The sequence below is a fragment of the Pinus tabuliformis genome, chromosome 8 (genome assembly GCF_031772625.1).
Source record: "Pinus tabuliformis cultivar Carrire ecotype Pingquan chromosome 8, CPIR1, whole genome shotgun sequence".
NCBI classification, from domain to species: Eukaryota; Viridiplantae; Streptophyta; class Pinopsida; order Pinales; family Pinaceae; genus Pinus; species Pinus tabuliformis.
Genome location: NC_142294.1, coordinates 1803218210 through 1803506567, shown reverse-complemented (window position 1 = coordinate 1803506567; position 288358 = coordinate 1803218210). Strand labels below are relative to the sequence as shown.

The 288358-nt window shown below is 41.2% G+C and overlaps 1 protein-coding gene and 1 pseudogene across 1 annotated transcript; both read left to right on the top strand.

The window, feature by feature from the left end:
- The first annotated feature begins 68916 nt into the window (after positions 1 to 68916).
- Positions 68917 to 234987, top strand: LOC149243439 (uncharacterized). Its single transcript, XM_089367810.1, has 8 exons — positions 68917 to 69281; positions 69392 to 69662; positions 71313 to 71378; positions 71866 to 72005; positions 72155 to 72192; positions 72322 to 72370; positions 90604 to 90768; positions 234324 to 234987. Exons 1-8 carry the CDS (start codon positions 69179 to 69181, stop codon positions 234470 to 234472), a joined length of 981 nt encoding a protein of 326 aa, XP_089223936.1. The 5' UTR covers positions 68917 to 69178; the 3' UTR covers positions 234473 to 234987.
- On the top strand, positions 136716 to 150499 carry LOC149243440 (small ribosomal subunit protein eS19z pseudogene; annotated as a pseudogene).
- Positions 234988 to 288358: the final 53371 nt, after the last annotated feature.

Genomic DNA, 288358 nt, shown 5'->3' with positions numbered 1-288358 from the left:
GGGTTTTTCAATGTATTTTTTATGAAATGCGTATTGCGCCAAACTTTGGGTAAAGCGGAAGAATGGGTATTTTGGTGCATTTTGTAAATAATGCGGGTTAGGGGTAATAGTGGGTTTTTTACAAGGTCTTTTTGCAAATGAAGTGGGTAAATGGTTTCAAAGGTTTCTGCAAGGAAAAGAGGGGTAGGGCTTAGGTTGTTAAACTGACCAGAGGTCAATTTAATCCCTGACTTTGGACATATGGCTATAATTGCCAGGGGGAGGGAATATTTATACATTGCTTGGGGTTTATACACCATAGTGTTTATAATAGTAAGGGAAAAGGGGAACATAGGGGATTTAGATAATAAGAAGTTAGGAGTTAAAATGAGTGGAAAAGGTTGATGAAAGGGGAAAACCACTAAGTTTATATGAAATCAACTTAGTTTAGGAAGTAGATCAAAATGAAAAGAATTTTACACAAGAAATGTGGCTCTTAAAGAGACAAGAACCAACAAAAGACTTTGACTTTCTTTCATGAACATAGGTAGTATTGGGATGTTAGTAATGAATTTGATGGGGGATAATCTGGAAGTTAGACATGCTTCATTGTATTGCTGCAAAACTACTGAATAAGAGACCTGCACTGGCACCATGTTTTTAGCTTTGCTTAGGCCAGTGAAGTGCCATAAACCATGCTTTCTGCAACCCCAACTACCTACCCATTCTATTGCCTAGCATTTTTTGTTACTCCAAGGAGGGTGCACTTAGACTTGCAGACCCTTTTGTGCCTTTTCTTTTCCTTTGGCTTTTTTCTTTTGATTTTCTATCTAAGGCTAGCCTTATTGCTTCCAAGGCCCCAGATTAAACAGTTGGGAACCTTCATTCTCTACCTAACTACTTTACCTGCCAAGATTGAACTGTTTGGACAGATTTCTTTCTCTAATCTACAACAAAAATTGAAACATGGCATGACCCAGCTTAGGCTGTTGGATCACCCATTCAGAAGTAGGGCAGCATCAACCAAATGTAAGTATATGTCTTCCACCAGAATATGAGATCTTTGTATCACCAAAGTAGATCATATTGGCACTTCCCCTGCCAATCATGAAAAATGAAACCTATTGGTATAGGTAGCTAACAGTGGCTCCACTTGGGGATGGTTTTTCTTCTTGAAAGACCAAGAACAGCAGGTCAGAACGCCTTGGCCCTTGACTTCTTCTACCAAAACTTGAAAACTTTCTCTTTGTACTTCAAAACTGGAGGCTGTCACCTCTGTGGAACTTCTGGAATATAAAGCCTTTTTCTGCTTATTTACAGCAACTACTTAAACTGAACTATTTGTATGCTGAAAGAAAATATATACAACTGATAATGTATAGAAGGAGAGACCCTGCTATATGCATGGAAAGTAGTCAAAATAGTGCTTCAACATCCTGCCATTCACAGGACCTTCATCTAAGTCAGTTTCATCCAGATTTTTTAGGAAGTAAGTGTTGTTTCCTTGCACTGCTTGGATAATAAATGGTCCTCTCCAAAGAGAATCAAATTTTCCATGTTTTCCTTTATCTTCCCTTCTTGAATCCCACTTGAGGACTTTGTCACCTATGCTGAAATCTTCAGCCTTAGTCCTTCTATCAAAAGCTTTCTTTAACTTTTCTTGTAGAACTTGTACTCTGCTATAAACTTGGTCTCTAGTTTGCTGCAAACATATTATTTGATTGATCCTTCTTTGCATGTCATTGGGCTCAGCTTGACTTTCTTGAAGTAGTTTCATAACAGGAACCCCTAGTGATGAAGGAAATTTGGCTTCTAATCCATAGACTAACTCATATGGGCTGACCCCAATGGATCTCTTGGTTGTTAGTCTATCTGCCCATAAGGCATTCACAAGCTTCTTATGCCAATTCTTCTTATTTTCTTCCAACACCTTCTTTATGATGTTTACAAGGCTTTTATTTGATGATTCAGCTAGGCCATTTCCTTGAGGGTAGTATGCAGTGGAATGGCCCAAAGTCATATGAAATTTGTGGCAGAAGTTCACCATCTTCTTGGATCTAAAAGCAGCAGCATTGTCTGTTATAATTTTGTCAGGACAGCCAAATCTAGAAAGAATATTATTCTCAAGAAACTGAATGATTGTTGAATCATTTGCCTGTCTACATGGGATGGCCTCAATCCATTTGGTGAAGTAGTCTGTGGCTGTGAGGATCCATCTATGTTGGCCTGAAGATGAGGGATGAATTTCCCCAATGAAATCCAAGCCCCATTGTTGAAAAGGTCTTTCTGTTGCAATAGGCCTCAAAGGAAGTGGCAGTAACTTTCTCTTTCCCTCAAATATTTGACACTTATGGCATGAGGTAGTGAAATTTTTAACATCAGAGAACAAAGTGGGCCAATAGTAACCAGCCCTCAGTATTTTGTCCACAGTGGACTTCCAATACAAGTGTCCACCACAATCACCTGCATGAAATTCTTTCATGACATTGTTAGTCTCATTCTCAATTAAGCAGTTTAACAATATACCCTCATGGTTTTTCCAAAGCAAATTGCCATCCATGACACAAAATCTTGAAGCTTTCATTTTTAGGAACCTACATTTAGTTCTGGACAATCCTGGGGGAGCACACAGGTTTTGCAATATATAACAGATATCAGAATACCACGGGGATTGTTCAAAGGCTACATTGATCTTTGGAGTCGCCAGCTCCGGTTCATTGTCCAGTTGGTTGATGTCCAAGGCTTGGAAATTTGTTTCAGACATTAATTTAGCCAAACCTTGCCCTTTTATCAGTTTTGTAGGTTTTATTTCAATGTCAAATTCTAAAATGTTGGCAATCCATTTTCCTCTTCTGCCCTCTAAATTCTCTTGAGTAAGTATGTCTTTCACAATGGGACTTGGTACATAAGCTATAACATGGGAGTACAGGATATAAATCCTAAAGTCTTTGATGGCTTTGACCAAAGCATATGCTTGCTTTTCCATGATCTGATATTTCAGGGGTGCATCTCTGAGAGCTCTACTAAAGAAAGCAATAGGTTTCTCATTTCCTTGGTCATCTTTCTGTAATAAGACAACAGCAATAGTATGCTGGGAGGCAAAAGAGAAAATGATAAACTCTTTGTCAAATTGAGGATTTGTTAAGACTGGAGTTTGGGTAAGGGCCAATTTGATACCTTCAAAAGCTTGATTTGCTTCTACTGTCCATTTTACTTTTGAATCCTTTTTTAGCATGTTATTTAGTAATCTGATCAATTCTGCTAAGTTTGGGATAAACCTCCTTAAGAAGTTGATCTTCCCCAAGAAAGCTTGTAATTCTTTGATGTTTCTTGGGTGGGGCATTTGCAAGATGGCCTGTATTCTGTCTGGGTCAATTCTAATGCCATCCTTTGAAATGATGTGACCTAACAGCTTACCTTCTTCCAAACCAAATAGAGACTTCTTAGGATTTAAGGAAATCCCATATTTTCTACATGTTATGAATATCTGTCTCAAGTGTTTTAGATGTTCTTTGTCAGATTTTGAGAAAGGTGTGAGGTCATCTAAGTAAATGACAAGAAAGTCATGGATCTCTTTAGCAAAAGCAATGTCCATTGCTCTTTGAAATGTAGCTCCTGCATTTTTCAGTCCAAAAGGCATTTTGACATATTTGAAGGTTCCCCATGGGGTTGTGAATGTTGTTTTGTCCTGATCATCAGGGTGAACTAGGATCTGGTTGAAACCTGAGAATCCATCAAGTAAAGAAATTCTTGAGGCCCCCACTACTCTTTGCAAGATGTGATCCATCTTGGGTAAGGGGTAATTATCTTTTAGGGACACTTGATTCAAGTTCCTTAGATCAACACAAAGCCTAATTTCACCAGTTTTCTTTCTTGTAGGGACCAAATTTGAAATCCAGTCTGAGAATCTGATTGGTGCAATGATGCCAGCTTTAAACATTTTTTGTACCTCTTTTTCAATTGAAGGGAGAAGCATAGGATTGATTCTCCTCAATTTCTGTTTAAAGGGTTTTTGATTGGGCTTGAGAGGGATGGTGTGTTGGATGACAGAGGTGTCATAGGACTTTAAATCCTCATAACTCCATGCAAAGACATCTTGGAATTCTTTAAAGAGGTCAATGTATTTAGGCTTCTGGTCAGGAGGTAAAGCTGCAGACAATTTAATTATCTTGGGTTTTTCAATAGTTCCAATGTTGCACTCTTCAATGGCAGCATTAAGGGGCTGCAATTTTGGTTTTCTAGGGACATCATTTGAGTCAAAAATGTCCTCTAATGGAGCTAGGCCTGTTGGAAGAAAATTGTCTTTCAATTGTATAACTTCAGCTTCAGCATCAGCTATTTCCTCAGAATGTAATTGTTCAAGTTCTTGTATTTTCTCCTGGTCAAAGTTTGTTGGACAAAGCATTTGATTTGCTGTTTTGAGTGAGATATTTGTTTGGTGCTGTTCACCTAGTATTTGTGAATCACTTGCAGCCTCTGTATCAATGTTTAGTCCTGAAAATTCTTGCTGCAAAGTCAAGAAATTGTTTATTTGTGTATCATCCTCAAACACTTGCCAATCCTTGACATTGTTTGGGACAGAAGGTCTGTGTTTTATCTCAGCTGTAAAACAGTGGTTGGGTTCAAAAGGCAATTTGCATGTACTAGCAAATGTGGCTAAACTGTGTGCATGAAGATTGTGGGCTCTAGCTATCTTGGTTATCTGAAATTCAGTAAAAGTTTTAAGCATTTCAATAGCAGCAGACCTATATGACCTTAGTCTTTTGTCATTGGCGACAAAATTGCCTTTCACTTGTTGGATAATAAGGTCTGAATCTCCCATGATTGAAAGTTTTGTGACCTGTAATGACTTTACCAGTTTGAGGCCTAGCAAAAGAGCCTCATATTCTGCCATATTGTTGGTACATCTGAAATTAAGCCTATAGGCCCGACCTTGTGCATGATTGCTTTGTTTGTTGTGAATCCACACCCCTGCTCCTGCCTCTAATTTGTTGACTGACCCATCGAATTCAAGAAACCAGAGGACTTCTTGGTTAAGGGAAGAATTGTCAACTATTATGGGACTTGGCATCAACAACTTGATATCTTGGCTTACACTTGGTTTGTCTACTTGAACAGTTTTGTTTATTGATTGCTCAATCATCATTTCTAGAGCAGCAGTCTGTTCATTTATATGCTGATCTTGTTTGAGTGTCTGGGTTTCAACATCGTTTGTGGGACCTGTATTATCATTGAAGAGAATATAGGAGTCTATGTCAGAATGGACAGCATATATGGGAAAGTTTTGAGGTTTTTCCTCACTGCTGACCATGTATTTCATAAGTGACTCTCTATATAGCCTCTTGGGTTGACCAAAGACTGAGATGGTGGCATATGACATGTCTAATTGCAGGGAACCTTGGAGTTTAGCCCCCCATGATCTTGATAACAGCATTCCATATTTGGGTGGGATATCAGCAACTACAACATCCATTAAGATTGTTTTGTTTGGATACTGGACAAGTGATACACATAGATCTTTTATTAAGCCTAAACATTTAACTTGGCTGGAGTCAAATGAAAATAGGTCCTTATATGGTCTTGTAATGTCTAGGTTGAGCCTCTCCATCACTGATTTAGGCATAAGGTTATGAGAGGCGCCTGAATCAAACATTGCATTATGTAGTATCTTATCATGAACATGCAAGCTGACATAGAAAGGTAAGATCCCTGAAACTGTTGTCTTTCCATCAACCTCTGGACCGAAAAGCAATTCAGGGGTGTCATCCAACACATTAACATCATCTTTATTATGGGTAAGTTGAAGAGACTTCTTGATTTGTAGTTTGTAAATGTCATGCTTGGCTAGCTCTGAAAGAGGAATGGCTATCTTCAATTTGCCAATTTCAGCTTCTAAGTCAAAGGGTCTTTCAGATTGGGTCTTGGTATTGTGGTTGACAACCTTTTCCTTGTTAATTAAGTTTTCTTCTTGACTCTCACTTTGATCTTGAGGCTTGTCCTTCTTTTGAAAAGTGTTGCCTGGATTATGCTGCAAGGGTGAAGTAGCCATTGGTTGTTGATTTGAGGGAAATTGTTCAGTGACTTCTTCAACGGTTACTTCATTTGTAACTGAATCGGTTGTGTCACTTGGCTCTGTGACTATGGCTCTTTTGGGCGGTAGGCTATCCTTTGTCCTTTCAGGCTGTGTTACATTTACAGTTCTGCTTCTTAGCTTGTATTGCTTATGAACTTCATAAACAGCTGTGTCATAGCCTTGTTTAAAGTCGAATGACTCACCTGACTTGGTTTGGAACTGCTTAATGTCATCATCATTATGATCTTCTTGACTCAGGAAAACTTGTTGCTCATCATTCAGGCCCATTAGGTTAATGTGGGTGTCATCTACCTGCTCATTTGAAGTGGATGCTTCAGTATAGTTTTCCTAGAACGGAGGTCTTATCTCTGGTTCAGAACTGGCCTTGCCAACGTTAGGATTTTGATTTCTCCTAAAATTTGGATTCCTGATAGGGTTATTCTGCGGTGCTTCCCATGATGACTTCCTCTCAACTGATTCTACTCGGTCACCTAATCTATGCATCCCAGTGATTATTGCATTTAATTTTTGATCCCAGCCTGAAGGCTCTTCTTTGAAGGTAGTTTTTCTTTCAGTTCTAGTCCTATTCCTCTTGGCTATCAGGTTAGCTTCTACACTTACTGCTATATCTTGCATTTCAGCTAAAGTCCGAGGAGCCCTTTCCCTTAATTGATATGCCATATCTGAGTCAAACCCATCAGGAAAGGTGTATAGAGCTAAATCAGGTGGAGGTCTGAGATTTTGAGGAATAGCATTGTAGACATTGTTAAAACGAGCACAATAGTCCAAGACAGTTTCTTGGGGACCTCTTTTGATAGTATTGTATTCAGATAAAATATGAAGTGGGTCCTTTTTCTTCTCCCATCGGTTGATAAAGCTTTGATACAGGGCTTCAGGGTCGGCTATAGAGTTTGCTGCTAGTGATCTAAACCATGTTCTGACATCTCCTGTTAGGCTTTGCACAAAAATTTTCATCCTTACCCCATCATCATCTATCTCGTAATTTTCAAAGTAGTCCTGCAATTTTTTTGTATGTTGAAGGGCTGAATAAGAGCCAGTACCATCAAAATATGATATCTTAGTTTGATAATCTTGAGGCATAGGCCCTAGATTAGCTGGTAACTGCAGTGGGGCATATCTATTAGCCATGTTTGGTGGGACAACAGGGATAACAGGGATGAATGGGACAAGTGGAGGAAACGGGATGAAAGGGGTGTGTGAAGTTGATGGAGTGGTTGAAAGGGTACCTTGTGAAGTGGATGAAGAACTAGGAGATTGTGGACCAGTTGTATAAGGATGTAGAGAAGGCTTAGCAGGGGTTGGAATGTCAGTATGAAGACCTACTTCAGAACTTGAATCCGATAAAGTCCCTTCTGATTTGTGTCTCTTGAGGATTTTTGAAATCAAATTCGGATTTTGAAACTCAGGTGCTGGATCAGGATCTGGGTTTGATCTTGTGTAACGAGTTTTCTTCTTAGGAGCCAGCTTCTATAATTTTCTTTGAGAGAATTTCTAAGGAGGTAGTAATGTTTTGAAAAGGACTGGTCAGTTATGGCACAACTATATGAAAATTAAGACTGAATAAAGATTGACTGAGGCAGCTTTTATATACTCCTGCAAATGCAAAGCAAAGGCAGTTTCTAAGGCTATCTGGTTGTCACTCAGGCTTTATCTACAACATTAAGATTCAGACAGGAGGTTACAAAGTTCATCTAGTCCCCAGTGGAGTCGCCATTTATGTTAACACCCAGGTTGTTCCCTTTGACTCCTGAGGGAATACGACCGGGGTAACCACTAACCAAGCTTTGGATCACAGGTTCTAGCCAACCTGCAATTAGAGAGGGCTCTCTCTTTGACTGTTTAACTTTGTTCTTGAGGATCTTAGGCTAGATATGAGGTGAGGATTTGGTTTGAAAATTTTGGTTGAATGATGTCTTTCAGTACCTAATGTGATATCTTCAGACAGTTTTAGACCATTGGGCTATGGAGTCTGTGGTTGTAGGTTGTTTGAATTTGTTGAGTGTGATTATTGAAACAACAGGGCCATTAAAATATTTCATGAAACAAGCTTGAAATTGTAGTGATGAAGTATGTTTAACCAGTGGAAGGCAATTAAGAAGTTTCCACTAAATTGGTGATGTGAGAAAGAGATGTATTGACCAGGAGCAGGTTTGAATTCCTGAACGATAATCACTGTGAAAGGTATATTTTGGAAGTGCAGCAATTAAGAATTACACTCTTATAACTATAACTGAGGAAAACATACATAATAGCATAGATTGAGTTCAGGGTATTCTATGAATAAATCCTGAGACTATTCTTTTTCTTTGCCATTAAACTGTGAAACACAGAACATGAATGGATTATGAAGGAAATAACAAACATAACGAACAGGTTAAAGAAACTTATTGTTTCATGAAATATGCAGGAATCCTGTAGCATTCAGCAAGCACATCAAAACACATCAGACAACACAGAACTTTCGAAATTCCATCAGCTTTGTTGTATTAAAACTCTGAACATTTACAGCATAGTATCTCCTGAAGAGAAAATCAACAACCCCTGCAAGCTTATGCGAGGGGGAATATATACAATCGGTTATACAAAAATATCTGAACCGCTGAGTCACTTGATAAATAAATACGCTCACCAACTTTACAGAATAGCAGATAAGGAAGTTATTACTGCTCTAAATACAAAATGAATACTCTTTAATTCTGTCAGAAGTCTTTTTGACCTTTGGAGGCCCCTGAATCGGTTGAGCGTTCTGCATTAATGTTGAATGATGTGTCTTTATGGCTTTGTCACGTTGTAGCTTTCTCGGCCCTGTCATCTGTAGCTGTCAGTATTGCTTTAGTGGCCGAATTGGTTTGCTGAGCTGGCTCAGTCCACTCTTCTCCAGTCATAGTGTATGCATCACATTTTCTGAACATGATGATTTATGTTTTTTGATGAAAAAACTTTGATAAAAGCCTCCTGTTTACAGCAACAACTGTATCATTTTGGTCCACCACTCCTGTGTAGGCAATTGATGTCTCAAAATTGCATCTAGAGTTTCATTTGCCTCTGTGTATTTGTAGAAGTTTGGAGGCACTTCAAACAAATGTTTGATCTCATTCATAATAAAAAATAAGTTCTCTACTCTGTCATAGAGACTTTGCCCAGATGCTGGCCCTGTTACCTCTGAGGTACTTGATCCTGCAGTGATCTCGTTAGTGGCAAATGCATTCACCCTTTTGGCATAATTTTCATGTGATAATAGTCTCCCTGCGTTGTTCAGTAAGCCAGGAAGGTCTCTGCCCTGTAATGCTGCAAACTTATCCATGAATCTGTTTACTTCTGTTTGCATGTCTTGGCTTCTTCTGTCCAATGTTTGTACTAAGCTTCTCAATGTGAGGACTCTCTTTATCAACAGGATGGTTTCAGTTCTATTGGGGATTCCTATTGCTGCCAGCTGAGGACCTGTGCGGTTATTGAGAACATTGATCATTCTGTTGGCTATCTCAGGCATATTGCCTAGAGATGCCCTTGCTCTTTGGACTTCCTTATGTGCTTTGCCTATGAGCTCCATTTGCTCATGAATTGTCTCTATATACTGCCATTGATCTGTTATGGATTGGCCAATGTTGGCCCATAAAACTTTCTTGATTTCAGTTACAACCTTGTCAAGGGTGAGCTCCTTTTCCAGCTCCTTTATCTTCTCCTTAAGGGCCTTTATTTCTCTTCCTTTTTCAGCTACATTCTGCTTAGATTTGTCATATTTTTCATTCAGCTTAGCTAAATTCTCCTTGGCTTCATTCAGCTCTGTCATCTGGGCTTCTAGGAGTTTGATTTCATTCATCAATTTCTGCATATCAAGGCTTGGAGCCTGCTCTGAGGTTGATGCTGGTGCTGATGTTGATGGAGCTGTTTGAGCTGTCTGCCCTGTGGGAGGAGCAGTAGTCTGTGGGAGCTCCTCAAGGTTTATGATCTCTGGAGGGGGCTGAGAAGTTTGACCTCCTTCTTTCTGCTGTAGGGCTGCCTGCAGTGCAGCCTCTGTCTCTTCCATCTTTTCTTGTGTTTGCACCAGCTGCTTATGCAGTCCTACCAGCAATGTTGCTACATCCTGGTCTTGTCTTTGCTGGGCAACCTCTTCTGTTTGAGGGTGAAGGGTTGCTGGGATTTTAATCATCTTTCTTAGAGCTGCAAGGTCTACATCTCTTATTTTCAGCAGCGTTTGTATAGCTTTTGGATCCTTTGGGTCATGCCCAAGCTCTATGATTATGTCCTCCAAAGACCTGATCCTGTTGTCTTTTGCCTGAGAGGATGCCTTCTCCAACTCAAGTTGGGCAGCTGTATTGTTCAGGCTGTTTTCCAACCTATGTGTCGTGAATGTCTTGTCTGCCAATGTCGAATAGACCATCTCACCCGTTTGCTTGTGAAGTTCTATTTGGTCCATAGGGTGGATGTCTTTTGCAAGAACCTCAAGATTGGTTCTTATATAGTCTGAGGTTGACTGTGGCTACAGCATGGTTGGCATGAAATGACTCATGGTCATCTTCCCCTCTGTTATGTCGTAGGCTGACATAAGCCTCTGCTGATTGGTAGGGGCATCTTAAGCAACTGGTTGTAGATCTGGAGCCTGAGTGGCTCATTTCTCTTTTTTATGTCAATGAATTGTTGCTTGATGCCTGTCTCAGCTCTCCTTTGCTGACTTGAGGAGCTGACCTCTCCTCCAAGGGTTCTTTCTTGTTCCTGCTAAAAGGAACTGGAAGATGCCTCCATGCTCGGTGGGCCCATGCCCAATGATTGCCCAATAGGCATTTCTTCCTCGGAGAGGGGATTCATTCTCTGCCTTTTCTCCCCTTGATTTGTGGATGTGGTGAGGGGAGTCTCCTGCTCTCTATCCCTCTTCTTTCCCTTTTCTTCTTTCTGTGGAGTTTGTAGCACTGAGGCCTCCACTGTCTTTTCTTGCCTAGGAGGCACATTCTCTTGAGCCTGTTGCTCAGTGGATATTGGGGCTTCAGCTGTTTGTTCTTGCTGTATTGGCTGCCCCTCTTTTTGCCCTTCTTCTTGTTGTTCTACTTGCTTTTCTGCTTGCTGTTCTGCTATAGGAGGTGGCTGTTCCTGCTCCATCTGCTTCCCTTTATCCTTGCTGGATTCCTGTTGAACAGTTCCGGCTGCTTGCTGCTGGGCTGTAGAGGATGAGGCAGCTGCTCCAAGTTTCCTTTGATAGGAAGAGGAAACCTGCCCACAAGTTTCCAAGTCAGCCTCTTTCTCAATATTCTTTGCCTCTCTTTGTAGCATTTGCTCTCTAGTCATTGGCTCTTCTAGAGTGCCCTCTTTCCAGCTTAATGAATTGGCATATTTCTCAATATGAGGCAGTCTCACGTGAGCATAGCCACCCAATTTGTATCTTACCCTCCTGAGGGAAATGAAATGATTAGGGTCATAAGGTACCCATTGGAAACTAGTTTGCAATTTGAGGGTCTCTAGGATCAAATCTGCTTCCTTCCATCCTTCCTCCCTTTTGTTGTATAGAAATGGGCCTAGCTAGTTCCTTACTTTTAGTTGCACCTTCTTGTTTTTACTGTGGAAATGGACAAAGTCAGCATTTCCAAACTGCCTAAAATACTCTAAGGCAAAAAGTCTCATAGGGACATATCTTGGCAGCCTATACGGGTTCAACTCACAGCCATATACTCTGATTACTGTATGGTGTTGGTAAAAGTACCAATCACCAATGCTGTAGGCCTTTGAGAGGTGAAGTATCCTTTGCATCTCATCTGTCAATCTGGGAGGAGGGACACCCAATAACAAGGTCATAGCTGGATGGATAAAAAGGTCTATGAATTCACAGTAGGTGTATGGTGAAAAAGTTATATGATGAAAGACTGAAGACCAAAACACCACAGACCTTGGGTTTCCCTGGGCATTTAGCTTCTTGAGAGGAACAGGGAAAGCATCTGGTTGATAAAATAAGAACAAGTGATAGATGTATCGAGTGTATTTAAATACCTTTTACCTTTCTAGATTCATCAATTGATCATGAATCTTATTGGCAATGTATGTAGCAAAATCATAGTGCACAGCAGGAGGCATTCCAGGGGAGAATATGGACAGCATGGCCATAATGGTTTCATCAACATCCTCATGTGACCCATAACCCAGGATGTAACTGATCAAATCCACAAGCATTTTGCCCAGCTCATTGAGATATTGATATCCTATATGAGGGGTTCTCACAACTTCAGAGCTTGGTTGAACGAATAACTGATTAATTTTGATGATTTGAGCACTGGGCAGCTTGCCCCCTTTCTTTAGCAAGTCATTGATGGAGAGAGGAGTCAGTGGCTTTGCAGTGTGAAAGTGCAGCATCTCATTTATGGCCTCAGGGGTGATGTGGAACAATACTGAGCCTGAGGGGCTAAGGACAGCTCTTTGACATGGATCATAGCTGGAACGGCATTGAGTTATCAAGTCTGGGAGGACATTGACTTGAGGGAGATTGTAAATGGGCAAATTGGAATCCCAAATTCCTAAAATATCAGCTCCACTGAGGTATTGGGCCTTTAACTCATTTTGCAGGTGAATGTTAAATTTGGAACCCATGGCAAATGAGTCTATCATCTGGTAATCTCTATCACCCAGGGCCTTCCACTCTAGCTCTCTGTGTGGGGCATTCAGAGGTTGAATATTTAGGGCTACTGGTGTTTCCATGGTTAAGTAGTACTATGACTTGTACTAGAACTGGTTTCAGTGGGCAGAACAACACAGAGGGGTACTTTTGCAACAGTGAGGCAAATTGCAAGGAAAAATGGGGTAAACTGTGGTGAGAATAGTTTAAAGTGCTCCAAAGAGAGTTAATTGAGCATATGCAGGGACTAGAACCACTGTTTTCCTGGTGAATTTGCGCAGCTCAGGTTTTAAGTCCACGAATGCGCGGACTGACTGTAGGTTTTGTGAAAACTTGGCTAAACGAGGCTCTGCTGGTGAATTTCGACTCAACAATTGAAAATGAAGGCTGGCCACCGGGGATTTGCTAGTAAATACAAGCTTCCTCACTCTTTTTAACTTAGTTTCGGACAATTATGGACACAACCAAGCGCGGAGGGAATGATTTGGATAAATACCTGGTGAATTGCCGGCAATGGTTACAAATGCAGGTGGGTTGAAGGCGCCAACGGTCTTCGGGTCGATTTCTGCAGGTTGGCGACGGATGGTCGTAATTTGCATGCAGAGGTGAGCAACAGTCTTTTTGGCAAAAAGTGACAAAAAACACGAATTTTGGCTAAAATATGGACTTTTTGGATTATTGGCGCTTTTTTTGGATGACGTCAGCATGACATCATCAGGTGGGGTCAGGGTCGGGTGACGTCAGCATGACGTCATCGAGTGACGTGGCGGCCTGTGAGTGGTCCACGGGGATTTCATAGGTGGCGGACATGTCGGAGCGCTGGCGGGCGGGGGTGCTGACAGGGCGCCGAGTCGAACTGACGTGGGCGTGACGTAGCAATGACGTGGGCACGGCGGTAAAGCACAAGCGGTAAGTGGTTTTTCTCGGACCGCTCTGGATACGGTCATGGTATTGTCAGAGGGCGGCCCGAGAAAATATGGGGGTGACGCGTGGCAGAGGCCTGACGTCACCCTCTGACAGTTTCTCGGGCGGTAAAGTGTGGTCATCGGGGCCGACCCGATATGAATATGGGTCGTCGGATGGAAAAACCCAGATCCGACGGTCGACGGATTGCTAAGGCGCCAGGACAATACTGCAGCAGTGCGGGAATATTTTAATATTTTCTTTGAAATGCGTGCCCAGCGGGGACTTTGGATTTTGGCGAATTATATGGGTTTTTCAATGTATTTTTTATGAAATGCGTATTGCGCCAAACTTTGGGTAAAGCGGAAGAATGGGTATTTTGGTGCATTTTGTAAATAACGCGGGTTAGGGGTAATAGTGGGTTTTTTACAAGGTCTTTTTGCAAATGAAGTGGGTAAATGGTTTCAAAGGTTTCTGCAGGGAAAAGAGGGGTAGGGCTTAGGTTGTTAAACTGACCAGAGGTCAATTTAATCCCTGACTTTGGACATATGGCTATAATTGCCAGGGGGAGGGAATATTTATACATTGCTTGGGGTTTATACACCATAGTGTTTATAATAGTAAGGGAAAAGGGGAACATAGGGGATTTAAATAATAAGAAGTTAGGAGCTAAAATGAGTGGAAAAGGTTGATGAAAGGGGAAAACCACTAAGTTTATATGAAATCAACTTAGTTTAGGAAGTAGATCAAAATGAAAAGAATTTTACACAAGAAATGTGGCTCTTAAAGAGACAAGAACCAACAAAAGACTTTGACTTTCTTTCATGAACATAGGTAGTATTGGGATGTTAGTAATGAATTTGATGGGGGATAATCTGGAAGTTAGACATGCTTCATTGTATTGCTGCAAAACTGCTGAATAAGAGACCTGCACTAGCACCATGTTTTTAGCTTTGCTTAGGCCAGTGAAGTGCCATAAACCATGCTTTCTGCAACCCCAACTACCTACCCATTCTATTGCCTAGCATTTTTTGTTACTCCAAGGAGGGTGCACTTAGACTTGCAGACCCTTTTGTGCCTTTTCTTTTCCTTTGGCTTTTTTCTTTTGGTTTTCTATCTAAGGCTAGCCTTATTGCTTCCAAGGCCCCAGATTAAACAGTTGGGAACCTTCATTCTCTACCTGACTACTTTACCTGCCAAGATTGAACTGTTTGGACAGATTTCTTTCTCTAATCTACAACAAAAATTGAAACATGGCATGACCCAGCTTAGGCTGTTGGATCACCCATTCAGAAGTAGGGCAACATCAACCAAATGTAAGTATATGTCTTCCACCAGAATATGAGATCTTTGTATCACCAAAGTAGATCATATTGGCACTTCCCCTGCCAATCATGAAAAATGAAACCTATTGGTATAGGTAGCTAACAGGCCATACAATAATCCTTATATTTCTCTAAGAATGTAGTTTTCATTTTTTCCCATGTTCTTATAGAATGTGCTTCTAACCCTATGAACCATTTTAATGTTGCATCCTTAAGAGTTGTTGGAAACAATTTCAACTTTTGTGTGTCAATCAAGTAGTCATAATATATACACAAGACTTCAAATTAAAAGAGAAATGTTTCAAGATCTTCCTCCTTAATACATGAAAATTTGGAAGGATGGAGGGTGAAATGTTTTTTTATTGTGGTTGTGGTATCTTCATCGAGGATGGGAAATCCAGAAGGTTCTAGATCTCCTATACCACCTCCTCTTCCTCTTCCTCCACCTCTTCCACATCCTCTAGTTCCTCCTCTTCCACCTCCTCTATTTCCTCCTCTTCCACCTCCAATCCTAGGTTGTTCACCATTCACATTATGTACCTCTCCTTCCCCTTCTCCAACCATTATAGATTCTTCAGAACTAATGTATGGTTCCAAAATTGGATTTTCTAGTTCCTCTTCTAGTTCTTTTGGTTCTTCTATCAATGGTAGGTTAAAATAAGTTTCTTCCTCCTCTTCTTCACTAGGGACTTCTAGTTCTTTTCCTAGAAGTTTCTCTCCAGTTGAAGATAGAAAAATTACTCCTTTTGTTGGGGATGTAGGATCCTCTTCTTCTATTACAACTTCAGTTGATGAAGTTGGTGAATCTCTAGGTTGGATTTCAGATCTAAGTACCTCAGGAAGTTTGTGTTTGCCTGCAGTAGATGGAATATGAGTTTGGGTGGATGGTGTGGCACTACGAGGTCGTGTTGGGATTAAGTTTCTACCTCTACCTATAAATCTACTTCTAGAATCTCTTTCTCTATGCATATCATTTTTTTTAATTTAAAAAGGAAAAGAAAAAGACTCCTATATACACTTCCTCGGAAATGACGCAAAAATGTTTGGTAATTTAATTGATCTTAAATTACTTACATGAATTATCAACCAGGGCTAGTAAACTAATGAAGTGTATGTGCACTGTATGTGCTAGAAGTATTTTATTACTCACACAAATTCTAAATTAAATTGAGTTATCGAAATGCACATGTCTTTTATGAGTAAATTAGTTATTCCTAGAAAATAAGATTAACTCTACAATGATGATCACACTCTCTTTCTTTCAAACAAAACTACTTTTGTTTATAAAATTCCACACTTTTCTTTGAAATAAAAATCTCACACTTCAACATAAATGTAAATCAATCTCACATTTGACATAAATGAAAATTAATCCCACACTTTGCATAAATAAAAATTATATACACACTCATTTGCAGAAATGAAAACTACTATTAATCTCATCACACATCTGTATAAATAGAAATCACACTTGCATGAAAATAAAATGAAACAAACTCTTTCTTAAACACACACTTGCTTAAATTAAAGATCACACATGCTTGAAATTTAACATTCAATTCTGCGAATAAATCCATTGTCTATAAGAAAGATAAAGTTTTGTCTATTTAATTGAAATGTAAAACTATGTCACTGCTGCTATGCTCTATCCATGTGCATCCAAAATATCTAAACAATAGAAATGATTAGTAGAATGGTCTTGACTTAAATCTAAAAGAAATCGAAAACACAATTACTCAATCTAATAAATAGAAATCTATGGAAAATATAAAACTAATTTCTAACTGCTAAAACAAAATAGAAATCCTTACTGTCTCAAGGGGGCCCTCCATGAGAAGTAGGCAATCACTATGCTATCGATCAAGCACTTAACCACGCATGAACGCTTACTGAGAAAATGAAATGATTCATTAAAAAATAGAGTATCAATAATAGAGCTCTAGTCTTACTGCCACGTCCTTGCTATCACTATTTTCAATTATGTCGAGAGGCATATTTATAGAGCTCATGGCAATTAATTGTTCAAAGCTATACGCCTAATCCCTATCAACAGAAACTAAATTTAACTTGAAAAGATAGCATCACATAATTCGCTCATGATTTTCTATTATCAAAGCAAATCATGAGGCATAAATCTCATTCTCGCTCGCCTGTTGCCGACTATGGAGGTTGACTTCGCCTTTGACCACATTACTAGGACCTGTTTCCATTGATCTGGCTCATGAGAGTAGGAGGAAATCGTTGAGTGCATCAATTGCCACCTACCCATATATTTTGCTTCCCAGCTGGCACCTTGGAACCTGTCAAACCACGGACTTGGCTGCAGAATCGTGTATTAGCTGCAGAATCATTGTAATTCGGTAGTTGAAGTAAACATTAAACTAAATAATAAAGAACATTATCATTTTATGAAATAAAAGACAATTGTATACCTGCCATGTCATAATTCTTGTAACTTGATGCCCAATGTGTTATTATGAAGATAAAAAAGAAATAGATGGGGTGAAAAAGGATGTCAAAAAGAAGCAATTGTGAGGTTCAACAATACCCTCGACAAATTAATTATTAATTTATTTATTGTAATATTTAATTTGCATACTGGTAAAAAAGATTGGTTTTAAGAACTTTTCATTTTTTTTTATAAGCTAGATGAGTTATAGGAAAAAAAAAAAATCTAGTTTTCTTTTGTTTGATAAATTGAAAAATTATAGAGATTAACATTGTTAATGTTTTGAAGTGTATATAACATTCAGTTTTATTGCCACCCCATTTTAATTTTGTTAGTAATTTATTTGACAATGAAATTTATAAGAGATTTCGCTACTTATTTTGACGATTATTATTTTTTTATAATAAATAAAATATAAAGATGTATTTAATATTTTAAATTAAGTTTAATAATTTTTATATATACTTTCTTATAAAAAAATTATAAATTATATGAAAAAGTTAAAATTTACTTATGATAATATTTTATATGATATTATAATCAATATATAAGTTTATTTTAATTTTAATCAAGATTGTAATAAGATGATGATGATAACTTCTCGAACAATTTATGATTTTGTTGAGGTGCCTCATGTTTTTGGTGAACACTTTACCCACCCTCAAAGACAAGTGCATCCACTATGATGTTGAGATATGGCAACAAGAATATTCCAATTTAATTTGTCCTTGAATTAAATTGTGAATTAAAATCGAATTTAGACTTAACATCTACTTGGAAATAATTAACTAATTTATTTTAAATTAATTAGTTGGAGAAATTCAAGTTAGAAGTCTTTCTGAAGTCATGCAAGAGTTATCCCTTAAATTAAGGAGATAAGATTGAGTTATATTTGAGTTGTAATTAGTTAACTCAGTTTACTGAGTTAAGTCCAGTTAAATTAGTTCCAAAGTATTTGAGGAACTAATAGTGAGTTAACAGCCAGTTGATGCATTAATGCACTTAACTAGTGCTACTCTAGTTAACTGAAGATTCCCTCATCAGAAACTCATGCATGTCTATTATGAGAAAGACCCAGTTGAGATTAATGTTCAAGGACAGTGTACTATCAGTTTCATGTGTTTTTCTCATGGAGAAAACTCATGCATGTAGTCAAGGATTCATCCTTGAGGATTCCACAGTTTTGAAGGCTTGGTTTTCCACTTGGTAATAGGCTAATCATCCACAAGGAATAGCGCAAGGAAATAGGAGCTTGGAGGGCGGAGAGGAAGGCTGGAGAGAAGCCAAGATTTCTTGTGAGCATCTGTGAGGATTGTACTGAGAGTTGGCTAGCTATGAGAGCTAAGGCTTTGTATAATTCATATGTATTTCCACCATGTATGATAAACAATAGTGTGGGGTTTTTAGTTGAGGCTTTCCCCAAAGTATTTTCATGTGTATTGTGCCATTGATTCTTCATCTTCTGGTTATATTGTTAAGTTCGATCTTTAAGCTTCCACAAATTGATAGTAGAAGTAGGTTATAGTATTCTGCTTTGATTTATATTGCATTATTGGGTTAACCTATCACAGATTTTCTACATGGTATTGGAGTTGTGGATAGTATACTGAGAAGAGAATTCGAAGTTTGAAGTTCGGGGTTGCAGGTGCAAATCAAATTCGTATCATACTTCAAGGTTTTCCAATGGTGTTCTATGGCTTGAGAGTCAAGTATGCCTTGGAAGGTAGCTCGAATTACATAGCATGGAAAGATAGAATGGAGGTTGTATTAGAAGACAATGGCTTGAAGGAATTCATTGATCAAGAAATACCAAAGCTAGCTTCAACTAATACACAAGAGTTGGTTGAGTGGAAGAAGTGTGTGGCGAAGGTGAGATGGATCATCCTTGAGGGAGTTCGAGACCATATTGTCTCAAGTCTCCATGGGAAGGATACTCCATTTTCAATGTGGAAGACATTGAAGGACCTCTACCAGAACAGTAGCGACCAGAGGAAATTGGCGCTCAAGGATAAGCTTCGAAGAATCAAGATGGAGAAGGGCAATACTATTTCCACATATCTGAAAAAGTTCACCATCTACAGAGATGAGCTTGGCAGTGTGGGAATAACTACTACCGATGATGATATGGTGAGCTTCACTCTCCTTGGCCTTCTAAAGAGTTGGAATAGCAACCAGGACTCTGTGAATGGAAGGGAGAGACTACCAGATTGGAAACGATTGTGGTCGGATCTTATGTAGGAGGAGCACATGAGATGGTTCTTCATCCAACAATGATGATGAAGAAAATATGGCCTTAGCAAGTAAGGCAAGGGAAGGGAAGGGGAAGGCTTCCCTTTTCAAATCGAATTCTTCTCATGGAGGGAAGAAGGGTGACATGTCTAAAGTAAGATGCTTTAATTGTCACAAGATGGTACATTATGCGACTAATTGCCCATCGAAGAAGTCCAAGAAGGGATCCTCAGAAGGTGAGGTATTAGCCTCTCAGTTAGAAATGGACTTTACCCTCATCACATGCATAGTGTCATCGATGATGGGTTGTGCCTGGTATCTTGACAGTGGAGCCTCATTCCACATGACCGGTGATAAAATTTTATTCAGTGCCTTGGAGGAGAAATACCTCAAGATGCGCATAGAGATGGGTGACGATGGAAGTTATAATGTTTCAGGAGTGGGAACGATTTCTTTTCAGAGGGAGCATGGAGCTCCTCTCACCTTGACAGATGTGATGTATGTGCCTAGACTGAAGAAGAACTTGGTATCGGCTGCGATGTTGGAGGACAAAGGCTACGATGTTATCTTCAGTAAAGGAAAGGCGTTCCCAAGATACATAGCCACAGGTCAGACCAAGAGGATAGGGATTCAGGTGAAGAATATCTATAAACTAGAGGCAGATGATTGTGCAATATTGAGTACGAAAGCAGATTGGTGCAAAGCCAAGACATTGGCGAGTTGTGGCACAGGCGGTTGGGCCATTTGCATCATGGGGCTTTGATGATAATACAACAGATATCTACAGGACTTCCTAAAGGTAAACTTGAGCAAGTTGACGCATGCAAAGGTTGTACCTGGGGAATGTACACCAAGTCTTCCTTTCATGATCGAGACAGTCGAGCAGAGGCTATCTTAGAGCGAGTTCATACTGATTTGTGTGGACCATTCTTGACGGCATCCACAGTGAAGCAAAGGTATTATGTGATTTTCATTGATGACTATTCTCGTAAATGTTGGATTTATTTCATGCAGAAGAAGGATCAAACTTTCACAAAGTTTTGTGAGTTCAAAGCTTTGGTTGAGAAAGAGTCAGGGAAGAAGATCAAGGCCTTGAGAAGCGACAATGGTGGAGAATATGTCTCTCAAGAGTTTAAGGACTTTTGTGCAATGGAAGGAATTAAATGAGAGTTGACGGCACCTCATAACCCACAGCAGAATGGGGTGGCCGAGAGGAAGAATAGAACCATTGTAGGGGCAGCACGGGCAATTCTGCATGACCAAGGCCTACTACTTCACTTGTGGGCTGAGGCATGCAACAAAATGGTCTATTTGCATAATAGAAGCCCACATCGCATACTTGGGATGGAAACACCAGAGGAAGCTTTCTCCAGTAAGAGACCATATGTGGGTCACTTTAGGATCTTTGACTCATCGGTATATTGCCATGTGACAAAGGATGCACGGAAGAAGATTGAGCCGACAATAGACTTGGGGATATTTGTGGGGTACACTGATACACCTCACAACTATCAGGTGTACTTTCCTACCAGTCGGAGGACAGTGGTTCGCAAAGATCTCAATTTTGATAAGCAGAAGGCCATGCGAGTTTCCCTTGAGAGGAATCTCCAACTACGGGTTGTGGAGGAACTGTTGGTTCCTAAGGAGGAGGAGCCTCAGACTGATGCAAAGTAGCCGCATGCAGAGGTTCCAAGAGTGGAGACATCCACTCAAGCAGAGTCTTCCCGAGATGGATGGAAGCACACAAGAGAAGCTAAAAAATCATTGGAGGATGTGATAGAGAATGTGGGAGTACCATCTTCTTAGCGCAGATAGAGGAGGTCACCTAAGAGGGACACTGGATACATGGACCTTGTTGGGGAATGTGTTGAGACCGAGCCACCTTCCTTTGAGGAAGCAGTGCAGCAGCCGACTTGGGTTGATGCTATGGTGGAGGAGTATTACTCCATAGTTTGTAACAGTGTTTGGGATGTGGTTCCGAGACCGGAGAACAAGTCAGTTGTGAGTTCCCGTTGGATTTACAAGGTAAAGCAAGCTGCTGATGGTAGTGTGGAGAAGCATAAGGCAATATTTGTTGTCCGTGTCTTTTCACAGGTTGAGAGGATCATGTTGCTACAATATATTTTGAGAGAGGAGCAAGATGCTGACATTTTGACAAATGCATTGTCAAAGTGTAAAATTCGAGTTCCATAGAGACATGATCGGGGTGGCAGATAATCCCTTTCTTGTTGAGAGGGAGTGTTGAAATATGGCAACAAGAATATTCCAATTTAATTTTTCCTTGAATTAAATTGTGAATTAAAATTGAATTTAGTCTTAACAACTACTTGGAAATAATTAATTAAATTAAATTTAAATTAATTAGTTGGAGAAATTCAAGTTAGAAGTCTTTCTGAAGTCATGCAAGAGTTATCCCTTAAATTAAGGAGATAAGATTGAGTTATATTTGAGTTGTAATTAGTTAACTCATTTTAATGAGTTAAGTCCAGTTAAATTAATTCCAAACTATTTGAGGAACTAATATTGAGTTAATAGTCATTTGATGCATTAATTCACTAAACTAGTGCTACTCCAGTTAACTGAAGATTTCGTCATCAGAAAGTCATGCATGTCTATTCTAAGAAAGAACTAGTTGAGATTAATGTTCAAGGACAGTGTACTATCAGTTGCATGTGTTTTCTCATGGAGAAAACTCATGCATGCAATCAAGGATTCATCCTTGAGGATTGCGCAGTTTTGAAGGCTTGGTTTTCCACTTGGTAATAGGCTAATCATCCACAAGGAACAACGCAAGGAAATAGGAGCTTGGAGGGCATAGAGGAAGGTTGGAGAGAAGCCAAGATTACCTGTGAGCATCTGTGAGGATTGTACTGAGAGCTGGCTAGCTGTGAGAGCTAAGGCTTTGTATAATTCCTATGTATTTCCACCATGTATGATAATACAATAGTGTGGGGTTTTTAGCTAAGGCTTTCCCCAAAGTATTTTCATGTGTATTGTGCCATTGATTCTTCTTCTTCTGGTTATATTGTTCAGCTCGATCTTTAAGCTTCCGCAAATTGATAGTAGAATTAGTTTATGTTATTCTGCTTTGATTTATATTGCATTATTGGGTTAACCTGCCACATATTTTCTACATATGATCTTGCTATTTTATTTTTTCTAGCTTAAACATGATGAAATTCAAATTGTGGAGAATTGATTTATTTCATGCCAATTATATCTTACATGCTTTGTAAAAATCAAAATCAAAACTAAAAGATGACAACCAAAACATGTATGATTGGAACCATTTTTACTTTGGTTTAATTTTTTTTGCTTGCAACAATGACATAAACACATTTATCAAGCTTACTTTGAATGGTAGGACTAAATTTCCTAGGGGCATTTGTTTTTTTTTTAAATAGTGGGAAAGCATATCATAACTCAATTGTAAAACGAACGGTTGAATAACTATCACTAGTTATTATCCGCAAATGTTGGTTGACTCATCACTATTATCTGAGGAAAACCAAACCACACGGAATTACCCACCGATGTTCCGTAAGGGGCTAGGCTTTCACTCCTGCTAAGTGCCTTGAGGTTTTGGGCCGTTAACCTATTTCCTTACATCCGAGGAAGACGAGCTCTTAGCCAAAAAAAGCAATTTTAGGCCATTTGTTATAAAAACAATTTATACAATTTATTTGAATCTAAGGGGGAAAAATTAGAATAACATATTATATGTGGAAATAAAAGTATGTTTTGATATATATTTAATATTTTTCATGTAAATAATAAAGATATAAAATAAATTATTTTTAATAAATTAAATAAAATATCAAATATCAAATATCAAATAATATAGATTGTTTTTAATGGTAATGAGAATATTGTATTAATTCAAAAATCATAAAAAATTTAATTTTCTACTATCTCTTTCTCTGCTGAACTATTGAATAATAGAAGAAAATTTGATCAAGGGTTTCCCCACATTAGGGGTTTTCCTTGGATGGTGCCACATCTTATGTCCTCTTTTCTTAGCGTTTCTTCTATTGTTTATGTTTATGTTCTAACTGCATTTTACTATCATGCTAATATGGATATTGATATTGGGCTAATAAGAAAATTGAAGTAAATTGCTCTTCAGCATAGAACATACCAAAAATTAACATGGTATTGGAGATGAGGTGAAGACAAATCCCAAGCAAGAGTGAAAGAGCAATCACTGAAGACAGTTGGATAAGGTCAAAGGCTCAATGGGTTCCTCATCCCACTTCCCGGTTGAAGATAAGCTCCGTGAAAAGTTCAACTATCACGGATGGAAGATGTCACTTGATCTAACATTGGAAGAATAAGAAGTGTTGGACTATTTGTAGGGTAAAATCCCTGAGCCTCCACCAAATGCACCGGCTACTACAAAGAACAAGTACACCAAGGCTAAATTCAAAATGAAGAAGATTATCATAGATTCCATTGATAAGCGTCTGGTGGCCTACATCTCCGATCTAAACACCTCCAAGGAAATATATGACAGTTTGGTTAGCATGTTCAAGGTTAGATATGCAAATCAAATTTTATTTCTCAAAACTAAGTTCAAGGATATTAAGAAGGGCAAGGATGAGGATATTCAATCCTACTTCTTAAGAATTACTGAGATCAAGAATGATCTTCTTGCAATTGAAGAAATCATATCTGACAGGTAACTTACTATCACTACCCTTGGAGGGCTACCACCTGAGTGGTAGATATTTAGAACCACTATTCTCAATATTGATCGAATTCCAGGATTTGAAGAATTGATGTCGAGATGAATTCAAGAAGAAACAAGAATGGTGGAACAATAGATGCCTTTTAATAGAGGCAACCCCACTACATTCTCCGCTCATGTCAAAAGGAAATAATGCAGGGTCTAAAGGTCATGTTCTTGGAAATCCTGGATCTAAGGGAGGAAGGAAAGGCAGGTGCTTTGCTCACAATAAGTTTGGCCACTATGCAAGGGAGTGTCTAAATAGAAGGTACACATCACATGATGATGATCACAATCATTCCAAGGGAAACTTCAACAACAATGATCAAAGGAATGGAAGGTCCAATGGCAAGGGAAAAAGGAATGCAGGACATCAAGGAAATGTTCAACCCTCCAAGAAATCAAGGAACTCCAAGTATGAAGAATCAAATGTTGTTACCAATAAGAAAAAGGAGTATTATCTTATATCGACCCTCTCCACTACCTCTTCTCCGGACACTTTGAGGAATTGGCTTATTGATAGTGATATTTCAAGGCACTTCACTAGATACAAGGAAGATCTCTCTAAGCTAATAGAGAAGGAGACAAACTTGGAGATTATTCTTGGAGACAATGCCACATATCCCGTAAAGGGCGTAGGAAATGTTATCCTTAAAAAGAATTAGGGTAACATGATTCATTTACAAGAATTTCTATATGTACCTAATCTTAAGAAGAACCTGGTGTCCATTTCAGCAATGGAAGACAAAGGTTACAAGGTGGCATTCATCGATGGAAAGGTACGTGTTTGGAAAAGAAATTTTAAAGATGCTTTTACTCTTGGATTTAGGGTTGGAACTTTGTATCAAGTTGGAGGAAGTCCATTGGGGGCCATGTCTTGTGACACATCTCTACAATCTGAACTATGGCACTGGAGGTTTTCCCATCTTCATTATAATGCCCTACCCGATGTGAGACAAATGGTGACAGGGATGCCCGAGTTCAAAGTAGAGCATGAAGGTGTATGTACCGAAGGAAAACTTACAATGAGAACATTCCCCTCAAGTAATGGAAAAACCACATATATATTGCAGTTGGTAACCTCCGACATATCTGGTATGATGCCTGTAAGCTCTTGGAAGGATGAAACAAACACTTGGTTCGTCACTTCAAATACTATGTGGAAAAACCCGAGGGGTTTGAGGTTCATGACCGAGAATCCCCTGTATGCATGATGAAGAAAGCTCTCTATGGTTTGAAGCAAGCACCTCGAGCTTGGTATGAGAGGATTGATAGCTATCTGATGAAGTTGAGATTCACTAGGAGTGAAGCCGATCGAAACCTCTACTTTAAGGTTGTGGATGATAAACCTCTCATACTAGTATTTTATGTGGATGACCTCTTTATGACAGGTGTAGACCCTCTCATTCACAAATGTAAGAGGGAGTTGAATTCTGAATTTGAGATGAAGGACCTAGGACTAATGCACTACTTCCTAGGGTTGGAGGTCTAGAAAAAGCCAGGGGAAATTTTCCTATCTCAAGGAAAATATGTTGTGAAGATATTGGAAAGATTTGGGATGGTGGACTGCAAGCCTGTGACTACCCTAATGGAGCTTAACTTCAAGAAGTTATGCGGTAGTGTTGCCAAACCCAAATTGGGAAATGCTTCTCAATATCGTCAACTAATAGGATCACTGATGTTCTTGGTAAACTCTCGTTTAGATATATGTTTTGCAGTTAACACATTGAGCCAATATATGGTTGAGCCTCATCGCTCACATTGGATTGGTGCCAAGAATCTTCTAAGATATCTTCGGGGCACATTCACTTATGGACTGAGATACATTGTCAGAAATGTAAGGTTGTATGGTTATCTGATGTTGATTGCGCAGGCAGTGTGGTGGATCACAAGAGCACTTCTCCGTGTTGTTTCTCTTTGGGTTCTACTTCGATGTCCTAGATGAGCAAGAAGTAGAAGTCGATTGCTTTGATCACCATTGAGGCCTAATACATAGCTGCAAGTATGGCCTCCTGTGAAGTTGTCTAGTTGAGGAAGCTCTTCAATGAGCTATTTGGACACGTGATGGATACCACCATGATCCTTTGCGACAACCAGAGTGGAATCTGATTTTCAGAGAATATCGTATTTCATGATTGCTCCAAGCACATAGACATAAGGTACCACTTTATCTGGGATATGGTATAACGAGGATAAATAAGGCTCCGACACATTGGGACTGATGAGCAGGTCACCCATATTCTGACGAAGCCCCTGGGAAAGGTCAAATTATTGACTTTCCGAGAATGACTTGGAGTCATGGAGAGACCCTCTTTTGAGGGTCCTGTATGATATGGATATTGAGCTATGGGAGCTTGGGGGGCTTGGGGGGCTTGGGGTGCTTCTTGGAACGATGAGAAACCATAGGACGAGTGGTTCAACCTTCCCCTAATGGTTTTCTATGTAGGAAGGATGAGTGGTCCATCCTTCTCCTACTGAGACACAAGCATAGGGTGAGTGGTTAAGCCTTCCCCTAGTGATTTTTTGTGTATAGGGTGAGTGGTTCAAACTTCCCTTGTGATACCCCACGGCGACATGTAGGCAAGATGAGTGGTTCATCCTTCTCCTGCTGAGACATCCTACCAATGCAATCTGGGACTCATGGGAAGTACCTCTCATCTGGCCAATGAGTAGGGAAATGAGGATAGGGACCATAGTACTACCGATGGACGCATCGTGTACTACCATACTCCGTATGCTAAGATGATATTGATATGGGATCAATTGGAACTGACTTCAGGTCAATAAGAGTGGTATGACACACTCTCTTCATTGGAACTAACTTCGAGTCAGTAAGAGTGGTATGGGACACTCTATTTTATCTAGGACTGACTACGGGTCAGTAGAGAATGGTATGATACATTCTCGAACACTTCTTCTTCTTCATGGTTCAACAGAGCAGAGAAGTGTAGAGCAATGCATTGTTGGCAGAGATAGTACCGACTGGCAGATGGATTAGCAGATGGAGTTCTCCCTAGTTGAGAGGGAGTGTTAAAATTGGAAACTAGGGCCAAACTCCATGTGGGTCACCTTATTTATGGCAGCTGCTATTTTTCTTGGATTCCTCTCTCCGAGAGGTGTAGTATTGATCTAAATATAATCTGATTCCGACATGTATTTATGGATATATGAATTTATTCATATTATTGACAATTTGTCAAGGTCGGCCAGTAAGTTAAACAAGCACTTTTAACCCCAACTCAACCTCAACACTACATTTAAATAAAGGAGACCTCAAGTCATTTGAGGAGCACATCATCTCATGATCTCTCTCTCCACGTGTTTAGGTTTGTCTTCTCACAAGGAGGACATGGTGGAAAGAAAGATCACAGAAGCCCTAGTTGCAGTCACAGAGAGACCTCCGCAGTCAAAGAGAGATTTAGTCGTAGTCAAGAGAGGCTCTTATCCACAGTCAAGAAGGCCCTAATCCGCAGTCAGAAGAGGATCTCTAGCCACAATAAAGAGAGGCCCTAATCCGCAGTAAAGAAGGAACCTTAATATAAGCATAAAGAAGCCTGGAAGGACAGCGTAGAATTTCGGTTTGCTGTAGGTGACAGCATGTTGAAAGAAGCTATCTAGGGCATGCCTTAAGGACTATTTACAAGGTTGGTAAGCCACAGTCATAAAGTAAAATAATGCGTTGAAGAGATCTACCATATAGGCTAAGATCAGATCAGTGTATGTATATAGTTGGGTGCTAGAAAGTGTTGATAGCAAAGACGAGTTCTTGTAGGATTAATACTGCTGCATTGATGTTGTTGGGTGTTGTTTTATGGAGGACCTAGGCCTAACTTGCTACCGGGCTAGGCCGTAGTCCATAGCCAGCAGCAAATGATGTTCTACTAGACTTAGACAGCGTGGCAGTGGTGGAGTCTCTCCTTGGTACACCACAGCCTTAGAAGGCCTGCTTTATTGACTGCTTGGAGGATGAGGGTTGAAGCTTGATGCCAAAGCTCATGGAGCAGTGATAGCAAGTGCAACAAGAGGTCAACAACGTTTTGGAAGATGTATTGGGTCAAGGTTTGACTATGTTTGGTTCAACATCCTATTGGTGCCATATGGATGATATTCCGAGGAGTTGAAGGATCTTCGTAGGAGCAGAACCAGTTGTGTAGTTTTTGGGTGCATTAAAATATTGTTGAAGGCCGATGTTGGCTGGGTTTGACCAAGTCACTTAGAGGAATATTTCCATCATGTTTGATCAGCATTGACATTTCTGATCTAGGCTTTACTGTTGTTGTCATAAATCATCAGATTTGTAATTTTGTACTATCTCTCTTTGTTGAACTATTGAATAATATAAGAAAATGTGATCAAGGGTTTCCCCCATTGGGGTTTTTCCCTAGTTGGTGCCACACCTTGTGTCCTCTTGTTTTTACGTGTCTTCTACTATTTATGTTTATGTTCTATCTACATTTTACTATCACTCTAATGTGATTTCTAATCTGGATATTGATATTGGGCTAATAAGAAAATTGAAGTAAATTGTTCTTAAGCATAGAACATACAAAAAATTAACAAACTTAGTGTGTGATCCTGGCAACACGTATTTGTGCTTGCATAGAGGGTGATGCAGGGAAATTCGTAGAGGGGTTTTAGAGGCCAGTATTCAGTTCCAGTTTGCTTATGGGGTGAGGAAAATTCCTCACTAGATTTTTGCCAATATTTTTCTCTGTAGGATTGCTAGATTTCGACATCCAATTGTACTCAGAATTTCTCACTGTTGCTTAATAATAAAAACCCTCAGTTGATGCACCGACTTTCCCAAGTTGGGTTTTTTAGGGCACTTTTGTCTAAAAATAACCGTGTCAAATTTATTTTGTGTGTGTGCCAGTATTTTCTCAGTTTCTAGTTTATCTTCTGCAGAATTTAATTTGGTGAAAATTGTAGTTGTGAATTATTCGTTATTTGTGTGGGAAAATAAATTGTTAATTAATTTACAGTTAGATGAGTAATTTCCAGATGCTATATAGTTGAAATTTTCACATGGTATCAAAGCGATTTTGATCAAACGGGGAATCTCAAAAGTGGAGGTAGACATTCGTTGTGTAGAGGGAGCAACAAGACAAGTTTATGGGGGTTGTACAAAGCCTCATCCAGGAAGTGCGAATTGCTTGAGCAGTTCAATTTTTCAATGCAAGTGGGCACAAAAATTTGACTTGCTAGATTGAGTGATTCCAGCAGGCAAAGGGAGAATTCGTAGCTCAAATTTTTGTTGAGAAGATTCCTTGTTTGGGTGCAAAAGGGTTTTGCATCAACAGAATCAACACCGAGTGGAAGATAAAGGCACACATAAAGAGAATTTTTATTAGAGGGTTTCTAGCCTAGAAATCTAATTACCCAATTGTAGTTGGTAATTGTTGCGATGATTTTTATCACTCCAGGAGGGAGTGCGAGTAGCAGACTCAGCAGCCAAGCAGAGGAAGAGGGAGATTTTTTATCAGATTTAGAGATGGCCACAACTGGGATTAAAGATTAGGATAGGTGGGAGGTAGCCTCCAACTATTTCATATCGAAGGCTAGGATATCCTTCCTTCTAGATGAATATGGCCTGAAATCCTATGTAGATAATGTAGTGTTAGTTCCCCAGGATGTAGATCAGTTGAAGGAGTACATGAAAGAGATGGCGAAGGTGAAACGATCGATCTTGGATGGAGTTCGAGACCATATAGTTTCACATATATCTTGAAATGGCACTATGAAGTAAATGTGGGACACTCTCGACCAACTATATCAGAATAATTATGAGCAATGAAAGATGTTTCTACAGGAGAAGCTAAGAAGCATAAGGAAGTAGAAGGGTAAAGGCATAGATCCCTTCCTCACTAGGATTTAGGAGGTCCGTAATCAACTTGTAGCCATTGGGGAGACACCTCAACTGACAGAGCTTGTAGGCTTGATAATGAACAATCTCTCAGAGGATTGGAAAGTCTTTGTCCAAAGTATCTTGGGCTGAGGCACATTGCATAGATGGGACAGGATGTGATCAGACCTACAATAGGAGGAGTTGAGGCGAGCTTTATTAAAGAGCACCATCAATGGTAGTAGCAGCAAGGGCATGAAGGGTGAGAAGGAAGAGGAGAATGTGGCCCTTGCATCAAAGGGTACCAGTCAGGGACAAAGATAGAAGAAGAAAAAGGATTTATATAAGGTCAAGTGCTTCAGGTGTGGTGAGTTTGGCCACTACAGTACTCAGTGTCCTCTCAAGAAGAAGGACAAGCAGGAGAAGCAAGACCAGGCTATAACATTCACAGAGATAGATGAGTTGTCCTCTAGGTTCGAGAAAGGCTTCGCCATGTTTGCAGCTATGAGGCGAGCTGATATGGAGCTATAGTCCCAAGGCAACATAGAGGTTTGGGTAGGATCCTTGAGGTGTCCTCCTCATGGATCATTACCTTGCTACAGGAGTCTAAAGTATTGAGTAGCAGGATGGATCAATTTCAATGGATGCATTCAAATACCAGTGACTTTTGTAAACTAGTTATAGTTAGATGTTGAGGAGCACAGAGCAGTGTTGAAAACAGAGCGGGAGGCTCAATGCAGAGTCAACAACAACGCAAATTTTTTAGTGGCCAGTGCAGAGGCTAGTAGAATTCAGATGCTTAGGAGACAATTGAAACACATTAACAAAGTTGATTCAATATTTCAGATGCTTCTGAGTTGCAGTATTTATAGTAGCAACAACAATAATTGAGAGGGAGTTGCAGTGAAGATGTAGATTTGACAATAGTATAGCAGTGTCAGCAGTAGAACAAATGCAACATCAGAGTTGCGCAGTGGTTGGTGGGTAGTGGTAGGCAATCATAGTGGCTAGACATCAACAATGTGATATACTGATGCACCATCGTCTTAAGTAAGGTCGGACCAGTGATATACTGATGCATAGTGTCTACATTGATTGCCAAGTATGCACTCGTGCTATGCGCATCAACTCATCAAAGTATGTGTCCAACTCCAGTCAGAATTGAATCTTTGTCTTTGCCTCAATGAGTGTCCCAATAGATGGGACCACATGTGCACGCACAACAACATCCATGCTTCTGAACACCCGTGCATGTGAAGACTGCAAACTGGTGATGAGCTGCGGGAGCTCCTCATAGTTTCGAATCTGACTCTGGATGCATGCCTTCAACTCTACCTCCTTGGGCTTCATCAACTTGGGAAAGTGTAACAGGGCTCCCTTGTATCTCATTTTCCATGTTTACATGTGGTTGACAGCAGTACGCAGATTTGACAAGATGCGTGTTCTCCTAGCACAACATTGCTGCCAACCATTGAGATGGATAATTGCCTTATGCACGGCACCAAATCTGGAATACAACATATGCATGACTACCACAAGGGATGATACTTCATCTAGTATCACCTTCTTCAACTCTGCTTTGGAAAATTTTGTAACCTATTCTCCTCCCTACTTAGCCGTTTGCAACTCCTTAGCCATTCGCTCATTCTCTACCATCAAGAAGTGAACACTTGAGCTAGTGGCTTCGACATATTCTGTAGTAGCATCAGCCAATGTTGCTTGATGCTTGCACACATCAGATACATTCACTAGTTCTTCAAACTACGCAAGAGATGTGTGGACATCCAGAGTAGTCACTTTGTGCGATTGCACAACTCTACGTTGTGACTCGTCAATGATATGTTGTGCATCTCTGCTTCTCGATTGTCTTCAAGGATCTCAGTATCTCCTTGGTCGCTCAGGACTTTCTCTACTTCCGGATCTAGTGAAGCTGGTGGGTTGACCTCTTGTTTGTAAGGTGTGAGTTCAATATCCTGCTCTGACTCTGGCTGCTCCATCTCAGTATCCATCTACTCAAGTATCTATTCAATCTCTTGAGTGAAGTCTAGCTCTTGTGATTGCTCACCCTGTCTACTTTGTGCCAGCTCCTCAGATGGGTCTACAACTTGTATGGGTGCAGTTTAATCAATCTATGCATGTTGCGGCTCATGTTGTGTCAGTCCCTACTGCGCTTCCTTCTCCTGTCTGCGTAGCTCTTGTTCTTCCTGTAGTTGTTGCTTCAACTCTTGCAACTCCTTCACTGTTTCCTCCATCCTCTGTTTATCTCTCTACCTTTGCACATTCCTCCTGTCACGTTGTCGCCTCTTCGCCTCTATCTCCAAAGCTACTTTCTCCACAAGTGGACCTGCTTTAAACTTGCAGATTTGTTATGCCTATGCATTGTCAACAATCTTTCTCTTGCCTTTTGCACGCACAAGTATGTTACCCCCTACTGTTGTTGATTGTGGTTCTCTCCTAGATACTACTTCGCGCTACTTTGCTAACCATTCCACAGTTATGCCGACCTGTTCATTGAGCATGGAGAAGTTGTGACAATATCTCCATGGACGTTCCTCAGCACAATGACATGGCCTGTGGATCCAAGGAAATTGCACTCTCACACAATGGTCCTTTACAAAGCAATGTGGGTCATACGAATTGAAACTTCTGGGGCCAAAAGTAAATCTTTTGAACTCTTCTATCTCGGCATCAACATGCTTGAGATTTTGTATCTCATACAACCTGATCCGCAATGGAAGAGTGGGCTAGGGTGCCTTCTTCTTCCGATGTAGTCTAGCTGACAGTCATGTCGAGATGTGGTATGACACTTCTTGCATGACGAGCTTGTCCATGGCAAACTTCGGTAAAACATGTGGGGGCTTCCCCATGCTATACATCCCTATGAAGGTGCCAAGAGTTGAGGCATACCAATTCACTATGTCGATCAGTGCCTCCATTGTTGCCTTCGACATGCAAGGTGGATCCTGCTCAAATATCATCTTGTACACCGGGGTGACAAAATGGTCTAACAAATGTGTGATGACTCCACAAAAGCTGCATTCGGAAAACAATTTGCAGTAAGTGTGTATAGAGGTTTCCGCTTATGTCCATGCCCAACTCAATCCTAGGAACTACTGATGGGCACAGAATGCATCCATAATGTATGCATACATGTATAGCTCTACTTGCTGACCTTTTGGAGGCTTCTGGGATCCTATCACCTGTTCCTTCAGCCTGTGAGACAACATGTCGGACCAGTTGCATGGTTTTCCTTCACTGGCCAGTTGGTCCAACGTAATCAACTAACTCTGCGGGGAGGTCTCCGTGCTCTCTTGGCCGTACAAGCGACATGCAAATATGACCAAGTATTAATATACCTTCCGCATTATCTTCGTCTTGTAAACCTGGTTGGGTGTCATCCTGAACTTGGTTGGCTCCTTCACCTATCTCTTCAAGATATCCCTCAAGTTTGCACTGTTGTTGGGTATGCTGAAGGGTGTTTCCATTATGATCACCAGCTGTAGTAAGTGGTACATCTGCTGATATTCTTGTGCCCTGGAGGTAGCAATCTTTGCCCCGCTGACACTGCTTAACACCATCGTCTCGGGATCAGTGTGTGAGATGATTCAATGTATCATGTACGTGCATGGAAACGAGGGATACCTGTATGCAATCTGGTACAAGCCATACTTATGAATATTCACATAGACCCTGCGGTCTTCAAGATCTTCCCCAAATGTTCCTGAGAATGTGTCATTTATTTCCTTCCTTTCCAGCTTTATTTCTTTGTCTACGAGCATCATAGTGTCTTCATAAATCATCAAACTCATAGACACTTGCTCAACTGCATCTCTAGTTGCGCTTCAATCAGTGTCCTTTGACCCTGCTCTCTTGGAGGCCATTGAACCTAAACTGCTGAGGGAAAAACGAACACCTTCTATACCTGGAGACATGGCAACATTCATGGCAAGAAATCTGTCAGTTGAAAACCAAAGCATACTTGAGGATAGACATGCAACATACTCGGGAGGCTCATGACAAGCATTGCACAATTTTCACCGAGAGGCCGAGAAACTGATTGTTGGAACTGTGAAAAAGGCAGTCTGAACTATCGGGAGGTTGTTTGACTGTTGGAATTGTGCAATGCACAATCCAGGATAACCTACTGGGGGTTGAGATTTCACAATGCACAATTTCAGTCAGTAAGGCATGCAAGCCCAGGGACTGCATTGCGCAATTTTCTGGGCTAGCAGAGCACTGCCTCTCAGAATTTCACAAAGAAAGCTTGGAGGACAGTGTCTGGCCAGTTTTGCACATTTTCTGGGAGGAAGGCAGAGCCTTCCCTCTTAGAAATGTGCAATGTTGTTTGGGCAAGGTAAGGTCCGAGCCAAGGTTTCCCAGACCTGCCGACGGGCGACTGAAAACATGTGAAGCTTCGAATGCATGGAGAAACTGAATGTAAGAAAGAATGAATGATCGTGCATGCAAACAACGAATGCAAGAGTCAGAAAACGGGAAAGAATTCATGCGTGTGAAACGGGTCGCCACATCAGCAACCTTCGATGCAAAATAATGTCATGCATGCGACAGTAGTGAGATGCAAACGAAAACTGAAGCAATTCTTGTACAGGCTAACATGCATGCAAATGATATCAAATATTCATAGAAATCAAGAATACAACACTCACACAAGGAAAAACACAAAAAACAACATAAATGTTGCAAAAGACATGTAAAGCAGACTTACCTGGAAATATTTGAGTTGAATGTGCCAAAGACTCCTAGATGTGATGTGGGATGTCAGAGCTCCAAGATCGATGTGAAGAATGAGCTATGTAGCGTCGAATAAATAAGTTTGAGGCTCATGACGCGCATGCCACAAATCTAGGGAAAAGCGACACTTGGAGGGCATTTTCTAAAACAATCTTTGCATGTAACCTTTAGCTGCTAAAAATAGATCCCTAAAATCTAGGGATACTTTTTACATGTTGCTTTTTTCTATTTCGGGAAAAGTAGCCCATGCATGCAAATCAGGTTTACTAGGTCCCGGACGGAACCGATCAACCTGAAGGCACATGCAACAACCTGCAATCCTAGAAGGAAAATTTGCGCAGTTTTTGGGCTGAGCTGGGCTAGTTGTCCCTAAGGGATTGTGCAATTTCTGGGGTCAGCAGGTGAATGCCTCTCAGAATTGCGTAATTTCTAGGTTGAGGCCTAGTGTCGGGTCAAATTTCACAATTTCTGTGGGAATCTTGTCTAACTGTTCTGCGCAATTTTGGAGCCCAGCAGGTTGCCCAACATATTTGTGCAATTTCTAGAGGGAAGGTTGGTTCCCCTCTGGAATTGTGAAATTTTTTGGGGGAGCCTATTAGTTAGCAAATAGTCTAAGTCCGGAATGGTAGCCTATGAAGGAAGTGAAGCAAACTAACATGCACAGGCTGGTAAGCCACTAAAAATCACCGGAAGCCTATGTACTTGATAGGGAAAGACATGTTGCTAAGGATGGTTGGTAGGGAGGCTCCAAAACGAAGCTAAGACAAAATTTTGGAGGGTGGTTGTAGCTGCTACAACACTTGGTGGCACAATGGTAGAACTCCAACTCTATGAATGGACCTTGTTCGTGAAAAACAAGTCTAACACCTTTAGAAGTATTGTTCAGTTCTTTGTTCGTCTTGGTTTCCACACTTGCTTGATTGTAAGATGTAGCATCTACCAAGTTCTTGGTCGGTCAGCACACATTCCAAGCCAAGCCAACACAATTGTTTTGATTGGGGTGAGGGGTATATGGTGCACAAGCCTTACGGTCATCAGAGTTTTAGTTTCATCTCTAGTGTTACTCCGCTCCCGGCAGGCCTGAACAGTACCCTAATGGAGTCATGTAGGAACACAAGCATCGTGCCACTGCCAGCGAGCCCGGTCAGTACCCCGACAGAGTTACTTGCATCACCTCTCTGCGCAGGAAGCCTTTCTCTTCTTTCACCCTATTCATTTTCATTTTTTCGAAATTTTGCACATTTTCATTTTTTGTTTTCATTTTTCATAATTGTGCATAGCACTTATTCATTTCATAGGCGGAAGAGGGATCCCAACTTATTGAGAGCAAAAGACATTATTCCTTTAGAGAAGTAGTTTGTATATACCTCTGATGTGCTTGTTAAGGTTTTCCCCCTCACCTTACTCTACTTGACAGAGCTAACAAGGATTAACCCAAAACAACCGACTAGAGTATGTGACACTAGCTAGCGTCCAAGTGTTGTGTTTTCATCAAGGCTCACTTCGATCAGAACGTATTTTCCATTGATGTATCATGGACTGAAGACAACAATTTCTTCATACAGAGGCATGAAAATAGATAACCAAGTATTGATAATTGCATAAGTCATCTTGTACTTTACCCAGCTTGTTTCAAGAGTCGCGCAAAATCCATGCAAAACTATCCTACGAACGTGAACAAAAAATGAACTACAAAACAAAGCAAAAGAAGAAGTAAATGTGTAAGCAAACAAAGAAGCAAGCAAGAAAACAAACAAGATAATAAAGCAAACATGCATTCAAGAAAACAAACCAAAAGCAAACACTACTCCTACTCTTAAGCTAACAGGGCATGGATCTGCTCACGTGAAGTGATACTTCCAATGCAACCACCGGTGCATTGGTCGACCCATGTTGGTGAAGGCATGGTTTGCAAACAACACACTTGTGTTAACCAACAAGCATGAAAGATATAACAATGAAGACAAACACACTCCAAGTTTAAATGCATCCACAGAACATAAGTGAGTGCAAGTGCATGACATGCAATCCGTGGACTTACCATGGTGTTGTGTGACACTGCGTGCAGATGTTAAGCATACACATACTCTTGACTGTGACATGTAAGTACACAAAAGAAATAAAGACAACTTGCATCGCACACTTGTGCTTACTATGTAAGATTCCTCTAATGCATGAGCAATGGGATCACGTAGTTCGAGTGGACTAAGCATAATCTGTGTGTGAGATTGATCTTCAATGCATACAAATGAGTGATGAGGAGCCTTGGGTGTTTCAACAATTTCCTAATCAGAAGTGAAACCAACCTCAGGACAGTGAGGACCTGACATAACCATCAGCTCCAGCTGAAGTGCCTCGACAATCTGTAGGGTTCGACTTCGTCGACAGATAGATCATCATAAATAGGTGGCTTTGAAAAATCAACTGCGATAGAATATTCATCGTGATCAAATACAGGGGTAAATAGATCATGAAAAATATGATCAAAAAAATCAATGATTTCATCGGCATCCTCATGATCTGATGAATCAAACAGAGGGGTAGATGAGAAATGGAAAAATTCACCCTCTGTGTTTTCAGAAAAGGTAGATGAAAAATCAAGGGGATTTTAAAAGAATGATTTGTCCTCTCCGTTGTCGAATGATGGACTAACATCTGGTGTGTTCTATGAATGATCAACAATGGGTGCATCCATAGACGGAGATACACATGTGAAATCAGGGATGGCAGAATCACCAAAGATGTTAGGGAAAAATGAAGGAGGCGCAGACAAAAGGGAATCATCCTTCGTCACGGGTTGATGTTCAGAATCCCATTCATACTCTTCATGAATGACAACGCAGGTTGGTTGTGCGACACCAACTCTGTCGATAGCTTGATCCTCGTTCACAACAGGTGTAGAGTTTGGAATGGAAGAACACAAGACAGTGCAATTCGGAGGATCAACAGAACACGAAGATGGAGGTTGAGGTAAGACATGCATGTGACAACCCATGGGCTTCACAACCAAGTCTGCACAAAAATTGAGAGAAGTGATGTTAGGAGAATGTGAAAATTGAACGGACATGTGTGCATGTTCTCCCACATCCCTCTGCAGTGGTGGAGTTGTTCGATGAGAGGGTGGTGGACAGTGACTTGTGACAGCGACTGTGTATGTCTGTGATTGCACAACACCGTCACCGAAGTATGTTGAGTGGGGTTTGAACTTCAAATTATTCTTGGGATTAACAGATTTGGTAAGGAAATATTCAAATATGTCCATGAGATACTGGAATTTCATTTGACTTTGCAGAGCTTCAAACTGCAATATACAAAAGGAGTCCCAAAAATCCTGAGGCGATTCTTGCAGAGTCTTCTTTGTTTTAACAATTTTTGGTCAAGGGGTTCTGGATCAAAATGATGGAAAGTAGATTGAACGAGATAACATAACTACTCAAGTGAGTGCATGCTGCCAGGTGGCAGACTGCAGCACCATCGTTGTGGGGATTCGCAAAGTGTGTGTGTAAGTAGTAGGCTGGCCTCTTTGTAAGAGAATTCATCTACATCATCGAGAAATGCATAGAAGTCTTGTAAGAATGCAGGTGAGGCCACTTTGCCTTCACCATCATACGTGAATTCTGACAAGATATCAAAAAATTCCTTTGTGACGTCGAGAGATTCGGCATGTGAAAAACATCGTGGAGGGACGAGCTTGACAGTATCCATGACAGATGTGTGAAGATTCAAAATAGGATAAGAGGACACAGCTTGTCATCTGGCCCCCTTTCTAGCGCCAGAAATGTTGATGGTGCTAGACCCACCAACGTGTCAGGGGATCTCCCCAGTAAGAAGTCCCAACTAGACCTCAGACCATTTGGTGTAGGATCCCCAGCAGTGGGTCGTGACCGTGGTGGAGCATAGAGGTAAGTAAGATTTCCTTGTTGGTAGCAAGGGTGTGACATGCACAACAAGCCAAGGAAGGTGCATGAATGGTTCTAACACACAGAACTTGGGGTGAGTGCACCCCTTGGAAACCTGTGGAAACACGCGGCTTGGAAGGGAATAATGAGCAAAGATACATCACAAACTGGAAGGCATGTGAACCAACAATCCAAAGTGATGGTTAAACCAACAACACATCTCAGTAAGATTCATACATACATATACAGAAAGAGTCTATACATACATGTGTAAGAAAACATATACATATATCATTAGAGTAACCAAGACAAATGAAATACAATAACAACATATGCATGAAACGTGTTGGTTCTATTATATTAAGAGTGAAAGATCCAATAATACAATACAACCATGACCAACCACTAGTTCCAACAATGGATCGTTAAAGTCACTGCCGCCTGCACCTCCAAAGAGATGTATTAGCTTTGCACTGTGGAGAAGTCAAGGCTCATTACAATGCACTCCAAGCTTTCTCTAAGATACTCCTATCGGAAGCTTGGTTACCCAAAAGCCTCTACAATGAATTATGAGGTTCTATAAATAGCAAAGTGTGGGGTGACTCTTGACATCCCCTTTGTGATTGTTGACCTATCCTCATGAATCTTCAACCACTCTATCACTGTTACATTCAACTGTCGACACTTGGACTTTCAATTTACAAGATGTTACATACAATCTGCACATGTACCCATGTGAGACAAAATAGGCTTGAGCAAGACATCACTAAGACTTAGCCAACTGTGGGAAGACCAACTCTTTGACATCCTCGCGATGGTCGACAGTGACGAACTGATGCCAATATTGGTAGTCTGTGATGGTGCCTGTGTACTCTTTGGTGACATCTTTCTGGAAACAAACTCTTGCCTCTTTGCATCTGGGTACACTAATTTGGCTCCTCTGTCCAACTCGTCTGATAACATGCACATCATCATCTTTAGTGTGGCCGAACCAACAACATATTGATGCATAGTGTCTGCATTGATCACCAAGTCTGCACTGGTGGCTATGCACATCAACTCGCCAAAGTACGTGTCCAGCTCCAGTTGGACTTGATTCTTTGTCTTTGACTCGGTGAGTGTCCCAATAGATGGGATCGCATGCGTGTGCACAACAACATCCATGCTTCTAAGCACCCGTGCATGTGAAGCCTGCAAACTGGTGATGATCTACAGGAGTTCCTCATAGTTCCGGATCTAGCTCTGGATGCATGCCTTCAACTCTACCGCCTTGGGCTTCATCAACTTGGGCAAGTGTAACGAGGCTTCCTTGTATCTCATTGTCCATGTTTGCATGCGGTCGACAACAGTATGAAGATTTGGCAAGATGCATGTTATCATAACACATCGTTGTTGCCAACAGTTGAGATGGACAACTGCCTTATGCATGGTACAAAATCTAGAATACAACATCTGCATGACTGCCTCAAGGGACAATACTTCATCCAGTATTGCCTTCTTCAACTCTGCTCTGGTAGATGTTGTAACTTGTTCTCCTCCTGGCTTGGTCGTCTGCAACTCCTTAGCCATTCACTCATTCTCTGTTGTCAAGAATCGAACACTTGAGCTAATGTCTTCAACATATGCTCCGATAGCATCGGCCAATGCTACTGGATGCTTGCGCACGTCAGATACGATCACTTGTTCTTCAAACTATGCAGGAGATGTGTGGAACTCTGGAGTACTCACTCTACATGATTGCACAACTCTATGTTGCGACTTTTTGAATGATATGTTGTGCATCTCTGCTTCTGGATTGTTTTCAAGGATATCAGTATCTCCTTGGTTGCTCAAGACTTTATCTGCTTCCAGATCTGGTGAAGCCAGTGGGTTGACCTCTTGGTTGTAAGGCATGAGGTCAATATCCTTCTCTAACTCTGGCTGCTCCATCTCCATATCCATCTGCTCAAATATCTATTCAATCTCTTGAGCAAAGTCATATTCCTGCGATTACTCACCTTGTCTGCTTTGTTCCAACTTCTCGGATGAGTCTACAACCTGTATGGGCGCAGTTTCATCAATCTGTGCATGTTGTGCCTCCTGCTATGTTGGTACCTACTGTGCTTCCTTCTCCTATCTGCACAACTCTTGTTCTTCTCGGAGTTGCTTCTTCAAATCTTGCAACTCCTTCACTGTTTCCTCCATCCTCTGTTTATCTCTCTGCCTTTACGCGTTCCTCCTGTCACATAGTTGCCTCTTTGCCTCAATCTCCAAAGCTGCTTTCTGCACAAGTGGGTCTACTTTGAACTTGCAGCTTTTTTCTGCCTCTACACTATCAACAATCTTTCTCCTACCTTTTTCATGCATATAAATGTTACCCCCTACTGCTGCTAATGATGGTGCTCTCCTAGATGTTGCTTTGCTAACCATTTCACAACTATGTCAACCGGTTCATTGAGCTAGGAGAAGTTGTCACAATATCTCCATGGGACTTCCTCAGCCTAATGACATGCCCCGTGGACCAAGGAAATTGCACTCTTGCACAGTGGTCCTTTACAAAGAAATGTGAGTCATATGGATTGAAGCTTTTGTGGCCGAAAGTAAATCTTTGAAACTCTTCTGTCTCGACATCGACATGCTTGAGATTCAGTATCTTGTACAACATGATCCACAATGAAAGAGTGGGCCAGGGTGCCTTCTTCTTCTGATGCAGTCTAGCTGACAATCATGTCAACATGTAGTACGACACTTCTTGCATGACGAGCTTGTCCATGGAAAAATTCAGTAAAACATGCGGAGGCTTCTCTACTCTATACATCCATATGAAGGTGCCAAGAGGTGAGGCATACCAATCCGTTATGTTGATCAGTGCCTTCATTTTTTCCTTCCACATGCAAGGTGGATCCTACTCAAATATCATCTTGTACACCGAGGTGACAAAATGGTCTAACAAATGTGTGATGACTCCACAGAAGCTGCATTCGGAAAACAATCTGCAGTAAGTGTGTATAGAGGTTTCCGCTGATGTCCATGCCCAACTCAAGCCTAGGAATTGCTGACGGGCACAAATTGCATCCAGAATGTATGCAGACATGTATATCTCTGCTTGCTAACCTTTGGGCGGTTGTCAGGCTCTTGTCACCTGTTCCTTCAGCCTGTGAGCCAACATGTCAGACCAGTTGCATGGTTTTCTTTCACTGGCCAGTTGGTCCAACGCGATCACCCAACTCTATGGGAAGGTCTCCATGCTCTCTTGGTCTTACAAGGAGCATGCAAAGATTACCAAGCACCGATATGCCTTTCGTAATATATTTGTCTTGTAAACCTGGTTGGGTGTCATCCTGAACTTGGTTGGCTCCTTCACCCAACTCTTCAAGGTATCCCTAGATTTTTCACTGCTGAAGGGTGTTTCGATTATGATCACCAGCTGCGATAAGTGGTACATCTGCTGATAGTCCTGTGCCCTGAAGGTAGAAATCTCTGTCCTATTGACACTACTTAACACCATCATCTCGGGATCAATGTGCGAGATGATCCAATGTATCATTTCCACATATGGAAATGCAGGATACCTGCATGAAATTCGGTACAAGCCAGACTTATGAATATTCACATAGACCCTGCGGTCTTAAAGACCTTCCCCAAATATGCCTAAGAATGTGTCATTGATGTCCTGCAATTTCAGCTTGATGTATTTTTCTATGAGCAGCTTGGTGTCTTTGTAAATTAACAAACTCATAAACACTTTCTCAACTGCATCTCCAGTTGCGCTTCCGTCGGTGTCCTTTGACCCTGCTCTCTTAAAGGCCATTAAACCTGAACTGTTGAGAGACAAACGAACACCTGCTATACTTGGAGACATGGCGACATTCATGGCAAGCAAGCTGTCAGTAGAAAACCAAATCAAACTTGAGGACTAACATGCAACATACCTAGGAGACTAATGGCAAGGATTGCGCAATTTTCATCGAGAGGCTGTGAGACTGACTATTGGAACTGTGCAAAAGGCAATCTGGACTATCGACAGGTTGGTTGACTGTTGGAATTGCGTAATGAGAATCCAGGCTAACTTGTTGGGGGCTGAGATTGCGCAATGCACAATTTTAGTCAGCAAGGCATGCAAGCCTAGGGATTGCATTGCATAATTTTCTCGGCCAGTAGAGCATTGCCTCTCAGAATTGCGCAGAGAAAGCTTGGAGAACAATGTTTGGCCAGTTTTGTGCATTTTCTGGGAGGAAGGCAGAGTCTTCCCTCTTAGAAATGCACAATGTTGTCCGAGCAAGGCAAGGCCCAGGCCAAGGTTTCCCAGACGTGCCGATGGGCGACTTAAAACATGTGAAGCTTCAAATGCATGGAAAAATTGAATGTAAGCAAGAGTGAATGATCATGCATGCAAACAACGAATGCAAGATTCAGAAAATGGGAACACATGAATGCATGTGAAACGGGTCGCTGCATCAACAACCGTTGGTGCAAAAGAGTGTCATGAATGTGACAGTAGTGAGATGCAAATGAAAACTAAAGCAGTGCTTGTACATGTTAACATGCATGCAAACGATAGCAAACGTTCATAGAAATCAAGCAGACAACACTCACATAAGGCAAAACACAAAAAGCGATAGAAATGATGCAAAAGGCATGTAAAACGAACTTACCCAGAAATAACTGAGCTGAATGTGCCAAACACTCCTAGATGTGCTGTGGGATGTCAGAGCTCCAAGATCGATGTGAAGAATGAGCTCTGTAGTGTTGAATAAATAAGTTTGAGGCTCATGAAATGCATGCCATAAATCTAGGAAAAAGTGACACTTGGAGTGCAGTTTCTAAAACGATCTTTGCATGTAAACTTCAGCTGCTAAAAATAGATCCCTAAAATCTAGGGATGATTTTTGCATGTTGTTTTGTTGCTATTTCAGGAAAAGAGGCCCATTCATGCAAATGAGGTTTGCTAGGTCCCGAAGGGAACTAGTCAACCTGAAGGCACATGCAACAACCTACAAGCCTGGAAGGAAAATTTTCATAGCTTCTGGGCTGAGCTGGGCTGGCTGTCCCTGAGGGATTGCACAATTTCTAGGGTCAGCAGGTGACTGCCTCTCAGAATTGCACAATTTTAGGGTTGAGGCCCAGTGCCAAGTCAGATTGTGCAGTTTTCTATGGGAAGCTTGTCTGATTGTTCTGCGCAATTTTGGAGCCCAGCACGCTACCCAACAAATTTTTGCAATTTCTAGAGGGAAGGTTGGTTCCCCTCCATAATTGCACAATTTCATGGGGGAGCCTGTCAGCCAACAAATAGTCTAAGTTCGGAATGGCAGCCTGTGAAGGGAGTGAAGTAAACTGACCTGCATAGGTTGGCAAGCCACTGAAAATTAGCTGAAGCCTATGTACTTGACAGGGCAAGATATGTTGCTAAGGATGGTTGGTAGGGAGGCTCCAAAACAAAGTTAAGGCAAATTTTTGGAGGGTGGTTGTAGCCACTACAACACTTGGTGACGCACTGGTAGAAATCCAACTCTCTAAAGGGACCTTGTTCGTGAAAAACAAGTTTAACACCTCCGGAAGTATTGTTCAGTTCTTTGTTCGTCTTGGTTTCCACACTTGCTTGACTGTAAGATGTAACATCTACCAAGCTCTTTCTCGGTTGACACACATTCCAAGCCAATCCAACACAGTTGTTTCGATTGGGATGAGGGGTATATTGGTGCACAAGCCTTATGGTCGTCAGAGTTTTAGTTTCATCTCTAGTGTTGCTCCATTGCCAGCAGGCATAGACAGTACCCTGACGGAGTCACGTAGGAACACAAGCATCACTCCGCTTCTAGTGAGCCTGGTCAGTACCTCAGTGGAGTTACTTTCATCACCTCTCTGCACAAGAAGCCTTTCTCTTCTTTCGCCTTATTCATTTTCATTTTTTTGAAATTTTTCACATTTTCATTTTTCGTAACTATGCATAACACTTATTTATTTCACAGGCGGAAGAGAGATCCCGATTTATTGAGAGTAGAAGAGGTTGTTCCTTTAGAGAAGTAGTTTGTATATACCTCTCACATGCTTGTTAAGGTTTTTTCCCTCACCTTACTCTACTTGACTGAGCTGACAAGGGTTAAATCAAAACAACCGACTAGAGTAGGTGACATTAGCTAGCACATAAGCATTGTGTTTTCACCAAGGCTCGCTTCGATCAGAATGTATTTTCCATTGATGTATCATGGACTGAAGACAACAAGTTCTTCATACAAAGGTAGGATGATAGATAACCAAGTATTGATAACTGCACAAGTCATCTTGTACTTTACCCAGCTTGTTTCAAGGGTCGCGTATGATCCATGCAAAACTATCCTACGAACGTGAACAAGCAAACAAATAACAAAACAAAGAAAACATAGAAGTAAATGCGTAAGCAAAGCGAGTAAGAAAACAAACAAGAAGACATGCATGCAAGAAAAAAAACCAAAAGCAAACACTACTCCTACTCCTAGGCTAACGGTGCATGGGTCAGCTCACGTGAAGTGATACTTCCAAAGCAGCCACCGGCGCATTGGTCGACCCATGTTGGTGAAGGCATGGTTCACGAACAACACAAAAGTGCGAACCAGCAAACATGAAAGATATAACAATGAAGACAAACACACTTCGAGTTTAAATGCGTCCACAGAACATAAGTGAGTGTAAGTGCATGACATGCAATCTGTGGACTTACCATGGTGTTGTGTGACACTGCATGTAGATGTTAAGCATACGCATACTCTTGATTGTGACATGCAAGCAAACAAAAGAAACAAATACAACTTGCATCTCGCACGTGTGCTTGCTGTGTAAGATTCGTCCAATGCATGAGTGATGGGATTGCGTAGTCTGAGTGGAGTAAGCATAATCTGTGTGTGAGATTGGTCTTCAATGCATACAGATGAGTGATGAGGAGCCTCGGGTATTTCAACAATTTCCTGATCGAAAGTGAAACCAACCTCAGGATAGCGAGGACCTGACATAACCATCAGCTCGAGCTGAAGTGCCTCGACAATTTGCAAGGTTTCAACTTCGTCGATAGATAGATCATCATAAACAAAGGGCTTTGAAAAATCAACTACGATATAATCATCATCGTGATCGAATACAGGGGTAAATAAATCACGACAACTATGATCAACAAAATCAATGATTTCATTGGCATCCTCATGATCTGATGAATCAAACAAAGGGGTAGATGAGAAGCGGAAAAATTCACCCTCTGCGTTTCCGGAAAAGGTAGATGAAAAATCAAGTAGATTTTCAAAGAATGATTTGTCCTCTCCGTTGTCGGATAATGGACTGACATCCGGTGTGTTCTGCGAATGATCAACAATGGGTGCATCCATAGACGAAGATACACATGCGAAATCAGGGATGGCAGAATCACCAAAGATGTCAGGGAAACACGGAGGAGGCGTGGACAGAAGGGAATCATCCTTCGTCACGGGTTGCTATTTAGACTCCCAGTCATACTCTTCATGAATGACAGCGCATGTTGGTTGTGTGACACCAACTCTGTCGATAGTTTGATCCTCTTTCACAACATGTGTAGAGTTAGGAATGGAAGAACACAAGACAGTGCAATCCAGAGGATCAGCGGAACACAAAGACGGAGGTTGAGGTAAGGCATGCATGGGTCAACCCATGGGCTTCACAAACAAGTTTGCGCGAAAAATTGAGAGAAGTGATGTTGGGAGGATGTGACAGTTGAACGGATGTGTGTGCATGTTCTCCCACATCACTTTGCGGTGGTGGAGTTGTTTGATGAGAGGATGGTGGACAGTCACTTGTGACAGCGACTATGTCCGTATGTGATTGCGCAGCTCCATCACCGAAGTATGCTGAGCAGGGTTTCAACTTCAACTTCTTCTTGGGATTGACAGATTTGGTAAGGCAATATTCAAATCTGTCCATGAGATATTGGAATTTCATCTGAATTTTCGAAGCTTCAAACTGCAATATACGGAAGTGGTCCCAAAAATCCTTTGGTGATTCTTGCTAATTCTTTCATTGTTTTAACAGTTTTTGGTCAAGAGGTTCTAGATCAAAATGATGGAAAGTAGATTCCATGAGATAACAGAACTGCTCAAGTGAGTGCATGTTTCTGGATGGTATACTACAACACCATCATTTTGGGGATTCGCGAAGTGTTTGAGCAAGCAACAAGTTGGCCTCTTCATCAGAGAAGTCAACTGCATCATCGAGAAATACATAAAAGTCTTGTAAGTACGCAGGCCAAGCCACTTCGCCTTCACCATCATATGTGAATTTTGATAAGAGATCAAAAAAATTCCTCATGTTGTTGAGAGATTCAACATGTGAAAAACATTGCGGAGGGACGAGCTTGACAGTATCCATGACAAATGTGTGAAGATTCAAAACAAGATGAGAGGAAACAACTTGTCATCTAGCCCTCCTTCTAGTGCCAAAAATGTTTAGGGTGCTGGACCCACCAACCTATCAGGGGATCTCCCTGGTAAGAAGTGCCAACTAGACCTTAGACCATTTAATGTAGGAGTCCTAGCAGTGGGTTGTATGGTATCGCCTTGACCGCGGTTGCGCGCAAAGGTAAGTAAGATATCCTTGTTGGTAGCAAGGGTGTGACATGCGCAACAAGCCAAGGAAGGTGCGTGAATGGTTCTAACACACAAAAAGTGGGGTGAGTGCGTCCCTTGGAAACCAGTGGAAACATGTGGCTTGGAAGGGAACAAACGAGCAAATATGCATCACAAACTGGAAGGCAAGTGAACCAACAATCCAAAGTGATGGTTAAACCAACAACACATCTCAGTAAGATTCATACATACAAATACATAAATAGTTTATACATACATGCGTAATGTTACACATCATTTTTTCCTATACTCCCCGTCCACGATCCTGGAGGACCTCTACAGTGAACCCTACATGCTTTCCCATCATGAAGAAACTCCCAGTATGTCCCTCTTCACGAGCAGAATAATTCCCCTTTGCATCATTTCCCAAGAATTTTCCTTTTACCTCAATTTACAAGACCGGTGCTACTAACTAGTTTCCTCCTCACACCGATTTGCAGAGATTAAAACTAGAACTAGCAACGTATGGAGCAACTGAGTCCTTTTCCAGTCACTCCGACCCTCTTTTGGCAAGTTTTTTAAATATGGAGACAAAGCTTCTAGGTCTAGAAGCTTCGTAACAGAAGTCTGGTAGATGGTTGGGCTGGATGGAGCCGAGAAAGTCAGTTTGGGCTCATTTCCCCTATTAGGATGGAACAATCCCAAGAGATAAGGCCTTCTCCCATGATGAGAGGAACCATCTCCCCTCCATCCAAGCTATATAAACCTCTCTTTTCCCAAGCTAAACTAGTTTTGGAGTGAGTTTGAATGGTCAACAAGATATCTATAGCATGTAGCTTTCTAGTGTATGTTTGAGGGATAATAGTGTGTTTTGGTTTGGTTTGAGACTAAAGGGAAGAGGCCTTAAAACTTCCATTGTTGGGGCTATCCATGAGATGCTAACAGAAGAGTGGGAACCTAGATACGTTGGAGGAGACCAGCAACATCAAGGCATTGGTTGTAATCTCTTTCTGAATTTATATGAATACAACTATTGATTGATTTCCTACATGAAGTGTTATCTTACAGCGTTATGGCTTAATGTTCCTTAACATGTTAAGTAGGTTGAATACAATATTGTATGCTATCACGCTTTTTGTTGTTGTTTGTTTGCTTGTTTCAGGGATTCGAAGGAAGGAAACGAAAGATAGTTCGAGTAAGGAAGCAGGATCATCACCAAGCGGAATAGCGTTCTAAGAGGTTGGCCCTCTTATTTGATTCTAGCTTAAGGCGATTTTCCATGGATTTTTTGTTTGTGGCTAGACCCGCTCTCTCGGGCTAGAGGAATTGTTTGTGTTTGCATTGAGAATTTACCTGCACCACACGTAAGCAAATAGATACATATGTCATTAGTGTAACCAAGATAACTAAAATGCAATAACAACATATGCATGAAACATGATGGCTCTGTTATATTAAGAGTGAAAGATCCAATCATACAATACAACCATGACCAACCACTAGTTCCAACAGTAGAATGTTACAGTCACTGCCGCTTGCTCCTCCAAAGAGATGTACTAGCTCTGAACTGTGGAGAAGTTAAGGCTTGTTACAATACACTCCAAGATTTCTCTAAGATACTACTACCGAAAGCTTGGCTACCCAAAAGCCTCTACAATGAGTTATGATGTTCTATAAATAATAAAGGGTGGGGTGACCCTTGGCATTCCCCTTTGTGACTATTCACCTACCCTCATGACTCTTCAACTACTCTATGACTATTACATTCAACTGTCGACACTTGGACTTTCAATTTACAAGATGTTACATGCAATCTGCACATGTACCCATGTGAGACAAAATAGGCTTGAGCAAGCCATGCAAGGCATCACTAAGACTTGGACAACTATGAGAAGACCAACTCTTTAACATCCTTGTGATGGTTGATGGTGGCGGACTGATGCCAAGCTTGGTAGTCCGTGATGGTGTCCGTGTACTCTGTGGTGACATATTTCTGGAAATGAACTCTTGCCTCTGTTGCATCTGGGTACACTGATTTGGCTCTTCTGTCCAACTCATCTGATAATATGTGCATCATCATCTTGAGTGCAGTCGTACCAACGACATACTGATGCATAACATCTGCATTGATTGCTAAGTCTGCACTGGTGGCTATGTGCATCAACTCGTCAAAGTATGTGTCCAGCTCTAGTCGGACTTGATTCTTTGTCTTTGCCTCGGTGAGTGTCCCAATAGATGGGATTGCATGCACGCACACAACAACATCCATGCTTCTGAACACTCGTGCATGTGAAGCCTACAAACTGGTGATGAGCTACGGGAGTTCCTCATAGTTCCGGATCTGACTCCGGATGCGTGCCTTCAACTCTACCGCCTTGGGCTTCATCAACTTGGGCAAGTGTAACGGGGCTCCCTTGTATCTCATTGTCCATGTTTGCATGCAGTTGAAAATAGTATGCAGATTTGACAAGATGCGTGCTCTCCTAGCACATTGCTACTGCCAACTGTTGAGATGTAAAACTGCCTTATGCATGGTACCCAATCTGGAACACAACATCTCCATGACTGCCTCAAGGGACGATACTTCATCTAGTATTGCCTTCTTCAACTCTGCTCTGGCAGATGTTGTAACCTATTTTCCTCCCCGCTTGTCCGTTTGCAACTCCTTAGCCATTCGGTCATTCTCTGCTATCAAGAAGCGAACACTTGAGTTAGTGGCTGCGACATATGCTTTGGTAGCATCGGCCAATGTTGTTGGATGCTTGCATACATCAGAAACGATCACTCGTTCTTCAAACTATGCAAGAGATGTGTGGACATCCAGAGTAGTCACTTTGTGTGATTGCACAACTCTATGTTACGACGCGTCGAATGATATGTTGTGCATCTATGCTTCCAGATTGTCTTCAAGGATCTCAATATCTCCTTGGTCGCTCAGGACTTGCTCTGCTTTCGGATCTGGTGAAGCTGGTGCGTTGAACTCTTGGTTGTAAGGCATGAGGTAAATATCATGCTCTGACTTTGGCTGCTCCATCTCTATATCCATCTTCTCAAGTATCTGTTCAATCTCTTGAGCGAAGTCCTGCTCCTGTGACTGCTCACCCTATCTACTTTGTGCCAGCTGCTCGGATGAGTCTACAACCTGTATGGGTGCAATTTTATCAATCCGTGCATGTTGCACCTCCTGCTGTCTCAATCCTATTGCGCTTCCTTCTCCTGTCTACGCAACTCTTGTTCTTCCCGGAGTTGTTGCTTCAACTCTTGCAACTCCTTCACTGTTTCCTCCATCCTCTGTTTATCTCTCTGCCTTTACGCATTCCTCCTGTCGCGTTGTCGCCTCTTCGCCTCTATCTCCAAAGTTGCTTTCTCCACAAGTGGGTCTGCTTTGAACTTGTAGCTTTGTTCTGCCTCTGCGCTGTTAACAATATTTCTCTTTCCATTGTGATGCAGGAGCATTCAGCCCAAGGAAAATCATTGTAAATAGTAGACATAGGGGGTCATGCATTTTTGGAATTAGTTTCCTAAGTTCCAAGTCAGTTTAATATTTAGGATTTTGAGTGTGATTTGATTAGATGTTCTCAAAATAAATAAATGAGAACATAGGAACTAGGGAGAGCTTTTAGGCATAAAAGGAATGGATGTGGACCATTAAGTGATAAGGAGGCTTTTCTATTTTAAAACAGGGAAAAGATGGAATAAAGCCTCAAGAGGCTTTTTGTCATATGTATGCATTGCATGTAGAGCTTTAGAGCTTTTATTTGAGTGATTTAGGGAAAGGATGGGATTAGTAATCCAATCCTAGTTCTATATAACCATATGTAAGCCTACGGGCAGGAGGAAGGCCACTAGTGTTGATAATCAGGCCTGTGAGAGAGGGAGGCCTTGCATAATTGAAATTTAGGCCTGTGTGCCTGTGCATGCGTGTGAGCGAGACCGAGGAGTCTCGAATGTAACCCTACTTTTCCATTAATAAATATTCTGAGTTATTTCCTATCTGTGTCAATGTATTTAAGAAGTATTTCGTGAATAAATTGCTATGAATTCGTAGGCTCTGCAGGTTGCAGACAGAAATTCTGCAGGACACAGGGAACAAAGTGATTAAGAGGAATCACTGTGGACATTGAATCCAAGTGGAAGACAGAACAACCTTGGAGGAGGAGTTGCAGCGATTCAGAAGAATCGAACGGGAGCTTTGAATCCATTAAAGGAGGGAAGTACTAAAGTGATGCTTGACTGAAGCTCGTCTTCATTATATCGGTGCGCGTAAACTACCTGTGAATAACTCTGTTTACACAGAGAATTCACGATAATTCCTTAGCGGAACACTATTCCGGAATTGAAACTTTATTAAATTGATTCATGCGATATCGGGTCTGACCCAAATATCGCATCGGAGGAGTGTAGAGGAGTGGTTGCCTTTGGAACCGCCGAAGTGTAAGCTCCGACATTCCGGAGCCGAAATCATTATAAAGTAGAGTATAAAGGGCCATCGGGTCCACAGAACCCATCGCATCACAAACCGGAGAGGCCGCGATAACGACATCGCCGATATTCCGGACCCGATATCGTTATAGGGGAGTAGCATAAAGGGGCGTCGGGTCTGTTAACACTTTAGACCTCGCGATAGCGAATTGCGACTATCGCATCAGAGAAAAAGGGAAGGAGAGTTAAGGGATTATTGTGATGGCCGATAGTCGGACCCGCCAATATTTATAAAGGCGGGTGTATTAATTTTGAGTTCCAGCCAAGGGTTCGGAGGAGTATTTTATGTTGTTTTCCCGTGTATTCGTATTATTTGTGGCCGCGGGGTTTTAAGGCTGAATACATATATTGTAATGCTTGTGAAGGGTGTTTCGGCTCCGATAAAGGCATGGCTCTAGTTTAATGTAAGTCCATTGTTTATAAAAGGCTCAAAGCCTAGAACGCTTCCGATAAGGCCTGTGGGCTATAACCCACAGGTCAAGGGTTGAGATTTATTTAAGAAAGGGGGTTTTGGCCTATAACCAAGATCTCTTTTCATCAAGTGGTATCAGAGCAAGGAAAGTTTCCTGCGGGGAGAAGGATTCCAGAAAGGAAAAGTTGGTATCAGAGAAGGATTGAGGTAAAAGCAGCATTACTGTCAGAACAGAAATAAAGCAGGGAAGATTTCTTTGAAGAGGAACATGCACACAGGAAAAGGCAATGAGCTGAATGATAAAAGACTACAGTGGGAGATTGTAGCAATTCCAGCAGAGGCTTGGAGTAAACAGGAATAGAGAATTCCTTAAAGGAAGGAGAAAGCAAGATTGCTTAATGCAAGTTCTGAAGGAAAAAGGACTTGAGAAACCAACCAGAGGACAAGCCATTCAAAGTGCAGAAGAATGGGTGGAACAAGATCATGTTGAGATCTTGAAAGAGAGGTAATATGTTATATTCTGTTTTAAATTAAGAATGTGTGTTTTTATGCTAATGCACAGGTGATAGCAAGAGAAGTTGTGAGAGAAGAACCAAGTGAGTTCTTAAAGATAGAGTAAGGAGAATACCCTTATAGAGAAGTGGCAGTGAACCTGAAGAATCCAATAAGAAATTGGATAGAGAGGACAACTGAAGTGTTCTCAAGAGAGAGTGAGAGATTGCAGAAGCCTAGAAGGAGCAAAGGTGTTGCTCAGGAAGAGGTTCCAGAAAGAGGACCCGTACTTACCAAAAGACTAAGTGAGGAGAGCTTAGTGAGGTAAGATTGCAGCCAGGAGGACTAGCTGTTGCAGAGGCTTGTTGCAAAGGAGCTCATGAAGAAAGAAGAGAAGAAGATGACTACTGATAGTCATAGCAGAGGTTCAGAGAAAAGCCACAGTAGAGGATATAAGAAAGAGGATGCCAAGGTAAATGGCAAGAAGATGAGTCAAGAGGAAATTGACAAAGAGGTTGCTGAATTAAAAGAACAACTCAATGCATTAAGGAGAATGCTTGAGGAAAGCCAGAAACTAGGTTGGGTCTTAAGTAAGAAGCCAGTAAAGTGGCATAAGTTGCAGAGAAGGCTGCAACAAAAGGAAGTGAAGTGGTTGAAGGGAAAACTCAAGGAAGTTGAAATGGAAGAATCCATTTGTGAACCAGAACAAGGAGAATTTCTGGGAGATAGTGAAGATGAAGACTTGAAGACTGAAACTTCAAGTAAGACCGAAGAGTCACATAGTTTTAAATCTGACAATTTGTGTATGTTTGCAGGTGAAAGACAATTGGTTGATATTGTCATGAAGAAGGAAAAAGACCAGCAGAATCTAAATTATGTTCTGGAAGAAGATGAGGTAGATAGATCTCATATACAACTGGTGGAAGATGTCAAGCAACTAAGTGAAGGGCCTGATGAGATTGAAGAAGAGACCATTGAAGAATTTCTGAATCATATGAATGATTTAGAACAACAAGGAGGAATGATGGCTGAACCATCAAGTGAGACCATAAGGTCTTATATTTTTAAAACTGATAGTTTGTGTATGATGGCAGATACTGCAGGAGAAAAACAGCCATTTGAAGATATCTTCAGAGGAGATAAATAGCCAGGGACTGAAGGAAAACTTGAGGAAGAGACTATGTTAGTCGAAAACATAGTAAAGGATCATCAATTCACTATGATGATAGGCACAGTGGAGATAGCCATGGAAACCGTTGAGACAAACAGTAGGAAAGAAGAACATCTACTGAAAGATGTTAAGGAAGAGGAAGTCTATGGGAAAGACTTAGTAAAGGAAAAAGGAACACTAACAAAAGAGTGTTTTGAAGAGGATGGACAGTCTTTTAGAGATGTCAAAAGTCTGGAGGAGTACTCTAGAAGAACAAAGTATGATGGAGAAGTAGTGATTTGCTACAACAGAAAGACCTTGAGACTACAAGGATCAAAGGAAGACAGTGTTTTAATACTGTAACACAGCATGTAAAGGATGAAGCTGGAAGGAAAGAGCATTGTGATGAAGTGCTTGCTAAGTGTGAAGAGGAGATTAAACTGCTGGAGAAACTGATGAGAGAACCTGACAGTAGAACAGAAGTTGCAGTCATAGCTTCTGAAGAAGAAGATGTGTCTCAAGTAGGCATGGAAGCAGGAAGATGCAGTAATTTGTTTGCAGGTTCATTAAACAACATGAATGAGTATGAGTATGTGATTAAAGAGATTGAGCAGAGATTGTTTGAAGATGGTAAAGAGGCAATAGAAAGAAAACAATTTCAAAGTGAAGATAATCAACAACAGGTTAAGGGAGAAGAAGTTCACTACAGTGGACAAGAGCAGGAAGGCATCATTAGAATAGATGGTGTGGAAGAGAGACTAATGGACAGTCTCATGAATTTTGCTGAGAATTCGAATCAGCATGCTGATATGCTGACAGAGGAGAAGGAGAAAACAGAGCAGCAAATTGAATTGTTGCCAAAAGAAGATAAGGCACAACAGCCTTATGTTTTTAATTTTAACAAGTGTTTTGTGAGTGCAGGTGATGTAGAAGACAGTCCATCACTTGGAATTGTCTTGAGGGAAGAAGAACTGTTGCAGAAAGAAGATGAGACAGTCATGTCTCATATGCAGAAACTTGTTTCCATGGGTGACAATAAAGAGTTGGCTTGCCTAAATAGCCAAGAGAGAACTGTGGGGCAGAATTTTGGAACTGCTACAGTGATAGAGGATGAGGTTACAGTGTTTGAAGAACTTGATTTGATTGCCAGAATCAATCAAGATGATGATGGACAATTACTGAAGATTGTCGAAGGGGAAGACGAAGGTTATGCTGGAACTAATTTACAGCATGTTGATGAAATGCTTGAGAAGAAATGGCTGAAATGTTTGCTGGAGACATTTGAACCTGAGGAAGAATTTGCAGATACTAGAATAAATTTGCCTGAAGTTGAAAAAGGAGCAGATACTAGTTTGTTAAAATTGATTTTGCTTACTAGTATACAAATAGAGATAAATGGATATGTTATTGCAGGAAGAGAATTAAATGATAATTTATTTTCTGAAGATAAAGTTACAGGTGATGAGCCAAAGAATGTTGCAGAGGGACAGGAAGTTTGGGAGGCAGCAACATCTATGGTGACAGCTGAGGCAACATTGACAACAGCAACATCAATGTTAGCAACATCTATGGTGGCAGCTGAATTAACAGAAATTGGGGACAGCAGCAGTAAGCTAGACATAGATATTGAAAGCATCAGAAGACCGATGATGAAGGTGTCTCAGAGGCAGCAGACAACAGCAAGAAAGCAGAAGAATTTCAGCAAAGGAAAGACAAAAGCAGAGTATGAAAGCATAGCTGGAGGCAGGATGCAGAACAAGCTTTGGAAACCTGGAGAAAGACAGCAAGCAATAGCACATGATGACTTGCAGAACAAAGTGTGGGATCCAGGAAGACCAAGACCAGAAGACACATGATCAGGAGATCATGAATATTTTCTACTTTGGGAGTCTGATGCAGGAGCATTCAGCCCAAGGAAAATCATTGTAAATAGTAGACATAGGGGGTCATGCATTTTTGGAATTAGTTTCCTAAGTTCCAAGTCAGTTTAATATTTAGGCTTTTGAGTGTGATTTAATTAGATGTTCTCAAAATAAATAAATGAGAACATAGGAACTAGGGAGAGCTTTTAGGCATAAAAGGAATGGATGTGGACCATTAAGTGATAAGGAGGCTTTTCTATTTTAAAACAGGGAAAAGATGGAATAAAGCCTCAAGAGGCTTTTTGTCATATGTATGCATTGCATGTAGAGCTTTAGAGCTTTTATTTGAGTGATTTAGGGAAAGGATGGGATTAGTAATCCAATCCCAGTTCTATATAACCATATGTAAGCCTACGGGCAGGAGGAAGGCCACTAGTGTTGATAATCAGGCCTGTGAGAGAGGGAGGCCTTGCATAATTGAAATTTAGGCCTGTGTGCCTGTGCATATGTGTGAGCAAGACCGAGGAGTCTCGAATGTAACCCTGCTTTTCCATTAATAAATATTATGAGTTATTTCCTATCTGTGCCAATGTATTTAAGAAGTATTTCGTGAATAAATTGCTATGAATTCGTAGGCTCTGCAGGTTGCAAACAGAAATTCTGCAGGACACAGGGAACAAAGTGATTAAGAGGAATCACTGTGGACATTGAATCCAAGTGGAAGACAGAACAACCTTGGAGGAGGATTTGCAGCGATTCAGAAGAATCGAACGGGAGCTTTGATTCCATTAAAGGATGGAAGTACTAAAGTGATGCTTGACTGAAGCTCGTCTTCATTATATCGGTGCGCGTAAACTACCTGTGAATAACTCTGTTTACACAGAGAATTCACGATAATTCCTTAGCGGAACACTATTCTGGAATTGAAACTTTATTAAATTGATTCATGCGATATCGGGTCCGACCCAAATATCGCATCGAAGGAGTGTAGAGGAGTGGCTGCCTTTGGAACTGCCAAAGTGTAAGCTCCGACATTCCGGAGCCGAAATCATTATAAAGTAGAGTATAAAGGGCCATCGGGTCCGCAGAACCCATCGCATCACAAATCGGAGAGGTCGCGATAACAACACCGCCGATATTCCGGACCCGATATCGTTATAGGGGAGCAGCATAAAGGGGCGTCGGGTCCGTTAACACTTTAGACCTCGCGATAGCGAATTGCGACTATTGCATTAGAGAAAAAGGGAAGGAGAGTTAAGGGATTATTGTGATGGCCGGTAGTCGGACCCGCTGATATTTATAAAGGTGGGTGTATTAATTTTGAGTTCCGACCAAGGGTTCGAAGGAGTATTTTATGTTGTTTTCCCGTGTATTCGTATTATTTGTGGCCGCGGGGTTTTAAGGCTTAATACATATATTGTAATGCTTGCGAAGGGTGTTTAGGCTCCGATAAAGGCATGGCTCTAGTTTAATGTAAGTCCATTGTTTATAAAAGGCTCAAAGCCTAGAACGCTTCCGATAAGGCCTGTGGGCTATAACCCACAGGTCAAGGGTTGAGATTTATTTAAGAAAGGGGGTTTTGGCCTATAACCAAGATCTCTTTTCATCAAGTGGTATCAGAGCAAGGAAAGTTTCCTGCGGGGAGAAGGATTCCAGAAAGGAAAAGTTGGTATCAGAGAAGGATTGAGGTAAAAGCAGCATTACTGTCAGAATAGAAATAAAGCAGGGAAGATTTCTTTGAAGAGGAATTTGCACACAGGAAAAGGCAATGAGCTGAATGATAAAATACTACATTGGGAGATTGTAGCAATTCCAGTAGAGGCTTGGAGTAAACAGGAATAGAGAATTCCTTAAAGGAAGGAGAAAGCAAGATTGCTTAATGCAAGTTCTAAAGGAAAAAGGACTTGAGAAACCAACCAGAGGACAAGCCATTCAAAGTGCAGAAGAATGGGTGGAACAAGATCATGCTGAGATCTTGAAAGAGAGGTAATATGTTATATTCTGTTTTAAATTAAGAATGTGTGTTTTTATGCTAATGCACAGGTGATAGCAAGAGAAGCTGTGAGAGAAGAACCAAGTGAGTTCTTAAAGATAGAGTAAGGAGAATACCCTTATAGAGAAGTGGCAGTGAACCTGAAGAATCCAATAAGAAATTGGATAGAGAGGACAACTGAAGTGTTCTCAAGAGAGAGTGAGAGATTGCAGAAGCCTAGAAGGAGCAAAGGTGTTGCTCAGGAAGAGGTTCCAGAAAGAGGACCCATACTTACCAAAAGACTAAGTGAGGAGAGCTTAGTGAGGTAAGATTGCAGCCAGGAGGACTAGCTGTTGCGGAGGCTTGTTGCAAAGGAGCTCATGAAGAAAGAAGAGAAGAAGATGACTACTGATAGTCATAGCAGAGGTTCAGAGAAAAGCCACAGTAGAGGATATAAGAAAGAGGATGCCAAGGTAAATGGCAAGAAGATGAGTCAAGAAAAAATTGACAAAGAGGTTGCTGAATTAAAAGAACAACTCAATGCATTAAGGAGAATGCTTGAGGAAAGCCAAAAACTAGGTTGGGTCTTAAGTAAGAAGCCAGTAAAGTGGCATAAGTTGTAGAGAAGGTTGCAACAAAAGGAAGTGAAGTGGTTGAAGGGAAAACTCAAGGAAGTTGAAATGGAAGAATCCATTTGTGAACCAGAACAAGGAAAATTTTTGGGAGATAGTGAAGATGAAGACTTGAATACTGAAACTTCAAGTAAGACCGAAGAGTCACATAGTTTTAAATCTGACAATTTATGTATGTTTGCGGGTGAAAGACAATTGGCTGATATTGTCATGAAGAAGGAAAAAGACCAGCAGAATCTAAATTATGTTCTGGAAGAAGATGAGGTAGATAGATCTCATATACAACTGGTGGAAGATGTCAAGCAACTAAGTGAAGGGCTTGATGAGATTGAAGAAGAGACCATCGAAGAATTTCTGAATCATATGAATGATTTAGAACAACAAGGAGGAATGATGGCTGAACCATCAAGTGAGACCATAAGGTCTTATATTTTTAAAACTGATAATTTGTGTATGATAGCAGATACTGCAGGAGAAAAATAGCCATTTGAAGATATCTTCAGAGGAGATAAACAGCCAGGGACTGAAGGAAAACTTGAGGAAGAGACTATGTTAGCTGAAAACATAGTAAAGGATCATCAATTCACTATGATGATAGGCATAGTGGAGATAGCCATGGAAACCGTTGAGACAAACAGTAGGAAAGAAGAACATCTACTGAAAGATGTTAAGGAAGAGGAAGTCTATGGGAAAGACTTAGTAAAGGAAAAAGGAACACTAACAAAAGAGTGTTTTGAAGAGGATGGACAGTCTTTTAGAGATGTCAAAAGTCTGGAGGAGTACTCTAGAAGAACAGAGTATGATGGAGAAGACCTCTTGAATGAGGGAAGTAGTGATTTGCTACAGCAGAAAGACCTTGAGACTACAAGGATCAAAGGAAGACAGTGTTTTAATACTGTAACACAGCATGTAAAGGATGAAGCTGGAAGGAAAGAGCATTGTGATGAAGTGCTTGCTAAGTGTGAAGAGGAGATTAAACTGATGAGAGAACCTGACAGTAGAACAGAAGTTGCAGTCATAGCTTCTGAAGAAGAAGATGTGTCTCAAGTAGGCATGGAAGCAGGAAGATGCAGTAATTTGTTTGCAGGTTCATTAAACAGCATGAATGAATATGAGTATGTGATTAAAGAGATTGAGCAGAGATTGTTGAAGATGGTAAAGAGGAAATAGAAAGAAAACAATTTCAAAGTGAAGATAATCAACAACAGGTTAAGGGAGAAGAAGTTCACTACAGTGGACAAGAGCAGGAAGGCATCATTAGAACAGATGGTGTGGAAGAGAGACTAATGGACAGTCTCATGAATTTTGCTGAGAATTCGAATCAGCATGCTGATATGCTGACAGAGGAGAAGGAGAAAACAGAGCAGCAAATTGAATTGTTGCCAAAAGAAGATAAGGCACAACAGCCTTATGTTTTTAATTTTAACAAGTGTTTTGTGAGTGCAGGTGATGTAGAAGACAGTCCATCACTTGGAATTGTCTTGAGGGAAGAAGAACTGTTGCAGAAAGAAGATGAGACAGTCATGTCTCATATGCAGAAACTTGTTTCCATGGGTGACAATAAAGAGTTGGCTTGCCTAAATAGCCAAGAGAGAATTGTGGGGTAGAATTTTGGAACTGCTACAGTGATAGAGGATGAGGTTACAGTGTTTGAAGAACTTGATTTGATTACCAGAATCAATCAAGATGATGATGAACAATTACTGAAGATTGTCGAAGGGGAAGACGAAGGTTATCTGGAACTACTTTACAGCATGTTGATGAAATGCTTGAGAAGAAATGGTTGAAATGTTTGCTGGAGACATTTGAACCTGAGGAAGAATTTGCAGATACTAGAATAAATTTGCCTGAAGTTGAAAAAGGAGCAGATACTAGTTTGTTAAAATTGATTTTGCTTACTAGTATACAAATAGAGATAAATGGATATGTTATTGTAGGAAGAGAATTAAATGATAATTTATTTTCTGAAGATAAAGTTACAGGTGATGAGCCAAAGAATGTTGCAGAGGGACAGGAAGTTTGGGAGGCAACAACATCTATGGTGACAGCTGAGGCAACATTGACAACAGCAACATCAATGTTAGCAACATCTATGGTGGCAGCTGAATTAACAGAAATTGGGGACAGTTGCAGTAAGCTAGACATAGATATTGAAAGCATCAGAAGACCGATGATGAAGGTGTCTCAGAGGCAGCAGACAACATCAAGAAAGCAGAAGAATTTCAGCAAAGGAAAGACAAAAGCAGAGTATGAAAGCATAGCTGGAGGCAGGATGCAGAACAAGCTTTGGAAACCTGGAGAAAGACAGCAACCAATAGCACACGATGACTTGCAGAACAAAGTGTGGGATCCAGGAAGACCAAGACCAGAAGACACATGATCAGGAGATCATGAATATTTTCTACTTTGGGAGTCTGATGCAGGAGCATTCAGCCCAAGGAAAATCATTGTAAATAGTAGACATAGGGGGTCATGCATTTTTGGAATTAGTTTCCTAAGTTCCAAGTCAGTTTAATATTTAGGCTTTTGAGTGTGATTTAATTAGATGTTCTCAAAATAAATAAATGAGAACATAAGAACTAGGAAGAGCTTTTAGGCATAAAAGGAATGGATGTGGACCATTAAGTGATAAGGAGGCTTTTCTATTTTAAAACAGGGAAAAGATGGAATAAAGCCTCAAGAGGCTTTTTGTCATATGTATGCATTGCATGTAGAGCTTTAGAGCTTTTATTTGAGTGATTTAGGGAAAGGATGGGATTAGTAATCCAATCCCAGTTCTATATAACCATATGTAAGCCTACGGGCAGGAGGAAGGCCACTAGTGTTGATAATCAGGCCTGTGAGAGAGGGAGGCCTTGCATAATTGAAATTTAGGCCTGTGTGCCTGTGCATGCGTGTGAGCGAGACCGAGGAGTCTCGAATGTAACCCTGCTTTTCCATTAATAAATATTCTGAGTTATTTCCTATCTGTGTCAATGTATTTAAGAAGTATTTCGTGAATAAATTGCTATGAATTCGTAGGCTCTGCAGGTTGCAGACAGAAATTCTGCAGGACACAGGGAACGAAGTGATTAAGAGGAATCACTGTGGACATTGAATCCAAGTGGAAGACAGAACAACCTTGGAGGAGGAGTTGCAGCGATTCAGAAGAATCGAACGGGAGCTTTGAATCCATTAAAGGAGGGAAGTACTAAAGTGATGCTTGACTGAAGCCCGTCTTCATTATATCGGTGCGCGTAAACTACCTGTGAATAACTCTGTTTACATAGAGAATTCACTATAATTCCTTAGCGGAACACTGTTCCGGAATTGAAACTTTATTAAATTGATTCATGCGATATCGGGTCCGACCCAAATATCGCATCGGAGGAGTGTAGAGGAGTGGCTGCCTTTGGAACCGCCGAAGTGTAAGCTCCGACATTTCGGAGCCGAAATCATTATAAAGCAAAGTATAAAGGGCCATCGGGTCCGCAGAACCCATCGCATCGCAAACCGGAGAGGTTGCGATAACGACACCGTCGATATTCCGGACCCGATATCATTATAGGGGAGCAGCATAAAGGGGCGTCGGGTCCGTTAACACTTTAGACCTCGCGATAGCGAATTGCAACTATCGCATCGGAGAAAAAGGGAAGGAGAGTTAAGGGATTATTGCGATGGCCGATAGTCGGACCCGCCGATATTTATAAAGGCGGGTGTATTAATTTTGAGTTCCGGCCAAGGGTTCGGAGGAGGATTTTATGTTGTTTTCCCGTGTATTTGTATTATGTGTGGCCGCGAGGTTTTAAGGCTTAATACATATATTGTAATGCTTGCGAAGGGTGTTTAGGCTCCGATAAAGGCATGGCTCTAGTTTAATGTAAGTCCATTGTTTATAAAAGGCTCAAAGCCTAGAACGCTTCCGATAAGGCCTGTGGGCTATAACCCACAGGTCAAGGGTTGAGATTTATTTAAGAAAGGGGGTTTTGGCCTATAACCAAGATCTCTTTTCATCACATTGTCATGCACAAGTATGTTACCCCCTGCTGTTGCTGATGATGGTGCCCTTCTAGATACTACTTTGCACTACTTCGCTTACCATTCCACAACTATGCCGATCGGTTCATTGAGCTTGGAGAAGTTGTGACAATATCTCCATGGGTCTTCCTCAGCTCAATGACACACCCTGTGGATCCAAGGAAATTGCACTCTCGCATAGTGGTCCTTTACAAATCAATGCAAGTCGTACAGATTGAAGCTTATTTGGCCGAAAGTAAATCTTTTGAACTCTTCTGTCTCGGCATCAACATGCTTGAGATTCTGTATCTCATACAAATCGATCCACAACGGAAGAGTGGGTCAGGGTGCCTTCTTCTTCTGATGCAGTCTAGCTGACAGTCTTGTCGAAATGTGGTATGACACTTCTTGCATGACGATCTTTTCCATGGCAAACTTCGGTAAAACATGCAGAGACTTCTTCGAGTTGTACATCTGTATGAAGGTGTTAAGAGGTGAGGCATACCAATCCATTATGTTGATCAATGCCTCCATTGTTGCTTTCGACATGCAAGGTTAATCCTGCTGAAATATAATCTTGTACACCGGGGTGACAAAATGGTCTGACCACTGTGTGATGACTGCGTGGAAGCTAAATTCAGAAAACAATCTGCAGTGAGTGTGTACATAGGTTTCCGCTGATATCCATGCCCAACTCAAGCTTGGGAGTTGTGACGGGCACAGATTGCATCCAAAATGTATGCGGACATGTAAATCTCTGCTTGCTGACCTTTGGGCGGCTGCTGGGCTCCTGTCACCTGTTCCTTCAACCTGTGAGCCAACATGTCGGACCAATTGCATGGTTTGCCTTCACTGGCCAGTTGGTCCAACGCGATCACCCAACTCTGCGGGAAGGTCTCCGTGCTCTCTTGGTCGTACAAGAGGCATGAAAAGATGACCAAGTACTAATATGCCTTTCGTAGTATCTTCGTCTTGTAAACCTAATTGGTTGTCATCCTGAAATTGGCTGGCTCCTCCACCCAACACTTCAAGATATCCCTGGAGTTTGCACTGCCGCTGGGTCTGCTGAAGGGTGTTTCCATTATGATCATCGACTGCGGTAAGCGGTACGGTATATATGCTGATAGTCCTATGCCTTGAAGGTAGAAATATTTATCCCACTGACATTGTTTACCACCATCATCTCGAGATCAGTGTGCGAGACGATCCAATGTATCATGTCCGCGCATGGAAACGCGGGATACCTACATGAAATCTGGTACAAGCTAGACTTGTGAATATTCACATAGACCCTACGGTCTTCAAGATCTTCCCTAAATGTGCCTGAGAATGTGTCATTGATGTCCTACTATTTCAGTTTGATGTCTTTATCTACAAGCAACTTGGTGTCTTCGTAAATTGGCAAACTCATAGACACTTTCTCAACTGCATCTTTAGTTGTGCTTCCGTTAGTGTCCTTTGACCCTTTTCTCTTGGAGGCCATTGAACCTGAACTGCTGAGAGATGGACGAACACCTGCTATACCTAGAGACATGGCGACATTCATGGCAAGCAATCTGTTAGTTGAAAACCAAAGCAAACTTGAGGACTGACATGCAACATACCCGGGAGACTGATGGCAAGGATTGTGCAATTTTCACCGGGAGGTCGGGAGACTGACTGCTGGAACTGCGCAAAAGGCAGTCCAAACTGTCGAGACGCTAGTTGACTGTTGGAATTGCACAATGCACAATCTAGGCTGACTTGCTAGGGGTTGATATTGCATAATGCACAATTTCTGTCAACAAGGCATGCAAGCCCAGGGACTGCATTGTGCAATTTTCTAGGCCAACAGAGCACTTCCTCTTAGAATTGTGCAGAGCAAGGTTGGAGGATAGTGTCTGGCCAGTTTTGCGCATTTTCTAGGAGGAAGGCAGAGCCTTCCCTCTCAGAAATGCGCAATGTTGTCTAGGCAAGGCAAGGCCCGGGCCAAGGTTGCCCAGACCTATTGATGGGCGACTGATAACATGTGAAGCTTCGAATGCATGGCGAAACTAAATGTAAGCAAGAGTGAATGACCATGCATGCAAACAATGAATGCAATATTCCGAAAATGAGAAAACATGCATGCGTGTGAAATGGGTCGCCACATCGGTGACTGTCGGTGCAAAACAGTATCATGCATGCGACAATAGTGAGATGCAAATGAAAACTGAAGCGGTGCTTGTATAGGCTAACATGGATGCAAACGACAACAAGCGTTCATAGAAATCAAGCAGACAACACTCACACAAGGCAAAACACAAAAAACAACAGAAATGTTGCAAAAGACATGTAAAGCGGACTTACCTGGAAATAACTGAGCTGAATGTGTCTAAGACTCCTAGATGTGCTGTGGGATGTCAGAGCTCCAAGATCGATATGAAGAATGAGCTTTGTAGAGTCAAATAAATAAGTTTGAGGTTCATGACGCGCATGCCACAAATCTAGGAAAAAGCGACACTTGGAGAGCAGTTTCTGAAACGATCTTTGCATGTAAACTCCAATTGCTAAAAATAGATCCCTAAAATCTAGGGATGCTTTTTTGCATGTTGCTTTTTGTTATTTCGAGAAAAGAAACCCATGCACGCAATTCAAGTTTGCTGGGTCCCGAAGGGAATAGGTCAAACTGAAGGCACATGCAACAACCTGCAAGCCTGGAAGGAAAATTTGCGCAGTTTCTGGGCTAAGCTGGGTTGGCTATCCCTGAGGGATTGCGCAATTTCTGGGGTTAGCAAGTCACTGCCTCTCAGAATTGCGCAATTTCTAGGTTGAGGCCGAGTGTCAGGTTAGATTGCGCAGTTTTCTGTGGGAAACTTCTCTGACTGTTTTGCGCAATTTTGGAGCTCTGCAGGCTGCCCAACAGATTTGCGCAATTTCTGGAGGGAACGCTAGTTCCCCTCCAGAATTTCACAATTTTCTGGGGTAGCTTATCAGCTAGCAAATAGTCTATGGCCGGAATGGCAGCATGTGAAGGGAGTGAAGCAAACTGACATGCACAGGCTGGAAAGCCATTGAAAATCAGCTGAAGCCTATGTACTTGATAGGGCAAGACATGCTGCTAAGGATGGTTGGTAGGGAGGCTCCAAAATGAAGCTAAGGCAAAATTTTGGAGGGTGGTTGTAGCCGCTACAACAAAAAGATAGAGAGGGGCAGGGATAGTGATTTAGAGGAAGATTTTCCAGTTTCGAAGAGTACATTACAGAGAGGCAGAGATAGCCAAAGAGAGGCTCCGCAAGGGTTGCACAGAAGCCTCTTAGAGGTAGTTTGATTTGCAGATTCGGGAAGTCATTTCAGAGTTTCGGAGGTAGGAAAATTCACAGAGGCTAGGTTAAAAATTTCTAAAGTTAGTAGCAGGTTGAAGAGGAAACTCAGTGTGAGATCTAGGTAACATGAATTTGTGCCTGCGCAGAGGATGACGCAAGGCAATTCGTGGAGGGATTTCAAAGGTCAGTCTTCAATGCTAGATTGCTTGTGGGGTGAGGAAAATTCCTCACTATATTTCTGCCAGTGTTTCTCTATGTAGGATTGCCAAATTTTGGCATCCAGTGGTATTAAGAATTTCTCACCGTTGCTTAATAATAAAAACCCTCAGCTGTTGCATCGATTTTACCAAGTTGGGTTTTTTCCGGGGACTTTTGTCCAAAAATAACTATGTCAAATTTATTGTGTGTGTGTGCCAGTATTTTCTCAGTTTCCACTTTATTTTCTGCAAAATTTTATTTGGTGAAAATTGTAGTGGTGAACTATTTGTTATTTGTGTGGGCAAATAAACTATTATTTAATTTACAGTTAGAAGAGTAATTTCTAATCGCTGCAATAATTGAAATTTTCACAGTAACCTCTTACATGAGGGAAGATGATTTCTAGTTGCTGCAATAATTGAATTTGTCACAGTAACCTCTTACATTAGGAAAGATGACAAATAGTTTGGTATTGTTCTTCTATCCAATGCGCCCATATTTTGTCTTGTAGGTACTCCATGATCTCTGCCACCATAAAATTAATGACATGGAATTAATGAGTAGTTAGCACGTAGATCTAGATGCACATAAGAGAGAGCATGACCATTGCCCTATGATTGTGAATCTGGTTACTTATTTCAACGATTGAACGTACGTTTATTGCACTTAACATGCTATTTTACCATGGCTATTAGTTACAGAAAATCTGCCAGATCCTTGCGCACCTGGTGATGTTAACAATACAATAAATCCAACATAATGCGACGACGCTGATGTCTCAGTGCCAATGTCAGCCCGGTGAAATAATCAAACCTAAAGTTCACTTTGCAGAGTGAGATTTTTTGTTGTTTTTTTCGGGGGGGAAGTGCATCCCCGCTGAAGAAGCATCATATTACACATATTCGCTGAAAGCGAGCAGATACAACACATATCACCAAAGCGAGCAGATATACGGGCTGCAGAGTAGCATTACATACACTATGAGTCGAACCCGGGTGGGGAGGCTATGAACGGCCGTCCCTAACCACTCGGGAGATTTTTTTTGTTGTTGTACAAATTAAACTACCAAAAAAAACAAATCATATATCACTCAAGTAGTGACATAATAATATCTATTTTCAATTACAATACAACATATTGTGGAGGAGAAAATTAAATTCCGTTTTTCAAATTTAAAATATATTTTCCCAAACTAACAGTATTTTAAGGTGTTAATCCATATACAGAGTGAAAAAACCAGTTTAAATAACACAAATCAAAATTTCACCTCAAAATTTTCCACTAGATTCTGTCACGGAAAGTTCAAAAAGTCACACTTACGGCAACTCCATTTAATAACGAGCTGTCTTTAGTGAGACTTTTTGGAAGATTTTCCAGTGGGTTTTTCCGATCTAATTTCTCTAAAATCCGGCAAGAATTTATTGAAATCACAAGTTTGATGGGTAGCCCCTCCACAATCGAAGTGCCTTAGGGTTTGTCAGGGTGTTGAATCCATATATATAATCAAAAAACCACTTTAAATAATACAAATCAAGATGTTGAATTGAGGCTTCTGTGATCCATATCAAGTTTATGAGAAAAAGTTTTTCGGCGTAAATCACATGATAATACATTTGTCGATGCGTTTTGAACCAACGAGTGTGATTCATCGTGATGACAAGTTGAAGAATCCGATCATGGCTACATATTAAATAGGGAGAGCAGATTTTGTAAATATTCCCTAGATGTAGTATTGTTATCTCAAATCTGGTTAACTTTTTACTTATGATAACACATCATAGGTATTATAATAATATTTGTTTTAGCATAACAATATTATTATAATTAAACAATTTGAATGGTCAAATCTAGCGGTTTCTTGGTCAATTGTAGCCGTTTGTCCAGTTTGATCTAATATAACCATTTTCCAGTCAAACCTAGCTGTTGGAAGATCTGCGCTCCCTATTTAAATATGCAGCGATGATCTGATTCTTCAACTTGTAGTGACGATGAACCACACTCGTTAGTTCAACTTGTAGTGACGATGAACCACACTCGTTAGTTTGAACGCGTCGACAAATGTATTATCATGTAATTTACATCGAAAAACTTTTTCTCATGAACAAATCAAAATTTCAACTCAAATTTTTCCGGTATCAAAAAATCCAAAAAATCACACTAAAAACAACTCTATCACAAAATAATATCTAATTTCCATTACAATTATTGTCCGGTCAAATTAAAATTCCATTTTTCAAATTTTAAAATATAAATTAAAAATATCTTGCGTAATTTGAAAAAGTTTCTACCAATCAATTTTAAAAATAAAAATGATACCTATCCTCGTAACCACCCCCTTTTGGGGTGACCATAATCAATTGAAAAGAATCCGTTCTTTAGTTGTGAAAGTTACATGTGTTCGTTTTGGTTTTTGAAATCCCTTTTGACCGAATCGAGTACCTGACTTCGTCCTTGAACAGCTTTTACATAGCTGAAGTTTTTATAAAAATGCTGAAGAAGTGACACGACGATCTGCGCATCACCTCCATAATGTTTTTGAGCTGGCGAGGGCTCACCATGTCTCCCCAGGAGCTGAGGTGGTATGGACTGGCAAAAAATATCCATTTTCTCATTGTGAGTGGCTTGGGAGATATGGGCGGAAAAGAAAGAAAAGTGTGCTGGCCGGTATTTGCAATGCTCGGAGATGAATTTTTTTTTTCAGAAGAAAAATCTATATATGTTATATTGAGTTCATATAAACTGTTTGATAAGTACATAGCAAAATATGGATCGGTAAAACATCGATCACATATCGCATCAGGTCATAGTCATTCTGTGGATAATAAAAACCAAAAATGGTCAGACATTCTGAGCATTTGTTCTAAAAAAGCATTGATACAAGTATTTACTGATATTGAGAGTGCAATGAGACAAATAGCCCATGAGAGAAGATGCTGTCATATGACGAGCCGCCAGCTGATTGCCGCCTGTAGAAGGAGTCGACATCTGATGAGAATTACTCCGGAGGCAAGCTGCCAGTAATCCAGGAAATAATGATTCCGGGAGGTGTATGAGAGTCCTGAAAAACAAAGCCGCACCGCCACTTCCAGACAAAGCCGCTCGGAGATGAATTTATCAATTGCATTATCAGATGAAAGGTATTTACTTTCAAACTTGTGTTATCGAAAAACAAATTGGACAGAAGCAATAAGCTGGACCAAGACTGAACACCAGGCTTATAAATTTGGGTACTGTTGGTTATTTTGTGAGAGAGAGTGGAAGTGAGATCATATTTTGTAGTTGCAGAGGACTGCTGAAGCACAAAATCTTTTTAAACCTAAAGCCCTCTTATTTCAATTTCTAAACACAAACCCAAATCTCCAACTATGGCCATGAGCTTGACTTTCTCCAACATGATTGTTCATTTTCATTATCTCGACAATGCAAAGCCACAGACTTCATCGGCCCATCTGTTTCAAAAGGTTACTGGTAAGCTCTTTCACAGGACGTATCATTGAGAAAGGTTGTGATATCTCATCAATTGATGATTTTAAATGCCAGTTTCAGCTGACCTTTTAAGTATTTGATACATTTTGCAGCAAATTATGTATTTGGAAAGCTTCTGAAGCCTCTGCATATTAGAAGAATTGGGGTATGTGCTTCATACAATGACCCTAAAAGCGAAGGCGAGCCAGAGAGGCAGCTTTCAAGAACGCCTTCGGGAGATAAAGCTAAAAGAGAAGCCGAGCCAGAGAGGCAGCTTTTAAGAACATCTTCCGGAGATAAAGCTTACTATACGGAAGAGTTGGAAATTCTGACCTTGCTAAAGAAGAATGTTGCTTTGACACCCAATCTTGCTGAAGAACTCAAGTAAGTTCAGGTTCTCTGAATATTTGCATTTCCTGTCACTCCTTTTTTTTTTTTAACTAACTATGTGTTTATTATTGGTTGTACCTCAATAAGATGATTATATATTATTTATTTGGAAATTATAAGTTCAGATCCCCTCACATATATCCATTTTCATAAATTAATCAATTTTTTACGTTAAAAAAATCTTTATTTCATAACTTTTTGTGCTTTAATTTACTATAATTTAAATTATAATAATAATTATCCAATTTATAATCTTAATAATTATTATATATAATTAATTTGAAGAAAATTTGAATTTGCCATGATTTGAGTTATAATAATAATTATCCAATTTATAATCATAAATATTAATTATATTTATATAATATAATTAATTTGAAGAAAATAAAAGTGAAACGGTCTTGTGCGAAAGATCTTTGCTAATTAATTTAGGATCACCCTATGATCTTTTAAACTCATGTCATTTGAGTGGACAATCTGCATTTAATTGGTGATTTTTATTGGCTAATTTACCGGGCTTTTGCATTTAATAGGTGTATTTTTTTGCATTTAATTGGTTTTTTAAACTCATGTCAGTTGAGTGGACAATCTGCATTTAATTGGTGATTTTTGTGGGCTAATTTACTGGGTTTTTGCTTTTTGCATTTAATAGGTGTATTTACTATTTTTTTTTTTTGCATTTAATTGGTTTATTTTGTTTCAGTGTATTTGTGTAGGTTTTGGAAGATTTTTTGGTATATTTTTAAATTGTTTAAAATTTTGTGGAGAATTTTTGGAATTATAAATTTGGGTTCTAAATTTTATACAATCTAAATATGGAGGAGGTTGAAATTTCAAGGTGCTGAATCTATAATTTTCTGGGTTTTTGCATTTAATAGGTGTATTTTTTGCATTTAATTGGTTTATTTTGTTGTAGTTTATTTGTGTTAGATTTTGGAAAAATTTTTTAGTATATTTTTAAGTTGTTTAGAATCTTATATAGAATTTTTGGAATTATAAATTTGAGTTTTAAACTTTACCAATCCAAATATGTCACAGTTTTGAAAATTTTTTTAGTATATTTTTAAATTGTTTAGAATCTTTTGTAGAATTTTTGGAATTATAAATTTGAGTTTTAAACTTTACCAATCCAAATATGTCACAGTTTGAAATTTCAAAGTGCCGAATCTATATAGGTAAATAAAAACTTATTTTAAAATTCCAAAAAATACAAAAGATTTTGAATCGTTGATCTAAAACAGTGCTTTACCAGAATACCCCTTCACCATCGATCAAAAACTTCTTAACTAAAAGTTCTTTACATTTAACTGGTGTTCTTTTGTTCGCTAATAGTTTTGATCTATCGCAAGAAGTGTTTTACCAGTTTACCCTTTCACCATTAATCGAAAACTTCTTACCTAAATAAATACTTTATTTATACAATAATGTAACAATGTGAATTCAACTCAACGTGAATAGATTAATATACAATAATGTAACAATGTGAATTCATCTAAATTTGAATAGACTTATTATAAATTTACTACTGTAAACTAATTTTCGACCGATAATTCCACATTTGAGTTGTTTGTAGTTTCAATTGTGTGAATGGATCTGATTTTGGAATCAAAACGAACTCCTATTACTGGAATGTTTATTGCTCAGGAATAGATTTGCGGAAATTCCAGAGGAGCGATGGGATCGTTTATTTGATAAAATTTTGAAGTCAGAGTAAGTAATTTGGTGGTTTGCCATTTTACTAGAAGGAAGTTTTGCAGCAAATATAGTAGGACAGCACCTTAATCGAAGTATAGAGGAAAGGTTAAATTAACAATGAGCTTTAATTAAAGATTCTTGCACAGAAAAGTCCATCATTCATGCATCGATTATTCAAACTGCTTTTTTGGGAGGCGGGGTGATTATTCAAACTGCTTTATTTTGGAGGTGTTGGGGGCGATTATTCTAACTGCTTTTTTTTTGAGGGAGGCCGGGGGGCCGCGATTATTCAAACTATTTTTTTTTTTTTTTGTTGGAGTTGGGGGGAGAGCGCGATTATTTATGATCTCCGAATCCAAGTTTGGGAATGTGTTGAATATGATAGGAGGAAAAACTTTACTAGTTTGATGTTAATGGGATCACGATCCAAGTTTGGGAATGTGTTGAATATGATAGCAAGAAAAACTTTTCTAGTTTGATGTTCATGGGATCACGATTGCAGACACATTCCAAGAATTTGGGAGATAGCTGGGATGCGGAATAGAGATACAAGTGCAGACACTATTATCAACGCTGCTGTGGTGCTATACGGGCAAAGCAAGCCTCTTTCACCTGTGATTTGGAGTGGAAAGTTCAATGGAGGTATTGTTGGCGTGAAGGATATTTTCATCTGCCTAATACTGTTATAGCAGACGTTGTTACCTCAGTACAACTCCTAACCTTGAGTAGAATCTATCTAAGTTCTAATTCTAACATTTTCTCATATGCATGGACATGGCTCATTTCAAAAGTGACTTGGCTGGCTCGTTTGACGGGCCATTTTAAAATGGTAATTCACCTCTACATTCTATTCTCATGCTTTAGAGTCTAATTATTAGATAGAATGTAGATCAATCTTTCGAAAGGTAATCTTTGCGTATGCACTTTGTCTGGGACCTAATTCATTTGTATGTGGCAGGCATTTTTCCTTGGCAACGATGGGCAGGTATACGGTCGAATCATCTCAGGTATAGTTAAATTTACTTTCTGTATTAAGTAATTTCTTTGTTTAATGCATTGCTATTGTCATTACCGTGTTAATGGATTATGCTTTTGGTATTAATATGGTTTGTTAAATAGAATTACTTTAGTTTTCGAAATTTACTTTTGAAAATATCTTAAACTACTTATTGCACATTTACACTGAATTTGTGTAGAATTTTTTGTCCAAGTTATAATGTTATTGACTAGGATGATAGCACCACTTATAGTCTTAAGGGAATCTTTCTGGTATGATGTCCCAATTAGGCTTCACATGGTTTGGGAAGAGAGCCCGATCTGGTTTATCGACCTAGCTGCCATATTATGCTTTTGTGAATGTTGAATATTGAATGAATGATATATGAAAGGTAAACCCAAGGTTACTTGGGAGCGAGAGCGAAAACGGGGAGCGGGAGTAGGAGTGACATTTTCAGAAGTGTTGAAGGAAATGTAACGAGGTTCAGTCTTCATAAATGTACTTTTGAATCTTGATATTTGTATTTATTCAAGAAAAGAAATATTATTTTTATTATATTGGTCAATGAGTTTCTTGTTCATTGAAATAGGTCTAGCACATGTTAAAGTGCTATAGGTGAGTCAAAAGAAATTATGGAAGACCTTAAGGGCATGTTACACTATGTATACTTATGTATTAGAGTCAAAGAATATACCTCCAAGCAAAGTCAAGTCTCCTCTAAGCAATGGCAACATGAAAAGAAGCAATCTGAAGCAAAGAAGTCAAGTCGGCCTACAGTCAGCAAGTTGGCCTTCAAGTCGGCCTAAAGTAGGGGCATACCTCTATATATAGAGGCTGTCCACTCCTCCAACGTCAAACTCACTCACCTCTGAAATTAGCAAAGGTAGAAGACTAAAAAAGAGTGAACGAAGGACGAAGAAGGAGCCTCTAGTTTAACAAAGAAGGAGAGACACAAATCGAAGTGAACGAGGATTGTTTCTAGAGCAAGTTGCAGTCACATGTGCGAGAAAGGGAGGGCTGCCTGTGGTCATAACAACAGAATCTCATAGTTAACATATCTCACCATTTGGGCAAGTAAACTAGGCCTATAAGGCCTCCTACTCAAGCGAAGAAGAAGGGCACTGAAGTGAAGGAGAAAAGAGCCTACAACATCAAGTAAACCTCCCACACATGCAAGAATTTAGGGCTGCCGTGTTAGTTTTTGGTAGCATCGGATGTGCTCTAGCCTTGAAAATTGGTGGAGATGCTAAGGCACATGAGTTCTAAAGAACCCAAAAACCGTTTGGTGAAATTTTGCACAAATTGTATTTTATGAAAATAATTAATATTATTAATGGGGTTCCTAAGTCCAAACTTTGGTAAATTAAAATATTAATGGGTATTAATCAAAATATGGGTGAGTGCTGGCTTAAGGGGTCCTGACCCAGGTTCAAAGTTAGTTGCGCCAACCAACAAAACTCTACATTGGTGGCCCTTTCGGCAACAACCTGCGTAGCACAGGCTGCAATTTCACCCGAAGCAGTATTGGGGGATGCTAGAACCAGGTTTCTGCATCCAGAGACTTGTGTGATGTGTATTCTGAAACCCTTATAACTCAGATTTGCCTTCGCGTAGATCTACCCTTTTTGCGGAACTAACTACTCTAATTCAATCGAAAAGACCTTCAGATCTTCGCGAACGTACTGGATTGTACTCTTCATGCATAAAAGATACAGATTCACTACTTCTGCGCAATTAGTTGCACATTCTAAAGCTTTTATGACCTAGATCTACCGTCGCATAGATCTACCCTTCTCCGAGAGTTAACTATATTAGATCTATCTAATAATTTTGCGAAGACCGTTTATTATACTTACATGCCTAAACATTAAAGATCCAACAGATCCGCACAGTAAAAACACATTACTTCATAAAAAGCAGTTACAAAGCGAAGATACTTTAACTTAAGCATAAATAAAGAACAAGGCATAGATGCATTCGGTTCAACCCAAAACTGTGTTTATTAGATTCAGTGTTCAAATTACAGACTCTTCTACCTTGCTCACTCAGCTGCAGGACCTTTCCCTTTTCGCCTAAGTACGGGAAATAAAGCTTTCCTGCCTTAGCACCTTGCCCTTACTCTTGTTCTTCACAAAAAGATATATCCTCTAGACTCGCTAAGACTCAAATATTTATATCCTTTCAATTACAATACCATGGCCTGCGGCCCATGGGTGAGTCTCAAAACCCTCCTATGACCTACCCATACAAGGGGCTAATGCCCCTTTGAATCATACCTAGCTGCACGCTCCGCTTCCACATTTCGCGGAGACTTTACATTATTTACAAAATCTATTACAAAAATTCACTTTTTCTAACAAAACTTGACCCCATGGACCCTATCCTAACAGGCCCCCAACACAAATATGGTGACTAGCTCCTGAGTCACTCAGCTGGCTTCTCGACTTTTTGGCGGAGTTCACTGAACTCCATCTTCAAAACTTCAAGATCTGCAATGCTTTGTACCGCAGCCTGCTACACCTCTTCGACCAACTTTTCCATAGTGGACCCCTCCATCGTGAGGCGCATGGTCCTTTGGGTCTGCTAAAAATCCTTCAACTTTTCTTGAATAGTCAGAGAAATCTGGCTTGCCTACTTTGTCCATGGTTGAAGCCGAGCCTTCAGAACTGACTCTTTGCGTTGCAGATCCTCAACCTGTGCTTTGTTGATTTGGGGTAGCATTAGATGTGCTCTAGCCATGAAAATTGGTGGAGAGGCTAAGGCACATGAGATCTCCAATACCCAGAAATGGTTTGGGCAGATTCTAAACAATTTGGGAGATATTAAAATAATTAATATTTGTAATGGAAACTGTGTTAGAAGGGTCCAAAAGTCATGGATCAAGCCAGAGTTAATCTTAGCCGTTGATTAGGGACATAATCTCAACCATTGATTTGTCAACAAGAAAAGTATGAGAGGAGGCTTGAGGGTCACATGGAGAATACACCGAGTTGATCAAGATTTCGATTTTCTAGGGCAGGGCTTGCTGAGGAAATCGAAAGAGTGATCAGAGTAGTAGCTGAGGGGCAGTGAATATAGAAGCAGAGAGGCAGAGATAGTACCGGGAGGATCAGTGTAGAAGCTGGGAGAGAGGGACGTAGAGCCAGCTAGAGGTTCACATAGAGCCAGCTAGGGCTCACGTAGAGGCAGCCAGGAGTTGCGTGGTGCATCAAAGAGCCAGCGTGGGTAACACAGAGGCTCTAAGGGCTGACGCAGTGCCTCCAGAGGCTGACGCAGGGCAAGCTAGGGTGACACTGGGCCAGAAAGGGCTGACGCAGTCCCTAGAGGCTTACGCTGGGGTTTTCGTGGGGCAGATTAGAGCTGGGAGCTGGTGGGATTATCATTCGGGGTTTCAGCTGGAATATTTGTCTTTAAAGGAGAGGTACTACTGCTAAGATTATTCTCTGTTGGGTGAGCCAGTGTTGGCACCCAGATTATATTCTGAAACTGCTAGATTATATTCTGAAACTGCTTAATAATTAAAACCCTCATATACTTGCACCGGTTTTCCCGCATTGGGTTTTTCCAGGGACATTAATCCAAAAACAACGGTGTAACTTGTGTGCTTGTTTTGTTTCCTTCAGTTGATGATCTGTAATGTGTTAAGCATGTACTTGTATTTATTTTCAGTATTTACATGGTAAATAACTTGTTAATTTAACAAAACAAGTAGGCAGAAATAAATCAGAAAAGTACATGAAGGGTTTCTAACAGTTAGACTTAGAAATTCCGACATGCTTGTAGCAGCTTCCCTTCCTGTAAGCGCTGGATTGGCGCCAAAGTGTGCAGTCGTCTTGACCTCTTCATACTTCTGCTATGCTTCTTGGATCTCTGTACGCAACTTTTGTAGGTTTGAGTCCTCCTGCAAATTGGTCCACAACTCCATGGTGCTTTCAAAAATATGATGGCAGCTTGTTACTACAGTATCCAATGTAGACATATGCTCCTTGATGGCTGTGCCACGCTACTCCTTGACCTTTGGCGGAGTAGTCGACTGTGATTTTTGCTGAAGTTCCGATATCTGCATCTGGAAGTCAAAAGTGACTCGGCTTATCTCATCTTTTGATTCTCGCACTGCAGCAGCGAATTTCCTAATCTTTGCTGCAGCTACTGCATCCTTTGGAATGTGTAACTCTGGGACTGACTTACACGACTGTGTAATTGCAACTGCCAGGCTTTGTTCATTGTTCAATTTGACCTCGCTGATCATTGCTAGCGCGCGCTGCTCTCTAATTTGAAGCTCATCCGAGACCCCTTGATGAAGCGCGTGGAGGGTTTGAAGTGGCAGTGCGGCTAAGTTTAACCCCACACCCTTGATCTTTCTAGGTTGGGCATGGTCTTCCTCTGCGTCTGTGCGTAATGCTCCTTCTGGCAATGGAATGACTCTGAGGTCCAAAATCTGTTCCACTTGCATCGCACTCTCACTCGCTTGTGGTAGGCTCGCTTGAACTCTGCTCATCTAGCCCATGCTCGCTTGCAACCTACCTGTCTGTATCTGTAACTCATGCAGATCTTTCTGCACACTGCTGAGGGATAATGGAAACTGTTGTTCGAACTATTGCTACAGTTCTGTCATGGTATCTCTGATTTTATACCCTATTTTGTCGAGGTCCCCCTCCATGTAATATTCCTAATTAGCTATGGCTAATTGGAATATTCGATTTTGTCCATTTTTTGCCTTCTATAGTTATTTGTAAATAAAAAGTGAGGACAGGGGAAAATAACTCACTTTAGAATAAAAAGTCACTTCTTAGGTAGCACAACGTTGTGACTTAAAGGGGAGCCAAGGGGGCCAAAGGGGGACGCAGAAATGGGGCCCACGCAGACACATGGAAGGACTGCGCAGGAGGGAAAAACACACGTGGCAAGAGGGGAATCACACAGGAGGAGGTGAGCCTAGGGATTGTGAGAGGCAGAGGCTATAAAATAGACAGGAGCCCCCTCATTTTGATTCATTCAGTTTATGTGCATTTTGAGCTAGTCGTTTCGACTTCCGAGCACGCTGGCTGTTTAGCTAGTCTGCAGCACTGTTTAGTGCATCGAGTGTCTCCATTCGGAGATCTCACCCTTAGCCCCGGGGGACTTCGAGTGCCTGCTTGGGCAAGGTATTTCCTTTGGTGTTTCAGCAGTAGTTTCATTAGCATTCCAGCAGTGGTTTTAGAAGCATTTTGGAGGACTGGCAACACTGGGAGAGGGACGCAGTTCATTTTGGCAGCTGGTGGGGATGGGGGGTTTGCAGGAGGTTTTATGCTATGTGAGTGAGCAGGGGACCAACCCTTGCCTATTGGAGGATTTTGGCTCAGTTTTCAGGTGGAGTTCCAGGCAGGCTTTAGAGTGGTTTTCAGAGGCAGTGCAGAGCCTTGGAGGAACTGCGCAGATCCCCTGGAGGGTTATTTTCGGGGGTCAGTAATTCTAGGAAAGCTTCCTGGGTTTTTCTGGGTTTCTTGAGTAGAGCCCGAATCTAGAGTTTCAGCTTATTCCGAGGAGGGGAGCAGCCCCAAACCATCAGTTGTTTCCTAGCAGCAGCAGTAGCATAGCAGCAACACTCACGCAGGGAGGCCATTCGTTGTTATTCTGGGAGTATTTCTTCACTTGCCTTGTGCAAGTCGAGGTGCCATCTGTCTGATCACCTCTTGTACTCATTTTATTGCTCAGAATAATAAAATGGCTTAGCATTTTCTCGCTGCATTTCTTGTATCTGCTTATATTTCCGGTTTACATTATTATATGCTGTTCCACTGTTATTTTATCATTTTGGATTATTATATCATTGCACATATTTGGTTGGAGCTTTTGCTGGGGTTTGTGGTTTATTCCGGGTTAGGAATATTACACTCCATGAGGACCATTGGGTCAATGTGCGCTTACTTATCTGACTTGTGCTTTTTCTTTGGCCCAGTGGTTGTCTCCTTATGATGCTTTGAGATCCTGAAAGTGGTGCTCTCCGCGTCACCACCACCTCCTTCTTGTCTAGACTGTTCTCGCTCTTTGGTGTGCTGGGAAGCGAACTCTTCTACTTCCACGGTGGTTTCTTTGTCACCGCGCTCCTTCTCAGCACGTTCTTTCTTAGCGCGCTCTTTTTTAGCAGCTGCCTTAGCAGCAACGTCTTTCTTCTTTTGGGCAGCCTTCTTGCGTTTTGCTGCTTGCTCTGCTTCCTTCTTCTTCTGCTCGGCTGTTGTTTGCGCGGAGGAGCTCTCTCCTCCTTTACTTGTTCCTGCACCAAGGTCTGTGGGCTCCCTCCACTTCGTTGGCCATAGTCCCACCACTTCCTGTACACCAGCCTGTGTAACTAAATAAGGTATCTTGTGCCATATCTGCTTAGGATCTCGCCTTGCGCGGATTGAGACATTATGGAAATCAGCCTTGAACTCCGTGTAGGCCTCCAATTGGGCAAACAAGGTTGGGGACAACCTTGGCCTCTAATTAATAATAGTGCGCAGGTCCATCTCGACTAGCATGTAAAAAATCTTAGTCTCCATGACCCTCTCTAGGTCCTTCGTCGCCCACAGCGAAGCAAACTTCGCTGCCTCTGGTATATCCTCATCCTGTGGAGGAAATTTGCTTGTCCTCCGGAAGTTTCCATGCAACAAGAAGAATTAGCAATAACAACCATGCATAATGAAAGGCTTTACTGTCATCCTGTGCTTCACGACAGTTCAGCAAAAATTCCTTGCACAGGTAGCGCACCCAGTGATATTGTACGCCCTTCGTGCACTGTGCAGCTAGCGAGATCACAGGTGCTAGAACCTCGTCCGCTCGACATTTCCTCGTAACTTTACACGCCAAAATTTGGGCAGCGAACTGTATTGCCTTGTCGGTGATAGAGCAGATAGAGTATTCGCGCGATTTCTTGACCAACTCGAATTCATTCTTCATTCGATCAACCAATTGCTTCTCCTTACTTTTGCCTGCAAACTCTTTGGCTGGATCTTCCCCTTGATAGGGTAGCCCGGTAATGCGATGCACTGACATATTGGTTATGGGGATGGGCTCTACCAGCCAGAGGTGCCCATCGTGCACCAGCGCGAGCAACTGGCGAACACAGATCGTGTTAATTGTGGTCCTGCTGAAGTGGGGTACACATAACATATACATCAATCCTGCTTTCTGCACTCCCGTGACCCACTTTATGGTCTCCAACCACGTGACCCCCGTTTCTTGATAGTATATCTTAGTCATATACTTGCTTGTGGCCAAATGTGGGAATTTTTCGTGATTGGCCAAATCCCAGTCTTCCATCTCAACACAGGGATGCGCGCTAAGAGCGCGCCCTCGAAAGGCACTTTCTTTGGCAACAATAGGGTCGAGATAGTAAATTTGGCGTTATCGAGATCCTTGGTGACTTTCGCTTTGCCATTTCTTGGAGGGATATACTTTGGGAGCCTTGTGAGAAGCTCACCCTCCTTTGCGTCCAACCCCTCAACTCCTCCGCAGAGTTCCTCCTCATCCAAATCTAAAGGCACATAGGGTTTCTTTGCCTTATCCATTTTACCCTTTTGCAACCTCCGTCGGGTTCTTTCTCGACGACTGCCTCTTTGGTACAACTATTGGCTTCTTTTGCTTTTCCTTAGCAGCAAAGGGCTTCGGCCTACGTGACCTTGGTGCCGTAGGCACAACGAGCGTAGCTTCCATGCTCGTGATTTCAGGGGTTGCTACGTCAGAGACGACAAATTTAGAACTAGCGACTTCTGCGGGATTTGTTCCGGTCATACTGTCGACAAAGGCTTTGTAGAATGTCTTAGATAAGTTAGATAGCCCTGGACGCTTAAAAATTGCCTCCCAATCCTCTCGATTCATAGACGTGCAGTACTTTGTCTGGTAATAATTTCTATAAAAGCAAAGTGTTCTTCTGCAGGCTAGCATGCCATATTTATAGGCGCTTTTGAATTCAAATCCGACCGTTCCCTCCATTTCTTGATCGTAAATGCATCTTTGGCTGCAGATTTCCAAATATTTGCGCCATAAATGTTGCCTACTCAGATGCTTCAAGTGTGGGGAACTTGGACATTTCGCCACTCAGTGTCCTCGTAAGAAGGGCAAGGAGGAGGTCTTTGACTTGAAGGTTGCTCCAGTGAAAGCTGACAAAGAAGGCGAGGATTGTGCCATGAGTGCTCATGTGCCTCTGGAGAAGAGGTGGGGCGAGATGGAGTTGTAATCGAGAGGACTACATGACAAGGACAAGATCCTTGAGGTGCCCAAACTCTTGGATCACATACGGCTACGGGAGCCCTTAACGACAGTAGCAAAATGATGGGTATCGTTTGGAGCGAGGTGTGATGGAGGGACAATGACAGAGCTAGAGTGCCAAAGTCTGAGGCAGCGCAATGGAAGTTGTGGCAGTGCGAGAGGCAAGAGTAGGTTGCAGCAGCGCAGTAGCAGCAGAGGGTCAACACAAATTAGCAGCAAAGGTAGCTTCAGCATCCAGATTGACCAACATGTTAGTTTTTGGGTGAAGTTTTAGTTGCTTACTTAAGAGCAACTGAGTTGCAGTGCAGCAGTTAGCAGTGGCAGTGCTATGGGTAGCATGAGGCAGCATATTGAGAGGGAGCTGTAGTACAGATGTAGCAGTGATAGTGGTAGTGTCATGGGCAACAGTATAGTAGATGGAGGGCATTAGGCCAAGCATTAGTAGCACAGAGGACCGATGCAGTGGATCAGTGTAGTACCTTTGTTGAGAAGTGTCACTAGAGCACATTCCTCGCTTAGAGGGAGTGTTGATTTTGGATAGCATCGGATGTGCTCTAGCTCCAAAATTTTGTGGAGGGGCTAGAACACATGAGATCTCCAAGACCCAGAAATCGTTTGGAGAAATTCCATCCGGATGAGGAGTTATTAAAATAATTAAAATTTTAATGGGTTCCTAAGACTAAACTTAGGAAAATAAAAATATTAATGGGTATTAATAAGAATATGTGTGAGAAACTTCTAAATCACAAGGATCAAGTCTGTTTTAATCTTAGCCGTTGATTAGGGAGTTAATCGCGACCGTTGATTGATCAACAGGAAAAATATAAGAGGAGGCTTGAGAGTCAGTTGGAGGTACACTTGGGAGATTAGTCACTTCGATTTTTCTGGGGCAAGGTTTGCTGAGAAAATCGAACAAGTGATTTGTTGCAGCAGAGGGGCTGGGATAGTTGAGTTTGAAGGATCTTCTTCGAGACCTCAAAGAGAGGCAGAGAGATGCTAGAGGAGGCAACACAGACCCAGGGAGGCTGACGCTGGGCTAGGAGGGCCCACACATTGCTTGACGTAGTGCCAGTGCAGGGGTAGAGCCACCCTCCTGCAGAAGTCTGAATTCAGCCGGGGAGTAGCAGGATCAACCGAGAAGGGTGACGTCAGAACTCCAAGAGGCAGAGGAGTTAGTGCAGCGCAGACGCAGTGTCCCAGTGTGTTAAAATTGGCAACTAGGGCCAAACTTAATGTGGGTCATCTTATTCATGGCTGATAATATTTTTATTAGATTCCTCTCGTCGAGAGGTGTAGGATTGATCTAAATATCATCCGATTCCGATAAGTATTTATGGAGATATGAATTTATTTTGATTATGGAATTATTATCAAGCCGACCTACAACTCATGTAGGCTCAGAAGCCCAACAGTCGCATCTATTCAAACATCAACAGTTGTGTATAAATACAGGAGGACTTTTCCTCATTTGTACTCACTCATCTCATCACATCTCTCTCTCTCTCCTGCATAGAAAAGAGGCTCTTCTCTACTGCGCAAAAAAGAGTCTCTCTCTCACACATGTGGAAGGAAGCTACTGAACCTGAAGCTGCAACTGTAGATCCAAAATTTGACCAGCGTTGACCATCAAACCTCCTCTTTTGAACTGCACTGTAGGTCCATCTGGACCTCCTCTGAAGGCCGCATTTTTTGGTGGTGGAATCAAGCCGATCCGACGGTCAGTTTGCGAGATATCGTCTGCCCTAGTTTTAATGATGAAGCCACTAATGTTGATGCTGTTGATCTAGGGTTTGCTACTACTGATATAAATCAAATTTATTGTACTATTTCTCTTTGCTGAATTATTGAAGATAAAAGAAGATTTGATCAAAGGGTTTCTCCACACATCGTGGGGTTTGTCCCTGGCTAGCCGCCACATCTTGTGTCTCTTGTCTTGGTTTGTTTTCTGTTGATCGTTTAATGTTTTATCTGCACTTTACTTGTGCACATGTGATTGCTAATCTATGAAAAATAATAAGAAAGAAAAGTAAATTGCTCTAAGCATAGAACATACCATAACTTAACATGGTATCAGAGCTAAGGTGAAGACAAGGCCCGAGCAAGAGCAAGAGCAATCACCGAAGAGAAGATTGGCAAGGCTATCCTAAAAGAACTATGGGGTCCTCAACACTCTTTCTTGCCGAAGACAAGCTCCGTGAGAAAGCTGACTATCATGGATGGAAGATGTCTATCGATCTAACCCTAGAAGATCAAGGAGTGTTGGACCATGTTAGAGGCAATATTGTTGAGCCTCCATCAAATGCATTCGCTGCTCCCAGGAACAAATGGAAAACCGGAGAAGTCAAAACAAAGAAGATCATCTGGGACTCTATCGACAAGCACTTGGTGGCCTGCATCTCCGACCCGAACACCTCCAAGGGAATCTACGATAGACTGGTGAGTTTATTTAAAGTAAATGATGCAAATCAAGTTTTGTTTCTTAGAAATAAGTTGAAGGAAATTAAGAAGGGTAAAGTTGAGAATATGCAAGCATACTTCTTAAGGATCACCGAAATCAGGAACGATCTCCTATCTATTGGGGAGACTATTACTGATAGGGAAATGGCACTCACGACTCTTGGAGGATTACCACCCGAATGGTACGTGTTCAGGACTACTCTTCTGAACAATAATGTAATTCTTGGTTTCGAGGAATTAATGGCCAGATGCATTCAAGAAGAAACAAGGGTAGAAGAGCAAGAAATGCCCATGCCTAAAGGTCCTCCTCTGCCTTTTCTTCTCATGCTAAGAAAAGAAATAATTCGGGGACTAAATCAAAAGGAAAGGCTAGACCTAAGGGTGGAAGAAAAGGACGATGTTACATCTGCGATAAAGCAGGTCACTATGCAAGCGAGTGCCCGGATAGAAAGGACTCACACCGGGACGATGATCAAAATCTCTCTGATGAAGGAATGACAAATTCAATAGCAAAGGTAAGAGGAGAGCTAGGAATCAAGGAAGAGGACAACCATTCAAGAAGGCTAGAAATTCCAGGATGTATTAAATGCACCTAACCTCAAAAGAACCTGGTGTCCATCTCGGCAATGGAAGACAAAGGCTACAAGGTAACCTTCAGCGATGGCAAGGTACATATATAGAAAAATAATGTTAAAGATGCCTTTACTCTTGGGTTTCGTGTTGATTCATTATATCAGGTCGATGGAAGTCCGCTAGGTGTCATGTCTTATGACACATCTCTTCAGTCCAAACTTTGGCATTGGAGGTTTGCCCACCTTCATTATAAAGCTCTACCCGGTGTAAGACAAATGGTGATAGGGATGCTCGAATTCCGAGTGGAGAAAGAAGGTGTATGTCCAGGATGTGCCGAAGGAAAGCTCAAAAGGGGACCATTCCCCTCAAGCCAAAGCAAGACCTCCGATATATTACAGTTGGTTCACTCAGGCATATCTGAGGCTGGCATTAAGAGGGAGACTACTACACCACATACTCCTGAGCAGAATGGTGTGGTGGAAAGGAAGAACCGTACGATTGTGGAAGCTGTCTCTATGGGTAGATGATGTAACAATGCCTAATATGGAGGAACCCATGGATCCTATTTATCCACCTGAGCCTTCCTCTTCTAGGAAGAGGCCTTCATGGCTTAGGGGGATACTTGATGATGCTGAAGGAAATGCTGCACCCCGAGGAACCTTCCGTGAAAGTAAGAAACCTGATAGGTATCAGGGATACCTGACCATCATGAGCACGATCATACAAAATGAGGCTTCATCATTCTCAGATGTTGTCGAGCGTCAAGTATGGAAGGATGCTATGACCAAAGAATATGAGTCTATTATGGAGAATGATGTCTGGGAAGTAGTTCCCAGACCCCAAGACAAGACAATTGTCAATTCTAAATGGCTTTACAAGATAAAGCATGCAGCAGATGGAAGTACAGAAAAGTATAAGGCTTGTTTTGTTGCTCGTGGTTTCTCCCAGGAGGAAGGTATAGACTATGATGTGATATTTGCACTTGTTTCCAGATATACGACCATCCGCTCGATCATAGCCCTTGCGGCTTCACAAGGATGGAACCTACATCAGATGGATCTCAAGACCATGTTCTTGCACTGTTCGATCAAAGAAGAGGTCTACGTGGAGCAACCCAAAGGATTTGAGATTTATGATCGAAAATCTCATGTATGCAGGTTGAAGAAGGCTCTCTATGGGCTAAAGCAAGCACCCCGAGCATGGTATGAGAGGATCGATAGCTACTTGATGAAGCTGGGATTCACTAGGAGTGAAGCCAATCCTAACCTTTACTTTAAGGTTGAAGATGAGAAGCCTCTCATACTGGTGTTGTATGTGGATGACCTCTTTCTAACAGGTGCAGACCCTCTCATTCACAAATGTAAGAGGGAGTTGGCTTCTGTATTTGAAATGAAGGACCAAGGACTTGAAGTGTGGCAAAAGCCAAGGGAAATTTTCCTATCTCAAGGAAAATATGTGGTGAAGATTCTGGAAAGATTTGGTATGGTGGACTGCAAGCCTGTGACTACCTCGAGGAACTTAGCTTTCAGAAGTTATATCGTAGTGATGTCAGACCAGATTTTGGAAATGCCTCTGAGTTTCATAAACTCATTCGCGTTGATGTTCTTGGTGAACCTCCGTCCGAACATATGTTTTGCAGTTAGCATTGTGAGCTCATATTTGGTTGAGCCTCACTAGATTGATGCCAAGAATCTTCTGAGATATCTTCAGGGCAGAACCTCTCATGTATTAAGATACACTGTCGGAGATGTGAGACTACTTGGATACATTGATGCTGATTGGGCAGGCAATGTGGAGGACTGTAAGAGCACTTCCGGGTGCTGTTTCTCCTTGGGATCTGCCTCGATATCCTGGATGAGCAAGAAGCAAAAGTCGGTGGCTTTGAGCACTGCCGAAGCAGAGTATATTGCTGCTAGCATGGCCTCCTGTGAGGTAGTTTGGTTGCAAAAGATCTCCAACGAGTTGTTTGGATTTACATTGGATACTACCGTGATCCTATGTAACAACCAGGGTGGGATTCATTTGTCAGAGAATCTCGTATTTCATGATCGATCCAAGCATATCGATATCAGGTACCATTATATTCGAGATATGGCGCAACGGGGAGCTATTAGGCTCCAACATATCGGTACAGATGAACAAGTCGCCAACATTCTGACAAAGCCCCTAGGGAAAGTAAAATTCCTGACTTTCCGAGAACAACTTGGTGTTGTTCAAAGACTCTCCGATGAGGGTCCTGTATGATGCATTGAGCTCTGGGAGCTCCGGGGGTGCGGGGTACTTCTTGGAGCGACATATGACCACAGGATGATTCACTATCCCCTGGTGGTATACATGTACACCCCATGGCGACTATGTAGCAGGATGATTGGTTCTCCTGTGAGGTCTGGATGATGTGTTCTCCATGACGACTATGTAGTAGGATGATTGGTTCTCCTGTGAGGTCTAGATGATGTGTTCTCCATGACGACTATGTAGCAGGATGATTGGTTCTCCTGTGAGGTCTGGATGATGTGTTCTCCATGACGATTATGTAGTAGGATGATTAGTTCTCCTATGAGGCCTGGATGATGTGTTCTCCATGGCGATTGTGTAGCAGGATGATTAGTTCTCTTGTGAGGACGGGATTGATTAAGTTCTCCTGTCAAGGCATCCTACCCATGCAGTCTGGGACTCATGGGAAGTACCTCTCATCTGATCAATGAGTAGGGAAATGAAGTTAGGGACCATAGTAGTACCGATGGACGCATCGCTGTATCTACTGTACTCCCTATGCTAGGATGACCTTCATTGTTCTGGGATCAATGATACTGGTCTGGGACCAGTGGTAGGAGTTGTACCCACTGACTTCGGGTCGGTTGAGACTGGTCTTGGACTAGTGGTACATACTCTGAGACTGACCTCGTGTCAGTGCAGTACTAGTCTGGGACCAGTGAGAGTGGTACATACTATGACACTGACTTCAAGTCGGTTGAGACTGGTTTGGGACCAGTGGTACACTCTATGAGACTGTGATACTGGTCTGGGACTAGTGGTAGGAGTGGTACCTACTATGACGCTGACTTCGGGTCGGTTGAGACTGGTCTGGGACTAGTGGTACGCACTCTGAGATTGACTTTGAGTCAATGGAGGATGATACTGGTCTGGGACCAGTGGTAGGAGTTGTACTCACTATGACGCTGACTTCGGGTTGGTTGAGACTGGTCTGGGACCAGTGGTATATACTCTAGGATTGACTTTGAGTCAGTATGATACATCCTCGATCATTTCTTCTTCTTCATAATTCAGACAAAAGCAGAGCAGAACATAACAAAAAAGAGCAGAGCAGTACAGGGCAGAACAAGACAAAGCAGAGCAGAACATAACAAAAAAGAGCAGAGCAGTACAGGGCAGAACAAGACAAAGCAGAATAGGCAGAATAGAGCAGAGCAGGGCAAGGGTCAGCCTGTATAGGGCAGTGCATTTTATGGATGAATAGTAGCGACCGACAGACAGATTGCAAATGAAGTTCTCCCTAGTTGAGAGGGAGTGTTAAAATTGGCAACTAGGGCCAAACTTCATGTGGGTCATCTTATTCATGGCTGATAATATTTTTATTAGATTCCTCTCATCGAGAGGTGTAGGATTGATCTAAATATCATCCGATTCCGATAAGTATTTATGGAGATATGAATTTATTTTGATTATGGAATTATTATCAAGCCGACCTACAACTCATGTAGGCTCAAAAGCCCAACAGTCGCATCTATTCAAACATCAACAATTGTGTATAAATACAGGAGGACTTTTCCTCATTTGCACTCACTCATCTCATCACATCTCTCTCTCTCTCCTGCGCAGAAAAGAGGCTCTTCTCTACTGCGCAAAAAAGAGTCTCTCTCTCACACATGTGGAAGGAAGCTGCTGAACCTGAAGCTGCAACTGCAGATCCAAACTTTGACCAGCGTTGACCATCAAACCTCCTCTTCTAAACTGTGTTGTAGGTCCATCTGGACCTCCTCTGAAGGCCACATTTTTTGGTGGTGGAATCAAGCCGATCCGACGGTTGGTTTGCGAGATATCGTCTGCCCTAGTTTTGATGATGAAGCCGCTAATGCTGATGCTGCTGATCTAGGGTTTGCTACTGCTAATATAAATCAGATTTATTGTACTATTTCTCTCTGCTGAATTATTGAAGATAAAAGAAGATTTGATCAAAGGGTTTCCCCACACATTGTGGGGTTTGTCCCTGGCTAGCCGCCACATCTTGTGTCTCTTGTCTTGGCTTGTTTTCTGTTGATCGTTTAATGTTCTATCTACACTTTACTTATGCACATGTGATTGCTAATCTATGAATAATAATAAGAAAGAAAAGTAAATTGCTCTAAGCATAGAACATACCATAACTTAACACAGTGTGCTCCACGAAGCCCCACGCAACTACTGCGAAGGGGTAGCACAGTTGTAGCCGGGAACCGTTTGTCCAGTTGCCGAAACGAAGAGATTTTGCTGGGTGAAGTGAGGTAATCTCATTTAGGTTTCTGCCAGTATATTTTTTATCTCTGTAACTAGATTGTCGAGAGGGCATCCAGAGTTGTATTCAGAACTACTACTTAATAATAGAAAACCCTCAGAGTTGCTGCACCGATTTTCCCGCATTGCGTTCTTCCGGGGATGTTTGTCCAAAAATAACGGTGTCCCTTATGTATTTGTCTCGTTCTATTTTTAGTTCATGATCTGTATGTATGTTAGTCTGCAATAGTGTTTCATCACTGTTTAATACTTAAATAACTTGTTGAATGTAAAAACAAGTAGGAGATGATACCAGTGATTGCAGTAGGATTTCTGATGTGTAGATTCAGAATTTTTTACACTATATCTTCATTCATACAACTATTCATCAAAAGCAACTACAACATCCATGAAATGAACCCAATAATGCTTATACTCAAGATCTTGATTCTGAAGCCTGTAATGAACTTTCACTATCTGTGGTCAACTTCCGTACACTGCGGTCACTGAACGAAATCTTCGGACAACTAAAATTCCATCATTTAGGTCCCGACCACATGGAGGAGGAGTCATGCATGCGATTGGGAAGCTCCCAATCGCTCTCTGGAGCCTACAAGCGAGCGACTGCAGTTTACAATTGAGATTCTGAAACCGTAGATGTCGATTGCATAGAGAATGAACTGTGCATGCGACTAGGATGCTTTGGTCACACGAATGAGCCTAGTAGCGAGCGACTCTAGTCAAGATCTCTTTGTCCTGTGCCTACATCTAAGGCCCAAAACCCTAAAACAAATGTGAGCTTCAAACTCTGCAATTTCATCTTCGAGTGAACTTGTTCCTTCGCGGATGAGTGTCAGACCTGTGCGAGCCAAAAACCAAGATAGAAGAGTGTCTCATAATGATATCAAAATGAGGTAGAGGTCACTTGTATTTATAGCCTTCAAAGGGTGTACTTTGCTTTAAGGGCTGACCTTATCAAATATGCACATGTGGGTTTTTCTTCATAAGTACACTTTCCTTATCCGTTTTGAGTGATCTTTAAGTCGATTTTGGTCCTCTCGAAAAGAGGAATTCAATGCAATCATCATCTCCATCAAATGAGCTGTCCAAGGTGGAATTTGACCGCAGTTGCATATTTTAACATTACAGACCAAAATATCTGAAGTTTTTATGAAGAATTGTGACTGGCCGAAAATCTGAAGCAGATTACAATTTGTATCACCGCCGAAATTTCTCTTAAGTAGGTAATAGAACAGTGAACTGATCTTTGCAGCTTGATTGAAGTTTGAAGAATCTTAACTTTGACATTGACTAGAGAGGAGGGCTGACTTGGAGGAAGTGTTTGGTCTTGGGTTGGATATCTCATTTTGACTTGATTCAATAAGAAGATGATTGTTGGGTTTTCCCCATCTATGGGGTTTTTCCTTGGCTTGAAAGATGATTGTTGGGTTTTCCCTATCTATGGGGTTTTTCCTTGGCTTGAAAGCCTAAATTTTGTGTCTCTTGCTTCTTTGTGATCTTGGAAGAATAATTCATGTAATTGCTTGATGAAGAAAGAACAATAAGTAACTAAAGAAAGAAGACTAACTCTCACAAGTAATTACCACGTATGAAAATCTATTTTGTCTTTGAATTTCTAACATTATGCACATTTGGTAGCTCTTCTTCATACTATTTGTATCCTTGGCGAACATCCTTTCTTGAGCATCCACATCAGTATTTATATGTAACAAAGGCCTAAATCTGGTATGTAGTCATCATAAATGCAATAAACCTTATTGATTGACAAATTCTTTCACATTGCTTGTATCTAATATAGTTATGATTCCCATGTGCAATAACCACATTTCTGAATGATGAAGATCCAAAATGCATCATCCGACACCACATGCATTTCTTGTTGGTTTATGTTGCTTCCACAAACTAAAGAAATCCTTTAGTTCATCTCCTTGATCTCAAATTTCCATGTATCATTATGATAATAATATATCTCATTTGCAATAGTTGAGTAGGATATATTGTTTCGTGGAACTGGTGCTTGAGCAGGTTTGCATGCTCCTAGAGGTAGTGCCCTAGAAATGAAGCTAAAAAAGAAGACAGAAACTAAGATATCTCAAAACCGAAATCAGTTCTATGGGGGTGGACAAGTTTTGACTCAGATTTTGTAGTTCTGTTTTTTAAAGGAGATACCTTAACCTTTTTTTTTGGTCTATGTGTCTTGGATGTTTGCTAAAGTGTGTTGTTTCATGTGATTGGGGCTAGGTTTAAGTCCTAGGGAGTAGATAACCCCTATTTGTGGCTTCTTAGTCAAAGCGATCCTTCTAGAGTGTTGTAAACTAGCTACATCCCATTGCATTACTTCCAGTTTGAGGAGTGGTATGTTTGCCACACAGTGACAATAGGAAGCATCTTGTCAAAAGAACTTACTTTTAAAAATATTTTTCAATTCTTTTTGAAATACTATGCGCGTTTACATTTTCAATGCATACATTGCAGGTAAATCCATTGTGAGGAGCATTTCAAACAAAGTCAGGCCATTGTATTTCGCTGTAAAGAATCCTACTGAGGTCCCAGATATTGTACAGCCTTGTGATTTGACCTTTCAATTTGGGGATGGGCAACGGAAACTTCTTGCTCTTCCTGAAGGCTTCCCAAAGCCAGGTAAAAATATCAATTTAAATTTATTTAGTTTTATTTCAATTGGTTGCTTCCCGTTTCAAAAATTGCCTTTTATTTTCCTAATTGCAGCAAACAAGGGCTTTAGATTCAAGTCAAATTTTTTTAATTCTATTTAATGCTGGATTTGGCTCTTCAAGAAGTAAACTTTTCAGTCATTTCTTATTTAAAAGTTGGTCTATGGTATTTTTAACTTTGTGGAGTTCAGCTTCTTGTTAACTATTTTTAGTTTTGAAATTTCATTGATTCATGTATTGCAACTACCAACTATATGCCATAATGATATCTTTATCCTTTCCCTCCCACTATAACATTCAGAGGTGAAACTATGCAGATGTTACTAAGAAATGAACATTGACCACAATTTCAGTACAAAGTTCCTATTTTGTTTCAATGTTCAGATTGCATTTATAATTTTTATAGAAAAGAGTATGAAGGAGAATTTCGAGGAAAGTACAGTAATTTGTATGCTTCTCATGATTTAAAATAATTTCAAAGGACAAAGACAGCCAAATGAATTGAGAAATAATTTGATGATGATGCAGGCTCGTAGTCAACTTGTTGCTTTTAGTGGATCCATAAAGAGGTTTTGTCAGACAATTTGCAAAACACTAACTTTAGGCAAATCAAGTACTTGAATAGAACATAAAATCATTTGAAGAAAATAATAGAGCCTAAAAGTTGTTATTCTTCATTGATAGCAATGAGTGAAACATCCCCTATTTGTCTCTTCTCAGTTTTTGATTGTAAGGATTTTGCGCTAGAGTCGGTATCTCATGTCGAGCTTTTGGCATTTTTTGTATTTGTTAAAATTGGCAACTAGGGCCAAACTCCATGTGGGTCATCTTATTTATGGCAGCTGATATTTTTCTTGGATCCCTCTCATTGAGAGGTGTAGGATTAATCATCTAAAGATCATCCGATTCCAATAAGTATTCATGGAGTTATGAATTTATTTATGTTATAAGACAATTCGTCAAGGTCGGCCAGCCACCAAATAAACCCCACATGTGCTCAATGTTTTAGTATAAAAGGAGATGACTTGAGAGTCATTTCATAGACACACTTCTATCTTGATTTCTCTTCACTTGTCTTGGGTTTTAGTGGAAGAGAAACTAGGAGTGGAAGCCCTAGACATTGGAGGAAAGAAGTCTAAGGGTAGCCCTAAACGCTGTCTAAAGGGAGCCCTAAATGCTGTCCAAAAGGCAACCCTAAACGCAGTCTAAGGGCAGCCCTAAACGCTGTCTAATGGCAGCCCTAAATGCAGTCTAAAAGGAGCCATAACGCTAACCTACGGTGTCCTAGATGCAGGCCTAATACGGCTGAAAAGGTGGGCAGTAGGTAACCCTCAAAATAGGGGCAGCGTGAGAGTTTCTGGCCTCTATCTATATGGAACAACCTACTGGCTTTATACAAATAGACTCCAGCTTTGTATGTTGGCTTAAAAAATCCGTTTATGGTCTCAAGCAAGCCCCTCGGGCTTGGTATGCCAAAATGGATAGCTTTCTTTTAGAAACTAACTTTTCTAGGTGTCATTCTGACAATATTGTCTACACCAAGAAAGTGGGTAAGTCTCTTATCATTCTTGTTCTTTATGTTGACGATCTTATCCTTACTGGTAGTGATCCCAGCCTTATAAACCATGTGAAGTCTAGTCTTAAAAAAAAGTTTGAAATGACAGACTTAGGACACTTGCATTATTTTCTTGGTCTTCAAGTCTTGCAATCCAAGGAAGGTATTTCCCTTTCCTAGTCCAAGTATGCCTATGATCTTCTATGCCATTTTCACACGGAAGACTGTAAGCCATCCCCTTCTCCCTTTCAATCTGGAGCCAAACTTTCAGTCACTTGTACTTAACCTTGAAGTTGACGCTACCTTATACCGTCAAGTTGTAGAAAAACTTTTGTATCTGACCCATACTCGTCCTGGCCTTTCCTTTGCTGTTGGCCTTATTGCTCGGTTTATGCAAAACCCACATGAAAGTCATTGGAAAGTAGCTAAAAGAATACTTCGTTATGTTCGAGGTACAGTTCAGTTTGGGATTCATCATTACAGTGCAGAAGCATCTCCTCTATTGGTTGGTTTCACTGATTCCGATTGCACTAGTGACCCTAATGATCGGAAGTCTATTGCAGGTTATGTGTTCACTCTTGGTTTAGGACCTATTACATGGGCTTGCAAGAAACAAAGTGCCATTTCTCTTTCTTCGGCAGAAGGAGAGTATCGTGGCGTCGTAGAAGTTAGTATGGAAGCCCTGTGGCTTCGTCAGATCTTGTCAGAGTTTGGTTTTCAGCAGCAGCATCCGACTACACTTTGGTGTGATAATCAAAGTGCCATTCAACTATGCAAAGGTCCAGTCGTACATCAACGCAGCAAACACATTGAATTGCACATGCACTTCATCAGAAAGCTCATTCATGACCATGTTCTTGAAGTGCAATATTGTTCAACAGATGATCAAGTTGCAGACATCTTTACAAAGGCTCTCACAGAGGCGAAGTTTACTAAACTTCGATTTATGGTTGGAGTTTAGGAAGTTGTCACTAGGGGGGATAGGCTCTAATGCCTCCTTCCTTCTCCTATTGTGTCATATTTGTACATCCTTCAATCCTATCCCAAGTTGTTCTTAAGGGGGGATGTTAGTATATTCCGACACACAGGAAATAGTTAAGTATAAATTTTTCTAGTGTAGAGTTAGGTAAAGTGTGTTTCTTTACTATGTACTTTGGTAACTTACAATCTGATGGTCATGATATGTAGTGATCTGACGGTTCATTCTCTGCTCGGTATTACCGACACTTGATTCGTGGCTTAACACCCGATTGGTCCATGATCTCTATTTAAAGAGCATGGAGGGTCATTTGTAGTGTAACCATTCATGAGAGAAGCTTATGTAAATTTTTATTCTTTTATTAATAAATTGCCTGAAGTGGCCGCGTTGGCTCAAGCCGTGGATTGTTTCCCTCTTTGAGGGTTTTAACCATGTCAAGAATACTGGTGTATTGATCTCTGATATGTTTGTGAGCGGTGTCCTTTGGTGTTCTGTCTGAGGAACTTACCCTGTAAATTCCTACACATCTCTATCAATGTTAATTTCCTCCCATGATTCACCGCACACCATATTAGTTAAATCCTGTCTCACCTTCACTAGCCGCCTAAAGGTGAGGTAATAACTGGCAAATCTTGTTTTTGCAAGTTTAAGCAACTGCAACTTGGAGTAAGTGCCATAGAAGTAGTTCACCCTTGTATGCTTTGTGATGAATTTAATGAGTTGCTTCCCTCTCCTGTAAATCTCATTAATCCACCCACATTCTTTATGCTTCACAATTTCATGCATCAAGAGGTTCAATGTGTGAACCAGGCACGCAGACCAAAAGATGTGGGGATGAGTACGCTCAATAACTTTTCATGCTGCCTTACAATTTGCTGCATTATCTGTGATCACTTGAAACACATTATTCAGACCAACATCTCTGGTTGATTGCAATAGGAGATTTGCAATGTTTTGGGAAGATGCATTAATGGAGGAGTCATGACATGTAATAAATACTGCACCAATAGCAGAAACACCAAGAACATTTATCAAATGTTGGTTTTTAATATTTGTCCACCCATCTCATACAATGGATAGCCCACAATCTACCCACTCATTTGTAAAACGTGTCAAAGCTCTTTAAACCTTTGCTTTTTCTCTTTCTAATAACACTGTGTTAGCTTTCTCATAGTTGGGGGACTTGTATTCTTTAGGGGCTTCATTGATGGCCTTTACCATTTCATGACAATAGGGAGAGCGAAGCACATTGAATGGTACATTGCAAGCACAAAGAAATCGGACTATCTTTCCATCCACATCATCCCTCCCAGCAACATTCAGGAAATCCCCTATTGTTCTTTTACCTCTAGAGCTTGCAGAAGTACCATGAGGAGATGAGCTACCAAATCTAGAGGTTGCACTTGATTCAGAATGAGTTTTTTGTTTCTTGCTTTTTTGTTGTGCAACCTCCTCTATTTGGATGTATTTTTTTCTTTGTTCAGTTGAAATGTTTGGGCAAATTTGTATCCCTTTGAGACTTTCTGACACTTTGGAGACCTTTCTTCCACTGCTGCATCACCTCTGCATCCCTCTGCATGGCTCAGCGTGGCTTTGAGTGACTCTGTGTCCCTCGGCGTTAGCCTGCGTGAGGGCTACGTCTCTCCTCTGGACTGTGTCTCTCTCTGCACTGTCCCTGCGTCACCTCCTCCTCAGTCACTGACTATTGTTGATGCCCTCATCTTCCTCCACCCTATAACTCTCCCTCTGAAATCGATCTCCTTCTCTTGAGAATCTATTTTCCTTGAGATACCGAGTATCTGCCAGTGTGTCTCCAAATGATCCTCAAGTCTTCTCTTATACTTTTTCTGTTGATGAATCAATGGCTAAGATTAAAACATACTTGATCCTCATCTCTTAGAAGCTTCTCACCCTTATCTTTATTAATATCCATTAATATTTTTATTTTCCTAAGTTTAGACTTAGGAACCAATTAAAAATAATAATTATTTTAATAACTCCTCATCCGGGTAGAATTTCTCAAAATGATTTATGGGTCTTGGAGATTTGATGTGCCTTAGCCTTTCCTCCAAATTTCGAGGCTAGAGCACATCCGATGCTACCAAAAATCAACACTCCCTCTTAGCGAGGAATGTGCTCTAGCAATGCTTCACCATAGAAACATCACACTGATCTTTTGCATCGGTACCTGTGCTGATGCTAGGCCTATTGCCTCACATCCCCTGCACTACTGCTTCCTGTCAACATGCTGCATCATGCTGCCCATAGCACTATCACTGCTAATTGCTGCACTACAACTCAGACACTTATCCATTTCTGCTACTGAAATGGATTCTTCACCATCCCCATCTTCTCCCTGAAATAAACAAACTTTGTTCTTCCTAGAGCCTTGGTGAGGATGTCTGCCACCTGTTCTCTTGTAGGAGTGTACCTCAAATTGTACTGCTCCTCATTGGACACAGTTTCTGACAAAGTGACTTGATATCAATGTGCTTCGACCGATCATGAAATACTGGATTCTCAGAGAGCTTGATGCAACTCTGATTATCACATAGAATCCTGGTCGCTTCCATCCTTTTCCGTAATAGATTCACAAGCAATTTCCTAAGCCATATGGCTTCACACGAAGCCGTGCTGGCTGCCATATATTCTGCTTTAGTTGAGCTTAGAGCCATGGATTTCTGTTTCCTACTACACCAGGAGGTCATTCTTGATCCAATGTTGAAATAATACCCAGTTGTACTTTTTTGATCTACTAAACTTCCAGCCCAATCTGCGTCAGTGAACCCACTCAACTTGATGTCATTGCCTTGGGTGTACAATATTCCATTCTCGACTGTTCCTTGTATATACCTTAGAACATGTTTGGCTGCTGCCTAGTGCACCCTCTTGGGTTCCACTATGAACTGAGTGAGAGTGTTGACAGTGTAACAAATGTCTGGCCTGGTATTGACCAGATACATCAGGGACCCTATAAGCTGCCTGTACAAGGTGGGATCAACGTTTTTATCTTTTGATGCATCAGCCTTCTTCCAGTTGGTGATCATTGGAGTAGCCATAGGTCTACAACCCTGCATCCTGAATCTATTCAAGATCTCTGTAGCATATCTCCCTTGTGCAAGGAAGATCTCACCCTTCTGCTGCCAAACTTCCAACCCCAGGAAATAATGTATCTGCCTCAAATCCTTCATGTCGAATTCTGTGACTAGGTTCTTCTTGCAGTCTTCGATGAGCTTGGATGATCCTATTAGGAAAAGATCATCCACATGTAACACTAGGATTAGAGGCTCATTCTCTACAACAAGATAGTAGAGATTAGGGTCTGTGTCACTCTTGACGAACCCCATCTTCTGCAAGTAGGCATCAATTAGACTGTTCCATGCTCTAGGTGTCTGTTTAAGCCCGTACAAGGCTTTATTTAATCTGCATACATGAGATTTCTTCTCATGTGTCTCAAACCCTCTGGCTATTCAATGTATACTTCCTCTTCTATTACCTCGTTCAAGAATGCCATCTTGACATCCATCTGGTGAATCTCACACCCCATCTCTGTTGCAAGAGATATCACGGTTCTAATAGAAGTATACCTGGCTGTTAGCTACCTATACCAATAGGTTTCATTTTTCATGATTGGCTTGGGAAGTGCCAATATGATCTACTTTGGCAAGGCAAAGATCTCATATTCTGATAGAAGAGCACACAGGTGCATTTGGTTGATGCAGTCATACTTCTCAATGGGTGATCCAACAGCCTAAGCTGGGTCAGGCCATGTTTCAATTTTTGTTGTAGATTAGAGAAAGAAGTCTGTCCAAACAGTTTAATCTTGGCAGACAAAGTAGTTAGGTAGAGAAGAAAGGCTCCCAACAGCTTAATCTGGGACCTTGGAAGAAATAAGGGTAGAAGTAGATAGACCATCAAAAGCAAAAAAGCCAAAGAAAAGAAAAGGCAAGTAAGGGTCTGCAAGTCTAAGTGCACCCTCCAAGAAGAAACAAAAAATGCTAGGCAAGTAGATGGGTAGGCAGATGGGGTTGCAGAAATATTATTCCGGTCAAATGAGTGTTTGGTAGCATAGCTCCGAAGGAATATCAATGGATTGAAAAGGTCCTCTTCTCCATCAGGTTGCAGCAAAGCAAAGAAGCATGTCTAACTCCCCAATTTCCCCTTTCACTCTCATTACTAACATCCCTTCATCTATTGAGATTGATGAAAAGATCTGAGGTTTCATGGTGGTTCTTATTCCTTTAAAAGCCACATTTCTTGTCTAAAATTCTTTTCATTTTGATCTACTCTCTAAACTAAGTTGTTTTCACATAAACTTAGTGATTTCATCCATCTTTCACCCCTGTCATCCATATTAACCCCTAACTTCTATTATCTAAGTCCCTCATGTTTCCCTTCCCCCTACTATTATAACACCATGGTGTATAAATCCCAAGCATTGTATAAATATCCCTCCTCTTTAGCACTATAGCTAAATAAGTTGTCTAGGGAGACTCTGGTCCAACAGGGACTAGGATCAACCTTGTAATGGGATTACTTCAACCCCTGGTTGGAGTGATAACCTTTCCCCTAAGCCCTCATTTTCCCTCTGCTCAAAAATGCCATAGAAAACCCCTTCCCCCTGCTGAACCCACTCCTAACCTCTTTTCCTTATAAAAACCCTTGAAAAACTCAAAAAATCCCGAAAATACAATCGAAAAACCCTCAATCCTAAAGTTTTCCGCCAAAAATATTTAATTGAATATTTAAATAAACCAGCGGGCCCCCCCCAACCTGCACGATCCGTCGGAGGACCCGCCAGCCGTCCGATCTCTGCCGCCCAGATCTAACGGTGGGCGGTCATTTTCGCTCCCCGACCTGCCGACCTTTAGCGTCCGGGGAAAGCGGTTTTCCACCCCGTACAGGGACGCGTGGCAGGCGGTGGGGTTGTTCGGAGCCCCCCTCCCCGATACCGCCTTTGCCCAAAGGTGGTGCGGGGAACCCGCTTACCACCATCCCGTTACGGCCTCCCCTTGCGTCATCCTGACGTAGCGCCCTTCCCCGCCCCTGCGTCGTGTGGCCCTCCACGTAAGCCTGCCACCTTATCCATCCGCCACCATGTCCTGCCACCCTGGCTTACACCTCAGCTGCCACGTCATCCTTCGTACCCGGGCCCGCCATGACGTCATGCTGACGTCATCGGCGGAAAGGTGCCAATTACCCTATTTTTCCGAATTTTATCGTTAAAGTCATGTTTTGAGGCATTTTCAATGTCATTTTCGCGTGAAGAAGGAGATAGCCGTTGCAGCTGCCAAAGTGACTCCAGACCTCTAAATTCAAATTGCAACCGCTCAGATTCATCACTTCAACCTTCAGAGTTCGGCCCGCAAGCTGTCTAAGCGTTCTGTCCAGGTACCTTTCAGACCGCCTTATTCAGTGGGAGAAGGGACCTCGGCCACAAGGACTGCACCACAGGCACCCTCTACATCAGCACCGGTGACAGACAAAGGCAAAGGCATAATGGGTGCAGAAGAACAAACAATGAAAGAAAAGTCTGCCCCTTCAGGTGAGCAGCAGCAAGAGCAGCAACAAGAACAACAGCAAGGGCAAACTGTCCTTCCACAAACTGAGCTACCAACAGCTCCAGCACTGCAAATTCCACCCCCATAAACTGAGCCAGTAACTGCTCCAATTTTACAGACCCCAGCACATGAGGAAAGGGGGACAAAAAGAGATAGAGAAGAGTCCACTCCTCTCAGTGGATCCTCCCACCAGCCAGAAGCCAAAAGGCAAAGAGCAGACTCCCCAGAGGTAGAAGACATTACTGAAGATGTCTTGGACAGTGCAAGAAAAGACAGGGAGGGCAGTCAGCATACAGGTACAAGTTCCTTTCAGCAGGAGCAAACTTTACAGCTCGGTTTGGAGGTGTCCTCTTCTTCTCAACAAAGCAAGAAGCCCAAGAGCACCAAGGCTTCTTTCAAGCAAATAAAGGCTCAAAATGAGCTGCTGAGGGCTGAGGTCTACAAGCACTTCATAGATGCAACACCAGCCCAGCAAGAAAGGCTAATGTCGGTATATGACATTCAGCAGGAAAAATTGCTCCTCAGCCACTTTAAGCCCAAAGAGCCGCAGCCTAAGACAGCTGCAGATTTTGTAAAGACAAGGGTGGAGGTCCTAGCCAGAGATATACATCCCATGGACCAGATTGAACTCCATAAGCAAGCTGGGGAGATGGTCTATGCAACCTTGGTAGAGAAGGCCACCATGGCCCATGAGCTAAAAGAGTCCCTAAAAAACACCAACACCCAGTTGGATTTTGAGAGAATGTCCTCTCAGGCCAAAGACAATAGAATAAAGTCTCTTGAGGAGATCATCATTGATCTAGGACATGATCCTAGTGATCCAACGGGTGTGAAGGCCCTCATGAAGAAGAAAGATGATGACCTCAATGCATTGAAGAAAAGGTTGAAGCTGCAGCCCACAGAGCATCCTCAAACAACAGAACTTCAAAAGCAAAAACAGGCTGAGGACCAACTTGACCTCCTAATGCAGCAAGACCAGAGGATCAGGGAATTGGAGAAAGAGCTGGAAGGAGCATTACAAGATAAACAGGCAGAATCCACTGCCCAAGCTCCTCCAACTACTTCAACAACAACAACAACTTCAGGGGCAGCAGTGGCCCCCACAACAGAAGCAGCAGGAACAACAACAGCTCCAGATACCAGCACGAGTGTAGAAGACTTGACCAAGGCCATAAAACAAATGGAGCTGCAGGCTGATGAAATAAAACAGGCCAAGGCCAAACTAGCAGAATTAGATGCCAAATATGACAAGTCAAAAATGACTGTAGCAGAACAGGGCAGAGAAATAAAGGCCCAAAAAGAAAAGATAAAGGCCTTAGAGAAAGTGCTGAATCTGGAGACTGCTATGGCCGACATAAAGAGGATCCTATGGGCCAAAATTGGCCAATCCATCAAACAGCAATGGAGGTCAATAAAAATAATGCATGAGCAGATGGATTTAATGGGCCAAGCTCAAGCAGAAATTCAGAAGGCCAAGACAGTGCTAGGGAACAGAGCAGAGCAGGCAAACAGAATGATAGACTTCCTGAACAGGCAAGAAAGGGAGGAATTGGCAGCTATAGGCATTCCCAACAGAACAGAGGCTGTCCTCTCTGCCAAGAAGGTACTAACTCTCAGGAACTATATACAAACAGTGGAAAGGAAGTACTATGAGATACAAGCAGATGTGGAGGAATACAAAGTTAAAATGGGAGTGCTGCAAGCAAAAGGCCTGCCCAGCTTACTAAGTGGTGCAGGAAAACTGATCTCTCCAGATCAAATGGCCAACAGAATGGCAACCACTATTGAAAATCAGATTATTGCATCTGGCCGTTCATCTGAACAAGCAGGGCCTCCCACAGGGCAGAGCTTATATGACAAACTTGAAGGCCTGTTCTTCATTGAGAATGAAGTGAATCACCTGTTTAAAACCCCTCCCAATCTTTATAGACATACAGAGGCCGAGGAAACATTGATAAAGATGCGCAGACATCAAATGCCTAAGGAGGATTGGTGGCAATTTATGCTTCAGATTTTGCCACGGTAGCTTTAGTCATTCGGCCACTGCCAGCTCCAGGTCACTACAAGACAACAGCATGATAAAGTCAGCATTAAAAGCAGCTGAAATGTGACTCAGCACATAGACAACAACAGCTGGCCCAAAAGGTGAAAGAAATGCGCAAATTTTGACAGCGTACCCTCAGCCGACTCCAACTGCCAGCAAGTCAACAAGCTCTGACCATTTTTGACAGCTAAGGGAACAAAAGTTATTACAGCATTAACTTTCTCAGCTGCTACACTCCAGCGGTTGGCATGCTATTAATGAAGCATTCACTCTCCATTCAGATATTTTCTTATGTAAACTTTGTATATATACTCCCCTTAGTAACGCATAAGGGGTTGGTAATTTTCACTCCAAGGCGAATGTATTGTATACTTTCAGAATTATCTAATACAGAGGGCTGGATCAGCTCAGTGATTTCCTGAAATATTTGATGTCTGGATGATGCTACATGTGTTGATGCAGAATTCCTGCGCTGTCTGATGAAATAACAAGTTTTCCTCAAATCTCTGTTTATTGTGTTTATTGTTTCCTTATGTTTATCAAACCATACTCATATTGTATTAAGCTAGCAGTGAAGAAAAAGACTAGTACAGGATTTGTTTTATTACACCTTGTACTCAATTTTTACTGCTGTAAATGTTTGTCTACAGGATTACTATGGACATGAATTCTTAATTGCTCATGTGTCTATTAATTCTATGTGTAATGAATGTTACCTAGGAATTCTTCATTGCTTCTAGGATAATATTCTCACTGTCTCTCTTTAACAGTTTATTGTAAGATTCTTAATTGCCTTGCATAAACTGGATACAACCCACTCGATCACTTCTATGAACGTTGTTCCTCAGACACTAAACTGGCTCTGCAACATCACTATAGTATCACACAGCACCTCAAAACAACTAAAGGACCACTGACTCCATAGCCCAATGGACTAGAACACTTTGGAGAATGCATAAGCCCCTTGACTGAAATTATCATCCAACCAAAACCTTAAAATAAACCTGAACTTATAGCTAGCCTAAAATCAGTACAAAACAGAGACAAATTATAAAGAGAGAGCCCTCTCTGATTACAGTTTGGCTAGAAACTGTAATCCAAAGATTGGTTAGTGGTTACCCCGGCCGTATTCCCTTGGGAGTCAAAGGGAACAACCTGGGTGTTAACATAATTGGCGACTCCACTTGGGACCTCTTTAGGATTTTCTAATTACTATATATCTCCCAAAGCTACAGATCAGGCCTTAAGATCAGTCAGGAAGCCCTCAAAACTGTTTTTGTGCTACATTAACAGCTTTAGGGAAGAGCTGCTACAGTCAATCTTCTCAGCTTTGAAATATATATAGCCATTCCAAAATCTTTATCCAGCCCTTGCAGATATAAAAACTTCCTATAAAACCCTAAAAACAGTTAGAAGCTGGCTCCCAAGAAAAATCTACGGCATACTAGGGCAAATCCTAACCCTAATCCACCCATCATTGTTGATAATCCAAATACTATCCCTAGAAACATTAGGAGGCAGCAAAGGCAGGAGCAGCCTGCTGATTTAACCTCAGATTCAGATCATCCTAGTCTCATCTCTACTCCATGCAAGGTCCTTTTCCGGTCTACCCCTAGTTCCCCTAGTTCACCATCCACATCTCAAAGTCCTCCTCTCGCATCTTCATCCACTGCACATATCCCCTTGACCAACACTCTAGGTTCACCATTACCTATTACCCTTGTGGTACCCACTGTTCCTATTATCCCAGCTGTCCCTGTTAACCCTATAAACCCTCCAAACATGGCTAACAGATATGCACCCTTGCAAATACCAGCTAACGATGCAGCGCTACCCCAAGACTACCAAACCAAAATTTCATATTTTGACTCCACTGGCCCTTTGACAGCTGTTCAGCATGCCAAAAGGATGCAAGACCATTTTGAGACCTATGAAATAGATGATGACAGTGTGAGAATGAGGATGTTTGTTCAAAGCCTAACTGGGGATGTAAGAACTTGGTTTAGATCCCTGAATGCAAATTCCATTACAACTCCTGATGAGCTGTATCAAGCCTTTACTAACAGATGGGAGAAAAAGAAAGATCCTCTGCACATACTTGGGGAATATGACACTATCAAAAGAGGTCCCCAAGAGACTGTTTTGGAGTATTGTGCAAGATTCAACAATGTATATAACGCAATCCCACAAAACTTAAGACCCCCTCCTGATTTAGCTTTGTACAAATTCCCTGATGGTTTTGACCCTGACATGGCCTATCCGTTAAAGGAAAGAGACCCTCAAACCCTTGCAGAGGCCCAAAAGGTTGCTGTCACAGTGGAAGCTAACCTGATTGCCAAAAGAAACAGAGCAAGGTTGGAAAAGAGAAATATCTTCAAAGAAGAACCCTCAGCTTTTGATCAAAAGCTAGATGCAATACTCAATGGTATGAAGAGATTGGGTGAAAGAGTGGAATCAGTTGAGAGAAAAGCATCATGGGAAGCACCACAAAACAACCCTCCTAGGAATCCAAATTTTAGGAGAACTCAAAACCCAGGCACTGGCAAGGCCAGTGCTGACCAAGACATAAGACCCCCTTTCCAAGAAAACTATGCTGAAACTTCCACAGCAACTGAACCCAATGAAGATTCTCAGATTAATTTAATGGGTCTAGATGGTGAAAGTCAAGTTTTCTTAACACAAGAAGATCATGAGGATGATGAAATCAAACTGTTCCAAACTAAATCAGGTGAATCCTTTGACTTTAAACAAGGCTATGACACTGCTGTTTATGAGGTCCATAAACAATACAAGCTAAGGAGCAGAACCGTGAATGTAAACCAGCCTGAAAAAATAAAGGATAATCAGCAGCCTAAAAGAGCCATAGTCACAGAGCCTAATGACAAAACAAATTCCCCTGCAGAAGAAGTAATTATTGAAGAGATCACTGAACCGTTGCCCTTAAAATAGCAACCTTTGGCTACGTCATCCTCTCACCCCAATTTAAATGTTACTCCTCAAGAGATGAGTAAAAAAGACAAGCCTCAAAATCAGGACAAGAATCAAGAAGAAGGGTTAGTGAACAAGGAAAGAAATGTTATCCACAGCCAAAAGACCCAATTCGAAAAACCCTTTGACCTAGAAACCGAAATTAGTAAATTGAAGATAGCAATTCCTCTCTCGGAATTGGCCAAACACAGCATCTACAAACAACAGATCAGGAAGTCCCTTCAACTCACTAACAACAAAGATGATGTTAATGTGTTGGATGATACCCCAGAATTACTTTTCGGCCCAGAGGTGGATGGAAAGACAGCAGGTGTAGGCATTTTACCTTTCTATGTCAGCCTGCATGTTCATGACAAGATATTACACAATGCAATGTTTGACTCGGGTGCCTCTCACAACCTGATGCCCAAAGCAGTCATGGAAAGACTAAACCTGGATATTACCAGACCATACAAGGACCTGTTCTCCTTTGATTCCAGCCAAGTCAAGTGCTTAGGCCTAATAAAAGATCTATGTGTGTCTCTTGTTCAATACCCAAACAAAACAATTCTAATGGATGTTGTAGTTGCTGATATCCCACCCAAGTATGGGATGCTGTTATCAAGGTCATGGGGGGCTAAACTTCAAGGTTCCCTGCAGTTAGATATGTCATATGCCACCATCACTGTTTTTGGGCAACCAAAGAGATTATACAGAGAAACATTAATGAAATACATGGTCAGCAGTGAATAAAAGCCTCAAAACTTTCCAATATATGCTGTCCATTCAGACATAGACTCATACATTCTCTTCAATGATAGTGCAACTCTCTCAGACAATGAGGTTGAACTCAAGACACTCAGACAAGAAGAAGACACCAATGAGCAAACTGCTACCCAAGAAACAGAGATTAAGCAAACATCAAACACAGCTGCTGCTCAAGAAAGTGAACAAGTTCCATCAAGTGAGGAGACTGCCCTAGAAAACAAACCAGATGGCAAACCACAGCTTCAACTTACAATTCCAACACACAAGGAGGTCATCAAACTCTCCCCAGAACAAGAGATCCTATGGTTCCTTGAATTTGATGGATCAGTCAACAAGTTAGGGGCAGGAGCTGGAGTCTGGATACATAATAAACAAAACAGTCATGCAGAAGGTAGAGCTTATAGACTGAATTTCAGGTGCACTAACAATATGGCTGAATATGAAGCTCTCTTACTAGGCCTAAAGCTAATAAAATCCCTACAAGCCATAAGAGTTTCAATCCTAGGAGATTCAGACCTAGTTATCCAACAAGTAAAGGGTAATTTTGTCACCAATGACAAAAGACTGAGGTCTTATAGGTCTGCTGCTGCTGAATTACTAAATTCATTCACTGAATTTCAGATTACCAAAATTCCTAGGACTCAGAACCTTCATGCTCATAGCTTGGCCACATTTGCAAGTACCTGTAAGCTCCCTTTTGAGCCCCACCACTGTTTTACAGCTGAGATAAAGCACAGACCGTCTGTCCCAAACAATGTTAAAGATTGGCAAGTGTTTGATGATGACATGCAAATAAACAATTTCTTGACTTTGCAGCAAGAATTTTCAGGACTACATATTGACACTGAAAGAGCAAGTCAATCACAAATACCTGAAAGAGCAAGTCAATCACAAATACAGGATGAACAGAATAACAAAGCAATATCACCTAAAACAGCTAACCAAATGCTACATCCTACAATTTTTAACAAAGACAACATACTGGAAATCCAACAAATTAGTTGTGAGGAGACAGCTGATGATGAAGCTGAAGTGATACAGTTAAAAGACAATTTTCTTCCAACTGGTTTAGCTCCATTAGAAGACATTTTTGATTCCAATGATGTTCCCAGCAAACCAAAAATGCAGCCCCTCAACACTGCCATAGAAGAGTGCAACATTGGGACTGCTAAACAACCCAAAATCATAAAGCTCTCTGCTGCTTTACCCCCTGATCAAAAGCCTAAATACATTGACCTTTTTAAGGAGTTCCAGGATGTCTTTGCATGGAGTTATGAGGACTTAAAATCGTATGACACCTCTGTAATTCAACACACCATCCCTCTCAAACCAGATCAAAAACCCTTTAAACAAAAACTTAGGAGAATTAATCCTATGCTTCTCCCAGCAATGGAACAAGAGGTACAGAAAATGTTCAAGGCAGGCATCATAGCACCTATCAGATTCTCTGAGTGGATCTCAAACTTAGTCCCTACAAGAAAGAAAACTGGCGAAATAAGACTGTGTGTGGATCTAAGAAATCTGAATCAAGTATCCCTCAAAGATAATTATCCATTACCCAAGATGGACCACATTCTCCAAAGAGTGGTAGGGGCCTCAAGGATCTCATTACTTGATGGATTCTCGGGTTTTAACCAAATCTTAGTACACCCTGATGACCAAGACAAAACAGCATTCACAACCCCATGGGGAACTTTCAAATATGTGAAAATGCCTTTTGGATTGAAAAATGCAGGGGCAACTTTTCAAAGAGCAATGGATATTGCTTTTGCTAAGGAGATTCATGACTTTTTAGTCATTTACTTAGATGACCTCACACCTTTTTCGAAATCTGACCAAGAACATTTAAAACACTTAAGGCAGATTTTCTCGACATGTAGGAAATATGGAATTTCTTTGAATCCCAAGAAATCTCTATTTGGTTTGGAAGAGGGTAAGCTGTTAGGTCACATCATCTCTAAAGATGGCATTAGGATTGACCCAGACAGAATCCAGGCCATCTTACAAATGCCTCATCCAAGAAATATCAAAGAATTGCAAGCATTCTTGGGAAAGATCAACTTTTTGAGAAGGTTTATCCCAAACTTAGCAGAACTAATCAGATTACTGAATAACATGCTAAAGAAAGATTCAAAAGTGAAATGGACAGTTGAAGCAAATCAAGCCTTTGAAGGTATAAAACTGGCCCTTACCCAAACCCCAGTCTTGACCAATCCTCAATTTGACAGAGAATTTATCATTTTCTCTTTTGCATCCCAGCATACTATTGCTGCTGTTTTGTTACAGAAAGATGACCAAGGAAATGAGAAACCAATTGCTTTCTTTAGCAGAGCTCTTAGAGATGCACCTCTGAAATATCAAATCATGGAGAAGCAGGCTTATGCTTTGGTCAAGGCCATTAAAGACTTTAGGATTTACATCCTTTATTCCCATGTTATTGCTTATGTGCCAAGTCCCATTGTTAAAGACATACTCACTCAAGAAAACTTGGAGGGCAGAAGAGGAAAGTGGATTGCCAACATTTTGGAATTTGATATTGAAATAAAACCTACAAAACTGATAAAAGGGCAGGGCTTGGCCAAATTAATGTCTGAAACAAATTTCCAAGCCTTGGACATCAACCAATTGGACAGTGAACCGGAGCTGGCGACTCCAAAGATCAATGTAGCCTTTGAACAATCCCCTTGGTATTCTGATATCTGTTATGTGTTACAAAACCTGTGTGCTCCCCCAGGGCTGTCCAGAACTAAATGTAGGTTCTTAAAAATGAAAACTTCTAAATTCTGTGTTATGGATGGAAATTTATTTTGGAAAAACCATGAAGGGATATTGCTAAACTGCCTAATTGAGAATGAAACTGACAATATCATAAAAGAATTTCATGCAGGTGACTGTGGTGGACACTTGTATTGGAAGTCCACTGTCGATAAGATTCTGAGGGCTGGTTACTATTGGCCCACTGTTTTCTCTGACGTTAAAAAGTTTACCACATCATGCCATAAATGTCAAGTGTTTGAGGGGAAAAGAAAGCTACTTCCTCTTCCCTTAAAGCCTATTGCAACAGAGAGACCTTTTCAACAGTGGGGCTTGGATTTCATTGGAGAAATTCACCCTTCATCTTCAGGCCAACACAGATGGATCCTAACAGCTACAGACTACTTTACCAAGTGGATTGAAGCTGTCCCATGCAGACAAGCAAATGATTCAACAATCATTCAGTTTTTGGAGAATAATATACTGGCTAGATTTGGCTGCCCTGACAAAATAATAACAGACAATGCTGCTGCTTTCAGATCTAAAAAGATGGTGACTTTCTGCCACAAATTTCACATTACCTTGGGCCATTCTACTGCATACTATCCCCAAGGAAACGGCCTTGCTGAATCATCAAATAAAAGCCTTGTGAACATCATAAAGAAGGTATTGGAAGAAAACAAAAAGAATTGGCATAAGAAGCTTGTGAATGCCTTATGGGCAGATAGACTAACAACCAAGAGATCAATTGGGGTCAGCCCATATGAGTTAGTCTATGGATTAGAAGCCAAATTCCCTTCATCACTAGGGATCCCTGTTATGAAATTACTTCAAGAAAGTCAAGCTGAGCCTAATAATATGCAAAGAAGGATCAATCAAATAATTTGTTTACAGCAAACTAGGGACCAAGTTTTCAGCAGAGTCCAAGTTTTACAAGAGAAATTAAAGAAGGCCTTTGACAGAAGAACTAAGGCAGAGGACTTCAGCATTGGAGACAAAGTTCTTAAGTGGGATTCAAGAAGGGAAGATAAAGGAAAACATGGCAAATTTGATTCCCTTTGGAGAGGACCTTTTGTCATTCAAGCATTACAGGGAAATAACACTTATTTTTTGGAGAATTTGGATGGCACTGACTTAGGTGAAGGTCCTGTAAATGGCAGGATGTTGAAGCACTATTTTGATCACTTTCCATCCACATAACAGGGTCTTTCCTTCTGTACATAAACAGCTGTATATATTTTTCTTTCAGCATATAAATAGCTCAGTTTGAGAATGCTGCTGTAAATAAGCAGAAAGGGACTTAATGTTTCAGAAATTCCATAGAGGTGGTAGCCTCCAATTTTGAAACTGCAAGAAGAGAATTTCCAAGTTTTGGTAAAAAACAGATCAATGACCAAGGCATTCTGACCTGCTGTTCTTGGTTTTTCAAGAAGAAAAACCATCCCCAAGTGGAGCCACTGTTAGCTACCTATACCAATAGGTTTCATTTTTCATGATTGGCTTGGGAAGTGCCAATATGATCTACTTTGGCAAGGCAAAGATCTCATATTCTGATAGAAGAGCACACAGGTGCATTTGGTTGATGCAGTCATACTTCTCAATGGGTGATCCAACAGCCTAAGCTGGGTCAGGCCATGTTTCAATTTTTGTTGTAGATTAGAGAAAGAAGTCTGTCCAAACAGTTTAATCTTGGCAGACAAAGTAGTTAGGTAGAGAAGAAAGGCTCCCAACAGCTTAATCTGGGACCTTGGAAGAAATAAGGGTAGAAGTAGATAGACCATCAAAAGCAAAAAAGCCAAAGAAAAGAAAAGGCAAGTAAGGGTCTGCAAGTCTAAGTGCACCCTCCAAGAAGAAACAAAAAATGCTAGGCAAGTAGATGGGTAGGCAGATGGGGTTGCAGAAATATTATTCCGGTCAAATGAGTGTTTGGTAGCATAGCTGCGAAGGAATATCAATGGATTGAGAAGGTCCTCTTCTCCATCAGGTCGCAGCAAAGCAAAGAAGCATGTCTAACTCCCCAATTTCCCCTTTCACTCTCATTACTAACATCCCTTCATCTATTGAGATTGATGAAAAGATCTGAGGTTTCATGGTGGTTCTTATTCCTTTAAAAGCCACATTTCTTGTCTAAAATTCTTTTCATTTTGATCTACTCTCTAAACTAAGTTGTTTTCACATAAACTTAGTGATTTCATCCATCTTTCACCCCTGTCATCCATATTAACCCCTAACTTCTATTATCTAAGTCCCTCATGTTTCCCTTCCCCCTACTATTATAACACCATGGTGTATAAATCCCAAGCATTGTATAAATATCCTCCTCTTTAGCACTATAGCTAAATAAGTTGTCTAGGGAGACTCTGGTCCAACAGGGACTAGGATCAACCCTGTAATGGGATTACTTCAACCCCTGGTTGGAGTGATAACCTTTCCCCTAAGCCCTCATTTTCCCTCTGCTCAAAAATGCCATAGAAAACCCCTTCCCCCTGCTGAACCCACTCCTAACCTCTTTTCCTTATAAAAACCCTTGAAAAACTCAAAAAATCCCGAAAATACAATCGAAAAACCCTCAATCCTAAAGTTTTCCGCCAAAAATATTTAATTGAATATTTAAATAAACCAGCGGGCCCCCCCCAAACTGCACGATCCGTCGGAGGACCCGCCAGCTGTCCGATCTCTGCCGCCCAGATCTAACGGTGGGTGGTCATTTTCGCTCCCCGACCTGCCGACCTTTAGCGTCCGGGGAAAGCGGTTTTCCACCCCGTACAGGGACGCGTGGCAGGCGGTGGGGTTGTTCGGAGCCCCCCTCTCCGATACCGCCTTTGCCCAAAGGTGGTGCGGGGAACCCGCTTACCACCATCCCGTTACCGCCTCCCCTTGCGTCATGCTTGCGTCATCCTGACGTAGCGCCCTTCCCCGCCCCTGCGCCGTGTGGCCCTCCACGTAAGCCTGCCACCTTATCCATCCGCCACCATGTCCTGCCACCCTGGCTTACACCTCAGCTGCCACGTCATCCTTCGTACCCGGGCCCGCCATGACGTCATGCTGACGTCATCGGCGGAAAGGCGCCAATTACCCTATTTTTCCGAATTTTATCGTTAAAGTCATGTTTTGAGGCATTTTCAATGTCATTTTCGCGTGAAGAAGGAGATAGCCGTTGCAGCTGCCAAAGTGACTCTAGACCTCTAAATTCAAATTGCAACCGCTCAGATTCATCACTTCAACCTTCAGAGTTCGGCCCGCAAGCTGTCTAAGTGTTCTGTCCAGGTACCTTTCAGACCGCCTTATTCAGTGGGAGAAGGGACCTCGGCCACAAGGACTGCACCACAGGCACCCTCTACATCAGCACCGGTGACAGACAAAGGCAAAGGCATAATGGGTGCAGAAGAACAAACAATGAAAGAAAAGTCTGCCCCTTCAGGTGAGCAGCAGCAAGAGCAGCAACAAGAACAACAGCAAGGGCAAACTGTCCTTCCACAAACTGAGCTACCAGCAGCTCCAGCACTGCAAATTCCACCCCCACAAACTGAGCCAGTAACTGCTCCAATTTTACAGACCCCAGCACATGAGGAAAGGGGGACAAAAAGAGATAGAGAAGAGTCCACTCCTCTTAGTGGATCCTCCCACCAGCCAGAAGCCAAAAGGCAAAGAGCAGACTCCCCAGAGGTAGAAGACATTACTGAAGATGTCTTGGACAGTGCAAGAAAAGACAGGGAGGGCAGTCAGCATACAGGTACAAGTTCCTTTCAGCAGGAGCAAACTTTACAGCTCGGTTTGGAGGTGTCCTCTTCTTCTCAACAAAGCAAGAAGCCCAAGAGCACCAAGGCTTCTTTCAAGCAAATAAAGGCTCAAAATGAGCTGCTGAGGGCTGAGGTCTACAAGCACTTCATAGATGCAACACCAGCCCAGCAAGAAAGGCTAATGTCGGTATATGACATTCAGCAGGAAAAATTGCTCCTCAGCCACTTTAAGCCCAAAGGGCCGCAGCCTAAGACAGCTGCAGATTTTGTAAAGACAAGGGTGGAGGTCCTAGCCAGAGATATACATCCCATGGACCAGATTGAACTCCATAAGCAAGCTGGGGAGATGGTCTATGCAACCTTGGTAGAGAAGGCCACCATGGCCCATGAGCTAAAAGAGTCCCTAAAAAACACCAACACCCAGTTGGATTTTGAGAGAATGTCCTCTCAGGCCAAAGACAATAGAATAAAGTCTCTTGAGGAGATCATCATTGATCTAGGACATGATCCTAGTGATCCAACGGGTGTGAAGGCCCTCATGAAGAAGAAAGATGATGACCTCAATGCATTGAAGAAAAGGTTGAAGCTGCAGCCCACAGAGCATCCTCAAACAGCAGAACTTCAAAAGCAAAAACAGGCTGAGGACCAACTTGACCTCCTAATGCAGCAAGACCAGAGGATCAGGGAATTGGAGAAAGAGCTGGAAGGAGCATTACAAGATAAACAGGCAGAATCCACTGCCCAAGCTCCTCCAACTACTTCAACAACAGCAACAACTTCAGGGGCAGCAGTGGCCCCCACAACAGAAGCAGCAGGAACAACAACAGCTCCAGATACCAGCACGAGTGTAGAAGACTTGACCAAGGCCATAAAACAAATGGAGCTGCAGGCTGATGAAATAAAACAGGCCAAGGCCAAACTAGCAGAATTAGATGCCAAATATGACAAGTCAAAAATGACTGTAGCAGAACAGGGCAGAGAAATAAAGGCCCAAAAAGAAAAGATAAAGGCCTTAGAGAAAGAGCTGAATCTGGAGACTGCTATGGCCGACATAAAGAGGATCCTATGGGCCAAAATTGGCCAATCCATCAAACAGCAATGGAGGTCAATAAAAATAATGCATGAGCAGATGGATTTAATGGGCCAAGCTCAAGCAGAAATTCAGAAGGCCAAGACAGTGCTAGGGAACAGAGCAGAGCAGGCAAACAGAATGATAGACTTCCTGAACAGGCAAGAAAGGGAGGAATTGGCAGCTATAGGCATTCCCAATAGAACAGAGGTTGTCCTCTCTGCCAAGAAGGTACTAACTCTCAGGAACTATATACAAACAGTGGAAAGGAAGTACTATGAGATGCAAGCAGATGTGGAGGAATACAAAGTTAAAATGGGAGTGTTGCAAGCAAAAGGTCTGCCCAGCTTACTAAGTGGTGCAGGAAAACTGATCTCTCCAGATCAAATGGCCAACAGAATGGCAACCACTATTGAAAATCAGATTATTGCATCTGGCCGTTCATCTGAACAAGCAGGGCCTCCCACAGGGCAGAGCTTATATGACAAACTTGAAGGCCTGTTCTTCATTGAGAATGAAGTGAATCACCTGTTTAAAACCCCTCCCAATCTTTATAGACATACAGAGGCCGAGGAAACATTGATAAAGATGCGCAGACATCAAATGCCTAAGGAGGATTGGTGGCAATTCATGCTTCAGATTTTGCCACGGTAGCTTTAGTCATTCGGCCACTGCCAGCTCCAGGTCACTACAAGACAACAGCATGATAAAGTCAGCATTAAAAGCAGCTGAAATGTGACTCAGCACATAGACAACAACAGCTGGCCCAAAAGGTGAAAGAAATGCGCAAATTTTGACAGCGTACCCTCAGCCGACTCCAACTGCCAGCAAGTCAACAAGCTCTGACCATTTTTGACAGCTAAGGGAACAAAAGTTATTACAGCATTAACTTTCTCAGCTGCTACACTCCAGCGGTTGGCATGCTATTAGTGAAGCATTCACTCTCCATTCAGATATTTTCTTATGTAAACTTTGTATATATACTCCCCTTAGTAACGCATAAGGGGTTGGTAATTTTCACTCCAAGGTGAATGTATTGTATACTTTCAGAATTATCTAATACAGAGGGCTAGATCAGCTCAGTGATTTCCTGAAATATTTGATGTCTGGATGATGCTACATGTGCTGATGCAGAATTCCTGTGCTGTCTGATGAAATAACAAGTTTTCCTCAAATCTCTGTTTATTGTGTTTATTGTTTCCTTATGTTTATCAAACCATATCATATTGTATTAAGCTAGCAGTGAAGAAAAAGACTAGTACAGGATTTGTTTTATTACACCTTGTACTCAATTTTTACTGCTGTAAATGTTTGTCTACAGGATTACTATGGACATGAATTCTTAATTGCTCATGTGTCTATTAATTCTATGTGTAATGAATGTTACCTAGGAATTCTTCATTGCTTCTAGGATAATATTCTCACTGTCTCTCTTTAACAGTTTATTGTAAGATTCTTAATTGCCTTGCATAAACTGGATACAACCCACTCGATCACTTCTACGAACGTTGTTCCTCAAACACTAAACTGGCTCTGCAACATCACTATAGTATCACACAGCACCTCAAAACAACTAAAGGACCACTGACTCCATAGCCCAATGGACTAGAACACTTTGGAGAATGCATAAGCCCCTTGACTTTAATTATCATCCAACCAAAACCTTAAAATAAACCTGAACTTATAGCTGGCCTAAAATCAGTACAAAACAGAGACAAATTATAAAGAGAGAGCCCTCTCTGATTACAGTTTGGCTAGAAACTGTAATCCAAAGATTGGTTAGTGGTTACCCCGGCCGTATTCCCTTGGGAGTCAAAGGGAACAACCTGGGTGTTAACACCTGGCTACTGGGGCGAAGGATTCTTTGTAGTCTATCCTTTCCTTCTGAGCATACTCCTTAGCCACAAATTTGGCTTTGTATTTCTTCACACTGCCGTCTGCAACATATTTGACCTTGTAGATCCATCTCTAACCTACCATTGACCTGTGCTGAGGCCTAGGTACCACTTCCCAGACATCATTGACCATTATAGAACTGTATTCCTTGACCATAGCATCTACCCATATTTGATGTTGAACGGCCTCCTGAAAACTAGAAGGTTCCCCAACCTAAGCTACTAGGGCTTGGTATCTATCTGGCTGTCTACGCTCCCTTTTATTATTACTAGGTGCACCAATGAAGTCCTCTGCATCCTGTAGAATCTGTCAGAATTCCCAGCTCGTTCTTCCACTGGTAGCTGTTGAATTTTCTAAGTCTATTCGTTAGAAAATTAATCTGTATTCTGCTGGTTTATTTCTTCTACTTGTAAATTATGAACAAGTTATTTAAGACATTTAAATAACGAAATAAACATAATACAATCACAGCATCTACAGATCATCAACTGAAAGAAAACAAGCACACAAGTGACACTGTTATTTTTGGACAAATGTTCCCGGGAAAACCCAATGTGGGAAAACCGGTGCAGCGATTCTGAGGGTTTATTATTATACAATATTTCCTTTAGTACAACTGGGTGCCTAACCGGCTCACCCGATAGAGAAAAATACACGGCAGCAGTACCTCTATATTCCGAAACAGGCTCTGCACAATCCCACATCGGCAAAACAACTCCCTTAGCCAATTGAGTTAGCCCTCCTCGCCTCTGCGTGGCTCTGCGTGACCCTGTTTCTGCGCTCCTCAGCCTCTGTGCTGGCTTCTCTCAGACCAAGACTGATGACGCAGTCCCTCTGCGTTAACCCTTCCTCTGTCGCTTTCTGCAAGGATCAGCTCTGTCACTCTGGACAGCTGAATCTGCTGCAAATGCTCTGCTCCACTAATGCCTTCAACTTTCCTGTGATCTGCAACCACGCTCTGATGCCATGTTGAATTTTCTAAGTCTATCTTTAGAAAATTAATCTGTATTCTGCTGGTTTATTTCTTCGACTTGTAGATTCTGAACAAGTTATTTAAGACATTTAAATAAAGAAATAAACGCAATACAGTCACAAAATTTACAGATCATCAGCTGAAAGAAAACAAAACACAAGTGACACCATTATTTTTGGACAAATGTCCTTGGAAAAACCCAATGCGGCAAAACCGGTGCAGCTATTCTGAGGGCTTATAATTATGCAGTATTTCCTTGAGTACAACTGGGTGCCTAATCGACTCACTCGACAGAGAAAAATACACGACAACAATACCTCTATATTCGGAAACAGGTATTCAGAAAACCTGTCCTACGAAACCCTCTCCGGCGACTCTGAAGTTCAGCGCTGGCCCTTCTGGCCTCTGGGTCAGCCTCCTGCTGCATTGCGTCAACCCTCTGAGGCACTGCGCAACCTCTGGGACCCTTTGCGTCACTCCCTTTGCCTTCTGCGTGGATGATGCAGTCTCTCTGGGCTCTGCGCTTTCTCAGCTGGGCTCTGCGTGGCCTGCTCTGGCTGCTTCTCTTGCTGTTTGCTTTTGCGTTGGTTTCTTGGCACTGTCTCTACCTCTATGCCCAGTACTCACTGCCCCTTGCTACTAATCATTGATTCAACTTTGCTTAGCAACCCTTCTCTAGCAAAATGAATGACCGATCACTCTGGTGTTTCTTCCAATTGATCCTCAAGCCTCCTCTTATACTTTTCTCATTGGTCCTTCAACGACCGAGATTACATTTCTAATCAACGGCTAAGATTAGATTTGGCTTGATCCATGACTTTTGGAACCTTCTAACCCTGTTTTATGTTAATACCCATTAATATTTTATTTTTCCTAAGTTTAGACTTAAAAACTCCATTAAAAATATCAATTATTTTAATATCTCCCAAACCGGGTACAATCTGTCCAAACCATTTTTGGGTCTTGGAGATCTCATGTGCTTTAGCCTCTCCACCAATTTTCATGGCTAGAGCACATCCGATGCTACCCCAAATCAACAGTGGGCACATCTATCAACTCTTCCTTTTCTTGAGATTGCACCTGTTTTGAAGCTTTGTCTTCTGGAGAATTTCTGGTACTAGTTTCTGCTAGTCGAATTGGTTGGACCAACGTCTCGTCTTTCGACTTCTCTTCGGAAGGCATTTCTCAAGATTTCCTTAAAGCTTTGTCCTTCATGAACTTTACATCCCGCCAAACTACTACCTTCCTATTTCCACAAGATATCCTTTCTCAACAGTTTGATCTAATTTCTCTCTTTTCTTCAGGTATACAGCGATACACTAAACTCCCAAATATCCTGAAATGACTAACTTCAGGTGTCTTCCTAGTGAAGACCCTTTCCAGAGTGATTTTGCCCAATGCCCTATGTGGAGTCCTGTTCTAGACATAAATTGTCGTGCTGTATGCTTCTGTCCACAGGAATTTGGGCATATCTTGATCATACAACATTGCCCTAGCTGCTTCCACAATAGTCCTATTTTTCCTTTCTGCTATCCCATTCTACTTCGGATTGTAGGGAGTTGTCCACTCTCTTCTGATGCCTTCGTTAGCGCAAAAATCAATGAAGTCTTTGTCAACATACTCTCCACCATTGTCTGAGCGCAACACTTTTATCTTTTCTCCTGTTAGATTCTCCACTAGAGCCTTGAACTCTTTGAATCGACCAAAAACCTCATCCTTGGTTTTTCAGAAAGTAGATCTAAGTCTTCCTGGAATGGTCATCGATGAAGGTGACGAAGTATTCGACACCACTAAGTGCTTTTGCAGACATCAGTGTGCAGATGTTTGAGTGTATCAATCCTAGCACCCTCTTAGCTCTATTGTTACTTTTGGAAAACGCTGCTTTGGCATACTTGCCCAGAGCGCACCCTCTTCATACATCATTTCGTTTGGTACTAAGTTCTAAAACTCCTAATACTGTTTTACTAAGAATTCTAAGAGCCCCATGGTGTAAGTGTCCCATCCTCCTGTGCCATAGTTCATTCAAATCTGTCTCCATTGCTGCCTATCAGTGCCATTGGTGATTCTAGCTGTAATCTGTACAACCTGTTACTTCTAATTCCAATCTCGACCTTCTTTTTCCAACTCGGGTGTTTGACATATACTTTCTCCTTAATGAAGAAAACTTCATAGCCCTTGTTTTAAAGTTGAGATACAGAGAGTAAGTTCATCCCCAATCCTGGCACATGCAACACATTGGTTGCTCAAAGCTGCACTCCTGCTTTGGTTTGAAAGATTACAGTACCTCTTTTTATTGGGGTACACTTTGACTTATTTCCCATGGTGATCTGAAAATTCATTCTTTCTTCCTGATAATATGAAAAACATCATCGAATTCCTGTCATATGCGAGGAAGCTCCACTGTCTATATACCAAACCTCAGAGGAGGCAAAGCTTGCTAGGCAAGTGACTTCTTCTTCCAATCTGGAAGCTAACATAGAATAATCATGATCCAGGTCCCTTGTGCATTCTTCTAGAAATCTGTGTGAGTCCCTTTGAGTTGATGCCTTTGCATCATGCTCTTGACCCATAGTCGATTTTTCTCTCTTGTTGCCGGATCTTTGCTCTGATACCATGTGAAAATTTCTAAACTGAAATTCTACAGTAGCAACTGATTTATTTCACCTACTTATTCTTCACAATAAGTTATTTATGAAATCCCTTCAGCAAATATTAAAACAAATTCTACTGCAGTTATCACACAATTATATAGCGAAAATATATGCACAAGAACCAATCACATCAACACAATTGTTTTTGGACAATTGTCCCCGGAAAAACCCAATGCGGGAAAACGGTGCAGCAGATGAGTGTTTTATTAATATTCAGCAACAATCACTTTTACAAGGAATGATTTTACAAAGAAATTGAAAGAAAACACCCGAGACTTTCCCTTTGAGACTTTCTGACACTTTGGAGACCCTTCTCCCACTGCTGTGTCACCTCTGCATCACTCAGCATGGCTCAGCGTGGTTCTGAGTGGCTCTGCGTCCCTCTGCGTCAGCCTGCGTGAGGGCTACGTCTCTCCTCTGGACTGCGTCTCTCTCTGCGTTGTCTCTCATTGTCCCTGCGTCACCTCCTCCTCAGTCACTGACTGCTGCTGATGCCCTCCTCTTCCTCCACCCTGCAACTCTCCCTTTGAAATCAATCTCCTTCTCTTGAGAATCGATTTTCCTTGAGATACTGAGTATCTGCCGGTGTGTCTCCAAATGATCCTCAAGTATTCTTTTATACTTTTCCTGTTGATGAATCAACGACCGAGATTAAGTCTCTAATCAATAGCTAAAATTAAAACAAACTTGATCCTCTTTTTTTTTTTGTGTAAATCAGAAGTTTATATTATAGCACAAAATATGGTACAAAAAATCTGCAACTGCAGATCGAAGAGCACTGACAGACTAGAAACCAAAACGCATCAACTGCTCAGAAAGTTCAAAAAGAAAAGGCTCAGTGCACACCGCGCAGGGTGGCCCGAACTAGGAGCTGATGCCTATTAACCCGACACTATCATATCTTGACAGTACATAACAACAACATTGAAAAACAAAGGCCGGAGCATGGAAAGAGAGGAGGAGAACAGAAAAGGGGGCGACACTAGATGAACTTGCCCATGCGACTGATTGTATCCAGACCAACCTCCCGAACATGTTTGTCCACTTTGGCTTGCAGGGCTTCGATTGGCTCGTTCTCCTGCACCTCTGTCGTGGTCTGCTGCTGCTTCATGGGGTCTGGGTTCACGGTGTTCCTCAGGATCCTGATGAGCAGAGTGAGCTTTTTGTTGACTGTTTCAACAGCCTCGTGCACAGTTGTAATTTTGCGGTCCAACGAACTGTTGTAATCGATGATTTTGGCCATTTGGGCCTCCGTCAGGTTCACCTCATTCACCACTTGCTGTTTTTCTTTCTCGATAGACTCCAGGGCTTTGGCAATGAGAGTCTTGATGCGCCAACTCTCTGCTTTCGTTCTGACAAATTGCGTGGCTCTCTTCGAAGGAGTACCAGGGTCCTGCAACCAGTCAACCTCTTCCGCTATATCCTCCTCAGTTCGCCCAGCTTCCTCCTGTTTAACCTTGTCCTCCAGCTCGGCAACTTTGCGTTTATTCTTGCTTGCCGTTCTGGTCTCATACCTTCTCTTCGCAGCTTGCAGATCCTGATTTGCAGCTGCGCAGCGACAACTCCCCGCGTCCATGGCTAGCGCTCTGTGCTCGTCCCAGCTGAGGCAGTTGCCGATGAAGGAGACGTGCTCAGCTCTATTTTGAACAACTATGGAAAAAACAGGGTATCTGCTCTCTGATATATAGTGCATTCCCTTGTAGTTTCTCATGAAGCCTGTCGCAATCCCGCGAGTAGTTGGTGTACTGTTGTAATAAATTCGGTTGAAGTTCGCACAGGCCGATCCGCTCCAAGCCGAGTGAACATGATTGTAGCTGATCTTAATCCATATTGAGTTGTGCCAGGTGTCCCGTACTTCTGAGCTGTTGTTATGGTAATTTATGTGGTTTGATCTTTCCTGATTCCCAGCCAAGCTGGCCTCCTTGTGCCATGACTCAGGCCAATCCGCTCCTCTCGAAATCATCATAAATGTTGCTGATGCTTTCCCATACGGAACCGTTCCAGGTGTCTCATCTTCTATACTGCTGATGCGGTAGACTTTGTGGCGTGATCCGTTATGATTGTTCTTTTGGCTGGCCTGCCGCCGCCGGGCATTCCACCGCCAATTTTGTCCTCTCATCCATCCTCCGTGGAAATTCCTGCTGTGGTCGCCGGTTTCTCCAAACCTCTGGTGCCGTGACCCGAAACCGTTATCGGCTAGGCTCGATCGGCTTCGGTTAAGTCCTTCTTTGCTAGCTGTGCGCATGTCGCTTTGAGAGTTGGGCAGTCCACCTCCTGCCAACACCTGTCCCAGACTTTGTCCTGGTTGTCCATGCCGTAGTTTGCCAAGTGGTCTGCCAGCCCATTCGCTTTCCTTCTGACTGTTTGGAACACTAAACCTCTCATTCCTGCCATCAGCTCCGCGATGTTCTCAGTGACCTTAGCCAACCTCCAGTGTTTAGTGGCTTTGCTGGCCCTGGTACCTGCTTGAATGCGTTTGGCCGTCGTGATGACCAGAGAAGAATCCCCTTCTACAATTACATTACCTCTTCGAATTGTCCTTAGGATTCTCAGACCTTGTTCGAGCGCAGCAAACTCCATTTCATTGTTTGTGCTTTCACCAAGCGCCCTACAGTAGATATGTAAAATTTCTCCGGCCTGATTACGAATTACGCCTCCGATGCCTGCTGTGCCGGGGTTGCCCCTCGAGGCCCCGTCAAAATTCAGTTTTAGGCCTCCCTCCGGCGGACATTGCCATCTGATAATTTGCGAGGAAGGTTGTGGCCTGTTTCCCGAATTCGGTTGATTGTTGGATGCCTCCAAATGAAAGCTCTTCAGGATTCGTAAGTCCTGAGCCGATGGTTTTTCATTCAGTTCTTCTTTACATTTTGTCTGAATGAGCTGTTGGATGTTAATTAAGATTGATTCTTTGGCAAATTCTATATTTCTGAGTTCCTCTTGAAATATCTTGCGATTGCGCTCCTTCCATATTGTCCATAATATGAACCCTGGGACACATTTCCATATACTGTCGACTCTTAATGATAGTATTATGAATGGATTCTCTGTCACGGTCAGAGGCGCCTAGCAGTCCTTCCATCCAGTTCCATAGCTGGTTAGCCCACTCACATGAATTGAAAAGGTGATTCATGGTTTCCGCTGCCTCCGTGCACATTGGGCACCTTGAGGGTCCCCTGAAGCCTTTTTTAAGCAGGTTTTCCCATGTTAGTGTTTTCTTTCGCATAAGAAGCCATAAAAAGGTTCTGATCTTTGGCCAGGAGAGGCTATCCCATACCTTGTCGGACCAGGGCACAACTTCAGGCTGCTCTTCCTTTTCTATAATACTCCTGGCCTCTTTCAGGGAGAAATCTCCGTTGCCATTCGGACCCCATCTCAGCTTATCGTTCTCTTCGGCTCTCCGAATTTTCCTTTTGAGAATTTTATGATTTAGAGTCTGAATGTTTTCCTGAATGTTTTCGTTATTGCTTGAATCGAAAACCAACCACTCCCTCCATTCCGGATCTCTGCTGATTGGGTTCCAGTATTGATTGACTTTGTATTTGCCCTCATGTTGATTCATTTGCTTCAAGGGTAAAAGCTCTGGGGATTCCAATCTAGGGGATTGCTGCCATGCATCCTCCCAGAAAAGAGCTTGAGTTCCATTTCGTATCTCCCAGAAACTGTGTTCCTGAACTATGCTTCTGTTGTTTTTGGCATGATTCCATATTGGCGAACCACTAGGAGCGTCCTGTATTCTTATAAGGTCTAGATTATTACAATTCGGCATATACTTTTCCTTCCAATGATTGGCCCAAGGTAGGCTTGTATCAGTGACCCATTTCCACCAGATTTTGGCTCCGCAAATTCTATTGATCACTGAGGGATCAACCAGATTTAATCCCCCCCTATCCTTAGGTTTGCATAATTTCTGCCACGCAACTAGAGACCACTTTTTCTTGTCGCCGTTTCCACTCCATAAAAAGGATCGTTGGATAGTTCTCATTTGATTCATGATTCCTTTTGGAACTGGAAGAATTGATAAGAGATATTGCGGAATGGCCTGCAAGACAGCTTTGGTTAATATGAGTCTGCCTGCGAAATTTAGAGCTCTGTTTGTCCAGTGTTTGCATTTTCTCTCCATACTGGCCAGAACTTTCTCCCAATGACACTTTTGCCATGGTTTGAGTGTGAGAGGAGCTCCAAGATATTTCGATGGCAGGGATCCAATTTTAAATCCCAGAAGCCGAGACAGGTGTGACTGGATAGCCTGATGCGTATTGAAAAAGAAAATTGTAGACTTGGAGAAATTGATCTCCATACCCGAGGCTCTGCTGAACATGTTGAGAATGTCCCTGTAGGCTAATGCTTCTTTCACTGTGGGAACACCATGTAACATGGTATCATCCACAAACTGTTGATGAGTTGTGGCTGGAATTGACCTTATAGGTTGTAGACCTTTAATTTGACCCTCTGCTTTTTTCTTGGCTATGATTCTGCTTAGGCCTTCCATGAGAATAACAAATAAGAAAGGGGACAGGGGGTCACCCTGTCTAATGCCTCTTGAGGGACTAAAGGGGGCTGAAGGGGCGCCATTCACAAGGATAGAGAATCTAGGAGATTTAATGAGGGCTAATACCCATTTTATCCATTGCCTACTGAATCCAAAAGCTTCTAAAACTGCTTCCAGGTATGTCCAGCTTACTTTGTCATAAGCTTTAGATAGATCTAATTGCATAAGCATTCCTGCTTCTTTCCTCGATTGAAGTGAATGAATCATCTCCTGTGCCAGCAGAATGTTATCTAAAATTTGCCTGCCTTCAACGTAACCAGATTGCTCCTGCGATATTATGCCCGGTAGGATCGACTTCAGCCTGTTGGCAATGACCTTGGAGATGATTTTGTAGATGACATTGCATAAAGCTATGGGCCTAAATTTTTCCGGTTTATTTGCTTCTTCAACCTTGGGTATGAGAGCAATGAAAGTTGAATTCAGAGATTTCAGTATGTTTTTGGAGCGCCTTGAGTCTTCCACTACTTCCCATTATTCTTGCTTGACAGTATGCCAGCAGGCCTTGTAGAAGTTGATGGTGAATCCATCCGGTCCTGGTGCTTTATCGCTGGGCATGCTCCTTACTGCAAGACAAACTTGATCCTCATCTCTTAGAAGCTTCTCACAATTTCTTTATTAATACCCATTAATATTTTTATTTTCCTAAGTCTAAGTCTTCTTTTATACTTTTCCTGTTGATGAATCGACGACCGAGATTAAGTCTCTAATCAACGGCTAAGATTAAAACAGACTTGATCCTCATCTCTTAGAAGCTTCTCACACTTATCTTTATTAATACCCATTAATATTTTTATTTTCTTAAGTTTAGACTTGGGAACCCATTAAAAATATTAATTATTTTAATAACTTCTCATCCGGGTGGAATTTCTCAAAACGGTTTTGGGTCTTGGAGATCTCTTGTGCCTTAGCCTTTCCCCTAAATTTCAAGGCTAGAGCACATCTGATGCTACCAAAAAGAAACACTCTAGCTAAATCGAACTACCCTCTAGAGGCTTCTGCGCAGCTCCTGTGTCAACCTCACTTTGGTACTTTTTCCTCTCTGCAAATGTACTCGTTGGATCTGGAAAACTTCCTCTAGCCTCATTGTCCATACCCCTCACTATCTTTGCCTCCTCTTGAAGTTCAAACTCTCTGACAACTGACCGCTGCTACTCTGAAAAATCGAATTCTCCAAGTGTCTTTGGTGTATCTTCTCCAAGTGCCCATCGACTTCTTTTTATAATCCATTGTTGGAGCACCAATGACCAAGATTAAATCTTAATTAATGGCTAGGATCATCTTAGAGTCGACCAGTGTGAGTTTCTAGATGATTCACACCTTGACTTAATTAATTATGATTAATTAACCATATTCCCTAAGTTTAGACTTAGGAAATATTTAAAAATCGGCTAATAATCTAATTAAGCCATCTCTAGGTGGAATTTCTGAAAACGATTTCTAATTTTTGGAGATCTCATGTATTCTAGCCTCTCCATTAAATTTCGTGGCTAGAACATATTTGATGCTAGGGGTATATCCTTCAAGTGATAGGGGCCATGGGAATAATGATGAGGTCGATAGGGGCATAGGGGTCTCAAGGCCAAATTGCGATGGATTCAAGGATGGTAATGATGAAGGATGTCCACATTCTTGGGTGTATAGGTGTAGGAGGCAGCAATCGTGGATAGATGAGTTACCTGGAATTTGTTTTTCCACCCTTTTTCATTTTTCTTTTTCGTTTTCTTGATGTTTCTTTATTATACTGCTTGGGATTCAGGAGATGAGAGCATGTTGTGTATGATATAAAAAATTATTGCCCGCTTAAGGTGGGGAATTTCATTGCCCACCAGGGGTTGGGAGATGCATGGGTTCCTTAATGATGCAGAGGGCACTCATGGGGCCCAAGGAACCAGGGTGATGGTCGTAATGAAGGGGTAGAGCTCATGTTTGGTTTTTTCCCATGCGCTAATTAAATCTCCCGACCATCTTTTGCATTTTATGATATTCTTTTTTGTATGTGGCCATGATATGCTTTTAACCTTTTTCTTTTAGTTGCATCAACCTCTGGGGCAACATTTCCAGGCCCGACCCAAACATGTGGACAAGGGGGGGGGGGGAAATCAAGGCCTTGTGGACCCAGAGAGGGAGGATGATGAAATAGGGCTTGTAATGTGCGGAGGGGAGTGAAAAATTGTGAAATGGGAAAGCGAGACTGTGCTACCAAAATTGGGGCAATCAACAACTACTGAAGGTGCTAACGATGCCAATGACATGAAATGATGCTAATACACATGATGGAGTCCCATGGCTCTCAACACATCCCATACAAATGTCATTATGATCCTCTGGTGGGCTTGGGCACTAGTTAAGTTGCCTAGCCCATGATGAAACCACCTACCAATTACTTATAAGATCCAATGAGCTTCCTCACCTTTAGGTACAATAATTCATTAGTGCATTTAAGTGAACCAAGATTGTTAATCAAGGGCACAAATGTGACTGTTGAAGACACTTTGTCAACAATCCAAGAAATCAATGTACAAGGAAGTGGAGAAATTTTTTCAAAGATCAAAGTCATTAATCAGCATGGATTCATCATTGTAAAACCAATTTTTGCAAGGTCTATTGTAACAATGCTAGTATGACCATTTAATTATGTAACATCACGTAAGTAAGCCTCTGATTTTGGCAAAAGATTTATCCTAGGAAGTATTTTAACCTCCCCGAATTATGTGTTTGTAAACACGCATAATTGGAGAGTTTTTCTTCGAGTTATAAGCGCAAAGCTAGGGTTGAATTCGTTGACAAGGTCTTAGGTGAGTCCTAGGGTTTATCGAGTCTATTGTAAAAGTGCGTTTAGAAATAATTTTAGTGCATGGTCCCTTGTAATTAGAACACCATGGCTAAATTATTTTATTATAAGCTGTAAAAATTTCTCATTTCCCACCCCAGTTTTCAGTTTCACCTTATTTCTCCAAAATAGTTAAATGCCCTTTTCCATATCCATACATTCAACAACTGGAAAATAAATTTTGTTGAAAACACAAATTCTAGAAAAATTACAGAATGCTGGAAAATGCAGAAATATAAAAATCAGCACATACAAACAGCCATTCAACACATTTAAACACAGTGATTTTTGGTCAAGGTGACCCTGGAAAAACCCCCTACAACTCTTGGGGAAAACCAGTTCGAAAGCTCCTTCTTATTTCTGGAAAATGCTTTTTACAGTGAGAAATATTCAGCAAAAAATAAGCAAGCAAACTTTTACAACTTATCTCGCTTTCTGTGCCTCACAGCCAACTGGAAAAACTTGCAAACAGCAAAACAGAACAGCAATAAATGTTGTACGGCTTCCTCGACTTTTGCACCCAAATTTCAGCCTTAAATGCTGCTGTACGCCCTGCCTAGAAAAGTGTGCAAGTTGCCATAAATACGCTGTACGGATTTCCTCGATTTGCGTGCAGAAAAATCAGCAGTACAGCTATACGGATTTGCCTCGATTTGCATGCCAAGGTACAACCACTTGCTGTACGGATTTCTGCTCCTCGATTTCTGTGCACTTGTTCTACGGATTTCTAGAAAATTGTGCCCAATATCTGTCTTTCACTGTGTGCTAACTCAGCTGTACGGATTTGCTAAAATGCTGCCTTGGAATGTGTGCCAAGCTGCTGCCTCCTTCTCCTCCCTGTCCAGAAATCTCCCTTGCTCTCTTGCTCTCTTTCTCTCGATCTGCTTATGAAAGAATGAATGACATTTTCCTCCTTTTCCTCCTTTAATCTAACCCTAAGTGACTTTTGGGGAATCCCTAAATCCAATGGCTGAAATAGATTGAGATCTGGGGCTGAGATTAAATGCTCATTTAAATCTCACTTTTTATTTTTTAATTCACCCCACTTTAATAAAGACCCACTTAGTCATTTATTTCCAAAGTCACTTTTCCTTTCTAATTTTACATTGACTTTATTAAAGTCACTTTAAAATTAGACTTTAGTAACTTTATGACTTAAATTCACTTTTAAATTAGATTTGACTTTATAAAAATTATAAAGTCACTTTAGGAGAAAAATTAAATTCTTTTAGACAATTTTCCCTAGGCCAAAAATCAAAGCCTTAGGGAACCACTTGTCCTCCGGTACCAAATTTCAACACTCCCTCTTACCGAGGAAGGTGTTTCTCACCACACCTATCTTGTCTCTGAAGTAGACATGCTTGCCCCGTGGTAAGGCTTTGGTAAGAATATCTGCAACCTGCTCATTAGTGGGAATATACTCAAGCTTCACAACTCCCATCTGAACATAGTCTCTGATGAAATGATATTTGTTCCCGATATGCTTTGACCTGTCATGAAATACTGGATTCTTCGTGAGTTTAATGCAACTTTGATTATCACAGTAAATCATTGAAGGTCTCAACGACTGACCAAATAAGCCAAACAACATCTTGCGAAGCCAGATGGCCTCACAACTAGCTAGACTGGCTTCCATATACTCTGCTTCCGCTGAACTCAATGCTACTGACTGCTGCTTCTGGCTGAACCATGACACTACTGTCGAACCCAACCCAAAACAGCACCCTAAAGTGCTCTTCCTATCAGAAGCACAACCTTCCCAATCAGAATCAGTATAACCTGCCAATCTCACTCCATCCCCCTGCCTGTAGTCCAGACCATAATCCACTGTCCCCTGCAAGTACCGCAAAATGTGTTTTGCAGCCACCCAGTGAACCTTCCTAGGCTCACACATAAACTGACTCATCGTGTTGACTGCAAAACAAATATCTGGTCTAGTGTTGACCAAATACATCAAGGAACCAATCAGCTGTCTGCACAATGTGGGATCTACCAACTCGGAATCCGAAGCATGAAGCTTCTTCCAGTTGGTGATCATCGGTGTCGACATGGGTTTACAATCCTCCATGTGGAATCTGCCAAGGATGTCCACAATATACTTCCCCTGCCCCAGGAAGAAATGCCCCTCCTCCTGGCACACCTCTAAACCCAAAAAGTAATGCATCAAGCCGATGTCCTTCATCTCAAACTCCGCCGCAAGATCTCTCTTGCAGTGCTCTATGAGTCTCTCTGCACCTGTAATGACCAAGTCATCCACATACAACACCAGAATGAGAGGCTCCTCACCTATCACAATAAAGTAAAGGTTCGGATCTGCCTCACTCTTTGTGAAACCCATCCCCTGCAAGTATGTATCTATCCTGGAGTACCAAGCTCTGGGAGCTTGCTTCAGGCCATAAAGGGCCTTCTTTAGTCTGCACACATGGGACTCCTTCCCATGCACCTCAAAGCCTTGTGGCTGCTCAATGTACACCTCCTCCTATGTGAAGCCATTGAGAAATGCAGTCTTCACATCCATCTGGTGGATCTTCCAACCCATCTCTGCTGCTATCGATATAATGGAGCGGATCGAAGTATATCGAGCCGCGGGAGCGAAGGTCTCCTCATAATCAACTCCCTCTACCTGGGAGAACCCTCTAGCCACAAACCTCGCTTTGAATTTCTCAATGCTGCCATCTGCAGCATGCTTTACCTTGTAAAGCCATCTGGAAGTAACCACGGATTTGCCCTCAGGCCTCGGCACCACCTCCCAAACATCATTCTTCATGATAGAAGAATACTCCTCCTGCATGGCCTCTCTCCAGACCTGCTGGCTAGCTGCCTCCTCATAGCTAGAAGGCTCAGAGTCAAGGATGCTGGTAGTCATTGCCATATAACTACAAAACCTCTCAGGTGGTCTACTCTCTCTGACCGGCCTCTTAGGCTCAGCAACAGATGTGGCATCTCTCAAGGTGTCCTGAAGCCACTTCGGCTTCCTCTTCCCTGAGCGTACTTCTCCCATTGGAGAATGAAACTCCTCATCATCATCAGGAGCCTGAACTCTTGAATGTCTGTCTGCTGTCCTCCTGCCTGCACCTGAACCTGTAGAAGCTGAGGTACCGTGTGAACTGTCCATCAGTGGACTCCCTAGTGAACTGCTCTGCATGCTGCCTGGAGCACCACCCCTTTGGCTCGGCGAGCCACTGCTCACTGACGGACCTGACATCCTCATAGATGTACCTCCGGATCCTCCTTATCCCTGCCCACTGGATCCCTGCGACTGACTCAACTACTGCTGAGGGTCTGGCTGATCCAGATACTCTAACTCCCATGATCTCTTAAAGCCCTGTCCTCCTCGAACTTCACATCCCACCTGACAACAACTTTCCTCTGTGCAGGAATGTAAATCCGAAAGGCCTTTGAGGTCTCGCTGTAGCCCACAAAGATACCCTTCTCTGCGGTGGGCTCTAGTTTGGTCCTCTTCTCCTTGGGTATGTAGGAGTATGTAATGCACCCAAAGATACGAAGATGACCAATATCAGGCTTCTTCCCAGAAAAAGCCTCCTCCGGAGTCGTGCCCCAAGGCACGATGCGCACTGCTGTTCTGCAAATAAACAGCTGTGTTGCAGGCCTCTGCCCACAAGAACAATGGCAACCCCTGATTATGTAACATGGCTTTGGCAGCCCCTCCGATGGATCTGTTCTTCCTCTCCGCAACCCTGTTCTACTGGGGGTTGTAAGCAATAGTGAACTCCCTCCTAATGCCTGCCTTCGCACAATAGTCAACAAACTCTCCAAGGGTGTACTCTCCCCCATTGTCCAACCTCAGGGACTTGATCTTCTGACCTGTCTGTGTCTCCACAAGAGCTCTAAACTCCTGAAATTGCTTGAAGACCTCACTCTTGGTCTTCAAGAAATAAATCCAGGTCCTCCTCGAGTGATCATCAATGAATAAAACACAGTACTCATATCCACTCAAGGAAACATGAGACATTCGACCGCTCACATCGGAATGAATCAAATCAAGTATCCCAGTCGCTCTGCTATCACTGCTGGGAAAATGGGATTTGGCAAACTTGCCCATCGCACATCCTCTGCAAGTATCAAAGTGATCAGTACTGAAATCTAGCACACCTGTAGTGATCTCTCGCAAGGTCCTCAAGGCTCCATGATACATATGCCCCATCCTGCGGTGCCAAATCTCACACAGCTCAGAACTGCTAGCTCTGCTGTCGGTACTACTGCTCAATGCCAAAAGGGGCTGGAATGCAAACTTGTACACCTTTGCATGGCGTACACCTATCACTCTAGCCGAATCAGCTAGAGTGCCCCTGAGATACATCAACACCTGTCCTCCCCTGAACAGTACCTCATATCCTCTGTCCTCCAAAGCTGAGACGGATATGAGGTTCTTCCTCATCCCTGGCACATAAAGAACATCTGACACCTTCAAGGGAGGTTTGGAATCCCTTTGAAATGTCAGTGTCCCCACCCCGACTGCTCTAACAACTCTGTCATCACCGAGTACTACCTCTATATCAGTGCCACTCTCTGAAAGCTCTGAGAAGTACTCACGGACTCCTGCGTGAAGCCCCATTGCCCACATACCAGATACCCGAAGATGCTCCACTAATCGAGGGAAAAGCATGCTCCCTCTGAATCTGTGTGGCAGGTGATCCTGCACTAGAGGACTCATACGCAGTGAACGCAAACTCCCGGTCAAAACGATCTGCAAAGTCCTCAACCTCTGCTGAAGCTGCCATGCTCTGGTTCTTCCCCTTCTTCTTCTTCTTCTCCGGACACACAACTGCATAGTGTCCCATCTTTTGACAATTCCAACACTTCACTTTGGAATAGTCCTTCTATGTGTTATCCTGTTTACCTTTACCTTTGCCTTTGCCCCCACCATTGCTTGTGGAAGCCTGCTTCTTCCCTTTGCCTTTCTTGCCTCTTGCCAACAGTGCTACATCCTCATCCTGCTCAACTGGCTTGGCTGCCCCAAGCTGACCTTTCCTGATCTCTGTCTGAATGCAATCATCCCAAAACCTCTCCCATGTGGGAAGGGTCTCACGTGCACAAACCCCATCAGCAAAGTTCATCCATGAATGGGGGAGGCCATTCACTGCAATCCGCACCAATTCAGTGGGTGGAATGACCTCTCCAACTGCTGCCAACTCATCTTTCACATTAGTAATCTTTGTGAGATATCCAGCTGCACTATCATTACCCATCTTAATGGTCTTTAGCTTCTCTTTCAGAACCATTTTCCGGTTCTCATTGGTACTCTGGTAGAGATTGGACAATGCTGTCCACATCTCATGGACATTTCTCTTTCCTCCCACATGAAGAATGCAATGGTCTTTGACTCCGTCTAGAATCAGTCTCTTACCCTTGTGGTTCTTTTTATTATAATCAGCGAACTGAGTGGCATCAGTAGGCACAACACCAGGGTTCTGTGTGGTATGCACCATGATGTCCCAGACTTCTGCCTCCTCAAAGATTCTCTGCATTCTCTCCTTCCAAACGCTGTAATTGGTATGCCCATCCAACCTATCCTCCACCCTCAATCCCAATGACATCTTGCTGTAGTAAAGATAAAACTGTTGTTTGTGAAAAATCAGCTTGCTAGAATTTTCTGAGTAAAAAATCAGCAGACTGTAATTTTCCTCCTTGCTGTCCCAAACTGCACTTCAGCACTCAAGCTCTGATACCATGTAAAAATTTCTCATTTCCCACCCCAGTTTTCAATTTCACCTTATTTCTCCAAATTAGTTAAATGCCCTTTATCATATGCATACATTCAACAACTGGAAAATAAATTTTGCTGAAAACACAAATTCTGGAAAAATTACAGAATGCTGGAAAATGCAGAAATATAAAAATCAGCACATACAAACAGCCATTCAACACATTTAAACACAGTGATTTTTGGTCAAGGTGACACTGGAAAAACCCCCTACAACTCTTGGGGAAAACCAATTCGAAAGCTCCTCCTTATTTCTGGAAAATGCTTTTTACAGTGAAATATTCAGCAAAAAATCAGCAAACAAACTTTTACAACTTATCTCGTTTTCCGTGCCTCACAGCGAATTGGAAAAACTTGCAAACAGCAAAACAGAACAACAGTAAATGCTGTACGGCCTCCTCGATTTTTGCGCCCAAATTTAAGCCTTAAATGCTGTTGTACGACCTGCCTAGAAAAGCTTGCAAGCTGCCATAAATACGCTGTACGGATTTCCTCGATTTGCGTGTAGAAAAAATTGTAGAAATTTCTGTTTTCCCACCCCGGTTTTTAGTTTCTCCCTATTTCTCCCATATAGTTAAATGCCCTTTCCCATAACCATACATTTAACAAACTGAAAAAAATAAATTTGCTGAAAACACAAATTCTGGAAATTTTACAGAATGCTGGAAATTGCAGAAATAAAAATTAGCAGTAATAAACAGCCATTAAAACACATTTAAACACTGTGATTTTTGGTCAATGTGACCCTGGAAAAACCCCCTACAACTCTTGGGGAAAACCAGTTTGAGAGCTCTTCTTTATTTCTGAAAATTGCTTTTTACAGTGAGAAATTTTCAGCAAAAAATTAGCAAGCAAATTTACAACTTATCTCTTTTCCCATGCTTCACAACAAACTGGAAATTACAGCAAACAGGACAGCAATAAATGCTGTACGGTCTCCTCGATTTTCGTGCCCACTTTCAGCATTAAATGCTGCTGTATGGCCCTCGTTTTGCGTGCAGAAAAACCAGCAAACTGCTCCTCGATTTTTGTGCAAACCTCTCCTCGAAAATCGTGCCAAAATCTGCCTTTCACTATGTGCTGAATCAGTTGTACAAATCTGCTCAACTGCTGCCTTGGAATGTGTGCCAAGTTGCTGTCTCCTTCTCCTCCCTGCTCAGAAATCTCTCTTGCTTTCTTGCTCTCCTTCTCCCAATCTGCTTGTAGGAATTTACAGGGTAAGTTCCTCAGAAAGAATACCAAAAGGACACCGCTCACAACCAGATCACAGATCAATACACCAGTATTTTTGACGTGGTTAAAACCCTCAAAGAGGGAAACAGTCCACGGCCTATCCCAACGTGGGTACTACAGGCAATTTATTAATCAAAGAATGAAAATTTACATAAGCTTCTCTCATGCACGGATTACCCGAACAATGACCCTCCATGCGCTTTAAATAGAACTCATGGACCAATCGGGTGTCAAGCCACGGATCAAGTGTCGGTAATACCGAGGAGAGAATGAACCGTCGGATCACTACATATTGTGACCGTCGGATTGTAAGTTACAAAACGTACAACGGTAAAGAAACACACTTTACCTAACTCTATACCTAACTCTATACTAGACCAAGTTGAACTTAACTATTTCCTATGTGTCGGAATATCCTAACATCCCCCCTTAAGAACAACTTGGGATAGGATTGAAGGATTTACAAATATGACACAATAGGAGAAGGAAGGAGGCACTAGAGCCTATCCCCCCTTAGTGACAACTTCTTGAACTCCAAGCATATATCGAAGTTTAGTGAACTTCGCCTCTGTGAGAGCCTTTGTGAAGATGTCTGCAAGCTGATCATCTGTTGAACAATATTGCACTTCAAGAACATGGTCATGAATGAGCTTTCTGATGAAGTGCATGTGTAGTTTAATGTGTTTGCTGCGCTGATGCTGGACTGGATCTTTGCATAGCTGAATGGCACTTTGATTATCACACCAAAGTGTGGTTGGATGCTGCTGCTCAAAGCCAAACTCTGATAGGATCTGACGAAGCCACAAGGCTTCCTTACTAGCTTCCACGGCACCACGATACTCTGCTTCTGCTGACGAAAGAGAAATGGCAGCCTGTTTCTTACAAGCCCATGTAATAGGTCCTGAACCAAGAGTGAAGACATAACCGGCAGTAGACTTTCGATCATCAGGGTCACCAGCCCAATCAGAATCAGTGAAACCAACTAACAGAGGAGCTGCTTTGGCACTGTAATGAATCCCAAACTGTACTGTACCTCGAACATAACGAAGTATTCTTTTAGCTGCTTTCCAATGACTTTCACGGGGGTTTTGCATAAAACGAGCAACAAGGCCAACAACAAAGGAAAGATCAGGACGAGTATGGGTTAAATACAAGAGTTTTCCTACAAGTTGACGGTATAAGGTAGCATCAACTTCAGGAGAAGTACAAGAGACTGAAAGTTTGACTCCAGACTGAAAGGGAGAAGGGGCTGGCTTACAGTCTTCCATGTGAAAATGACGAAGAATATCACAAGCATACTTGGACTGGGAAAGGAAAATACCCTCCTTGGATTGCAAGACTTGAAGACCGAGAAAATAGTGTAAGTGTCCTAAGTCTGTCATTTCAAATTTCTTTTTAAGGCTGGACTTCACATGGTTTATAAGGTTGGGATCACTACCAGTAAGAATAAGATCATCAACATAAAGAACAAGGATGATAAGAGAGTTGCCCACTTTCTTGGTGTAGACAGTATTGTCAGAATGACACCTAGAAAAGCCAGATTCTAAAAGAAAGCTATCCATTTTGGCATACCAAGCCCGAGGAGTTTGCTTGAGGCCATAAAGGGATTTCTTAAGTCGACAAACAAGGCTGGAGTCTGTTTGTATGAAGCCAATGGGTTGTTCCATATAGATTTCTTCCTGCAAGTCCCCATGCAAGAAGGCAGATTTAACATCCATCTGATGGACTTCCCATTTTAAAGAGGCAGCAAGGGAAAGAACAAGGCGGATAGAGTTCATTTTGGCAACAGGGGAGAAGGTTTCAGAGAAGTCAATGCCTTCAACCTGTGAAAAGCCCTTAGCAACGAGACGAGCTTTATGTTTATCAACTTTCCCATCTGGTCCATACTTGGTTCTGTAAACCCATTTACATCTAACAAGTTTGCGTCCCTTTGGTAGAGGAACAAGATCCCATGTATCATTTGTCATCAATGAATGATATTCTTCATTCATAGCTGCTTCCCAATGTGGATGGCCTGAAGCTTCTGCAAAAGTGTCAGGATCATGATTTACTGGAGCTTGAGCCAGTAAAGAAGAGGCTCTTTCAAACTGAGAACGTGTACGTCGCTGATCTGTAGGATCACCGGCAAGATCACCTGCTGCATCCCGAGTAGCACGGACCCATCTTGGAAGTTGAGGATCCTGAGAAGGCGGGGGAGGATTATCATCCTCGCTTTCATCATCTGAAGAAGAAATGTTTTCAAAAGTAGAAGAGATAGGAAGAGGTGGCACATCCGCCGGACTAGGCTCGCAGGCCGATTTATTTTCATCAAATTTTACATCTCTTCTAACGATAACATTTTTGGACTTAAATGGAATAAGTCTATAACCTTTTACATCTTCAGAATATCCAACAAAAGTACATTTCTCACTCTTAGGTTCTAAAGCTTTATGCTTTTCATCTGGAATATGGGCCCATGCTTCACTTCCAAACACACGAAAGTGACTTACATCTGGTTTAATGGAACTCCAAGCTTCTTCTGGAGTGATATTCTCTAGAACCTTAGTAGGAGTGCGATTGATTATATAATTTGCACAATTAATTGCTTCGGGCCAAAAACTAACACTGAGTCCTTTAGATTGCAGCATACAATTAGCCATTTCCTTTAAGGTGTGATTTTTCCTTTCAGCTACACCATTTTGTTGTGGAGTGTATGGAACAGTATGTTGCATTTGAATTCCATTTTCGGTGCAAAAGTTGATGAATGTGTTTTTAACATATTCTCCACCATTATCAGTTCTTAGCTTAAGAATTTGATGTCCAGATTGTTTTTCAACAAAGGCTTTGAAGGCCAAAAATGTGTTAAATACTTCGCTCTTGAGTTTTAAGAAGTATACCCAAGTGCGTCTGGAGAAATCATCAATGAAAGTTAAGAAGTACTTGCAGCCAGAGAATGAAGCAACAGGAAGAGGACCACAGAAATCACTGTGCACAAGCTGTAAAGGGGCTGAGGCGTGCCAAGAGGCACGTTTGTCAAAACTATCCCGATGATGTTTTCCGAGTACACATCCGGAACAAACACCATCTCTGCAAGATACCATAGGAAGACCTGTCACCATATTTTCTTTACATAGATGCTGAAGGAAGCGATAGTTTAAGTGACCAAATCGCTCATGCCAAAGTTTGCTCACTTCATCATTATGAGCAACAAATACTGAGGGAAGATTGGATGACCCAAAGTTGTGAAACTTATACAACCTTGTGGAATCATCAGCAAGACCAGTAGCTAGAATTTGTTTAGGATCTTTTAGATCCTTGATTACAACATCATGAGGTGAAAATTCAACAATTTTACCTTCACCTGAATGAGTTATCTGATAGACAGATAGAAGGTTGCAGGATAAGGTTGGAACACATAATACATCATTAAACTGACCATTGTCTAGATGAACAGTTCCAGTCCCTACAACATTAAGAGATCTATCATCACCAACATATATATTTTTGGTGTTACAATCATTTAAAGAAGAAAACATGGCTTGGTTTTTGGCCATGTGATAAGAGGCTCCAGAATCAATGAGCCACTCATGAGAATGAGAAGAAGAAGAAGATACATTTAATGCATAACCAGACTGAGATGATTGACAACGACATGCAGAAAGTGCCATTCCGGAAGTTGAAGTTGAAGTAGGCTCCACATGGATGTTATGTTTCTTCATTGCGGCTTCCAAGGCTTCCATCTTCTTAAAGCATTTAGATTCTAAGTGGCCATCTCGATTACAAAAGTTACAATGTCTATCAGTCTTCTTCCATTTGTTTTTATTGGTCTTATCATTTTGCTGAAATGATCTTTCATTTTGAGGCTGAGTTGGTTTAGGACCATTCTTTTGAGGATATGACTTCTTAGGATTCTTTGAATTTGGTTGCTGCTGGGCGGCTAACGCTTTCGTGGAAGAGTTTCCAAGATTAAGAAGACCAAGGTGTAAGAGTTTTTCTTGTTCTCTTATTAAGGAATCACAAAAGGAGTCAAAGGAAGGGGCCTTGTAGTCTTTTCCTTGACAAATGAAAGCTTCCCTTGTAGAATGGAAAGTGGAAACAAATACAGAGTAGGCTGGTCCCAACTTAGTAAGGATGGAATAAATAAGGTTACCATCTTCTTTCTTAACTTTAACACCTTCCAAGAGATATCTAAGGGTCTTGAATTTGGACAAGAAATCTTCAATGCAAGAAAAATTATTAGGATCCAAAGTAAGCAACTCATTTTCAAGTTGATGGGCTCTAATTTCATTTTTAATCCCAAAAACTTTAGCGATTTTTTCTAATGCTTCATGAGGAGTCTCAAGTTCTGCAATGTGGAATCTAAGATCAGGAAAAATAGACATCCCTATCAAACCACGTGCTTGATCTTGTCTATTTTCCCATTTTGCAGCCTTGTCTTCATCTTTTGGTTTCTTCTCTTGGTCTGTGGCTATTCTGAAGAGACCTTTACTTCTAAGTAAATCTTCCATGTAGGCTACCAATTGGAAGTAGTTAGTGCTGTCAAGAACAATGTTGCAGGAAGCGCCCCCCCCGGGATCCTAGGCCCGAAGCGCGCCCCGTACGGAAGCGCCTAGGAAGCGCCCCCGGAAGCGTGCTTCCGAAAATGGCGAAGCGCGCTTCGGCCTTTTTAATGCGCTTCCTGGAAATTAGGAAGCGCCGGCCCCGAAGCGCGCTTCGGATGGCGCTTCGGGCCTCCGAAGCGCAGCGCTTCGGAGCGCTTCCTCCAAAACCGTGCGCCCAAGGGAAAAAAACCTCATTTTTTAATTTTTTTTTTAAAGTTAACTTAAGTTAGCATTGAGGGGGTGGGTTAGGGTGAGGTTAGAGTGAGGTTAATGTGAGGAATGAAAAGAATAAAGCCCCCATTCATTCCTCATTTTCTCACTTTGAGTTTATGAGAGTTGGAGAAGAGAAGAGAGGAGAGGAGAAGAGAAGAGAGGAAAAGAGAGGAGAAGAGAAGAGAGCTTGGAGGAGTGAAGAAGGAAGAGCAAGGAGAAGGAGGAGGAGCTTGGAGCAAGAGCTTAGAGGACTTCATCTACAAGAGCTAAAGAGGTAAGTTCAAACCCCAAACTCCCTTATTTTTTGTGACAATTTTTTTGTATTTTTCTCCTCCCTCTCCTACTCTTTCCCATTGTTTCTACTTGCTCCTTTATTTACAGGTTGTCCACCACCTATATCCATATTCCAAGATGGTGTTCTTTTGGCTTCTATGTATCATTCCACTCTTGGTTCTAATGATGGCAAAGGTGAATAGGAATAGAAGGGAAGAAACAGAAGAGGGCAGTGGTGATGGTACCAATATGAGTGACCCAATGTATGATGAGGAGGAAGGGTTTGAAGAGGAAGGGGATGAACTTGAAGGGGACACTGAAACACAAGATGGGAAAGCTACATCAACACCCTTGTGGAACTATGTGACCAAACTTGATGGGGGAAAGGGTGGTGGATCTTACAAATTTGTGTGCCCTCATGGTTGTCATGGAGGAAAACCATATTGTGGTTCATATACCCGTCTGAGGAGGCATCTTTGTGGGGTGCTGGACAGTGATGAAAAAAAGGGTTCTGTGGGGGTACAAATTTGCCCAAACATTTCAACTGAAGAAAGAAGAAAATACATCCAAATAGAGATCGCTGCACAACAAAAAAACAAGAAACAAAAAACTCATTCTGAATCAAGTGCAACCTCTAAATTTGGTAGTTGCTCATTTCCTCATGGTACTTCTGCAAGCTCTGGAGGTAGAAGAACAATAGGGGATTTCCTTAATGTTGCTGGGAGGGATGATGTGGATGGAAAGATAGTCCGTTTTCTTTGTGCTTGCGGTGTACCATTCAATGTGCTTCGCTCTCCCTATTGGCATGAAATGGTAAAGGCCATCAATGAAGCCCCAAAAGGATACAAGGCCCCCAACTATGAGAAAGCTAGAACAGTGTTATTAGAAAGAGAAAAAGCTAAGGTTGAAAGAGCTTTGACACGTTTTACAAATGAGTGGGTAGATTCTGGGGTATCCATTGTATCAGATGGGTGGACAAATATTAGAAACCAACATTTGATAAATGTTCTTGGTGTTTCTTCTAGTGGTGCAGTATTTATTGCATGTCATGACTCCTCCTCCATCACTGCATCTGCACAAAACATTGCAGATCTCCTATTGAAATCAATCAAAGATGTTGGTCCGAATAATGTGGTTCAAGTGATCACAGATAATGCAGCAAATTGTAAGGCAACAGGAAAAATTATTGAGCGTACTCATCCACACATCTTTTGGTCTGGGTGCCTGGTTCACACATTGAACCTTTTGATGCATGATATTGTGAAACACAGAATGTGGGTGGATTGCTGAGGTTTACAGGAAAGGGAAGCAGCTCATTAAATTCATCACAGGGCATACAAGGGTAAACTACTTCTATGGCACTTACTCCAAGTTGCAATTGCTTAAAATTGCAAAGACAAGATTTGCTAGTTATTACCTCACCTTTAGGCGGCTAGTGAAGGTGAGACAAGCTTTAACTAATCTGGTGTGTGCTGAAACATGGGATGAAATTAACACTGATACAGATGGTGCTAATGCAGTCAAGGACACTGTTCTTGACAGTTACTTTTGGTCACAGGTTAAATATGTTTTGCAATTCACCAAACCAATTTATTACATGATCAAGTTTGCAGATTCAGATCGACCAGTAATTGGGGAGGTGTATGAGCAAATGGATAGCATGTTGGGGCAGATTAAAGACATTGTTGAGCCTAGAGATACCACCTTGTACAATTATATTCGTGTAGAGGTGCAAAACCGATGGGAAATGCTAAATATTCCATTGCATGCATTAGCATATGTTTTGACACCTAAATACTATCATCCATCATGGCTTTCAACACCAGCACCTGGGGGGGGAAGCAGGAGAAAACCACACCAAGATAAAGAGGTTCACGAAAAATATATGGCTGCATTGAGTAAATTAATCCCTGATGAGGAGGACGCTGCATTGGTACGGAGACAGGTGAGCAACTATACGCTCAACACTGGTCCATTTGGGAGCATGCATGCAATTAAAGATCGAGAGACTTTTTCTGCTCTTGAGTGGTGGAACATGCATGGAGGGGGTACTCCACTTCTACAGAGTTTGGCATTGCGGGTGCTATCACAGGTGGTAAACACTTCTTCTGCAGAGAGGTGTTGGAGCTCTTATTCTTTCATCCACAGTGTTAAAAGGAACAGGTTGAGTTTAGACCGGGCAGAGAGCTTGGTTTATGTTCATTACAACTTGCGATTGTTGTCCCATTACTGTGAAGATGCAAAGTCTAATAAAGACTTGTTGATTTGGGACAAGAATCCAGAGGAGCCCAATTTGGAGGATGGAGTGTTGCGACTAGAGCAATTAGAGGATGCTCTTATCCAAGTATGTCCATTGTGGTATGAATTTTCCAATTTTCCCTTATAAAGCATTTCTCTAATTCATGTTTTTAATTTTTTTGTTAACTAGTGTTTTTTTTTTTGCATGAATTTTTTGAGCGATTCTAGGATGATGATGACCGTGTTGATATGCCACCACCCCCACCCCCATCTGGTCCCTTGGTTCCTAGGTTCCATGGTTCAACACCAACAGCAGGGGGTTCTTCTTCATCAGTTTCAGTGCCACGACTTACACAGGCACCATCTTCTTCATTTCCACCACGTGGAGGCCCGCCACCACGTTCTATTCGTGGTGGAAGGAGGAGAGATTAGTAGATATATTCACAATCTACTACTTTTTGTCATAGATTACTCATTAGACTTGTAGACTTGTGAATTTGAATTTTGAACCTTTTTGGCTTGGCGGTGAACAAGTGACATATTTTGTAAACATTATTATTTGAATTTTGGACATGACAAATGTTGACAGTCGCTCACTTGCTAGATAAATCATAATATGCTCTATGTTTTATGTTTTATAATATGCTTAAATGTTTTATGTTTTATAATATGCTTAAAAATTTGATGTATGTTTGTAATAGCTAGAATATAGATGATTGTTGTACATACTAGTAACTACAATGGAATCATGGATGCCATATCTATCTTGATTTATGCAAAAATATGCATGTTTTCATGTCTTCTACAATTAATTTGGTATTTGGGATGTTTGTTTTGAGTATAAATGCAAAAAAATATAAAAATATATATATATATAGCAGACGCTTCCGCGGACGCTTCGCTTCCTAGATTTTTGGAAAATGACGCTTCCGCACTTCCGCTTCCGCTTCCGCGCTTCCGCTTCGCTCCCGCTTCGTGCAACATTGGTCAAGAATGACTTGGCATGAACTTTCCATTTTTAAAAAAAAACTGAAGCTGAAGATGCTGAAAGTAAGTGTTCCAATGGATAGATCTCGAAAAAATAGGCGGTTTTAAAAAAAACGGCTCTGAAAAAGGCTTCCGGATGAAGAAGTTATGGCTTTTTGAAAAAAAATTGTTGACGTTGCCGGCAAAGTGCGCGAATGTGCAGGAATGAAAAAATCCGCCCCCACAAAATGGAGACTTGAACCCAAGACCTCTACTCTCTTAAAATAGCTTTGAACCAATTGATCTATACAAAAAATTTGAGAGAGAGAGAGAGAGAGAGAGAGAGGGGGGCCTTGGTTTGCGTGCTTGCCTTGAGAAAGCTCTTTTTCCCTACAAAACACAAAACCCAACACGAATATGCAAAGAAAAACGAACCTTGCGGCTCGAAGTTAGCTTTAGCCAAAAAAACTAGAAATTTTTTAAAAAAAATCTCAAAGTTAGCTTTAGCCGAAAAACTAAATATTTTTCTCAATGTTTCTGATTTTCCGAGATCACACTAAGGTGCAGGGAAAAGAGCATACGCATGAGAAAAATCCTTCCTTTCTGTTTCTGATTTGCCCAGATCGCACAGAGTCGCATGGCAAAGAGCATACGCAGAAATGAAAGGTATAGATCCGGTTAAAAAAAAGGCTAAATAAACCGAAACCGAAATAAGCAGAGAGAAAATAACAGTAAACTGCAAAAAACACTGTATACCTCCCGATCTGAAAAATGACGCAGCTAGGGCTACCGGAAACCTTTTCGCGTGAAACGAAAGGGGTTCCTCACTGGAACAGATGCTCCGAACGCAACAGAGCAGTCCTCTCGGCCCGAAAGCAGTCAGAAACAGCAGATCTAGGAAACGACAGCCGCATGCAGTTCTACCGGCTTCAGATTTGGATCACCAACGGACGCGGCCCTCAAATAGCTCTGATACCATGTAGGAATTTACAGGGTAAGTTCCTCAGAAAGAATACCAAAAGGACACCGCTCACAACCAGATCACAGATCAATACACCAGTATTTTTGACGTGGTTAAAACCCTCAAAGAGGGAAACAGTCCACGGCCTGTCCCAACGTGGGTACTACAGGCAATTTATTAATCAAAGAATGAAAATTTACATAAGCTTCTCTCATGCACGGATTACCCAAACAATGACCCTCCATGCGCTTTAAATAGAACTCATGGACCAATCGGGTGTCAAGCCACGGATCAAGTGTCGGTAATACCGAGGAGAGAATGAACCGTTGGATCACTACATATCGTGACCGTCGGATTGTAAGTTACAAAATGTACAACGGTAAAGAAACACACTTTACCTAACTCTATACCTAACTCTATACTAGACCAAGTTGAACTTAACTATTTCCTATGTGTCGGAATATCCTAACACTGCTCATGAAAGAATTGAATCGAATGTGATCTTTTCCTCCCTTAATATAACTCCAAATGACTTTTGGGTGATCCAAGTGACTTTTGGGTGATCTCTAAATCCAATGGCTGAAATAGATTTAGATCAATGGCTGAGATTAAATGCTCATTTAAATCTCACTTTTTATTTTTTAATTCACCCCACTTTAATAAGGACCGACTTAGTCATTTATTTCCAAAGTCACTTTTCCTTTCTAATTTTTCATTGACTTTATAAAAGTCACTTTAAAATTAGACTTAGTAACTTTATCACTTAAAGTCACTTTTAAATTAGATTTAACTTTATAAAATTATAAAGTCACTTTAGGAGAAAAATTAAATTCTTTTGGACACTTTTCCCTAGGCCAAAGATCAAAGCCTAAGGGAACCACCTGTCCTCCGGTACCAAATTTCAACAAAAATCAGCAGTACAGCTGTATGGATTTGCCTCGATTTGCGTGCCAAGGTACAACCACTTGTTGTACGGATTTCTGCTCCTCGATTTCTGTGCACTTGCTGTACGGATTTCTAGAAAATCGTGCCCAATATCTGCCTTTCACTGTGCTAACTCAGCTGTACGGATTTGTTAAAATGCTGCCTTGGAATGTGTGCCAAGCTGCTGCCTCCTTCTCCTCTCTGTCCAGAAATCTCCCTTGCTCTCTTTCTCTCAATCTGCTCATGAAAAGATGAATGACCTTTTCCTCCTTTAATCTAACCCTAAGTGACTTTTGGGGAATCCCTAAATCCAATGGCTGAAATAGATTGAGATTTAGGGTTGAGATTAAATGCTCATTTAAATCTCACCTTCTATTTTTTAATTCACCCCACTTTAATAAAGACCCACTTAGTCATTTATTTCCAAAGTCACTTTTTCTTTCTAATTTTACATTGACTTTATTAAAGTCACTTTAAAATTAGACTTTAGTAACTTTATCACTTAAAGTCACTTTTAAATTAGATTTGATTTTATAAAAATTATAAAGTCACTTTAGGAGAAAAATTAAATTCTTTTGGACACTTTTCCCTAGGCCAAAGATCAAAGCCTTAGGGAACCACTTGTCCTCCAGTACCAAATTTCAACATAAGCATGCTTGGTTTCATACTGGATCATATTGTGTCATAAACTTGGGTAATGTCTTGAGGGTTTAGTCTAAATGTGTATTTCTCCTTTTAAGGGTTTAATTAATTGTAATGATTTGATGTAAAAATATTTTAGTGCATGGTCCTTTGCAATCAGACACCATGGCTAAAATATTTGAGGGTGGAAAAATAATTAAATCCCCTCTAGAGTCAATTAATTAATTTTTTTGGCAAAATTAAATAAAAAATTAAAATCCTAAGCTAGAAAATTTATTAATTTTGAGTCAAAATAATTATAGAGAAATTAATTTCTCTCCAAGTGGAAAATAATAAAAAATTGGTCAGTCAAAAGGAAGTCAATTTTTGGAGGTCCTCCAATAAGGGAAAAATGGATATTTTAAGAAAAGTTTAGCCCTTGGACCTTGGTGGTTAAGTAAAAGTCAATTTTTTGAGGAAATTCATCCAAAATATTAATTTTTGGATTAAAAAAATGGTTTCAAAAGAAATTCGATTTTTTCCTCAAAAATAAAAATTTGACACTGGATACTAAAAGAAGATCAAGTTATTTTCGACATTCAATATTATTTTGATGAGGTTCAAGCCAACTAGCTGTTATTTTCTACTTGGAGGGATTTTCTCTATATAAAGAAGCTATTGAGCTTCTATTTACCATCTTTGGATAGAGTAATTTTCTATTGATGTATTGAGCTTTTGCTCTGCTGAAATTATTTTTCTCAAAATAGAAAGACTTTGGGGTTTCATTTCATGGTGTGCTTCTATTTGCTGATCTGTGATACGTGCTAGTTTATGTGTTTATACCCTATATTATGCTGAATATTACAAACTTTTATTTCATTTGTTGGTGATAAAAACATTCTATTGGTACAAGTTATCTTAGGTGATCTGATTCACTATATGATATAACAGTTTATTTTAAGATTGAATAAAGATTTATAGGTATGCTATCCCTTGGGCTCCAAGTTCAGAGATTGTGGGGAAGGGCCGACTTTGTTTGAGCTTCAGTCTTTCATTGTGATGAATTATTTTGCAGGAGGGTTTTGGACAGTTATATTTTTCGAAATTATTCATCCATGAAATTTATTTAAAAAATTCTCAAAAAATTTATTTGATCCTGGGATACAAAAATTTGATTTGCTAATGAGAGCTAACAATTTTATTTTGTAAATATTGTAGATATTTGTAAATTATTCTAACCCTTGTATTTTAGAATTTAAATATTTTAATTTTGTAGCACTTGGGGTTTTGGGAATTCTTTCAATTCATTTTTTTGCAGGTGAATCCTCAAGCCACTAAGAGAAATCGATTTTTTTGAAGAAGCTAGCCCTAAGGCTAGGGTTTGGAGGGTTTCTTTCATTCAAGTATGACGTCTAGCCTTCTTTAGCAAATTCATTTGGGGTTTTGAGGTAGATTTAGGCCATGAAGGAAAGATCTACCCTCTAGCCTCCATCCAAGCTCAACGTTTAGCCAGAAAAGGAAGATGTTGGCCCCACAAGGTAAAATTGTTGACGTTTTTGTGGCATTTTTTTGTGATTGCAGGGGTTTCAACTTTTTTGTGGGCCTCCAAGGCCTAGCCGCTACCCTTTCCAGCCTTGTCGTGGCCTCCTTTTCCCTCTTCAGTGAACCCCTAGCTCTTTTTTCCCTTGTTGCAGCCCTAGAAGGGCCTTAACCTTGGACGACAACCCTTATAGGGCCTCCTCCTAGCCCTCTCTGCCCTTATTGGGCCTCTTTTACCCCTGCCGCAGGCCATTAGGCCTCTTTTCCTTAGGCCGCAGGCCTATCTCCCCTTATCGTGGCCTTGAAAGGCCTCCTATCCCTCTCGACAGCCCTTGTTGAGCTCTCTTTTGCCTAGCCGCAGCCTCTTTGGGCCTTGAAGCCTTAGTCGTGACCCTAATCTACCCTTTCTCCCTTCATCACTTGCCTTTCTTGCCTTAGCATTGCCTTCTTCTAGCCTCTAACTCCTCATCGTTGACCTATTAGCCCTTCTTCTAGCCCTCATTCAATCATTGATGTGATTAGCATTGGTATTTATCTCTAGTAATTGGTTTTGCAAGTGTTTCAAGTCTTTTTGGTGAGCTAACTTTATGTTTGCAGGAAGGCATTCTCATTGAAAGCATATTCATTCATCTACAAGGCCATTTGGCCACTTGGTTTGCCTCTCTATCCCACATTCTCATCACTGTTTTTATACACAATTCCGAAGCATGTTATGATAAATGGCATGTTAATGACATAAACACCTAAATCAAGCCTTAACGCATTGATTGTTCACCTAAAGAAATAAATATTGGTCTTGTGTTCGCATTGGTGGTGTTGCACAATTTTTTTCAAAGTTCCAAGGAAGCGGAAGTACCAAATTTTTTCAACATGATCAGAACATCTATCAATAGTTTATGTGTCATTATAAACCCATTTTGCAAGTTATGTAATGGAAATGATGCTAGTAAGACCGTGAATGTATGTAACAACCTAGGTAAGCCTATTATTTTGGCGAGAGTTTCATCCTAGGAGGTTTTTTGTCTCACTGATTCATTTGTGTTTCTAAACACGGATGGTCGGCAAAGTTTTTCCCTCCAGCCTCACCCCAAAGCTAAGGTGAAATTCTTCGTCAAAGTCTTAGGTGAGTCCTAGTATTCTAGTCAAGTTTTATGTAAAAGTGATTTCAGAATAATTTAAGCTAATTGGTTAAATTATTTTATTACAAATCACTTGGTCTACTAGATCATATTGTGTCGCAGATTGGGTATGTAATTTGAGCGTCTAAGCCAAACGGGTATTTCCCCTTTGAAGATTGAAATTGTAAATCTTATGTAAAAAATATTTTAATGCATGGACCGTCATACTTGGACACCATGGTTAAAATATTATAGGGTGGAAAAAATAATTAATCCCCTCATGTGTCAATTTATTAATTTTTTTGGCAAAAAATAAATTAAAATCCTAAGCCAGAAATTTAATTAGTTAGAGTCAAAATTAAAATGCCTTAGGAAAATTAAATTATCCAAGTGAAAAATTCGTGGGTCTTAAAATAATTAATTTTTGGAGGTTCTCCACCAAGGGATTATTGGATATTTCAAGAAAATTTGGACCCTTGGGTCTTGGTGGTTAATGTTGATTTCTGGTGGCATCAGATGTGCTCTAGCCTTGAAATTTGGAGGAAAGGCTAAGGCATAGGAGATCTCCAAGACCCAGAAACCGTTTTGAGAAATTCCACCTGGATGAGGAGTTATTAAAATAATTAATATTTTTAATGGGTTCCTAAGTCTAAACTCAGGAAAATAAAAATATTAATGGGTATTAATAGAGATAAGGGTGAGAAGCTTCTAGGAGATGAGGATCAAGTCTGTTTTAATCTTAGCCGTCGATTAGAGACTTAATCTCGACCATTGATTCATCAACAGGGAAATTATAAGAGAATACTTGAGGATCATTTGGAGACACACCAACAAATACTCAGTATCTTAGGGAAAATCGATTCTCAAGAGAAGGAGATCGATTTCAAAGGGAGAGTTGCGGGGTGAAGGAAGAGGAGGGCATCAGTAGCAGTCAGTGACTGAAGAGGAGGTGACACAGGGATAGTGAGAGACAACACAGAGAAAGATGCAGTCCAGAGGAGAGACGCTGACATAGAGGGACGCAAATCCATTCAGAGCCACACAGAGTGACGCAGAGGTGATGCAGGAGTAGGGAAGGGTCTCCAAATTGTCAGTAAATTTCAAAAGGAAAGTATCAGGTGTTTTCTTCTAGTTTCTCTATAAAATCATTCCTTGTAAAAGCGACTGTTGTTGTAGATTAATAAAACCTTCATCTGCTGCACCGATTTTCCCACATTGGCTTTTTACGGGGACAATTGTCCAAAAATAACCATGTTGATGTGATTGGTTCTTGTGCATGTATTTTTCTCTATGTAATTATGTGATAACCGCAGTAGAATTTATTTAAAATTTGCTGAAGTGATTTTGTAAATAACTTATGGTGAAGAATAAGTAGGTGAAATAAATCAGTTGCTGCAGTAGAATTTCAGTGTAGAAATTTTCACAGTTAAGTCAAAGTCAATTTTTTGAGGAGATTAACACAAAATAATTACTTTTGAGCTCATTAAAATGAAATTAAATGAAAAATTTGAAAATTCTTCAAAAATAAAAATTCAACTTCCTAAGTTTAGACTTGGGGTCCCATTAAAAATAATTAATTATTTTAATAAAACTATCTCCGGGTCGAATTTCCCAAAACGATTTCTGGGTATTGGAGAATGCATGTGTCTAAGCCTCCCTGCAAAATTTGAGACATAGAACACATCCGATGCTACCAAAAAATTAACACTCTCTCTTAGTGAGGAATGTTCTCTAGCAATGCAACCTGCTAAAGCATCACTCTGTTCTGTAACATCTCCTTCTTCGCTGCTGATATCTGACATCCTGTCCACCAACTACTGCGCAAATGCTACATCTGTACTGCTGTTGACCCTGCCACTGTCAACACTGCATCTTCACTGCAACTTCCTCTCAAATCTACATCCGTGCTGCTGCCGGTCTTGCATATGTACTGCAACCTTCTCCAACTGCTGCTGCTGCTACTACTGCATCAACAATTGAAAAGCATCCCAAATTACTAAACAAGTGTTTAGTATGATGCATCTCATTGCTGGAGTCTGACTATTGCTAGTCTCTATGCTGACCCTCTGAAGCCTCTGTGTTGTTGCTGACCTCTGCTCTGTGCCATCTGCACTGATGCCAACTCTGCTTTGCGCTGCTCAGTCTCTTGCGCTACTAGCCTTGTCAGGCCAGGTAGTAACTCCACAAATTAATTCATGTTATTCCTTTAGGTAGGTCTTTATTATATACATGAGGGAGACTGTTCACTTCATCTCCCGATGACTGTTCATATTTCTTATTATTTATTTACATCAATTGTATTTATTCACCCAATCCTGATGATTAGGTGTCAACATTCCCCCCCTTAATCTGAAGGGATGTTGGTGAGTCCAAGCATCATTTTGAATTGTTCAAGCTTTTCTCTTCCAAGCACTTTGGTGAAGATGTCTGCAATTTGCTCATTAGTGGAACAATGACGGAGATGGATTGTCTTGGCCTCAACATGATGTCGAATCAGATGATATTTAGTATTGATGTGCTTCGTTCGATCATGGAACTTTGGGTTCTTGGCCAACTTTATTGCAGAGGTATTGTCAATCATGAGTGGAGTTGATTGTACTTGTTTTACTTGCAAATCTTCAAGAATTTTCTTGAGCCACACAATTTCTTTTGTTGCCTCAGCTGCTGCCATGTATTTTGCTTCTGTTGTGGAATCTGTTGGAACTGATTGTTTGCGTGATCTCCATGAGACAGCTCCTGATCCAAGACTCATAGCATATCCTGAAGTAGATACCCCAGTTTCTTTGTCTCCATCAAAGTCTGAATCAGAGTATCCAATCAAACTGAAGTCGTCCACCTGTGTATACTTGATTCCAAAGTCTTGAGTTCCCTTCAAGTACCTTAGAACTCTTTTTGCAACAGAACAATGTCCCTCACAAGGCTTTTGCATAAACCTGGAGAGGATTCCAATAGCAAACGAAATGTCTGGTCTAGTAGTAGTTAGGTAGTTGAGACTTCCTACAAGCTATCTATACTTTGTTGCATCCTCAAATTCTTTTTGCTTCAATAGATGTGAGCTTTAAGTTTTGTTCCATTGGAGTAGTAAGAGGATTGCATTCTGTCATGCCAAACTTGTTCAACAGATCTCCAATGTACTTCTTTTGAGAAAGAAATATGGACTTTGGATGTTGAGTTATTTCAATACCAAGATAGTAATGAACATAGCCCAAATCAGTCATTTCAAAACTTTTCCCCAATTCCTTCTTTATGGATGCAATGTAGCTTTGGTTGTTCCTTGTCATCAAAAGATCATCTACATATACCGCAAGATATACAACTGTTTTGCCAACTTTCTTGACAAATCAAGTTGCATCATCAAGATCATAATGTTTGAAATTGAGTTTCAGAAGATGCTTAGTTAGTTTTGCATACCACGCTCGCGGTGCTTATTTGAGGCCATACAAGGACTTCACAAGTTTGCATACTTTATGTTCATGTCCTTTCACATCAAATCCTTCAGGTTGGGACATAAAAACATTCTCTTTTAGATCTCCATTCAAGAAGGCAGTTTTTACATCCATTTGATGGACTTTCCAACCGTTCTGAGCTGCTAGGGCAAAGAGTGTTCGGATGGTAGCCCATTTTGTTGTGGGGGCAAAAGTCTCTTCATAATCGACCCCTTCCTTTTGTGAAAAACCTTTTGCCACAAGCCTAGCTTTGTGCTTGTCAAGTGAGCCATCAGCTTTATACTTGTTCTTGTAGACCCACTTGTAGCCAATTGATTTGGATCCTAATGGAGGATCAACTAGCTTCCAAGTGTCGTTCTTTATGAGGGCATCATACTCCTTTTGCATCGCTTATTTTGTAATTCAAGAGTGAAGAGTTTAATCATGAGTTGAACAAATTCAAGTGCATAATGTGAGTCATAGAGTTCTTTCAGCTTTTGAAAGGCTTCGAAAGCAGTTGATAATGGCGAAATATGGTGACTCACCTCTTCATTTACAGATGCTGTGATTAATGCATAAGCTTTGTTGTTCTTATTTTCCCAAATGGCGATCTCTTTGTCTGAGTTAGGCTGTTCTAGTTCTTTGTCTCCGTATCCAATGCACACTGCTTTCCACAACTCATTGAAAATGAGGGTGTGTTTTATCATCCGGGACCATTCAGGATATTTCTCCTTGCTAGTGAGAACTAATCCCACCATGGATATGATTGAATGCATTGTGTAACAAAAAAACTTCTGCTGCAAAATTTTACTCATAATGGGAAAAAATATAATTCTGATATGACTGGACAACAAATTCAAATGTCAAAACGCAAATGTCATGGTAAATACACAAAATTTTACAGCGTAAATACCAACAGCGTCCCCAGTATATTTAGCTTTGAGCTTCTGCGTTCAACTTCCCTCTCAGCTATTCTCACATAAAATTAGCCAGCAAGCATATCTTTTATGTCAATATTCCAGTCAATACTCATTTGAAACGTATCGAGAATCAACTCCAACGACAGGGTAAAACCCAATGCAGAGAGTACTCAAAAAACTCGCAGGTATCAGAGCTCGTGACAGCTTATGCTGCACATCTTAAACGATCCAGCAAGATTGAGCTTCCACACTGGACGGACCTTGTAAAGACAACCACTTTCAAGGAACTCGCTCCATATGATCCTGACTGGTACTATGTTAGAGCAGCTTCAATGGCAAGGAAAATCTATTTGAGAAAGGGTATCGGAGTTGGAGCTTTTTGTAAAATTTATGGTGGTCGTAAAAGGAATGGTTCACGCCCTCCTCATTTCTGTAAAAAGTGGATCTATTGCTCGACATGTACTACAACAATTAGAGAAGATGAATATCGTTGAGATGGATCCCAACGGTGGACGGCGTATCACATCTAGTGGTCAGAGAGATCTTGATCAGGTTGCTGGTCGTATTGCGTTAAAGCAATGGAGCAGTGTTAAATATGGGACAACGTTAAAACCAGGACAACATTAATACTTGAAGCATATATGGGAGCAACATTAAAACTTGAAGCATATGCCAACACCAACCTTTAATCTACGCAGCACAGATTTCAAAAAAACTCAACGCTCATACCATAGATACTTGCTCATTGCTTTGTGCAAACTGTGCGCTTACGGTGTTGGTTGCTATGTGCAAATTTGGGCGTTTCTCTGTGGGAGCTGAGCGTTCATCATAGAGATTCAACGCCAGGAGTTGGGCGTTCATCATAGAGATTCCACGCCAAGAGTTGGGTGTTCATCATAGAGATTCAACGCTCCTCTTCTGGCATGTCAGACCGAGAGATGTTACACCCATACAAAAAAACGTGCCAACAATGATTAGAGAGCGCAGGGAGGACAATTATGAACAGCCCAGGGAGCGCAGAGGGCGTAGGCAATGGTTATGGCAGAGAAAACTGATGCAAGGAGTTACAACTAATTTTAGGAACTGAGGCCTTGTGCTCTGATACCATGTCAGGGCAGGTGGTAACTCCACAAATTAATTCATGTTATTCCTTCAGGTAGGTCTTTATTATATACATAAGGGAGATTGTTCACTTCATCTCCCGATGACTGTTCATATTTCTTATTATTTATTTACATCAATTGTATTTATTCACCCAATCCTGATGATTAGGTGTCAACAAGCCTCGACAACTTTCACTCCGACACTCCTCTGCACCAACTGACACTGGTCCATCCTGCTACTACTGATCTGGGCTCCTGTAGCAAGGAATTGATCCATGAGGTGGGATCCTCAAGGATCCTACCCCTCTGTAGCTCTTTTGAACTACAACTCTAAATCAACGCACCTCCCTCGTGGAGGTATCTCAACTGTCATGGCAAAGTCATCCTCCTCAATCTTTGTGGCTGCAACTTTCGGATCATGCTTCTCATCTTTGTCCTTCTTTCTAAGAGGACACTTTGTTGCGTAGTGACCGATTTCACCACACCTGAAGCATTTGATCTTTGAAACATCTTTCTTCTTCTTCCGTTGCTCCTGCTGCCCCTTAGATGGGAGCGCTGCATTTTCTTCCTCGTCCTTGGGCCTCGACCCACTGCTGCTACTTCCGTCAAGTTTACACTTGACCAAGTCCCTCCTCAGCTCCTCTTGCTTAAGAGCTGCCCACATCTCATCCCAGTTTGGCAAAATCGCCCTGCCCAGGATGCTCTGGACAAAGACTTACCACTCCTCAGATACTGAATTTAGAGCTAGTCTTACCATCTTGGAACCTTGAGGTGTTGACCCCACAGCTGCCAACTCATGTCGGGTCTCTTGAAGCTTTGCAAGGAACGGATCAATGCGTTCCCCCTTTTGCATTTCATAGAGCTCATCTTCTGCTCCAATTACATCTTCTGCTGCTTGGAAGATCCTTGATATAGTATCGACAATGCATCCCACATCTCCTTGGCAGTGTTTCTGCCAACGATGTGATAGAGTATATGATCCTTCACTTTGTCGAGGATCATTCTTTTTGTCTTCACCATTTCTCCCTTGTAATTCTTGAGTTGATCTGGATTTGTGGGCTCAGCTACCACACTGTCGATGTAGACTTTGAGAAAATGCTCATCTAGATGGCATGGCATCCTTGCCTTCTAGATCACATAGTTGGATGCCCCATCCAACCTATCTCGATCTATCAGTCCACTAGCCTGCCATCTCTGCTAATTGAATAAGTTGAATAGCCTCCTCTCTCCTCTTCACAACACTAGACTGGCCTACGCACTCCCTTTTGGAGCTTGTAGATTTGCCCCTCTCCGCTGTTGCTCAACTAGTGAGAATTCAGACTCCTTGGCTGAAAGTCCTCTGAGGAAGAATTCCTTCAACCGTGTCTCTCTCCTCTCTGATGTCCTTTTGCCCAACGTCTGCTTGCAGAAAATTGCGTCCCACCAGAAAACCCCTCTTCGTTGAAGCTTCTGTTGCACTGCTCCCTTTGCTGCTGACAGATTTTGATCTGGAAACCTTACCTCTCTGTCGACTAACTCAGAGAGAGATTTACCATGAAAATCTAGCCCTCCTGGCCTGAACTGCTCAAACCCTTTGGGGATTCGAATTGCTGCCTCTGCCAGAATTTCGATTCCCTTCTTCCTTCAGCGTTGGGTCTTGCGGCTCTGCTCTCTTGCTTCACCTACAACTCTAATCCCATGTGAAAATTCAAAAACCCTTAATCCCTACTGCAGTAAACTAATGTTACCTCTCCTACATGTTAATCCATGCAAGTTATTTACGATGTTCTACTATAAATATTGAAGTAAATACAACTACAACCTTCACTTAATCAAAGTGTACGCGGAAACAAGAAACTGAACAAGAAAGAGATACAACACATCTACACAGTTATTTTTGGACAAATATCCCCGGACAAACCCAATGCAGGAAAACTGTTACAATAACTCTGAGGGTTTTATTATTACGCTGTATTAATTTCTGAATACAACTTTTGGATGCCTACCCGACAATCTAGTTACAAAGAATATCATTGACAGAGAGATTTGTGAGATTACCTCACACTATCACTGGAAGTCCTGGCTGATCCAGCCCTTGAATGGACAACCCCTCGCTACCTCTACGTAGTGTTTGCGTCAGCCCAACGTCACACTATCTAGGACCTGCGTCACTCTTCCTGGCTAATCGATTTGCCTCTGAGATTCAAACTTCTGCTCTCTTTGTCTCACACCTCGGCTTCCAGCTACAGAAATCAAACCCTCTAGCAAATTTCAGACTCCCTGCGTGGCCCTGCGTAGCTCTGTGTCAGCCTCTTCTGGCTCAGCGCTGCCTCTCCCGGATCTCTCTCTGCCTCCTCTGCTGAGTATTCCTGGATCAGGAGAAATCTCCAACCGGAACTATCCCTGCCCCTCACTGCAAAAGCTCACTTCAAATTTCTCACTTGCAACTGCTCTACTTCAGAAATTTGATCTTTTGAACTCTCTTTGTATGTCCTCCAAGTGCCCCTCAAGCCTCTTATTATATCTTTTTGTTGGACAACCAACGACCCAGATTAACTTCTAATCAATGGCTTAGATCATTTTTTCTTGATCCTCGTCTTCTTCTAGAAGTTACACCCACAGTTTAGATTAATACCCATTAATTATTTTAATTTTCTAAGGTTAGACTTAGGTTCCCATTAAAAATAATTGATTATTTTAATAAAACTGTCTCTAGGTGGAATTTCCCAAAATGATTTATGGGTATTGGAGAATGCATGTGTCTAAGCCTCCCTACAAAATTTGAGACTTAGAGCACATTCGATGCTACTAGAAATCAACACATCCGACATTGCAGAACAACTCAGACCAACGAAGTTAAACCCGGACTGCATGGAACAGGCCACAACTAATCGGATCATGGACACGCAGACTAAGAACACTCGTCAATAGAGGATCCAACTATATCGAGTTGTCAAAGCCGGCCAACTGCTTCACCAGGGACCAGGTTCAACAAAACTTTCCTCACCTCATGGAGGCTCTGCACGCAATAGGGACCATTGCTTCTTAAGCAGGAGTGATCTGTTGATTTGGGGTAGCATCGGATGTGCTCCAGGCCTCAAATTTTGCAGGGAGGCTTGGGCACATGTATTCCAAAGCACTTAGAAAGCGTTTTGGGAAATTTCACCCAAAGACAATTTTACTAAAATAATTAATGACTTTTAATGGGACCCTAAGTCTAAACTTAGGAAATTAAAAATATTAATGGGTGTTAATCTAATTGTGGGTATAACTTCCAGAAAAAGACGAGGATCAAGCTAAAATGATCTTAGCCATTGATTAGCTCTTAATCTAGGCCGTTGAATGTCAACAAGAAGATTATTTAAGGGAGCTTGAGGGTCATATGAAAAACACACTAAGAGATCAAGAGATCGAATTTCTGAAGTGAGAAGTTCAGAGGAGGAAATTCTGATCGAGGAGATTTCTTGTAGAGAAGGGCAGTGAGTATCCGGAAGAAGTGAGTTTTCCTGGGCCGGAGAGTATGAGGCAGAGAGAAGGTAGAACGACATCCAAAGAGAGGCAGACGCTGGCCCACGTAGAGCTGACGTAGTGGCAGCGTACGCCTTAGAGGGAGATCGAATTCCTGCTGAGGAAATCGAGTTTTAGTAGACGGGTGCCGGGATGTGAGACCGGGAGTTAGAGATTCATATTTTCGAGCCAGCAGAGGGTCCAAAGAAGGAGCAGCGTGATACCCAACAGGGGTGATGCAGGAATTGCGTAGGAGTGGCGCAATTCTGCGCAGAGGCTAAGCAGAGGATACGCAGAGGCTCAGTTCAACGTGATCAGAATCAAATTCTCCCAGTGACAGGGTGAGACCATTTCACCATTCATTTTTTCCAGTTTCTCTCTGTATCGGATTGCTAGTTGAGCATCCAAGAATTGTACTCAGATTTTCTCTTGCATAATAATAAAACCCTCAGATCTGCTGCACTGGTTTTCCCGCATTGGGTTTTTCTGGGGACATTTGTCCAAAAATAACGGTGTCATTTGTGTTGTATTTTCTTTCTTGCTCAGTCTCTTGTTTCCGCATAATATTTAATTAAGTGAAGGTTGCAGTGTATGTATTACGATATTTTCCATAGGAAATTGCAAATAATTTGTTTAAAGGAATTTAACAAATAGGAGTAATATCATCAGTTGCTGCAATAGGGATTCCAATTTCCAGTTAAGGAATTTTCACATGTTATCAGAGCTGCAGGGTAAAGAAAGAAGAGCAAAGTTGGTAGATCCAGTGTTGAGCAGAAAAGGGAAATCGAAAAGTTGTAGCAGGCAGCAGTTCGAAGCCCCTAGAGGGTTTGTGCAATTCTTAGCTGAAGGGTTGAAATTTTGAGGCAGTCTCTCTTTGAGTGAGTCGACGGAGAGGACTCCCAGTTCAAATTTTTGCCGAGGCAGAGGGAGGAGCACTGAAGCCTCATCGTGAGGAGAAGCTGGTAGGACGCAAATTTTTCTGTAGGTAGTTTGCTGGGTAGAAAACTGTTAGAAGAGAGAAGAGAAGCACAAATGAGGGAATTTCTTCCTCAGAGAATTCCTAGCCAAGGAATTCGAATTCTCTAGAGTTGAGAAGCAACAAAGTTTTACTAGCTCCAACAGGGAGTGCATAGGCTAGCCCAACAATAGCACAAAGGAAAGAGGAGGTCATTCGACTTTCTATTTTTTGCAAAAATGGCAACTAGTGGCTTGAGGGATTAAGACAGGTTGGATGGAGCATCCAACTATGTCATCTGGAAGGCTAGAATGTCATTCGCTTTAGATGAGCATGCCCTCAAGACATATGTTGACAGCGTGGTGGCTGTGCATGCAGATCCAGATCTGTTGAAGAAGTACAGATCATAAATGGTGAAGGCCAAGAGGATGATCCTTGATGGAGTAAAGGATCACGTGGCGTGTCATGTCGCTAGCAGAGGGACTGCTAAGGAGATGTGGGATGCCTTGGCTACATTATATCAGGGATCTTCCAAGCAGCGAAAGATGTACTTGTAGTAGAAACTGAGATCTGCTCAGATGCAAAAGGGGGAGCGTGTGGATCCATTCTTCACGAAGCTTAAGGAGATCCGTGATGAAATGTCTGCTACGGGGCATACACTAGAATATTTAGAGTTGGTTACACTGGCCCTCAATTCTGTCTCTGCTGAGTGGCAAGTCTTTGCCCAAAGTATCCTGGAAAGAGCAGCATTGGCCAATTGGGATGAGATGTGCACAGCTCTAAAACAAGAGGAGTTGAGAAGAGACTTAGTCAAGGTCAAACTTGACGGAAGCACCAATAGTGTGTCGAAGCCCAAGGAGGAGGATAACACAACCCTTGCATCGAAGGGATAGCAGGAGTAGCAGCGACGTAAGAAGGACGTCTCGAAGATCAAGTGTTTTAGGTGTGGTGAGATGGGTCACTACGCTACTCAGTGTCCTCTCAAGAAGAAGGACAAGGATGAGAAGCACGATCCGAAGGCTGTGCCCGCGAAGATCGAAGAGGAGGAGTTCACCATGATAGTCGAGATACCTCTAGGAGGGAGGTGGGCTGATTTGGAGCTGTAGTTCGAAAGAGCTACAGATGGGCAGGATCCTTGAGGAGTCCAGATCTTGGATCAATACCTTTTTACGGGAGCCCAGTTTTGTGGTAGCAAGATGGACTAGTGTCGGATGGTGTCAAGGAGTGTCAGAGAGATAGTTGCAGTGGCTAGGAGCGCCAGAGTTTGAGCAGTGCAGAGTAGAGTTGACAGCAGTGCAAATGGCATAGAGCAGAGGTCAGCAACAACGCAATAGATTCAGAGGGTCAGCGCAGAGACTAGCAGCAGTCAGGATCCAACATTCACGTGGTATCATACTGAACACAGTTAGTTCAGTAATTTTGGATGTTTTTCCATTGCTGATGGAGTAGCAGCGACAGTTTGTAGTGCAGTAGCAGTTGGCAGTGCTAGCAGCAGTTGGCAGTGCTAGCAGCAGCAAAGATACAACACCTAAGAGGGAGCTGTAGTACAGATGCACTGTTTATAGTGTCAATGTCAGCAACAGTACAGTTACAGCAGCAGCATAGTAGTTGGTGGACAACATATCAGACATCAGCAGCATAGAGGACGATGCTTCAGAGTCAGAGCAGTGTGCAACAACGTATATTGCTAGAGCATATTCCTCGCTAAGAGGGAGTGTTGATTTGGGGTAACATCAGATGTGCTCTAGGCCTCAAATTATGCAGGGAGGCTTGGGAACATGTATTCCAAAGAACCCAAAAAGCGTTTTGGGAAATTCCACCCAAAGACAATTTTATTAAAATAATTAATAGTTTTTAATGGGACCTTAAGTCAAAACTTAGGAAAGTAAAAATATTAATGGGTATTAATCTAATTGTGGGTGTAACTTCTAGCAGAAGACGTGGATCAAGCTAAAATGATCTTAGCCATTGATTAGATTTTAATCTGGGTTGTTGAATGTCAACGAGAATATTATTTAAGGGAGCTTGAGGGTCATTTGGAAAACACACCGAGAGATCAAGAGATCGAATTTCTGAAGTGAGAAGTTCTCAGGAGGAAATTTTGATCAAGGAGATTTGTTGTAGAGAGGGGCAATGAGTATCCGAAAGAAGGAAGTTTTCCTGGGCCGGAGAGTACAAGGCAGAGAGAGGGCATAACGACATCCAGAGAGAGGCAGGCGTTGGCCCACGTAGAGCTGATGTAGTGGCAGCGCTTGCCTAAGAGGGAGATCGAATTCCTGCTAAGGAAATTGAGTTTCAGTAGTCGGGTGCCAGGGTGTGAGACCGGGAGGCAGAGATTCGGATTTTTTGCCAGCAGAGGGTCCAAAGAAGGAGCAGTGTGATAACTAGTAGGGGTGACGCAGGAACTGCGTGGGAGTGACGCTGTTTTGCGCAGAGGCTAAGCAGAGGGTACACAGAGGTTCCAATTCAGTGTGATCAGACTCAGATTCTCCCAGTGATAGGGTGAGACCATTTCACCATTCATTTTCTCCAGTTTCTCTCTGTATCGGATTGCCAGTGAAGCATCCAAGAATTGTACTCAGTTTTTCTCCTGCATAATAATAAAAGCGTAGATGTGCTACGTCGGTTTTCCACATTGGGTTTTTCCGCGGACATTTGTCCAAAAATAACGGTGTCATTTGTGTTGTATTTTCTTTCTTGCTCAGTCTCTTGTTTCCGCATAATATTTAAGTGAAGGTTCTAGTGTATGTATTACGATATTTGCCGTAGGAAACTGTAAATTATTTGTTTAAAGGAATTTAACAAATAGGAGTAATATCATCAGTTGTTGTAGTAGGGCTTCCGATTAAGGAATTTTCACATGATCTAGGTGGATATTGGTGGCCACCAGACTATTCCACCTAGAGCTCCAGTCGGTTTCTTCAATTACCTTGTTTATAGCAGAGTTTACTATTTTTAGTAGTTTTTTGGGTCTTGAACTTCCGGAGCAGTTTTGACCCCCTAAACAACGTTTTTTTGAGGTCCACAGTAGGACCATAGCCATAGGAAGAGGCCAACGACAAATCTTGTTGTACTCGGAGATATCTCTCCAATGAGGTATCACACGTGCCAAACGGAGATAATATGACCAAGTTACGACCCCAGGAAGTTGGCTGCCCAACTAACCCTAGCGGGGCCCACAAACTCTTGGCATTCCATATCCTGGGTTAGGGTTTTGGTTGTTTAGGGTTTTCCCTTGCTGTTCAATAATAAAAAGACGCTTGAGCCTCATTGTAACAGTTCAGAGGCATGTAGCCGCCACATCTCTTCTCAGAGATAAGCTACCATCCCCCAAGCTAGTTTATTTCCATTTATGTGCGTAAGCATATTTCAATTATTTGATATTAATGAAATGAAGTATTATTTCTGCTAGATATCTATGTTTATGTGTATATCTATATTTTGTCGCGTTCCTGCATAAGTCTGAATCAAAAGAATATAAAGGGACCATTCCCTTCAAGAAACACAAAAACTAGTCAGGTACTTCACCTCATACATTCTGATTTATGTGGACCTATGTCTGTTACTTCTATTGGTGGCTACTTGTATTTCACGATTTTTGTTGATGATTTTTCTCGCAATACATGGATATTCTTTTTGAAAAGGAAAGGGGAAGCATTGGACATGTTTAGAGATTTCAAGGTTCTGATTGAAAATCAAACTGGAAAAGTGATCAAAGCTTTCAGATCTGTTAATGGGGGAGAGTTCACCTCCAACGGTTTTAATGACCGTTGCAAAGATGTCAGAATAAAGAAATAAACCATTGTGTCGTACAATCCACAACAAAATGGTGTGGTTGAGAGGAAGAATAAAACCATTATGGAAGCAATCAAAGCCATGTTACATTATCAAAAGCTACCAAAGTTTCTGCGGGGAGAAGCTGCAAATACTAATATTTATGTGCAAAACGGAACTCCTCATCAGGACTTAGACAATAATACTTCTAAAGAAGTCTTCACTGGTAAAAGACCTGAAGTGAGTTATTTGAGAATCTTTGGCTGTCTTGTGTACTTCCTTGTGCCAAAAGAGAAAATGAACAAACTGGAAGCTTCAAGTAAGAAAGGTACGTTTGTTGGTTATTGTGATAATTCAAAAGCTTATAGAATTTATGTACCTAGTCAAAGAACTATAGATTTTAGCAAAGATGTAACATTTGATGAAGATGTAGCTCTTAGAAAAGCAAGAGACTCTCCTCCTTCTATCATTGTTGAAAGACAAGTTGTTAATGAAAAAGAGCCTGCATCTGAGTTTGAACTAAAACTTGAGAATGAGCTTGCTGATAATCCAATGGGTTCCATGGATCCTCTAGATCCTCCACATCATGATCCTCCTACAAGAAAGAGACCACTATGGTTGCGAGATACCTTCCAAGATTCTGAACAACATGCTGCCCAAGAGGAACATTCAGAGAAAATAAGAAGCCAAGTCGGTTTCAAGGGTATATTGCTGCCATGAGAAACATCATTAAGGCAAAACCATGCACCTTTGAAGAAGCTGCAAAAGAACAAGTCTAGAAAGATGCCATGACTGAAGAATACGAGTCCAACGCCCAAAATGATGTCTCGGAAGTGGTTTCTAGACCTCAAGGTAAATATATTGTCATTTTCAAATGGTTGTTTATGATTAAACATGGTGTAGATGGTAGTATTAAAAAATATAAGGCTAGATTTGTAGTTAGAGGTTTCTCTCAGAAAGAGGGAATATATTATGATGATATTTTTTGCACCTGTAGCTCAATATACTACTATTTGATCTGTTATTTCCTTAGCTGCTAGCCAAGGATGGACTCTTCACCAAATGGACGTGAAAACTGTTTTCTTGCATGGCTTCCTCAAGGGAGAGGTATTTGTGGAACAACCACAAGGCTTTAAAGAGCATGACAGGGAAACTTATGTATGCAGACTGAAGAAAACCTTATATGGGTTGAAGCAAGCTCCAAGAGCTTGGTATGTTCACATTGATAGCTACTTGATAAAGCTTGGTTCCATAAGGAACAATGCGTACCAAACCTCTACTTCAAGACAGTCCAAGGTATACCTTTGATTTTGGTATTGTATGTTGATGCTTTATTCTTGACAGGAGGACAACCTCTTCTCCTCCACTGTAAGAGGAAGTTAGCTTCTGAATTTGAAATGAAATACTTTGGTTTGATGCATTACTTTCTGGGTCTAGAGGTATGGCAAAGACATGGTGAAATTTATCTTTCTCAAGGAAAATATGTTGTTAAGCTTCTTGAAATATTTGCTATGGTAGAATGTAAGCTCATGCATACTACTATGAAAATGAATTTAAAAAATTATGTGGCAAAGCTGCAGGACCTAGTCTAGAAAATCCCACAGAGTATAGACAACTCATTGGTGCTTTGATGTTTTTGGTAAATGACATATGCTTTGGTATAAGAACATTAAGTCAACATATGATTGATCCCTTTCATGTTGTTATGAAGACAAATCTCTCTTGCGGACAAGAGTGATCTCCCTAGACTCTAAAGAGATCTAATAACACACAAGCAAACTAGTAATATTTCCCTGAGTTCATTCTTGTTGAATCATAAGCAAGAACGCTGGAATATGAAATCCATACCTTTCAAACGAAATGCCTGATGAAGATCCTCACTATAGTTTGATGCAACTCCTCAATGCTCAAAATCCAGACCTGCAAACATAATAACAACAAAGGATCAAAGGCATATGACAAATAAATGACTCAATAAAACCCATACTAGTGATCAGGGAAACTAGTACCTAATATCATTATCAATGGAAAAATGGAAGTAAATACACAATACATCGGCTCCATTGAACAATATAGTGGGAAAGAAACACTCTTTTGTATTAATATTGAAAAGGAGGAGCAATACAACCTTGCCTTGATGATGTAAACCTCCTCCCAATAGTCTCCAATCCTTCCCTTAGGTGACAAGATTTCCAGCCCTATTCCAACAAGATAAGTTTACATTCAAAAGTACCCCCTAGCCCTCTAGTTTGTGTTGAATTTCTAGGCCAAGAGGCAGAGGTTTGTGATTCTCAAAAGGAGGGATTAGGGTTCCACAAAGGGAGGAAGTTTGCTCCATGAACAGAGGGATGAGGCCCAAGTATGTAGAAGCTCAAGGCTTTCAGTTGGGAAATATTCCTCCAACAAGGCTTCTAGAAATCACTTTTTATTTTTACTTACGTTAAGAGATTTGTGCAGTTTACAATGGAAGACAGAGCGTAGATTTGTGCAGGTCATAATGGTAAAAACTGCGGTTATGCCGATTCTGGCTAGGGAACTGCGCAAGTGCTTAAAATAGGTTTTTGAGCAATGTAATCCAAGATTCTTGTTGTCTTTGGGATTGCTTTGCTTCTAACATTGCAGGGGAATGCTTGGAACACTTCATCGGATAGCGAGAGATTTGTGGAAATTTCTAATTCTCCCTACTGCATTATCTGGTTTATTATCTCCTTCTTGTTCTTTTACATTAGCAAGTTATTTATCAATAAACATCGAAATAAACAAAAATGCAACCTTCACACATATACAGATCAACAACTAAAATAACTGAGATAACATAAGGGACACCGTTATTTTTGGATAATCGTCCCCGGAAAAACCCAATGTGGGAAAACCGGTGTAGCAGATGAGGGTTTTATTATTATGTAGTTCTCTGAATACAACTAGGGCGCCAGAAATGGCTCACCCAACAGAGAATGTCCTCGGCAATAGTAACTCTCTTCAGAGACATATTATGGTTGATTAGCAACCTGATGATGAGCCCCACAGTAACTTCGATTGTTCCTCAGCTGGACAGTGAAAGCTACTCCAAGCACTGCTCTGGAACTACGTCACCCTCTACGGCTCTGTGTCTACCTCTCAGCTCTCAGTCTGCCGACAAAAATTCCTCAGTGCAACTCTTTCTGTCGTGCGTTAGCTCTGCTAACCTTTGTGTCTGCCAGCGTCAGCTTCTCGACCACCTGCGTCCTCAGCGCTGGCCCTCCAAGCCTCTACGTCGGCCCAGGCTGCCTTTGCGTTGTCTCTCTGACACTCTCTCTGCCTCTCTGCTATGTATTCTCAACCTCCTGCCGAACTGCCCCTCGTTGCAATAGATCACTGGTTCGATTCTCTCAACAAACCTCGACCCAGGAAATCGAACTGATTGATCTATTTGGTGTATCTCCAACTGACTCTCAAGCCTCCTCTTATACTTTTCCTGTTGACAATTGAACAACCGAGATTAATTCCCTAATCAACAGCTAAGATTAGAGCTGGCTTGATCCTCGTCTCTTAGAACTTTCTCACCCATTTTATATTAATACACATTAATATTTTAATTTTCCTAAGTTTAGACTTAGAAACTCCATTAAAAATATTAATTATTTTAATATCTCTTCATCCGGATGGAATTTCTCCGAACGATTTCTGGGTCTTGGAGATCTCATGTGCTTGAGCCTCTCCACCAATTTTCATGGCTAGAGCACATCCGATGCTACCCAAAATCAACAAGATCCGGATTGGCGGTCATTTTTCCTAATGGTAACAAAAATGACGTGTAACAAATTGCCCCTAAAGTGCAAAGTCAAAAAATATGTTTGAGGAATGAAGTGATTTATCATGCCAAAGTTTAGATTAGAGACCATGGTTGGAGACCTGAAACAATCAAGGGTTACAATACAATATCTTCTCATAATCATCACTGAGATATGCATTCCCATACTTAGAGAAAAGTATCTCAAAGAAACAGTGTGGAAATGTACAAAGATTCATGTCATCAATAGACACAATATGGACACAACCATCAAATATGGATCCATCTTTACAATCATGAATATTTTAAAACTCGACGGAGTCTGGATGGATGAAAGTAGATCTAGGTTCTTGGTCTTCATCTCTATCAATCCATAGTACAAATTTAACCATTCAAATGAATGTTTCAAAGTCAAATATGGTAGAAACCACATGATTACTGGTCAATGATGTGAATCGTTAACGAGTGAGAGAGAAACCACCAATAATGACAATGGTTCTCAAGGTACTCCAGTACAATCTATGAAGTGTGATTAAATGTCTTGAAGTCGAACACTCATAGAATCATTCGATCAAAGGTCAATGATGAGAACCTATCGTCGAAGGCGAGAAACCTGCCATTAAGGCATGCAAGATTCAAGGTACTAAAGGAGGTTTCTAAGTCAACTTCCTAGATAATGATCTGAAGTCGATAGGAAGCGACCCATCACAGGAGGGTTACTACACAAAAGTCATGTCAAGTTTTGAAGAACGAATTTGGAGTGATTCAGGATTGACTCAAGGATGGCCGATGCGATTGAGGGCTATGAATTGCAAGGTAATTTTAACTGAGGTTGAACTTTTCTTGAACATATTGGCGACACAACATTTTGACTTAGTAGCATTTGAATCAAACATAAGGCCCAAAACTGATTTGAAGACTTTCAATAAGGTGTGGTCAATTGAGAGGCAAATGGATTTCCCAACCTAGAGACAAAAGTGACGGAGTGCCATGTTAAAGAGCGACATACTGCCGTCTAATAATACAAAAGCAAACGTTTCTTTCCAATTTTCGCCCACCATTATTGGCAAGTACCTCTTTATTTTTGAGCAAGCTTGAGGAGGATAACATATGCTTGTCATGTAAGCTCATCCTTCAGATGAGTCCTTCAGAGTATTTTTAACGAACCCTAGGAAGGAGTGGTTCGGTCTCGTCATGATTGACGAGTCCTACACTGTTTATGTTTAACGAGTCCAGTGAAGGGGTAACTCAATGTCGTTTTCATATTTAAAGAGTTTGAAAAAGACACGAAAAGAAACTTATTCAGTTCTTTCAACGCAAAGTTTTAACGAGCCCGAAGAAAGTAAAGCTCGATGTTTTTCATATTTAGGGAGTTAGGAGAAAAACATAAGTAAACTCTGAAATGTCCTTTTTCGTAAATTTAGTCTCTCAAGCCTAGAAAAGGGTAAAATAATGCAGGAGAGAACTCTTTTGACCATGATTAGTCAAAGTATACCTTTTTTGTAAATAGTCTATATGATTTGTAAAAGGGGTAAACTTATATCAAGCAGGTGTTTTTCTTTTTGTAAATAGTCTGCTGCTGAATTCAAAAACATTCCGAGTTTAATTCTTTCTGATCTATTGATGTGTTTGATCTAAAAAACTTAGAAAATTACTAAAAAAAGCAGTGAAATAATATTCAGAAAATAGAATGCAAAAGTTTTTGAAAGTAATTATATTTCTGAAATGTAATGTAGTGAAAGATGCAAACTAATTTGCTGCTGAATTTCAGATAACAAAATTTTTATGTCAGTATTAATCTTGCTTTCAATTAGATCAATAAAAAGGTAAGGGTTTAGAAAATGTGCACCAGTCAGCCCCTAGGGGCTTGAAGACTCTTGAAGATGGCCCAAGTCACTGAAAATCTCCAATGCAAATGCTAAACTCAGAAAATTTTGAGAAAAAATTGTTAATTGTTTTTTTTTGGGGAAATTTTAGGAAAAATTTAGAAAAATTTTAGTGATAAAATTATGGTGAAGAAGGCTTCAAATATGAGAGGCCTGAGGGTGGAATGATAGAGGCCGAGAGTGAGGCTGGAGATGGCCAGCGCTGGGTCTCAAGGCCCTAAAAAAAACTTGGCCACGATCCTTCTGAAATTTCTTCTCAACCTACAAACAAAATGGAGATGCCCTCTGGGGCTCAGATCTCTCTTTGGAATCCACAAAAATTACTTGCAATTTTTAGATTTTTTCTTGCATAAATAAAAGACATAAAACCCCAAAGCATGTATATACAAAAATATGAAATACCCAACATGCCAATGAATTAAAAATTTGTTATTTACAAATCTACAATAATATTCTACAAATCTAAAAGATTTGCAGATCAAAGCCCTTTATTAGCCAGATTTAAACAAATTTCTGCATAATATTTAGAAATAAATTTGAAATTTTAAAGAGGCACAAGCCCAAGAAAAACCCTACAAGTAAAAAGATAATGGATTCTTTTAGATTCTGTAAACAGAGAGTCAGTTGGTCCAGCTGAGGACTTCTCCAAATGCTCAAATTCTGAATGATAACTTCTGCACACTTAAATCTGCTTGTTAGATTAATAGAGATCTAAAAAATGATCATAAAATTTAGTGATAAAATTATGGTGAAGAAGGCTTCAAATATGAGAGGCCCGAGGGTGGAATGATAGAGGCCGAGAATGAGGCTGGAGATGGCCAGCGCTGGGCCTCAAGGCCCTAAAAAAAATTTGCCCACGATCCTTCTGAAATTTCTCCTCAACCTGCAAACAAAATGGAGATGCCCTCTGGGGCTCAGATCTCTCTCCGGAATCCACAAAAATTACCTGCAATTTTCAGATTTTTTTCCTGCACAAATAAAAGACATAAAACCCCAAAGCATGTATATACAAAAATATGAAATACCTAGAACGCCAATGAATTAGAAATTTGTTATTTACAAATCTACAATAATATTCTACAGATCTAATAGATTTGTAGATCAAAGCCCTCTATTAGCCAGATTTAAACAAATTTCTGCATAATATTTAGAAATAAATCTGAAATTTTAAAGAGGCATAAGCCCAAGAAAAATCCTACAAGTAAAATATTCTATAAAATGACTTCAGAAATTAAAAAGATAATGGATTATTTTAGATTCTGTAAACTGAGAGTCAGTTAGTCCAGCTGAGGACTTCCCCAAACGCCCAAATTCTGAATGATAACTTCTGCACACTTAAATCTGCTTGTTAGATTAATAGAGATCTAAGAAATGATCTTAAAAAGAAATAGAGATACCCGCCACTTCTATCAAATTAAAATGATATTCTAAAAAACTCAGAAATCTGTGCAAGATACTTGTACACAGATCAATCATCAAAGGCTATTAACCAGCGAATGCAAATAAAAACAACAAGTATTAAGAACAATATTACCACATAAATTTGAAAGAGGAACACCACGATCTAAAACTCCAAAGTCTTTGCGTTTTATTAATTAGAAAAAAGTTACAAGAGCTTTCTTAGAGCAAGTACATGATTAAGAAAATCCGATGAAATAATGGAGAGAAGCCTCTCATTTATAGAAAAATTCTCCAACGGTTAGTTGGCTCGATCCTTGCCAAAGCAATCTCAGTCGTTGATGAAGATCAAATGATCTTTTAATCATCACCGTTGAAATAAAGATACTTTTTGAGGAAATTCAAATTTCACTTTGAATTTCCTTTTAATTAACTCAAAAATGATTATTTGAGTTAATTGCTACAAAAAGTTGACTTTGACATAACTACTATTACCCAAGGGTTCAAAATATCTTGAAAGTTTCAATATTCCCTTGGTCGTGGACCTCAAAAACTTAGGAACTTTAAAACCCACGAATTTTAAATGTTGGAGAATTTAAGTTTTCCTAAGACCTAAATTAATTAAATTTTTGGCTTTAACATTTTAATTTATTTTAGCTAGAAATTTTAGTTAATTGATTCATAAGGGGATTATTAATTTTTCCAGCCTTCTAATATTTAACCATGGTGTCTAACTATGAGGGACCATGCACTAAATATTTTTTTACATGAAATATTGCAATTTTAACCCATGAAGGGGGAACACCCATTCGTTATAGACCCTCAATAATTACCCATTTCTGCGACACAAAATATGATCTAGTAGACTAACTAACTTGTAATAAAATAATCTAACCAAATAGTTAGAATTATTCCCAAATCACTTTTACAGAGACTCGATAAATAACACTAGGACTCATTTAAAATCCTAACAACAAAATCCACCCTAGCCTTGGGGTAAGGCTGGAGGGAAAAAATCTGCCGATGAATCGGTGAGACTAAAAGCCTCCTAGGATAGAAATTGTCATCAGAAAAATAAATTTACCTAGGTTGTTGCATATGTTTGTCTTACTAGGATCATTTACATTACAAAATGCAAAATGAGTTTACAAAACTCCAGTGTACATGTTAGATGATAATGATGAATCTGTGGATCATCTGAATGCTCGAACATGATGGAAATCCATGCGCAAAAAAATGTATAGCTATGGGGTGGTTGACATGGAGTGGTTAACAGGGCTCTTTGGGATGAGAGACCTCTGATCGATAGGATGTAGAGTCCTGAGATCTCCCCTAGTTAGAGTATTGCCCAGTTAGCATCATGCCCACTATGTGGTGTTGAGAAATCTAGGGCATTCAAAATTAACAATTTCTCGGCTTGATAATTGCTTGTGATGTACTTTTACTAAACTTAGTCTTCCCTTTGTTAACTTATTAACGTGTTTTTCTCATCAAGACAATTACCAATGCGTACAATAAAAGATAAGTGACATAGTATGTAGGCTTTCTTAGCTAGGGCCAAAGCCTCTCACCCCTTGAGAGGAAAACTTGATCAAAATTCTTCTTCTAGATCTTCAATTGATAAGTACCAAGACCATGACATAGACCCTTGATTCGAGTATCCTCTCAAGAACCTTGTCACTAACCTTGATGCTCTGCCTGTTCCTTTCCTCGCCTTTCTTCTTTATCTTGAATTGCTCTCCTCAGCTCCTTCTAGAGAAACTTGGTCTCTATTCTTCTCACTACTCCTTTACGACTTCCCTTAGAGAATCTCGGTCTCTAGGTCTTTGCTTCAGCCTCCCAGAAGAATCCTTCTCTTGTTGCCCCAGAAGAAACCTCTTCTTCATTTTCCCAGAAGAAAACTTTGGTGCCCCAGAAGAAATTTTGTTTCCCTAACTTCGCACTGCTCAAAAGAAACTTTGTTGTCCCAGAAGAAAGTCCTTTTCGCTGATCCAGAAGAAACCCTAACTTCACATTACCTAGAAGAATCCTCTTTCTTCCTTCTTCGTACTTATGTTCTCCTCTTTCTTTGCATTTCTGGTTATTCTCTTCTTCGTACTTCTATTAACCCCTTTCTTTGCATTTCTTGCAAGTCGAGTTTCTTGTCAAAGGTGCATTGTTCAAGTGAGGCCGAGTTAGGCTATTTATACACTTTTTCATATGACCTTTAGGTCGGCATGATTGCAGGAGTTAGGCGACTTCATCTAGAGAGTTCTTCCATCTTTTTAGGCCGACTTGAAGAGGATAGATGACAAGTTCTTGGAGGATACTTTACATAGACAAGATAAACCTTTTACAAAGTGTAACATGACTTCATTTACATGACAATGACTCTAATATTTTATGACTAGATGACAAATAAATCCTAAAGACTCTCAATGGAGTCTTGACTCAAAAAGAAAATCCCTTGCTCATGAAACCCATGAAGCAAGTCAATATAATAATTTTATTTTTCTTATTTACATCTCATTACATAAAATCATAATTACATGTCATTATGAAGACCGAACCTAGTTACACTTTTCAACACTCCCTCTTAACTAGGGAGGTATTCATAATGGTACTGGACTTTCTCAATCTGAAGAATCTCTCATAAGAAGAATTCAGATTTGTAACTCATTTGTATAACATCATATCAACCAACATTGTTATATAGCAAGGCCTTGACTAACAACTCTATCTCTCCACAAGATCAGAGCATAATGCTGGCAAGACCAATGATTTATACACACTCATCATTGTCTCTCTTGGAACATACCCCACCCAGGTTCTCTCAGGTTATGCTCCATGAGGACTATTTTTTTCCTGGACTCCCCAGTCCCACAAAGAATGTTGGTCCTCCAGTACTACTTTTATTGTTGGATGCCCTATGTCATCCTTAAAGAGCATTGGATGCCAAATGATTACACAATCCTCCGTTTTTTCTTCTCAGGTGAAAACTAGAATGACATGTCTATCTCTTCCTTTCAAACCAAGAGGACATATTCCAATAAAGGAATATACTCATTCCCATCAGAAAGGAATCTACCCAAGCTCCCTGCTTAGGAATGTCTAAGTTTCCTTCAAGTAAGAAAATTCTTTTCAGGCTCCCTCTTAACTAGGAACCTACTGCAGCTCCTCATGTGGAATCTTGGAATAATCAGCTGCTTGAAGACCTCCTTCCTTTGATGTCACGAATTTCTTCTTCGTCAAGGAGTCTTCATCTTTTGGGGACTTCTTCATAGGGCACAGATCATCCATCACTTTTATCCATGAGTTAGTCATGTCCTCAACTCATTAGAGAGTGATCCATTAGATTTTCCATCTGTCTTTGCTTCATGTCATTCTACTTTTGTGCCATATTTTTTGGAAGGACATTCCATCCTTCACTTGGAAGTCATCCACAAATTTCCCTTTGGCAATCCTACATAAGCCCATCCAGATATTAGTTCAAAATAATCAATGAACAAATTAAATCAAAATTACCCTTGTTATAATCTTTCACGATGACATCTTCTTGTAGTTATTAGCATCCTACATGCAGATTGACACATCTCCCATAGATATCCATTGTCAAAGGTCTCTATCTTTTTCCGACTTCCATCAGAGTCTTCACATATTTCCGGGAGATATTCTAGTAAAATATTCTTGAACTTTGGATGTTGAATGCCTTCTACCTTCGTTGCATATTATCACGATTTATTCCTATCTTTTCACACTCACTTCATTCTAGGGAGCTTCCAATCAGAGTTCGTTGATTGTAGTCAGCTTCCTCATGATTCATGTTATGTTGATTTCATCTAGTGTGACTTTATGCTTTTCTACATTCTTTCGGAGGAGATCCTTTCTTCTCTTGGTCATATTTCCCAAGAGGGAAATAGTGATCCATATTATCTGCAACCATATGACATGAATTTCATAATAATCTATGTAAGGATACACACCTCATCTTCCTTTCGATCATCCAGAATTCTTGTAGCAACTTCATTCAAAAGGAATTTTATCCTTTAGACCTGATTTCAGTGAAAATTTCTAAATAGAAATCTTACTGCAGTGATTAATATTATTTCTTCTTCTTATTATCTCAGAAATATGTTATTCACAGTGTTCTTATGGAAAATATCAAAATATATTCTACTGCAACCTTTGCAATTAAAACATTGCAGAAAGTAAATTTAAGGAAATAATACTGGCACAAATACAATCACAATGACAGTTATTTTTGGACAATCGTCCCCGGAAAAACCCAATGTGGGAAAACTGGTGAAGCAGATGAGGGTTTTATTATTATTCAGCGAATTCTCATGTACAAATTACAACCAGCAAAATAGGAATGAGAGATTTTACAGACACTTCTTGACCAAGTTCTACCCATGTGAAGCGCTTCTTCTTCTCCGAAATCCTTATGATCCTCTCTGCGTCAAACTTCTCTCCCTGGCTTAGCATCAAGCTATCCACGTAGGCTCTGCTTCATTCTACCTTTGCGCTACCTCTTTTTGCCTCACCCTGTTCCTGCTCTATGTCTTGCTGCCTTGCACTCTCTGAATATGTTGACGCCCTCTCTTCCTTTCTCACTTACAACTCTCCCTTTCATTCGATTTTCTCTTGCCGAACTTCGACCAGTGAGAAAATCGATCTTACTCGGGTAATTGAGTATCTGCCTCTGTTGTATTCTCCAAGTGTCCATCAAGTCTCCTCTTATAATCCTCTCGTTGATCAATCAACGGCCCATATTAGATTCTAATCAATGGTTAGGATCATTTGACTTGATCTTCGGCTTCTTCTAGAAGTTTCACCCACAATTTAGATTAATGCCCATTAATTATTTTAATTTCCTAAGTTTAGACTTAGGGTCCCATTAAAAATAATTAATTATTTTAATAAAACTATCTTCGGGTGGAATTTCCCAAAATTATTTCTGGGTATTGGAGAATGCATTTGTCTAAGCCCTCCTACAAATTTTGAGGCCTAGAGCACATCCGATGCTACCCCAAATCATCACTACCTATTAGTGAGGAATGTGCTCTAGCAACATACTGCTACTGCATATTGCTCTGACTCTGAAGCATTGTCCTCTGCGCTGCTAATGACTGACATGTTGTCCGCCAACTACTACTCTGCCGCTGTAACTGTATTGTTGCTAACACTGCCACTGCCAACATTGCATCTGTACTATAGCTCCCTCTCAATGTCTGCATCTGTGCTGCTGCTGGCACTGTCACTGCCAACTGTCCCTGCATTGCAAACTACTACTACTACTACTGAAATGGATTTTCTACCATACCCATTTTCTCTTTGAACTGAGTGAACCTAGCTCTTTTGAGAGCCTTTGTGAGTATATCGGCCACCTGTTCTCTTGTGGGGACATATTGTCGCTGTACTGCCCCATGCTGAACACAGTCTCTGATAAAGTGACAATAGATATCTATATGTTTCAACAGATCGTGAAATACTGGATTCTTAGAGAGTTTGATACAACTCTGATTATCGCAGTAAACCTTGGTCGCTTCCATCCTTTTTCTGAATAAGCTCACAAGCAATTTTCTGAGCCATATGACTTTGCATGTAGTTGTGTTGGGTGCCATATGTTTTTCTTCTATTGAACTCAGTGCTACCGATTTCTGCTTCCTGCTGCACCAAGATATCATCTCTAATCCAAAACTGAAGCAGTAGCCTAAGGTACTTTTTCAGTCTACTGAATTTCTTGCTCAATCTGCATCAGTGAACCCATTCAAACTGATGTCCTCCCCTCAGGAGTACTTCAACCCATATCTGATTGTTCCATGTACATACCTAAGAATGTGTCTAGCTACTGCCCAATGCACCCTTTTTGGTTCCACCATGAACTGACTAAGAGTGTTGACAACAAAACAAATGTCTGGCCTAGTGTTGACCAGGTACATAAGTGACCCAATGAGTTGTTTGTATAAGGTGGGATCTACTTCCTTGTCTTCTGATGCATTTATTTTCTCCCAGTTGGTGATCATGGGAGTAGCCATGGGTCAACAATCCTGCATTCTGAATCTCTTCAGAATTTCTATAGCGTACCTTCCTTGTCCAAAGAAGGTCTCCCCATTCTTTTGCCAAACTTCCAACCCTAGAAAATAATGCATCAATCCTAGGTCCTTCATGTCGAATTCAGCTTCAAGATTCTTATTGCAATCCTAGATGAGCCTGGATGACCTAGTTAGGGACAAGTCATCTATATACAATACCAGAATAAGTGGCTCATTCTCTACCAACAAATAGTAGAGATTGGGATCAGCGTCACTCTTGACAAATCCCAACTACTGGAAGTAACTATCAATTCGACCATACCATGCTCTGGGTGCCTACTTGAGCCCGTACAAGGTTTTCTTTAATCTGCAAACATGAGTTCTCTTCTCATGAGTTTCAAAGCCTTCGGGTTGTTCTATATACACCTCCTCTTCTATCACTCCGTTCAAGAATGTTGTCTTAACATCAATGTTTTAAAACTCCGACTCTGACTCGGAAACGACCGAGGGTCGACTCCGACTCGGTATCGACTCGGCCGGTTTGATTTCAATGACTCGGTCGTTGTAAAAAATAGATTAAATTTTTATTTTTTTTATAAAAAACATAATTTTAAAGATTTTCATTCATGTTTCCAAACCCAAAGCTTTATAATATAGAGAGAAGACAACATATGATCAAAGTAGGCTCATGAATATATCCATTATATCAAAATGGCACCCAATGCACTGTCCATTACAAAGTTCATACTTAGCCAGCAATGCCAGGATTCTTTTCTGTCTCAGCCTAAGGAAAATCACTAGACTACAACAACAATAATACTGATTCTCTGCCCCTAATGAAGTCTCAAAACCCTTGATTTAACTCTAGTCAAGATCCAGAACAATCGGAGGTAAATATGTAGTTATTAGTGCATTTGCCAGAACATTTGCCTTTTTAAAAACATTGTATGGCTCAATGCATTGTCAGTTTTCTAATTCATTCCACTAGGATAACCATACTTCAGCCTTGTAAGTTTCAAAACTTTCTCACAGTGATAGATTACTTTAGGGATATAAATATGTGATAAACAACAACCCAACCATTGATATGTAGGAGGCGGAACAACTTTTGACAAGTGTGCTTCAAGGTTTTTGTTAAAGAGCCGAGCCAGCCGAGTTGTTATCGAGTCGGCTGAGTCATTACCGAGTTGGTCGACTTGTTACCAAGTCAACCGAGTCAATGACGAGATCGGTAACAACCCGGCCAACCGTTCCGTTTCAGCCACCGAGCAGACCCGGCCAGGCATTAGCTTGGTCTGACTCGGCCGAGTCGGATTCGACTCGGCCGTTTTTTAAAACAATGCTTGACATCCATCTAGTGAATCTACCATCCCATTTGAGTTGCTAAGGATATAACATATTTGATAGAGGTGTATCAAGCAACTGGGGCAAAGGTCTCTTCATAGTCTATTCCTTCTCTCTGAGCATACCCCTTTGCCACGAACCTTGCCTTGTACTCTCTATATTGTCGTCTGCAACATACTTGATCTTGTAGATCCATCGTGTTCCTACAACTGATCTATCTTTTGGTCTAGGTACTACTTCCCAGACATCATTCTTCATGGTGGAATTGTATTCTTCCACCATGGAATCCACCCATACTTGGTGTTGAACAACTTCTTGAAAGCTAGAGGGTTCTTCAACCTGAGCTACAAATGTCTGGTATCTATCTAGTTGTCTACATTGCCTCTTCTCAGCTGTAGGAGCTCCAACAGACTCCTTTGCGTTCCTCAATGTCTCTTGTACTTGTTTGTTGGTTCTACCACTGGTGGTGGGAGGCTCAACCAACTCCTCCTCCTGATCTTGTCGTTCTGTCTGTTGAGAACCATCTGCATTTCCTCCTTCTGAGGAGATACTAGTACTGGTCACTGTACTCGATCCAGGTGTATGTCCTCCTGCCTATCCTCCTTGCTGCCCCTGCTGCTCTTGGACTAATGGAACATCTCCTGACTGATCTTCTGCAGGCATCTCATGAGATTTCTTGAAAGCTCTGTCCTCCATGAACTTTGCATCCCATCTTACTACAATCTTCTTGCTGCCAGGAATGTAGATTCTGTATGCCTTTGAGGTCTCGCTGTATCCTACAAGATACCCCTTTTCTACAGTCTGATCCAGTTTATTGTGCTTCTCGTCTGGAATGTGACAATAAGCCACGCTTCTGAATATCTTGAGATGACTGACTTCCGGATTCTTCCCTGTGAAAACTCCTTTGGGTGTTTCCGTCGCCAATGCTCTATGAGGAGTTCTATTTTGGATATATTCTGTTGTGTTGCGAGCTTCTGCCATAGATACCTAGGTAGATCCTGATCATACAACATAGCTTTGGCTGCGCGAACAATAGTTCTGTTTTTCTATTATGCTACTCCATTCTGCTCTGGATTATATGGAGTTGTCCACTCTCTTTTGATGCCCTCCTTTGCGCAGAAATCTGTGAAGTCTTTGTCTGTGTATTCCCCACCATTATCTAAATGCAATACCTTTGTATTTTTCCTTGTCATATTTTCAACAAGAGCTTTAAATTCTCGAAAACGATCAAAGAATCAAAGACCTCATCCTTGGTCTTTAAGAAATAGATCCAGTTTTTTCTGGAGGGATCATTGATAAAGGTGACAAAGTATTCACCACCACTAAGAGCTCTTGTGGACACAGGACCGCAGATATCTGTGTGTATTAATCCTAATACACATTTTGCTCAATTGTTACTTTTGGAAAAAGTTGCTTTAGCGTACTTCCCTAGCACACATCCTTTGCATAAGTCATCGTGTTCACTACTAAGGACTAATACCCCAGTAACAGTCTCTTTATGCATCCTCAGTGCTCCATGGTGTAAATGCCCCATTCGCCTATGCCATAATTCATTTCGCTCCTTCTCACCATTATAGTTGCTGCCTATTAGTGTTATTGGTGATTCAAGCTGCAATCTATACAACTTGTTGCTTCGAATCCCAATTTGCCTTTTCTTCTTCCAACTTGGATGCTTGACGTATACTTTCTTTCCCATGAAGTATACCACATATCCCTTGCCCTGTAACTAGGACATTGAAATCAAGTTCATTCCTAATCCTGGTAAATGCAGAACATTGGTGGCTCGGATGCTGGTCCCTGCTTCCATCTGAAATGCTATGGTGCCTCTCCCTACTAAAGTACATTTCGTTCTGTTTTCCATAGTTATTTGGAAGTCCATTTGTTCTTCTTGATAACTCGAGAAATGTTCTCGTACTCGTGTCATATGAGATGAAGCCCGACTATCAATGTACCAAACATCTGCTAATGCTAAATTTGCTAGGTATGTGAATTCTTCATCTAATATGGTAGATAAATCTAAGACACTTTGAGTATCCATATTGTGCCAATTTCCGACGCTAACCTGTCCAAGAACTGCAGCAGGAAAAACTATGTCCCGCTTGAGTCAACCCTCCTTCCTGAATCTTCTGCTGCGTTGTTCCTTCTACCACTAACAAATTTTGATTGGAAAGACTTACCTCTCTGTTGACTCACTCAGAGAGAGTTTTCCCACGAAATCCAATCTTCTTGGCTTGAACTGTGCAACCCCCTGGGAGATTCGAATTACTGCCCATGCTGGAATTTCGAATTCCCTTCTCCTTTCAACGTTGGGTCTTTTGACTTCTTTCTTCTGCTTCCCTTTACCTCTGATACCATGTGAAAATTTCTAAATAGAAATCCTACTTCAACGATTAATATTATTTCTTCTACTTATTTTCTCAAAAATAAGTTATTCATAGTATTCTTACGGCCAATATCGAAATATATTCTATTGCAGTGTTCACAATTAAAACATTACAGAAAGTAAATGTAAGGAAAAAATATTGGCACAAATATAATCACAATGATAGTTATTTTTGGACAATCATCCTCGAAAAAACCCAATGTGGGAAAACCGGTGCAGCAGATGAGGGTTTTATTATTCTTCAACAAATTCTCATGTACAAATTACAACCAACAAAATAGGGATGAGAGATTTTACAGACATTTCTTTACCAAGTTCTACCCCAGGTGAAGCACTTCTTCTTCCCCGTAATCCTTCTGATCCTCTTTGCGTCAAACTGCTCTCCCTGGCTCAGCGTCAAGCTACCCACGCAAGCTCTGCCTCAATCTGCCTTTGCGTTGCGTCTTTCTACTTCGCCTTGTTCCTGCTCTGCGCCTTTCTGCCTTGCACTCTCTGAATATGCTGTTGCCCTCTCTTCCTTTCTCACCTACAACTCTCCCTCTGATTCGATTTTCTCTTGCCGAACTCGACCACTGAGAAAATTGATCTTACTCGGGTACCTGAGTATCTGCCTTTGGTGTATTCTCTAAGTGCCCATCAAGTCTCCTCTTATAATCCTCTTGTTGATCAATCAACGACCTAGATTAGATTCCAATCAATGGTTAGGATCATTTGACTTGATCTTTGGCTTCTTCTAGAAGTTTCACCCACAGTTTAGATTAATACCCATTAATTATTTTAATTTCCTAAGTTTAAACTTAAGGTCCCATTAAAAATAATTAATTATTTTAATAAAACTATCTCTAGGTGGAATTTCCCAAAACGATTTTTGGGTATTGGAAAATGCATGCGTCTAAGCCTTCCTGCAAATTTTGAGGCCTAGAGCATATCTGATGCTACCCCAAATCAACGTTTTCCTGTTATGTAATCATACCATCATCCCTTGAATCCCACAAGTTGGAATTCTTGATGAAACCCTTTTCTTCCTTTCTAGATCAGTGAATCCTTTGATGAGAATTCCATCAGAGAGAATTGAGGATCTTTCATATCCTTACCCGACAGATGTTTGCTTTTATGACGATCCCTGTCGATGATGACCTCTTGCTTCTTTCTATAAGTATTAATGAGGTTTCCTAAGAGCTTCCTATTCTTTGTAATCAGTAGGATTTGTACTAGACATACTTTCTGCTTCCCATGTCATGAGCTCTTCTAATGCTTCTATCACGATGCTTCTTTCTAATTTGATGCATCCTATCTTATTTACATTGCTTCCTATCTATAACTTACAAGTGAAAGGAACCTTTTAATGAAGAAGATCATCTCAGTCATAGTAGAGATCTTTTTTCTTCTTCCTTCTTATGCTTCTTTGTCTCAGGTTCTTTCACTTCCTTAGTAGAATAGTCTTCTTCCCTGTCCCTCTTACGATTAGGACAGTCTTTTCTATAGTGCCCAAGATTTTGACAACCATAACATCTTTCCTTAGCCATGTTCTTCCTTTTCTTCTTTGGAGTACCAAACTTTCCAAATTTTCCTTTTCGTCTTGACACTAATTGTTTCCTTCTATTTTATCTTTCGTCACTTTCCTTCTTCATCCTGTCTTCCTTTGCCTTGCAGAGAGACCATAATTTCATGAATGGGATAGCTTTCTCTTCATCAGTAGATATGAGGTTACCATGTTCATTAGTCAGTGCATTTAGAATAATTGAGATCATTTCGTTATTAGATATCATCTCTCCTTGATCCCGCAATTGACCTTTTATTTGAGATGTCTTTAAGAGACATAATGATATCCCTTTATCTTTTGACACCTTCAATTTATGTAGATTAGTTCTAAGTGATATGATCTTTTCTATCATGCTTCTAGAGAAGAGTTCTCCCAGCTTATCATATATTTCTTTAGATGTCTCCAGCTTGGCTACATAGGAAATGAGTGGATCTTTGATAGATTCCTTAAGAATCTTTTGAGCCTTGAGATCCCTTTCCATGTATTCGGATAATGTTTTTTCTTCTGATGGCTTGGAGACCTTCCCATGGACATGATCAATGACTTCATTTACTTTGAGGACAATGTCTATCCTTCTTTTCCATACAAGGAAGTTTGATATCCCAACCAACTTTTGGTTCTCCTTGAAACATGAAGTCATTTTTACTAGATTGTATTATAATAATTAGTACTTACTTGTGAAGATTGAATCTTCAACATGATGATGAACTTGCTGCTTCTTACTTCAAAACTTTTGGTGAGGGAGGATTGCCTTCTATGAAATCTTTGCTTCAATAGAGAGAGGATACTTTTGATCTAATCATCCTTAGATTTGAAGAGCTTCCACCTCCTTGGTGATGTATGATTTCTGGAGTACTTCTAGGCTTTTAGTCTTTCTTCCTGCTTCCTTCTTGAAGGTAATTTCAAGACTCTTGCTTGGAGTATTCTTCGACCTAGCATTTCAGTTTGATGGAGATCTAGATCCTTTGCTTGGAGTTCTTTGACTTGCTTTGGTCCTTCTTTGAAGTTCGATTTTCGTGTGTCTACTTCTTTTGACTGCCCCTTCTTGTCTTCAACACCTAAGCTCGGATTCCATGTTGAGAAATCTAGGGCATTCAAAATTAACAATTTCCCTGCTTGATAATTGTTTGTGATGTACTTTTACTACTTAACTTATAGTCTTCTCTTTGTTAGCTTATTAATGTGTTCTGCTCATCAAGACAATTACCAATGTGTACAATAAAATACAAGTGACACAGTATGTAGGCTTCTCAGCGAGGGCCAAAACCTCTCACCTCTTGAGAGGAAAACCCAATCAAAATTCTTCTTCTAGATCTTCAATTGATAAGTACCAAGACCATGATACAAACCTTTGATTCTAGTATCCTCTCAAGAACCTTGTCACTAACCTTGATGCTCTGCCTCTTCCTTTCCTCACCTTTCTTCTTGATCTTGAATTGCTCTCCTCGACTCCTTCTAGAGAAACTCGGTCTCTATTCTTCTCACTGCTCCTTTACGACTTCCCTTATAGAATCTTGGTCTCTAGGTCTTTTCTTCAGCCTCCCAGAAGAATCCTACTCTTTCTGCCCTAGAAGAAACCTCTTCTTTTCTTGCCCAGAAGAAACTTCGTTGCACTAACTTCGCACTGCCCAGAAGAAACTTCGCTGTCCCAGAAGACAGTCCTTTTCGCTGATCCAGAAGAAACCCTAACTTCACATGACCTAGAAGAATCCTCTTTCTTCCTTCTTCGTACTTCTGTTCTCCTCTTTCTTCCTACTTCTGCTTCTTCTCTTCTTCGTACTTCTAGTAACCTCTCTTCTTCGTACCTCTATTAACCCCTTTCTTCTCATTTCTTGCAAGTCGAATTTCTTGTCGAAGGTGTGTTGTTCGAGTGAGGCCGAGTTAGTCTATTTATACACTTCTTCACATGACCTTTAGGTTGACATGATTGCAGGAGTTAGACCGACTTCATCTAGAGAGTTATTCCATCTTTGTAGGCTGACTTGAAGAGGATAGATGACAAGTTCGTGGAGGATACTTTACATAGACAAGCTAGACCTTTTACAAGCTCTAACATGACTTCATTTACATGACAATGACTCTAATATTTTATTACTAGATGACAAATAAATTTTAAAGACTCTCAATGGGAGTCTTGACTAAAAAACAAAATCCCTTGCTCATGAAACCCATGAAGCAAGTCAATATAATAATTTTATTTTTCTTATTTACATCTCATTATATAAAATCATAATTACATGTCATTATGAAGACCGATCCTAGTTACACTTTTCAACATGTGGGATAACCTCCCTATCTGGCCAATGGGATGAGGGACTTGGGATAGAGTGTGATCCCTACCCCTTGCAGTAGGTGGATCTCGCCCAAGTTGGTGGATGCAAGTGTTTTACCATTTGACTCTTTAGGGTTAAGATGGATGATCAGGGACAATAGGGTAGAGTGTGATACTTACCTCTGGTACGTTGATCTCTTCTATTGTCAGGGATTTTGGGATAGAGTGTGATCCCTACGCTTTGGGGTAGGTTGATCTCACCCATTGTCTTTAGTTCTATGTGGTAGCTATGGCTCCCCGATGATGATGATGATTCTATGTGTTAGCAGAGTCTCCTCGATGGTAATAGAGTCAGGGTGGTAGCTGGAGCTCCCCTGCAACATTTCTTCTTCTTTAGATTTGAGAGTGTTCAACATGAGATGGGTAGAGACAAGCAGAGATGAGCTGGGATGTACATGACAAGATACTTATGATGATCATATGATGCAATTGGAATATCTCCCTAGTTGAGAGGGAGTGTTAATTTGGCAATTCAGTGACAAATTCCAACTTTTCATTAAAATCCTTTTTCTGAGAGGACGAAAATTGACACTTGAAGCACTCAATTTGGACAAGGAAAAATATGTTTTTGATGGAAAACACCTAGTGGCACATTTGGTTAGGTCAATGTAGAAGCAAAATGAGCACCCCTCCAACACCTATAAATACAAGTCAAGTCCTCCTCATTTGGCACCTCATCAACACAAACATTTCTTCTCTCTCCTTCATTGATTGGTTCGTATATCTCAAGAATGCAAATATATCTCACACGTGCAAAGGGACAAGTGTCTATTTCAGATTGACTGAATTTTAGACCTGTTGCAGGGCATTGTCTAGTGTTGACTTGGGTGCGTTTGACATGTTTTGACTACATTTTTGGGTGGAATATCTATGTTCTTGCAAAGTACATTTATTGGCACAAAATCCAAGGCAATCTGGGTAATTTGAACGTAGACCTATTGTAGACTTTGATCGCAGGTTTCTTCTATGCGTTGACCAAGTTTGACGACCACAGGTTTCTTCTATGCGTTGACCAAATTTGACTGCTCAAAATTGGAATGTTTTGACTCTTGGTTGACCAGCTAAGGAGGCCGAGTTAGAAGACCTTTGACCAAGCTGCTAAGTGATTGTTTTGACCTTTGACCGTTGACTGGTTGGGGCACATATTGATGCTATTGACTTGGATGGATTTGCACTAGAGTTGACTTTTGTTGACTCTCTCTCTATTATCTCTATTTTGGATAAATTACTTGGCATATTGACTTGGCTGGATATTCGATATTGACTAGTCAAAGCTTGACTTGACTCTTGGATGATGTACTCTCTTTGCTGAACATTTGCAGGCAATCTAATAGAAGAAGAATTGCAAAGGATTTTCCCCCTTGTGGGGTTTGTTACCCGTCAAACTAGTAAGGGTCCTAAAAGGGGATCCTTGAAGGGCTACTACTAGGCTAAGGGAAACAATGGAGCGATAGCCCACTGTCACCTCGACTAAGGCTCTCGACTCTTTACAGACTTTCACCGATGGGAGGAGACTCGTTATGATAAGGATCACGAAATGGATGGACCAATGATAGGGCGACATGTGATCCTAGAAGCCTTTTCACATGAGAGGCTCTAATATATGGCCTGCTTGTCTTGGAAGACACGATGGAAGGCCTTGGAGAGAAATTCAAGGGTTAGGTTTTCAGTATGTGCCTTATAAAGGTGATCCCTAAGCCCTAGAAATCTTTTGGAAACTTGGGTTCCATGTGATCTTTGAAGAATTAATCTTAATAGTGCATGGGACCATACGAGACCAAGTGGACCCGAGGTTAGGTCAAGGGGATAGGATTTAGCAACCAATGATATGCTTGACCTAATCAGGGAGGGGAAAGGGATCAAGGAATGGATTTTCAATAAAAGGCAATGCAAGGATCCTAGTGAGGTTTCTAGCCTAAGGGAAACTAAGGGCAATAATTGGTCTTTGAGATAGGGCTTGCGATATCTCAAGATCTCAATGTCAGAATCTCATGAAATTTGGAGGACTTCTTGACGACACACTAGCGCAGTTGTGGACCAAAAATCGAAGTATTTGGATGGCTAGATTGTGAGATAATTGATTCCCTAGGTGACCTAGAGGACTAGACACAGTGAAGAGGAGAGGGGAGAAGGGAAATAGGTTTAAGGTGATCACTTTATGGTGTACCAGTGCGTAATCCTTTGGGTAGATTTGGAGTCGAGTAATTATGACTATGGACATTGAATTTTCTATGTCAAGGAGGCCTCAAAGAAAACCTCGCATAGCATTAGGGCAACAACAAAAGCAACTTCAAGAACTTAATACTTCGTTTTGCAATATTGATGGCTTATCAAGATGAATTTCATTGAATAAGCATCTCTAGGAACATTCATTCATAATACATGGCCCGTACATGAAGCATCACTATCTAGAAACCGAATTTCCACAATTTCGCATAAATGGATGTAGTAAATTAGCCCTAGTATAGGGAAATCCCAACAACAATGTATGTGAAAAGAATAGAAAAGAAAATAGCATTAAATATTACTTACATGTATTAAGAGTATATCCAACCATCAAGAATTTTCCAATCAAGAAGCTCCAAGACAATAGAAAATAATCCAAACATAAAAATTAATTCCATGATCCAAAATTCGTCCTCTAAGAAGGATAGTGAAACTCTCAAGAGAGATACAATTCCAATTCAAGTGATTATGCTAAAATGATTCACATCACTTGTATTTATACACTTCTAATGAGTTCGATTTAGCTAATTAGGCCTACATTAGCCCCTAAAATAAAATAATGTGCAAAATAACTAACTTTTGGTGACAAGCCCACCAAACTAGCTCGTAAACAAAAGAATAAGCCTCTCAAGAGGTCAAATGATCCATAATACTTGTCTTTGGGCTTTCTAAGAGACCTTATGAAGTCCATAGGTGCCATAATGAGAAATAGGACTCGCAAAAGTGGTGGACAAGGGGTTGGTCCCTTGTTCTCCAAATGGGTGTGGGGATACACAAGTAACCTCATGCGTCTCCAAGTAGATTGAATATGCCTATAGACCATCTGTAATGGCTTAGATGATAATGTAAGTGATGCCACATCAACATACAAGTCCTAAGTCATTTACCAAGTGCATGATACAACTGCGAGGTCAGCTGGGCATGGTGAACTAGGTGCATCTTCCTCATCCAATAGATGAAACTCGAGCAATATTTGAACATCTATGGGGATCCATGGAATGTTGTCTACTGAGGTGGAGGCCCATGGATCTCTACACACACCCTCTGTGCCAATGTAGCCCTCTGAAGGGTTAGGACCCTGTATAGGGAGTCCAAACCCAAAATGGAGACCATCTGCAATCCTGCATAAGATCCAATGCGTCCCCTTGCCTTCTAGTACAAGAAGTCATTTAAAGAAATCGAGTTAAAGAGCTTACAAACCATGGACAACAAGTGGGCACTTCATAATGTCATGTCCTTCCATACTGGGCTTTGGCATGTGCTAATGTCTCCAAGCTCCAAGGGGGGTAACCAACTGCACTATTAGGTGGTTTCTACTTTTAAAGGGGATGATATGTCCAAGTTACATCCTTCAAATGGTGGTGGCATGTGACAAAGTGATGGCGCAGGGTATGGGATGGAGGGGCGATCTTGGGTCACATGTCAAGGTATAGGGGCAGCTAATAAAGGGGAAGCCCACACTTGGGTATATAATGTATAGGAGGGAGCAATCGTGGTACATGAGTCACCTTGGCCTTGATTTTTCCACCCTTCTTCATTTTCCTTTTTCCTTTTATGATTTTTCTTTGGTTAACTGCTCAGAGCTCAAGGAGTAAGAGTATGATATGTAAGATATAGCAGTGGATACCCCCTTTAAGGTGGGGTGGTTCATTTACCATTAGGAGTTGGGACAATCATGGGTTCTTGAATGATAAAAGAGGCTCATCTAGGTCCTATAGGACCCAGGGTAATGGCCATGAGAATGGGGTAGAGCTCATGCATTGGCTTTTGTCCACATGCTAAGTGTGTTTGTCCCGGCCATCTTTTGCATTTTGTGGTACATTTTCCTATTGAATGTGGTCAATTATTCTTTTGCTTTTATTTTCAGTTGTATCAACCTCTAGGACATTGTTCCAGGCCCGACCTAATGTGTGGGAAAGGGAAAGGGGAAGGATAACCATATGTGGACCCAATGGAGGAATGTGGATCCAGGTGGGAGGAATGATGAATGGGGTTATAATGAGCAGAATGGGAGTGATATATGTGGATGAGGGAGCGGGACCACGCAACCAAAATCAGGGTTTACGATGAAGTACCATCCTTAAAGCCCAAAGGTCAGATAAGAGATCCCACGAGACTAGGGTCTAAGGTTAACATTCAAAAGAGGTCTAGGGGACAAGAGCACATACCTAGCCCACTCTTTCTGCTGAATCCCCCCATTAATCCATGCCCAAAGGTTTCCATGATAAGTAAACTACAATACTGAATTAGCAAATGACAAGGCATACCTTTAGGTTTGGGAGGCCTACCTTCAAACATACGATCATGACAGATGGGTGAGGGACCACATGGATGGCTCAAGTGGCGGAGAAGTGGCACAACGAGCTAGTTGGTTGTTGCAAGGGGTTGTTGGCTGCTGGCTGAGGACCATCTTCTAGAAAAACAATTATGGGGATATCACCCACAAAATGGTGGGTAACAAGGTTTTTCCTTGGTCATTGACCAAATATTATGTCTCTTATCTCTTTGATGTCTTTCATTGTGTATTTGTATAATTGTTCTATCTACTATTTCTCTAATATTGGTTAACTAAAGAAGTGAAATTGTATTTTGATGCTATTGGAAATTGTTGAAGTAATAGTGGCAACATAGAACAACTCTTGATGAAAAATTAACACCTCTGGCCCTCTAGAGAATTTCGCCGACCTCTAGAAGCTGAATCGATCCCCTTCTCAGCGAAATCGATCTGCCACTCTGAAGTTGCCTGTGCAGCCTCTAGTGGAATAACTTTGCCTCTTGTTGCTGCCTCTCCAGAACTAGAAATCTTCCTTCGGACTCACTGTCTCTATCGTCTCATTGTCTTTATGTCCCCTTTGGCTCGAACTCTCTTTGTTGAATCACTGCAACTGGGAATCTCGATCTCTATCAAGGAACTCGACCTCTGAGTGTATCTAGCTCCAACCCTATCGACCTCCTTTTATAATCTCTCGTTGGCTCACCAACGACCATGATTAAATCCTCGTCAATGACTAAGATCATCTCTGAGTTGCTCCATGTGATTTTATAGAGAAATCTCACCTTTCTCAATTATTTCCTGTTACTTAATCACTTTTCCTAAGTTAGATTTAGGAAATATTTAATTATTGATTAATTAACTTAATTGAGTCATCTCTAGGTGTTTTCTCCTGAAACCTTTTATGGGTTCTAGAGTTCTAGTGTTTCCAAGCCTCTTTGAGCAAAGTCAAGACCATCAGACCTGTCTGATGCTACTCAGTCATCAAAAACTAATACTCCCTCTTAGCGAGGAAGGTGTTCTAGACGATCTCATAACATCCTCCTAAACACGTTGTTGATGTCTGACAGCTGTGACAATTTGCCATTGCCCACCAAGCCACTGTGTAACTCTGATTCATCTGCTACCTTGAGTTGAACCATCCTGCCTATGATCTGCTACTAACAATGTACTGTACAACCTGTATTGCTGCTAACTCTGCTCTACACTACAACTGGTCTCATGTTGTTGTTGTTGTTGCAACTACTACAATTGAGAACAAATATCTAAATCAACTATGTCTTATGAATTGCAACTGTCTCTTGAAAATCTGACTGCTACCAGTCTCTGCACTGTCCACTGAGAATGTCTGCGCTGCAAGTCCTCTGCGCTCAACATCTGATTGCAACTAGTATTGCAACTGTCCCTCAAGAACTGATTGTGTCATTTGACATTGATCCATCTGCTACTGAATACTGTGGGCCCCTGTAGCAAGGGTAATGGTCCAAGAGGAAACATCTGCCTTGTTGCCGCTCAATCTTGCACCTGCAGCAGGAGACAAGGAAAGCTCCCTAGAGACAACCTCTGGGTTGATTGCAGACAAGTGCCTAGGACATCTTAAATGGAGTAGTGCTTGTAAGGTTATATGTGAGGGGTTTGCGGCACTCCAGTTGTCATGTAAAAGGTAATAGGAGGGGCTTGGTTCAATAAGCCTTCAATGAGGTAGATTCAGGCGAACTCACGGATCCAAATGTTGGGGGTATATTGGGGCAATCTCAAAGAAAAGTGGCTTCTTCTTCTGGTGGTCGACACATGGAAATGAGACAACTTAAAACTGAATTTGTGGAAATGATGGAGAGAAAGAAAGTAAGGAGGGAAATAGAAACATCGGGCTATGACAAACATAATCCTAAGCGACAATGTTCCAACATAAAGCGGAATACAATGGATAGGGCTGTAAACAACACAGAATCCTAAACCACAGTTTTCCAGTGAAATGATAGAAATAGAGGAGTGCAAAAGAAGGTTTCAAATCAAACATGACATGGGTATCATTCACTTCTAAAGCTAACGTAGATCTGAGCTAACACAGGCCCTACAGGTTGATCAAATACACAAGTAAATCTGTAATTTTACAGTTATTGCAATGCTAATGAATAACAAATGTAGGTCTATGAAAAGCACAGGTACTGTCTTCTATGAGCAGCTAAGATAAATCCATAGATCAAAGAGGAACCAACTGCATTAATTATACTATTTCAAAGGAAGAAAAAAACACAAGTTAAATGAGATTACCAAGAGGAACATGCTGCACATTAATCATGTTTGAAATCAATAGGGAAATACCATTTATCTCAAAGGGCCCAATAACTAGTCCATACACTCAGCAATGATATCAGTGAAGCCCCCATGAACAAGCAAATTAGAACCAAATGGCATCTTAGAGTTCAGCCCTTGCGGGTCAAAATATCTAGAGCGTCTGTTATAGATTGCTTCCCCCTATTTATAAGAAGAGGGGAAGAGCTTTGAGTTACAATCAAAATATCTCAGAGCCAGGGCTCCAGCTGCCATGCTAGACTAACTGTGTCGGACTGTGTCAGGCTCTGCTGCCCCAAAAAGATTACAATCGGGATTGAATCCCTTTTCTTGGAAGAATCATGAATTAATGAATAGAGAGAGAATTGAGAGAGGAAGGAGGAGGTGTCCCTTTGCTGTTTCAGTGGAGGTCTGGGATTGAGCCACGTCCCTGCTGTTGTCAGGCTCTTTTCTGCCGCTGAGGCGGTTCATTGCTGCTCGGCCAGCTTTTGTTGATTCTGCCTTTAAATGCTTGAGTGAGATGTTTGGTGGAGAAGGGATGGGGTGTTTCTGGGCAGTGTTGCGCTGTGCATAGGAGCGAGACTCCATGTTGAGCCATTATGTCTCTGTTCGACCTCCCATACTGTTATTTATGCACTACCCCCCTGTTCTATTAATTATTACAGCTGTCGGCCCATTCACCCGTTAAATCTCTGCTATAACACTCTCAATGCACGACGATTGTGGGTCTTTTATCATTAAAAAAGACAAACATGAAGGCACTTTTGATTTCCCCCTTAGCCCATATGCTTTCAGCCCCTTTTGTAACTTTCTGCATATGACCGAGGCTTAGCCCTTTGAGCACTAAGGCTTTCAACAGCGGTGCGGAGGCCTTTTTCCTTTGTTATGCCAAATATCACATCCCGACAAGTTATAGTGTGTTGCCTATGGTGTTCCCCTTTATCCTTGTGATCACTGATTTGCGGGATCGGGCCCACCAAAGATATCGCAATTGCAACCACGAAGAGGGGGACCCTTACCTTCTTTCTCAGCACTAGCCCATTGTCTGGCTGTGGGGGGCTTTATAGGCCAGATCACATAATATATCGCATTCGGGGGCTTTATCCTTATTGGAATTGCATCCAGGGAGGAGTATTGGTGGAAGAAAGAGCTTTCACTTCGCGCAATCGCCAATTGCCGATACCCTGGGGTGACGTCATCACTGCCACGTATCACCCTGTGAGTGGTGACACTTGGCACCTAGAAATGGCCCCATAAGACCCATGAAAACGTTGAAACCAGGTGACATGTGTCCGCTGCCACGTCACTGCTGACGTCAGCTGCTTTGTCAGCTCAGAGGACCAACCAGAGGCTGCCATGTGGTCCCCTGGAGGAGAGAGAAAAGGGCATGCCTGACCCTATTTTTTCAAGCATTTCTTTGTTAGCGAATTTCGGCCTTTCCCTGGACTTTTTGTGAAAATTCTATCCTATAGCAACTGATTTACTTTTCCTACTTATTCCACAATAAGTTATTTATGAAATTACTTCAATAAACATTAAAATAAATATTGCTGCAGATATCACACCGTAATACAGAAACAAACATATGCACAAGAATCAACACATTGATACAATTATTTTGGACAACAGTCCCCGGAAAAACCCAAAGTGGGAAAATTGGTGCAACAAAGGAGGTTTCTATTATTCAACAATTCTTCAGTACAACAGGGTGCCAAACTGGCTTACCCACAGAGAGAAAAATTCTCCAACACTTCTCCCAATCCCAGTGTCAGCCTAGCTGACCTCTGCGTGGCTCTCAGATCCTCTGCGTCAGCCCCTGCTTGACTGCGTCAACCCTGGACCTCTTTGCATCACCTACACAGGCCCAGTTAATGACTGCACAGTGTCCAGCTGCCTCTCCTGCCTCTGTGCTGATCTCTAGTGGCTGACCCCGTCTCTTTGTTCCGTATTTGCTGTCCCTTGACTGCTCACCAGACCACTGGTTCAATTTCTCAGCTAACTCTGCTCCAGAAATTGAATTCACTGGTCTCCCTCAGTATATTATCCAAGTGACCCTCAAGCTTTCTCTTATACTTTTCTCGTTGTCAAATCAACGACCGAAATTAAGTCCCTAATCAACGACTAAGATTAGATCTGGCTTCATCCATGACTTTTGGACCATTCTAACACAGTTTTATATTAATTCACATTAATATTTTAATTTCCCTAAGTTTGGACTTAGGGACTCCATTAAAAATATTAATTATTTTAATATCTCCCAAATTGTTTAGAATCTGCCCAAACCCTTTCTGGGTATTGGAGATATCATGTGCTTTAGCCTCTCCACAAGTTTTCGTGGTTGGAGCACATCCGATGCTACCCCAAATCAACACTCCCTCTTAGCGAGGATTGTGCTCTAGTAATACTCCTCTCTGAATATCACCTTGATCATCCGGCATCAGTTCGTGTGCTGATGCTAAGCCTCCTTGCCCAACATCCTCTGCACTGCTACATCCTGTACTGCTGCCCATGGCTCTGCCACTGCCACTGCTGCATCTGTACAATAACTCCCTCTGCATCCGTGCTGCTGCTGGTCCTTTCTCCCAACACTGCATCCGTACTGCAACTCCCTCTGCATCCGTGCTGTTGTTGGTCCTTTCTCCCAACACTGCATCCGCACTGCAACTCCCTTTGCATCCATGTTGTTATCACTCCCATTTTTGCTACTGAAACGGGTTCTTGACCATCCCCATCTTTTCCCTGAAGTAGTCAAACTTTGTCTTCCCAAGGGCCTTGGTGAGGATGTCTGCCACCTGTTCTCCTGTGGGAGTGTAGCTCAACTGTACAGCTCCTCATTGGACATAGTCCCTAACAAAGTGACACCGGATATCAATATGCTTTGACCTATCATGAAACACTGGATTCTTAGAGAGCTTGATGCAACTTTGATTATCGCACATGATCCTGGTCGCCTCCATATTCCTTTTGAATAGGTTCACAAGCAGTTTTCTAAGCCATATGGCCTCACACGAAGCTGTGCTCGCCGCCATATATTCTACCTCCAATGAGATCAGAGCCACAAACTTCTGTTTCCTACTGCACTAGGAGGTCATCCCTGATCCAATGTTGAAATAGTACCTAGAGGTACTTTTCCGATCCATTGAACTTCCTATCCAATTTGCATCAGTAAATCCACTCAACCTGATATCCACACCTTTGGTGTACAAGAGTCCATAGTCGACTGTTCCTTGTAAATACCTGAGAACGTGTTTGGCTTCTTCCCAGGGTGCCCTCTTCGGTTCCACCATGAACTGACTAAGGGTGTTGACAGCGTAGCAAATGTCTGGCCTGGTATTGACCAAATACATCAGGGACCCTATGAGTTGCCTATATAGGGTGGGATCGACATCCTTGTCTTCTGATGCATCAATCTTCTTCCAGTTGGTGATCATTGGCGTAGCCATGGGTCTACAGTCCTCCATCCCGAATCTTTTCAGGATCTCTGTAGCATACCTCCCTTGCCCAAGGAAGATCTCTCTCTTCTGCTGCCAAACTTCCAACCCTAGGAAGTAGTGCATTCGTCCCAAATCCTTCATATCGAATTCTGTGGCTAGGTTCTTCTTGCAGTCCCTAATGAGTCTAGATGATCTTGTCATAAAGAGATCATCCACATACAATCCTAAGATTAGCGGCTCGTTCTATACAACCAGATAGTAGATATTCGTATCTGCGTCATTCTTGACAAATCCCATCTTCTGCAAGTAGCCATCCATTCGACCATACCATGCTCTCAATGCCTGTTTCAGAACATACAAGGCTTTCTTCAATCTGCGGACATGAGACTTCTTCTCATGAGTCTCAAATCCCTCTGGTTGTTCAATGTATATCTCTTCTTCTATTACCCCGTTTAGAAATTCCATTTTGACATCCATCTGATGGATCTCCCATCCCATCTAGGCTAGAAGTGATATCACAGTCCTAATAGATGTATACCTGGCTACCGGGGCGAAGGTCTCCTCATAGTCAATCCCTTCCTTTTGAGCATACCCCTTTGCCACAAATCTGGCCTTGTATTTCTCAACACTGCCGTTTGCAGCGTATTTGATCTTGTAGATCCATCTTGAACCTACCACTGATTTGTCTTGAGGTCTTGGCACCACCTCCCAGACATCGTTCACCATTATGGAGTTGTACTCCTCCACCATCGCATCTAGCCAAACCTGATGTTGAGCTGCCTCCTTGAAACTGGTAGGCTCTCCATCCTGAGCTACTAATGCCTGATATCTATCTGGTTGTTTTTGCTCCCTCTTATTGTTTCTTGGCTCATCGATGAATTCCTCTGCATCTCGCAGAATTTGATGAAGTTCCCTGCTAGTTCTTCCTCTACCAGCAGGTGCTTCTATTCACTCCTCCTCCTCATCCTGAGAATCTTCCTGATATGAGGAAGAATTCTTTACTTTTTTTGGTTGAAGAGGCTTAACCAACAGTTCCTCTTTTGACTACTCCTTAGAAGACATCTCGCGAGATCTTTTGAAAGCCCTGTCCTCCATGAACTTTACATCTTGTCGTACTACTACCTTCCTGCTCCCTGGAAGATAGATTCTGTATGCCTTAGCGTTCTCACTATATCCCACCAGATATCCCTTTTCCGCAGTCTGATCCAGCTTCTTCCTCTTTTCTTTGGGTATGCGGCAATATGCTAAACTCCCAAATATCTTGAGATGACTGACTTCAGGTGTCTTCCCTGTGAAGACTTTCTCTGGAGTAATCTTGCCTAAAGCCTGATGATGAGTCCTGTTTTGAACATAGAGCGCTGTGTTGCATGCTTCCGCCCGCAGGAATTTTGGCATATCCTGATCATACATCATGGCCCTAGCTGCTTCTACAATAGTCATGTTCTTTCTTTCTGCTACCCCATTCTGCTTCAAATTGTAGGGAGCGGTACACTCACTTCTGATGCCCTCCTTAGTGTAAAAATTAGTGAAGTCCTTATCAACATATTCTCCACCATTATCTGAGCACAAAACTTTTATTTTCTTCCTAGTCAGATTCTCCACTAGAGCCTTGAACTCCTTGAATCGACAGAAAACCTCATCCTTGGTTTTTAGAAAATAAATCCAAGTTTTCCTTGAGTGGTCATCAATGAAGGTAAGGAAATACTCGGCACCACTGAGAGCTTTGACGGACATAGGTCCGTAGATATCTGAGTGTATCAATCCTAGTACACTCTTGGCCCTGTGTTTGCTCCTAGGAAATGCTGCCTTGGCATACTTTCCTAGAGCACATCCCCTGCATACATCATCTCGTTCCGTACTCAGATTCAGAACTCCTGTTACAGTGCTCCTGAGAATTCTCAGAGCTCCATGGTGCAAGTGACCCATTCTTCTATGCCATAGTTCGTTCAAGTCCTTGTCTCCATGACTGCCTATTAGTGCCATTGGTGATTCTAGTTGTAATCTATACAACTTATTACTTTTGATCCCGATCTGCACTCTCTTTTTCTAGCTCGGGTGTTTGACGTATACCTTCTCCTTGATGAAGTAGACGTCATAGCCCTTGCCTTGTAGTTGCGACATGGAAAGTAAGTTCATCCCCAATCCTGGTACATGCAACACATTTGTAGCACGAAATTGTTCTCCCGATTCTGTTTGAAAAACTATGGTACCCTTCCCTACTGGAGTACACTTTGCCTTGTTCCCCATGGTGATCTGAAAGTTCATCTTCTCTTCTCGATATTCTGAGAAACACTCCCTGATTCCCGTCATATGCCACGAGGCTTCACTATCTATATACCATACTTCTGATGATGCAACACTAGTCATACACGCCACTTCTTCTTCCAGCCTGGAAGCCAACATAGAGAAATCAAAATCTCTCTCTTGTGAAATCTTCTGAAAATCAGTGTGAGTCCCCTGACGTGGATGCCTCTGCATCATGGTCTCGACCCATAATTGATTTTCCCTTTCTGTCTCTGATTACTTGCTCTGATACCATGTGAAAATTCTATCACTGCAGCAACTGATTTACTTTTCCTACTTATTCCACAATAAGTTATTTATGAAATTACTTCAATAAACATTAAAATAAATATTGTTGCAGATATCACACCATAATATAGAAACAAACATATGCCCAAGAATCAATACATGACACAGTTATTTTGGACAATAGTCCCTGGAAAAACTCAATGTGGGAAAATCAGTGCAGCAAGGGAGGTTTTTACTATTCAGCAATTCTTCAGTACAAGAGGGTGCCAAATTGGCTTACCCATAGATAGAAAAATTCTCCAGCACTTCTCCCAATCCCAGCGTCAACCCGACTGACCTCTGCGTGGCTCTCAGGCCCTCTATGTTAGGCCTGGACCTCTCTGCATCACCCATGCAGTCCCAGTTAATGACTGCACAGTCTCCTGCTGCCTCTGCGTTTGCCTGAAATGTCTTGCGTTTGCCTCTCCTGCCTCTGTGTTTGCCTGAAATGTCTTGCGTCTGCCTCTCCTGCCTCTGCACTGATCTCTAGTGGCCGACCTCATCTCTCTGTTCTGTACTTGTTGTCTCTTGACTGCTCACCAGAGCACTGGTTCAATTTCTCAGCTAACCTCGCTACAGAAATTGATCTGACTTGTCTCCCTTACTATATTCTCCTAGTGACCCTCAAGCCTCCTCTTATACTTTTCTCGCTGAGAAATCAATGACCGAATTTAAGTCCCTAATCAACGGCTAAGATTAGATCTGGCTTGATCCATGACTTTTGGACCATTCTAACACAGTTTTATATTAATTCACATTAATATTTTAATTTCCTAAAGTTTCGACTTAGGGACTCCATTAAAATATTAATTATTTTAATATCTCCCAAACTGTTTAGAATTTCCCCAAACGATTTTTGGGTATTGGAGATCTCATGTGCTTTAGCTTCTCCACAAATTTTTGTGGCTAGAGCACATCTAATGCTACCCCAAATCAACACTTTTGTACTAAATCACAATATCGGCCCTTGCATGGTCTTTTAAGTTTGGAGATCGACTGATACGACTATCTTGCAGGATGCAGGTCACCGGGTTGTAAGTCTGCGGGAATGCGGGGATGCGGGATACCGCCACGTGGAGGAGAGAGAAGGTGTAGGCTCGACCCTTGTTTTGTTGGCCTTTTGCTTTGTAAACAGTTTTCTCAGCATCCACGGCGATACAACACTATAGCACAAATCGGCCCCCTGCACGGTCTTTAGAGTTAAAACCCTGCTGATCCACCGATATGTGGGATGCGACGTCGCGGATAGTGTAGGATGCAGGGACCTGTGGGACTGCGAGGAACTGGTGCGGGGACCTATGGGGTCGCCAGGATGCGGGACTGCGGGATTCACTGTGCCCTGGGCCCCCGACCTCCGATTGCGATTTACCGTCCATACTTAGCCATTTTCTTGGTTTGCTGAGCTATCTATAGGAATTCTTCAAAATGCTTTATCTTCTGCTCCAAGAGTCCATTTTTGGACTTCTATATACCACTGGAAAGCTCTTTCCGAGCATGATGCAACAAAGAGGGTCTGATCTAGCTTTGATAGCTTATGTGGCCCAAAAATTAGCATCAAACTTCATTTCTATTAGGCATTTGAAGCAATTGATGACTGATAAAGCAGTGAGTGTCAACATGCCCGATGCTCTCCTCGAAAGATCCTGCCCAACTTTGTGCAACTTTGGAGTCTATGGCTCAATGTCTCCCCACCTCTCTCCTGGAGTTATAGTTGCATGCAAAATGAAGTCTTCGTCCAACTTGGAGGACAACTGGTCAATTTTTTCTAAAGCTGTTGCTTGCTCCTGCTTCTCCTTGTCCTTCTTCCTCTGAGGACATTGGGCACTGTCGTGACCAAACTCACCACACTTGAAGCATTATATCTTCAACAAATCATTCTTCTTCTTTTCTCCTCCCTGTGAGCCTTGTCCTTGACTGGGACCTTTCTTTATGTTTCCCTTTGATGCAAGGGCTACGTTCTCCTCCTCCTTCACACTCTTCAATCCTCTGTTGCTGCCACTGAGACTACTCTTGACTAGAGCAAGTTGCATCTCCTCTTGCGTGAAATATTCCCACAATCGATCCCAACCTGGTAGCTGATCTCGTCCAGTGATACCTTGGACGAAAGAAGCCCACTCTCTGGTGAGACTGTTGATAGCTCCACACACTAGTTTAGCTTCTTGAGGCATCTCTCCATTTCCGGCAAGCTCATTCCAAATATCTTGAATCCTGGTGAGGTAGGGGGTAACTTCTCCCTTTTGCATCCTAGTGGTTCTCAGCTTCTCCTTCAGGAACATCTTCCGATTCTCGAAAGGATTTTGGTAGAGTGCTACGAGAGCATCCCACATCTCTTTGGTTGTATTCTTGACTGCAATGTGTGAGACTACATGATCTCGAACTCCATCGAGAATCAACCACTTTGCCTTGGCCATCTTCTTATTGTAGTTCTCTAGTTGTTGTGGGTTTGTCGGTACGACTACAACTCTCTCTGTGTACATCCTCAAACCATGCTCATCTAGCAAGGAAGTCATCCTGTCTTTCCAGATACAATAATTTGAGGCTCCATCTAGCCTGTTCTGATCTCGAAGTCCTACTGAGGCCATTTCTACGAAACTCACAACTGTGAAATAAACAAGAATCTCCTCCTTTTCTTGCTTGACTACCCGCTCTGCTACTCACACTCCTTCCTAGAATGTGTATTTCTGCTAGCTGCTACTACCACTTGCAACTGGGAATCATAAATTTCCTCTAGAAAACTGGATCTGGAAACCCTCTGAGAAGTTCCTCCAATGTTTTCCCTCTCTTTTCCTAGTCTAACGTTGATCTCGCTCTGCGAATCCGCTGCAAAATCAATTGCGCCTAGATCAAGAATCTGCTCTGCAAAAACATTGATCTGCTCGCCTACTGGAATTGCTTCTGGGCAATTCGATTTTTTCTTGCAACTTGCCACTGAGAAATCGAATCCTCTACCCAACAACTTGAACGACCTAGCTGGCTCTGCACAAATCTGGAAATCAATCTGCCAAACTCTCTTTGAATTTTCAGGAATTCTTCCTTCTACTTCTGAGCTTCAGATTTGATCAAATTTGCTATGGTAGCATGTGAAATTTTCAATCTATTGCAACAACTGGAAATTATTCTTCTAATTGATTAAAAATTAAGTGCACTTTATTTGCTATAGCAAATAACGAATAAAATCACAACTGTAATTTTCACCATAAAAACGTTGCAGAAAATAAAATGCACCAATAGAGCACACACAAAAAAAATTGACACAGTTATTTTTTGGACAATTGTCCCTGGAAAATCCCAATGTGGGAATATTGGTGCAGCGTATGAGGGTTTTATTATTATTATGCAACAGTGAAAATTTTGAGTACAGTTTGGATGCCAAACTTGGCTATCCTCAGCAAATAATATGGTCAAAATTATCGAGGAAATTTCTCCCTCCACGGGAAATCCTAGCACAACACCACTCAAAAAACTGCCCACCCAAAACCCCTACACAGGCCTTTGCGCAGATGTTGCACAACCTGTAACTTGCACTCCAGGAATCTGCCTTTGAGTCTGACGTCCTACCTACTGTTGCTAGAAGCAATCCTTCGGCCCTCTAGAGAATTTTCTCGGCTTCGAGAAGCTGAATCGACCCCTTGGTCAACGAAATCAATCTCTACCTCAAGTGGATTAACTCTACCTCTTGTTGCTTAACTCTACCTCTTGTGGTTGCCTCTATGGAACTGGAAATCTTCCTTCGGACTCACTGTCTCTGCATCCCCTCTGGCTTGAACTCTCCTTGTTGAATCACTGTAATTGGGAAGCTCGATCTCTACCAAGGATCTCGACCTCTAAGCGTATCTAGCTCCAACCCCATTGACCTCCTCTTATAATATATCATTGGATCACTATTGACCATGATTAAATCCTCATCAACGGCTAAGATCATCTCTGAGTTGATCCATATGAGTTTCTAGATAAATCTCACATTTCTTTATTAATACCTATTAATTAATTACTTTTTCTAAGTTAGACTTAGGAAATATTTAATCATTGATTAATTAACTTGATTGAGTCTTCTCTAGGTGTTTTCTTTTGAAACCTTTTCTAGGTTATGGAGTTCTTGTGTTTCCAAGCCCCTCTGACCAAAGTCGAGACTAGAACACCTATTCGATGCTACCCAACCATAAAAAACTAACTATGTCTATCTACTTGCAAGTCTCTTGATTTACATTGAACATTGTTTTAAGGCACTGGTCTATCATCTTTATATCTCGTGTTTGCCTCATTGATCTTAATCGAATCCATCTCAGACACATTGTTCATAAATAATTGAACTTGCTCTAATTAATAATCAAGTTACATTAATAACAATTGCCTTGCCATTAGATCTCCTAGACTTTTTGTTCCAACAAGTTTTTCCCTTTAATTTCATCCTTTAGGGACTACCCCCCTTAGCTTGCCTAAGAGAGAGCTTAAATAGAGTGAGTAGGGAATAGGTGACAACCCCTACTCTGAGGGTTGCAGCTCTAAAATTACACTTGGTGGTATTAGAATTTTTCTCGCATTTAGGTGTACATTTTAAGCTACAACATATTTTGGCATCGTTTTCGGGGATAAATTAGTTTTGTTCTCGGCTTTTCGACTTCCTTCACCAAGATAAGTTTCTTGTCCTTGGTTCCCTTTACTAACTTTCGTTTCTAGCATCTTGGGTTTCTTGAGTTTGATTTATGTTTGAGTGGTGACTCCACTTATTCCACCTTTTACAAGAGCATATACTAGAAGGCATCCAGGTAGCCTGGTTAATCCTACTCTGGATCTTGAAAAGGCCTTCAGAGTTCGATTAAACAAGCTCACTTCTATTAAACTTCTTGTTTATCTTGGACAGGAAGCTCTCCCTAATATCCATTTGCTTTTTCTTGAGTTGATTGAACAAGACATCATGGACTTGTTCGCCCCTTGTAACTTTGCTAACATTCAAGGTTATCCGCATGATCTTCCAGAAAAGGTTGAGTTGTTTCCTTCTTTCCAAGGCAATAATGTGATTAGTGCTAAGGCTCATCTCAAGGCTTTTAAAGCTTTCTTGGGTAAATTTGCTAGCAATGCTAATTATAATCATGAAGATGTCAAGATGAGGCTTTTTGTCCTTTCTCTGGAAGAAGATGCTTTGGATTGGTTTATGGAAAATCTTGATAATTCATTTGATTCATTGCAATCAATTATTAATGCCTTTAAGGATAAGTATGGAGATAAGAAGGAAGAAAGGCATTTGCTTAGAGCTATTAGCACCATAAAGAAGAATGAAAATGAGACTATGGAGGAATTCAATAAGAAGTTTAATGATATTGTTAAAAGCTTACATCAAGATTATAAACCTACCGACAAGTCTCTTTTGGAATATTATATCAATGCATTTACCGTTGATACTTCTTATGAGTTGAGACATGCTAAGCCTAATGATTATAAGGTGGCCCAGACCTTAGCTAAAGAAATGGAACAATGTAGGAAATCATTTGGGAAATATGAGATTCTACGTTTTGAAAGGGGTCCAAGTAAGTCTTGTGAATCTAAAGGAAAAGAAATTAAAGAAGCTAATAATGATCCTATTAAAGAATTGACGCAAATAATTAAGAATATGGAGCTCAATCAAGCCAAGTTAATATCAAATCATGCAAAAGAAATAAGTGCCATGCAAACTAGGTTGGTTCAAATGGAAAGATCTGTTAATTTATGGTATGTTCTATGCTTAGAGCAGTTTACTTCAATTCTTCTTATTAGCCACTGTTTAGCAATCACATAAACATAAAGTAAAGTGCAGATAGAACATTAATAGATCGACAGAAAACAAGCCAAGACAAGAGACACCAGATGTGGCGGCTAGCCAGGGACAAACCCCAATGCGGGGAAACCCTTTGATCAATTCTTCTTTAATCTTCAATAGTTCAGCAAAGAGAGAAATAGTACAATAGTACAGATCTGTAATTTTTATGATAACAGTAAAAGATGCCCTAACCAACACTTGCAAAGTGGATCAAATGATTCACAAATAGCCTAGAGTCAACCTTAGTCAACTCAACCTTCAACAACAATGAAGGACAGCCTGAAACAGCCCAAAGAATATGGTCAAAACTGGTCAACGTCTAGGTAGCCCTGCAGTCAGCGCTAACTAGTTAGCGCTGGTCACTTCGTGGGTAAAATTAGCTCCACAAACAGCAGATCAGATTGCGGCTTGCTTGAGGGAGACCCCCACACTAGGCCGCGTCAAAAAGACTCCTTCGCTGGTCAACGTAGTCCTCCCTTGCTTGCTGCACCTAGGTCAACGCAGAACCTCCTTGCTGCGTCCTCCTTGCCTTCTAGCTGCGTCCTTCTTCTCCCACGTTAGCTGCTCCTCTGTTAACCCAAACAAGAGGAGAGTGAGAGAGAAGAAGACAAGATGAGATGAGATGCTATAATGACTCAACCTCTCTTATATTTATATGAAACGCTGGGCATGTGTGCCACACACTTAGCTGCTGGTCGACCTTGACAATTTGTCAAGTAATTAGAAATAAATTCATATCTCCATAAATACTTGTCGGAATCGGATGATCTTTAAATTAATCCTACACATCTTGACGAGAGGAATCAAGGAAAAATATCAGCTTTCATAAATAAGATGACCGACATGGATTTTTGCCCTAGTTTCCAATTTTCACACTCCCTCTCAACTAGGGAGAACTCCATCTACTACTCGGTCTAACCATCAGTACTATCTTTGCCATCAAATGCACTGCCCTGCATTGCTCGGCTTTGCTCTGTTGAACTATGAAGAAGAAGAAATGATCGAGGATGTATCATACCATCCTCCACTGACCCGAAGTCAGTCTCAGAGTGTGTCATACCACTCTCACTGATCCCAGATCAGTGTCATTGATCCCAAATCAATAGAGGTCATCCTAGCATAGGGAGTATGGTAGATACAGCGGTGCGTCCATTGATAGTAGTACTAATGGTGCCTAACCCCATTTCCCTACTCATTGATCAGATAAGAGGTACTTCCCATGAGTCCCAAACTGCATGGATAGGATGCCTCGACAGGAGAACTAATCATCTTGTCCCAAAATCGCCACGGGGTATCACAGGGGAAGGTTGAACCTTTCACTCTGTACATAGCACACCACTAGGGGAGGGTGAGTCACCCTGTGGTCGTATATCGCTCCAAGAAGTACCCCGTGCCCACCTGGAGCTCCCAGAGCTCAATCTATGCATCATACACGACCCTCATAAGAGGGTCTCTCAACGACACCAAATCATTCTCGAAAAGTCAAGAATTTGACCTTTCCCAGGGGCTTTGTCAAAATGTCGGTGACTTGCTCATTTGTACTGATATGTTGGAGCCTTATTGCTCCTCGCTGCACCATATCTCGGATATAGTGGTACCTGATATCGATATGCTTGGAGCGATCATGAAACATGGGATTCTCTAATAAACGAATCCCACTCTGGTTGTCACACAGGATCACAGTAGTATCCAATGTAAATCCAAACAACTCACTAAAGAGCTTTCGCAACCAGACCGCCTCACAAGAGGCCATACTCGCAGCAATGTACTTTGCCTCAGCAGTGCTCAAAGCCACTGACTTCTGCTTCCTGCTCATCCAGGATATCAAGGCAGATCCCAAAGAGAAACAACATCCGAAAGTGCTCTTTCGGTCCACCACACTGCCTGCCCAATTAGCATCTGTATATCCATGTAGTCTCACATCTCTGACAGTGTATCTCAACCCATGAGTGATTGTGCCACAAAGGTATCTCAATAGATTCTTGGCACAAATCCAATGTGAGTGGTGAGGCTCAACCATATGTTGACTCAACGTGTTTACTGCAAAACATATATCCGGACAGGAGTTCACCAAGAACATCAATGCTCCGATGAGTTGACGATACTCGGTAGCGTTTTGTAAAACAAGTTTGGCAGCACTACCGCTTAACTTCTTGAAGTCAAGCTCCATCGGGGTAGTCACGGCCCACGGGCTTGCAGTCCACCATACCAAATCTCTCCAATATCTTCACTATATATTTTCCTTGAGATAGGAAAATCTCCCCTGGCTTCTGCCAGACTTCCAGTCCTAGAAAAAAGTGCATCAGTCCTAGGTCCTTCATCTCAAACTCAGAGGCCAACCCCCTGTTACATTTGTGAATGAGAGGATATGCCCCTATTAGAAAGAGGTCGTCAAAGTACAACATCAGTATGAGGGGTTTGTCATCTTCAACCTTAAAGTAAAGGTTAGGGTCGACTTCATTCTTAGTGAATCCCAACTTCATCATGTAGCTATCGATCCTCTCATACCACACTCGGGGTGCTTGCTTCAGCCTAGAGGGCTTTCTTCAACCTCCACACATGAGATTCCCGATCATGAATCTGAAATCCTTCGGGTTATTCCACATAGACTTCCTCTTTTGATTGAACCATGCAAGAATGCGGTCTTGATATCCATCTGATGTAGGTTCCATCCTTGTGAAGCAGCAAGGGCTATGATAGAGCAGATGGTGGTATATCGGGCAACAGGTGCAAATATCTCGTCATAGTCTATACCTTCCTTCTAAGAGAAGCCACGTGCGACAAACCGAGCCTTATACTTTTCAACACTTCCATCAACTCCATGCTTTATTTTGTAAAGCCAATTCGAAGTGACAATGGCTTTGTCCTGGGGTTTGGGGACCACATCCCAAACATCGTTCTTCATGATGAACTCATATTCCTTAGTCATAGCATCCTTCCATACTTGATGCTTGACAACTTCTGTGAACGACGAAGGCTCATTTTTAATGATCATGCTCATGATGGTCAAGTATCCCCGATACCTAGCCAGCTTCTTAATTTCACGGAAAGTCCCTTTGGGTGCAATGTGTCCTTCGGCATCATCAAGTGTCCCCCTGAGCCATGAAGGCCTCTTCCTAGAAGAGGAAGGCTCTTGCGGAGGGGGATCAATAGGATCCATAGGTTCTTCCACATCGGGCATCGTCTCATCTTCCTTTTCCTCCGGTTTCCTGGTGTCAGCGTCTTTAGATTCCCTTAGAGTAGGAAGATTGTCAACTTTGCTAAGAGCCATATCTTCGTCAAAGGTGACATCATGGCTAATCTCGACTTCCCTTTGACCAACCACATAGATTCTATAGCCCTTAGTATTTTCGCTATAGCCCACGAAGATTCCTTTCTTTCCAGATGCACCCAATTTATTCCTTTTCTCTTTCGGCACATGAAAATATACAGGACTTCCAAAAATTCTAAAATGAGATACGTTAGGTTTCTTACCAGTGAACATTTCTTCAGGAGTCTTGGAACCCAATGCTTGATGAGGGCATCGGTTTTGCACATATACGGCGGTATTCGCAGCTTCGGCCCATAGAAACTTCGGAAGCCTTTGATCATGGAGCATAGCACGGATAGCTTCCACAATCGTACGATTCTTCCTTTCTGCCACATCATTTTGCTCATGAGTATATGGTGTTGTAGTCTCTCTCTTAATACCAGCCTCTTTGCAAAAGTCATGGAACTCATTGGATTCCTACTCAGTCCCATTATCAGTCCTTAAGATCTTGATCTTCTTTTCAGTTTGATTGTCGATCAAGGCTTTGAAGTGATGAAACTAAGAGAACACTTCATCCTTCTTTTTCAAGAAGTATATCCAAATATTGTGAGAATAGTCATTTGTAAAAGTGAGGTAATATAAATATGCTCCCAAGGAGTTCATAGGCATCATACAAGATATATCTGATTGAATCAACTGCAATATATTAGAGGTCTTGCTATGGCTTGAGGGGAATGGTCCCCTTTTGAGCTTTCCTTCGGCACATCTCGGACATACACCTTCTTGCTTTACTTTGAACTCGGGCATCCTTGTCACCATATGTCTCACATAGGGTAGAGCTTTATAATGAAGGTGAGCAAACCTCCGACGCCATAGTTCAGACTGAAGAGATGTGTCACAAGACATGATACCTAGTGGAATTCCTCCGACCTGATATAATGAATCGACTCGAAACCTGAGTGAAAGCATCTTTAAAATTCCTTTTCCATACACGTACCTTGCCATCGATGAAGGCCACCTTGTAGCCTTTGTCTTCCATTTCCGAATGGACACCAGGTTCTTTTTGAGATCAGGTACATATAGGACTTCTTGCAAATGAATTGTATTACCCTGTTTCAATTGAAGAGTGACATTCCCTACGCCTTTCACGGGATATTTGGAGTTGTCCCGAAGAACGATTTCCAGGTTGGTCTCCTTCTCTATCAGATTAGAGAGAGCTTCTTTGTAACCAGTGAAGTGCCTTGAGGCACCACTATCAATAAGCCAATTTCCCAGTGATTCTGGGGGAGCAATAGTAGAGAGGGCCACTGGTAGATAATATTCATCTTGCTTATTGTTAACAACATTAGATTCATACTTGGAGTTTCTTGCCTTCTTGGAGGGTTGACCACTTCCTTGATTTCTGACATTCCTCTTTCCTCTGCCATTGAACCTGCCCTTCCTTTGATTGCCTCGGGAGTGATTTTGATCATCGTCATGATGTGAGTCCCTCTTATCAGGGCACTCCCTCGCATAGTGGCCCATTTTGTTGCAATTGTAAGTTGTAACATCTTCCTTTTCTTCCACCCTATGGTCCGGATTTTACTTTAGATTTAGCTCCGGAATAGTTTCTCCTTTTAGCATGAGAGGAGAAAGCAGAGGGATTGCCTCTAAGTGCAGGCATTTCTTGCTCTTCCATCCTAGTTTCTTCTTGAATGCATCTTGCCATCAGTTCCTCAAATCCTGGGATTACATTATTGTTGAGAAGAGTGGTTCTAAATATATACCATTCAGATGGGAGCCCTCCGAGAGTTGTGATGGTCATTTCCTTGTCAGGAACGACTTCCCCAATTGATAGGAGATCATTCTTGATCTCAGTGATCCTTAAGAATTATGCTTGCATATTCTCATCTTTGCCCTTAATTTCCTTCAGCTTATTTCTAAGGAACAAAACTTGATTTGCATCGTTAACTTTAAATAAGCTTACCAGTCTATTGTAGATTTCCTTGGAGGTGGTCAACTCGGAAACATAGGCCACCAGGCATTTGTCGATAGAGTCTTGGATGATCTTCTTTGCTTTGACTTCTCCCCTTGTCCACTTGTTCCTAGCAGCAACAGATGCATTTGATGGAGGCTCAACGATTCTGCTTCTCACATGGTCCAACACTTCCTGCGCTTCTAATGTTAGATTGAGAGACATCTTCCATCCGTGATAGTCAGACTTATCATGGAGCTTGTCTTTAGCAGGAAGTGTGATGAGGATCCCATGAGGTCTTTGAGATTGCTTCAACAGCCTTCGGTGATTGCTCTTGCTCTTGCTCTTGCTTGGGCTTTGTCTTCACCTCACCTCTGATACCATGTTAATTTATGGTATGTTCTATGCTTAGAGCAGTTTACTTCAATTCTTCTTATTAGCCACTATTTAGCAATCACATAAACATAAAGTAAAGTGCAGATAGAACATTAATAGATCGACAGAAAACAAGCCAAGACAAGAGACACCAGATGTGGTGGCTAGCCAGGGACAAACCCCAATGCAGGGAAACCCTTTGATCAATTCTTCTTTAATCTTCAATAGTTCAGTAGAGAGAGAAATAGTACAATAGTACAGATCTGTAATTTTTATGACAGCAGTAAAAGATGCCCTAACCAACACTTGCAAAGTGGATCAAATGATTCACAAATAGCCTAGAGTCAACCTTAGTCAACTCAGCCTTCAACAGCAATGAAGGACAGCCTGAAACAGCCCAAAGAATATGGTCAAAACTGGTCAATGTCTAGGCAGCCCTGTGGTCAGCCCTAACCAGTGAGCGTTGGTCACTTCGTGGGTCAAATCAGCTCCACAAACAGCAGATCAGATTGTGGATTGCTTGAGGGAGACTCCCCACACTAGGCCGCAGTCAAAAAGACTCCTTCGCTGGTCAACGTAGTCCTCCCTTGCTTGCTGCACCTAGGTCAACGCAGAACAGACCTGCGTCCTCCTCCTTGCTGCGTCCTCCTTGCCTTCTAGCTGCGTCCTTCTTCTCCCACGTTAGCTGCTCCTTTCTTAACCCAATCAAGTAAGGAGAGTGAGAGAGAAGAAGACAAGATGAGATGAGATGCTATAATGACTCAACCTCTCTTATATTTATATGAAACGCTGGGCATGTGTGCCACACACTTAGCTGCTGGCCGACCTTGACAACTTGTCGAGTAATTAGAAATAAATTCATATCTCCATAAATACTTGTCAGAATGGGATGATTTTTAATTCAATCCTACACCTCTCGACAAGAGGAATCAAGGAAAAATATCAGCTGCCAAATAAGATGACCCACATGGAGTTTGGCCATAGTTTCCAATTTTAACAAGATCACTAGCGCAAAATCTCCAACCTAGGAATAATCGAAATAATAATACTTTGCAGAAGAGGGCCCATTGAATGAGCAGAGATTGCCAAATCCACTTGAATCTACCAATCTTGTGGATGAAGTTCCACCTTATTGTGGAGCTTGTGATTCCCTTCATGAGGAGGCTACTTGCTCCATTGTGAAGAGAATCATGGATAGTGGAATGATGGGGATGGGTAATCAAATAAATATTGTTGGTGATGAGTATCGCCTATCCATGGAGGATTGGATAGAAAATAGTCATGATGTGAAAAATCTTCAATCTTTTTATAGTGTCAATACTTTTAGTGGCATATGATGTATAATCTATTTGGTGAGAAGCCTTCTCCAGAGTAAGTCTTGGAGATTGCAAAAGACAAAGGATTAACTTATCAGCGAAAGAATAAAGAACAAAGTGAAAATCAGATTACCCCTCAAAGTTCTAACCCTGGTTTGAGTTCTAACTCTAGATTGAATATTGATTTGGGAGGATGGTTAAATAATGCAAAAATTTGGGTTCCTGTCACCGAGATATTAAAGATTCCCTCTTAGAAAGCTAAGTTATTGTAGGCTATCAATGCTCTTCGTGTTGATGCTTATCATGAAAAGGCTCTTGAAGCTATCTATTAGGATGCACTTGTGTATTTGCAAAGTATGGATCCGGATAATAAAGATCATCAACCATTCTTCATTACTTTGCTTATTAATGGTCTTTGATTATATAATTGCCTGTTGGATTCAGGTGCGTCAGCCTCTTTCATGACCAAGAGGGTCATGGAGAACCTCAACATAAAGATTTCAAGGCCGTACTACAACATATGTGCTATGGATTCCAAGAAGATTAAGGTTCATGGGTTAATTAAGGATTTGCAAGTGCATTTATCAGTTTACCCTGATATAATGATTGTAATGGACATTTATTAGTTTGCAATTGGGCTAGAGTACAAGTTTCATTCATCTTGCAAGTTATATTGTTCTGCTAATATTGTCAATATTGCCTTGTCTTTGCACTAACACTTGTCTTGCAACATTGTTATTATTGTAACTTGGGATATCTATCTACTTGCAAGTATCTTGATTTACATTGAACATTGTTTTAAGACACTAGTCTATCATCTTTATATCTCGTGTTTATCTCATTGGTCTTAATCGATCCATCTCACACACATTGCTCATAAATAATTGAACTTGCTCTAATTAATCAAGTTATATTAATAATAATTGCCTTGGACTTAGATCTCTTAGACTTGTTGTTCCAACAAGTTTTTCCCTTTAATTTCATCCTTTAGGGACTACCCCCCTTAGCTTGCCTAGGAGAGAGCTTAAACAAAGTGAGTAGGGAATAGGTGACAACCCCTACTCTGAGGGTTATGCCTCTAAAATTTCACCTAGTTGGACTAGAATTTTGCCCGCATTTAGGTGTACATTTTAGGCGACAACAGGGGGCATTGATGAGAGAGAAATATAGAAATCTGGTTAGGCTAGAGGACAATTAACTGACCATGACACTTCCTTTCTTTTGATGAAAATTCCTTTGTGGAGTTCTGCAAACAATTCTAGACTTCAATATGTTAAATATGCAACCATAACTCCTAGGTAGATTGGAAATGGAGCTACAATAAACTATTTTTCATTTATGATGATAAGTTGTAGCACGAGGTTAGACCAAACCTTGTTATTGAGGATAAATTCCACTCTATTATTGAGGATGGAATCAGATGATGTCAAACTACGAGATACTAAGGATAGGTGGGTAAAATGATGTTAGTCTAAGTTCTTTTAGATATCGTGTTGTAGCATGGATGATGATCAACCAGAGTTTGTTTGTTAAACCAATGCCTTGTAGCTTGGGATGGCCAGATGGACTTTGTTTGACAGAAGAAAGAGATGATGAAACACCCATTCTAGAATCTGGAGTTTCAGGTATGGCTGTCATTTCTAGATTGGATTGCAGCAGAGTATTTAATGTTGTTTGTAGGGCCACTCTAGTAGAAACGACCAAATCTAGGGCAATGTTGCACGAAACGCCCCCCCTCGCAGATCCAAACCGAGATCCACGTGAATCTAATGGCGGATTTGCCTCAGATCTGCAACGGATATGGCACGAATTCGATGCTTGATGAGTGGTTCTGTGCGGCCGACCCAAATAACTTATTTTTTTATTGTTATTTTCTCTAACTTGAGTTGGGGGTGGGTTGAGGTTGAGTTAGGGAAATGATAGATGGGGATACAACTCATTTCCCCCTCTCATTTCGTCACACTTGTATTTTTGGAGAGCTTGAAGAAGAGAGGAGAAGAAAGCTTGGAGAAGAGAGTAGAAAGAGAGGAGAAGAGAGGCTTGATGAGAGTTTGGAGGAGTGAAGGAGGAGGAGCTTGGAGGAGTAAAGAAGGACTTCCATCTACAAGAGCTAAAGAGGTAAGTGCAAACCCCAAACTCCCTCATTTTTTTGTCATTGTTGTTTGTATTTTTTCTCCTCCCTCTTCTACTCTTTCCCATTCTTTCTTCTTGCTCATTTCATTGTAGGTTGTCCATCTATATTCATATTCCAAAATGGTGTTCTTTTGGCTTCTATGTATCATTCCAATTTTGGTTTTCATGATGGCAAGGGGGAGTAGGAATAGAAGGGAGGAAGAACAAGAGGATAGTGGTTCCCATAGGAGTGACCCATTGTATCATGAGGAGGAAGGGTTTGAAGAGGAAGCGGGTGAAGAGGACACTGAAATGCTAGAGGGGAAAGTTGACACCCTTGTGGAATTGTTGATTTGTGGTAGCAATAGATGTGCTCTAGCCATGAAAATTGGTGGAGAGGCTAAGGCACATGAGATCTCCAAAACCTAGAAATCGTTTGGGGAAATTCCACCCGGTTCGAGAGATATTAAAATAATTAATATTTTTAATGAGATTCCTAAGTCTAAACTTAGGAAAATTAAAATATTAGTGGGTATTAATATATAACTAGGTGAGAATGTTCTAAATGACGAGGATCAAGCCAAATCTAATCTTAGCCGTTGATTAGGGACTTAATCTCGGCCATTGAAGACTGAATAGGAAAAGTATAAGAGGAGGCTTGAGGGTCAGTTGGAGACGCACCAAATTGATCAGTCAGTTCGATTTTCTGGAGCGGGGTTTGCTGAGAGAATCGAACTAGTGATCTATTGCAGCAAGGGGCAGTTTGGTAGAAGGCCAAGAATACATAGCAGAGAGGCAGAGATAGTGCCAGAGGGACAACGCAGAGCCTGGGAAGGCTGACGCAGAAGCAACTAGCACTGACAGTCTGACACAAAGGCTGAGGAGGCCAGCGTAGGTGAAGCAGAGGGCGAGAAGGCTGATGAAAAGAGCCGAGGGGATGACGTAGAGAGCCAAGAGGCTGACGCAGAGGCAACAGTAGCTGAGCAGAGGCAATAGTAGCTGCGTAGAGGCTAGTAGAGTTGATGGAGGGCTGAGGTATTTTCGTGGGGCAGACTGGGAGCTAAGAGGTAGATGCAGAGCCGTAGAGGGTGATGCAGAGCAGTGAGAATCTTGGAGCATCTTTCACTATCCAGCTTAGGAGTTGTCGAAGTTGTAGTGGGATCAATCATCCGGTGGCTAATCAATTGGAATCAGTGTTGCACAAATCAACAAAAAATCGCGATAATATCATATTATCACGATTTTTTCAAATTAGCGATTAAATCGGGGGTAAAAATTGGGATTTTTTTGGCTGATTTTTTCAAAAAAATCGCGATTTTTACTCAAAAAATCGTTGAGGCATTGGGCAACGTGTGTTTATTAGGAAAAAACGATTTTTTTTAGCTCATTTCAACAGCAAAGGGCGCGATGGAGCTTGGAGAGTTGGAGAAATAGAGGCTTGGAGATTTTGGAGCTAAATCACCTACCTGGAGGCTTAAATCGAAGAGTGAGCTAAGGAGGAGAGTCTAAAACCGGTATGGGCACCATAGTTTTGTGTTTTCATTGTTTTGTGGATGAGGCAACTTGAGAGGACACCTGATATGGAGGCCATCTCATTGGATGGGATTGACAACACTGCTGCGTGGAGGGTTGAGTCCGAGAGGCCTCTCATGGAGTCTGCTGATGATTGGTTAGTGCAGGATGTAGTGGAGGGGGGGAGGAGGAGGAGGATGAGGACGAGGAGGTGACACCACCTGCCCGGGCTACCCCTGCCACCGGTAGAGGACGTGGTCTACCTCCTATAGCTCCTACTCTTAGTTCTTCAGGTTCTAGAGCACAATAGACTCCACTCCCAATTCCACCAGCACCAGCATCTACATCTAGCATCTACATCTAGAGGGAAAGGGAAAGCTGTGGTATTTTCCATTGTTTTACAAAACGGCCGAATCGACTCCGACTCGGCCGAGTCGAACCGAGTCAAAGGCCTGGGGAGTGACTCGGCCAGCTACCCGGTTCGGTTGACCGAGTCACATATGACTCGGTCGAGTCATCCAATGACTCGGCCGAGTCATATGTGACTCGGTCAACCCGGCCGGGTAGCTGGCCGAGTCACTCCCCAGGCCTTTGGAGTCTAAACGCAATCTTTGTCTCATCTCAGCATAGCAAGAATGATAAGGAAGCACATCACTCTCTGTCTCGGCATCCAGTCATGATCTCGGTATATTTAAAGAGGTAATACACTCTCAACATACTCTGTCAGACAACAGAGTATTGCAATACACTCTCATCATATCACAGTTGTTACCACATCATAATAATCTGACTTGATTCTCAACAGTACTGCTTATTAAATGAATCCTTCCAATCTCAGCTTGAATTCAATATTTCTGCAGATAATTATAATATTAAAGAGGTAATACACTCTCGAGTCTCAACATACTCTGGCAGAAAATATTATAATTATTAAATGAATCCTTCCAATCTCAGCTTGAATTCAATATTTCTCGACATAACAGTGATTCCACAATACACTCTTGGTATACTCTGTCTCAGTATGAAATTTGAACATTGAATCAGCCTGGATATGAATGTTGGACTCCAATTTGGCAATGTGACCCCTTCAGAATGCAACGCTGAGCCTGCAATTACAAATTTATTGGCCCTGTACTGTATAGTTATACATTAAGGAAGAGACCCTGTAGATGCTGGTGGCTGAGGGAGAGTCGAGACAAGGCTGAACAAGGCTGCAGAAAAGAGAAATAAGCCTTTTAGACCTGTGATAATGGCAAATGCCCAATAAGCCAGTGGCCAGGGTAAGGAAAGATAATCAGGCCTGTAAATCAACAGGGATAGTCACAAATGACAAATTCTCAATGTAAACTCACACCAATCCCTCAAAAATTCATCTCTAGGCCTGTAAATAAAATATCAGTATATATGATTAACAACAATAAATCTATTAAACCCCAGCGTCAAGGGTAAATGTCCCCTTTAAAGCTTGTAATAGGGTTTGATACCCTCGGTGCCTGCAGCTAGGTTTCTTTTGGCAAATGTGGGCCAGATGGATACAAAGTTGTCTTCCATCTATATTATAATGCTGTGTGTTTGGAAACATGAATGAAAATCTTTAAAATTATGTTTAAAATATTTAAAATTATGTTTTTTAATAAAAAAAATAAATATTTAATGTATTTTTTACAACGACCGAGTCATTGAAATCGAGCCGGCCGAGTCATTACCGAGTCGGAGTCGGAGTCAGAGTCGATCCTCGGTCGAGTCGGAGTCCGAGTCCGAGTTGTAAAACATTGGTATTTTCTCGCAAGAGGGGCAGAGGAATTCAATAGTATTAGACTTTAGTTATTTTGTTCATTTCATTGTATATGACATTATGACTCATGATATGAGATACATTATTATATTTTTTGTTGATATTTTGAAGCTGAGTTGGGACTCAGGAGTCAGGACTTAGTATTCAGGACATGATTCACTGTTATGTGCGATTTTAGCACTAGAAATGATATTAAACATCTTATATATTAGTTCTTTTATCATATTTATGTGTCAATGTATTTATTTTGTGTTGTAGACGGTTTAGATATTAAAAAAATTGAAAAAAAATGAATATTCTTGTACCAAACGATTTTTTCCCGATTACTACCAATTTTTTCCCGATTATTACGATTTTTTCCGATTTTTTCCCCGCGCCGAAATTATCCCGATAATGATTAGTGCAACACTGACTGGAATATCTGTCTCCGAGGAGAGGTACTACTGCCAAGGGAATTTTTTGTTGGGTGAGCCATTTTTTGGCACCCTAGTTGTATTCAGAAACTACATAATAATAAAACCCTCATATGCTGTACCGGTTTTCCCGACGTTGGGTTTTTCAGGGGACGATTGTCCAAAAATAACGGTCCCTTATGTGTTGTCTTAGTTATTTCAGTTGCTGCTCTATATATATGTGAAGGCTGCATTTGTGTTTATTTTCAGTATTTATATTTATAAATAACTTGTTAATGGAATGAAAAAGTAGGAGAAATTAAACCAGATAATGCAGTAGGGATTTCTAACGTGTCAGACATAGAAATTTCCACATGGTATTAGAGGGTTGCAGATCATAGGAGGATTGAAGGCACAAGCAAAAATCAGAAATTTGCTGCAGTAGCAGTTGTCCAGAGAGAATGCTTGTTAATTTTAGGTATGTTCTATGCTTAGAGCAATTTATTTCAATTTTCACAGTTAGCTCCATATCTTTTCTAGATTAGCAATCACATCAGCATTAAAGTAAACTGTAGATAGAGCATAAACATAAATCGCAGAAGACAAGCCAAGACAAGAGGACACAAGATGTGGCGCTAGCCAGGGACAAACCCCAATGTGGGGAAACCCTTGATCAATTCTTCTTATATGCTCTTCAATAGTTCAGCAGAGAGAGAGAGAGAAAGAGATAGTATGTTTACAACGGAAGTCAACACTTTGACTTATCTAGATAAGAGCATAGATCATCTCTAAGAAGATGATTCATGAGATCAGTTGAAGACATGCTCCTTCCACTGAATCTCCAAGGTGACTCCACCTATCGTTGTGCTGCATTTCGTCATCACGTTGCACCTCACCGTGCTGCACCCATCATCACTATGCTGCATCTCATCATGCATCATTAATCATGACTGTACCCATCACTGTACTACATTATGTGCCATTGCTGCACCATGTTGCCATACTGACCTATGTGTTGGCTGCATCTTGCTTGCTTGTTGTCCCTAGCTTTCTTGTTGTCCCTAGCATGCTTTTTGTCCTTTGCATGCTTGTTGTTGCATGCTAGTTCGGCAGTTCCTGGCAATTTCGATTTCTGCCCTTTGCGTTAGCTTTCCCGGCTATTTTGCCAGTTCCGACTGTTCCCAGTAGTTCCGATAGTTCTGGTTGTTCCTGGTAGTTCTGACAGTCCCAGCAGTTCTAGCTTTTTCGACAGTTTCGACTTTTCTGGCAGTTTTGGCATTTCCGGCTTTTTCGACTTTCTGGTTTTTCTGGCAGTTCCAGATTTTCCGACATTTCCGGCTTTTCTGGCTTTTTCGGCAGTTCCGGCTTTTCTGGTAGTTTCGGCTTTTCTGGCAGTTCCGGCTGTTTCGTCCTTTCCAGCTATTTCGGCTTTTCCAGTAGTTCCGGCAGTTCTAGCTTTTCCGGCTTTTCTGGCTTTTCCGGCAGTTCCAGCTTTTCCGGCTTTTCCAGTAGTTTCGGCAGTTCCGACTTTTCCGGCTTTTCCGGCAGTTCTGACTTTTCTGGCCTCTGGATCAGGGCGATGTTATTCCTTAGGATATCTCCTCCTACTAAAACTCAAAGACAAGTAGAGAGAGGAAGAGATCCCAAGTGTGTTGAAATGACTTGAAGGCCACCTCTATTTATACTAAAACGTTGAGCACATGTGGGGTTTATTTGGTTGTTGGCCGACCTTGACGAATTGTCTTATAACGCAAATAAATTCATAACTCCATGAATACTTATCGGAATTGGATGATCTTTAGATCAATCCTACACCTCTCGATGAGAGGGATCCAAGAAAAATATCAGTTGCCATAAATAAGATGACCCACATGGAGTTTGGCCCTAGTTGCCAATTTTAACACTCCCTCTCAACTAGGGAGAACTCCATCCGTTGATCCATATGTCCGACTGTACTATCTCTGCCATCAGTGCCCTGCACTGCTTTGCTCTGCTCTGATCTGCTGAGCTCTTCTCTGCTGAGCTCTGCTCTGGTCTGCTCTGCTAAACCATGAAGAAGAAGAATTGATCGAGAATGTCTCATACCATTCTCTACTGAATCGAAGTCAATTTCATCTGAAGAGAGTGTGTCACATCACTCTTACTGACCCGAAGTCACTTTTATTGATCCCAAATTGTTAAGTTTAGGTATGTTCTATGCTAGAGAAGTTTATTTAAATTTTCATAGTTAGCAATCACATCAGCATTAAAGTAAACTACAGATAGAACATAGATATAAATCGCGGAAGACAATCCAAGACAAGAGGACACAAGATATGGCACCAGCCAGGGACAAACCCCACAATGTGGGGAAACCCTTGATCAATTCTTCTTTTATGTTCTTCAAAGTTCAGCAGAGAAAGAGAGAGAGAGATAGTACATTTACAACAGAAGTCAACACTTTGACTTTCTATATCTATATGAGATCAGTTGAAGACATGTTGCTTCAACTGATTCTCCAAGGTGACTCCTTCACCTATCATCGTGCTGCATCTGGTCCACTTGCTGCACCACTGCATACTGCACCATGCTGCACTAATCATGATTATCATCATGCTGCCCATGTCCATGATCTTATTCATCATCATGCTGCCCTTTATGTCCATGATTTGTACCATACACGCTGTGCCTCTCCAAGACCAAGATATCAATCCTCCTTTCTGTTGCTGCTGAGGTCATCCTCATTGCTGCACCATTGAAGCTATTACATCATCACTGAGATCCTCACTGTTGCTTCTTTCTCATATCCATGAGATCTACCTGAAAGTTTGATCTCCATGTGTGTCTAAACTGTGATTGCAACAGTGGAACCTTATTCTGATATAGTGACGGTTCTGGGCTTCTTTTCATCATATATGTACAGGGACTATTGAGATCATGATACCCATCGAGAGACATCAAGTTATTTCCTTCAGCTTCATCCGGTTGATGAAAACACTTGCAGGTAGACGAGATGTTGTTCATAGATATTCCGGGATTTATTCATCTGCAGATATTTCCTTTAATCACAGGTATGCCAAGTTTGTAATTGCTTCAGTGATGATGAAGATCACCGACACTGGGAGGCTCTTTGCGGCTACTGCGGCTATAGCTTCGTTACCCTTTACTGCGGCTCAGCTTCATGCACTTGTTGTGCATATAGTTGCTGCGTATATTATTGCCTGCGTATATATATGCATTGTATCATTGCCTGTGTATATGTAGCTATTGCTGCGTTGAAGGAGTCTTCATTGACTGCGTTGAATCCTGATCATGAATAGCGTGTATCCACATGGACAGCGTGTAAATCATCATCATGAATATGTTATCCATGACTGGGTTTATGAATGCGTGTTCTGGGCAGTGTATGACCCTATTACAAGACTGCATTGTTCATTACAGGACTGCGTTCAGATGACATGACAGCATATCTCCATGCTATGCGTATATCATGATTGTCTATCATGATACCCATCGAGAGACATCAAGTAGGTCTCTGTTTGCTGCTCATCCTCATATGCCTGCAGCTTCCTGTAGTTAGGGCATCACCCTTGGGCCAACGTATCTTTAGTTCTCTCCTTCTCCAAAAACCGAGACACGGAGAGGAGATCACCTCAAGAATACATGAGTTAAATGGCTTCAAATCCTCACCAATTTATACTAAAACATGGATGTTGAATAGACACGTCGGTTGGGCATCTGAGCCTACAGAAGATGCTGGCTGACTTAACAAATTGTCCATAACATAAATAAATTCATAACTTCATAAATACTTATCGGAATCGGATGATCTTTAAATCAATCCTACACCTCTCGATGAGAGGGATCCAATAAAAATATCAGATGCCATAAATAAGCTGACCCACATGGAGTTTGGCCCTAGTTGCCAATTTAACACTCCCTCTCAACTAGGGAGAACTCCATCTGCTGATCCATATGTCCGACTGTACTATCTCTGCCATCAGTGACTTGCACTGCTCTGCCCAACTTAGCTCAGCTCTGCGGGCTCTGCTCAGCTCTGCTGGCTTTGCTGGCTCTGCTCTGCTCTGCTTAGCTCTACTGGCTTTGTTGGCTCTGCTCTGCTCAACTTAGTTCTGCTGAACTATGAAGAAGAAGAATTGATCGAGAATGTCTCATACCATTCTTCACTGGCCCGAAGTCAGTGTCAGAGTGCGTACCACTGTTCCCAGACCAGTCTCAACTGACCCAAAGTCAGCGTCATAGTGGGTACCACTCCTACCACTGGTCCCATACCAGTCCTCCACTGACCCGAAGTCAGTCTCAGAGTATGTACCACTGGTCCTAGACCAGTCTCAACCGACCTGAAGTCAGCGTCATAGTAGGTACAACTCCTACCACTGGTCCCAGACCAGTATCATTGATCCCAGATCAATGAAGGTCATCCTAGCATAGGGAGTACGGTAGATATAGCGATGCGTCCATCCCAGTGCGCATCACCAGGGGAGTGTGAGTCACCCTGTGGTCATATGTTGCTCCAGTAAGAATCGCAAGCCCCCAAAGCTCCTAGAGCTCAATGTATGCAAAACGCAGGCCCTTTGTACAAGGGTCTCTTGACGACTCCAAGTCGTTCGGGAAAATCACAAATTTGATCTTTCCCCAGGGCTCTGACAAAGTGTAGCGACCTGTACATCATCTTAATGCGATGGAGCCTCCTTGCTCATTGACTTACCATATCCCAGATAAGGTAGTATCTGATGTCCATCTGCTGGAGAAATCGTCAAATACGGGTTCCTCAATAATCGAATCCCACCTCTGGTTGTCACAGAGAATCACAGTGGTATTCATCATGTGTACTCACTGAAGAGTTTCCACAACCAGGCAACTTCATACCAGGTCATACCCGTAGTTATGTATCCGGTCCCGGCGGTACTTATAACAACCGACTTTTGCTTCCTGCTCATCCATGATATCGAAGCAGAATCCAAAGAGAACTAGCACTGAAAAGTGCTCTAGTGATCCTCCACACTGCCTGCCCAGTTAGCATTCGAATAATCATGCAATTTTCATATTTCCGGCAGTGTATCTCAATCCATGAGAGATTGTGCCCCGAAGATATCTCAGAAGATTCTTGGCACCAATCCAGTGAGGCTCAACCAAATATGAGCTCACCATGCTAACTGCAAAACATATGTCCAGAATCCAACTCCCTCTTACTTCTGCAAATGAGAGGGTCTGTACCTATCAGAAATAGTTCCTCTGCATAAGGTGCTGGTATGAGAGGTCTTATCATCCACAACCTTCGGATAATGGTTTGGATTGGTTTCACTCCTAGTGAATCTCAGCTTCATCAGATAGTTGTTGATCCTCTCATACTATGCCCGGGGTGTTTTTCTTCAAGCCATAGAGGGCTTTCTTCCACCTGTATACATGAGATTCCCCTTCATGAATCTGAAACTCCACGGGTTGTTCAAAACCTGTGGACCTGCTACATGAGGGGAATGGTCCCCTTGTAAGATTTTCCTTCGGTACATCTTAGACATGTACCTTCATGCTCCTTTTTAATTTAGGCATCCCTGTCGCCATCTGACTCACAGACATCCAGTGTTGTGTCAATGGACATGGTTCCCAGTGGACTTCCTGCAACTTGATACAACTCTGAACTCAAAAACATCTTTGAAAAATCTATTTTCAAGCACGTACCTTTCCATCGATGAGTGCCACCCTGTAACCTTTGACTTCCATTGCTGACATGGACACCAGGTTCTTATTGCGATCATGTACATAAAAGAGATTCTATAAATGAATTGAGTTACCCTCATTCAATTGAGGGGTAACATACCCTGCACCCTCTTCGGGATAGGTGGTTTCGACTGCAAGTATAATCCCACGATTATCTATTCGATGGAGTGCCTGGGGTTCCTTGCTTTCTTTGAAGAGTCGACCATTTCTCCTTGGTGAACTGTATTACCTGTCATTCCCTTGACCCTGGAATGATTTGTTTGTCTTCATCAAGAGAAGTGTCTTTGCCATTCAGACACTCCTTTGCATAATGGCTGAACTTATTGTAACCAAGGCATTTGTCTTTCCTTCCACCCTTAGATCCAAGCTTCCCAATGAAGTTTTCTTTAGGTAGGCCATCAGAACCTTTCGCTGCACCATTCTGATAATATTCTCTGCTTCCACTTCACCCTCGATGAATTTGAAGAGGGATGAGGAACCCATTGATCCTTTTGTCCTTGTCCCAACTATCTTTGGTGATTTCTCTTTCACTCTTGCTTGGGCATTGTCTTAACCTGGCTCTGATTCCATGTTAAGTTTAGGTATGTTCTATGCTAGAGTAGTTTATTTAAATTTTCATAGTTAGCAATCACATCAGCATTAAAGTAAACTACAGATAGAACATAAATATAAATCGCAGAAGACAAGCCAAGACAAGAGGACACAAGATATGGCGCCAGCTAGGGACAAACCCCACAATGTGGGGAAACCCTTGATCAATTCTTCTTTTATGTTCTTAAAAGTTCAACAAAGAAAGAGAGAGAGAGATAGTACATTTACAACATAAGTCAACACTTTGACTTTCTATATCTATATGAGATCAGTTGAAGACATGTTGCTTCAACTGATTCTCCAAGGTGACTCCTTCACCTATCATCATGCTGCATCTGGTCCACTTGCTGCACCACTGCATACTGCACCATGTTGCACTAATCATGATTATCATCATGCTGCCCATGTCCATGATCTTATTCATCATCATGTTGCACTTTATGTCCATGATCTGTACCATACACGCTGTGCCTCTCCAAGACCAAGATATCAATCCTCCTCTCTGTTGTTGTTGAGGTCATCCTCATTGCTGCACCATTGAAGCTATTACATCATCACTGAGATCCTCATTATTGCTTCTTTCTCATATCCATGAGATCTACCTGAAAGTTTGATCTCCATGTGTGTCTAAACTGTGATTGCAACAGTTGAACCTTATTCTGATATAGTGAGGGTTCTGGGCTTCTTTTCATCATATATGTATAGGGACTATTGAGATCATGATACCCATCGAGAGACATCAAGTTATTTCCTTCAGCTTCATCCGGTTGATGAAAACACTTGCAAGTAGACGAGATGTTGTTCATAGATATTCTGGGATTTATTCATCCGCAGATATTTCCTTTAATCATAGGTATGTCGAGTTTGTAATTGCTTTAGTGATGATGGAGATCACTGAGACTAGGAGGCTCTCTGCGGCTAGGTGTCTGCGGCTACTGCGGCTAGGGCATCACTGCGACTGCAGCTTCGTTACCCTTTACTGTGGCTCAGCTTCATGCACTTGCTGTGCGTATAGTTGCTGCGTATATTATTTCCTGCGTATATATATGCGTTATACCATTGCCTGCGTATATGTAGCTATTGTTGCATTGAAGGAGTCTTCATTGACTGCGTTGAATCCTGATCATGAACAACATGTAATCCATCATGGACACATCATCATGAATATGTTATCCATGGCTTCGTTTATGAATGTGTGTTCTGGGTAGCGTATGACCCTATTACAGGACTGCGTTCTTCATTACAGGACTGCATTCAGATGACATGACAGCATATCTCCATGCTATGCGTATATCATGACTGTCTATCATGATACCCATAGAGAGACATCAAGTAGGTCTCTGTCTGTTGCTCATCCTCATATGCCTGCGGCTTCCTGTGGTTAGGGCATCACCCTTAGGCCAGCATATCTTTAGTTCTCTCCTTCTCCAAAAGCCGAGACGCAGAGAGGAGATCACCTCAAGAATACATGAGTTAAATGACTTCAAATTCTCACCAATTTATACTAAAACGCGGATGTTGAATAGACACGTCGGTTGTGCTTCTGAGCCTACATAAGATGCTAGCCGACTTAACAATTTGTCCATAACATAAATTAATTCATAACTTCATAAATACTTATCGGAATCGGATGATCTTTAGATCAATCCTACACCTCTCGATGAGAGGGATCCAATAAAAATATCAGCTGCCATAAATACGCTGACCCACATGGAGTTTGGCCCTAGTTGCCAATTTAACACAGATCAATATCACAAGAGAGTGTCTCAAACCACTCATACTGATCCCATATCAGTTTCATTGATCCCAGATCAATGTCACAGGAGAGTGTCTCAAACCACTCATACTGATCCCAGATCAGTTTCATTTATCCCAGATCAATGGAGGTCATCCTAGCATAGGGAGTACGGTAGATATAGCGATACGTCCATCGATAGTACTACTATGGTCCCTATCCTCATTTCCATGCTCATTGATCAGATGAGAGGTACTTCCCAAGAGTCCCAGACAACATGGGTAGGATGCCTTGACAGGAGAACGAATCATCCTATTAGTGGATGCCACGGAGAACTAATCATCCTGGCCCACAGGAGAACTAATCATCCTGTACCATAGTCGCCACGGAGAACAAATCATCCTGGCCCATAGGAGAACTAATCATCCTGTTCTATAGTTGCCACGGTAGAACTAATCATCTCGACCCACAGGAGAACTAATCATCCTGTTCCACAGTTGCCATGGGAGAACTAATCATCCCGGCCCATAGAAGAACTAATCATCTTGTTCATAGCGCACCACCAGGGGAGGGTGAGTTGCCCTGTGGTCGTATGTTGCTGCAGTAAGTACCCCAAGCCCCCGAGAGCTCAATGCATGCAACATGCAAGACCCTTATAATAAGGTCTTTCAACGACTCCAAGTCGTTTGGGAAAGTCATAGATTTGACCTTTCCCCAGGGCTTTGACAAAATGTCTGCGACTTGTACATTAGTCTCAATGCGATGGAGCCTCCTCGCTCATCGACTTACCATATCTTAGATAAGGCAATATTTGATGTATATCTGCTGGAGCAATCATCGAATACGGGATTCCTCAGTAATCGAATCCCCCCTCCGGTTGTCATAGAGAATCACAGTGGTATTCATCATGGGTACAAATAGCTCACTTAAGAGCTTCTGCAACCATGTAGCTTCACACGAGATCTACTTGTAGTTATTTATTCGATCTCGACGGTGCTTATAGCAACCGACTTCTGCTTCCTGCTCATCCATGATATCGAAGCAGAATCCAAAGAGAGCTAGCACTGAGAAGTGCTCTAGTGATCCTCCACACTGCCTGCCCGGTCAGCATTCGAATAATCATGCAGTTTCATATTTTCGGCAGTGTATCTCAATCCATGAGAGATTGTGCCCCGAAGATATCTCAGAAGATTCTTGACACCAATCCAGTGAGGCTCAACCAAATATGAGTTCACCATGCTAACTGCAAAACATATGTCCGGACGGAAGTTCACCAAGAACATCAACGCGAATGAGTTTATGAAACTCAGAGCCTAGAGGCATTTTCCAAATCTAGTCTGACATCACTACCATATAACTTCTGAAAGTTAAGATCCTCGAGGTAGTCATAGGCTTGCAGTTTATCATTCACATCCGGAATCCAACTCCCTCTTACTTTTGCAAATGAGAGGGTCTGCACTTGTCAGAAATAGGTCGTCCTCATAAGATGCCGATATGAGATCTCTATCATCCACAACCTTCGGATAATGGTTTGAATCGGTTTCACTCCTAGTGAATCTTAGCTTCATCAGACAACTATCAATCCTCTCATACTACACTTGGGGTGTTTTGCTTCAAGCCATAGAGGGCTTTCTTCCACCTATATACATGAGATTCCCGATCATGAATCTCAAACTCCTCGGGTTGTTCTGCGGACCTCCTGCATGAGGGGAATGGTCCCCTTATAAGATTTTCCTTCGGTACATCTCAGACATGTACCTTCATGCTCTTCTTGAATTTAGGCATCCCTATCACCATCTGACTCACATCGGGTAGGGCCCCATAGGTGGACCTCCGGTGTTATAGATGCAATATGTCAATTGACATGATCCCCAATGGACCATCCTGCAACTTGATACAAATTACCAACCCTGAACCCATGAGAAAAAGCATCTTTGAAATTTCTATTTTTTAACACGTACCTTTCCATCGATGAATGACACCCTGAAACCTTTGACTTCCATTTCCGAGATGGACACCAGGTTCTTCTTGCGATCAAGTACATAAAAGAGATTCTGTAAATGAATCGAATTACCCTTATTCAATTGAGAGTTAACATTCCCTACACCCTTTCACCCTTTCTGGGATAGGTGGCATCGGCTCCAAATATAATCCCACGATTGTTTCCATCTCTACCAAATTAGAGAGTTTACCCATCTATTCGATGAAGTTCCTTGAAGCACTACAATCTATAAGCCAGATTCCCAAAGAATCTGAAGGAGAGAGCCAATACAAGATAACGCTTCTTTATCTTATCAAAAACAACATTTGATTCTTCATACCTGGGGTTCCTTGCTTTCTATGAAGAGTCGACCATTTCCTTGATGACTTGCATTACCTGTCATTCCTTTGATCATTGAAGATGCCCTTGGAATGATTGTTATCATCATCAAGTAATGTGTCCCTGCCATTCAAACACTCCTTCGCATAATGGCCAAACTAGTTATCTACCTTTCCTTCCACCCTGAGATCTAGTCTTCCAATGAAGTGATCTTTAGGTAGGCCATATTCCGCTGTGCCATTCTGATAATATTCTCTACTTTGACTTCACTCTTGGTGAATTTGAAGAGGGATGAGGAATCCACTAATCCTTTTGTCCTTTCCCAACTGTCTTCGGTGATTGCTCTCACTCTTGCTTGGGCATTGTCTTCACCTCAGCTCTGATCCCATGTTAATTTTAGGTATGTTCTATGCTTAGAGCAATTTATTTCAATTTTCACAGTTAGCTCCATACCTTTTCCAGATTAGAAATCACATCAACATTAAAGTAAACTGTAGATAGAACATAAACATAAATCGTAGAAGACAAGCCAAGACAAGAGGACACAAGATGTGGCGCTAGCCAGGGACAAACCCCAATGTGGGGAAACCCTTGATCAATTCTTCTTATATGTTCTTCAATAGTTCAGCAGAGAGAGAGAGATAGTACGTTTACAACGGAAGTCAATACTTTGACTTATTTAGATAAGAGCATATATCATCTCTAAGAAGATGATACATGAGATTAGTTAAAGACATGCTCCTTCAACTGATTCTCCAAGGTGACTCCTTCACCTATCCTTGTGCTGCATTTCGTCATCATGCTGCACCATGCTGCACCCATCATCACTATGCTGCATCTCATCATGCTTCATTAATCATGACTATGCCCATCATTGTACTGCATTATGTGCCATTGCTGCACCATGTTGCCATACTGACCTATGTGCTGGCTGCATCTTGCTTGCTTGTTGTCCCTAGCTTTCGTGTTGTCCCTAGCATGCTTGTTGTCCTTTGCATACTTGCTGTTGCATGTTAGTTCGACAGTTCCTAGCAGTTCCGACTTCTGCCTCTATGTCAGCTTTCTCGGCTGTTCGGCCAGTTCTGACTGTTCTCGGCAGTTTCGGCAGTTTCGGTTGTTCCCGGTAGTTCCGACAGTCCTGACAGTTTCGGCTTTTCCGGCAGTTCTGGCCTTTTCGGTAGTTTCGGCAGTTCCGGCATTTTCGGCTTTTCCGAATTTTCCGGCTTTTCTGGCAGTTCCAACTTTTCTGACATTTCCGGATTTTCTGGCTTTTTTGGCAGTTCTAGCTGTTCCGGCTTTTCCGGCATTTCTGGCTTTTTCGGCAGTTCCAGCATTTCCGGCTTTTTCGGCATTTTCGGTAGTTCCGGCATTTCCGGCAGTTCCGGCTTTTCTGGCAGTTCCGACTTTTCTGGCCTCTAGATCAGGGCAACATTATTCCCTAGGATCTCTCCTCCTACTAAAACCCAAGGACAAGTAGAGAGAGGAAGAGATCCCAAGTGTTTTGAAATGACTTGAAGGCCACCTCTATTTATACTAAAACGTTGAGCACATGTGGGGTTTATTTGGTTGCTGGCCGACCTTGACGAATCGTCTTATAACGCAAATAAATTCATAACTCCATGAATACTTATCGGAATTGGATGATCTTTAGATCAATCCTACACCTTTCGATGAGAGGGATCCAAGAAAAATATCAACTGCCATAAATAAGATGACCCACCTGGAGTATGGCCCTAGCTGCCAATTTTAACAATGTTGTTCTAGAGCAGAGGTAGCTAGATAGGAAGTGATGCAGAGCCTGCATCATCATTTTGAGCTAGAAGGAGGGTCAGCGCAGAGGCAGAGGGGCAGATCGGACCTATGCAATGTCCGGTCATCTTTCTCAGCCAGGAAGGATCGACGCTCTGGCCAGGAGGAGCAGATTCTGCCATTGCCGGGATTGTGCAGAGCCTGAAGGGCTCAGTTTATTTAATTGCTGGGTTTTTGGGGAGCTGTGGGTAGATTGTGATTGAGGGGCTAGTGGGGTGTTGTTTCTATCGGTGCAGAAAAATACCTAGGGAGATGGAGCCAAGGTAGAGGGAATCACTACTTCGACAGATTTCTAGCCAAGCAATCTAGATCTGAGTTGCATCTGGCAAAGGAGGATTGGAGAGGAGTAATTCGACAGTTGGCCAGAGGATTTCTAGGAGGGAAATCAGGACTTAGAGGGAGATTTCTAGGAGGGGAGTCGAAACTCAGAGGGAGTCCAGAAAAGGAGCTGAAATGGCAGTGAATGCACTGAGGGATCAGGACAGGTTGGACGGGGCTTCCAACTTTGTCATCTGGAAGGCCAGGATCCGGGCAGTCTTGGATTGACATCGCATCAGGGACTTTGCCTTGAAAACTGTGGCTATCTCAGTTGACCCAGCTGAGAACGAGAAGTATGAGGATGAAATGGCGAGGGCGAAGTGCATGATCCTTGATGGGGTTAAAGATCATGTCATGCAATATATTCTGATAAGAATACAACAAAGGAGATGTGGGACACTTTGACGACCTTGTATCAGGGCTCTTCCATGCAGCGGAAGATGCTATTGGAGAACCAACGACGGTCATATCAGATGCATAAGGGAGAGAAGATAGATCCATTCCTTCTCAGGTTGCAGGAGATTCGCAACCAACTTGCTTCTGTGGGGTCTACATCAGATCCAGAGTTTATGGTTAGGACTGCCCTGAATACAGTCTTCGAGGAGTGGGAGACATTTGTCCAAAGTATTTTGGGTAGGGCTACTCTTCCCAGTTGGGAAGAAATGTGGGCGGCTCTTCGACAGGAAGAGCTCAGGAGGTTGACCAAGGCGGGGAGTAGTGGTAAGGGAGATCGAGTCAAGAAAGAGGAGGAGGAGGATGCGGTTCTAGCATCTGCGGGAGGGCAAGGGAAGAGGAAGAAGAAGGACATCTCCAAGGTTAAGTGCTTCCATTGTGGGGAGCTGGGACATTATGCATCCCAGTGTCCCAGGAAGAAAAACAAGGGGGAGGCTTCTGACTCGAAGGCAACTCCAACAAACACTGAGAAGGAGGTCGAGATTGATGACGACTATGCCATGAGTGCTTATGCACCTGTAGAGAAGAGATGGGGAGACATCGAGTTGTAGTCAGGAAGGCTACATACTAGGAGCAAAATCCTCGAGGTACCGAAACTCTTGGATCACATCCAGCTATAGGAGCCCTTTACGACAGTAGCAGGATGATGGATGTCGGGTAGAAGCAAGGTGCGGTGGAGTGACAAGGCAATGTTTGAGTGTAGAAGTCTGTTGCAGTGCAGTGGAGGTTGCAGCAATGCGAGAGGCACAAAGATGGTTGCAACAACGCAGAGGCAGCAAAGGGAGCACAGGATAGCAGATGAGGTGGCTTCAGCATCACAGGGATTCCGGATTGACAATGATGTCATAATCTGGGGAGATTAGTTACTTCTTGGTAACTGAGTTGCAGTGCAACAATTAGCAGTGGCAGTGCTATGGGAAGCATGGGCAGCGTGTTGAGAGGGAGATGTAGTATGGATGTAGCAGTGTCATGGGCAGCAGTACAAGAAGCAGTAGTGCATTGGATGTAGGGTAGCAGGCCCAACATCAACACAAGTACCGGTGTGGAGGGTCAGTGTGATGTTTCCATGGTGAAGCATTACTAGAGCACATTCTTCGCTAAGAAGGAGTGTTGATTTGTGGTAGCATTGGATGTGCTCTAGCCATGAAAATTGGTGGAGAGGCTAAGGCACATGAGATCTCCAAAACCCAGAAATCGTTTAAAGAAATTCCACTCAGTTGGAGAGATATTAAAATAAATAATATTTTTAATAAAGTTCCTAAGTTTAAACTTAAGAAAATTAAAATATTAATTGTTGATTTGGGGTAGCGTCGGATGTGCTCTAGCCACGAAATTTAGTGGAGAGGTTGGGGCACATGAGATCTCCAATACCTGGAAAGGGTTTGGGCAGATTCTAAATAGTTCAGGAGATATTAAAATAATTAATATTTTTAATGGAGTCCCTAAGTCTAAACTTAGGGAAAATAAAATATTAACGTGTATTAATATGAAACTGTGTTAGAATGGTCCAAAAGACATGGATCAAGCCATATCTAATCTTTGTCGTTGATTAGGGACTTAATCTCCGCCGTTGATATGTCAACAAGAAAAGTATAAGAGGAGGCATGAGGGTCACTTGGAGAATACACCAGAGTGATCAATCATTCTATTCTTTAGAGCAGGTTTTGCTAAGAGAAAAAAAAATTAGTGATTGGGAGTTGCAGCTGAGGGGCATTGAGTGCAGAGAGACAGAGAAGCAGAGATAGTGCTGGGAGAGCAACACAGTGGCTGGGGAGTGTGACGCAAAGCTAGCCAAGGCTCACACAGGGCCACGCAGAGGTAGCCGAGAGCTGCACATAGCCTCAGAGAGACCAGCGTTGCTGACGTAGAGGGCCAGAGGGCTGACGCAGGGCCTCAAAAGGCCGACGCAGACGCAACCGGGGTGATGCAGGGCCTCAAAAGGCTGACGCAGACCCAACCGAGGTGACGCAGGGCCAGTGCTGGGTAGAGAGGGGCTGATGCAGTCCAGAGAGAGACTAACGCTGGGTTTTTGGGGTAGATTGGTGCTGAGGAGCTGCCGGAAGGATTATCTGGGGTTTCAACCAGGAGATTTGTTAGAAACTAAGAGGTATTAGTGCCAAGGAAATTCTCTATTGGGTAAGCTAGTTTCGGCACCCAAATTGTACTCTGATATTGCTTAGTAAGAAAACCCTCAGATAGTTGCACCGGTTTTCCCACATTGGATTTTTCTGGGAACATTGGTAAAAAAAATAATGGTGTCATATGGTGTGATTGTTTCTGTTTCCTTTAGTTGTTGATCTGTAATATGTTGAGCATGCACTAGTGTTTATTTTCAGTATTTACATTGTAAATAACTTGTTAAGTAAAATAACAAGTAGGTAGGAATAAATAAGATAAAGTGCATAGAGGATTTCTAACTGAGTAAATTTAGAAACTTCAACATGGTATCAGAGCGTGATTGCAGATCACAAGAGGACTAAGGATATCAGCCGAGCGGAGCAATAGCAGCAGAAAACAACTGTCCCGAGGTGACCGACGTTGTTTCTAGCAGAGTAGCAATAGGGAAGGGTGACGCAGTGCCTACATCATCAAGGGTGAGCCTAGAAGAGGCAACAAAGAGGCTAAGGAAGGCAAAGGGAGCCTCATGCAGAGCCACACAGAAGTTGGGAGGGCTGACGTAGTTGGCTGAGGAGGTCGGGTTATTGGTGCCAGGATTGCGCAGAGCCTAGGAGCTCTCACCTTCAGGTTGCTGGGGTTTAGAAGGCTATAGGAATATTGTAGAGTGGAGTTGGTGAGGTACTGTAGTCAGAACAGTATCGACAGAGCAAGGCCAAGAGGTGGAAGTGACTACTGACGGTTTCTAGCCGAGGAACCCGGATCAGTGGTGCGGTTGCATAAGACGATCAGAGTAGGGGGCATCTCGACAGCGACAGAAGGATTTCCAGGAGGGAAATCGGGACTCAGAGGGAGTCCAGAAGAGAACTTCCAGACGAGAAGTAGAGACTCGAAGGAGTCGAACAGAGAACTTCCAGGAGGGAAGTAGAAGAGCATCATGGCACTACATGGAGTAAGAGACCAGGATAGACTGGACGGAGCGTCGAACTTCGCAGTCTGGAAGGCCAGAATCTTATCCGTACTTGACAGAAATCGTGTCAAGAACTTCGCCTTAAAGGTTATAGCTATCCCAGTTGACCCCAATGATAACGACAAGTACGAGGAGGCAATGGCGAGGGCCAAGAGCATCATCCTTGACGGGGTCAAGGACCATGTAGTACCACACATTGCCAAGAAGGAAACAACATATGAGATGTGGGAGGCCCTCAAGAAATTGTACTAGCATACTTCTGTGCAGAGAAGAATGTTACTTGAGAATCAGTTGAGGTCGTATCAGATGAATAATCGAGAACCGATAGACACCTTCCTCGGAGGACTGAACGAGATCTGAGATCAATTGACTGCTATAGAAGCCACGTCGGATCAAGAGTTGATGGTGAGGACGACCCTAGATGCAGTCTCAGAAGACTAGCAGGTATTTGTCCAGAGTATACGGGGCAGAGGGATACTTCCACCTTGGGATGAGATGTGGGTGGCTCTTCACCAGGAAGAGATCAGACGGCAGTTGAAGACAGGTAGTAGCAGCAAGGGGATCAAAGTCAAGCAGGAGGAGGAAGATGTTTCCCTAGAATCTGAGGGAAAGCAGGAAAAGCAGAAGAAGAAGGATATCTCCAAGATCAAGTGCTTCCACTATGGGGAGCTGGGTCATTATGCGACCCAATGTCCAAGGAAGAAGAGTAAGGGAGAGTCTTCCGAGACTAAGGCAGTGCCAGCACGGCCAGAGAAGGAGGTTTTGACAGACGATGATTGTGCCATGAGTGCACATGTGCCACTTGAGCAGAAGTGGGGAGACATCGAGCTGTAGTCAGGAGGACTACAGGTGATGTGGGCAGGATCCTCGAGGTACCCAACCTCTTGGATTAGACCTTGTTATAGGAGCCTCGAAGAGGAGTAGTAGGACTGGCTGATGTGGGGTAGAAATGAATGCGGATGGAGCAGCAGAGAGAGCTATAGTGCAGGAGTCCCGAGGCAATGCGAGGCTAGCATGTTGCAGCAATGTGAGAGGCACAGGAGTATTGCACTAGTGCAGGATGGCATAGAGAGGTGTGCAATGGTGCGAGATGTAGCAAGTTGTTGTAGTAGCGCACAGGTCAGAGAGGGAGCACTTGTCAGCGGCAGAGGGAGCTTCAACATCAGTGGGTGTCTCTAGCCCAACAGGGAGGTCAGATTGGGAGATCAGTTACTTACTTCTCAGTAACTGATTTGTAGTGCAGCAGTGGGCAGCACAATGCAACATGATGAGAGGAGGTGCAGTGCGGATGCAGTGCTAGGTGAAAGGACAACAACAACACGGATGCAGAGGGAGTTGTCGTATAGATGCAGCAGTGGCAGTGGCAGAACCATGGGCAACAGTACAGGATGCAAAAGTGCAGAGGATGTTGGGCAAGAAGGCCTAGCATCAACACAGGTACCGATGCCGAATGATCAGAGTAATACTCAGTGAGGAGTATTGCTAGAGCACAGTCCTCGCTAAGAGGGAGTGTTGATTTGGGGTAGCATCGGATGTGCTCTAGCCACAAAATTTGGTGGAGAGGTTGAGGTACATGAGATCTCCAATACCCAGAAAGGGTTTGGGCAGATTCTAAACAGTTCAAGAGATATTAAAATAATTAATATTTTGAATGGAGTCCCTAAGTCTAAACTTAGGGAAAATAAAATATTAATGTGTATTAAAATGAAACAGTGTTAGAATGGTCCAAAAGACATGGATCAAGCCAGATCTAATCTTAGCTGTTGATTAGGGACTTAGTCTCGGCCGTTCATATGTCAACAAGAAAAGTATAAGAGGAGGCTTGAGGGTCACTTGGAGAACACACCAGAGTGATCAGTCATTCTATTCTCTAGAGCAGGGTTTGCTAAGAGATATAGAATTAGTGATCGGGAGTTGCAACTGAGGGGCATTAGGTACAAAGAGACAGAGAGGCAGAGATAGTGTCGTGAGAGCAACGCAGTAGCCAGGGAGTGTGATGTAGAGCCAGCCAGGGTTCACGCAGGGCCACGTAGAGCCAGCCGGGAGTTGCGCAGAGCCTCAGAGAGGCCACCGTTGTTGACGTAGAGGGCTGACACAGGGCCTCGTAAGGCTGACGCAGACCCATCCGGGGTGATGCAGGGCCAGCGCTGGGCATAGTGGGGCTGACGCAGTCCAGAGAGAGGCTGACGCTAGGTTTCTAGGGCAAATTGGGTTGAGGAGCTGCCGGAAGGATTATCCGGGGTTTCAGCCAGGAGATTTGTCAGAAGCTGAGAGGTATTACTGCCAAGGAAATTCTCTGTTGGGTAGGCCAGTTTCGACACTCAGATTGTACTATGATATTGCTTAATAAGAAAAATCTCAGATAGCTGCACCGGTTTTCCGACATTGGGTTTTTCCGGGGACATTGGTCCAAAAATAATGTTGTCATATGGTGTGATTGTTTCTATTTTCTTTAGTTGTTGATCTGTAATATGTTGAGCATGCACTAGTGTTTATTTTCAGTATTTACATTGCAAATAACTTGTTAAGTAAAAGAACAAGTAGGTAGGAATAAATCAGATAAAGTGCATGGAGGGTTTCTAACTAAGTAAACTTAGAAACTTCAACATTAATGGGTATTAATATAAAACTTGGTGAGAATGTTCTAAATGACAAGGATCAAGCCAAATCTAATCTTAGCCATTGATTAGGGACTTAATCTCGGCTGTTGAAGACTAAACAGGAAAAGTATAAGAGAAGGCTTGAGGGTCAGTGGGAGACACACCAAATTGATCAGACAGTTCGATTTTCTGGAGCGGGGTTTGCTGAGAGAATCGAATTAGTGATCTGTTGCAACCAGGGGCGGTTTGGTAAAAGGCCGAGAATACATATCAGAGAGGCAGAGATACTACCAGAGAGACAATGCAGAGCCTGGGAAGGCTGACACAGAGGCAGCTGGGACTGACACAGAAGCTGAGGAGGCCAACGTAGGTGATGCAGACGGTTAGAAGGTTGACGCAGAGAGCCAAGAGGCTAACGTAGAGGCAACAATAATTGAGCAGAGGCAACGATAGCCGCGCAGAGCTGACGTAGGGCTGAAGAGGCAGCACTGAGGTATTTTCGTGGGGTAGACTGGGAGCTCAAAGGCAGACGCAGAGCCGTAGAGGGTAACGCGGTCCCTAGAGGGTGTCGTAGAGCAGTGAGAAGCTTGGAGAAGTTGTCATGGGATCAATCATCCAATGGTTGATCAACCAAAATATCTGTCTCCGAGGAGAGGTACTACTGCCAAGGAAATTCTATGTTGGGTAAGCCATTTCTGACACTCTAGTTGTATTCAGAAACTGCATAATAATAAAACCCTCATATCTATTGCACCGGTTTTCTGGCATTGGGTTTTTCTGGGGACGATTGTCCAAAAATAACGATGTCCCTTGTGTGTTGTCTTAGTTATTTGAGTTGTTGATTTGTATATGTGTGAAGGCTACATTTGTGTTTATTTTCGGTATTTATATTTATAAATAACTTGTTTATTGAATGAACGCAGTATGGATTTCTGACGTGTCAGACTTAGAAATTTCCGCATTTGTGACCAAACTTGAAAGGGAAAAAGGTGGTGGAAGCTACAAGTTTTTGTGCCCTCATGGTTGTCATGAAGGAAAACCATATAGTTGTTCATATACCCATGTGAGGAGGCATCTTTGTGGGGTGTTGGATAGTGATGACAAAAACGGTGTCGTGGGGATAACAATTTGCTCAAAGGTTTCAGCTGAACAAAGAAGAAAATACATCCAAATAGAAGAGGTTGCACAATATAAAAACAAGAAACAAAAAGCTCATTATAAATCAAGTGTAACCTCTAGATTTGGTAGCTCATCTCTTCATGGTACTTCTACGACCTCTAGAAGTATAAGAACAATAGGGGATTTCCTAAATGTTGCTGGGAGGAATGATGTGGATGAAAAGATAGTCTAGTGTCTTTGTGCTTGCGATGTATCATTCAATGCGCTTCGCTTTCCCTATTGGCATGATATGGTTAAGGTCATCAATGAAGCCCCAAAAGGATACAAGATCCCGACTATGAGAAAGCTAGAACAATGTTATTAGAAAGAGAAAAAAACAAAGGTTCAAAGAGTGAGCTTTGACACGTTATACAAATGAATGGGTGGATTGTGGGGTACCTATTGTATCAGATGGGTGGACAAATGTTAGAAACCAACATTTAATAAATGTTCGTGGTGTTTCTACTAGTGGTGCATTGTTTATTACATGTTATGACTCTCCTCTGTCAGTGCAGCTTCCCAAAACATTGCAAATCTCCTATTGCAATCAATCAAAGATGTTGGTCCTAATAATGTTGTTTAAGTGATCACTGATAATGCAACAAATTGTAAGGCAGCAGGAAAAATTGAGCGTACTCATCCGCTCAATCTTTGGTCCGGGTGCTTGGCGAACACATTGAACCTTTTGATGTGTGATATTGTGAAGCATAAAGAATATGGATGGTTTAATGAGCTTTACAAGAGAGGGAAACAACTCATTAAATTTATCACAGGGCATACAAGGGTAAACTTCTTTTATGGAACTTACTCCAAGTTGCAGTTGCTTAAACTTGCAAAAACAAGATTTGCTAGTTATTATCTCACTTTTAGGTGGCTAGTGAAGGTGAGACAAGCTTTAACTAATATGGTGACCTTTGAATCATGGGAAGACATTAACACTATTAAAGATGGTGCTAATGTAGCCAAGGACTCTTTATTGACAGTGACTTTTGGTCACAGATTGAATATGTTTTACAATTCACCAAACCAATTTATTACATGATCAAGTTTGCAATTCAGATTGGCCAATAATTGGGGAGGTGTATGAGCAAATGGATAACATGTTGGGGCACATTAGAGACATTGTTGAGCCTAGAGATATCACCTTGTACAATTATATTCGTGCAAAGGTGGAAAAACGATTAGATATATTAAACATTCCATTGTCTCCCTTAGCATATGTTCCGACACCTAAATACTGTCATCCATCATGGCTTTTAACACCAACACCTAGGGGGAGGGGAGTAGGATAAAACTACACCTAGATCCAGAGGTTCTAAATGGTTATATGAAAGCATTAGATAAATTAGTCCCTGATGAAGAGGAGCTTGCCATGCTATGGAAACATTTGAGCAACTATACGCTTAGCACTGGTCCATTTGGGAGCATGGATGCAATTAGAGATCGAGAGAATTTATCTTCTCGAGTGGTGGAACATGGATGGAGGTGCTACTCCACTTCTACAAACTTTCGTATTGTGGGTGCTATCACAGATGGTAAACACTTCTTCTGTAGAGAGGTGTTAGAGCTCTTATTTTTTCACTCACAGTGTTAAAAGGAACAAGTTGAGTTTAGACCGGGAAAAGAGCTTGGTTTGTGTTCACTACAACTTGTGATTGTTGTCCCATTACTTTGATGATGCAAAGACTAATAAAGACCTTAAGGTTTGGGACAAAAATCTAGAGGAGCCCACTTTGGAGGATGGAGTGTTGAGATTGGAGCAATTGGAAGATGCTCTTATCCAGGATGATGATGAACTAGTTGAGATGCCACCCCCATCCGGTCCCTTGGTTCCTAGGTTTCATGCTTCAACACCAACACAGGGACTTCATCTTCATTAGTTCCACTGCCACAACTTCCAGAGCCGCCATTTTCACCATCTTCTTCATTGCCACCACGTGGAGGCTCACGTCCTGTTCGCGGTGGAAGGAAGGGAGATTAATAGATATATTCATAGTTTACTACTTTTGTCATAGATTAGACTTGTAGTCTTGTTGTGAATTTGAACTTTTTTGTCTTACTCTTCCTAGTCAGTGTGTACTTGAGTCTTGGTGGTGGTCAAGTGGCCTATTTTGTAAACATTATTATTTTAATTTTGGACATGACTCATGTTCACAGTGGCTCACTTGCTAAATAAGTTACTTGAATGTTTGATGATTTTATCTTCTAAATGTTTTATGTTTTATGATATGCTTAAAAATTTGATGTATGTTTGTAATTGCTAGAATCTAGATGCTTGACATTCAAATAATCAGTCATTAATGTACAATGGAATCATGGATGCCATATCTATCTTGATTTATGTAAAAATATGCATGTTTTTATGTCTTCCACAACTAATTTGATATTAGGGATGTTGTTTTAATATAAATGCAAATATATATATATAGTACATGCTTCCAAGACACTTCACTTCCTAGATTTCTGAGAAATTAGGCTTTTGTGTTCTCGCTTCCAAAAAACGTCCCCGTTTCATGCAACGTTCATTTTGGAATGCAACTGGTTGATCAAACTCTGGGTCCAAAATTTTTTTAGTACCATCCATCTCATTGGCCTTTGATTCTTTTGCAACAGGAGATGCATAAGAACTTTTAATGGAGGTGCTTCCAAGTTCAATCTAGGGGAAATGTCAACTTGCAAAGCTGATTTAGCAACACGTCATAGATAGAGAAGAGTTATTCAATATAGTTACTGACTCTCTGAGGATTGGGGCTAAGGCCGACGTATTCACCCGTGTTGGTTATGCTGAACAAGACACATTATGAACAGTGCTTAGCTCTTTGATGTAACATTTGAAGTAAATCTCATGTTTTTCAATGTAATTTAAGAAAGATGTTTAGAAGGAAAAGAGATGTTTGCATTTAATTGTAAGCAATAGATCTGTCAATAAGAAATCTTTATATTTCCTGTTAATTAGTCAGCTTCTTATGGTTTTTTGTTGTTGTTGTTGTTTCAGGTTTCTCATTTTTTACATTCCTTCATTATTCAACATTCTTTTTAATTTTAGTTGTATCCAAATTGCTTGTCAGATGGTCCATTTGCACTTCCTTGTTAGTCACTTTCCAGGCTTGAAATTGCTTTAACTATTTAGACAGCTTGAATCTCATAATTAATGCAGTGAGTACATAATTATGTTATGGTAGTTTTGCTAATATATGGCCTCACTGGAAATGGTATTGCATGTTTGGGTTCTTAATCTGAAGTAAAGAAACTCACATAGCATCGTATTGTTCTGTTTAATCCTATGGAATACATTTGCATGTACTTAAAGCATCATTTCCACTCAATTACGTTTGAATTCTGAATAACAGCTTGCTATGGTTTTTGTCTTATTATGCAGCGAAGCACCCACGGACTTTTGATGGCCAACTAGTTCATATACGCTTTGCTGGGCCGAATGTTCTGGTGGGTCAAGCAATGAAGCTTGAGAAAGTTTGGAAAGTTTGGGGGGAGCTTGTACTCGTCAAAGATTCTGCGGCGAAAAAATAGCATGCTAGGTACAATGTGAACAACTGTGTATATTTTGAATACCCACGAACCAACTTTTAATGTACATACTACATATACTACTGGATTAGCCTTTAGTATCAACTGGACCTCATAGGAATTCACGGGATTCAAAAATAATTCATCAGATCATTGTAGACCGAGTTTAAGGTCGGTCAATTATGCCTGGCAAAAAGTCTTATATCAAGTATCATCTTTTTATTTATTGGCACATGTATGGGCAACATGGGCAATATCCTTTTACGCCCATTTTGCGTATGCCAGGCTGATGAAGATTGTTCAATGTCTGGCTTTGCATGGTGCTGGAGATACACCGAATGCTAAATATCACATCACAATAGTTTTATCTCTCAGGGAGATATACTTGTTTTCAAATATGCATTTGTTTTGGGTCTTTCAATGTATTATGTATTGTGTCCTATTCAAAACAAATTCATCCAAGTATGCCAGTGGGCTTTTTAATCTACTGTTCCGGCATTTTGCCCTCTTCTGATACACAAATTTCTTTTGGTTTCATATTTTTCGAGATGCACGAGTATGCGTTTGCACTTTGATGGCATGCTAGAAACATGGGTAAATAATAAACATGGAGTTATGTTTGAGCCTAGAGCTTCGCCAGCTCAAGATTCAAACATTTGGCACTTCCTCAATTTCTTTTTTCTTCTTCACAGAGTTTGCGCTTTTGCTCGACCTCACATATAAATCCTGTTATGGTTCATCAAAACTTTTTGTGTAGGCTTTGCCATCATGTAAAGTTACTGAATTCAGGTTCTGGTATTTGAAATTGGATGATGTTGGCAGCAATTGAAATGTTTCATTGTAGTTTAGATGTTCCCATTAAAAATTCCACTTCAAGGACAATTGCCCTCAATTTCTATTCAATCTGAATCAGGTAACTGATGCTATCAGTAACCAGTAATCACTCGAAACCCTATCGTGCTACCACAATTTACAATTTTCTTTTTGCGATGTCTCTTTTACTATCATTATGACGGTCAGAGTCTAGACAAACAACTACATTAAAGAATGGTAGGCAAACTAATAAGTATCGTAATAAGTATCCTCTACTTCACCCATAGTCCAATGGATAAAAGCCTAACAAAACAAAACTAACTATAACATGTCAATTCCAAAACAAGGTCAACGATGAAATCCTCCTTTGTTATCCAATAGTTAAAGCCATTTCTCTTTCACCATCTGCCCACTGTCTTCATAGCCATGGATTAACATATTTAATTAAAGGCACACTTCAAGAGTGCAAAAGTGTTAATTTTAGTTATGTTCTATGCTTAGAGCAATTTATTTCAATTTTCATAGTTAGCTCAATATCTTTTCCAGATTAGCAATCACATAAGCATTAAAGTAAATTGCAGATAGAACATAAACATAGATCGCAGAAGACAAGCCAAGACAAGAGGACACAAGATGTGGCGCTAGCCAAGGACAAACCCCAATGTGGGGAAACCCTTGATCAATTCTTCTTATATGTTCTTCAATAGTTCAGAAGAGAGAGAGATAGTACATTTACAACAGAAGTCAACACTTTGACTTATCTTGAATAAGAGCATAGATCATCTTTAAGAGGATGAACTCAGTTGAAGACATGCTGCTTCAACTGATTCTCCCAAATGACTCCATCACCCATCATAGTGTTGCACCTCGTCATCATGTCGCACCTCACTGTGCTGCATTGTGTTGTACTCATCATCACTATGTTGGACCTCATTACCATGCTACACACATCATACTGTTGTACCATGATTGCTTGCTCACCCATGCAAGCACCATGTCCTTGTTGTCCCATCTACCATGCTCCACCATGATTGCATTTGCTGCTGTCCCACTGTTTAGCATTGTTGTGCCATGTCATAGCTTGCTGTCCCAAGTACCAAGCTCCAACAAGCACCATGTGTTAAGTTTAGGTATGTTCTATGCTAGAGCAATTTATTTAAATTTTCACAGTTAGCAATCACATCAGCATTACGATAAACTGCAGATAGAACATAAATATAAAACGCAGAAGACAAGCCAAGACAAGAGGACACAAGATGTGGCGCGAGCCAGGGACAAACCCCACAATGTGTGGGGAAACCCTTTGATCAAATCTTCTTTTATCCTTCAATAGTTCAGCAGAGAGAGAGATAGTACAAATATATAAATCAGATATTGTATGACAACAGCAGTAAGTCCATCATTCTGATAATGATGACTGTTCTAGGATGCAGCACCAATGAGACTTCAAATAGTCACAAGGAGTGCTGTAACTAATCCTTTTAGATGATCATCAATGCAGCAGCAATATTCCTCTGAATGCCTGCTCCCGTAATTCTAGATAGGGCACAAGGAGAAACTCCGTAACCTTCCACACTGTCAGACAACAAGCCCCTTTCAAGAACTGCAATCCACCAAGGAGAGACTCTCCTAATCCACGCTGCCACCTGAAGTTAATACACACTGCAATGTTACCTCAGAACAGCCTTAGCTGCTTGCTTTGGCTTGCAGCCTAGCAAAGCAGCTAGCTGTAGCTTATAAATTCTTCCAACAGGCCTAGTTAAATCTTGAATTCATGCCTATTCATGACCTTGACACAACGCTGTCATCTACTGTGATTCTGGCTGCGTTTAGGACTCCTTAACAGCGTCTTGAGGCCTCAGCTCACTTCTGGACAACGTTCAGACTTCCTTGACTGTGGCTAAGTGACCTTACACTTGTTGCGGATAAGTGCTGTTCCTTACAGCGGATAAGGGCCAGATATGACAGCGTTAAAGACTCCTTGATTGGACTGTGGATGAGGGCTCTACAATAGCTGCGGATCAGGCCTGCGGTTAGGGCACTTAGGGCTGCGTATCTTTAGCTGAGAATCGACCTCCTTCACTGCGGTTAGGGTTAGATAAAAACCTCTTGAGACTGTGGTTTAAGGCTTCCCCTTTACTGTGTAAAAGTGGCCCTTCTTGCTGCGTATAAACTCTCATTGACTGCGCCTGCTTTCTTTATGATAGCGGCTTCCCTTTCCAAGACTACGGCTTTCTTCGTGACTGCAGCTCCACATTAACTGTAGCTTCACCTCCTCGTGACTGCGGTTATGACCGCGGCTTCCATATGACAGTCACTGCATGTAGGGAGTCTCTCTACCCTACAGCGTATAAGAACAGCGTATGGCATTCAATGACCAGCGTATCCATTATGAATAGCGTATAGCATTCAATGACCAGCGAATACATTATGAACAGCAACAACGTATCTTATAGATTCATTGACCAGCGTAATTGAACAGTGATTGAATCCACTGCGGCTACCCTTCACGTATCATCTCCATTGCTTGTGGACTTATGACTGTGTTATGAATTCCATTCCTTACTGCGGCTAGGGTTTGACTGTGTTAGGATTACAGTAGCATTTGGGCCTCCATATTTAAGCGTATATGAGCTTCTTCATGACTGAGTGTAACAGGTTTCATAATGTGTGTTAGGATGGCTCCCTGTCTCCTTTGCGTGAACAAGATTATGTTGTAGAAGCGTTTAGGAAGCCTTCTTGACTTGCATAGATGAGGGCTGCTGATTGACCTGCAGTTAGGGTGTGGCTAGATCAGCCCCTAGGACAGCGTAATCTCCTCTAGATTTCTCTGTCCACAAAACCCAAACAAGTGGAGAGAGATCACTAGAGATGTGTGTTTCAAATGACATCAAATCTTCTTATATTTATACTAAAATGAGGGTGATGAATAGACACGTCGGTTGGGCTTCTAGAGCCTACATAAGAGCTGGTCGGCTTGATAATAATTACATAAACAAAATAAATTCATATCTCCATAAATACTTATCGGAATCAGATGATCTTTGGATCAATCCTACACCTCTTGACGAGAGGGATCCAATAAAAATATCAGCTGCCATAAATAAGCTGACCCACATGGAGTTTGGCCCTAGTTGCCAATTTAACACCATGTCATGCTGTATCACTTACCATGCCATTGTCCCTTGCAACACCATGCTGCTGTACCACTTACCATGCTGAGGTGAGTTGTATTCAAGAAGCGCATAGGGAGCAAGCCGTCCCCTATTTTGAAAGAAATTCCAGCAGACACCACTTCCTCTGTTGATTGATGCTATCCCTTGCAACACCATGTTGCTGTACCACTTACCATGCTGTTGTCCCTTGCAACACCATGCTATTGTACCGCTGTTTAGCATTGCTACTACTGTCCCAATGTGCTTTTGCTGCAACATGTCATTACTGCTCCTATGATTGCTTGCTGTTCCATTTCTGTTTGCAGCACTGCGCTTGCTGTTGTCCCATTGTAACCTACAACAACCCAACAATCATGCCCCAAAACATACCTTGAACAACCTTAATAAATTGTGGGCTAGTCAAGGTATATGACTGCCTCCTCATGCTGCCATTCTGAGCATATGGCAGCCCCTAACACATCCACACTGGCTTGTTTTGGAGTGGCTAGGCTTGTGGCCTACCACAGACCTCTGCTGCATACTAACAACCTTCTGAAACAACCTTACCTTACCTTTTGTTGCCCTCAAACAATTCGTAATTCTCCTTTCCAACTTGACCTCCCTGCAAGTATGAATAGACCTCATTTAGAATAGCGTATGGCAGTGAATGACTGCGTCTAGGGTATTCTAGGACAACAGCATTAGGCCTGCGTTTAGGCCTCTCCATACAGTGTTATGTTCCTTCTTTTACTCAGCCTAGGAGCTTGCCCTCTCGACCCTAGAACCTTAGTCCTCCATCCATCAATTCGGTCACTTGAAGTGGCCTGCGACTAGGGCATCATGGACCTGCGGCTAGGGAATCATGTAACCCTCCTTGACTACGACTAGGTATCCTTTTAGGACTGCAGCTAGGAAGGCTTTTAGGACTGCGGCTAGGGCAGCTTGTTTAGCCTCCTTCATAGTTGTGTTAACACTCCTTCCATGACTGCGTTAATGGTAAGGACATCTTCTTTAGGTCAGTGTATAGGTCCCTTCCATAACTGCAGTTTGATCTCCATTAGGGTAGTGTAGATCAACCTCCTTCCCTCTTGCATTTAGGGCTTCCTCTCCTAGATTTCTCTTCCACTAAAACCCAAAGCGAGTGGAGAGAAATCAAGAGTGAAGTGTGTGTGAAATGACTCTCAAGTCATCTCCTTTTATACTAAAATGTTGAGCACATGTGGGGGTTATTTGGTTGTTGGTCGACCTTGACGAATTGTCTTATAACACAAATAAATTCATAACTCCATGAATACTTATCAGAATCGGATGATCTTTAGATCAATCCTACACCTCTCGATGATAGGAGTCCAAGAAAAATATCAGTTGCCATAAATAAGATAACCCACATGGAGTTTGTCCTTAGTTTCCAATTTTAACACTCCCTCTCAACTAGGGATAACTCCATTCGCTGATCCATCTGCCAGACTGTACTATCTGTGCCATCAATGCCCTGCATTGCTCTGCTCTACTGAACCAGGAAGAAGAAGAATTTGTCGAGAATGTCTCATACCATTCTCTACTAGCCCGAAGTCAGTTTCATATGAAGAGAGTGTGTCATACCATTCTTACTGATCCCATATCAGTTCCAAGAGAGTGAGTCATATCACTCTTACTGACCCAAAGTCAGTTTCATTGATCCTAGATCAACATCAAAAGAGTGTCTCAAACCACTCATACTGATCCTAGATCAGTGGAGGTCATCCTAGCATGGGGAGTACGATAGATACAACGATGTGTCCATCGATAGTACTACTATTGTCCCTAACCCCATTTCCCTACTCATTGGCCAGATGAGAGGTACTTCCCATGAGTTTGAGACTGCATGGGTAGGATGCCTCGACAGGTGAACCACTCATCATGTCCATAAGTCGCCACGAGGTATCACAGGGAATCGCTGAATCATTCACCCTGTACACAATGCACCATTATGGGAGGGCGAGTCGCCCTGTGGTCGCTTGTTGCTCCAAAAAGTACCCCAAGCACCTCGAAGCTCCGAGAGTTCAATGTATGCAACATGCAGGACCCTCATAAGAGGGTCTTGTCACACGGAATAAGTCGATCTTGCGGACAAGATAGACCTTCCTAGAATCTAAAGAAGACCTAATGACAAGCAAACCAACCAGACACTATCTTTCTCTAAATATGCTTTTATAAACAATGGCAAACAAGTGTTTTTAGGGCCTACCTTAGGTCCAATGCAAGTTTGTGGATGCCCTCGCTCCTTCGATCCAAATGAGTTCCTTTGTCGCGAATCTGCAAACACAAACAAGGCAAACAAATTAAATAGCACCTGAAAAGCCAATATCATAAAACATATTTAACATGAAAGTCAAGGAGTCCATGAAACAAATAACATGAGATACTTGTTGAGAAAAATGAGTTTGATTGTATTAATTCAAAAGAAGAAGAACTTTACAATCTGTGCCTTGACGCTGTACAAGCTCCTCCCAGGGTCCAGCAAGAAGTCTCCTCTACTTTGACAAGTTTCACTCACTCCCCAATGAAACCAAAAAGGTATGTGATCTCTCCTCTTAAGCTCAACTAGGAAGTCTTGATTTCACCAGCATTTACCCTCAAAAATGTTCAGCTTCTAACCTCTCCAGCAACCAGCCCAATGCCTGAATTTATAGTGCAATGGAGGGAGGTTACTAGGTCCTCCTTCAAAGGGATAAAGCCCTCCTTCAAAGGGATAGCTCCTCTCATCAAGGGATTCGCTCCTTCTCTTTTGGGATGCATGAACCACCTCAGAGCGAACAATCCACGTCAGAATTCCTTCTAGAATCCTCTAGAATCAACCCAAAGTGAGTTTTTTAAGATAAAACTTGCGCCTTTTGACTTTCACAGGGGTCCGCACCCAGAGAGAAAGTGCGGAACCAGAGTTTCATTGATTTTTAATGTCTTTCTCTCATTTTCAAAGCTTGACTTGAAGAGCTGAGGTCTGAGACTTGCTTAGGAGGACAGTGCAAGTGATGATAGACCCATACTGACTGCAAATAATCATGGTGACGATATTTTTGTGTAACAGATTGCCCCCTAAAGTGCGAAGTCTGTAGTAGATGAGGATTTCATTTATCATTTAGGAAGAGTGAAGTACTTTATCATTTCGAGGATCATCTTGTGGAGAGCCCGGTTGGAACCTGTAAAAACATTCAATGCAAGATATATATATGAGATCATATCATCACTGAGGTAGGCATTCCCATACTCAGATCAAAACTGACTAGAAAACTAACTACTGCTCTGATACAGGAATGATCTTGTACAACATCACAAGTATAGACTCATGTGGACACAATATGGACACAACCATCTATTTATGAATAGTCCATTATATAATGAATACAAAATTCCTCGCAGCCTGGATTGTGGAAACTAAATCTAGGGTCTTCATTTCTACTTCCCGAAACAGTACGATTCTATCCATGCGAATGAATGTGTTGATGTCGAACATGGTAGAAACCACTTGATTACCAGTCAATGTAAACTGTTAACAAGTGTGAGAGAAACCACCAGTGATGTCAATGGCTCTCAAAGTACCCAGTACAATCTGTTATCACTCGAATTTTTTTTAAAATTTTTCACATCAGTTCGATTAGGGTTGGTGTCAATTTCGGGTCTAGTCTTTTCATTTGGTTTTAGAGTCTAAATAGTTTGAATAGGAGTCTTGTTAAGAGTCTTGTTAGTATGTCAAATGGGGTCAATTCTCTGTTGTAGTCCATCACTGGTCTCACACCGCACCTAAGCTCCATATGCCAATCCTATTTCAAAGTTCATAACGCAGAAACCTCGGTTTAGGTGATTTCGTAGCGAAAAACACCGACTTTGCACTAACTGCGCTACGAAATGGGGAATTCGTGCTGATCCATAGCACATCTCACACCAGCTGTCATATTTTCTGCAAGAATTTTACGGGAATAGCATGTGTAAGGTCTTACATGTCGGTCTTGACACGTGCAGGCTCTGTTGGCATCAAAGGGGCTACAGCTTATGAGGTTTCTGGTACCCCAGCAAATTCTGTTTCATTAGGTTTAAGAGATGATTTGAACAGCTCATCAATAACATTAAGAGGCAGAGCAGGAAATATATTACAATTCCGTCTGGTCCAATCCTGGAGGTAATCGTATCCAGAATGAGATATATTTCAAGCCAAATTTGGATGGAGAAGGTGGAGAATGTGTCGGTTTCGAATTCTTTTCTGCCGCTTGCAACTTTGCGTTGCATTAGCACACAATTCAAGTCTGGAGTTTGAATTATAAAGACCGGGGTTCAACACCAATGAAAACAATTCTTGAACCATTTTCTTGACTTCAGGACATGTCGGCACGCCAATCTTTATGCTTTCTTTAAGAGTTTCACCACAACCATGAGTCATGTCACAGGGCTTCCTCCTGCAGCACTGGAAGAGGATTCCCCTGGAGTTCTCTTGAAGAGAATTCGTGAACTGGAAGAGAGCCGACTTCGATTTAAGAAGAAAAAAGGGCAGTGAAAGATCAACTCTAGGCCAACATGAAGAGCCGGGAGGCTCTCCTTGGTGTAAAGAGGGTTCTGCTGAGAATAGAGGAGAGGCAAGCGGTTCTTCCTTCGAACGGGTGGCGGTTAAACACTATAACAAAATTTTGCAGTCCATGGGCCAACCTGTATACATTGTGAACCCTTCAGGTCAAATTACGTTTTGGAATCATTCTGCTGAATTACTTCTACTTCACTTGCAAATGCTAAGATCTTGGAGAGTGGATTGGTGCTACAGCACATGGGCTTTTCAATTTTCTACCTGGTGTGCGTCCTGTACCAATTGAGATTCACATTCAGGATATTGATATAGCCAATTTTGAGGCTCGATTGCAAGCATTGTAGCCTTTATGCCAACATGTTGGGCTTTACTACAGATAGCACAAACATGCAGACCGGCGGTGGTTAAGATTGGTTTCTGGGATTCGATAAGGGCTCTTGCACGTGGATATGAATATGTAATGGGCCTAGTGATTTTTACCCCTGTAGCAGTGCTTGCATGGTTCCCTTTTGTCTTAGAATTTCAGACTCGGTTGCTATTTAATCAAGCTTTCAGCAGGGGTCTACAAATATCCCGCATATTGGCTGGTGGAAAGAAGCATAACTAATCTGGACACATATATCTAATAGAAATGTCAGCAAGGAAATGGAGCGAGAGCTTCGTACTCAATATAGACAGGTTGAGAGGGTCTTTGCAGACAGAACAACAAAGATTAATTCTGACAATAAGGTCCAGGAATATCTAGTTAAGTGGAAGAAAGTTTAGGCACGCTCCATTAAATATGTCTTCGTCTAAAGAAGATGAGCATGTGCTTGAGAATTTATCAAGTACTTTGAATGAAACATTGAACTCTAAACAAAAGAATACATCTCCTCTCCAGGATCAAATAATGGGAAGTCACTATGTGCAGGTTCCTTACAAATCATCATTATTTAAGGAAGATACACATAATTCATTTTCTCAAGAGTAGGAGGAAAAGCCTGCAGTAAGAAATGTCAAGGGAGTTAAGTTGATGGATAATCTTACCACAGCCTCTACTCGAGAAACTCATTCACCGAGGGTCACTGCAGATAAGGATGCAGAGAGAATTTCTGAGAATTTTATTCAAGTGGAACAAAAGGACTTGTCAGTCAATGGTGAAAGCAGACCAGAAGTCCATGCATTTAAGGATGAGAATGATGATGTAGCTAGTGAGGTAGACAATTATATGGATGCTTTTACTACCATGGGATCAGAAATGGAAACAGATTCGGATGGCAGGGCCAAACATGAGTTTGATTCAGATTTCAATTCAGAACATAAGGAAACAGGTATTGAAACAACAGGACAGTTACATGAGAAGGATGGTCAGTGTTCTGACCTTGCTGATGCTGAAGCTACTGCCTTTTACAACTCTGACTCATCTGATGAATCTTTGAAATTAAAGACTTCATCGAGGCTTTTGAATAACCATCCAGTAAATGTTATTTCTAATGTAGAATCAACAACACACACTGAGAATCATGCGACATCACAATGTGATTCTGTGAATATGGATCTACATAGAAGGCTTGAAAGGAAGACTGTGTTTTTTAAATTATTCAGCAGTTTCGTAGCGCGCTACGAAACTGCTGTAGGTGATGATTTTAACGCAGACAGGCAGTTTGGTATTACGAGCGGGAATTTTGAAAAGGAGACACCTAAAGGATATGCAAGACATCAGATGGAGCTATCATAGCCATTCAGATCAAGACAAGTGTACGTTTATAAAGATGGAATATTCTAACCCAAGTTCAAATTTCTGTTGTAAAGTCCCTTTATCACCGTTCAAAGGGTATTTAATGATTTGCATTCAAGGAACTTTTGCCTGCACACATGCTCATCGATGCAGCCTACAACACATCAAGAACGTGGCAGTGTTCCCTATTTTGGGTTATTAAAGGCTAGAAGACATGCTGCTTTATATTCGAGCAATTTGAGGAAAACTAGAACCGAGAAGCAAGGGACATCTCCTAACACTACTGAGCAGTTAAAGATTCAGCGTTCAAGGCCAATATGGAACATTAAACATCCAGCTCAGCCACATCGAAAGAGGACCAGGTGTCAAAGAACAAGGAGAGGCCATTATGCATGGAAAATGGAGTTAGAGTCATAGTTAGTTTAGAACTCTTTAAAAACTCCAGTCAGCACTTGAGTTGTATTTAATAGTTAGTTAAATAGCTGATAGGTGTCATTAGAGGCAGTTATCGAATTCCCCTCATGCTGGAGGAGGAAATTCGAATTAGTTAGAATAAGGATTCTATATATAGCTGAGACAGCGATGTAATGAGGGTTGGATATTTTATAAAACAGAGGACTGTTTTGGCTTATGTAAAGACAGAGTTCAGTAATATAAGTTGACTGCTTTTCTTCTCAGGATTCATGAGAGATTTCTATGTTCAGAATGTATGATTTTATCTTTTCCTTAATGTCTTTTACAGTTGCATAGGTGCACAATCACACAGAATTCACTGATTGTGCTCTGATTTCCTATGTGCATTTATGAGCTGTGGTTCCATATGTGTTGTGTTCTGAACATCTAAATGTTAAATGCCCTGACTTCTATGTAGAGGCAGTATCATGGTTTACTGAATTATGGTTGACTCCATAGGCCCAATGGAAATTAGTTTAATGCTTGTCCAGCCTTCATATTTGTTAATGTTATTCCACAAGAGTTAGCCATCTTATTAATATTCAAAATCAATAACCCTTTGAGAGAGCCCTCTCAGGTTAAGGAGGCTAAGCCTTAGTCAAAAGATTGGTTTGAAATAGTTATTTGAAGTCTTCCTGGTTTGCAGCCTTCCAGGGCTTGATTTTGAGATAACACAATCCATGAGATGCGAATAAATGTGTTGATGTCGAACATGTCACGGAATCCTTTGATCAAAGGTCAATGATGCAACCTGTCGTCAAAGGCGAGAAACCTGCCATTGAGGTATGCAGATCTCAAGGTACTGACGATTTCTAGATCATCTTTCTAGATAATGAGCTGAAGTTGATAGAAAGCGATCCGTCGTAGGCAAGCCCACAACACAAAATCATAGATCAAGTCGAAGAAATTTAGTTGCAAGGACTGACTCAGGGATGGTCAAGATGGATGACAGATATTTTGCAGATGAATGGCTTATTGGCAGTGACCTCTTGAACACATAACGACACGACAGATGGCTTGGTGACAATTGACCCAAAGTTAATACCTAGAAATCGGCTGAAGACTTTCAATGTGGTTTGATCAACTGTTAGGCAAAGGATTTCCCAACCCAGGTGAATAAAAGTGTCGTGTTCAAGAGCGGTTACAAAGTATGACAAACATGCTCTTTTTTCTCTCTTTTCCCCCACCATTTCTGGCAAGTACCTCTTTATTTTTGACAAGCTTGAGGAGGATAACATTTGCTTGATTATAAGCTCATCCTTCGGATGAGTCCAACTTAGTTTAAATTCGAACCCTAAGAAGGAGTGGTTCGTTCCTGTTTGTAATTGAACAGGTCCTTTACTGTGAAATTTTAACGAGTCCAATATAGGAGAAACTCGGCGTTTTTCAATTTTAGAGAGTTTGAAAAAACTTAAGAAGACTCTAGGGTTGACCTTTTTGTAAATTTTGTGTTTCCCAAGTCCGAAAAGTATAAAATAATACTTGAGAGAACCGCTTGATCTTTTACGACCAAGGAGTACTTTTCGTCATTAGTGTCCCTGATCCAAAAAAGTAAAAAAGCAATCAACGACACGTCGTTTTATAACCAATATCGAATTTGAAACGACAAAAATCCGGCAATCTTTTCATGTTTTTACGGTCGGAAAAGAGCTGTAAGTGGACCGTCTTTTAATTCCGTTTTAACGAGTTTAAAAGAAAAACTCGGCAATCTTTTCATGTTTCAGGAGTCAGAAAAGAGCTTAAAGGTGACTCTAAATGTTTTTTTTCGTTGAAAATGATAGATTTCGCCTGAATAATCTGTTATCCTGAACAAAAACGCAAACATTTCTCATACCTGTTTGAAATGGATAAAAATGTCGCAAAAATACATTTTCAAAGTGAAACATAAACAAATTTGCAATTTATTTACTCAAAAAACTTATAAAAAGGGCCTTTGTCAATTCATTTTTACCGTTTGAGTTTTGGGTGAGAAAATAGTGCTTTCGTTCAGAAAACTTCCTGTGAAGATTGTGGAAAATCCAACCATCGGAATCGAACGCCGTCTTCTCCAGGTAATCCACATCATCTTACTCTTCATTTTTGACCGTTTCAATTTTTGTTTTAGTCATTCATTTCATTTTTTGGGAGGGTTTTTAGGCTTAAAACCCGCGCGCGGGGGCCCGCAGGTTTACCACTGCTGGCCTGCGGACCCCGACTTTTTCTCCATTGGGAAAAAGCCAGGGGTCCACACCTTCCATGTAGACAAGGTGCGGTCCCACGCACTGTGTCTAACCCGGAGGGTGCGGTCCCTGTCGCAAGGGTTTTTAACCCAAAAATTCTCAAAATTGGACCAAACAAAATAATTTCTAGCATTTTAATTTATCTTTATACTTGATGCAGAGAGTACATCATGCTAGATTGGCGTGAACGAGAGCATGAGGACGTGGATGCTGCCGCATGGAATCATCAGCCTTCACTTGATGCTTTGAGGGCGTGCGGCTTGTACAAATTCTGGGCCATTCCTGGCATGAGGGCTCAGGTGGATTTCTTACAGTGGTTGGTTGACAGATGGAGCATACAGGACCAGTGCTTCTTCATTGGTGGCCACCAGCTCGAAATCGAGCCGGCAGACATATATTTCTTGACTGGTTTGCCTAAGAGAGGCGAAGACTTGACTCTGTTTGGGGCTAGGCCAGGTGGCCAGTCTATCGATAGCCTTCGGCTAGAGTACTGCAACAGCCAGGCTAGAGACAAAGGGATAGACATAAAGACCATATCCCGTCCTGAACTCATGGTGATTGTGTTTACTGTCACCAGACTTTGCGGGGCTGCCGCATTACATATTGCCACCGGATCCCAGATGCGTATGGCAGTTGATTGCTTTCGAGGCACCATCTTCAACTGGTGCGATGCCGTGTTGGCCAATCTGAAAGGCTAACTGACCAGGGCCAAAAACGAACAACTAAATACCTTTGGTTATGGGGCTTTGGTTGTGAGTTTTGGCCTGGAGAGGGTTCCCATGTTGATCCCGCAGCATCTTACTGTTGGAGCTGGGCTTCCTCAAGAGCCCAAACTGATGCGATGGGTCGTAGTTATGGCCCGCCACCTGGACGAGAGGACAGAGGTTGCTAGATTCAAACCTGAGTATTTTCAATGGCTGGAAAACCAGGTCTTTTCTATTCAGGACTTCCCTTACGCTGGGGTAGATTTTCGTGGTGACCCAAACATGGCTCTTCCACCAGGAGAGCAGTGGGATGACTCAAGTAAAATCATTTTCAACATTTTTCCTATTTTAATTTTTTATTATTTTTTTTTCATCGTCTCAAAACTGATAGAAAAAGTTTCAAATGCAGATGTGGGTCCACAGCGACTAGCCGCTCTCCGGCCTTACGAGAGGAAACAACTAGTTGCAGCCGCGCCAGCCCCACAGGACGAATCAGCAGAGGTTTTGGCCGAGTTGGAGGGTCATCTCGAGCGCTTGACAGGAGATATTCCGGAGACCACTATAGATGACATTCCTCATCGACTTCAGCGCTATGTGATTGGAGTCCCGGGACCTTTTAGGAGGTTCCTTTGCAAGGTGGCCCGTGCAGTGGTTTCTTATCGAGATCATCACCAGTGATAGGATGATTGCCTATTGTGGGCACATATGACATTTTTTTTTTGTACTTATCATTTTTGCCGATCATAAGGTGTTTTTCAACCTATGATCGAGGACGATGTATTTTTTGACACACTCCTATATATATATCACTATTACCGGCTTATCTTGTAAATCATGTTATGGAATGGTTTTAAATTTACATGTATGATTATTGCAAATGTCTATTTAACATTCGAGAAGCAATTGCATCTGCTAATGTATTTAAAGATCTTGGAATATGTTGATATTCAATATAAGCAAATTCACGTTCCAAGAGACACACTCTCAAAAATAATCTTAATAACACTGGATTTCTAATGGCATACACTCTATTAAGCTGTAATACAAAGAGTTCAGAATCTAACCTCACTATCAAACTCCGAATCCCAAATGAAATAGATTCAGATAATAACTCAATCACTGCACTATACTCGGCAATGTTGTTCGTTGTTTGACTGAGGCTTACCCCATGCATAGATACTAACTCGTCAGAGGGCGAATAGATAACCCAAGCTGCGGAAGAAATGTTCCGTGTATTATGACAAGCACCATCAGCGAAACCAATATATGTTTGGAGAGGCATCGACATCTGCAATATCAAGAGTAAAACCAAGATAAGCAGGAATAATGACGAAAAAACACTCTCTAAGCTAAGCACACTGTTTAAACTAAAACACACCAGCTAGAAAGAAAAACTATCCTAACTAAAAATCTCCATACCCATTCTTTAAGCATAATACCTCTTTAACTAAAGACCATTTCTGGGTTTACCCAAAGAGTCCTCGTCAAAGTCTACCAATTCATAGGCCCCTTTTGCTAGCTTTCACTTAACAACATAGGGACCATGCCACATAGGAACGAATTTTCCAGCGCCTAATTTATCATTAGCTTGATCGTAAACTAAGATTAGATCTCTTTCCGAAAAATTTCGAAGGGTCACATTTCGATCATACTGAGCTTTCATGCGTTTTGCGTGAGTCTCGATCGCCAATGCAACATCACTTCGATTCTCATCTAATTGAGCCAAGTATAACAAACGCTTTTCCTCTTCGGAAGTGGCTGGAAGTAACTCGATGGCCATTTGCAGTGACGGGATTTCGCATTCAATGGGTAACACAGCTTCCAAACCATAGACTAGTTGGAAAGGAGTGAACCCTGTTGATGTTTTTACTGAAGTTCGGTACGCCCAAAGCGCTGAAAATAGCATGTTATGCCAATTCGACCGATGAATCCCAATGATTCGTCGGATCATGATAACTAAAACTTTGTTGATGGATTCAACCAGACCATTAGCTTGTGGATAATAAGGGGTTGAACTATCGTGACGTAAACCAAGCTGGCCTGTAAGTTCGGTCATCATAACGTTTCGAAAATGATGCCCATGATCAGTGATTATCGCTTGCGGGACACCAAACCTAGCAATTATATGATTGAACACAAAAATTGCAGTTGTCTTGCCGTCTGCCTCAACTTTAGGCATCGCCTTGGCCCACTTGGTAAAATAATCTACCGCAAGGATGATATACGCATGCCCCCCGGCCGAGTGAGGGTTACATGTAATAAAATCGATACCCCATTTGGCAAAAGGACCAACGGTAATTATAGGGTGGAGAGGAGCAGGTGGAGCGCGCATCTTTCGATCAAAAATTTGGCAGTTATGGCATTTTCGGACCGCCGTAATACAATCTTTAAATAAAGATGGCCAGAAGTAGCTAGCGTGCAATATCTTTTGGGCTATGGCATACCCAGACATATGACCACCACACGCTCCAGAGTGACAGTCATTTAGAACCCTTTCAGCTTCCTCGTGAGTTAAGCAACGTCGAAACACAGAGTCTGCCCCACGGCGATAAAGAGTATCTCCAATAATCCTGAATTGTTGGGACTGGAATCGAATTTTTCGACGTTCTGACCTTGAAATTTCTGGCCGAAAGGATTGGGTCTGGAGATAAACGATGATATCCCCATACCACGGATCTAAAGTGCTGATTAAAAACAAGGATTCATCCGCAATGGGCTCCTCCGCCACAGTTTCCGTGTCAGCACGCGGGAAGTCATACATTAACTCCGCAAAAACTAAAGATTTCTTAGACTTGGATTTCTCAAATTCCAAGTCGAACTTCTACATGATAACAATCCATTTAGAGTACTTGCCCCCTAGCAATTGCTTGGTCAAAATGTAGATCATAGGGTTGCAATTCGAAATTACTGTAGTTTTATGTAGTAGAATGTAGTGACGAAAACGTTGGACAGCTTGAACAGCTGCCAATGCCAATTTCTCCATATGTGAGTATTTTAGCTCAGTTGGATTTAAGGTTCGACTAAGGTAATATATCACATGTTCAGTTCCCAATTCATCTTCTTGAACTAAGACCATTCCAATGGTGGAATGAGAGGCGACGAGATACAAGAAGTAATCTTGGTTGTAGTTGGGAGGATGCAATAACGGTGCATGGGTCAACGCGTGTTTAAGTGCATCAAAAGATTTCTGAGCTATCTCATCCCAATAGAATGGAGTATTCTGTTTCAACAACCGGGTAAAACCCTTTGTAACTTTGGCGTAGTTAGGAATGAATCGTCGTAAAAAATTTGCTTTCCCTTGCAAACTTTGGAGTTGGCGAAGACTCGAAGGAGGAGGCAATTTGACGATAGCTTCGACCTTCGAGGGATCGACGCGAATGCCGGCTTTCGAAACTACAAACCCCAGTAATCGACCCGTTTCTATACAGAAAACACATTTGTGTGGGTTCAACCGAATCCGATAATGCCTACACCTCATAAAGATTGCTCGTAAATGGACAAGGTGATCAGCTCGATGTAATGAATGAGCAGGAAAGTCATCGAGATACGGTTGCACAATGTGCTTGATGTCATGAAACACATAAGACATGGCCCTTTGAAAAGTTGCTCCGGCATTCTTAAGTCTGAAAGGTAACTTGCAATAAGCAAATGTCCCCCATGGACAAATGAAAACCGTTTTTGGTTGATCGGCAGGTAGAATATTGATTTGATTGTATCCGGAAAAACCATCCATGAAGGAGAATATTTCGCTGCTGGCACAATCATCAATGATTTGATCGAAATAGGGAGTTGGGTAATTGTCCTTTGGACAGGCTCGATTAATGTCCCTATAATCGATGCATATTCTTATTGTTCCCTGCTTTTTGTTAACCGGAACAATATTTGATACCCAATTCGTTAACGGGATCGGATAAATGAAACCTGCTTTCAATAATTTTTCAACTTCTGCTTTAATTGTAGCAGCTTTTCTTGGGTGAATCTGACGCAAATGTTGCCGGACGAGTTTAGCGTCCGGGTAAGTCTTGATCTCATGAACAACAATCGCGGGATCAATTCCTGGCATTTCCTCATAGGACCAGGCAAACATGTCGCAGAATTCTTGAAATAGGGCCTTATATATCTGAATTTCGTCATCTGTACATGAGGCACCTATATGAATGTTCTCAACAATTCCGGGCTTAACCGAAATGTCAATAGGAATAGTTCGAGAGATGTTTCCCAAATTTAACTCTGAATCGGGATGTTTCATTGGGTTCTGAGGTTCCTTGACATATTCAGTCGTAAAAATTGATGAGAAATCATTTTCAAAATGATCATTCTTGGATAAAAACGAAGATTTGTGATGGAGATCTTCCCATGGTAAATCATCTACACATAGGATTTCACGAATTTTCTCATCAGAGTGAACAAGTTCAGAAAACGTGATTAAATCCGAGCTTGATGTGAAAAGTGATTTCTCACGGACCACATTCATGAAGTCAATTCCGGTTGAAGATGGGTCGGTAAACGATTGCACGGCCTCATACGCAATTTCATATGGACTCAAAGGCATGACATCACCAAATGAGTCTATCTCAGATTCAGAAGGAATGATCCAAGGATCATCATAAACAATGGTGTCTGATGTAATCATATGAATAGTTGCAAATGAAGATGATGCGTTGATTGGAGGAAAAGGAAAAGTTCCCAGTAAACCGGCATCTTTAACTAGTCCTACTCCAACATCCTTATATGGGATAGTCGTTTTACCGACATGCTGAATACTTTCCGAAGAGGCTGGGTCGGATGAAAAGTAAGCCAGCTGGTCTATTGTTACGATCTTTCCATTATGTGGAAACTTTATTACTCGAAAGACCGATGAAACGACCGCTGTCATAGCGTAAGACCAACTTCGACCCAAGAGAAGGTTGTAATCTAGAGGGGCATCAACCACCTCCACATCTAGACTAACGGTTTTTCCTTCAACCCCTATAGGCAAATCCTGTAGAATGCCAAAAGGATGAAACCCACGGCCATCAAAGGCCTTTAGAATCGTCGGAGATTGATTTAGCGAAGGAGAACCAAGCGATCTCCAAAACTGTATCGACATAATACACGTTGAGGCTCCCTCATCAATTACAGTCCGATGAATAGGCATGTTTTTGACTATCACTGGAATCTGGAAAGCCATTTGATGAGGCAAATGCGGTGTACTATTTTCTAGATAAAAAATTATTAGGTTCGAGTCCTGAACGTCAACAGCTCCTATAGCCGACAAAAGTAATTTACGTTGTGCTGGACATGATTGCAGCACTGCCAAAGTCGACATTGTTGAGGGTGAAACAGCTAAATCCTCAACAATGTTATAATTTTGAGCCGCTCTCGCATGTGGATTGAAAGATGACTTTCGAAGTATACCCTTGGCGGGCGGTTTGATTACCAATTCTGGATTAGGTTTCTCGATATGTAGTGGATCGGAACCGGGAGCTGAGGTTGATGGATTAGAATGAGAAGATTCTGCTTCTTTACCATCAACAGGACTTTTACTATCGTAATCTTGTGATCGAGTCGCAATCCTAACATGGGACATCATCAGTATGGGTTCTTCATTGGAACTTGAGGACGAACCTATCATCTTACTATCTTGAGCTGGAAAAGGATCCTTCAAAACAGCAAGAGTTTGGGAACCTTTGACAATCTTTGCAACCTTTGCACGATGAGGGCAGTCTCTTGTAAAATGTTCATCGTCACAAATGAGACAAGGATAACGAGGTTTGCGCTTTTCGTCATTGGATTCCGATTTTTCAGGTTTTTCCTTTGGATTTTTGTCCGTTTTATTCTTCTTCTTTCCTTTCTTCTTCCCACCAGATTTTGATTTGGCTGTAGATGACTCTACAACGTGAATATCGGTGGAAATTTCTGTAGAAGAATCTCCTATTGGGGAATCAGGCAAGGTTATGATAGGAGAAGAATTCTTGGAAGATTTCTTCTTACTTTTAGTGTTAATCATACCAATCATACCATCGGCGGCATGAGATCCCGAAGGAGCTGCAGCGATTTGATTTTGCTTGGGAAGATCGGGGATTTTCTCGTGTAACGTACCTGACTGAGTATAGACCAAGTCAAGGTACTGTGCTTGAGCAATTACTTGCTCCTCAGTAACAACTCCAGCTTTAGCTACATCTTTAGTGATCTTTGGCAACAAAGATTTTACAAACCACTCGGCGAAGATCTGATCCGGAATAAACACCTTCACTAAACGTCGTCGACGTCTCCACTCATGAATATGATCTGAAATGTAAGTGGATGTCGATTGTTTTAATGAAGTTAACAATTCCGTGCCATTATCATATCAGACTGGCAACTGAAAATTAGTTAAAAACGAGGTAGCTAACTGACTAAAATTATAAAAAGTGCCTCGCGGTAACTCAATGTACCACTTGGCCGCGAGACCAATTAGAGTGCGCTGGAAAAGTCTAAGATGGATTGAATCATCTGAAATGGAGTTAGACGCACACCAGAGGTGGTAAGTCATCACATGGTTCGACGGGCCCTCTCTTGATTTACCTTCGAACTTAGGAATGTCACTGGGCAACTTATTCGGCATTGGCGGCCAAAACGGAAGATAATTAATGGGATCGTTCATTAGGCGCGACAAGTCAGGTAAGTCCAAAGTTGCGATAAACGGTAACTGACGATTAGGGTCCCTAAAACTCTGGGTCATGAGACCAGCCCCAGGAGGAGGATATCCAGGATAACTAGGAATAGGAATTGCATTTGGGATATTGTATCCTCCCGGAAAACTAGGATTAACCGGACCATACTGGGGTTGTTGAGGTTGTTGATAAGTGTACCCAGGGTACGGTTGATACTGATAGACTGGCTGTTGCACAGCAGGACCGAATTGGTACTGTCCCTGGTACGATTGATAAGTAAATTGTGGTTGACTTGTGACAACCGTACTTGAACCAGGTTGTCCTACAGGCATCTGAACCGAAGTTTGAATCGTAGATCCAGACGGTGGTAAAGATGTCTGAGGAGTAGATACAGGAACAGTAGAAACCGGATCTGTCGATACTCCAGAAGTAGGTGGGGTAGATTGAACAGATGTTGCGGCAGTTGTAGCAGTCGTTTGAGGCGGAGTACGAGGCGTACTAGGCCCAGGCTGAGAAACTACCGAAGGGACAAAAGTTTGAATGTTAGACTGGACTGGTTGCTGGGGTGTACCAGATACTAAGGATTGTTCAGTTTGAGATGACAACTGTACATTTGGCTGCAACACCTGTTGAGTTTGCGATGGATCCCAGACTATATTCATTCCGGGGTGATGACCCATAACAGGTTGAGAATATTGAGGACCATAACCGGGTTGAGGGTAGGATTGATAATTGAAAGGTACAGTTCCCATTCCTTGAACATACGTTTGACCGAAGGGTGGTTGGAAACCTTGGTTCGAGTACTGACCTTGGGGTTGATACCCTTGAGGCACGTATTGATACTGGGGTTGACCTTGAGGTATAAATTGATACTGGGGTTGACCTTGGGGTACATATTGAGTCTGGGGTTGACCTTGAGGAACGTACTGTCCTGTAGGTATGTACTGTCCTTGAGGTTGCCCCCCAGATGCAAATTGGGTACCTTGAGGTTGCCCCCCAGGCGATAATTGAGGCTGCCCCCCAGGCGGTAACTGGCCACCTTGAGGTTGAGGATTGGGAATAGAATCTGACATCATGAGAATGTCTTCTACGCTCAACGGCTTAGTACCATTGCTTCCAGTTAATAACCCTTGCTCAATGGGTTGAGGAGATGCTCCCGAAAAAGTACCAGAAAGGGACTGATACCCAGAGGGAACAGAGGGACCGCCGTACAAAAAGGATTCAGGTGATTGAGTAAACACGGACGACTGTCTTGACATATTTAACGGAGGATAATAACCTCTAGGTGTTGGGTGATAAGGAGCGCGAGGTGGTGAAAAACTTAACCCTGGGTTTTCTAAGAAATTAGTCAAAGAAAGATACCAAGTACTGCTCCTAGGTGGACTGTAAAAAATTGATTCACGCTCCCTTAGCTCAATAACAGGTTGATTTTCAGGGATAGGGATGCCTACTTCTTCTTCCGGAGTAGCAAGTTCTTCAATAGCAATAAGTCCAGAAGGAAGATCTTGGGTGATTACTCTTTCTACCCTAAGTGAACCAGGACCACTAGAAGCTGGAGAAACAAACCCCTATGTTGGAGTAGCAGCAAATTCACTTTCAGGCTCGGATATTTCAGGTTCCTCACCTATATCACTAGTAGATGAAAAGCTACCAGTCACTTCGGAAATAGACACTGACTGTGGATTATAATCTGCCACTAACGTTTGAAAATCAGGATGTACTATCAAAGAATATTCTCCTTCTTCAGGTGACCCAACTCTACTGTCTCTAGGAGTTACGAGGACTTTCAAGCCTTCAAGCTGGCTCGAGACTTCCTCAGGAGGTTGGCCTCGAAGTCTACGGGACTTCCTCAGTAATTCAGCCACATTTAAAAACTCAGGAGGTTGGCCCTGAAGTCTACGGGACTTCCTTGGTAATTCACCCATAGTTAAAAACTTTTAACTACTTCACACGCAAACAAAGTAAAATCTCAATGAAAACCACCTAAAGTCTCTAAAGAACCAAACAAATTTGAATCACATGCCTAAAGAATCTAGGAGATCAAACACACACAAACAGTAACTTTCCGTACTGAAAACACTAGTTGGTGATGAAATCCAACGTCGCAGAGTTCAATACAGAAATGGCGGTTGGAACAGTTACCCCGGAAACCTGCTTAATGAATAGACTGGCACAAGTTCCTCCACTTAACTGTCTTGAGTGAAGAGAACCCCCCAGAAAATCCAAGTGAGTCTAGCCGACGTCTGCTCCAGGTATAGTGGGATCTTCCCACCACTGTCACCTTAGGAAGAATCCTAAAGAATATGGCCACTAAGGTTACCAACTAAAACAAATATACCTGGGGGAACAGTCTACGATCCGATACGCACGCAAGGGCAGAGTAGCAAGCTCAATCCCCTTGAAGGCTCCTTGACATAATCCAAGGTTTACCAACAAGTGACCCCAGGTTCCTCAACAATGGTTAATCCGAGGTTTACCGTTTTTAATACGTGAATATCCGGCGTCGTTCCCAATGAAGAAGGATTGATTCCCACACTGGTTCGGACACGATCTCGTGCTTCTCCTTTAAGAGGAGCTTTCCCAGAGCATAAATGCAACAATTGGATTTCTTCCCTACCACAAGATACAACTACTTGTTTGTTTTTACTGTCTTGGAGAGTTAATTACTCTCCTACTCCAAGACACTAGCCTAAGCTAAGTTGGTGTATCAGAGCCCTAGAAATAAAAATGTTACTAGGTGAATTTTACTTTAAGCGTTATTTTTTATTGGTTTTTGTTTAAGTCAAAAGGTGCGGAGATGAAACTTGTGGTATGAAGACTCGACTCAAAATCACTAAAAATGCACCTAAGATGATTTAAACAATCTTTTTCTCTTCGATGAACTTCTAAACTAAGAAAGAGTTTGAGAATGCAAATACTTTGTAAACACAAATCCTGCTTAAGAAACAAATTAAAAGAAAAGCTTTTGCCTTTTCCAATGCACTCAAAACGAGACAACTAGTTATTTCACAAAAATTTCCCTTTTTCGTTTCAAAACACTCAACCACTACAAAAAACAAACTTTTTCCAAATGAGATTTTTTTATTTTTTATTTTTTATAAAACACTCAAAACTATGGAAATGACTAACTTTGAGATCTATAAATTATAAAAACCTATTTGAAGTCAAAGCCTACAAGATGTCTTTTTGAAGGATGTTTTACTTAGCTAGATGTAAGCTAAGGACCAATTTATGCAGAATCACAAATCAGTCAAGAACAACCAATTTTGTTTTCTTTTTGAAAATGAAAATCCAAACTTTTAAACACAAGCTTTTCGAAGTTTTGTAAAGAGAAAACTCAAAGCGGATTCCTCAACAAGGAGAGATTTCATAAATGGTCAGACTCATAAGAAGGCTGGTAGACACTAAGGTGATATAAAGTCCCTATAGCTTCTAAGCTCAGAGCCACTACACAACCAAAATGAAAAACAAACCCAACAAGCAAAACTCCTAGGAATTTCACCTAAAACCCTAATACTAATGAAATCAACCTAAGGAAAGCTTCTGACAAATTATATGCAGGTCTGGGCAGTGGATAACAATTTTTAAACAAAAACTAAGCTGACTAACAGAGGAAATCTTAGGTTTTTCAAAATTTTGACAGGGTCTGCAGGCCCACAGTTAACACAGGTGCGGTCTCGCTCTGTGCTAAAAGCAAAGGTGCGGATAGGTACGCACTGTGTCAAAAGGCTAGGGTGCGGTCCTCTCCCAAAGCTATGAAAAACGAAAAATAACCTTGGATCTACAAACTCTACCCAATTTTACACACAACAAGCCAAAAACAGAAACAAAAACACAGTTTCTCAGGTCAAAGTAAAAACAAGGAAAACAATCAATTCCCTAGCGGAGTCGCCATTTTGTCACACGGAATAAGTCGATCTTGCGGACAAGATAGACCTTCCTAGAATCTAAAGAAGACCTAATGACAAGCAAACCAACCAGACACTATCTTTCTATAAATATGCTTTTATAAACAATGGCAAACAAGTGTTTTTAGGGCCTACCTTAGGTCCAATGCAAGTTTGTGGATGCCCTCGCTCCTTCGATCCAAATGAGCTCCTTTGTCGCGAATATGCAAACACAAACAAGACAAACAAATTAAATAGCACCTGAAAAGCCAATATCATAAAACATATTTAACATGAAAGTCAAGGAGTCCATGAAACAAATAACATGAGATACTTGTTGAGAAAAATGAGTTTGATTGTATCAATTCAAAAGAAGAAGAACTTTACAACCTGTGCCTTGACGCTGTACAAGCTCCTCCCAGGGTCCAGCAAGAAGTCTCCTCTACTTTGACAAGTTTCACTCACTCCCCAATGAAGCCAAAAAGGTATGTGATCTCTCCTCTTAAGCTCAACTAGGAAGTCTTGATTTCACCAGCATTTACCCTAAAAAATGTTCAGCTTCTAACCTCTCCAGCAACCAGCCCAATGCCTAAATTTATAGTGCAATGGAGGGAGGTTACTAGGTCCTCCTTCAAAGGGATAACTCCTCTCATCAAGGGATTAGCTCCTTCTCTTTTGGGATGCATGAACCACCTCAGAGCGAACAATCCACGTCAGAATTCCTTCTAGAATCCTCTAGAATCAACCCAAAGTGAGTTTTTTAAGATAAAACTTGCGCCTTTTGACTTTCACAGGGGTCCGCACCCACACCTTTAGGGACAGAGCGGACAGGTCCGCAGTTTTTGTAAGCAAAAGGTGCGGGACCGCAGGTGACAGTGAGAGAAAGTGTGGAACCAGAGTTTCATTGATTTTTAATGTCTTTCTCTCATTTTCAAAGCTTGACTTGAAGAGCTGAGGTCTGAGACTTGCTTATGAGGACAGTACAAGTGATGATAGACCCATACTGACTGCAAATAATCATGGTGACGATATTTTTGTGTAACAGGTCTCTCAACGACTCCAAGTCGTTTGGGAAATTCACAAATTTGACCTTTCCCTGGGGCTAGAATCTCTTCAACTTGTGCATCAGTCTCAATGTGATGGAGCCTTCTCGCCCATCGATGTACCATATCCCAGATAAGGTAGTATCTGATGTCTATATGCTAGAGCAATCATAGAATAAGAGTTTCCTCAACAATTGAATCCCCCCTAGTTGACACAGAAGATCACGGTGGTATCCATGATGTGTACAAACAACTCACTGAAGAGCTTCCACAACTAGGCAGCTTCACACGAGATCATACTTGTAGCTATGTATTCGGTCCAAGCGGTGCTCAAAGCAACTGTCTTCAGCTTCCTGCTTGTTATGAAACTAGCTCACAAAAAGATAGAAAAAGATAAATCAACGCCTTATAAATAAGCTTCTTCGAGGGGGTAACCTCCTTTACATTACACAAATGAACAATTCTTAGATGATACAAATGACAAGACCTCCTTTCTATATATAGGATTCTAAGGGGTCATAATATAATCAGAGCCGACATAACAATAATAATCTAAAGGCACAATAATAACAATAGTGGGCTTCTATGGGGCACAATAATAACAATATGGGGACTACATTGGCACAACAATATAATAAGGGGGTTGTACTAATAACAATAAGGGTTACACTAGTAGTATAGGGACCTAACATGCCCATTTCCTTCAAAAAGTGTTGTCCTCGAAGCTTGAGTAGTTCTTGATGCTTCTGTACAAAATTCTTGTCCTCCCATGTGGAATCTTCAGCGGGTAAGTTCTTCCACTTGATGAGATACTCTAAAATTGATCGATTTCTTATCTGTCGGGTTCTTGTTTTTGTGAATGCTCCAGGTTCCAATATGATTTTTCCTTCCTTGGAAAGTTATGGCAATATTGTTTGAACTGGGATATTCTGCAACTTTTGAATGAGTGGCCGCACTTCTTCGTCCTTTTTCCATTCATCCCTTGCTTCGTGTATCCAGTCTAGTTGGATAATAGAAATAGCACAAAACAATGCTTCCACATCCTCATCCTTTCTTGAGAGTGCATCTGCAACAACATTTTGCTTCCCTTTTTTATGGATGATTTCAAAGTCATAACCCAACATATTAGTGACCCATTTTTTTTGTTCTTCTAAGGACAATCATTGTTCTAAAAAGTATTTAAGACTATCATGATCCATTTTTACCTTGAAGTGTCTTCCCATTAGGTAAGGTCACCATTTCTTAAGTGCATGTAATATTGCCAACATTTCCTTCTCATAAATTGCTTGCTTAAGATGTAGCTGTAAAAATACCCAATTGCCTACATCAAAACTTCTTTCACTGTGATGTTGATCTTCCTATTGTTTCATTCGATTCTGCACCAAAGTGGCATTGTCCTTTACTTCCTCCTCTTCATAATCTATGTAAAATAATTTCTTCTCAACACACTTATGACCTTTAGTGTATTTTTTTTTCACTGTGATGTTGATCTTTCTGTTGTTTCATTCGATTCTGCACCAAAGTGATGTTATCCTTTAAAAGTTGGAGAACTTGTTGATGCTCGATGTGATCTTTCACTGCTTGAATATTTTTCTTTTTGATATCTCCTTCTATCTTGAGGGTTTGAGGAGTGGTAATTTCTTCCAATGCATTACAAGATATGGTCAAATTCATTTCTTGATGTTTGATGTAATCTTTCACTTCTTGAACATTTTTCTTCTTGATATGTCCTTCTATCCTGATAGTTTGAGGAGTGGTAATTCCGGCCAATAAATTACAAGATATGGTCAGATTCATTTCTTCTTTCTCGATGTGATCTTTCACTTCTTGAACCTTTTTCTTCTTGATGTGTCCTTCTATCTTGAGAGTTTGAGGAGTGGTAATTCTTGCCAATGCATTACAAGATATGGTCAGATTTATTTCTTGTTTCTCTGGGGTTGGCTCCTGGTGCATATCATTTTCTTTTGATGTTTCTCGATACTCTTCTTCCTGATATTTCATGGCTGTAACCTTCTTCTTCTTGATCTGTCCTTCTATCTTGAGAGTTTGAGGATTGGTAATTCCCGCCATTGCAATACAAGATATGGTCGGATTCATTTGTTCTTTCTCTAAGGTTGGTTCCCAGTGTATATCCTCTTCTTTTGACATTCCTTGATCCTTTTCGTCATTAGGAGGCATTTCTTGTAGCAGCTTTGTCCCACCTTCCTTCAAACCTTCCAAGTCTTTCTTCAAATCTTCCATGCCTTTCTTCCAATATGCTTTCATACCATTGATATCAGCTTCCATGGCATAGATAATACTATTTATCTTTTGCTTCTCTATAATATCATTTAACCTTATATTCAATTTTTGAAAGTCCTCAGTGTGCTTTTCCATTGAACCCTTTTGTTTGAGATTTATCAATTGGATAAAAAAGGTGTTGCTCTTGGTATCCTCATAATGTGCTATCATTTCCTCTGTGAAAATTGACCATGTGACAAGTGGTTTACGAGAAAAAAGCCCTTTATACCATAAAAATTGATTCGGTTCTAAATAATTAGATGCAATACATACCTTTTGTAACAGTGGTACACCATGTAGATCAAAATATTTCTCCATCTGTAGTATCCAATTTACCGGATCCTTGCCATCAAACTTCCTCATATCGCCTTTTCTTGATTTTAGGAGCTTGATCTTGAAACGACTATAACTCTGTAATTTTGGATCTTCCAGTTCTGAAATTGCGACCTGCAATAGCCCTTTGCGTCCTCTTTTCAATGCCACCAGTCTGATCAAAATTGGATTTTCCAAGAAAGAGTTATGCACAATCTCCCAACATGACCTGATTATATACCTTTTCAGAAGAGCAAACTTGTAGAAAATGCCACGTATCAGTGTTTTGACCTTCGGATCTAAAAAATATACACAGGAAACTAAAGTCCATCCTCTTTCCCTAACTTCTTATGAAATTTCAATCTGATGCTCAGAGAGATAGTTATCACGATTTTCCCCAGGTCACCTGTTTGGGATGTAATTCGGGAGCTTGCCAAAACCCTAAATTTCTTGAACTGTATCTCCGCAAATATAGCGAAACAAGATCTGAAATTCGGGCCTGAGCTTCAACAAGTTTTTGGCTCAAAAAATTTCAGAGTCTAAAACTGTGTAAAAATAATTATAGCGAAAATTCCACGATGACCTATTTGAGATGGAATTCTAGAGGTTGCAAAAAGTCCTAACTTCCTTAGAACATATATTCGAAAATATGGCGAGACAAGATCTGAAATTCGGATGCGAGCTTCAGTGCAATTTCGGCTCAAATCAATTTTTTTTTAGCTTCTGAAACGTTGTAGAACAAAATTTATAGCGAAAATGCCAGATGACTTGTTTGGAGCAGTGAAAACCCTAGAATCCAAAGCTCTAATACCAAATGTTATGAAACCATCTCACAAAAAGATAAATCAACGCCTTAGAAATAAGCCTTTTCGAGGGGGCAACCTCCTTTACATTACACAAATGAACAATTCTTAGATGATACAAATGACAGGACCTCCTTTTTATATATAGGATTCTAAGGGGTCATAATATAATTAGAGCCGACATAACAATAATAATCTAAGGGCACAATAATAACAATAGTGGCTTATATGGGGCACAATAATAACAATATGGGGACTACAAGGGCACAACAATATAATAAGGGGGTTGTGCTAATAACAATAAGGGGTTACACTAGTAGTATAGGGACCTAACACTGCTCATCCAAGATATCGAGCAGAACTGAAAGAGAACCAACACCTAGAAGTGCTCTTGCAATCGTTCACACTGCCTGCCCAATTAGCATTTGAATAATCATGTAACTTCATATTTCCAGCAATGTGTCTCAATCCATGAGAGATTGTGCCCCGAAGGTATCTTAGAAGATTCTTGGCACCAATCCTGTGAGGCTCAACCATATATGAGTTCATCATGCTCACTGCAAAACATATATCCGGACGAAAGTTCACCAAGAACATCAACGCGAATGAGTTTATGAAACTCAGAGGCATTTCCCAAGTCTTGTCTAACATTATTACCAAATAACTTCTGAATGTTAAGATCCTTCATATAGTCACGGTCTTGTAGTTTACCATTCCAAATTTGGAATCCAACTCCCTCTTACTTTTGCAAATGAGAGGGTCTGCACCTATCAGAAAGAGGTCGTCCTCAGAAGTTGCCAGTATGAGAGGTCTATCATCCACAACCTTCAAGAAATGGTTTGGATCAACTTCACTCCTAGTGAATCTTAGCTTCATTAGACAACTATCAATCCTCTCATGTTAAGTCCGGGGTGTTTACTTCAAGCCATGGAGGGCTTTCTTCCACTTGCATACATGAGATTCCCGATCACAAATCTCAAACCCCTTGGGTTGTTCCAAACCTGTGGACCTACTACATGAGGGGAATGGTCCCCTTGTAATATTTTCCTTCGGTACATCTCAAACATGTACCTTCATGCTCCTTTTGAAGTCAGGCATCCCTGCCACCATCTGACTCACATCGGGTAGAGCCCCATAATAAGTAGATCTATGGTGTTATAGATGAGATGTGACAAAAGCATTTTTGAAAAATCCATTTTCAAACATGTATTTTTCCATCGATGAATGCCACCCTGTAACCTTTGACTTCCATTGCCGAAATGGACAACAGGTTCTTCTTGCGATTAGGTACATAAAAGAGATTCTTGTAAATGAATCGAGTTACCCTTATTCTATTGACGGGTAACATTCCCTACACCCTTTCCGAGATAGGTGGCATTGACTCCAAATATAATCCCACATTTGTTTCCATCTCTACCAAATTAGAGAAAGCACCCTTCTATCCGATGAAGTGCCTTGAAGCACTACAATCAATAAGCCATATTCCCAAAGAGTTTGAAGAAGAGGGCCAATATAAGATAACGCTTCTTTATCTTATCAGAAACAACATTTGATTCTTCATGCCTGGGGTTCCTTTCTTTCTTTGAAGAGTCGGCTATTTCCTTGATGACCGACATTCCTTCGATCATTGAAGATGTCCTTGGAATGATTGTTATCATCATCAAGTGATGTGTCCCTTCCATTTAGACACTCCTCAGCATAATGGCCGAAATTATTACAAACAAGGCTTTTGCCTTTCCTTCCACCCTTAGATCTAGACTTCCCAATGAAGCGATTTTAGGTAGGCCATCATAAGCTTCCGTTGCACCATTCTGATAATATTCTCTTCTTCGACTTCACCCTTGGTGAATTTGAAGAGGGACGATGAATCCACTGATCCTATTGTCCTTTCCCAACTGTCTTCGGTGATTGCTCATTCACCATTTTACCACTTACCATGTTGTTGTCCCTCGCAACACCATGCAACTGTACTACTGTTTAGCATTGCTACTGCTGTCCCAATGTGCTTTTCTTGCCACATGTCATTGCTGCTCCTATGATTGCTTGCTGTCGCATTGGTGTTTGTAGCACCGTGCTTGCCGTTGTCCCATTGTAACCTACAAAAACCCAACAATCATGCCCCAAAATATACATTAAACAACCTTAATGAACTGCAGCCTAGTCAAGGTAGATGGTTGCCTCCTCATGCTTCCGTTTTGAGCATATGGCAGCCCTTAACACTTTCATGCTGGCCTGTTTTGGAGTGGCTAGGTTTTTGGCCTACCACAAACCTTTGCTGCATACTAACAACCATATGAAACAGTGTTACCTTACCTTTTGTTGCCCTCAAACAATCCGTAATCCTCCTTTCCAAACTCGGACTCCCTGCGAGTATGAACATACCTCATTTAGAATAGCGTATGGCAGTGAATGACTGCATCTAGGGTCTTCTAGGACAGAAGCATTAGGTCTGCTTTTAGGCCTCTCCATACATTGTTATGTTCCTCTTTACTTAGCTTAGGAGCTTGCCCTCTCGGCCCTAGAACCTTGGCCCTCCATCCATCAATTCGGTCACTTGAAGTGGCTTGCGGCTAGGGCATCATGTAACCCTCCTTGACCTGCGGCTAGGTATCCTTTTGGGATTGTGGCTAGGTAGGATTTTCAGACTGCGACTAGGGTAGCTTGTTTGGCCTTCTTCATAGCTACATTAACACTCCTTCCATGACTGTGTTAATGGTAAGGACATCTTCTTTAGGTCAGTGTATAGTTCCCTTCCATAACTGTGGTTTGATCTCCATTAGGGCAGCGTAGATCAGCCTCATTCTCTCCTATTTTTAGGGCTTTCTCTCCTAGATTTTTCTTCCACTAAAACCCAAAGCAAGTGGAGAGAAATCAAGAGTGTAGTGTGTGTGAAATGACTCTCAAGTCATCTCGTTTTATACTAAAACGTTGAGCACATGTGGGGGTTATTTGGTTGCTAGCCGACTTTAACGAATTGTCTTATAACACAAATAAATTCATAACTCCATTAATACTTATCAAAATCGGATGATCTTTAGATCAATCCTACACCTCTCGATGAGAGGAGTCTAAGAAAAAATATGAGCTGCCATAATTAAGATGAACCACATGGAGTTTGGCCCTAGTTGTCAATTTTAACAAAAAGAGAAAAAATTAAGAGTCTGAAACAAATTGCTTTCCTGTGAATGCTTGGTATGACGAGGAATGCAAAAAGGCAAAGAGAATGTGGAAAGAGTCAAACAAGGATAGCATAAATCTCAAAGCTTACAAGTAGATATTAAGAAAGAAAAAGGTTGATTTCATGGTTTCAAGGAGGGAAGCACTAATCTTCCTTGGGAAAAATAATCCCAAATTATTTTGGAAGTAGCACCAACCAAGAAAGATGCAAACTGAAAATAATATTACAACTTCTAAATGGTTTGACTATGCTAGACAACTCTATGAGCAGGATCCCAAGGTTGACTCTCCCCCCTTGGTCAACACTAATAGTGAACTCTCCATGGTACAAAAGGTAGAGATGGGTATCAATAAGGTGGGTATTGGAAAAACAAAAGGCTTAGCTGAACTCCAAGCATAGCATCTAAAGTGGGGCTTAGAGATTCTTGCATCTCACATTACAAAAATTTTCATACAATAGGGGTTCCCCACAGGTTGGACTAGTTTGGAAATACCTCTTTTCAAGAGCGGTGATGTCAATAATCCCTCCAATTATAAGACCATAATGATAAACCCTTTGTTTGCAAAGCTATTTGGAAGCATGCTAGAAAATAAAATAAGCAAGTTGGCAGAAGAAAGAGATAAGCGTGCCAAAGGACAAGCAAGTTTTAGACCTAAACATTCCACAATTGATCACTGTATAACTTTAAGGCACATCATTGAATAAGTTTGGGAGAAAAATGAAAAAGTCTTTTGTTGTTTTGTTGATTTTAGAAAAGCATTGACACAGTTCCTAGGGATAAGCTTTAGTACAGAATGGAGGAACTCAGGGTTTATAAACATTTGAGAGCAGTTATGCATACGCTGTATGAAGAGGTGAAAGTCAAAATTAAAACTTCAACAGGCATTTCTGAAAGTTTTAGAAGAAATATCGTGGTCAAGCAAGGTTGTCCACTGTCTCCTACCCTCTTTGGTTTATATATCGACAAGCTTGAGTGGTTAATTTCACAAGGGGGTGATGGTATCTATTTGGGCAATTTTGTTAGAAGACTTCTTTTTGTATGCAAATGACCTTATTCTGATTGCTAAATCTGCTCTTGGTTTGCAAGAGCATTTACTATCTCTTGAGCATTTTGGTAGAAGGGTGGGGATGCAAATCAATATTAGCAAAACGAAAGTAGTAATTTTCTCTAAAAATAGAAAACATAACCAACATAAGTTCTACTTTGAAGGCAACATTCTAGAAGAAGTTGCGGATTACAAATACCTCAGAATTGACTTCAACAAAAGTCTACGTTGGGATGGTTGTAGAAAGAAAAAAACTTTGGCGGGTTGGAAAGAATTTTATGCTTTTCAAAATAGGTATAGAGAGGCAAAGTTATGGGATTGAAAAACCACTCAAACTCTTTTTGGGCTTCTAGTGATTCCAATGATTCTTTATGATTGTGAACTGTGGGCCAGTAGTACATATGACATGTAGTGGAAACAAATTGAGAAAATTCAGAAACGTTTGATTACAAACAAATTCAAAATTAAAAGTGTAGTTCCTTATGCTATCTTGTTAAGTGAAACAAGGGTTTTTCCTATTAAAGCAATTACTATGGTGTGAGTCATAAGGTATTTAAAAAGAATTGAGCAAATGGAAGAGGGCAGATGATCTAAGGTTGTCTTTAATGACATACTGTACAAAAGAAAAAAGACTTGGATGCAACAAAATAACAAATGTTTTAGTAAATGGGATATTTTCTTGAACACATGTCCCATTAATAGTAAAGAGATAAAATCTTTTGTTATGGATAAGTTCGACAAGCGTACTTGGGATAGGGAGCTAGGGAGAAAGAAAAAATACTATATTGAAGTGTTTAATCCCACTCATAGTCATCAACAAAAAGCGTACATAGAGACCAATATTTCTTGGAGAGCCAAAATTCTTATTGCTCAGTTAAGGACTAATTTTCATCAACTTCGTTGTGAAACAAGGCATTGGAAAAGGCCAAAAGAAGTGTAGGAGGAAAGAGTATGTATTTTTTGTTCTTATGGAAAAGTGGAAACAAAAAAGCATTTCATTTTAGAATGTGAGGCCTTCAAAGACAACAGGGAAATTTATGTAGGTATTTTGACAGCAAGCTCTTGAGATAATCTATTTAGCGAGGGGTTTGTCGAAAAGTTGTGAGCGCTTATTGTGAGGCTTCACAGGAAAAAGGATGAAGAAGCAATTTGTCTCATATGCTATCTTTAGCCTTGTGAACATTAAACAAATTTTATTTATTTATTTCTTTCTCTCTTTCCCTCTCTAACTTACTATTAAACGCGTACTATCTGTTAAATTTTATGACTGTTCTATGTTGTATCAATTACTTCAGCCCAATTTACTTCTTCATTAACAATGCATCCAATTATTAGCAGTATAACCAATCATAAACATAATTAAAGAAAGAACAATATATGCAGTGGCAAAGAAGACAACAACACAACCATAAGAGACAACAGATTGGTCCAAGACCAACGAAAAACCCCACAAGGGGGAAACCCTTTCAAATCTTCTTCTTTAATAGATCGTCATAAAAAGTTTTTAGCAAAGAGTACAATGAGCCCAATAGATATGTTTGCAGCGGATATTTACAAATTAGATTTGCATATCAACATATCTATATAACAACAGCGAGAAACCCAAATCCACTAGATCATTGAAGCCAACTAAAGTCAAAATGTCAAACCCTAGATCTGAACCTCAGACACTCTCATCAAAACTGACTGCATGCGTCCAAAACTCCATGGACGCTCTCTCAGACAGTGTGTGAGGGTGTCTGTGACTGCTTGGATGCTCTCAGGAAGACTATGTGCGTGCGTCCATGGTAAAACACACCAAAAACCCTTGGATGCTTTCTTACAGTGACTGTGCGTGTGTTGGAAATACTAAGAGGGGGGGGGGGGTGAATCAGTGTTCCTTAGCAGTTAGCACTTTTAAATCTTTTTAGAGCATTAATTAATCTTCAATTATTATTAATGTTTATGCAGTAATAACAGTAATAAAAGAACATAGTAGGCACAAGAATTTTAGATGGAAAAACCCCTCTGGGTCAAAAACTACCTAACGCTTTTCTAATAAACTTTTTAATCTTCAGCCCCAACTGAAATGAAAGTTACAACTTCCTAGAATTCTAGAAAAGCATTCTTCTCTAGCTCCCATTGGAAGGACGCCCCAATGCCCCGGTTTCTTCAGTTGTCAACTGAATGGATGCCCCAACATCCTAGAACAACCTACCATCTTGAGGTGTTCACAGACTCCAACCTATAGGCGACTTCATGCACTAGCCTAACACCTCCCTGCCACCCTATAATGACTGAAATGAGACAAGAGTGTGGATTCCCGTACTAGGGACAATGATCCACGATACAATATGATTTACAATCATTTTGACCGAACACCCAATCACACTATGACCTGCAACCAACCATCACATCATCCCAACAAAGACTCCTATACTTCCCAATAATGCCTTTTTGACTCTAGGAAGATTGACTCTTTCACAATAATGACTCTTCCAATGATGACACTTTTACGAATGACTCTTTTACAACTTTACAATGATGACTCTTGGCCTTGACACTTCTTCATAATATACAAATAGCTGTCATGTTTCAACGGATGTCCCGCTGCAATTCTTGCTTTGATTTAGTACATCTTCTCTTGAATTCTTGCTTGAAGTTGTACTTGAATCTTCTTCTACCTGCATGCAAATTTTCCCGGTGAAACCAATCCCAAAATAAAACAAAATACCCTTCAACTTACCTCTGCCCGCAAAACACATGTAAGTGCATAATAATGAATAAGTACAAATTGAAATTACAATGCATACCTGAAGCATGCTTGTCACTTTTGTTGTTGACTTGTTGTAACAGTAGACAAAGACTCCCACTCTTGATATATCCCTGGACTCTATGCAAGGCTATATCCAAAACTGACCTAAAGATATGTACAATAAAAACTGATGAAAAACCCTAGACTTGTGATGGACCAAGTTCTAAGTACAACAATAGAGACCATTCTATCATCCATGACAAGACAAGTAACATGAACTTACAACATCCCATATATTTCGCAGACTTGGTATAGCGTCAAGAATATGTAGCATCAAATGTGTAGTATCAATAATAGGACATCCAAAATGTGGTATCAAAACTAACTGTGACATATAGAGACATAGAGATATAACCAAGACCTTGTATATACTTACGTTGTCCTGCAAAAACATATGTTAGAGATGATACTCATATTTCAAATGTAAACACTAATCATACATACCTTGTTGTAGGAGACTTACCCTTGACTGTTGATGTGTGGTCCTTACTGCAGTGATCCTTGAATAAATGCTTTTTCTTGCCTTCTAGGAGCTCGATATTGAATCTGTTGTATCTATGTAATTTCGGATCTCCAGGGTCTGAAATTTCATCTTGTGGTAGCCCTTTGAGTCCTCTTTCCAACCACACAGGTTTGATCAAGATTGGATTCTTCAAGAAAAAGTTATGCCCAATCTCCCACGATGACTTGATTATAGACTGGTTTAGTAAAGCGAACTTGTATGAAGTACCACATGTCACTGTTGCGACCTTAGGCCCTAAAAATGATACTCAACAAACTACAGTCCATTGTCGTTATGTGACTATTTACGAAATTTGAATCCAATACTAAGAGAGAAAGTTATGACGATTTTCCCAACGTCACCTGTTTGACATGTTATTTGGGAGCTTGCAAAAATCCTAACTTCCTCAAATCATATCTCCAAAAATATAGTGAACCAAGATCTGAAATTCGGTCACACGGTTCATCAAGCTTTCGGCTCAATTGGGTTTTAATTTCAGTTTCTGAAGCTTCACAGAAAAAAGGTTATAGCGAAAATTCCACGATGACCTGTTTGAAGCCACAAAATCCCTACTAGAGGAGGATATGAGGGTCACTATTTATATGAATGCCTTGAGTTGAGAGGATCCTCAACAAGTGAACGTTGGAGGGAATTTAAGAGCAAAAAAAACATTATTAATTATTGACTATTCAAAGACCACAATCGATTATGATTTTCATGCCACAACCCCATAGGGTTTAGCCCACTAACTGGGGTTACTAACTTCAAACACGAATATCTCTCAAACCGTGAAGAATTACATGGCGTGCCATATATCAACAGAAACATCTCGATGAGTAGAATCCATATAGAAGATCCTTGACTCAGAATAGAGTAATTTGTCAAGTCAAAATTCCCATGCAAGATCGGGGTAGCCCCTGGTGCTGCTTGGGTTGACATCAATGACAACCACTAATCAACATGTGTGTGTCCGGGATGGCCTGGACACTCTCAGGACCACTCCGTGCAAGCATTCAAGGGCTAATGTAACCCAATCTATCTCCGAATCTGTGGACGCTCCCATAAGCTTGTGTGCCAGTGTCTAGGGCTCTTTAGACACTATCTTGTCCACTGTGTGCCAGCGTCTAGGGCTCTTTATACACTGTCTTGCCCACTGTGTGCCAGCATCCAGAAATAAGAAAACCCTAAGTCAGAGTGAGCCTCACGCCTGTGATTTCGGACCCTTGCACGAACTCCTTTTGTCGAACCTGTGCGAACCAAGACAAAAGAGAAGAATAGAAGATGGCTTGATCATTGTGATGAAATGAGCTTGAGGTCGCTTCTATTTATAGGCTTTCCTAAGGGTCCACTTGGGGTTGAGGCCGACCTAAGAAGTTACACATGTGGTTAGGGCCGACCCATTCCATAATACATGTATGAATAAAATAATTCAAAACTTAACTTCCGCTTGACCAAATTGGGTGATCTTTAGGTCGATTTTGGTCCTCTCAAAAAGAGGAATTTAATGCAAGCATCATCTTGGTCATCTGAGCTATCCAATGTGGAATTTGACCCTAGTTTCAAAAATTAACACTCCCTCTCAACTAGGAAGAATTCCACTTGCCAATATATGTTAGTTGATCTTCACATCATCCTGTCATGTTGTCGTAATGCTTTGACTATTTCTACTCAACTCTACGTACTGAAAATTTCTCAGATCTAAAAGAAGAAGAATTGGGGAGCAATAGCTTCCACCCATATCGAGCAATAGGATAATCCATCATACAAGGGAGCACATCTTTGACCTTGGAATCTCATTGGGGAGCTCATCCTCAACCCAAAATCTCAAAAGGGGAGTACCATCTCAACCCAATCCTATTGCCTACCGATCTTCCCATCAATGAATCTCAATATTCATGTGGTAGAACACCTGCATCATAATCGGCTTGGGTTGTACACCCCAAGTACACTCTCAACTCTTTGGCCAAACGAGGAGCGATATTCCCAATAAACTCTACTTGTGGGTATGATGCCCATTGGGGTATACCCTGTAAAGACCAGACATGGGGGCAACATTCTCTAACCCTATGAAGATAGGGGAGCAACATCTTCAACCCTATGGGTAACTGATAGGGGAGTACCCTATTGTCCAAAGATCCCTCAACCCCAGGAGTGCTCTATCTTAATTCCTCACCCTGGGAGGTCAAACAGGGTAGTAAGAGTTGGCTCAGTGTTCTCGATCAACGCTGCCCCTTATCCATAGTGGCCACATCCATCAGTCCAAGCTGCTCTTTGAAGACCAAGAACTTTGCTTTTGGTAATGCTATTGTGAGAATATCTACAATCTGTTCATCTTTCGATATGTGATGGAGCCCGATGACTCTTCTCTACACCATGTCTCGAATCTCAGTGTGCTTGGACTTGTCATGGAACATAGGATTATCTGCCAAATAGACCCCACTCTTGTTGTCATAGTATATCACTATAGTGTCTAGGATCTGCTCAAATAGCTCCCCAAAGAGCTTTCTCAACCAAATTGCTTCGTAAATAGCCATGCTAGCGGCTAAGTATTCTACTTCGACGGTGCTCAATGCTACAAACTTTTGTTTCCTGCTCATCCATCATGGAAGATCGAAGGCTAAAACAACATCCAGATGTACTTTTCCCTTCGATAACATTTTAGGCCTAGTCAACATCAGTGTACCCATGAAGTTGAACATCTCCGACAGAATATCTCAGTCCGACTATGATTGACCCATGCAAATATATCAATATATATTTGGTAGCTATCCAATGTGCTTGGAGGGGCTCGGTCATGAATTGACTCAATGTTTTTATTGCATATCATATATTTGGACAGGTGTTCACAAGGAACATCAAAGCCCCAATTAGTTGTCTATACTTGGATGGATTTTCCAAATCGGGTCCTACAACTTCTTCACACAACTTCTTGAATTTCATTACCATCAGTGTAACCATGGATTTGCATTCATTCATTCCAAATATTTCCAGAAACTTCACAACGTATTTTCCTTGTGAAAGGAAAATCTTGTCAGGCATTTGCTACACCTCAAGGCCTAAAAATTAGTGCATGAGACCAAGGTATTTCATCTCAAATTCATAGGCTAGCTTCCTCTTACACTTGATCATTAGAGGCTCACTACCTGTCAAGAATAGATCGTCAACATATAAAACCAAAATCAATGGCATATCTTGGACTACCTTGAAGTAGAGGTTGGGATCGACATTGCTTCTTGTGAATCCCAACTTCACTAAGTAACTATCAATGCATGCATACCAAGCTCGGGGAGCTTGCTTCAAACCATACAATGCCTTTTTCAACCTGCAAACATGTGTTCTTCAATCTTCCACTTCAAATCCCTGTGGTTGTTCAACATATACTTCTTCCTGTAACATGCCATGAATGAATGTGGTCTTTACATCCATATGATAAAGAGTCCATCCTTGACTCGCAACAAGGGAAACTATAGAATGGATTCTTGTATATTGAGCCACGGGAGAAAATATGTCATCATAATCTTCTCCCTCTTTCTCAGAGGATCCTCGAGCTACGAAACTTGCTTTATATTTCTCAATGCTACCATCAATTCCATGTTTGATCTTGAATAACCACTTTGAAGTCACAATAGACTTCCCATTCGGTCTAGGTACAACATCCCATACATAATTTTTCACAATCGATTCATATTCCTCAACTATAACATCCTTCCAAACTTGTTCTTTTACTGCTTCTTTGAATGAGGTTAGTTCGGCTTGAATCATAGTGCGCATGGCTGCAACATATCCATGATACCTACATGGTTGCTTCCTTTCTGTGAATGGTCCATGAATGAGAACATTTATTTCAGCATTCTGTAGAGTATCGTGGAGCCAAAGTGGTCTCTTCCTAGTAGGAGGATCACTTGGAGGAGGATCTAACGGATCCATAGGCTCCATAGGATCATCAACCATATCGGACTCGGGCACAGAAGGACCATCTAGAATATCCAAGTCATCATTTTCTTCCTTGGGAGGAGGCGGAGGAAGATCTCTTACTTTTTCAAGAGCAGTATTTTCATCGAATGTTACGTCCCTGCTAATTTCGACCTTCCTATGACCAAGAATATATTCTATATGATTTAGAATTTTCACAATAACGCACAAAGCTACCTTTTCTCCCTGTAGCTTCCAATTTGTTCCTTTTGTACTTCGATACATGAAAATATATGGGGCATCCAAATACACGAAGATGGCTAATATCAAGATTGATACCTGTGAATATTTAATCAGGGGTCTTGTTCTCTAATGCTTGATGAGGCACCTTGTTTTGAACATATATAACGGTAGATGTAGCTTCGGCCCAAAGGAACTTTGGCACCCTTTGATCATGGAGCATAGCACAAGCAACTTCTAATATAGAATTGTTCTTCCTTTCAGCTAGAACATTATGTTCAAGAGTATATGGCACAAATGTTTCCTTCTTGATCCCTTCTTTCTTGCAAAATACTATGAATTCGTTTGACATGTATTCCCCTCCATTATCGGGCCTGAAGAATTTGATTCTCTTTCTTGATTGATTTTCGATCAGGGCTTTGAATTCATTAAACATTTCAAAGGCTTCATCCTTGTGTTTAAGGTAGTATATCCATGTCTTTCTTGAGAAGTCATCAATAAAGGTAATGTAGTAGAGATGGCCACCAACTGAATGCACAGGCATTGGACCACATATATCGCAATGAACAAGATGGAGGATGTCATTTGTCTTGTTCTTACTAGAGGGAAATGGTCCCCTTGTTTTCTTTCCACTCGCACAACCTGGATAAACTCCATCATGATGAGCTTGAACATCGGGGATACCTGAGACCAATTTCTTCAACTTCGGAAGTGCATCATAGTGTAGACGAGTCAGCCTGCGGTGCCATAACTCGCTCATATGATTGTTATTATGGACCAATGCTAGAAGAGGTCTTCCAGTGACTTTATAGAGTCTTTCAATTCTCGATCCTAATGTGAATGCATCTCTAATAGGTGAATCAGCAGACCAAGTCAAAAAATTTCCTTTGATGAAGGCGACCCTCATCCCTTTATCTTCCAATGTGGATATAGATACCAGATTCTTCATGAATCCCAGTACATACATAACATCATGCATCAGTGACAGACCCAAAGCCTTTGACGGGATGAGTGGAGTTGTCTCCAAGAATGACCTTCATCTTAGTCTCCCTCTCTACCAGATTAGAGAGGACTCCCTTATATCTAGAGAATGATGGGTGGCCCCACTATCAACCAACCATCCCATGAAACCGGTGGTGAAGAACTAGTAAGGGAAGAATAAGAATGTATTCAGATTTATTTACATTAGTACTTTCATACCTGGGAACCCTTTACTTCTTTTGAGAGGATGGTCTTCTTCACGGTCGCTTAAGGAGTCTCTTCTTCTTCTTTCACATCTTCTATCACAGTTATTCCTTTGGTTGTCTTTTCTTCTTTTGTTATTGTTGTTGCTTCTGGTGTTGTAACGTGGCCTATTTCTCTTCTTGGGACAATCACGAGCATAATGGCCTTTCTTGTGGCAATTGAAGCATTCAATATGAGATAACGATATGTCATTCCTTCCTTTTGTGTTTTGAGAAGGAGGCTTCCTTGATGGACCTCCTTTTTCTTTCTTCCTTTTGTCATGAGTAATATATGCAGTGGCCTCTCCCTCTTCATGCTTTTGAATCCTCCCTCTTGATACCATCCTTGATTATTCTTGAGTAAGCTTCCCAAAAATTTCATCAAATGACGGACGAACATTGTTGTTGTTGATTGTAGTAATGAAGGTTTCACAAATAGGAGGGAGACCTCTAAGAGTCACAACTACTAACTCCCTATCAGACACATTTTCTCCAACTCTCTACGATTGATCTCTAAGGCAAGAGATCCTCATAATGTATGATTGAACAACTTCTCCTTTGTTCATATTGGTTTCCTTGAATTGATTTTTCAAGGTGATGATCTCATTCAAGTTGTTGATTTCATACATGTCAACTGTCTTGTCATACATATCTTCATACTTTCTTAAATTCTCAACATATGCAAGTAAATGATCTTGTAAACCATTAGCTATAATTTGCTTTGCTTTGGACTCACCTTTCTTGTACCTGTTCTTGAAGGAAGTGAAAGCATTTTCTGGGGGCTCGGGCATCCTTCCTTAAATGTATTCCACTCATCATTATTGTCAGCTATGATCTTCAATCAGAGTTTCCATGTGTTAGTGTCCATTAGTCACAGTGATCAAATGTACTCTTTCATGATGTTTATAGAGTCTTAGGTCAAATTATTATATTTTCAAATAAAATTTGACATCTTTCTTGGTTGTCAAATGGTCCTAACTCATTGTCTAGGTGTCATTGCTACTCCCTCCACTTATTCAAGGTCACAAACATCCATCATGTTCATGTCATCATTTCTTGTTATAGGTCATCAAATGAGTTAGTTTTTCACCATTTAGGTCATGGTCTAGAGTATGCATTTGATGGTCATCATTATATTAGTCATCAATATCAATTTAGGGAGTCATGTCATCCATTATGGTCATCATCATGGGAGTTAGAAATTAGGGAATAAAGTTTCTCAAAAATAATTTCCTATTGAAGAAATAATGTTGCAGTACCAATCACATCATCAACCACTACTTCAAAGTACACATGAGGTCATCATTCCACTCCTTTCCCATAAACCCTAATTGCAACTGCTCTTTTGCTGTGCTTTTAGAAAATCCCTGTGTTTTGTCCTTTTCACCACCTTTTTTCCTATCCCTTTGCAAAATTCCACTTCTATCCTATCCCTAACACCCACCCCTACTCCCTAAAATTTCCCTAGAATTTTCCCTCACTCCCATCCTCCTCATCTCACTCTTTCAAAACCGTTGCGCTTCTAAGATTGTCACTGTAGCTTTTCCCCTGACTCACCTTCTCGTGGGTAGCACTTCCTTATATCATTGATTGCATTCCATGTCAATTCAAAGGGTAAGTCTACATCTCCTGCACCATGGAAACATTAAATACCAAAAAGAAGTTAAAAGAAGGAGGTGATTGGCATGATTTTTAGGGTTTTGAGGTCATTTGCTGCACACAGGAAAATTTTACTTCAAAATCAGTTTATGTAGTAATGGAGATGAATTTTACAAAATTAAAAGATGTTTTTGTCAATCACAGACCAAAGAACAAAAACCTCCTTCAGTTTATGCACATGTGTTATGATTTGGGAGGTATGCAGCGAGATTTGATGTCTATTTTTGCAAAAGTATTTAATGACTTGTTTTAATAATTCTTTTGTGGCATGTATTCCGAGAAAATGGAAACGAATTTCCAAAAACTGAGAATTTTTTTTCTCCAAAACAACCTTATCTACAAAAACCTCTCCTAGTTTTGTAACAGGTGTTATGGTTAAAGAGATATTAGCTCATCTTTGAGCCCTATTTTTTTGCTGCACTGCTGGAGAATTTGCTGTGTTTTTGGATAGTCAATTTTAAAACCAAGTTTGAAGAGGTTAAAAGGAGGTTTTTTCATGGTTTATTGGCTCCATGGTGTAGAGGACATCCTCAAATTCCAATTCATGTCTTCAACAACAAAAAATGCATCAGGGAAGGTCTCCAAATTAGCTTTCAAACATTTGTTGTGCTTCTACGAAAGTTGTTGCGTTTCTGGGTAATTTGCTTCATTTTTAGCGACCAACTTCAAGCTTGGATTCTAAACAAATGGGAATGCATTTTTGAAAACTTGAGGCGTTTGTTTGTCATAACATACCCAAAAACAACAACCTCTCTCAGTTTTTTGATATACTCTATGGTTCGGGAAATATTCAATCATCTTAGAGGCCTATTTTTTCAAAAAATAAGACACTCTGTTTTTCCTGTTTTAGTCATGTTTTTTCGGCGTGTTTTCCTAAAAACTGGAAGTGAAGTTTTGAAAACAAAGTGAGGTTTTTATTAAGGAAATATTCAAAAACAAAAGCCTCTCTCATTTGTGACACATGATTTACTTTCATGGAGTTACAGGTGGCACTTTGAGACCCATTTTTCACAATTTCGCGAGGCCAAAATTGTTGACAGGGTTCTAGAACTCTTGAAATTTGACTTGTTGGACCTCCAACTTGGCATGGTTGACCTAAAATATATTTGGATAATGAAGTTTGAGGATTTTTCTCTGAATCCCATGATTATCTCTTCAGTTATCATATTTTTAGTTAGTAAAAAACCAAACCCTAGATAGTAGGATATGGGAAAATTTTGCAAATATTTTATTCCTAAAGTATTGTAACTTCTCCTTATGTTTGGAAAAGGAAGGATTTCGACCTCCTTAAGTTTAGATGATGTATTTTGTATATATTTGATGACTGGAAGAGAGAGAGGGGTTGGATACTTGAAGCTCATACATTTTGAACTAGTGTACTTGATTTTGGTAGAAATAATATACAGTTGCAGCTATTTTTATGGAATTCATGTGTTCTGGTTAGTGGCATTGTTTTCTCTAGTATTTCCTATGCATTTTATTATTAGATGTTTTTAGTAGCTGTCCATGTTTCTTCTCATGATTATCTCTTAAGTGTTAAACAAAATACACTGTCTAAATGCTTTGTTTTGTTTGAGATTATCATATAAGTGTTTTATCCTCTAAACAAGTGAATTCATTATGCTCACTTAACTCCTTCTCTATGATTTCCTCCTCACCATATTACAATGACATATCACTTTGTGTCACTGAATACACTTACCTTGCCGCAATCTATGTCTGCAACTGATCTTTTGACCTACTTGGACTAGTTCCTAGACCCTGTGCTTCTTATCCAACAAACCCTAATCAAAACCCTACTGAGCTGATAACTAGCCTAAAACCCTAATACTATCCATTTACTTCCATTGGTTGTGAGTTTGATTTATAGAGAGCCCTCTCTGATTTGGCAGTGCTAGCTGCCGAGTCAAAAGCTGTTCTGTGATTACCTCTTTGGTTTCCTTTCTCATCCTTGGGAAACTAAGGAGCGCTAACACCATGCAACAAAGTTTGATGCATCACCCAATTTTTCATGTTTCTTGAAGGTAGAGGATGACATCTTGACCTTGACTAGTCAATCTGCTTTCTGAAAAATGAGGGCTTCAATGCTTGTCTTCTTTTGGGCTTGTCCTTCACCTAAGCTCTAATACCATGATAATTTTCTCCTTGTTGTTTATTTTGGGTAGCATCGGATGTACTCTGGCTCCGACATTTTGTGGAGGGGCTAGAATACATGAGATACCCAAGACCCAGAAACCGTTTAGTGAAATTCCACCCGATTTGTGTTTTATCAAAATAATTAATATTTTTAATGGGGTTCCTAAGTCTAAACTTAGGAAAATAAAAATATTAATGGGCATTAATAAAAATATGGGTGAGAAAAGTCTATGAGATGAGGATCAAGTCTGTTTTAATCTTAGCTGTTGATTAGGGAATTAATATCGGCCGTTGATTCATCAACAAGAAAAATATAAGAGGAGGCTTGAGGGTCAGTTGGAGACACACCGAGTTGATAAGTCAGTTCGATTTTTCTGGGGCAAGGTTTGCTGAGAAAATCGAAGCAGTGATCTGAGTAGCAGTGAGAGGGGAAGAAACAGAGATTTGGATTGGAGAGGAAGTTCTGAGCCAAAGAGTATGTGATAGAGAGGTAGCTTGAGCATCAGAAAGGCAACACAAAGGCCTACGTAGCCTAGGAGGGGCTCACGCAAAGTTGATGCAGGCTAGGAGGGGCTCTTGCAGTGGTAGTGCAAAGTATTTGTTAGTAGTCCAAGATTTTTCTAGAGAAGCAAGGTTCTGAGCCAGGAGGGCTGATCAACAGTCTTCATCCAACAAATCAATCCAGCAGAAGAGGAGACTCAGTTCTCTAGAGGCAAGACGCTGGTCCACACAGTGATTGTGTAGGGACTTCATAGTGTTTGCTGGGAGGGTGTCAGATCACTCATTGGATCAACCATGACTTGGGGAGCGATGTAAACCCTCGAATGCATTTCTTGTTGTCATGATTTCTCTATAAGGTTAGCCAGTGTGAGAGGCAACCTATTGTACTCAGATTCCGCTTGATTAATAATACAAACCCTCTATCTCTTGCACTAGATTTCCCACATTGGGTTTTTCCGGGGACGTGTTGTCCAAAAATATCAGTGTCCCTTGTGTGTTTGTCTCATCTATTGTTTCATTTTATGATGTGTATGTCAGTGTAGTCTGTAGTAGTGTTTTTCATCACTGCTTATAAATTAAATAACTTGTTGAATGAAATAACAAGTAGGAGATGCTAAACCTGTGACTGCAGTAGGATTTCTGTTTGTAAAGATTAAGAAATTTTCACATGGTATCAGAGGGATTGAAGATCATAGGACAATGAAGCCATCAGTCGAGTAAATCTACTGCAGAGAGGCAGCTGTCTTGAGTGACATTGTTGTTTCAGATCCAAAGAATCACCTGAAGGGGTGACATAGTGCAAGAGGAGTGACACAGAAGCTCATGCAGTGCCTGCGTCAGCTTTCTGAGCCGGGAGGAGGTGACATAGTAGTCGAGAGGAGCCCACACAGTGACTTTGTTAGCTCTCTGGGCCAATGCAAAGCCCGAGGGGCTCAGATCATTCAATTGTCGGGGCAGTAGGAGTAGTGCAGATTAGATCTGTGGTGCTGGTGGGACGCTGTTGCTGTTGTTATAGAACACTATCTGAGGAGACAGAAACGAGGTAGAGGGAGTAACTTCCTTAACATATTTCCTGCCAAATAAATCTAGGTCCGGGTTGCTAAGCAATAACAAAGGAGGATTGGAGAGGAGTGATTCGACATTGTTTGGCGGAAGGATTTCCGTGAAGGAAATCAGGACTCAGAGGGAGTCTAGAGGGAACTTGTTCCTTAGAGGATTTCTAGCACCCAAGAAATCTAAATCCAAGTTTTGGTGGGTAGTAGTGAAAGAGGGAGAAAAGGACCTTCGATACTCATTTTAGTAGAGATGACAGTTAATGGACTGAGGGATCGGGACAGATTGGATGGAGCATCCAAATTTTTCATCTGGAAGGCCAGGATCCTGGTAGTCTTGGACAAGAATCACATAAAGGATTATGATTTGAAGATGGTTGTTGTTTCGGTCGATGTTGATCCTCTCAAGAAATATGAGGAGGCTCAAGTGAAGGTGAAGTGCATGATCTTGGACAGGGTCAAGGATCATGTGGTCCCACATATTGCTAAAAAGGACACAACAAGGGAAATGTGGTAGGCCTTGATCACCTTGTACGAGGGAACTTCCGTTCAACAAAATATGTTGCTTGAGAATTAGCTAAGACAATACTAGATGCAGAGAAGAAATCGATCCCTTCCTTCTCAGGTTGCAAGGGATTCGAGACCAGCTGACTTCTGTGGGGTCTACACCAGATCATAAATTCATGGTTAGGACTGCCCTGAATGCAATCAAAAAATACTAGGAGACCGTTATCTAGAGCATCTTGGGTAGGGCTTCTCTCCCTAGTTGGGAGGAGATGTGGGAAGCTCTTCGACAAGAAGAGATCAAACGATTAACCAAGGTGGGAAGTAGCGACAAAGGAGTCAAATCCAAGAAGAAGGAAGAGAAGGATGCAACTCTAGCATCAACAGGACAACAAGGGAAACAAAATAGGAAAAGGAAAGACATATCCAAGGTCATATGCTTCATATGTGGGGAACTGGGACATTTCGCCACTTAGTGCCCTCGAAAGAAGGGCAAGGAAGAGAAGTCTGACACAAAGGCTGCTCTAGTGAAAGCTAACCAAGAGGGCAATGATGATGATTGTGCCATGAGTGCTCATGCACCTCTAGAGAAGAGGTGGGGCGACATTGAGCTGTAGTTGGGAGGACTACACAGAAAAGGGCAGGATCCTTGAGGTGCCCAAACTCTTGGATCACATACGTCTATGGGAGCCCTTAATGACAATAGCATAATGACGGGAGTCAGTTGGTGCGAGGGATGATGGAGAAGCAATGACAGAGCTAGAGTGCCAAAGTTTGAAGCAACGCAGTAGAATGTTGTAGTAGTGCGGGATGCATAGAGCAGATACAATAGCAACACAATAGCATCAGAGGATCAACATAAATTAGCAGCAAAGGTATCTTGAACATCATAGGGTATCCAGACTAACCAACATGTCAGTGTTTGGGTTGGCTTTTTTAGTTTCTTACTTCTCAGCAATTGAGTTGCAGTGCAACAGTTACCAGTGGCAGTGCTATGGGCAACATGATGCAACATATTGAGAGGGAGCTGCAGTATAGATGCAACAGTGGTAGTGGTAGTGTCATGGGTAGCAATACATAATGCAACAGTGGTAGTGGCAGTGTCATGGGCAGCAATACATAATGCAACAGTGTAGTGGATGAAGGACAACATGCCAAGCATCAACAACATAGAGGACCGATGTCGTGGATCAATGTGATGCTTCTATTGGGAAGTATTTCTAGAGCACATTCCTTGTTAAGAGGGAGTGTTGATTTTGGGTAGTATCGGATGTGGTCTAGCTTTAAAATTTTTTGGAGGGGCTAGAATACATGAGATCTCCAAGACCCAGAAATCGTTTCGTGAAATTCGACCCGGATTGTGAATTATTAAAATAATTAATATTTTTAATGGGGTTCCTAACTCTAAAGTTAGGAAAATAAAAATATTAATGGGTATTAATAAAAATATGGGTGAGAAGCTTCTAAGAGATGAGGATCAAGTCTGTTTTAATCTTAGCCTTTGATTAGGGACTTAATCTCAGTCGTTTATTTATAAACAAGAAAAGTATAAGAGGAGGCTTGAGGGTCAGTTGGAGACACAATGATTTGATCAGTGAGTTCTATTTTTTTTGGGCGAGGTTTGCTAAGAAAATCGAACCAGTGATCTGAGCAGCAGTGAGAGGGGCAGAAGCAGAGATTTAGATTAGAGAGGAATATTCGAGCCAAAGAGTACGTGACAGAGAGGTAGCTTGAACATCAGGAAGGCAACACAGAGGCCTACACAACCCAGGAGGGGCTCACGCAGAGCTGACGCAGGCTAGGAGGGGCTCTTGCAATGGCAATGCAGAGTATTCATCTGTAGTCCAAGATTTTGTTGGAGAAGTGAGGTTGTGAGTTGAGAGGGCTAATCAACAGTCTTCATCCAGCAAATCGATCCAACAGAAGAGGAGACGCAGTTCTCTAGAGGCAAGACACTGACCCATGCAGTGATTGCATAGGGACTTCACAGTGTTTGCCGGGAGGGTCTCAAATCACTCATTGAATCAGTTGTGACTTGGGGAGTGAGGTAAACCCTCAAATGCATTTTTTGTTGCCGTGATTTTTGTGTAAGGTTAGCTGGTGTGAGAGGCAACCTGTTGTACTCAGATTCTTCTTACTTAGTAATACAAATCCTCTATCCGCTGCATTGGTTTTTGTAGAAATTTCTCATTTCCCACCCCGGTTTTCAGTTTCACCATATTTCTCCAAAATAGTTAAATGCCCTTTCCTATATCCATACATTCAACAACTGGAAAATAAATTTTGCTGAAAACACAAATTCTGGAAATATTACAGAATGCTGAAATGCAGAAATAAATATCAACACATACAAACAGCCATTCAACACATTTAAACACAGTGATTTTTGGTCAAGGTGACCCTGGAAAAACCCCCTACAACTCTTGGGGAAAACCAGTTCGAAAGCTCCTTATTTCTGGAAAATCCTTTTTGTAGTGAGAGAAATATTCAGCAAAAAATCAGCAAGCAAACTTTTACAACTTATCTCGTTTTCCGTGCCTCACAACCAATTGGAAAAAACTTGTAAACAACAAAACAGAACAACAATAAATGTTGTATGGCCTCCTCGATTTTTGTGCCCAAATTTTAGCCTTAAATGCTGCCGTACAGACTGCCTAGAAAAGCATGCAGGCTGCCATAAATGTTGATGTACGATTTTCCTCGATTTCTGTGCAGAAAAAACAACAATACATCTGTACGGATTTCTGCCTAGAAAAGTGTGCCAAGTTATAGCCACTTGCTGTACGGCCTCCCTTGAAAAATGTGCCAGAAAACTTCAGATTTTCTGCTCCTCGATTTCTGTGCTAACTTGATGTACAACCTCCTTGGAATTTGAACCAAAACTGCTGTACGGCCTAATCGTGCCCAAAATATGCATTTCACTGTGTGCTAACTCAGCTGTACGGACTTGCTGAAACGCTGCCTTGGAATGTGTGGCAAGCTGCTGCCTCCTTCTCCTCACTGTCCAGAAATCTCCCTTGCTCTCTTGCTCTCCTTCTCTCAATCTACTCATGAAAGAATTAATGACATTTTCCTCCTTTCCCTCCTTTAATCTAACCCTAAGTGACTTTTGGGGAATCCCTAAATCCAATGGCTGAAATAGATTGAGATCTAGGGCTGAGATTAAACACTCATTTAAATCTCACTTTCTATTTTTTAATTCACCCCACTTTAATAAACACCCACTTAGTCATTTATGTCCAAAGTCACTTTTCCTTTGTAATTTTACATTGACTTTATTAAAGTCACTTTAAAATTAGACTTTAGTAACTTTATCAGTTAAAGTCACTTTTAAATTAGATTTGACTTTATAAAAATTATAAAGTCACTTTAGGTGAAAAATTAAATTCTTTGGACACTTTTCCCTAGGCCAAAGATCAAAGCCTTAGGGAACCACCTGTCCTTCGGTACCAAATTTCAATAGTTTCCCCGCATTGGGTTTTTCCGGGGATGTGTTGTCCAAAAATAACGGTGTCCCTTGTGTGTTTGTCTCATCTATTATTTCATTTTATGATCTGTATGTCAGTGTAGTCTGCAATAGTTTTTTTCATCATTGTTTATAAATTAAATAACTTGTTGAATGAAATAACAAGTAGGAGATGCTAAACCAGTGATTGCAGTAGGATTTATGTTTGTAAAGATTCATAATTTTTCACAATTGTTCTATGTTGTATCAATTACTTTATCCCAGTGTACTTCTTCATTAACAATGCATGCAATTATTAGCAGTATAACCAATCATAAACATAACTGAAGAAAGAACAATATATTTAGTGACAAAGAAGACAACAACATAACCTTAAGAGACAACTGATTGTTCCAAGACTAGTGAAAAACCCCACAAGGGGGAAACCCTTTCAAATCTTCTTCTTTAATAGATCATCATAAAAGGTTTTCAGTAGAGAGTACAATGAGCCCAATACATATGTTTTCAGCAGATATTTACAAATCAGATCTATAGATCTATATAATAGCAAAGAGAAACCCAGATCCACGAGATCACTGAAGTCAATTGAAGCCAAAATGTAAAACCCTAGATCTGAACCCTGGACGCTCTCATTAAAACTGATTACGTGTGTCCGAAACTCCCTGGATGCTCTCTTAGACATTGTGTGAGGGTGTTTGTGACTGCTCAGACGCTCTTAGGAAGACTATGTGCGTGTGTTTGGGGTAAAACAAACCAAAAACCCCTGGACACTCCCTTACAATTACCGTGCGTGCATCCAGGATGGCGTGGACGCTCTTAGACCAATCTGTGCAAGTGTCAGGGGACTAATGCAGCCCAATTTGTCTTTGAACCCTTAGATGCTCCCATAAGCCTATGTGCCAGCTTCTAGGGCTCTCTGGACGTTGTCTTGTCCACTATATGCTAGTGTCCATGGAATAAAATGCCTAATTCTGTGCCAACGTCCAGAAACCAAAAAAGCCTAAGTCAGAGCGAGCCTCACGCTTGTGATTTCAAACCCTTGCACAAACTCCTTCTGTTTGACCTATGTGAGCCAAGACAAAAGAGAAGAATAGAAGATGGCTAAATATTTGGGATGAAATGAACTTGAGTTCACTTCTATTTACATGCTTTCTTGGGGATCCACTTAGGGTTGAGGCCGACCTAAGTAGTTACACATGTGGTTAGGGCCAACCAATTCCACAATACATGTATGAATACAATAATTAAAAACTTAACTTTCGCTTTACCAAATTGGGTGAGCTTTAGGTTGATTTTGGTCCTCTCGAAAAGAGATAATTTAATGCAAGCATCATCTCGGTCATTTGAGTTGTCCAATGTGGAATTTTACCCTAGTTGCAAAAATTAACACTATCAACCCTGCATGTCTAAGCCATTATCTCCATTCTATATGTTTTTCTTCCTATAAACCTTAATGAGCTTACTATCAAATTCACATGTACATGTCATTACATTCACATTATAGATTTTTCTTTTTCTAAATTTTAATGAGTTTTGTTCCATTGAGAGACATTCTACAATTTAGTATGGGGAAGATGTTGTAGTGGGGCTATAAAATCAATTAGATGTTAAATAAAAAAATAATAATGAAAAAATAAATGTCCATTCAATTAAAAAAGTAATAAAAAGAAAAAGGTATTAAAAATAATAACTTGGCTCGATTCAATTTCTTATATTGATTTTATTTTTTAATAATAAAATTAACAACTTTTTCTTAGGAAAATTCATAATATACCATATCATATTAAAAAAAATTAAATAATGACCATACATATTTGTAACCATGATATGAACTATATATTTTAATTTAATTAAAAAAATATAAAAACTGAATGCTTACAATAAATTATTTTACAAAGATTTATACATATATAATTTATGCTATACATTTCACATTAAAAAATCAAGTTATAAAACATGTAAAAGAAAAAGGTCACCACACACACACACACATATTTATAACCATGACATTTCATAATATTATGTTATAATAAACTCTTTTTCAAAGTTATATATATATATATATATATATATATATATATATATACATCTTAATTTTGAATATATCAAGTGTCGAGAGGGATGAAATCTTGTGACGTGCAAACATTTCCTCAAGTTTTGTATTCAAAAAGAGGATTGCATCTTGATAGATTTGATCTCTCTCGATGCTTGGTAGATTCAGGGTTAAGATGGAAATATGTTGGTGATAAAACCGTTTGTCTTAACGCATTTTAATCGGTGAGATAGCTCTTAAAGAGAAAAACACTAATCATTAGCACTTTCCTTTTGTTAAGTTACTTCGATAGAGGTCATTCTTTTGTGAAAATGGATGTCGACTTGCACTTAAGTTCATTGACATATTTGTGTTTCTAGGGATTCTTTTGTTAAAATGAATGTCAACTTGCACTTAGTCTCAATGAAATATTTGTGCTTGTAGGGGAATTGAACCTTGATGGATGACATAACATGCCATGATATTCACCATTAAACTATGGCACCATTTGCTTTCATGGGAATTTTAGTTTTACTTTTTCTAAACCTTTCTGCTTATGGGATGCTTGAAATCAACAGGGTATCCTTAAGCACAATATTCCTAATTGAAAAATCAACATTACTTATAAAACAATGTACAAGGAACAACAAAATAGATAAAGAATCACAACCCAAATCAAAACACAATAGACACCAACAAAATATTATGAGTTATTTTATTAATATATTGGGAATAGGTACATAATGAGTTGAAATGATAGAACATGGGCTTGCCAAGCAAGCTATGCAAGGCCCAAATGATAAATCTCGAACCGATATGGGGAAATGACTCAGAACAAGAAATGTGCATTGCCAAAAAATAACATGCTACTAGCTATTGGTTGAAATGATGTCCTCAGGGTCAAATACTTAGAATGTTTTGAAATGTTAGCCCCTAAATCCTCTCACAAAACCACAAAAACCCAGAAATGGTTTGGGCTAAATCTAGATGATAAAGAAGCCCTCCAAAAGGGTACAAGTGTCTCTTTGGCTAGCTATATGAATTACTAGAATTATTCCCTATATACTCAAA

What these genes read in the sequence shown, in the direction of transcription:
- LOC149243439 (XM_089367810.1), top strand. Translation starts at nt 69,179, where the DNA reads ATGGCCATGAGCTTGACTTTCTCCAACATGATTGTTCATTTTCATTAT. An exon ending in GATAAAATTTTGAAGTCAGA is followed by an intron (nt 71,379 to 71,865) that starts GTAAGTAATTTG and finishes TCACGATTGCAG; the next exon opens with ACACATTCCAAGAATTTGGG. An exon ending in TGAAGGCTTCCCAAAGCCAG is followed by an intron (nt 90,769 to 234,323) that starts GTAAAAATATCA and finishes CTTATTATGCAG; the next exon opens with CGAAGCACCCACGGACTTTT.